General features: G+C 50.6%; 4 protein-coding genes, 1 long non-coding RNA gene and 1 other non-coding gene across 10 annotated transcripts; 3 read left to right on the top strand and 3 right to left on the bottom strand.

Annotated features, from left to right (window-relative positions):
* The first annotated feature begins 21,746 nt into the window (after positions 1-21,746).
* Positions 21,747-38,370, top strand: Dpysl4 (dihydropyrimidinase like 4). The gene is made up of 14 exons (XM_059265047.1): positions 21,747-21,887; positions 25,761-25,849; positions 26,660-26,844; positions 28,450-28,614; positions 30,236-30,297; positions 30,399-30,479; positions 30,997-31,065; positions 31,450-31,570; positions 32,847-33,003; positions 33,329-33,470; positions 34,354-34,524; positions 34,971-35,150; positions 36,269-36,434; positions 37,486-38,370. The coding sequence occupies exons 1-14, from the start codon at positions 21,849-21,851 to the stop codon at positions 37,575-37,577; spliced, it is 1,719 nt and encodes a 572-aa protein (XP_059121030.1). The 5' UTR covers positions 21,747-21,848; the 3' UTR covers positions 37,578-38,370.
* Positions 38,371-40,294: 1,924 nt separating this feature from the next.
* Positions 40,295-125,282, bottom strand: Stk32c (serine/threonine kinase 32C). Its single transcript, XM_059250242.1, has 12 exons — positions 125,018-125,282; positions 75,638-75,693; positions 57,089-57,240; positions 53,898-54,071; positions 52,935-52,972; positions 52,759-52,848; positions 52,214-52,317; positions 51,251-51,367; positions 50,004-50,129; positions 49,775-49,906; positions 41,942-42,009; positions 40,295-41,016 (listed from the first exon to the last, which is right to left on the bottom strand). The coding sequence occupies exons 1-12, from the start codon at positions 125,280-125,282 to the stop codon at positions 40,872-40,874; spliced, it is 1,467 nt and encodes a 488-aa protein (XP_059106225.1). The 3' UTR covers positions 40,295-40,871.
* A 12,023-nt stretch (positions 125,283-137,305) lies between these two features.
* On the bottom strand, positions 137,306-137,409 carry LOC131902881 (U6 spliceosomal RNA). Its single transcript, XR_009377159.1, has one exon. It is a non-coding gene; the product is annotated as a U6 spliceosomal RNA (small nuclear RNA).
* A 17,502-nt stretch (positions 137,410-154,911) lies between these two features.
* On the top strand, positions 154,912-186,881 carry Lrrc27 (leucine rich repeat containing 27). Of its 3 annotated transcripts, none has more exons than XM_059265025.1 (11): positions 154,912-155,043; positions 157,307-157,561; positions 161,122-161,252; positions 164,749-164,807; positions 167,815-167,967; positions 170,320-170,692; positions 172,203-172,349; positions 174,545-174,638; positions 181,118-181,236; positions 182,663-182,786; positions 186,544-186,881. In XM_059265025.1, the coding sequence occupies exons 2-11, from the start codon at positions 157,355-157,357 to the stop codon at positions 186,688-186,690; spliced, it is 1,554 nt and encodes a 517-aa protein (XP_059121008.1). In that variant the 5' UTR covers positions 154,912-155,043; positions 157,307-157,354; the 3' UTR covers positions 186,691-186,881. The 3 variants fall into 3 exon arrangements, with proteins under 3 accessions (XP_059121008.1, XP_059121022.1, XP_059121015.1); XM_059265032.1 differs by lacking the exon at positions 154,912-155,043 and adding an exon at positions 155,535-155,649; XM_059265039.1 differs by lacking the exons at positions 174,545-174,638; positions 181,118-181,236; positions 182,663-182,786; positions 186,544-186,881 and adding an exon at positions 172,852-173,215.
* Positions 186,882-188,324: 1,443 nt separating this feature from the next.
* LOC131898936 (uncharacterized) lies at positions 188,325-193,129 on the bottom strand. Its single transcript, XR_009376040.1, has 3 exons — positions 191,826-193,129; positions 188,666-188,761; positions 188,325-188,460 (listed from the first exon to the last, which is right to left on the bottom strand). It is a non-coding gene; the product is annotated as an uncharacterized LOC131898936 (long non-coding RNA).
* Positions 193,130-193,232: 103 nt separating this feature from the next.
* Pwwp2b (PWWP domain containing 2B) lies at positions 193,233-211,615 on the top strand. 3 transcript variants are annotated; one of them, XR_009379694.1, is made up of 4 exons: positions 193,233-193,384; positions 199,755-201,450; positions 210,912-211,042; positions 211,117-211,615. XR_009379694.1 is itself a non-coding variant. In XM_059265018.1 (3 exons), the coding sequence occupies exons 1-3, from the start codon at positions 193,260-193,262 to the stop codon at positions 210,923-210,925; spliced, it is 1,530 nt and encodes a 509-aa protein (XP_059121001.1). In that variant the 5' UTR covers positions 193,233-193,259; the 3' UTR covers positions 210,926-211,615. The 3 variants fall into 3 exon arrangements, 2 of the variants coding, with proteins under 2 accessions (XP_059121001.1, XP_059120993.1); XM_059265018.1 differs by having other exon boundaries at positions 199,755-201,145; positions 210,912-211,615; XM_059265010.1 differs by having other exon boundaries at positions 210,912-211,615.
* The last annotated feature ends 26,483 nt before the right edge of the window (positions 211,616-238,098 follow it).

Below are 238,098 nucleotides of genomic sequence, written 5' to 3'. Positions count from 1 at the left end.
CTTCATCCCCTAAGTCCCATGATTGTGTCTTTCTTCCAGCCCTCTGCAGAGGTGGACCTTTGTCCTCTAACAGGACCAGAGAGCAGCAGGTGCCGGAGAAAGCGTGGGAAATCGGGTCTGGACATTGACGCCTCCGGAGGGTTTGGGCTCTGTCCCCTGCCCTGTGGAGGATGAGGGCTGAAGCCCTGTGAGCTAAAGTCACTGTCCACTTGGGGCGAGCTAGGACAAGAACTTACCTTGCTGACTAGCGCTTCTCTAAGAGAGGCCCAGCCTCGGCTCAGAGAGTAGGCCTCGTCCCAATCACAGTGATGTATAATGTTCCCTGCCATGCAGGGGGAAGAACTGCTCCTGTCCTGGAGCCCACACTGAACCCCCCCCCCCTTGTTCCCATAGTGACTACCAGTACTCTTGGAAGAAGATCTCAGTACTGGCCAGACTTGTCCCTAATGGCAGGATGAAGGCTGTGGTCTCAGTGGTGACCCTGGGTGTCACACTAAAGTCACTCACTGTGGTCCTGAACACTTGCTGATGAACAGATTCCATGCCCAACCTTGTTCTGTCACATTGGTGTCTCTGTGAGGACAGATGAGTTACGCCCCCCGCCCCCCAACTGGCTTCCTCCCCTACTCCCAGACACAAAGGCTAGACCTAGCCTGGTCTGCTGGCCAGGAGCACAGTGGGAAGGCGAGAGGAGAGGCCACAGAGTGGAGCCCCTCCTGGCCTGGAAGACCCTCAGCCGGTGGGTCTAGCCTGAGAACTGCCGGTGGCAAGGGCAGGTGGTGATGTCAGCTGAAGATGGCCTCGTCTGGAGCCTGTGTACACAAGGAGCAGGGTCCAGGAGAGAAGGTGAAGAGAAGATGCACCCAAGGTTCTGCAAACTTCAGAAGGCAGCCACTGTACAATGGCCTACAGGTAGGTGGCGACATCTGTGCCCTGGGGACAGCCCTCCTCCTGCACTGTTCGGCAACCTGCTACTTTTGCTTGGTTGGATGTGCCCTTTGAGATGTGGATGAGGTCTCCCCTGCCAGAGGGGCGATGAGGGCCAGTGGGTAATGGGCTGGGAGCTTCCCGTATCCATTTCCAGATGTAGCCCACAGAGGTAGGGTCCTCGCCTTCCCTGTTCATGCTAACTCAGATGCCAGCACCCTCTGAGGAAGCAGCCGAGCTGCCATGGCTTCTGCACTCCAGCCCCACCCAGGTGCTAGCAAAACTTCTGAGGCAAAAGTTCCCTGTCTCATCTGTGGACCCATCTGTGCCTGTGGCTGGACCCCACACATAGCGGGGACTTCCCTCCCCAGTGCCGTGATGTCCCCAAAGCTCAGATAAACACAGGGTACCTTCTTCCCCATCACTACAGACAGGAAGCTCTTCCCTGAGACACAAGGTGCTCCATCCAGCCAGATCCCCATGCAAGATGGCAGAAGCAGCTATAGCGTGGGTTAAAACTTTCCATCCACTGCACACATACCATGGATTGAACCCGGGGCCTGGCACATTCAAGGAAACTCTCTACCCCTGAGCTAGAGCCCCAACCTTCTCTTTTACTTTGTATTTTCAGTGTCTCATTAAGTTGCCCAGAACTCATTCTGTACCCCAGGGGTTGAAATGGTGATCCCACTGACTCAGCCTTCTGAATAACCGGGAGGACAACCCTAGCTATACTGTGTGTTTTGAATAGAGATACCCGTGACGGGATGATCCTGTTGGCCCCAGGCTCTGTGACAAATCAGAAGAGCTTGCCTCTCTGGGCTACATCAAGACCCCTGTGGGGAGAAGATGACTGAGAACAGGTTTCCCAGAGGCACTCTGAGGCTCTTGGAAATTGGGAAGATGCTCTGTGTGTGTGTGTGTGTGTGTGTGTGTGTGTGTGTGTGTGTATGTGTGTGTGTGTGTGTATGTGTGTGTGTGTGTATGTGTGTGTGTGTATGTGTGTGTATGTGTGTGTGTATGTGTGTGTGTGTGTACGTGTGTGTGTGTGTATATGTGTGTGTGTATGTGTGTGTGTGTGTGTATGTGTGTGTGTGTATATGTGTGTGTGTGTGTGTATGTGTGTGTGTATGTGTGTGTGTGTGTGTGTGTATGTGTGTGTGTGTGTGTGTGTGTGTGTGTGTGTGTGTGTTTTGTGTTGAGACAAGGAGGCCTGCCGCAGCAGATTTCATCCCCTGAGGGATGAAGCTTTCCCAGTTTAGGGAAGGACACAGAAATTTCAGGTCCGCACACCCAGGGATACCTTCAGGTTGTAGTGAGGCGTTTGGCTCCAGTATGGCCTAGTTCAGTGGAGACATCCCACCACCTAGGACTGTATTGTGGTTTCCTTGTAAGGAGTCCGGGGAGGTCACTTGTCCTGCCACTGATAAATAATAGCCTAGAGCTTACCAGGGAACATGGAAGAGCCTGTTGCTGAGCGTAGGGGACAGAGAATGTATGGAGGCAGGGATGGGAGCTGTGGACACATTACATATGGAGACACAGCACATGCCCCAGGGTGGTAGAGGCTAGCTCTCTTTCCATCTACAATAAAAGAGAAATCCCGTCTAGCCAATGAGTGTTTTCTCCTGTGCACATATTCCTCCTCATGAGCGCCCACCTCATCTGGCTCAGTGTAGACGAATTTCTAAACAGTCTTAGTAAATAAGAAACACAGAGCCAAATACACAGCCAAAGAGATCAGAGCAATAGCCATAACTAACTTTAGCTTACTACCGGAAGTAGCTTCCCCAGAGAGAGAGCTTCTTCCTGTCTGACTTGTTTTTTTGTTGCCTTTCTGTTCTGCCTTCTCATTGGCTCTAAACCCAACCACATGATTTCCTCATCACTGCCTGTCTATACAGACCTCCAGGTCTCTATGATTGGTACTGGGATTAAAGGTTCATATCACCACACTTGGCTGTGTCCTTGACCACATAGAGACTCTGCTTGCCACGTGATCGGTCGGATTAAGGGCATGTGCTACCACCACCTGACTCTGCTTATGGCTCACTTTGACCTCTGCTCTCCAGGCAACTTTATTTATTAACATACAAATAAAATATCACATTTCAGCACAAATAAAATATCACCGTAGGCTCAGCACCTGTGTGTTGGCCTTGTGTCCATCTCTCCCACACGTCTTTCTACTCTGGGAGGCCCTGTAGGCTGGGCTCTCTATGCTGGGCCTCTCTTCCACAACAAGGGTGTCTGTGATTCAGCAAGACTGACACACTCTGTGGAGAGCGAGCTGACTCTTGTGAGCCACTCAGCAAGATGGTCTTCCCACCAAGCCTCTTCCTAAGGCTACGGGTGTGTCCCCTTGTGGGGCTGTGCGGGAGAATTCCAGGAGACAACCTTGTTCTGAAAAGCATGAGATTGTGAGACCTGTCTGTTCAGCAGGGCGGTAGGAGACGTTTACTCGTATTTCACATCACACTAGGGTGCATGTTCTTACACGCATGCCTTATATAAGTCCCTGGTCTTCAGTGTGGGCCAGGCCTCCTGTGCAGGGCAGTATGTGGTCTCTAGTGTCTGTAGATGCAGTCAGAGAGCTGTCTGTCACAGAGGCTTGTTCTAGAAGGGAGCAGTAGGCTGCCTGGCTTAGTGCTACAGGAAATGCCAATATGAGCCACACGGGGGCGCTCCAACCAAGCAAACCCTGCATGACTAAGCAAGGGTTTAGGCTGCAGATGCTCAGGCCCCTGCTGTGTGCCTTTTGTACCCAACCCCACTCTGCACTGTGGAGTTTTTCCACTTGCTTGGCAGAAGCAATCCCAATCTCAGATCATGCCGGGCGGTGGTGGCGCACGCCTTTAATCCCAGCACTCGGGAGGTAGAGGCAGGCGGATCTCTGTGAGTTCGAGGCCAGCCTGGGCTACCAAGTGAGTTCCAGGAAAGGCACAAAGCTACACAGAGAAACCCTGTCTCGAAAAACCAAAAAAAAAAAAAAAAAAAAAAAAACCAATCTCAGATCATCCCGTACCTGGCCTTAAAGGTTACCGGAAGCTGGGTGAAGGACAGTAGACACAGGTCAGCTCAATGCTGGCTTTCGGTGGAAACAGTCCTAAATTCCCGGAGGGGCCCCTAGGTGGCAGGGCGTGCCTGTCCCATCGGTTGCAACCATTCCTATGCTTGTGGGCAAGTGGGCCTCTAGGGTTTGCAGTTACTGCACCTTAAGTCTGAACAGTTCCCACATGAAGATGATATTAGAATTTCCATTGCTGTGATAAACAACGTGACTAAAAGCAACTTGGGAGGAAAGGATTTATTTCATGTAGTCTCTCATCCAGGGAAGTCAGGGCAGGAACTCAAGCAGGGCAGGAACCTGGAGGCAGGAATGGACGCAGAGGCCATGGAAGAGTTTATTAGCTCAATCCTCCTGGCATGCTAAACCTTTCTGTATTTTCCCTTCCTTCCTTCCTTCCTTCCTTCCTTCCTTCCTTCCTTCCTTCCTTCCTCCCTCCCTCCCTCCCTTCCTTCCTCCTCCTCCTTTTCCTTTTTTTTTTTTTTAATGTGCATGAATGTTTTACCTCTATATATGTATGTGCACAAAGTGCATACTGATGCTCTCAGGACCAGAAGAAGGTGTTGCATCCCTGGAACTGCAGTAATGGATAGTTGTAAACCACCGTGTGGGTGCTGAGAACTGGGGTCCTCTGGAAGAGTAGCCAGTGCTCTTGACCACTGAGACATCTCTCCAGCCCCCAGCATACTTTCTTATATGTCCCAGGACCACCTGCCTAAGGGTGGCACCATCCACAATGATCTGGGCCTCCCACATCAATCATTGATTGAGAAAATGTCCCACAGGCTGGCTTACAGGCCAATCCGATGCAGGCATTTTCTCCATTGTGGTTCCCTCTGCTCAAATAACTCTAGCTTGTGTCAAGTTGACAAAAAAAAGAACCAGGACAGAGGGAAAACAGGACCATGTGAGGAGTTCTGGGGGCCATAGGCAGGTCCAGCCCCCTCAGAGATGCTTCTCTCCATCTGGACATTAGTAGACCATTTATTATTAGACCCATCTGGACATATTAGACACCGCCATTAATAGGCAGTATATTAACTATGTTTGTGTTGCTGTGACCAAAGTAACCTGATGGAACAGCTCCCAGGTTCCAGAGGTCTCGGTCCGCTGTGGCTGGATCTAGGGTTTCTGGGACCATGATGAGGCACAGATCCTGTCGGCAGAGCTGCTCACCTCGGATCAGACAAGAAGCAGCAAGGAAGGGGGACGGGGGGGGGGGGGGGGGAATAGAGACAAGACGTTTCCAAGGGCCCATTCCCTATGACCTACTTCCTCCAGCTGAGACCCACCTCCTGAAGATTCTAGACCCTCTCAAGATAGCGCCACCAACCAGGTGTGATGGCATAGACCTGTAGTTCCAGCACTTGGAAGGCTGAGGCAGGAGAATCATAAGCTTTAGCTTAGATTGGGCTACACAGTGAGGCTGTATTTCAAAACAAACCAACAACAACAAAACAAACAAACAAACAAAAAGAATGCTACTAGCTAGTCACCAAGCATGATTGACAACATGAATTTGTGGGGATATTTTGTGTTCAAACTATAGCTATCAGTGCCCTCTTCCCCAAAAAGCATTTTGTGAGTCTAGGCTCAACTCAGACCATCTCCTGCTCCCTGGAGACTAAAGTCAGAGTGGTCAAGGTGGAGGGAAGGAGAGTGAGAAATTGTGACTACACTTAGCTGGGGTGCCAGCATGCTACAGAGCAGCCTAGGAGCCAGAGTCAGGGTCTCTGAAGCTGGCTGGATTACCTGCCTATTATACAGCAAAAGGAACCAGGGATCTTGGAGAAGGGACCGATTCCAAGCGTGGTGCAGGGACAAGCAAACATCTCCTCCCCATTCTCCCTGATCAGAGAGAGCGGCTGCTCAGACACAACTGGTAAGGAAAGGAGCATGAAACTGTTGTGCAATACTCTAACGCCTGCAGAAGTGCTAGGTCTGGGGGTTCAGCAAGGGACAGTCACCCCAGGCCCGCACCTCCAGTGAGCCAGAAACCTGCCCAGCAGCTCCCAGAGCCAGCTGCATGGACCAGAGAGGGAAGAGGAGAAGTGCCCTGACTCCTGAGGCTCCAGATGAGGAGGCCCGGAGCCGGCTGTGGGTGTGTCCACCATGACAGCTCCTTACTCTACCTGAGGCCGCAGCACTAGGGTCCTCATCTGTGGTGGTCAGTCCAGCCTATTTGTGAGGATTCTGTGCCATAATCACAGCTCCTGGCACAGGACTCCCACCCATGGGCCAGGAAAGCCTGAGACCCCTCTTGCCTGAGGACTGCAAAGCCAAGGTTCTGTGTCTGTTTCTGTCCCAGATGCAGCTCTGGGGACTGCTGGTTGATGTATGTTTGGCACAGTAAGTAAATGCAGTGGCGGAACTTCATCTGCTTTCTGACTAAGCATCACCATTCACCCTGATGAGCCGTCAAAGAGCTCTTATTTTGAGATGATTTTTAGAAATAAAAGTGCAAAAATAGCTGGGTGATGGTGGCACACGCCTTTAATCCCAGCACTGGGAAGGCAGAGCCAGGCAGATCTCTGTGAGTTCGAGGCCAGCCTAGGCTACCAAGTGAGTTCCAGGAAAGGTGCAAAACCACACAGAGAAACCCTGTCTCGAAAAAAAAAAAAAAAAAAAAAAATTGCAAAAATAGCTGTAGAGAAGTTTTGTTGCTTTAATTTTTAAATTACGTGTGTGTGTGTGTGTGTGTGTGTGTGCGCGCGCGTGCGCGCGCACGTGCCCTTCATGCCATGGCACTATACGGAGGCCACAGGTCAACTTGCAAGCTAAAGCTCTCTCCTATCATGCGGGTATGAGGTAGGAAGTGAACTCAGGCCATCAGGCTTGGGAGCAAGCGCCTTTACCTGCTGAGTCATCTCACCCACTCGGTTTCATTCTTTTATGCAGTTCAGACTGGCCTGGAACTCACTATCCTTTTGCCTCTGCCTTCCAAGTGCTGGGATAACAGGTGTTTGTTATGACATCTGGCTGGGGGAGTCCTCGTGTGCCCTTTGCCTAGCTTCTCCTGATGTTAATAGCATGCATAATAATCTTAAGGCATGTTCCAAACAACCAGTCCACAGACTGACTCAGGCTTTGACAGTTTTCCTCTGGCAAAGATGTTCTGTTCCTGGATCCCAGGCTGTATCAGTCATCATATCTCTCCACTCAAAGGTATCAGTTCTCAGTGTTTCCTCATCATGTCTGACATGACACGCTGATATTAACATGTGGGCTATTTTGTAGTGTCCCTAAGTATGATCTACCTTGTGCTTTCTCATGGCCAGCTTGAGGTAAGCATACTGCACCTTGAGAACCCTCATGTACCAAACAGGGGTACCAGGGGGCAGCATGTTGAATCGTGTGTCTTAGTATTGATGCTCAGTAAGGTGGGATCCCTGGGTGAGATTTGCACACAGTGAGCAGAGGGCAGTGGTACAATACAAACATGCTTTTTCTCCCCAAGCTCTTGGTCACCTCCAGTGAGTTTTCCCATGTTCTTGTAGGAACGTTGTGTCTATTCTTTCTGCAGGTTCCAGGCCAATCACATCACTTATTTTCTAGAACCTCAAGTATTCTTTCAGGTTGACACTTGTCCTGGTCCCATGTCCCTTCCTTACTTATACACTTTCTGTTACCATGAGGTACTCCAGGCTCGTCTTACATTGTCCCTGGGCTAGGCCTGAGGTCCACCCCTTCTCCAAGGAGTGTTGGGCCCCTGTTGGAGAATATGGTTAAGAAACCAAGATCTCTAGGTCTGGGTGTCCTTGCTGCTGGGTGGCTTCATTCTCCAGTTTCTCTTGGGCAGAGCATGTGCCTTAGTCACTGTTCTATGGCTGTGAAGAGACACCAGGACCAAGGCAACTCTTTAAAAAGAAAGCATTTGATTGGAGGCTTGCTTACAGTTTCAGAGGGTTAGTCCATTTTCATCATGGCAGGGAGCATATCTGTGTGTTAAACTATGGAGACTTACCCATCTACTATCTACCTATCTGTCTGTCTGTCTATCATCTGTTTATATATCATCTATCCATCAGCTACTTATCTGTCAGTTTTATTTTCACCCATTTGTATATCCCCCCCATTATTATCTATCTACTTCTACCTCTTCATCTATCATCTCTCAGTTGCAATTATAACACCATGAGTTCAGAACTACACCCCCAGATTCAGACCAGTGATGCCAGATTGGCTCTAACCTCACTCTTTTCTGGTTTCCCATCTCCTGCTTTGACAGTGGTGGGGCACATGGCTCTCCCACCACAGTGCACTTGTTTATTATTCAGTTCTGGTATATCTAAAGTCATCTCAGAATCACTAAGACACAACTTCACTACTGAGAATGCAGCACGTGTATAGTTCTGGTTGTCCTTGGTCTTACCATGCCTAGACAAAATGTTTTTCTCCAAAATAATTAGCTTAGTCAGAGTTACTATTGCTGTGATGAAACACAAGTCTTTATTGGGAGATGGCTCATTTGATAAAGTGCTTGCCATGCAAACAGAACTTGAGCTTGATTCCCAGAATTCACATTTGAAAAAAAAGCCAATCATTGGTACATGTTTGTAACCTCAGTGCTTGGGGGGGGGGGGGCGGGGGGAGGCGGGGCAGAGACAGCTGGATCCCTGCCTACTCAGCCCAGCTCACTTGGCAAGTTTCAGGTCAATGAAAGAAGTCATCTCAAAAATAGAAATGGATGGTGCCTGAGGAATAACTCTGGAGGTTGTCTTCCAATCTTCCTCACACACATGTGCGTACATGTACACCTGCACACCTGCACACACATGCATGCACACAAATAAGAGAGAGCCTTGCTATGAAGTCCAGACACTCATTGTGTAGCCCAGGCTAGCCTCAGACTCACAGCATTTCTCTTGCCTCAGCCTCCTGTGCTGGTATCATGGGTGTTAGCCAGCCTGTCTACCCAGTCCTTTGTTTCTCTTGAGTCTCTTGAGAGCGTGTTATATAGAGCTTGTAATTTTGACGAAGTCTAATTTATCAACTGGGACCAGGCAGACTGCTCAGCAGGTAAAATGCTTAATGTGCAAACATGAGTGAATGGGAAAAGGAAATAAAAAAGAAAACACGACTGCTCCTAGGTATGGCGGAGGAGACGGTCTATTGTAGATATGCTACGGGAGAGCATAGCTAGAGGCAGAGACAGGGACATCTAGGAGAATCCAGGGTGGTTGTGACCAGACTGAGCTGTGCCGTGTGGGGGGAGGGGGAGGGGAAGGGACAGAGGAGAGAGGGGAGCCCTATGCAGCAGCCAGGAGGCCCAAATGTACAAAGAGACAAAAAAGAGCAGGAAACCAAAATGGTTGGATTATATAGGGAAGAGCAGCCCCGCCCCTGGGCTGGAGAAGTTCAGAGTAGGGGACAGGGCATACCAGCTAGGAGGGTACTGTAACAGGTAGGGACTGAGGGATGCTGGGACCCCCTGGCAGCTAGGTCTGCTTTGATGTGTTAAATAGGCACCTCAGCCTTTTGTTCCGGTTTGAAACACAACAATGAAGACTGGAGTTTCCAGGCCCAACTCCCACATAAATCCTGGGTCGGTGTAACAACCTGCCTATAACCTCTCAGATGGAAGTCAGAGACGGGACCCCCAGAGCAAGCTGACTAGCTAGACTGTCTGAATCAGGGAGCCCCAGGTTCAATTAGAGACCCTTCCTCATATAAAGTAAACGGTGATGGAGGAAGAACCAGATGCCAACCTCTGGCCTCCACCTACATGTGCACACACATGTGCCCACACGCATATAAACATGCATGCACACACACATACATACACAGACAAAAAAAAAGTATCAACATTTTTATAGTGAACTTTTTGGTGTGGGGACAAAGAAAACACTGACTTGTTCTAAGTCACAGATATTTCCTTCAAAATGTCTGATTCCTTTTGTGTTGGAGGCACTGTGAAGGTAGTTCAATTTTCAGGGGTAGCTTTGTTCCCTGAACCCCTTATAGGGAGCTCCTCCCCTCCCTGATTAGCCCTCCTGCTTGGCCGGAATAAGCCCCCGTTTGGTGGTACATCCCAGCTGGAGTGCCCCTGCTCTGTGCTCATGCTGGGGTACAGACAGGATATGGCTGCTGGTGGTACCTTCCCTGCTGGTCCCATTTGATCCTGGGGGCTGGGGCTGGATCTCCAGGGACCGTATTCCTTCCAGCTCTGGGTCTGGAAGCCCACGGAGTGTGAGATTAACTGTCAGCAGCCACAGATTTACAGCTCCTCACGAAGGCAACGCCCGAATGCCAATGAGCAAGCCCTTCTGAGCACAGTCTCGGGCTGCTCCCAATGTGCTGTGGCCCAGGCCAGCCAGAAGGGATGGTGTCGATCTTCAATCCAGGGATAAACTCTTCTTCTCAGAATATACCCATAGTCCACGAGCATTGTGCAGACATAGAATAAAAAAATTGTATATGTGTAATAGTCTCCATTTTAACCCAAGGAATGTATCTTCTTACTGACTTGGTCTACATCATTCAGAAATAAAAAGGTATAGTGGTTTAGCAATGGTTCCCTAGGTGTGAACACTGAGTTTGAGGCTGGCCCCTCTTAGGGCAGTTGCTAGATTTGAAAAGATTTCCTCTAGCCTTTCCTAAGGAGCATCCTAAGGAGCATTTCCTGAGTCCCTGCCTGGCTCTAAGGGGCAGGCTGTTAGGTTGCCCCACCCTGCTACTGGAGCCTGCCACACAGTAGCCATAGGATCTAATCAGTTTTTGCTGTTGGGTCCATTCATATTTGTGACCTCCGTGAGGCCATTACATATAACCAACACCCAGCTCTGACACATGGCCTAGTCGGGCCCTTCCCCCACAGAGCTTTGCAGGGCACGCTGGTGCTGCTAAAGATAGCTGTCATTGGTTCTCAGGTCTTTGTGAAGGACCCAGTGCATGTGGGTTTTGCATGTCACATCATTGTGCTGAAATTCACCCAGAAACATCCCTAGACATGGGTGACTCCCTCCCTGATGGATGTTACCTCTCATCAGTGGACCTGCATGCAGCTTACCTGTGAGTGGTCCTTCTGAAGTGTTCTTGTGTGTGTGTGTGTGTGTGTGTGTGTGTGTGTGTGTGTGTGTGTGTTGTTTCTGGGTACCCACTGAGGAGTAAAATACTGTGTCAGGTGACACCAATATCCAGCTCAAGGAAGTACTCCAGACCCCTTTCCAATTTGTTCCAGCTGCAATGCTTTTATTTGTGCTCTGCCTTTAAAAATCTTTGTTTTTCCTGGCAAAGATGTTTCTCAAATGTTCCTGGGTGTGTTGCACAAACTCCCAGACCCGACTGGAACAACCGCTGGGAAACTGAGGGTATCCCCTCCCCCTTACCGCTCCATTGTCTAATTCACTCTTTTCCTCCGGAGCTTTCGCCTGGGGGACAGCTGCCGCCCGTCTATAACGTGACCATCTTGGTCTGCACAATAATGGATCCTTTCATAGCATGACTGTGAGGCCATTAATAAGAGACGTCATTGCTAGAGAGGTCAGTGTCAGAAACGGAAGCAGGACACCCCCACTGTCAGCTGAGAGCAGCTGGCAAGACAGGAGAAGAATCCAAGAACCAATAGGAAGCAGGTGAAAAGTGCTCACACCTGCGTGTGCCTTGGAGGGATACAAGGGTAAGTGCTCATGTATTTGATTATGTGTGTGCACCCACGCGCAAGTGCCTGTGCATTTGGTCGTGTGTGTGCACACCCACCCACTGGGTTAGTTGTATCTAGTCAGGCAAAGGGAGACTGAGCAATGAGCTCAGTCAGGAGCATAGGCAGAGCCTTGAGGAGCACTGGCCTTAGCCATGTCCACCATGAACAAAGCCCTGGAAGCGTCTAGCCTGGCCCAACCCCTGAAATTACTTCTTGCCTTATGCAGGCATGGCGTCTCACTTTGAACAGTTCTCTAAGAGCTGAGGCAGGGGGGCCCCCGGGGTAGGAACAGGCCAGTGCTCTGTGTCTCCAGACTGAGCTGACAGGATTCGGGGAGGTGACTGTGGTGCTGTGGGACTGTGTAGTTGTGTCACTCTGCTGTCCCAGGCTCTCCAGAACTCAGGAGCTGTGGCTCTGGGGCTCTGGCTCCAAGCTTCAGGCAAGACCACCGTGTGCCCTGGTATGTTAAAGTAAGCCTAGGGCACAGCACAGATCCCCCTTCCTGGGGGTTCTTCAGGTTCTAGTGGGACTGGGCTTCCTGCTCTGGCTCTGGGGGCTGCGCTCCCTGGACTTCACAGCAGCCTTTTGCTGCCTCCGTCTGCAGAGGATCGGGAGTCAGGAGTCGTCTGTCAGCAGAGAGGACAGGAGGACTCAGCATCTGCTCCTAAGGCCTGAAGGATCACAAAGCAATGAGAAACAGCAGGCAGAAAGCATTGGTGGCCGCAGAGGTGCCGGGTCCCATACTACATGCACACCTTTCTCACAAGCATGGGGTGTGGGTCCAGAGATCTTTGTGTACCCTCTTTCATGAGCCTCTGATTCTAAGCCTTCAGATCACGGTGTGCTCTGTTGTGTTGGACCAAGCCTAGGGCATAGCACGATTCCCATAGTACAAATCCCTCTTCCTGCCTGGTGCTGAGCTCTTGTCTACCTCCAGCCTCTGCTTGCCTCCTCCTTACCACGGTGCCGGAGTGCAGCACTCTATAGCAGTGACCCACCCTCTCTCTGTCCTATCCAGGGCCTCCCCTAGAGGATGGGACAAAAGAGAGATCACTAGAGGTTCCCAATGGTGAGCTTCGGGTGGGAGCATTGGAAATGTGAGGCCTTCTATGTGAGGTCCCAGGTTGTGGCCCCCCAAGCCTTTCTTGCCTGCCCTCTGGGGAATGGGTGAGGTTGGGAGATTGAGCCTCGAGAGGTCAAGCTCCTGGATTCCCACCTAAACAAAGTGTCTCTCAGAATCTTGAATTGGGTCCTCAAAGCACTGGGGTCCCAGAGGCAACCACAATAGTTTCCTGGAGCTCTGCCTTTACTTAGCAGGGAGGGCAGCAGCGACCCCACGGTGAGCATGGTCCTCTAGAGAAACAACCCACTGAAACACACAGCCGTATATACAGAACAAGGTGATTACAGAGGTTGGCTCCTGTGACCCCAGAGGGGAGACACACCTCCCCAGTCTGCAGCCTTCAAGCTGGAGCCCCAGGAGGAGGGGCTGAGAGGGCTGAGCTCGGTTCCTAGTCCTGCAGTGACAATTTAGATGCTTCAAAGGGAGAGTGGGTTTCAAAGGGAGCTTGAGCCAGGGATCAAGCTGAGCCCTGCTCAGGAGAGTCGGGGAAGTGAGTTACAGAGCAGCAAGAGGCCCGGCCTGGGCAGGATCGCAGCTGTGCCTGCCAGCTGGCAGATATCAAAGCAAGGAGACCTGAGACCATCCCCACCCCCCATTCTGTTTCAAAGGCGGGGCTCTTAGGGCCTTGGAGAAGCCTCTGAGTGGAGAGAGCCAAATACACAGTTGTCAGCACCTCTGGGAAGTCCCAGAGGGAGGACAGGTGTTGCCAAGGTGTCAGTGCTCTTCTCAGGAGGCAGGTGAGGGGCTGGACTGACCTGAGGCTGCGGGAGCAAGAGACTGAGGGGAGCTAGGGAACTGGGCCCATGTGCTAGCCCAGGGGTTTAGATGGAGCAGTTGGGAGAAAGAGGGAGAAGACGCCCAATTGCTGTCTGATCAATTTGTCTATTCCTTGATATCCCAAATTAGAGTGTTGGGAAGAAGGCTTTGGCTCTAAAATGGCCTCGGTATGCCACTTGGTTCTGTCTGGCCTAAACGTGTTTGGCTAACGTGACTGGACAAACAGAGCTCATCAGGAAGATTCTGCTTTCAGCCGGGCCTCTAGTGTCTTGTGGTGGGTTACTTTGGGAGCTCTGGAGCATAGTGTTCACGGGCAGCAGGGTCCCAGCCTTCCCAGCGGGCTCCCCAGATGGGAACTCTTGTCTTTGCAGCCTGACGGAGGCTGTGGCCCCCCAGCTTTTCCAGTGTTACCATCTGCAGCAGTTGGTTTTGATCCAAGCTGCACTCTTGGGGACCCGGGAAGGTGTTCATCTCCTGTGCCAGCAGCTCACTGTTTCCCAACAGCTGAGAGCCTGTGGAAGTTCTCAGTGCAAACACAGGCGGCGGTGGGGCCGCTCCCTGCCTCTGTTTTGACATAAATCAGAGTGCTGTTTCCCCATCCATATGCCAGGGCCATTTCTTGCACTCCCCATGGGTGTCGCTTCTGCAGCTCCAACAGCCTGGGTCCTTGCGCCTGCTGGCTGAGCTCCCCACTACAAGGGCAGGGGCGGGATCAGGGACAGCCCTGTTGTTACCACCCTACCCTCAGCCCCACCCCACTCTACCCATTTTGGTTCCACGAGCTGAGCCCCCGGATGAGTTACCAACTCACAGGGTATCCCCAGCCTCACTGCCAACCCAATACTGAAGTTCCGTTAGCTGCTCGCTCACCAGAGAGAGGGCAGGCTGTGGCCCTGGTGCTGGCCTTCTTGAAACATGTCACGCTGCCATGAGGCAGCACATGAGCCTCACAGTCTCAGCTTCAAGAGGCTTGGAGCTGGCGGGGGATTCCCAGCTGCGCTCTGTACCATGAGCTCTGTGCCCTCCACAGCCAGCATCTCCCCTGTGCGCTGCTCAGTCAGTTCCTCTTGCTCTTCTTTGTAAACTGAGCTCTTGAGGAGGTAAGCAGCAGTCTGTGCCTACAGTTGTCACTGCAGAGTCCTTGGTATGGCTCCTGTTATGCCCAGATAAACACTTAGTACATGAAAGGGCAAATCAGCAAATGACCACGCTCATGGTGGCCAAGGACCGAGTCCTGTCCGACCACAGCCTCATGGCCCGCTCTGCTTTCCAGTGGCAGAGGAAGCGGATAGTCTAGGGCCACCAAGATCACCTGCATGCTGGACAGTTCACTAGGATTCACAGGACATGACATGTGGTCCCACAGTGGTTGAGTTGTCATCACAGCTGTGTCATTGGACATGCACGTTCTTCCTCCCAGGGGAGTGGGGAGCACAGTCAGGGTCACGGGGTCCTGAGCAGGGTTCTGTGCTCTTCCCTTCCCATGAGGTTTCTATGGAGCACACTCTCCACAGAAGGGAAACACAGCCACATTTACTCAGCACTTCCGCTGGGGGAAGTCCACCTGAGATGCATAGCTCCAGGCTTTTGCGGAGGTTTGCTTGGTTGGGCCCCCAACCCTGGTCCACTAAGTTCCAGACCTGGGAAGGGGGGCAGGGCCTGCTGTAGCCTGATCCTTTGTGTGGTCCCAGCAGGTAGAGTCTTGTTTCAGAAGTTGTGTTCCCAACTCCAGGTTGTGGGCAGGAGAGTAGCTTCAGGCTTCCTGACTACAGGGGCACTTGTGAGTGGGGAGTTGGGGGTCTGAGCTAGCACTGGGCCAGCAGTTGCATGGAACACTGGGGAGCCCCATGGGCCACAGATACTGAGGCCAGACACACAAGATGGTTTTACTCTTGCTAACACTGTGCCCCGAATGTCTCCAACCCGAGCTGAAGCTGAGCTAGTGTCCAGAAAGGGAATAGATGAGTGGAGAATAGCATATTTTCACAGGCTTGGACTTGGGGAGTGGGGCAGAAGGGATTTGGGAGAACTAGAATCCTGGGACCAAAACGATGTCTCTATGTATATGTGTATGTGCCCAGTGTGCATATTATATGGATGTATGGGTACATGTATTGTGTGTGGTGCAGTCACGGGTAAGGACAGAAATTCAACCATTCTAGAAACTGTGCCTGTGTGTATGGATGCACACTGTGTGTCTGTACATGTTTGTGAATTGCTGTATGCATGTGTATGTTGTATACAGATGTGCACAAATGTACGAGTATGTTCAGTGTGCCTGTGTCATATGGCACGGTCATGGATGAGGACAGAAAGCCACTCATTCTGGAAACTGTGTGTGTGCATGAGTGTGTGTGTGTGTGTGTGTGTGTGTGTGTTAGCACTCGTGTACCTGCACATGCAGTCACAGATGAAGGCAGAAAGCCACCCACCTGGAAACAGCAGCAATGAATGGAGTGTGTGAGCAAAGCAAGGCAGCTGCTCACTCAGAAAGCGAGAGGGAATGACCCCAGGCAGTTGAAGGTCCTTTCTCCCTCTGACTTTGGGAGTGGCTATTTAGAATTCTGCATTATTTTCAATGAATTTTTATTTCTTCTTGTTCATGTGTAGTCCATACTCTGGACAGTTGATCACATAATTCATAGAGTCAGTACATGGGGTGGGAGGGTTGATGGGCATGTGGTAAGAGCCTTGGGTGGGAGGGTTGGAGAGTAGATCCTCAAGGCCTCAGGCCTCATCAGCCTCAAGTGTCACCATGGGAATTCCCCCTTGGAGCTTTGACTTTGTACCTGCAAAATACAAGGTCTAGAGTGGAAAGAGTCCCTCCCCCATTTTAATGTTCTAAAAATAGATGGTTCTGTAACAACTTATTCAGAAGTGAATCAGGTTAAAGGCAGAGAGCATGTTGTGACAGCATCGATTCCAACTATAATATGTGCAGAAGTGAGCATGTGTATAATGTGACCATTTATTTTAATTCTTTCAAACTTTTAAATCTTTATTATTTAAAATTTTTTATGTGTGTGGGTTGTTCTGCCTGCTTGTGTGTCTGTGAAGAACATTCATGCAGTGGAGGCCAGAAGAGAGGACTGGATCCCTTGGAGCTGGAGTTACATTAGCTGCCATGAGGTTCTTGGAATCGAATCCTGGCCCTCTAGAAGAGCAGCCAGTGCTTTTTAACCCCTGAGCCCTTTCTCCAGCCCCTATTTTTCTTTTATTCTACATGAGGTAACATCCTCTTAGGTTAGTGTTAGCATCTGTGGTCCTGAGTCTTCCTGCACCCCCTATAGCAGGGGCTGACCTACTTGAAAGAAACCTCAGCAGCTCTTTGGGTGGTTAGAAACATTACAAATTTGAAGGTAATAAGGGAAAGTCAGAAGCTGGCAGAGGCACATTTTTTAAGCTCAGAGAAGAGAAGGATATTGAGAGGAAATTGGCAGCCTCCAGGGGCCGCTGGGGGAAGGTTCAGATGAATTCTCCACTGAGGAATACAGACTAATTCCACTCTGCGTGTGGATGTGCAGGATCCTAGGAGGGTGTCTGCTCAGCCGGAGGCTCCAGGTGGGTCGTTAGTGCGGGCTCCACAAAGCCAGCACCATCGTGATGGAACACTGTTGCCTGCATGAAGAGCACTCTGGTTATAACCCTCACTCTTGGAGCTTCTCTTGACCCTGCTCTTCGAGTGCGGCCCCACATTGTGAACACTCCTGCGCATGTCTCAAGTACGTTACACTAAAGCCCTTGTTTCTACTCTTTTTTCAGAGAGAAAACAGTGCATCCATGAGGACGGTTCAAGTGAGATTTCCATTATGCTGGCTGGTCCATCCACAGCCCAGGAAAGTCTTCCCTTGTGTGGACCAGACTGCATCCCTGGTTGGAGGTGGCTCTTCTGCCTCATCACATCCTTGCTAGTCTAAGGTTGTCACCCTCTGTGCTGAAGTTAGGAGGGTGTGTGTGTGTGTGTGTACATGTGTGTTCATGTGTGTGCTTGCTCAGTGAGAGGTCAGTGAAGGGATTAGAGCCCTTTCAAAGCACTGGGTAGTGAGATGTGCAGGCAGGTGTGACTGTTACATTCAGCATTGTACATTACAAAGCCTAGTAGCCAGGGGGAGGAATGAGAAGGTTGTCTGAAAGTATTAAGTTCATTGTATATTTGTGTCAGGAGAAATGTTCCGGTGTGGTGCAGATGACCGAGTGATTATAAACCCCTAGGTCAAAATCAGAGGAAAGCTTACAGGATTGGACACATGGGCCTTTTCTTCAGTGGCTGCAGGATTTCTGCTGGGAAATGCACTAAGTGCACTTGGTCCTTCCTTTTGCCATTGATGCCATGGTTCCTGATGTGCATGGATAAGGTTCTAGCTCAGTCATGGCTTCCCTAGCTGAGCCTGACATTGGGTTTGGCCTTTGAGTCTGAAATCCGCAGCCCCGAGTGCATGCTGTTGTTTGATTTAAATGACTGCCTTCTCTTGGTCCATTTGCTGTATACTCAGCACTGAATGGAAACAATAGCCTGTATTAGCAATGCTGTCAGATCTGTAGGTGAGGTAAACCATTGGGTTAGAGACTGATGGATGGTGCAATACAGGCATCTAGAAACTGTCTCAGTTCCATGCAGTTCCCTACCCAGCTGAGCTCCTGGCCCAGCTCCAAGTGAACTCGCAAGAGAACAGTAGCTGATTGGGAACAAAAAAGTTACACTGGAAACTTGCCCCACCTCACATCCCTCTGGTTTAGTTGGATCATGGCTTTGCATGTTGTGTGTCTGGAATAATTTCATAATACCCCTGACACTCTTAATCACAGGTCTGGGAACTTTGGTTTTGTTTGTTTGTTTGGTTGGTTGGTTGTTTGTTTTAAAGAAAGACTATATAAGACAGAAAAGCATGTAAATAGGTACCAATGATCATGAAGTAATTATTGTTTATGTGTAAAGTATATGTACATAGAAAAGAAAATGACTCAATGAATGTTAGATAATAGCCCACAAACCAAACTGCATTTCCACTCGGCTGTATTCCTGAAAGCACATGTTGAGCTGGGAGGCTGTACTCTCTTTAGATCTCATTGTTTTTATCCATGTGTCATATGCATCTTCTTGTCACATGATCCCAAAGTCAGATCTGAACTTTGGGGGGTGGGCGGTGTACATGTGAGCCTTTGTTACCGATTCTTGCTGCCAGTGAGCACCCGAAGAGCTCAAGCATTTCAAAAGTAAGGTGCATTTTCTAAATCCCAGACTGAAACTTTTACCCCACGTGCTGGATTAGAGGGGCTTCCCTCCCACATTTGAGATCTTGCTGCTAGCTCCTAAAACAGGACATCCGTGTGCCATGGTACTGCCCCGGTGAAGCAAGAAGGGGGACCCTGACATGCCCCCCAGGAACTCAAACCGTGTCATTGAGGTGTGGGCCTCGACTTCATGTTGCGTTAGGTTGTCAGCCCGCCTGCTCTGTGTGCACGGCACAGAATGAACGGCAGAAGCATCTTCGTTTGTCTAAACTAGAAATCCACGTAAACCGCAGAGTCCTTTGTGAACAGCCACGTAGTGTCTACTTCGTTTCCATGGTCTAGCGTTCTGTTGCTGAAGGCCTATGGCTGTGACTTAAGTCTCTGCCCTCGCAGACTCTGTAGCCTTCAGGAAACCTGAGTGCCTTACATGGCTTGGAAACACCACCTGGGAGTCGGCAGGGAGGGTGGAGAGTGGGCCTCCGGGCACTGACAGTTGATCAGCTCTTGCCATCGCTCCGTCACTGAACCCTTCAGGTGGGCTGTGTGTTATAACACAGTGATGGGTTTAAGTTTAGGCTCAGGAAAATCCTATTGTGAATATATGTATCAAAGCATATATTTATTGTATCTTTTCTAAAAAGCTTTATTGTAAACTTATGCAAAAAGGAGCAGAACTTGGTTTCCTGTGGCAAAGTGCCAGGCAGTATTTGTGTTCAATGAAACAATCCTTAACACCCCCCCCCTAAACACGTGACCTTTCCGTTCAGTGCTAAACAGTATTCCCAGGCTTAAACTAGGTTTGTATGGTGGTCAATTACAAATTTTACACATATTTTTGTATTGTGGTTCCTATAATATATACCAGAGACTTTTTACTTATTTGTAAATTATTGTACAGTTTTAATAAAACTTGTTTTAAATCCTAGCTCAAGGTGTCTCCATGAGTATTATTAAAGTGTGAATTTATTGTCTATGTTAGCCTTTTCTGTCTCCACCATCTGGCCAGCAGTGCCTCTTTCCATGCCAGAAAGGGAATTTGAACCTTGTACCCACTGGGGAAGGAAGGACACACCTTACCTGCAGCCTCATCCAGAGATCTCTAAAGCCCTTAGAAGGACAGCCTTTTAGTCAGAAGAATCTGGCAGCCACTAGCTGAGAGTGACCACCAAGAAGGCCTCTTCCAGTGGCTATACCCAGTACTCTAGTGTGGAGAGGAATTCAAGTTGCTAAGGAAAGGAAAAGGATTTTGGCATCTTAATAGGACAGTTGGCTACATCCATCCTAGAGGCTCTCACACCGCTGAGGAGTGGAGGTTTACAGGTGCACTTGAGGGAGTGGGAGTCTAGTGCAGGTGGGAAGGAAGATGACGGCCTTGGCTGGCCCATGGTCCCCCAGCAGAGTGTCACAGCAGCTTATTGTCCCAGCATGGGTTCTAAAGGAGTTGACTGAGTGGACAATGTGAAGATGGGGTCTTTTTGTTTAAAACCCATCACAGTAGACTCCACAATGACAACAATGATTGTCCTGTGACCTTCTGGGGCTGGGGGGGTGTCTGAGAGCACCTTTGCCTTGCCTCATCTCAAACCCTTGACTTTGGCTTTAGAATAGACTGCCCTTGCAGATCCTTAGACCCTCTCCTTGTATCATGGCCCAGCATGGGCCCCCTGCCCCCCGCCCCAGCACCTGGAATAGAACAGACACCAGCTTCATGGCTTTCACCATGCCTTCTGAGTGTGGAGCAGAAGTTGTGTCCTGAGGGCAAACCACCAAGGTCCTATAGGATTGTAGGTGCCTCTGGTCCTGGCCAATGCATTCAGCACCCTCTGCCCATGGACAGCATCAGCTCAGAAAGGCTTATGTGGGCTCTGTGGAGACTATGGGGCTGTTGCATGTCAGGTTCTACGTGTCCTGTGCGCAGACCTCATGTTGGGGGCTGAGGCCACTTGGCCACAAATCTCCCACTCCCATCATGATGGCATTATGTCCCTACGTGTCTGTGAAGCCTCTGGCTGGGCTCAAGCTCAACATTGTCTTCTGCTGCCTGGAGGACACCTGGGAAAACAAGGCACTACCAATGGATGCATTATTTGTCAGCTGAAGAGGTCCTCGGGTTGGCAAGCTACACTGGGAACCACGTGACCCCTTGGAAGTAATCATGAAGAGATAGGGCAGAGTTGATCCAGACATCGAAAGCTGTCCCCGGGCCCGCTCAGCTTGGCCCCAGCCTGTGGGGTCCAGCAGGACCCAGGCTATGGGCTGTATGTCCTACAGGCAGCAGGGACCAGGAACCATCTATCATTTCCACTGGATTTCTCTACCCTGAGTCTCCCGCTCCGTCTTCCCTGGCAGTACCGAGTCCAGCAATTTCATCTATCTATCTCTATCTTGGCTGTTTCTCTCTGCCCCTCCAACTTGTTCTCTCCCTCCTGCCCTAGGCTGATGTGGCCTGCCAAAGAACAATCTGTCTAGGCACCACGGTCCCACAGTCACATCAGGCCAGGCTCTTGCGCTCCATCCTGAAGCCATTTCTTGAAGATGTCTGGATTTTGCCAGAGATACCAGGCTATATTCTGGCTCCTGCAGCGCCTCCGCCCAGATACAAGAATTAGTTTTGAACGCTGGAGCCTGGGGTGCGGGCTACCACGGAACAGGCTAGGTGGGGCCAGGCAGGACAAGTATCTCTCCTCCTGTCCTTCCCCAAATGCAAACTTAATACATGTTGGTCCCGAAAGGTCACAAACCATCCCTCTCCACTCAGCACAGGCGGACTGGAGTGCAATGGTCACTGCCTGTGGCCTCCAGGGTGCTTTGGGAGGAGGGAAGGAGGGAAGGAAAAGGAGAGGGGAAAGGAGAGAGGGAGAGAAAGAGATGGCGAGCAAGCTAGCGCAAACTAGAGCGGGGAGGAGGGGCCAGGATGCAAATGAGGTTGGTGGGCGGGGCCAATATGCAAATAAGTCGATCGGAGCTCTGCGCCCGGCCAGCTCACACTTGGACTCTCTAAGCTCCGCGCGTGTACCCCGCCGGCACGTCCGCGCCCACGGAGCCCCTACCGGGGATTCACAGCCCACCCGCGGATCAAGATGTCCTTCCAAGGCAAGAAGAACATTCCCCGGATCACGGTGAGTCTGGTCCCCCGCCCCCGCCTCCGCCCCCGCTGCGTCTGGCGCCCCTTGCTCAGGGCTGGAGAGGCTTGCAAGCGCAGCAGACGATCCTCCGGGCCCAGCCTGTGAGTCCCACGCCTGCTCTAGTCCCCGGTCAGGCGCCAGCCTTCCCTGTCCTCTCCTTCGTGTGCTGCCAGCAGCGGAGCTCTCCAGGCCGCGCGGAACCCATTGCTCAGCGGGTTCACAGGCCCGGGGCCCGCCAGCTCTCCGGACTCGGGTGATTGGCTCAGAGAGGCGGGGTGAGCGGCCTGCTACCCGGAGCGTAGGTGGCCGGCCTCCTGCCCGGTCTTGCGTGGGGCAGATGGGGATCAAGTGCACATTGCCTGGAGCTCTATCTCCAGGATGGCCGGCGGACGCAGCCTTTGTTGGCCCCGGGCCTCAAGGCACTTGAATGTCGGATGCTGTTCCTAGAACAGCCCGTGGGCAGCCTACCCCCCTGGACGCGCCGCTTCCGAGTCTTTAGTGCTTTGTCCGAGACAAAGCGATTTAGCACTGACTACTAGATCTGATGCCCCTGGAGGCCCCGAGTCCCTGAATGAAGCTGGGTTCGGAGACTCCACGGGAGGTAAGTACTAACTGACCACTCTGATCAGCATCCCTTCAGCACCGCCTTTCAGGACAGACCTCCCCAACACAGACATGCAGAAAGCAGAAGGTCAGTGTGTCCACCCGGCTGGCCTGGAAACAAAGCCTTCTCACAGGAGGGGGTGGGGGACGACGCCTGGGAGGAAGAGAGGGAGACTCCTGGAATCAGCTGGACCAGGTCAGGGAGCTCTAGGAGTTCTCATAAAAGCTCTGGACTTGTTCTCAGCATAAGAGCTCTGGAGTCTAATCAGGTTGTTGGGGAGGTCAGCTCCCTAGCCTTCTGGGGGGAGTTCTCTCCTTTAGAAAGTGGGGGAAAAAGCCTCAAAGAGGAAAGAGGCCCCTCTCACAGGGACCAGAATTAGTTCCTGCCTCTTGACTGCCTACTCCTAGGGATTCAGGCTTAAGGAGGAAGTGCCATCAGCCAGCTGGCAGTGAGTGGGGATGGTGATGGCAGACTCCTGCCGAGTCAGGCAGTCCTGTTCATGATGATGGAGTGGGCTCGCTGGAACGTCCATTCATCTAGATGGGGCCTGTCACAGCATCACATGTTCTTTCTGGTGCCTGAAAACTGGAGTCTAATATAGGGACCCCAGAACTCAAGACTTCTGGCTCAGGGATTTCACCTAATGGCTGAGTTTTCCTGAGAATGGCTAGAACAAGGGGGAAGTGGAGGGGTGTGGTCCAGAGTAGCAGCCCTGCAAAGTGGGTGGCCGTGGTAGGCCTGGGTAGACACTGGTGCTCAGTGGGACTGATCAGTGAGCATCTGCAGCCAGGCTACGTATGGTCAACAAGCTACTTCCACAATGGGCCAAATGGTAAGTCCTGTCAGCTTTGTGGGCCGTACCATGTCTCTCTCACTTAAGGACTCCTGGACAGGGTAGTTTCATGGACATGAATAAATCTGTGAACTTCATCAGTAGACACGGAAATGTGGATTTTATAAAATGTTTACAAGTCATTCTTTTCAGTTTTCCCACAACCAATGTAAAACTTGAAAGCTGTTTGTGATTCTGGGCTGTACAGGCAGAGGGCTGAGTGGCATGGGCTGGGCCATAGTTGCCAGGCCTTTCTTTGGAAGACTGTGGTCATGGTAGAACAGGAGAACCCCGAGAATTCAGCCCAAACACTCGGCTGTTGGTCAGAACAGTGAACTCTACCCCATCCTTGTAGGCTCACGGGGTTCTGCTTGCCACACTCTCAGCTGGTTCTCGTGGCCTCAGACTATAGGTATAACAAGTAGATTCAGGTAATACAGAACTCAAGCTGGCCTGGAGGCCTGGCCCGGCTGCCACATGGACTGCAGGAATTTGTGGCCAGGCCTCCTTGTTTATTTAGTGTAGAGTGCCTTCCCTGGGCCGTTCACAGGGAGAGTTGTGGCTCATGATGGGTAGGAAAGGGACATCAGTAGGTCTCCCCCTCACATGTGGTTCTGCATGTGTGTCTCCATTTCCTGTGTGTTTCCACTGTTCTCCACCAAAGCTAGGCCATCAGTTCTGAGGTCCATGTAGAGTTCCCCTGCAGTTTCCTCTTTCTGCCTGACCCGTCCCTCCTGGTTGGTCTCAGACATGTCTGTCTTATGGGTGCTAAGCATTGGGACCAAACCGATTCCATGCCTCCATTTTTTAAAATTTATTTATTTTTATTTTATGTGTGTTGATTGGTATTTTGCCTGCATGTATGTTTATGTGGAGTTACAGACAGTTGTGAACTGCCATGTGGGTGCTGGGAATTGAACCCAGGTCCTCTGGAGGAACAGTCAGTGCTCTTAACCAGTGAGCCATCTCTCCAGCCCCCCCATGCCTCCATTTTGAGGAGGTTAGCCCACAGGGAGCTGGCCTTACCCACAAACCCTCTCTTTACCCATGGGAATGTCTTCACACTGCCTCAGAGCCTGTGACCATCTGATCCACAGCCCCTCCCTCCATCCTTCATGCCCATGGCCTCTCTATTTGTTAGTTCTTCACATCAACTCCCAGCAACCCGTCCAATCTGTTTTCTCATACTCATGTACCTAACACTGGCCAAGAGCCTCTTGCCTTCCCTGAACAACCCAGGAAGCCACTCAAGCAGCTGTCCTGCCCCCCTTTCCATATCCTAATCCATTTTCTTCCTACAGCCCAGGTGATCTCTGCATCAGTTAGAAACAATCAAATGCTTCTGCCCAGTGCCATCCCATCGACCCCCAAACCTTGGATGTCCCAACTTGCACAGCTCTGATGCCTGCTCTTCCCATTAGTTATAGCCCTCATGTTCTTCTGAGGCTTAAAACCAACCCAAGGTCGAGCAGCGGTGGCACACGCCTTTAATCCTAGCACTTGGGAGGCAGAGCCAGGCAGATCTCTGTGAGTTCGAGGCCAGCCTGGTCTACAGAGTGAGTTCCAGGACAGGCACCAAAAGTACAAAAAGAAACCCTGTCTCAAAAAACCAAAAAAACAAACCAACCAACAAACAAACAAAAAAAACCAACCCAAGCACTTTCCTGCCTCCGGGGCCTTTGTACAGCTGCTTCCAATCCCTCCACTTCTGCCACACCACGCTAGTTCCCCAGAAAAACCCTTGTGATGCTCAGGGTGACTTGAATTCCTCTCATCCTATCTTTGTGCTCTTCTGTCTGTTCTGAGGGACTCTGGACGAGGAGGTCTTATGCCATGAACACATCCTGTAATTGGTCTTTCCACAGAAGCTGCCCTGTCCATGCTGTCCTTAGTGGAGAGTGGTAAAGACACACTGCCTCCATCTCTCTGTCCCTAGGCTACAACCTCTGGAGTCAAGGCTAAGATGTCTGGAGTCTGCTCTGCCCCACACCTTCTGGCACCGTCATGGGCCTGTAGCACTGTGGTATAACAGTTTGGCCCTGTTATTGCCCACCTAGCTTTGTCAGTACAGTAGTGAGGGACGCAGCCAGGTGCCCCTTGATAATGGTGAGGTCACCAGCACTCTCCGTAGGCAGGTCTTCTCTCTGATAGTCAGATGGAAGGTCTCAATGCAGCAGCTGCTTCCTCACACTGTCACCAACACGGCTTTGCCATGCTGTTCTCACTCAGCCCCCGCCCTCAGCATCTGCTGAACAGTTAGTGCCAGGGCCACACGGCTCTGAGCACCCTGTTTTGGAGTACTGCAAACCAACCTTTGAGTGGGTTCTCAGGGCTACAAAATGCATCGAAACATTTCAGTCAATCTAGGGGGAGCAGCTCCTGATCGTCCAGAAAGTCTCCATCAGCAACCCCTTGTTTTATCTCTTGTCAGAGTGACCGCCTTCTCATCAAAGGTGGGAAGATTGTGAATGATGACCAGTCCTTTTATGCTGATCTGTATGTGGAAGATGGTCTGATTAAGTAAGTTTCTACACAGGAGTATTTATAGATATGAGTACATGTGAATGTTGGTTACCTGGCACTCAGGTGTCTGCTTGGAGGTGAAAACCATGCAAATGCATTCTTTTCCAAAACCCTGACCCTGGGAACAATCCTTGAAGCATAGCAATCTTGCCAGATAATCACAAGGCCTTGAGTAACACAATGGGTCCAGTGTCCATGTATCTTTATATTATCACAGCACTTAGTACAAGTCTGGGCTCCTGCAGATGAGCAGAAAAAACTGACCTGTTCCCATCTCTGCTTTCTGTGTCATGGAGCTCCAGCATGGGTGTAGACAACACCAGGGACTCCAGTTATGGTCAGTAGACAGCAAACAGGGGCTTCAGTGGAGACCAGGAGGAAAGCCATGTTGGCACAGCCCTGGGCCCTACACACTGCCCTCCCGGGAGAGTGAGTTTTAGTCTCTAGCATCTGGACAGGCAGGTTGTTGTTGTTGTTGTTGTTCTTCTTCTTCTTCTTCTTCCTCCTCCTCCTCCTCCTCCTCCTCCTCCTCCTCCTCCTCTTCTTTTTTTTTTTTTTTTTTTTTTTTTTTACTGAGACAGGGTTTCTCTGTGTAGTTTTGGTGCCTGTCCTGGATCTCGCTCTGTAGACCAGGCTGGCCTCGAACTCACAGAGATCTACCTGGCTCTGCCTCCTGATTGCCAGGATTAAAGGTGTGCACCACCAACACCCAGCTAAGCCCTCACTTCTTAGAACCACTGCATGGAGCTTGCTCGAGTTCTTATCTGCGCTCTCTATGAAGTGACCACTCTTTTTTGTTGCTTTCAGACAAATTGGAGAAAACCTCATCGTCCCTGGGGGCATCAAAACCATCGATGCTCATGGCCTGATGGTACTGCCTGGGGGAGTTGACGTCCACACCCGGCTGCAGATGCCTGTGCTGGGCATGACCCCAGCTGACGATTTCTGTCAGGGCACCAAGGCGGCCCTAGCGGGCGGGACCACTATGATACGTGAGTGTGCAGGCCTCTTGCCAGGCAGTCATGGAGTCTTGAATGACACAATGGCTCTGGCTTCTGCGTACATTTTTGTGTTATCACAACACTTAGTACGAGGCTAGGTTTCTATGGATGCTTAGGCGTGCTGGGACAGTGCATGGCCATTTCTTTGTTGCACGAAGTGGTTTTTCTCGGTTCTGTTGCTCTATTGTATCTCCATCTAAAACATGCTGGGCACACCCCTGCCGTCCCTGCTTTTCTTTCTGGCCCAGTTGCCTTGGCTAGCCCTAGGATGCTGATGGGCTCTGGATAAGCCGATGTGTGCCCACTTACTCCTTCCAGGGGACTGGCTTCCGGCTAGGAACTGGGATTCAGAGATCCCAGTGCTCTGAACCAGGAGAGTTGAGCCTGAACCTCGCCTCTGATATCTGTTTGCAGTAAGTTCTTGCCTGTGTGAAGAACTGAGGCTGTGCTGTTTGAAACAGGACATTTATCCCGCCCTGTTTGAACTCCTTCTGTGCACATCTCCGGATTTGGTCTCAATATTATGTATGACTCCACATACTCATGCTGTATGCCTTCACGGCAGGAGGAAAGGGTCTCTCCTCTCCTCTAGGGTCTGAGGATGAAAGATTGACCACACAAATTGCTTTGTGCACCTGCAGCACGGTAAATACTGTCCCTGCTGCTACCAGGGAGTACAGTCTGGAGACTCCCGGGTACTTCACAACAACACTCAGCCATTGCTACCACTACAGCTTGGTTTGGTTAACTCGGTCACAGACTGGAGGAAACTGAGCAGCAAGGTGGTCACCTCAGGCTCCTGCTGCTGGAGGGCATGTGGTGGGCCAGGGCGGCTAGCACAGCTGCACTGTTAGCATCCCCTGGTTGGGCGGCGTCTCCGGAAACACCAATGGCATGCACACAAGGCTGAAGCATAGGCCATGTGGTGCTTGTGCCCACTCCCAGGGTCCTGGCGGCTGATCTGTGCGATGGACAAACGGAGTGGGGTACAGGGAGTATGGCATGGAGGTGGAACAGCCGCTGGTTCCTGAAGTGCACCGTTTGGTTTAGTAGCCCCTCAGCTCTCTCCTGGCACATCCCACGATTTGGCCAGCGAGCAGTGTTTGGACCTTGGAATGGGAAGGAGATGGCATGATGGCCGTGTACAGGAATGATTGGTGCTATTTGGGGCTTGTGGAGTCAGTGAGGCCGTGGGGACTGACTCGGTGGAGGAAGTTTTCTAGAAGCATGCAGGTCCACAGGGCCAGCACTGTGGACAGCTAAAACCCCTGACTGTCACTGCTGTTCTGCGAGGAGCCAAGGTCTGCAGAAAGTGGGGTGATTTGAACTCAGGCTCCCCCTCTCGGTACTCTACTCAGAGAGGCTGGAGAGATGTGTGACAGAAGATAGCTATAAGCTGATGGGAACAGGGGACAGAAATACCTATGAGCTGACTGGAAGGAAGTGGGAAGGTGGCAGGGCAGGACCTCCCTTGGCCATGTCTTCCTCAAACCCCACTCTGGTCTCCAGAATGCAAACCCAAATCCCCCTTGGAGACAGTAGTGGGACAGCTTGGCCAGGCTTGGGGGCCTGGCTGAACATGCTGCCCCTCCACAGTGGACCATGTGTTTCCCGAGGCTGGTGTGAGCCTACTGGCGGCCTATGAGCAGTGGAGGGAGCGAGCGGACAGTGCAGCCTGCTGTGATTACTCCTTACATGTGGACATTCCCCGCTGGCATGAGAGTACCAGAGAGGAGCTGGAGGCCCTAGTCAGGGACAAAGGTGAGCGGCAGTGATGGGGGGGTGGTACCTGAGGATCTCTATGCCTACAGGGAGAAGAAGGGTGAGCGGCAGTGATGGGGGGTGGTACCTGAGGATCTCTATGCCTACAGGGAGAAGGGTGAGTGGCAGTGATGGGGGGTGGTACCTGAGGATCACTATGCCTACAGGCAGACTGAGATCCTTCTAGATCCCCTGGGATTTGCTGCAGTCTGCCAGCCTGATCTGAAGGCAGGCATGTAGGAACTGAGTTGGAGAAGAATCGCTCAAAGTCAACTGTACTTTCAAAGACTCCGGACGAGGAGGTCCTATGCCATGAACACATCCTGTAATTGGTCTTCTCACAGAAGCTGCCCTGACCATGCTGCCCTTGGCTCTCTGTTTTCTAGAGAAGAGATGCCCAGAAGACAAAGAAGCAGCCACACTTCCTATCACTTGGGTTTTTCTATTAAGAGGTTCTTTAAAGCTCTGTATTGAAACTGACTCACCTGTAAATAAAGATTGGCTCCATTCTACACAATCGTCCTAAAGCTAAAACCACACCAGAGTTTCTCAGTGGGCTTGACAAAAGGTCATAGTGTGCTGGATGCTTGTCCTATCACTGTGTCCCACACAGTGTCTGTAGCTCATAGACGAGCACACTCATAAGGGACTCTGCTGCCTGTGTGCTGTGGCCCCGAGGCCATCTCCTTTAGGCTGCAGTTCCCAGAGAATGACAGTCCTCACACTGGTGCCCTTTGGAGCCTAGGGCCCCACGCCTCCTCCACCAGGGTATAGTGAAATCTGCTGTCCAGAAACAGACTCCCTGCAGCCTCGTATCTCTGAACCAGGTGGCTGCAGAGCTCCCTCTCCCTATCAGGGTTGCCTTCTAATCAGACATTGCCATCAGACATCGTGTGCAAGTTACCACCTGGGAGGATGGCACAGAATGACTCGGTTCTCCCCAGTGTGACCAACATTATTACTGTCTATCCAGCAAGGGGGACAGGGCTCTGGGCTGGGTGGGTTTAGGGCTGCCTTGAGGCCCCAACGGACCTTCATAGGTCCTGGTCCTGGGAGGTGGGCAGATTCTGGCTGTCCCAGAGTTAGGAAGGCTCAGCCTTGCTCCGCTCCTGATTGGACTCCAATATTGTGAACCTCAGCCCCTCTTCCTCCTGTGTGTCTGAGGTCTCAGCCCTGCCCTTCTCAGAGTTATCATGAACATTCACTATGAGCTGTGGTACAGTGAAGCAGGACTAAGGACCTGTAGGCAGGTGACATGCCAGATGGCCCAGGAGAGGCTCCCCCAGCATGCCAGGTCTGGCTGCCTTCCCCGAAGGGAGAGGATGGGGCTGCAAGCCAATTACACTGCTCTGTGTCTTACAGAGTGGAGATCTGCCTGACAGGTGGTGGCGATGGTGGGTATAGTCTTACCTGTGTGCCCACTAGGTGGACAAACAGTCCGATCTTGAGCAGCAGTGAGGGAATGGCTGGGGCATAGCGGACTCTGTCCCCATGTGGCTTGTTGATGTGGGGAAGGTCTGCCTGCAGGAGGCTATGCTATCCAGCACAGCTTCTGTGGGAGACATGTCCCCGTCTCTGGGCTCCTGGCCTGGTGTCTGAGCCCCTCTAGCCTCTTTTCCAGGTGTGAATTCCTTCCTGGTCTTCATGGCATACAAGGACAGGTGCCAGTGTACTGACGGTCAGGTGAGGCCAAGTCCAGAGGGAATGAACAAGTGGGGTGTCTTGGGCTGTTGCTGGAGGGACAACCCTACAAACACGGGACCCTCTGTCTGCCTTCTTCACAGATGTATGAAATCTTCAGCCTCATCCGGGACCTGGGAGCCTTGGCCCAAGTGCATGCAGAAAATGGGGACATCGTGGAGGAGGTGTGAGAGGCTATGATGCCCCCGGGCTTGGCTGGGTGGGTCAAGCTGGTGCCTAGTGTGTGAGCCCCAGTGGGCAGGCAAAGCTGAGTGGAGACCTTATGAGAGCTGTGACCTTTGTGATACTTGGATGGGAGCAAGATGTCTAAGGCAGAAGGGAATAGTAAGTCAGAGGTCAAACAACCCGTGAGTTAGGGAGTCTTAAAGGACATTGAAACCACAACATAGGTTTTTCCACGATGTCACAGATCTTACCAAAGTACCCTTATCAGTCCCTTGGAAGACTGCAGTGTGATACCCAGGGTCAGGAAGGGTAAGGGGGGCTGGCTGGCTGCCAGTAGCCTGTACCTTGGGCCAGTCTTCCCCAAGTCCACTCTGTTATGCATTCTTTGTGGTTGTTCTATTCTGGGATGTTCAGGGCCATGGTCTATGGTCAAGGTATGGGGCTTGCTGCCAGGCACCTCATATCCAGGGCCTGGGATCCTTGGGGCTGGAGCAAAGCATCCTATTGGTCATTTAGGAACAGAAGCGCCTCCTGGATCAAGGCATCACTGGCCCTGAGGGCCATGTCCTCAGCCACCCAGAAGAGGTAAGTCTGCCCTGCTGAGAATACCATTTCCCCCCCAGCCCTGGGCTAAGTTGGCCCTGCTTCATGGCCTAAGCTGTACCTTGCTCATCCTCTCCTCATCTTGGAGGCTTAATACAATGACATTCCAGTATCCATCTCAACCACTTGTCGCCCCACAGCCCTTACCTGAGGCAAGAAGGCAGTGTGCACTTGGGCCCTGAGAACTGTGTGGGTCAGCCCACATTCTAGACACTGAGCCCAAGGCTGGGCCCTTGCTCCAACAGGGATGCATGCCTCCAGTGCCTCCAGTCTTGGGGGTGATCTTTGGGTGTCCCAGAACTCCCCTGGTCAGGAAGTCTCAAGGATTCTTGGGTTCTGATTGTCCTCTCCCTTCCCCATCTTCAGGTAGAGGCCGAGGCTGTGTACAGAGCAGTCACCATTGCCAAGCAGGCCAATTGCCCACTGTACATCACCAAGGTGATGAGCAAGGGAGCGGCTGACATGGTCGCCCAAGCCAAACGCAGGGGTGAGTGCCAGCGCTCGCTTCCTACATATTCCTACCCTCCCTGAGCTCTGCTGAGAATTGAGGACCTCCAGGCGCTAAGGAGGGAAGACCCAGTGGAAAAACAGGCCTCCTCATGGGGCACCTGCTTATGCTAGTCCTAGGTGAGCAAACTCAAGGGACGTTTAGGAGCCCTGTGTCCCCATGAGGGATGGGGCTGGACCTGAGTCTCCAGCCTTGTTAGAGTAATAACTGCCTGCTAGGGGTCCTTAGCAAACTGGGGCCCTGTGTGTCTGTTCCTGGGTGACCCAAGGGCAGAATTCTGAGTGTGTAACTAAGAGGAGTTCTCAATTCCACAGCAGGGCTCACTTTCATATTTGCTATGGGTTCAGGAGCTGGGGTACACATCCTGAGGACTGAGGGGCTCCCTGATGGTAACACCTAGACTAGTTAGAGGCAGACACCTAAGTCCTGGCACGTCCATAGCTATGGTTTCCAGGGGCTAGACTGTGTGACTCACAGAGAGTCTGTGAGCTCAGAGGGCCAGAGAAGCCCCAGCAGTCACCAGGGCACTGGAGAGGGCCAGGATTGGGGCATAGGACCAAGGTCATGTATAAAGAGGCAGCATGTTCAATAACAATGGAGGATCTGGCATCCATTCCCCACCCTGTCTCATAATGAGACCTCATTTCCTAGGCCTGCCTTGAGACTGTGGAGTCCTGGGGTGGAAACGGGTGTGTACAGGGACAAGTGTTCTTCCCAAAGATTGGCACAGAAACCCACCAGGTTTACAAGTTACAAGATCAGTAGCGGTGCCAGCACAGGTTGAGCAGGGCCTGCAGGGCTCGCCCAGGAGCCTCACTCCTCCTCCCAAGAAGATACTCTGCAGCAGGGCCGGTCCCCACGCCACTCTGAGCCTGGTGCTTTCCCATTCATTTACAGGAACAGCCTCAGCCTAGTTCAGAGCTCTGGTACTATGCCCAGGCCTGGGACTCAAGGCCTCTCTGTCTGAATTGACAGATTTAATTGGTCAAGTCCTATTCTGCGGCCCAGAGGGAGTGCCCAGCAGCCTGACCCCTAGCGGAGGTTGTGGGTATGGAAAGGATCGTTGTCTCAGCCACTATACTGAGATCCACCCCACAGGGCCAATGACTACTCAGGGGCTCTCGAAAAGAGCACAGGCTTTCCCTGGCCATGTAGACAAGGAACAGAGAGGTAGCAGTGTGAGACCCATGCTGTGCTCAGGCTCCTAGTGGGTGCAGGTTGGTGGGGTGCCTGCCACAAGCCTTGCTCACTTTAGGGGTGGTCGTCTTTGGGGAACCTATCACTGCCAGCCTGGGCACTGATGGCTCACACTACTGGAGCAAGAACTGGGCCAAGGCTGCGGCCTTCGTCACTTCACCCCCTATCAACCCGGACCCCACCACTGCAGACCACCTCGCCTCCCTGCTGTCCAGGTGAGCAGCCACCCCACCAAAGCTCAGGTCAGCCTGAGGCCTCCAGGTGCCCCCCAGAGGAATCCCAGGCTTCTGCAGGAAGGCCGGTTGGGGAGGTACAAGGCTTTCTGGTCCCAGCTGGGGTTCCCCTGCTCTTAGCCCCTCATGATTCTGTTCTTGCCCTCCATACTAGGCCCACATTGTCCATTCTCTCCCCTCCGTACTTAAGTACCAGCTCAGATCTCTCCTAGTCTTGGCTGGCTGCCTAGGAGGCTGGAGCTGACCCAGCGGTGGCCAGTTCGGGAGGGCCAGCCCCTGGGCCACTCTGACCCTGGCTTGTTCGCAGTGGGGACCTCCAGGTAACGGGCAGTGCACACTGTACGTTCACTACTGCGCAGAAGGCCGTTGGCAAAGACAACTTCACGCTCATTCCGGAGGGTATCAATGGTATAGAAGAGCGCATGTCTGTGGTCTGGGAGAAATGTGTGGTAAGTCTAGGCCTGGGGGCATGGGGGTGTGGCAAGGGCTGTCAGCAGCATGCTGTGGGAGGACTCTCCTGCCAGAAATGCTCATGAGAGAGACCAGCCTTATCTCTTCAAGCCTTAACTTAGCAGTCCACGACACCTGGTATCCTCGAGACGATAATGTCACATCTGTGGATTCCCCTGTGGAGGTTAATATTGTCATATTCATCACCCTGCATACCATAAGTATGTAATTGTTACATGTTAATGAAAAACTTTAAAATTTTAAGAAGAATTCATTATAGCTAGGCAAAGTGGTGCAGGCCTGCAGCCCAGTACCCTGGAAGCTAACATGGGAATATTTAAAGTCAGCCTGAGCTACATAGCAGAACCTTGTCAGGAAGAAAGGTAGGAAGGAGAGGAGGGAGGGAGGGAGGGAGGGAAGGAGGGAGGGAGGGAGGGAGGAAGGAAGGAAGGAAGGAAGGAAGGAAGGAAGGAAGGAAGGAAGGAAGGAAGGAAGGAAGAAGGCAAGCGGGTATACAGGCAGGCATGTACACAGGCAGAGGTTTAGAGGACAGGTCTTCTTCCTCTGCATCTTGGTCCCTGTCTTGAGATCATCCCTCTGCCACACCTAAAAACCAGAGCGACTGTCACAGTGTCTCAAGGGGCACAGGTGTTGCTATCGAAGTATCATCATTTATTCACAGAGTCAGCTAGAAACGAGGCTGTGTCCACAGGAGCAGTCACCACTGGACTGCCTGGTCACTGTCCTTGGCGCCTCTGTCTGGGGGGGCATCCGCTGGGCTATTGCCATGGTGAGGCCATGGCTGGAGCCCCTCCTGAGCTTGGGATACTCTGTGACACCTACAGCCCAGCCTTCCCCTCAGCTGGCTCTCTTGCTTCTCAGGCTTCGGGGAAAATGGACGAGAACGAGTTTGTTGCTGTGACCAGTACGAACGCTGCCAAAGTCTTCAACTTTTACCCCAGGAAGGGGCGTGTGGCCGTGGGCTCTGATGCCGACCTGGTCATCTGGAACCCCAGGGCCACGAAAGTCATCTCTGCCAAGAGCCACAACCTGGTGAGGCCTCCGTCCTTAGCAGGGCCTAGCTGAACCTGCTTCCCAGGGGAGTTACCAGGATAGGTGGCAGGTGTCCACCCTCCACGTGGCTCTTGGTAGCCTTGACCTGTCCAGAGCCATATCTGCCCAGCACCTCGCTCAGCCAGGGTCTTGTCTCTTGCCCCCAAGGGTATATGACTGGGTCTGTTGACCCATCCTATAGATTAAGGAGACTGAGGCGGAGGGTGCCACACCTGCTTAGGCAAGGACAGGTGACCCCCTTTGACTTCATAGGAACCCCATGACTCAGGGTCGGTTGTGGGTAATTCCTTCGGTGTGTCACTTGTCTGACTCGGTTGCCTTTTTTCTGGGTGGGGCCTTAGCACAGCACGTGCAGGTTACCTGTAGTGCTGGCCAGCCCGGGGGGTCAGGGCTGAAGGAAGCTGCACATGTGGGCCTCTCCCCAGAATGTAGAGTACAACATCTTTGAAGGCGTGGAGTGCCGAGGAGTGCCCACGGTGGTCATAAGTCAGGGCAGAGTGGTGCTGGAAGACGGGAACTTGTTTGTCACCCCCGGGGCCGGCCGCTTCATCCCCCGGAAGACGTTCCCTGACTTTGTCTATAAGAGGATAAAGGCTCGCAACAGGGTAAGAAGCTGACCTGGGTGACGGGACATTAAGTGGGTGGCAGGCGTCGCGGTCTCAGTACAGTTGGTGAGCCCTGGTGTGAGGAGGTTCTGCCTCCTGGCTGACATGGCTTTGGAAGGCAGAGTGGAAGCCATCACTTGGCCAAGGCCTACTGTTTATTGCCTGTTGTAAGGGAACTGGCCAGAAGGCCCTCGGCAGGCCTGGTCCCTCCTGTGCCCATCATCAACTGCCTACTCAGTGGTGGTGGTATACCTCTTGTTACAGCTGTCTGTAGAAAATACGGACTCATTTATAACCATCTTCCTGAGTAAATTACCATAAAGATGCTAATGCCGTCCAGAGCACACCACCTGATCTCCGTTCTCCACTCCCTCCCTGAGGGGTAGGGCAGGATTGGGGACCCTAGAAGGAGCCTGTAGAGGACAGCTCTGTATGAGGAAGGCCCAGTTCCATGTGCAGAGGGAGAAGGGAACATGGTGGTGGGAAATGGTTCAGTCTTGCCCGCTGTCACCTGCTGTGTGGTGACACCCCTTCCCCCTTGCCAATAGGATCTAGTCCTGCAGGGCTGGCTCAGACCAGATTGTCAAGTAGGCCCAGGAGTCCAGAGGGAGGTGCCAGCCAGGAGCACAGGCCCATCTAACTTCCCTCATCCGGTCACTGGTCCATGCTGGGGCCCTGGGAAATGCCTCGGGCTTTGGGAACCATTTTCAGGGCAGACAGTACCTAGAACCTGTCATCCTGCCTCCTGACCACAGTTGTGACCTGGGTCTGGTTCCAGTTCCAGATGGGGCTGCTTTGCTCTCAAGTGGCCTTCCCTGAACATTTTTGTGACTGAGGTTACACTGGTGTGTGTGTGTGTGTGTGTGTGTGTGTGTGTGTGTGTGTGTGCTCACACACGCACACGCATTCAGGAACTCCTGAGAGGTATAGATGTAACCACGTGTGTTGGCTGATTGATATGCAGGGAGAGCACTGAGGAAGGAGATGTGTATGCTCCTCTGTTGCAGGGGAGCATGGGATTACTGGGCTGGGACGAGTTGGGGTGCAGAGCAGACAGGCAGGGTACCGCCCCTCCATCAACTTAACTGGCTAAACCCCCAGCTCTCTCGGCCCCACAGCTAGCAGAGATCCACGGTGTGCCCCGAGGCCTGTACGATGGGCCCGTCCATGAGGTGATGTTACCTGCCAAGCCAGGGGGTGGCACACCAGCTCGCGCATCCTGTCCGGGCAAGATCTCAGTGCCACCCGTGCGTAACCTGCATCAGTCGGGGTTCAGCCTATCTGGTGAGTTGGGTCTGGGCATGGGGTAAGAGGCTCTTCTGCCAGGTCCAGCCTGTGCCCAGAGGGCTCTAAGCTAGGGACTTGGACCTGTATATACACAGGGCAGATCCCAGGGGTGGGCCTGTGGACAGCCAGTGTGGGTCCCGTAGAGTAGGAGGCATTGACCTTGGTGAGGGGTCTCATTTGGGGCCTTGTGAGGGGCAAAGAGGGGGTGCTGCCCTGCTGTGGAATCCCATTTCTGTCCCAGCATTTGCCTTTAGGGTACTGCTGAGATGAACCTGCACCTTGAATCAATCAACCTGAGGAGGACATGTCAGCCCAGGACTAAACATAGAATGTCCAACCACCATGGAATGAGAGGTGTCACCTCTGTGGGGACCCAAGTTATAATATAGCTAGCTCCCTAAGCCCCACCATCACTAGTGAAGTGTGAGGCATGGGTCTGAGGTATGTCCTCAGCACTTGGGGACATACTGGAACGTACCTGCCATGCTGACCTATAGAGTTGGCTTTTACTAGCCGAGGGGCTTCCCAATCCCCCATTTTGCCTGCAGACCAAAGCCAGACCCTCCCCACCACTTTCCCCACTCCTGAGTAGAGGCTGCATTGCTATATTATCTTTTCTCTCTCATGTCTTTGCTTGGGAGGTGATGATAGTTCCTGGTCACCTGGTGATGTAGGATAAGGGAGAAGTCCTTCAGAATCCAAGATCATCTTGAAGGAGGGGCGAGGCCCTGCCATCACAAGGACTCAAACAGGGCAGGCTTCCTGGAGGGTTGGCCTTTGCCTTCCTGACCCCACAGATTGTAGGGTCTTTGCCTATACTTTTCAGCCTTAGGGATAAGCAGCCTGCCTGGCCACTTGCCCTATCAGCCATGACTTTGGGGGAGAAAACCAACCCAGGATGCATATTGTATGAGGTTGCATGGATACTCTGTGGTCCTGGTTTAGTGGGTGCAGCCAGCCACGTCTACCTTCCATTTTGGATGGAAGGAGAGTTGGTACTCCCCACCCCCTCCACCCCCCTTACCACACTTACTTACCCTTTCCTCAGGGTCTCAGGCTGATGATCACATCGCCAGACGTACAGCTCAGAAGATCATGGCACCCCCCGGAGGACGCTCCAACATCACTTCCCTTTCCTAGACTTGGGGTCTGGCAAGCTGGTGCTTTCCCCACTGGCAGGGGGTGGGGACCACTCACTTCAGTTAGCTCCTTCCTTTGTAGATGTTATTGTGAAAGGTGCTTAGCCTTGCCCTCCCATACCCCATAAACTCTCCCCTTGGGATCCCGGATCCCACTAAGAGGTACCCCCTCCAGAGGGCTGAATCCAGGGAGAGCTCGCTGCCAGAGTGAGAGGACTAGGCGTGGCAGTGAGCAGGTGCCTCTCGTCCACCTGCCCTTACCATGAAGGCCTTCCATGGGAGCTCTTTGCCTTGAGCCTCTGAGCCTTGCAGGGTCTGGGACTAGGCAGGGTGGGCATTTGCTGCTGCCTCCCCCTAAGGAATCACTGCCCTGTGGAAGCCCCCAAGCTTCCACCAGCTCCATGTTTCTAAGGTGCAGCTACCCCTTGGGGGCCTGTCCCCCCCGAATCCCCTGGTGTAGGGAGGAGAGCCAGTGAATGGAGCCTCCGCCTTGCGGAGCTGCTGTGACTTCAGGGATCCACCAGTTAGTTCCTCAGTGCAGGTAGCTCCCTCCCACATAGACACTTCCGAGGACCAAACCTGAGCTCCTAGAGCAGCCCCTTCTAGGGAGTTTTATGATCCCTTAGCTAAGACACTTTCCTTTTCCTACAAAGTGTGTTTCCATAGGTTTATTTAGAGTAGTGGTTTTGTACTGTGAGGAAACCATAGCCAGGGATCTGCATGCTGCTGTACCAGATGCTGGCCACCGGCCACGCCTGATGTGAGTCGGGTCAATAAAAAAGTCTGGGTTAGAAGCTGCCTGTGTGTTACCAGCCAGACTTCCCTCCGTCACAAGCATTTGCACAGGGACCAGGGAGCCCCTGCCACTACTGCCACCTCTGGCCAGCTGCATGAGATCTTGCAGTGTGGTCTCTGCCTGCTCTGGGCCGTGGGCATGCTGGACCTGAATGGTGGAAAGGGATCTTCCTCTGAGAGGGTCTTTGGCTGTGACACACAGCCAGACGGTCAGCAGGAGGACATCCATGCTCTGACTGGCCGGACTGAAACCACTCCAGCTGTGGTGAGGCAGTAAACAGGAAACTGAGGCATACCCTGCAGGTGGGATGCCGTGTGGAGAGCAGCCCAGGAGACCAGTGCAGCCGCTCACAGCCAGGCCCCATCCCAGAAGGGAAGCAGCTGGGCAGTTCCTATCAGTGCCTTCCTGAGGTTGGAATTGCTGGGTTAGCCTCCTGGCCTTAGCCTCTTCTCACGGAGGGGGTCTCAAGTTCTTCATTCCAGGTAAAGGATCCCCCTAGAAGCAGGAGGTCTTTCCCACCCTGCCTGTCCCTTCTCCTCCCCACATCCATTCTCAGCAGCAGGAACATTTCAGTGGGAGCTGACAGCTGTTGGCATCCAGGATCATAGAGTTTCTCTGGTCTTAGCAGCAACTCTACTGAAGGCCTGACACCTTTTTTTTGGGGGGGGGCACTTCCTCTGGGCCACATAAAAATGGTCAGTAAGGCTTCAGACTTGTTGTTTTTGTTTTTAAAACATAGTCTTATTATGTAGCCTTGGCCATCCTGTAGACCCAGCTGGCCTTGAACTTAGACACCTGCCTGCCTCCCAAGTGCTGGTATTAAAGGTGTGCACTACCATGCCCAGCAAGGCTTTAGACTTGAACCCTGGGCTTTGGCTGGATGCTGTGCTCCATGCCAGTCCCTTTCTACTTCCCCCAGCAAGGACAGGGGTGATGAAGGGACCCAGGAAGTGACTCCATCCCTGTCAGAATCAAAAAGGAGAGTACACTCTCCCCACAGTCGCCCCTTACACACTTAGACAAACCCCCAGAATTATTCCCTTGTGTGTGCCTGACCTCAGAACCTGGCTGCCTGAAGGGGCTGCAGGGAAGCAGTGTGGCTGGGTACTTTGTCCAGCATCCTCTGTGGGCCACGCTGTACTTAGGTGTGGGCCTCACTGGGAGCCCTATGGTTAGTCAATCCCACTGGGTGTGGGTGGTGGTGGTGGTGGTGGTAGTGGTGGTGGTGGTGGTGGTGGTGGTGGTGGTGATGGTGGTGGTGATGGTGGACCAGACGGGTCAGAGCTACCTTCTCTCTCCTGGGGCTTCAGCTCTGTTCTCAGCACAGCCAGAAATTCAGAAACTGTGGTCACTTTGGCCCCTGGTCACTTCACAGCCTGGCCAGGCAGGAGGGCGGCATTTACTGGGGTTGACTGGAACCACAGACATAGGTTCAGATACTCTGTGTGGTAACCAGGGTCGGCTACTGTCCTGGGAGGGCACCATACGTGACATGGGATCTCCCAAGTGAACCCCATAGGCCTGTGAAACCCTGGGATAGAGGGGCAGAACTCGTGCTCAGACAGGAGAGGTCAGTGTAATGACTTAATCAAAGTGCCCTCTGGCCACAGAACCCTGGGGCAGTGAGGGGCAGATGTCATATTTTTGGCTGTATTCCTCCTACTCTGTAGAAGCCATGCTGTCCGGGTGCTACTCCAAGGCTCCTCGGCTTTTGACAATTTTCACTTGGCTTGGACCTTGAAATTGAGCTCAACAGCCCCACATTTACAGTGTCTGTAAATGCTGGGGTAGCCACCACAATGCCACTGTCCTGTGGCACCCGCTACCCAGCTGCCCCAGTCCAATAGACTTTCCCCATGGAAGACGGCAGGCATTGGATGCCATCACTCCACAGGCCCAGAACACACGCAGCAGGCGACACAGCAGTTCTTAGACTGTAATTCTCAGAGGTGAAAACTATACACAAATTGCAGAAATTGCCAGAGCAGTGTGTATCTCTAGAAAACGTTCTTTGCCATCCCACCCACTCCCTCCCCAAACCCCTACCCTCAATGACATGTCAGAATCAGCAAGACCTGTTCCCACCCCCGCAGCCTTGAGCAGCAAGCTCAGGGACATTCTGGCCAGGCCACAGCAAAGACTGGCCACAAGGCTATGTACAGCCAATTTCAAAAGGGTCCAGAAAGCCAAGGGCTCCTGCCCCAGTGTACCACTCGGGCCATCTGTAATCTGCCAGCCTACAGCTAGAGGGGCCAGCCATCATGATGGCTGCAGGACTCCCTCTATGTTGCAAGTAACCATGGTCTAGGTACCGAGGGCCCTCCTCGCCCAACCACCACTCTTGACGGGCACCCATGGCTCCCAGCAGCTTCACCATACTGACAGCCTCACGGGCAGGCTGGGCGGTCAGGTCTTTGCCCCACTGCTGCCTCCTCCTGGCCATCCTGAGTCTTCAAAGCAGCCTGAGAGAGAACTGCCCTTGGACACAGTCCAGATGGCCTAGCTGCTCCCAGATGAGGGGCAGATGGAGCCACACATGGGCAGGGCTGTGGGCTCTGCCTCACTGTCTGCAGTGGAATCTGTCATATCTGAAGTCTCAGGGCATGGGAGAGGCTCGTTCATGAGTTCCTGGCTCCTCTTCAGCCTGGGGAGGGGGGAAGAGGGAGACGACACACAAGTATATCTATGTAGCCCACCAAATGGCACAGCATCACTAGCATCCCCAGAGCCCACTGATGAAGAATATATGGCTTTTCCTAGGACCCATGGGATGTGTCCTTCAGGGATGCCAAAAATGTCCCTTGTTGGAAGCCCTGTTTCTGGCACATGCTGGGAACACAGGGAGCTGGAAAGTGGATATGGGTGCTGAGAACATTAGAGGTATGGGAGGCTCAGCCCTCTGCTGCTGGCCACAGAGCCATGAGGCTGGGAGCCACAGGCTCTGCATCTCAGCTCATTCAGAAGCTGTTTCAGTGGACAGCATTGGAACAGCTTTTCAAAGACCATGGCCAAGCCCATAATTCATCCTGTCCTCCAACCACAGGATGGGGGCAGTGTCCTCAACCAGACCCAAATTGCTCTCTGCATCCTCCTCAACCTAGTACAGAGCCACTGCCTCCAGGAAGACCTCCCTGCTTCCCAGGCAGGGGAGTGTTGACCCCTTTCTTAGGCCCCACTATACCATGCTATCTCCACTGAGGCAGGTGTTAGCTGTCTGTGATCTGTCTTGCCCTGTCAGCCACCCATGCCCTGTCTTTGCCACTGGTACTAGATACTAACAAAAGCTTTTCTGGGTGAGTGACCAAGTGGCAGATGTGACTGGAGGGGCCACCGGGAGGTGACTGGCTCTGGTCTGAGCCAAGTGTGTCCCTGAGATTCTAACCACTGGATTTAAGTTCACCTGGAAGGTCCCCAGGGAGCCCCTGCAGGGGCCTGAGAAGAGGTCACTCAATTCTACCTTCCATAGCCACTGCTTGTCTTCCCAGCGAGCACAGGCCACATGGCTGCTGGGTCATCTGTGCTGTGTAACCCCTGTTCCCCTCTATGGTCCCACGCATACATACACTCACTTTTCTCGGTTAAAAATCACAAAGTCTTGCTGGATAGCATCCAGGCAGTCTTGCAGGTACTCATTCTCCTGTGGACAGAAAGATCATCTGGTGACTTGTGCTGGACGCTACGGGCCATCCCCAAGCACTGCTCCAACCACCCATTCCCGAGCTCTGGGAAGGAAACTCTCGGCTTCCAAGGAGCTCTGCTCTTTAGAAGCCCACCTCCTACATCTGAGAGCAGACTCACTAAAGACCAACTGTGGGGGCAGGGGCATGACATGGGAAGGACAGCTTCCTCAACTCTCCCGTACTCAGTGAATTTGCACATGGCGCCTGGTAGAGAATCTGGTAGGGACCCTGAAGGCACATTGCTCCCTCAATAGCTGCCTCCACTTACCATTCCCCCTTAGAATCATACTTGTGTCTCCCAGCAGCACAGCCAAGCTCAGAGGTGAGGGGCCCTATGGGGAGCTACAGGGCACAGCTAAGGGGCACCAGTGAGAGCCAGGGCAACAGCCTGGGAGTGGGCATTAAGGCCATCGGTAGGCTGTAAGTCAGAACATGAGACTAAAGAGCAGTGTCTGCAAGATACTTTCTTCCCTGGCTCAGGATCAGTTTCCTGGTATGAGCACCCCAGTTGGGTTTCAAAACACTACAGGACAGGTTTTGGAACCCCGGCTATGGGGTTCAAGGGAAGATCCCAAATCGTCTTGGAAGAGTGCTGAGAAGTGAAAATGTATGCATGGGCAGGCTGAAGAGTAAAGTCTGAGGACCTACAAGATGGCCACGTTCTACCATAAGGTGGTAAGCTGGCGAGGGGGTACTGGGATGGGAGATACTGCAAGAACCCGGCCCTGGTGATGGCACATTCAAGAAGCTGAAGCCCAGGGGTGCACTGATTCAAAAGGAGCCTGTGGTGATAGCCAGCAGAGCCTGGGGCTCTTGGTGGTCAGAGAGACCAGGGTTAGAGAGGCAAAGGCTACTAGCTGCCTCAGGGCAGGAGACACAGTTATATATTTGCTTTCCAGATCCAATACCAGTCCTACAATCCTTTATCTGGGAGGGGTTAGGTCTCCTAAAGGGGAGGACAGCTGGGTCGCAGCAAATGCTCACTGTGGGGACCAGGTACCTGCTGCTGTCCCCACAAAGGGGATGTCTAGTGCTTACAAGTCTGCTGAGCTAGCTCTCAAGCCCTTCTCACAGGGTCCAGTGGCCACAGACCCACCCTTTCTCTGGATGCTGAAGGCAAGACCCGGGTAAAGCTAATGGCATCTGTCAGTGCTGGCTTTCCTGTCAACTCAACCACTGGGTAGCAGCTGTCGAGATGAGGGAGAGGAGGGGAAACAGATGTAGGTTGAGAATAAAGTGTAAGTTGTGCAGATCAGCACATTTTATAGACCAAGTGTGTAGCATGGCAACAGTAGTTAACAACGCTGTACTGTATACTTGAGATTCCTAAAAGGGTAGATTGGGAAATTCAGCCTTTTCCCCACATGCATACAATAATGATGTGGAAATGGTGGGCACATTACTTGGCTTCGCTTTGATGATTATTTACCATTTTTGCTTGAAATAACATAGCAGCTTGTACACCTTAAGTGTCTATAGCTTTTCGGCCAATGATTCTTAAATAAAACTTTTAAAAATAGCTGTTATAGGGGGCTTGGGCTCAGTGTATACAACATTGCAATACCAGGAGGCGAGGCAGGCAGATCTCTGTGAGTTTGAGGCCAGCCTGATCTACAGAGAGAGTTCCAGGACAGCCAGGGCAGTTTTGCAGAGAAACTCTGCCTTGAAAAACGAAACGAAACCAAACCAAACCACCAACAACAACAACAACAGAAACCCACCAAACACCCACATTGCAATGTAAGCATGAGGATGAGGATTCTGATTCCCAGCACCCACATAAAAAAACAGGTAGGCATAGAGGCCCGCCTGCAATCCCAGTGCTCAGGAGGCAGAGGCAAGGGATTGCCAGAGCAGGCTGCCTAGCTGGCCTAGCTGCATCAGTGAGCTCTGGGTTCATCAAGAGATTATGCCTCAGTAAATCAAGTCAAGAGAGTGAAAAAGATACAGGACATCAGATTCTGTCCCCTCCCTGTATACACATGTGCCCACATACCCACACACATGTGTGCTCCCCCCACCAGAACACACACATTAAAAAGCAAATGCTATAATAAATACCCCTAGACCAACCAGCCTACACTGTCACCAGGAAGCATGGCACCCAGGCTGAAGTAACCAAAAAGAGCCACAGAGACTTTTATCTTTACCTCTGTTTTTCCATTATGGTGTCTCATAAATTTGCCATTCTGCTCGCAAGACATTCTGCAAGAACCAAGGTCCCCTGGGAACAGCCTTCCAGGGGCAAGGATGAGTGGCTATACCTCACACCTCTTCCTACTGAGAATGTGCCACAGACCCTGGCCTGTTTCCTTACTTGTAGGAGGCAGCTAGTTTTCTTCATTCCTGTCCAGTGCCCTCCAGAACCCTTCTTGACACCATGTCAAGGTAGGAACATGAACTAGGTGTGTGTGTGCACACACACATGAATGTTCACATGCCACTTGATCCTTTCTTGTGGCTCTGTTCCCTGACTTGGGCGTCTCCTCTCCTTGTATCTACAGCAGGTCCAGACCAATCAGTACTTAGCTGAAGGCTTGATGGGACTCAGAAGACCTCCAGATCTCTGCAGGTCTCTCCTTTGCATGAGATATCACACACGCAACGTTTTGCCCCATTGCTGTGGCCACCCCGAGAAGGGCCTCCATTCCAGCAGAGGAACTGACTTTAATCACCAAAGAGGAGGTTGGGCTCTGTTCCTAGATGGGCCTAGCTGTGTATGTCTATGTACTGTCTGACGGTAAGCAGACAGACACAAAATTCTAGTCTGAGAAGGTAAAAGCCATCTCAGGGATGAAGGTCTGAATCATAGCCTTGGACAGGATTCATCCAACAAAATGCTGAGATTGGCAGGGGTGTGTTGTGAGGGTGGGGAGGAACCAAATTGGCACTGCGATACTGGTGAAAACCCAAGTATCAGCCGTAGGCCTGACCATGAGAACAGTACCAGAGCAGGGGTGGTGGTCTATCCACTAAGCTCCACAGTGGCACATTCCTAGGAATTCAAGTCCCCGGCGGCCTGAGGAGCCCCTACAAAGACATCTAGTAAAAGCGGCTCTGAGTGAGACAAGAGGTAGACTGCTGTGGACTCTGAGTGGCTCCATGAGCCTCTTTCCTACAGACTGTCCTCTTGAGTAGTCCAGGTTCTGTCCTCAGGAGGACTCCTATCACGTCTTCCTGTGCTGGTTCTACTGGGCCTCCCTGTGGAGCGGTCACATTCAGCTCTTCTCCAGTGGCCTATGGTGGGCTGTTGGAGCCCTTGCCAGTACACACAGAGCCACCAAATCCTAGGTCAGGTACAGGAGCGTGAAAGCTTGGCTCCTTTGGAGCTGGTCATGTCTGCATCACAGTCTGTACCCTTGCTGGCTCAGGCTGAGGCCTGGCCCCTCAGCGATTGCTCCCAGGCATACTTCCTTAGTGGCTCATATATATGCATAAGAATCTTCTGGTCAGGAAGACATCAGCAAGACTGAATAAACGCTCAGACTCAGCACTAGACTGATGTGTCACTCATGTTGACAGAGAGCCTGGGGAATGGAACCAGGTCCAACACCTAACTCTGTTGCAAACAGATGTGTCAAGGGGCTCAGGTACTGTTCCTAAAGTGCTCAGAATTCACTAGAAATGCAAAAGACCCAGACCAGTGCAATAATCTCAAAAGAACAAAGTGGCCAGAGTCACAATTTCTGGTTTCAACGTTGACTTCAAAGCAACAGTAGCCAAGACAGCATGTGCTGGATGAGGACAGATCAATGGGGTAGGATTAATCCATAAATAAACCCTGCTATTTATGGTCAGATTGATTTTTGAAAATGGTGCCAAGAAGTTCAGTGGGAGAAGAATAGCCCTCTCAACACATTTCTGCAACCATCTGATATCCACAGACAAGGGAACAAAGATGAGCCCTCCCCTGACACCACACATAAACATCCACTCAAAGTGGATCGCAGACATAAATAGGAGACCAGGAGCTATCAAACACACAGGCAAAATCCTCCTGACTACAGGTTTGGAGATTCTCCCCCAACACAGCAAAACAGAAGCAGTGGATGCTCCCAGCGGCTCGGCATGAAAGACTCCAGCTGCAGATGACACACCCACAAAGAAAAGACAGTCTAGCAAGCACATGACTGTCACCTGTCTGACAAGCATTTGCACCAAAGTGTAAAGAATGAAACAAAACATAAAGATTTCTGCACTGGGTTCTGCTCTGTAAACAGCTTCCACATTGCTGCTCCCATTCTTTCTGCCAGAAAGAAAGAAAGAAGAAAGAAAGAAAGAAAGAAAGAGGAAGGAAGGAAAGAAGGAAGGAAGGAAGGAAGGAAGGAAGGAAGGAAGGAAGGAAGGAAGGAAGGAAGGAAGAAAGAAAGAAAAAGCTGATGCTCAAAAGATCAGTGGCTTTTCTTGGACCTGTCAGAGCTGAAGACAGCGGGTCCCGGTGCCCCCAAATCTACCGAAGACAACAGAGTCCCAGATGAAAGGGGCTTCCCTGGAGCTGAGACCAATGGATCAAGAGCTGCAGGAGTGCTTCCTGGAGGACCTCCGAGGCTGTATTCTAGGCTCCACTCACCCGTTCCTTCCTGGGCTTCATTCCGGGAAGCCAACAAGTATTAATGGAGAACCCAGAAAGGTTCCCCACTTAGGTCTGGAAGAAGAGGGATGACCCACCAGGTGAAACACATCCAGAGTCTGTGTGGAAGTAGAAATTGGTGTCCAAGGGAAAATCCACTGTAGTGGGGAGGAGATTTTTCTGAGAGCAAACTCCACTAGCCTTGGCACGTCACCCGAGGAGAGAGAAAGTGCAGGGAAATGTTGGTAAGGGCGCAGAGTTAATACAGACTACAGACTCTCCCCACCCGACTTCTGCTCCGAGTGAATGGTGGGGGCACAGCACAAGGTGAGCAGTGCTGACAGAAAGGGGCTTCTTCCTATGAGAACATTCTCCCACTCAGATGAAGAAGCGGTGTTGTTTGAAGGTAAATTTTAATTGGCTGAAGGCATATTGCAAGTTCTACTACAACCACTGGAAATACTTTTACATTGATTTATGTGTCTGCATGCACACACATACGTGCCAGAGGACAACCTCCGGAAATCAGTTCTCTCCCTCCACCATGTGGGTTTCAGGAATCAAACTCAGGCCACGGGCTTGGCAGCAAGCACCTCTACCCACTGAGCCATCTCGCCAGCCCTCCTAAAACTACTATTGAAAGAACTGTAATTGGTGAGCTGAGGGAGGAGATAGAGGAACATCATGTAAAGTGCTTGATGAAAATCTGAGTCAAAGCTGGATAGGAAAGAGCAAACACGGTAAGTAAACTGGCCACAAACACAGTAGATAGGAATCCGACCGTGTCAATGTGAGTGGTCCAAACACACCCACGAGAGACAGATATGGGCACAGAGGACTTGGAAAGATAATCCAGCTTTAAAAGAACAGGAAAGGGCAGTTCTCCAATAAGATACGTAGTAAGCACAAAAGATGTTCATTAGTCAGCAAAACTCAAACAAAAAAGAGCTGTGGGAGCTGGGAGTGTAGCTCAGTTAGTAGAGCACCTAGCATGCATGGAACATTGTGGGGTATGGCAGGGCATGCCCCTAATCCCAGCACTTGAATGGTAGAGGCAGGAGATCAGAAATTCAAGGTCATTCTTGACTATAAAATTGGTTCAAGACCAGCCTGGGTTACATGAAACCCTGTCTCAAAAAAATAAAATAAAATAAAATAAACAAACAAAAACCCAACAGAGCATGCAAACAAACAAACAAACAAACAAACAAAATATTCCATCAAACCAAATAACTACAAAAAAAAAAAACCTAGTTAAAAAAAAAAAAAACCTTTACTGCTTCATACTCAGTGTAGCGGTTACATTGAAGACGCAAACTGAGCAATAAGAACTGGTGAGGACATAAGGCATTTACAGCCCGCATACGTGGCCAGTGGGGGGATAAAATGAAAATGGTGCAGCTGCAGAACACACCATGGTGGATTCCTGAAAATGGAGGCACAGAGGTAACACAGAGGCCGGATGCCACACTAAGGTCCCTCCCACGAAAAAAAAATGAGAGCACACCCCTACAAGGACCTACACACAAATTCACAGCAGTGCTACAATGATTCAAAAGCAGAAGTGGCCCAAATTCCAGTCAGGTGACAAAGGGCTGAGGGAAATGTGTGATATAGTCATGAATAAAATACTAAACAGAAACGGGATGTTTTTCACAATCAGAAGAGGGGAAGTGCTGGCCTTTGGGACAGCATGGGTGAGCCTTGAAAACAGGGCATCCAGTGCAAGAAGTGTGAAGGACCACACACCCTGATTCCATCTAGGTGAAATGTCAGAGCGGGGACATCCACAGGGACAGAGGCAGCTGCCATGCCTGCAGGGGAAGGCTGGAGAACAGCGGCTTCTAAGAAGGGGCTATGAGAAAGCTCTCCATGCAGATTCTGGTGGCAGGTGTGCTGGAAGCTAGCAACGTTGCACTTCGTGTGAGTATGAGTGTGTGTGTGTGTGTGTGTGTGTGTGTGTGTGTGTGTGTGTGTGTGTGTTGTATGCTATGTGACTGTAAGAAAATAAAGGTATTCATTAAAGTGCCTCAGTCTCAAGGTTCGCAATTTTCCCTAAGAAAGTTGGATGTTTTCCCAGTGTTAGCCGACTTCCAGAACACTTCCCACCCTCCAACTAAAGCTCCCACCAACTGCTGCAGGATGGCGCCGAGTTCCTCCCGGTGCAGGTGCCTACCCATTCATAGCCTCCAGAAGTCAGCATGGCAGTTAGAGTCTGTACATGTCTGGATTCTCACACTAGGTACCCACTCCCACACAGAGCCAGCTTCTATTCCCCAAAGCCCTGGTTCTAAACACCCCCAGCAAGAACCTCTGCCATCCCTACTCTTGGCACCTGGCCCAGGAACTGTCAGGCTGAAAAGCAACACACAGACACCAGGGATGCCATGGGCAGTTGACAGGAGACCCACCTACCTATCTAGGCCTGAAAAGTCAGGGCATCTAGAGGATGACCCCAGCCTTGCATCCCACACCCACTCAGGAACAACACAGGGCCCATCAGATCTGGGAGGGTAGACTCCAGAGAGACAGGCCCAAGTATAAGGCAAACACTGACCACTGATCACTACTACTCTGACATCAACACATAATGGTTGTTCTCACCAGCTGCACTGTGACTCCCCCTATCCCACCCCCCAAAAAATGTTCAGTATCAAAACCCTAGAACCCGTGAATGTGACTTTATGTGGGATGCTCAAGATTGACAGTCACCCCCAAAGCCAGAAAAGCAGGGAAGGATTTCCTTCTTGGAGCCTTCAGAGAGCAGAGCTTTGACAACGTTTGGATTTTGGATACTGGTACACCTGAGCACTGATGCACCAGGACACAAGTTGTCTGAGCGCTAATGCCCCTGGGCATAGCATCAGGGGCTTTTCACTCTCAGTGCCAGCCATGGCTCACAGCTGGTTCTCCAGGTGATCACTGTCCAGAAGGAGCAAGCAGCTGAGGGCAGGTATGTGGAAAGGCCGGGTATGACGAGGGAAGCTGGTAACGGTAGAGGGGAAGTCCTAAACCTCCTTGGGACCCTGGGAACACTACTGCGGCACTATAGAGTGCATGCTGTGCCCAGAGGCCATGCAGAGTGCTGTGAAGGGACCTTGCCCACCACACACAGGGGTGGGGAAGACCCACAGCCTGAGCCCAGCACTCACCGACTGTGAACTGTCCCTGCTGCTGTCCCGAGACTTGTTCTTAGCCAACCGCTTCTTCTTCTTGTGCAGAGGCCTTGACTCCAGGATCATCTCCTCCAACTCAAAGGTGGGGTCACAGTGCAGGCGGCCTTTCTGTGTAGAGACACGGGGTACTGAGCCCTGCCTGTGGGTGCCACCCCCTCCCCCCCAGCAGCCTGGAATTGCCTGTCTGAGCGCACGGGCTTCTTACATTGGGCACAAAGCCCGGCTCCACCTTCTTTTCACTCAGGTCATCCCAGAGCACGTGGGCCAGCGATGGGGCTGTCTGCATGTCCTGGAGACTGGAAAACCGGTGCTCAGGGTTCACGGTGAGGAGCTGCAAGGAGACCTCCTCTCAGACGAGTCCCACAGAAGAATGGTCACCTGCCCCAGGTTGGAGCAACCCTTGAAGGTGTCCTGAGGCTTGGAACCTCAGGATCGCAAGTGGCACGTGAGGAAAGGTGGCACCAAGCAATGTGGCCCGAGGGACTCTGATCCCAGTGCCCTGATGCCCAAGGACAACAGGACCTGCAGGGATGTCCTGCCAAGATTTGCCAGCAGGTGGCAGTGGTAGCCTGGCTAACGTCTTCTCACTGGCATATGGGCCCAACTAACTATAAGGCAAAGCCTCTTCTGTTATGATGTGGAACCTCCAGGCTCCAGAAACCCAGGCATCCACATTGGTCAGGACATCAGGTCACCAGGGCCAAGTGCCTCCTGTTCAGGTGTCATATATAATAACCCTTTCTCACAACTGTCCTGACCATGGGCTCTGCTTTCTGGATCCCTCCTTTAGGATACTCCAATCAACATATTTAGAGAAAAGCTCTTCATGTGATAAACAAGCCCTAGTCCAGTCCCAGGACATCTAGTATCCCTGTTACCCTCCATCCTCCTTCCAGTCGTTATAGACAGAACTTGGCTGTGAGAAAGGGAGGGGGGACTGGCTTTCTTCTTTGCTCTCTGGGAGTGGTGACCCAAGCCTGTGCACCTTCAGGGTGGGTGGGGGCAGGGGCAGAGGAGACTAGAGCACAGTCTGAGTCACGTGCCAGCCTGGTACCCTCTCCCTCCTACATGTGTGATGCAGAAGGTTTGATGCCTGAATTCTTTGCCTGGGTCTGAGCATCCTGTGAAGTAGGTGATGGCCACATCCTGACACATGGGTTCCTGCCAGGGTTACAGAGAGGGGTATGCCATCACGAGGGCCCAATCAGGCTGTCTGTGAGATGCACACAGACAGCCTGCTGCCTGCTGCTGGAACTAGAAACCCACTTCTCTGTGAGCCGGACAGGGTCTCAGACTGGTTGTCCAGGAAAGGTTACGGCTGTGCTAGTGAAGGGGTCTGTGCCCATGGAAAGATGGGGTGCCTCCCTGAGATCCTCAAAGAATGAGTGCAGAAGGGATGGACTCTGGTGGCGGGGGAGGGGGGAGGGGGTGGTGAGGAGGAAGGAGGCTCACCTTCCGCAGCAGGGCCACCATCTCCTTGGACCAGGTGGGCACATACTGGACACTTACAGTGCTGAACAGCTGAACAAGTGACTCCACAGCGTTGTTCGAGTGGATATCGTAGGGCCTCTGTGGGCAGGGATGCATTGCACTGGGTGTTCCTTCCCACCCCTGCACCCGGATGCCCTGCACCGGGTGCCCCTCCACACCCCTGCACCCGGATGCACTGTACCGGGTGCCCCTCCCCACCCCTGCACCTGGATGTACTGCACCGGGTGCCCCTCCCCACCCCTGCACCTGGATGCACTGTACCAGGTGCCCCTCCCCACCCCTGCACCCGGATGCACTGCACTGGGTGTCCCTCCACACTCCTGCACCTGGATGCACTGCATTGGGTGCCCCTCCACACCCCTGCACCCGGATGCACTGCATTGGGTGCCCCTCCACACCCCTGCATCCAAGTACAAGTGCAGGCACCCTGGGGAGCCAGATGCAGGTCCAGCTCTGAGAAGAGCAGCTACCTGATCCAGAGCCCAGCGGGGGGAGCTTGCACCAGGACTGAACTGGGTACCACAGCCCAGAAATTCATCTGTCAAGAATATGCATTCCCTACCACCACTAAGACCTAAGGTCTGGGTGGATCAGTCCCAAAGGCCAGGAGGTGCTGTGCTCATCAGGACTGGGGTTTCATGGAATGGTGGGGGTACCCCAAAAGAGGATACTGAGAGCAGTATGAGGCCTAAGTATATCAGTGTCTCTGCTCCTAGAGAAAAAAAGCAAAGTCTCTCCCAGGAACCTGCTGGACATACATCCTGTCCATCGCTGACCACCCAAGGAGACTCGCTTGCTCAGGCATCTACCATACTTTGCTAAAAGCCTGAGTCCTCTGAGTTTTGGGAGTACCATCCCCCCTCCCTGGCTCTCAGCCAATCCGGGGCAAGGGAGTGGCTAGCTTAGGGTTATAAGGCTCCATACCCATCCTCGTAGCAGCTCGTAAGCCATCACCCCCACCGACCACCAGTCCACCTCAAAGGAGTAGCCAGTCCCGCCGTTGACGAAAGAGTGGAAGATCTCTGGAGCTTTTCCAACAAAGAGAAGAAAGAGCTGAGCTGTGGGGCTAGAGGGCCTGATAACCAGGCAACTCACAGTCAGGCCTGGAAAGCAGGCTGCACAGATCTAAAAGAGAACCCTACCCACCATGATCCTGCACCGGTCCACCCGCAGGGAGCAGCGCCCTTCTGGAACAGCCCACAGCAGTTACAACATCGTGCACAGCTAGGCCATTTGGTTCCAGCCCAGGTCCTCTGTTCTAGTGAGTGTGCAGGGACAGAGGGGGCCATCTCATGTTTCCATCCCATGACTCTCATGTACACCCGCAGATTTTCTGCATGTATCAGATCGATCATATAAAAAAGCCTTTCTGTCAATCCTCTTGTGACTTTATATCTGACCGTGGAGTAAGGACTGAGGCGGTGGCATGGCCCTGCATGGCCGGGTGTCACCTGAGGCCTTTGGCTTACCCATGTATGGTTTGGTCCCAGCTAAAGCTGTCGCCCTCTCCCCATCCTTTATGATGGTGGCAATGTTGAAGTCGGTCAGGTGTGCGTGCCCTGTGAAGAGAGGGCAGACCTGGCTTTCCAGATCCTGGGCAGGGTGCCCACACTCCTCTCAGTGTCCCAGAGCTCTAGACACTCACCTTGCTCATCCAGGAGAATGTTGTCAGGCTTGACATCTCTAGGAGGACAGAAGGTGACAAGAAAATCAGCTTGAACCCATGCCATTCCTGCTCTGACATCTCTGACAGTCAGGGGCTCTCCAGATGCCTCACTAGAGGCAGAGGCCCGGAAGGCATGACTTGGTATTTAGGGTGGGTTCTACATAGGACCTGGTGTGAGGCAGAGAGGACACTATTCAGAGGGCACCAAGGCCACCCAGAAGCCAGCTACAGGGAAGCCACCAGCAATCCATCTTCTGGGTCTCGGTGGCCAGAGAGCATCTAGGACTGTATAAAAGGGTACCTACAGCTGGAAGCCCCCAAGGACTGCAGAAGACCCTCAGGGCCAGGTCCCCATGATGCCCTCGCCAGAGCCCTGGAACTGCATGGGAGCGAACTCATGTACATTGCGACCACAACTCAGTTTCGGTTCTCTCTCCTTGACTTCCAGACACACAACTAGTGTTCAGAAACCATCACACATCCAAATTATGTCCGGACAACAGAATCCCCAGGGCAGAGAGGCAGAAATCAGGTTTATTAGGCTTCTAACACACCTCAGTTTATACCGAGGCTGCAGGATTTCAACCTAATTTCTGCTTCCTAATTCTACCTGCTTGCTAATTAGACATTTTCCAATTCCATCTGTTTTGCAAGAACAACGCAATCGGTGTGAAGTCCCAGGATGTGGTCATTGGACAAATAAGAGCCTGGATGTAGCCAGGCCCTGTGGTCCACTCGTGAGGACTAAGTCCTCTGTATCCAGCCTCAAACTGGGTTGTTTGGACAGGGCCCACCACTGGGAACAGGTCCTTATGGGAGGGTGGGATGAGGAGCCAGACCAGACTCTGCTAGACTAGGGATACCCCCTTAGGTGGTGTGACCCAAGGTTATTACCAACCATTCAACCCCGGTAGGTGCCTCATCCTCCAGGTGTTCACACACCTGTGGATGATGTGTTGGCTACGCAGGTAGTCCAGGGCCAGGGCCATCTCACAGATGTACAGCCTCACTGTGTCCTCTGAGAACTGGACATTCTGCTGTAGGTGGTAGCGCAGGTCTCCACCCAGAAGCAGATCCACCACCATGAACATGTCCTCCTCATCTTGGAATGAATACCTGTGGGCACCAGGGGAAACTTGGCATATGAATGGCTGAGGAGCTAGAGCAATGGCTCCTGCCATACCTGGTCCTCCCTCCTTCCAGTCTGATCACCATCCTGCCTAAGGCAGTGACTACATCCCTCCCTGCTCAGAGCTGCACCAGGACACTAGGGAAAACAGAACAGCCATGCCCCAGAGGGTGGTTCAGCTGTGGAGCAGAGATGCCTGTAAGTGACACGGGAGACCCAAAGCAGTGCACATTCCTGGGCTGTTTCAGGTCTCCCTGGTTTCTTCTATGAGAATGATGAAACAAAACAAAAACACTGGCTGGTAAAAAAAAGAACGTGAGTCAGTCAGTGCCAGTGAAATGCTTAGTACAGAGCCGGGCAAGAAATTGGCGTTTAATGACCAGAAGCCATGGTAATGATGGTGGTGGTGACAGTGGAGATGATGCTGATAGCAATGGTGATGATGGTAGTGATGATGGTGATGGTGGTGGTGATGATAGATGATGGTAACGATGGTTGATAGTGATGATGGTGCTGGTGGTGCCGGTGAAAGTGATGGTGATGGCAGTGATATTGAGGTTGGTGGTAATGATTTCAGTGGTGGTGGTGATGGTAATGATGGTTGACAGTGGTGACTACGGTGGTAGTGGTGACAGTGATGGCGGTGATGATGACTGTCATAAGAGATGCCGGTGGTAGTATCTTGCATGTTGATGATAATGGAAACGGTGGTGACAGCCGCAGAACAGTGTGTGAAGGACTTCCTTCCACTCAGTACTCTCTTTTGTGAGCTCTTGGAGGCAACTCTAATTTCTAAACAACTGACTCTTTCATGAAGAAAGTCACAGAGAATTCCCTTTCGTGTGATGTCCCACTTCCTGCCCTCCATAAGCCACCCTGTCTCATCCTCAGTGGAAGGTGGCCTGGAGAAGGTGGCCCAGGCAGGAGTCTACAGAAGGGGTCAGGAAGAGGGCCAAGGAGCAAAGAGACTGGGGTTGTCGTGGTGGCCCCAGTACACAGAGCCCTAGACGGCAGGTGACATCCCCCAGAGGGCTGGTGTGTGGAAAGTGCAAGAGCAAGAGGAAAGGAAAAAGCCGGGTGGTGGTGGCGCATGCCTTTAATCCCAGCACTGGGGAGGCAGAGCCAGGCGGATCTCCGTGAGTTCAAGGCCAGCCTGGTCTACAGCGCAAGATCCCGGACAGGCACCAAAACTACACAGAGAAACCCTGTCTCAAAAAACCAAAAAAAAAAAGGGAAAATACAGACTCTGAACTCCTGGCTTGTGGCCCCCAAGTCACACCAACACCTGCACAATTGTAACAGCCTCACTGGGGACCTCCTGTGTCACAAGTGAGAAGACTAACAACAAAGAGGTCAGGAGTGTGGTCGACAGCAAGGTAGGGAACTCAACCAGAATCCATGGACCCGACCATTAGGCAACATTGTCTTTTAGAAAGTCTGGGGAGGTTGGGTTGCTAAGGCCCCAAACAGGAAAGTCCTGGGCTTCCTTTTTTCCAAGATGTTTCGTTGTCAACACTGTGTTCCCATCTCACAGCAGACTGCCCTCCTTTCTCCTGACCCACGCCCGTGCCCAGGCCTGACCTCCTGAGCTACAGCATGACAGGGAAGGTCTGGGGGGTACTTCTCATTTAGACCTCTCCACTTTAGATGTCGCTCAGCATGCCGAAAACAAGATGATGTTTTATCATAAAAATGCTGTCTGAATCTATCACTCTTCAGCCTGCCTGGAAAGCAGCAGCCACAGCACACTAGAGCTCTGAGTAGGAAGGAAGCCACTGAGCCATGCTGTGTAGCCTCTGGGAAGTGGCCACTGTCCACTTCGAAGTTTCTTGACAAAACAAAACAGCAGTTGCAGTTTGGGGATGGGTCTGTGCTCTAAGCAAGTCTTAGGTTCACTGTCAAACAGAACATACTTGCTTTCCACTACCCCAAGCAGCAGTTGGCTGCTCCTTCCTGAAGCTCTGCCACACAGGGTCACTTACAGGAGAGGGACACCTATGACTTCTAGAGGCTACTTGGCCAGGGATCCCTACTGTTGGAAAGCCTGTGGTCCACGGAGCCTTTGTCAATCATGCCTGTCCAGGAGCACAGCCCAGAACAGTCTATATAGGAAGTCTACATAGCCCACTATAGGAAGTAGTCAAGGAGAGCCCCTGGGTCAGGGAAGATCCATGTACTGGAGAGGACTCCAGTGTTGGGAAGGCCCCCTTTGAGTCAGAAAGCCGTCCTGCAATGGAGAGGACCCTGGGTCCTTCCTGGAGAGGAAGGAATCAACCTCCCAACAGCTCATAGGTTCTTACGCATCTGACACTCATTTTGTGCAGTGTGGTTGGTGGCTTGAAAGAAAATGACCCCTATGGGCTCATAGTAAGTGGCACTATTAGGAGATGTGGCCTTTGGAGTAAGTATGGCCTTCTTGGAGGAAATGTGTCACCAGGGATGGGCTTTGAGATTTCAGAAGCTCAACCTAGGCCCACTGGCTCTCTCTCTTCCTGCTGCCTGCTGATCTAGATGTAGGACACTCAGCTACCTCTCCAGTACCATGTCTGCCTGCATGCTGCTAATGCTTCCCACCGTGACAATAATGGACTAAACCCCTAAACTGTAAGCTATCCCCAATTAAATGTTTTCCTTAATAAGAATTGCCATGGTCATGGCATCTATTCACAGCAATAGAAACCCTACCCAAGACATACAGGAACCTGAAGGTCCTCCCCTAACTTGGTAGTACAACTTAGTGCTAAACCCTGGGCTCCTAGAAGATTCTGGGGGGATTCTATACAAATCCCAGCACATCATGGGTCCCTGGGCCCAGCAGGCCCTGAACACAGAAGCTGAATAGATGGTGGGGGGCACGGAGGCCTGGGGGGGGGCGGAGGGCAGAGGAGGGGAGAGGAGCATCCTAGTGGTATTAGAGCCAAAGAACAGCAGGGCCCCTTATCCCATTCCAGAAGGCAAATCACACTGCAAGGGGCGTCCACTGCAGGCCCTGGGGCGGGCTCACCAGAGGTTCACCAGGAAGACATGCTCGATCTCCTGCAGGATCTCCAGCTCCCGGAAGACATTGCGGACCTCATCACGCTCGATGCATTGCTGCTTGTTCATGTACTTCATGGCATACATCTTCTCAGTGTCCCGCTTCTGCACGATGCACACCTGGAGGGCCAAGAGCCGTTGAGCAGAATGCGAGAAACCAAACTCTTGAGCTCCCTCCACCCTGAGAGAGCCAGGGTTCCCAGCCAGCAGAGGGACAAGGCAGTGAGCAGGCCCCTTCTACAGACTGGCAGAACCCTGTCTCCGGGCACCCAGACAAGAGTCCTAGCTTCATGGTGGGCTGCCCTGTGTGGAGTGCTAAGCCCCTCACCAGCCATGACCTGTGTAAGTGGTCTCACCTTACCAAGCTTCAGCACCCCTTCTCAGCATGTAGCTTTGAGGGCCACTAGGGGCTGCTGTGTGGTTTAAGTGTGAAATGCTCCCTCCACAGGTTCAAGTGTTTAAGCACCTAGCCTCCAGCGGGCGGCTCTCTTTTGGAAGCTTGCAGAAGCTTTAGCAGGCAGAGCCTTGCTAGAGGAAGCAGGTCGCTGTGCTTGGGAGCAGGGGTGAGGGGTATGGTTTGGCCCCACTTCCTGTCTGCTCTCTGCTTCCTGGAAATGCCCTCACAGACCCATCCAGAGATGGGTCTCTTAGTTGATTTCAGATCCCATCAAATTAACATCCAAGATAAGCATCACGGGAATGAAGGAGAGAACGCACTTAGCACAAAGCTGTGCATCCAGGCAGCCTCCATTCACCACCACAGGATCACCGTTTCCACTGACCAGGGACTGTCCTTGATAGCAGGTCCCTGTGCAGTCCTAAGACTCGGCACTTTCTGAGCATGGCACCGTCGTGGTCAACGACCAGCACCGGTACTACTTAGCAGAGAGAACAGGTGATAAGAAGGACGAGGTGAGGAGAAAAGCAGCTGGTAACCCTTGTGGCCAAGAACCAAGGACAAAGATTCCCAAAAGAAAACAGAAGGTCAAAACACAAAAACCTGGTGCCCAATCAGCACCCACCCTCACTGCAAGCCACAGTGACCCCCCCCCCCCGACCCTCTGGAGGACAGGTGACTCGGATAACCAGAGCCATTGCTGAGGGTTCCTACAGACTATGGTCTCCAGGTCTCTGTGGAACACTAGCCACAGGTCAGAATGATTCTGGACCTCAAGGTGGGTGAGACTCCCAGGTGTCACCAGAAAGCTTGGCGCTCACCATATACCTCAGTGTCACCCGGCCTCAGACCACCCCGAGGGGACCCACATTCCTTTTCCTGGGAATACACACAAGGTAAAAGTTCTCTAGGATCCTTTGAGGAAGCTGACATCTAACCCTATGTCCAGCAAGACCTCCTGCCACTGAGTGGTAAGCTTAATGACTGCCACTCAGCCATTGAAGAGTCGCCGAAAGGACTTTTAATGACATGCCCCAACTGTGGGACACCAAGCAAGGACACTAAGCGGTGCAGTATAAACATCGGGGTGACGCACACAGTCTGCCTAGGAGCTAGAAGTGAGCCATGGAGATGAAAGCAGCTGGGGTGGATGGAAGCAGCTGTGCAGACACTTCTTGGCTACGTCTCTGTCACTCTACTGTGATGTTCCGGTGACAGCGGCTGGTGCTTCTGTGGCCCCTGCCCTTATAGCAGCGGCAGTAGGGCTGTCTGGCACTCTGGTCTTGGATGGAGGGTCTGTGGATGAAGTGGCTGAACAGCTTCTCTCAGTCCTGAGCCCTACATATCCTCCCACCATCCAGAGACACACCCTCTATATCCACAGCTGCAGTTTCCAAGGCAACACTGAATACATAGCACCTTGCCCACAGGCATGGTAAGCCCAAGGGAGCTAAGCCTGAGACATGATTCCAGCTGGATATGGAGGTGACATCTGACTGCCTCTAGGAGCCCACCCACCTCAACATAAACTCGCCAGTGGCACAAACACAGCCAGGTCCCCGCGCAGGCCACAAAGACCCTTGAGGAACTCTGCTGGAAGCTTCCTGTGCTGAGACTGATGCCCCAGGGATGGGAGCTCACCCTGAATATGCTCCAGCTCCTACCTCCAAGGACCACCACCACCCCTGTACCCCAGTCTCAGAACTGCACTGACTCTGAGGAGTAGGCCTTTGGGAACAGGTGTGGGGTTCAGGGCCCGTAGAGGACATACAGAGAAGGGGGTCTTGTCTCTGAGGGTGAGTTGGGGCAAAGATCCTTCTCAAATCTTTCTTTTCATTAAAAAAAAAAAAATTAAAGCCAAGTGGAGCTGTCCTCAGTAGACAGAGCAGTTGTCTACCATGCACAAAGCCCTGGTTCAACCCCTAGCACTGCATAAAACTGGATGTGGTAGTGCATTCCTGTAAACTCAGCAATGAGGAGAAGAAGGCAGTCCAAGGTCATCCTTGGCTGCACAGTGAGTTCAAGACTAGCCTAGGTTATATAAGACTCTCTAAATCACAAGAAAGAAAGAAAAAAGGAAAGAAGGTGTGGCGGTTTGAATAAAAATGGCCCCATGGACTCCTAAGGAGTGGCATTACTGGAGGTGTGGTCTTGTTGGAGGAAGTGTGTCGCAGTGGGGTGGGCTTTGGGGGTCTCAGAAGCTCAAGCCAGGCCCAGTGGCTCACTTGCTCTTCCTGCTGCCTGGGGATCCAGATGTAGAACTACCTCCTCAGCTGCCTTCCCAGCACATGTCTGCCTGCGTACCACCATGCATCCCGCCATAATGATATTGGACTGATGTTTTCCTTCATAAGAGTTGCCATGCTCATGGTGTCTCTTTACAGCAATAAAAGCCTAACAAAAACAGAAGGGAAAGAGAAAAAAGGGGGAAAGACAGACAGATAGACACACTTACACAGAGGGGTGGAGGTGGGGGTTGAGAGGGAGATCAAAGGTTGTTCCCCCAAAAAACCATAGAGCTCACTAGCTGGCTTCCCAGGATATATAAGAATATAAACCCAGGCTGGGCAGTGGTGGTGCACGCCTTTAATCCCAGCACTCAGGAGGCAGAGGCAGGCGGATCTCAGTGAGTTCAAGGCCAGTCTGGTCTACAAAGTGAGTTCCAGGACAGCCAGGACTATTACACAGAGAAACCCTGTCTTGACCCCTCCCCACCCCTTGCAAAAAAAAAAAAAAAGACTACAAACCCAGAATCTCCCAAAAAGGCCTCAGTCAAGTTTAACATGCCTTTCTGTGTCCCTGGATCGTGTTCCATGGACTGTCAAATTAAGTCAGCCCCCCAGAAATCAGGCTAACATAAAGGAGAAGGTGAAAATCACGGCGACTGGGCAGCTGTGCACATGTGTCTGAATAAGCACAGTGGCACTCCAAGCCAGATCATCTGCTTGTTCACGCTTGCTCTGCAAATGCTCTCTCAGGACTCCTGAGCCTGCCGAGAAGACGGCTGGATCCTCCTCTGCCCTCCTGCTAGAAGAACCACATGTCCTGAAGGGACAGCTGCAGGCAGGGCCCTGGGCAACAGGTAGAGCTGACCCAAAGGCTCTGGGCCAGAAAGGGTTCAGAAAGAAGGAGACCTCAGAATGCCTCAACAACCCTTCGGTAGCATCTGGCCACTTCTCAGAGTCCACCCACCCCCAAAACAGCACCTGCACAAGCCCAGGCAGGTTTGTGTACAGGCCACCAAGATCCCTGCAAAGCACTGCCTGGCTCTCAGACCAGCTGGGTCTCTTGGGCATTCTGAACTTGGAGAGACTTTGATACCAATCCCACTCCATGATTCTAACCGTACAGCTGCAGAGGAGGACCCACAAGCTTGTGGGCTGGAATAAGGTGGCCTCTGGATCCATCAGCTCAATCTAGGATGGGGGGGTCAAGCCAAGTCAGCCATGGTTGGCTACTAAACAACATCTACCCAGTCAACAATCCTGCCCACAAGGGTTCCCTCAAGTCAAGCATGGAGTTGTGACTGAGCGCAATGACAGCCAGTTCAGTGAGGGAGTTAAAACTATGCCACACTGGCACACTGACTATTTTGAATTAAAGGTACTTTAAAAAAATAAAAAGCAGGCATAAGCCAATAGCTGACTATCGTGCCTCCTAAAAGCAAGAGCTGAAATCCCTTCCCTTGACTGGAAGGGAAGCAATATCCTGACTCAGAACCCAAGACCAGAATGGGAGGGCTGCCTAGACCTTTCTTGTAGGCTGTTCCTGTTTAATCCTCCTACATGTTCTGGTTGCTTCTTTACAGGTCAGTAGCTGTGTGATGCCAGGAGCTCTTGGTCAGACCACCTAGACAGCTTGGGTGCTGCCTAAGCCTTGGCCTTCACCACAGAACTGCAGCCCTGTCCAGAGGTTCTGTGCTGTCATGGGGTCCCTCCCCATTGGCACATGGGTCAGCAGCACCCACTGTCTCCCGGGCAACAAGAAGTAGTCCCTTTTGGGGATGGCACCTGTAGAGGAGCTTATGACATCTCTGGTTTAAGATGTCTCCAAAAGAAGATTGTGACTCAAACCTTCCAGGGGCCAGCAACCACCAAGGAGGCCCCGGAACCTCACCCTCCTGTGTTCTGTTTCCCTACTGGTAACAGCGGTCCCTGCAAGAGCCATGGCCTTCAGGCACAGATGCAAGGGCTGAACTATCATGTGTCACCTCAGTCCTCTGCAGTATGGGGAGAGACGCTCTGCAGGATTTTCTAGTAAGACTGCCAGGCTAGACCTCTTACCCTGCAGACAGCCTTAGACATGGCTCTCTGGCCCAGACCTCCCGGCCCCAGCTTTCTGGTCATGAGATTGGCTGTAGATGAATGCCCTTCCCCCGCCCCCTTGGAGCAAAGAAGCAGAAGGAGCCCTGTGCTCCATCTCTAAGCTCCAGGTGGTCCTCCCTGCCTCAGGTGTCCTCACAGCCGTCCCCAAAGCTTCTACACCAAGACATTTTTAGGTGTCTGTTCACACTCTGCCACCCTCTCTTGCACGTGAAACCCATCCTGGACCATTCTGGAAAGCTTTGGGGGGCTGTTCTGTGATCACAGAGGAACCTGCAAAGGTCAGCATGTGGCCCCTGGAGGCACCTGTCTGGGTCCGAGGCTAGTTCAAGGGTGTCCCTGGAGTCCCTGCTCTGAGACTCACTCTTCCATCCCTTTCTCTCTTTCCAGGGTTATGGTGGAGGGGGCCATACGGGAGACAGGGCAGAATGCTTTGCAGAGGCTGGCAGCAAGCCCTCCTGATGGCATGTGAGGGACAGCTTATGTGGACGGGGGCTGTAGGGCGGTGGGTGCTGGAGAATGTGACCCAGTCACTCACACAGGTCCTAAGTGAGGCCTCTCCAGAAAGGGGGCAACACAGATGACTTTGCCCTACTCCGTGAATGTGACAGGAAGAGCCTGGGTGGGGGACCACTGAGACATCAAGTGTGTGGATGGAGGACTCCTGAGGGTTTGAGAGGCCACACCTGCTCCAAGACTGAGCCAGTGGCAGGTTGGTGGCCACAGTGTCAGAGCGACAGGGGAAAGCACAGGCGGCCAAGTGTCGAGCCGCAGATTTTTTCCCCCCTGAGCTAGTTACAATCCTTTTTCAAATTATTATTTTGAAAGCCTATTGAAAATTTCAGAATGAAAATAAGTGTCAGTCGCAGCAGGCCACCCAGCCTACCTGGTCCTGGCTCCAGGCCCTTCTCTGAGTGACGCTTCATTCTGCTCCCAGGGAGCAGAATTAGGGGCCTGTCCGTCAGAGCCCAGGCCAGTCAGAGCATGGGCACCGGGGCTTCTTGTCCCCCCCACCAAATACACCTTCAAGTAGGAGGCAGAGAATGCCAATTACTTCCAAGACAGAAGTGAGCAGGCTGGGAAACTACCCAAGAAGGGCCTACCTTTAGGGGCGGGAGGGGTCTTTGCCTAGCAGGTCGAGAGCCTTAGGTTATTCTGTCCCTTTCGTGTCTCCCCTATGGAAGCCGCCTATATACCCCCTACCTAGGGTCAGCCATATACACCCACACACACCACAGGCCCTTTCTCCAGGATCCAAGAGAAGCCAAGAGTCTCAGTCTCCAGAGAGAATATGAACTGTGGCTGTTTGAAGCTGGCATGTGGTAGGACTTAGCTTCAGTCCCAAGAAGTCAAACTGCATGGCCATCCCAAGCATGCCTATCATGATACACCGGCTCCCTAGGGAGCCAAGACCTTGGCCTAAACTTGTAGTACACCCTCACCTGGGGCACCTTCTCTCTCTTTTGAACCTGCTGATCTAGTCCTTCTCTCCTTAGTGATATAAACCTTCACTGTCTTCCCACACAGGCTGGCCTGCCCAAGTCACTGCTGAGTGGGGCTGGCTGCAGAGTTTTGGACTGTGGACACACTTAACACTTGCTAGGGATGGTGCTGATTTTGCCCTTGGAATGGGTCATTAATTGCATCTAAGTGCCCTTTGGTGGAGGCAGCTGAGCAGGTTGAAGCCCAGCTGGAGAAGCCTGGCTCTGCTGGCTTAGAATGCCACCCCCCTACAGAGAGGCTCCAAGGAAGAGTTTTAGGCTGCCCTGATTTAGAGGATCTGCAGGTGTGGCTGGGCCAGCAAAGCAACATTTCAAAAGGTGAATGGAAACCTAGGGCCTCTTACAGCTAAGCCTTTGCAGCAGGCCCCACTGAACTGTTTCCTCAAAGGAAATTTGTCTGGACTTTCTGGGCCACTTCCTCAGTAATCCACTTACACCAGACAAAGAGGAAGTGAGATCAGATCTCAGAGGAGTGAGCCCTGCTGCTCCTGGGTGGCAGGGCGCTCACAAAATGCCACTGCTCAGCCTGGAATAAGCTGGTGACTAATGGTGGTGTAAGTGCCATTCTAATTGAACACTGTTTACGCATCTTGCAGATTTAAGTGATTCACCCCAAGCTTTTTTTCTTTCTAAGTCATTTTTGTTCCCCAGAAAGCAAAGGGCTGACAACAGGTACTTAAAGCCTTGAAACACTATAATGAAAGCACCTCCTGGGAGTAGCAAAACCCAGGGAAGGCAGACTGGACCACAGGGGACCAGATAAGGATCCTGCCTTTCCCAGGATTCCATTGGTTGCCAATGCCAGCAGCACAAAAATCACAGGATGGGTCCCAGAGAAGGTATATGTGGTTGCCAGCCCTAGGGAGAGGTGCCTGGGTAAGGCACAAAGAAAACAGTGTCCTCCCCCCCACCTAACAGAGCCAAGCAGCTCATGCAGTGGAACAGCAGGGCAGGGGCTAGACAGAACAGAGAAGGGTGCTCCAATGACTCACAGGCGTCCCCGACAGAGCAACAGCGACTACACTAGTCTCCTGCTTCTCCCAGGAGGGTGTGATCTTAAAGATCTCTGAGAGGTCGGCCCTCCTCAAGTCCCATCCTGGGCCCCTTCCTTGACCAGCTCCTGCTGTTCCCTAGTGCCCAGCACCTGTCCTCAGCCTAGACCCACCCCCTTGCCTGTATCTGGCTGTCCCTTACTGTCCCCTAACCTCTGCCCTTCAGAGACTTCAGAGGAATGCTTGTCCTGGAAGAGGTACCATTTGGAGGGGAGAGGGACAAAAGAGAAACACACACAAGGAAGAGAGGGGACAAAGACTTGGCTTGCTCAGCTCTTAAGCACTGCTCTCGGGGCAGCAGCTGGTGGGACTAAAGAAGCTTTGGATGTCACTAGACATTAGTCACTTCTTGTCATTGTAACAAGACACCAGACAGAAGCATCTCAAGGCTCGAAAGACTGATTTTGGCCCACAGCTTAGTAAGGTACAGTTCACCACGGTGAGGAAGGCATGACCAGAGTCCACGGTAGCAGACACCTGAGGCTGGGACCTGCCATATCCCTTAGAATTAAGAAGCAAAGATGCATGCTGCTGCTCAGCTCTTTCTTCTTTTCTTCCTCTTTTATTCAGTCTGGATCTCCAGCTCACGGAGTGGGGCTGTGCTCACTGGGGGTGGGTTTTCCTCCTGAGTTCAAACTCAGCAAACATTCTCATGCACACCAAGTGGTTGTTGCCTCATACACTGATACATGGAGACAGAGCAGGCCAGTGGAACAGAACAGAACAGAAAATCAAGAAACAGACGAAGCTGCACAGAGATACTTCTTTTGTCATTACAGGTGGCTTCTCAAACTTTACTTAAGTAAAAAAAAAAAAAATGACTTTTTAATAATTGATGTTGGGAACAACTAAGTCATTGTATGAAAATTTGATCCATGCCTGACACTACAAACCAGGATAAGCTCCAGGTTATGAGTTTTAACCTGATACATAAAACCTAAACGCAATAGAAGAAAACATGAAGATGTCTCTCAATGGAGGTAGGGACAAATTTCTGTGGCTCTGAATCCAAAAGCAATTTGGAAAATAACTGATAAAAAATGGTTGCATAAAAGAAAATTTCTGTGCATGGGAAAGGGTGTATAAATGAACCTGAAAGACAAGTAAACTGAGAAAATATTTGCAACTTAGGTCAGATCCAGGTTGGCATTCCTAATACATGTATATCAAGCTCTAGAGACAAAAAACAGAAATACCAACTAAAGAGGAACGTGAACAAAAAAATAGGCAAATTAGCCTACCATAAGAGAAATGCAAGGCAAAGCTAAGTGAGTTGTTGTGCCTCTTCTGCCAGGCTGGCATAAATCCAAGCAGCTGGCAACAGGCCCTGTGGCAGGCACCCTGCGGACGACATTGGTGCCACCCCCCCATGCAGGGAGACTCGGCAATTTCCAGCACAATTCATGTGTACCACCCTCCAGCCCACATACTCCACTTCTAGGAACTAGCCCAAAGACAGACTGCAGAAGCACACGGGCATGGCTAGTGCATGAAGCACAGGGACAGTGGGGCTTGTTGATACACCTTCAGACGTAACAAATCATGACATAAATGACTGGCAGAATAATGGCCTCCAGAGGCGCATGTGACCTAATCCTGGGACCTGTAGATGTGTTACTATGCATGGGAAAGGGACTTTGCAGCTGGGATGCAGCTGGGATGACGATCTGATAAAGACATCTAGAGATGGAGAGGAGCTCACAGGTAGGGTCTCTCAAAGACAGAGCAACCTGGGCCACTGCTAAAACCACAGAGCAGGGGAAGGACGGGCAGATACAGAGCAAGGAGACCACACCGCGCGTGTAAAGATGCACTGTCAATCCAATTCAGAGAAGTAGTAAGAACAGCAGTCATGAGTGCTGACCCTGACCACTGCTCACAGGTCTGCCGTTGGCTGTCTTAGGCATGCAAAGGCTCTGTAGCTGCGTTTAAGAAAATGATCCTTGTGTTTTGAAGACACCAACTGCAGCACAGAGGGAAGAGGTGGGCTGTTCCCTGTAATTGCCTTTCATGCACAAGAGAGTCAAGGGAGAGGAACGGCTTCCACAGGGTGGTCAGGTCTACTTTTGCTCTGTGGATGGACCCAAGCTGCTGTTCACAGTGGCCAGTGGAGAGGTACAGTCAGCATTAGTCTATGCAGAGGCCTGGCACCCAAGGCTTAGGATGAAATGAGGACAGCAGCCTTCCACGGCAAGGGTCAACACTTGCTCTACTGTCCTGGCCCTAGAAAATTATCATGAGGCTCCCACAAGGGCTCGACACACAGAGGCAGCTGATTCAGCTGTCTCAGAGCAGAGATGGGCCTTTGGAACCCCCCGGGCAGAGAAGGAAATGAGGTACATGGTGAGCAGCCTCAACCTCATGCAAGATACCCACAGCCTCCTGTGAACCTCAAAGCATGGCCTGATTTCCTGGACAGCTGTGTTAGCCAGCCCCATGAGCTTCACTAGCAAGAGGAGCTCCTCCAGGCCCAACAAGCAGGGGGCAACCACCCTGCTCCTGGCAGTCAGCAGGGCCACCCTCAGGATACCCTTGTTTGGTCTTCCCAAGTCAAGGCTACACAAGGACCAGGTTTTAGCAGGAGGATGACAATGGCTTTCACATGCCCAAGCCGGGAAGAAAGCAAGAGCTCTTTGCCTGAGCCTGTCTCGAGGGAAACAGCTATTTTTAAGGCACCAGGACTGCCTGGGTGACCCTGAGAGGCAAGCCTGGCACATTCACATCGTGTTTTGGCCCACTTAGGAGCATGTGATAAATGCTCTGCCGCACGCTGGCTCGGTGGGGCGGCGGCTAGGAGGCTTTCTTCGTCCTATGGTGGCAGCAGAGGCAAGCCCAGAACCGAGCTGTTAGAAGAGGGACTTGCAACAGGCTGCTGATGCCCCAGACCGCAGCATTCTCAGCCTTCACAGCCCCCATGGCAGCCTTGGTGCTCATAGTACCCACAGTTCCTGTGGCACTCCCGGGCTGCCACAGCCCTGGTGGTACCCTCAGCCAAGACTCAGAGTACATCTGAGGAAAATGTTTCCTCTCAGGAAAACATCTCTTCCGATCTAGTAGGGGAAGAAAGCCCCTCTCCTTGGTCAGCCTCTTGCGCCTGGTGCGGACCTCACCTCCTGACCTTTGAAGAATCCTCCAGTAGCTATGCTCAGAACTCCCATGGGTTTCTTTCACCTCCAATCCTGGAAGGGATGGAGTCCTGTTTGATCCTCAGCATTTTCCCTTCTTCAAAGCCACTGCAGCCAGCAGCCCTGGCTTTCATGGCTAAAGGCCACTGGTGCACACACCCCCCCCAGCGTGGGAGGGCACAGAGAGTGTCCTGGGGTGAGGACAGGGCCCAGATGGCTTCTAGAGAGGTCTGTGCTTGGAGGCCCACAGAAGAGAAGTTCATAGGACATCAGGCAGACTAGGTGCCCCAAGACTACTTCTCCAGTGAAGGTCTGAGGCAGAAAAGTTCACAGTTCACTCAAAATTTAAATCTCAGAGCCAACCTGGGCCTGAGTGGCAGAGCTCTGAAGTGGCGGGGGTGGGGGGAGTGGAGGGGAGTGAGGGCAAGCACCCTGTAGCTGGGCCAGCTGTATGAGACTCACTCAGACCTGACAACTGTCCACTCTGGGTGTCTCTACTGCCCTCCCGAAGCTATCTGCTGCTGTGATCCCTTAAGAGGACATCAGGTCCTACGAGGAGTCTCTCACCTCTCTCCTCCACTAGTGCGAGCATGTTTTCTGCCCTCTTTTTTTTTACAATCAACAAAATCAGCAAAAGTACGAACAAGACTCAATTCCAAACCATCTTAGGTCACAACCAATATAGCCAACAACTGCCATTGTTTTGAGGTCTCCAGGGCACGCTCCCTGACAAATGAGATAGCCCACTCAATGTGCTTGGCCCTAGGAAGTTCTCATCCACCTCTGCCAATGGGGTAGACGCCACAGGTTGTCTGTCCTGCGTGCTGCAGGACCAGACGGCCACAGCTGGGGAAATGGGGCTCAGGCACGAGCAAGGAGCGCATGTGCTCAGGGTCAGCAGCACCCGGAGCAGGCAGAGACTTCTGTAGCTGTTACTGACATGGTGACTCTAATGGCCACCTTGAGCTTACATTAGTGATGCTGGCCATAGATGCTACCCACATTGGGATAGCCGGTCCCATGATGGGACCACGAAGCAATGGCCCTGACATCCACAGCACAAAGATTTGAGATGCTAGACCCTAGAGTTCAGGATTCAAGGTCTGACTGTCTTGGGAGAAAAGAGTGGAGCTGATGGGACAGTCAAGACAGTCACTTGACACTGGCATAAGCACCAAAGGGTAAGTTGCTGCCAACACACTAACTTCCATCCTGCGGGCGTCAGAGTCCACTGGCTGTGAAGATGGAGGCTAGACGTTACCACCTGCCCAACTAAGCTGACACAGGCTGCCTCCCAATGACCTTCTCATCCTGGTGTCTTGGGTGATCCATACGGGCTGTAGGCAGAACCGGCTCCAGCAGCCCCAGAGATGACCCAGGACCCATGATTCAGCATTAACAACTGGGTGACATCCCAGTAGTCAGGCATCTCTGAGCTCTCTGTGGCCATGACTGGCCTCCCGCTGCTGTGTGGACCAACTTAGAACCAGATTCTCTGCAGACAGACTCAGTGAACCATCGGCTCAGTGATGTCCCACAATACTCCTGGCAGGATGCAGCCGCTGAGAGGTTGCCATGGCAACCACAGTGCTGTCTTGTCTCTGAAATGCTGGGCAAAGCCAAAGTGTCATCACTGGGGGGGGGGGGGGGCGGGCACGTTAACAGATCTGTCAGGGAAAGGCAAGGGGGCCCTGGCCCAGCCTCACACCAGCCCAAATCCCCCAAATTGCACGTCCACATTGAGGATCATCTTCCTCTGGCTGGAGACTCTCCTGGATCTATCTGAGGATTTGGGGACTCAGCAGGGGCAGAACTGCTGGCGTGGTTGGGGACTATGTCAAAGGCATTTTGCCCCCAACTCTCTTAGCTCTTTCCCCATAAGCTTAAGGACACAGAAGCTGTCTGTGTGGTGGGCCTGAGCCTTTCTACCGGCGCGCACTCCCTCCTTTCCCATATAGTGGCTCCATCGGTTCTTCTGTGAGAGCTCTGCAGCCACAATGCTAGGCCCAGCTCCTTGGGGTGAGACCTCATGCCCAGACTGTAGTAGGGCAGAAAGGGCCAGGTCTCCCTCCCCAGAAATCACTGTGTCTAGGCACCCTGGAGCCTCTGTGTGAGTTGTGGCTGGCCGTAGCCTGGGGACAGAAAGAAGGGGAAAGAGAGTCTAAGGAACAGAGAGTGACCAGGGCAGTAGGGAGGTTAGAGAGAAAGGTGAATGGAGAGATCCATCCAGTTTGAAACTGGGCCCATAAGGCCCTCGGCAGGAGGAACATTCCTGCCAAAATAGCAAACTACGCCCGCTGTCCCAAAGCCAATCAAAGTACTAAACCTCCACCTGGACTAGGGCCCCTGCACTCCCTAAAGGACATCCAGACCCAGGAGTCATGCATCTCCTTGGATCTTCCCAGGGCTCCCTTGATCTTCCTCTTGCTGATGACACTTTTCAGAGGATCTTCAGAACCCCCACTTTGCCCTATAGATAGCACTGACCGACATTAATGTTCAGCCTTGAGGGTATTTGGCACATCACAGGAAACATGCTTCTAAAACTCCCCACACCTACTGGAAGCCGGAAGCTGGTCCTGTCTTCCCAGCAAGAACTGTCCATAGGCTGCAAGATCAAGACCTTGACTGCCTGGACCCCTGACTGGGTATAAGTCCTATATCCAAGGCTGTCCAGCCTCTTCCCAGTCGTAATGGAGCTCAAGAAAGCAGACTTTCCCTTCACTATGGGGAGGTGTTACAGTGAGGGTGCTGATGGGCAGGACCAACGCTGGGAGACACAGACCAACCAGGTCTCCAAACGGAAAACTGAATTCCTCGCTACAAGAATCAACACCATACAGAACAACACTGCACACAACTCTAAGAACAACAAAATATGGGGCACATAAAGGAAGGGGTCAGGTGACATGCCCAAGCCTGCCACTTTGTGGTACTGAATATTGTGAGATAAAGGACAAAGAGCCAACAAATGCAGGGAAGGTTTTCCAAGAATGCCCCAGAGCTGCTGAGGACACATCCTCCAGGGTCTTTCCCTTACACCACAATCTGGCCTGCTCCAGGAGGGCCTGCCCCTCATAGAGACCCTGGAGGCAGACCTGCTCCCAGATAGGCTTGATCACAAGCCAGTGCAGCTCCCCTGTGCCAGCAAGGACCTCTGGGTGCTCCCAGATATGTCATGTACTCTCCCTGAGTGTCCCTTCTCCCAGGAAGAGGGAACACTGATTCTCAGATCTCACTGCATTTTGGGGATACTCATTTTTGTTTGCCGTGATGTTACTATACATAAGAAATTAACAGCTAATAAATACAGCTCTTTCTTCCTCTGTGGTCAGTTTACACACACACACACACACACACACACACACACACACACACACAGAGAGAGAGAGAGAGAGAGAGACAGAGAGAGAGAGAGAGAGAGAGAGAGAGAGAGAGAGAGAGAGAGAGAGAGAGAGAGAGAGGGAGAGAGAGAGAGAGAGAGAGAGAGATGGTAGCTGGGGCTAGAATCCAATTTCCCGGAATTAAAACAAGAACAGTTTGGGGAGAGTGAACTTCTCAGATACAGACTCTTCCAGCCTGAGAGGATACCAAGGTTTTAGTCAAATGAGCGACAAGTGAGAGAGGACAATGTGGGGAAGGGTAGGTGCTGAAGTCTGAAGGCCGGACAAGCATCCATACCAACAGGAAAGTAGATTTATTTTCTCAGAGGCCTGATTATTCTCACTTGGATGACATGTCTTGGAATTAGTTATAGCCACATCACTCCCTAAACATCAGTCAGTGGAGAAGATGGGGGGGGTGTGTGTTAAGTGCTGTGCCACCTCCTGCAAAGGCCCTAGAACCCTGGGGCAGGTGCACATCGACCACACACTCACAGGGAGGAACCCGAATGCTCCACAGCTCTGAAAGAGGTTCTGCTGCAGACAGGAGAGTATCCCATCTGAAGCTCACTCCTTCCTGGCATCCTCTGAATGTAGCCAGGCTGTCATGATGCCCCAGAGGACCAGGGGGAAAAAGGCTTTATTCCATGCCCACACCTATGAGGATTTCATTCCCATGGCTGAAGAATGAAGCTGGCCCATCCTCAGCCCCCTCTCTTCTTAAAGAATAAAACTCCCTGCGCTAAGACGTGCCTTCTCTCAGTTCTGAATTACTGGTAGGTCTGATTATGTCTCCTGCTCTTCAAGGCCAGCCTGCCATTTCCAGAATGCATGAAGCCTGGCAGGACAGCAAGTCTGTCCAGCAACAGCACCCTTCCTACAAGATGCCCAGGATTCCGACAGGATGTTTCTTGGGGCTTTGGTTAAACAGGAAAGCCGAGTGTGAAGTTCTGACGCCCGAGTCAGGGGGCTACTGGATCCTGTTGCCACATGCAGGTGACCCTGGGCACCCAGCTCACACTTGATGAGGAAGGACCTTGCAAAGCCCATGTTCAGAGGGTGGCTCCAATAGGTGGTCAGGGCCGAGGTCATTTGTGCTCACAACGATGATGGTCATTTCAGTCAGTGGGCTCTTGTAGTCTCCCCCTTCACTGCCATGCCAGTCGTTCGTCTTTCTAGTTCTGTGTTTCTGACTTCAGCTGTATTCCTAAGCAACTGCCAGTGTGTCCCGGCTCACTCCGCCTTATGGAAACAACCCAGCAGATTCTGTTCCCAGGAACAGCTTTAAGGTGCTTCCTGCTCAACAAACCCATTACAACAAAATCAGCCCTCAATACCCCAGCAGGAAGCCAGGGGAGCCCAGAGTTTACAAAGCAGAGGCTTGAGTCCCAGACACCTAGACATTGCCCTCACAGGCTCCTATTGAGACATAAGAAACTTCATCAGCCTGGTGGGCGGTGGTGGTGGCGCACGCCTTTAATCCCAGCACTTGGGAGGCAGGGGCAGGCAGAACTCAGCAAGTTCGAGGCCAGCCTGGCTACAGAGTGAGTTCCAGGAAGGTGCAAAGCTATACAGAGAAACTCTGTCTCAAAAAACCAAAAAAAGAAAAAGAAAAAAAGAAAAGAAAGAAAGAAACTTCATCAGCACACCTGTCTATCACCACCAGAGAAAACAAGAGAAGACAGCCTCTCACTTCCACTGGGAAGGCTACAACCAGAAACTCAGACCCTGACAAGTATGGGCAAGGATGTGGAATGGTGTGCCCTCTGTGGTGGCAAGGTAACATGATTTAGCCTTTGCTGAAAGAGTGTGGCAGTTCCTATAAGGTCATACGTAAGACTGCCCTGTGATATGGCAATTCCACCTCTCAGCAACAGAGTTTAAAGCGGGAAAATCCAGCTACTGTGGTAGGCTCACATTCACGGCAACAGCAGGATCCACAATGGTTCATCTGTGTAAGCAACCCAAGAGTTCATCAACAGGAAATCACTGCACACAGGATCAGTAGGATCACTCTACCTTCAGAAGAAGGGATTCTGACACATGCTACAACAGACACACTTGGAGGATATTTTGCTATGTGGACCTGACCAGAAACAAAAGACAGGTGTTGCATAATTCCACTCACTACAGCATATTGAAGGCTTGTGTCCCCCCAGATTTGTACATTGACATTTTAAGCAACTAGGTAGTAGTAGCAGATCGTGAAGGTGTGTGTGTGGGGGGGGGGGACGACTCAGGAATAGGACACACCCTGATAAGGGACCCCAGGGAACTCTGACCTCTTCCCACAATGTATGGACACATCCAGGAAGTCGGTCCCCACCAAACACCATATCTGCCTTCATTTGGGACTCCTGGCATCCATAACTATGAGAGATATTTATTGCTCGAGCATCCAGTATGTGGTGCTTCCGTCACAAAAGCTAGAAATAACCAAGGCAAGGTGTCCTGAGTACTCAAAACCATAGATAGAAGCAGAACTCTGCTGCCAGGGCCTGAAAAGGGGGCAAGGGAGAGTTATCACTTATGGAGACAGCTTCATTCTTTTGCAAGACAAAAGTAACTGAAATCAGTCACACAACGTGACCATGGGAACATGGGACTGTACACCTGAAACCGCATAGATGACAAACATATGTTAAATGTGGTCTACCAGTTTCTTTTCAAAGAAATTGGTGAAAAAGTCAAGGACTAGTTATAACACATTTATATAGCCCATCCCCAAGAGTCATAACCCCAACAGGTGAAGTAGCCCTTGGTTAAAGGAACTTTGATTGGAAACACTGATCTCAAATGCACATACTCTGCCACCACCTGGCACTCGGCAGGGCTTCCGTGGGCTTCATCTCACCTATAGAAGAGTCCTCTGCAGGGAACACACCCTCTGAAGCACAGCATCCAAGTGGATACATTCTCAGATCTACCAGACATCCCAGCTTCCTTTCTAGGGCCCCATGCCTTCTTGTCTGGGTCTACTACTGTGGCCACTGAGAGTAGCTGGAAGAACAGAACCCAACCTATGACAGGCCTTATTCTCTCAGATACCCACCAGGCAGCCAAAGACTTCCGGTGGCCTAACTAGGCAGCTGACTGGGATCAGGAAGGAGTGTCCCAACTGTACTACCTACCATCTCCGAAAATGTGCCTGTCTCCTCGACCCCACAGCAACCTGTTCCCAGGCCAACAGCTTTCAAACCCAAGACTTGGTTGGAGGACCCATAATCCTGGGGTTCTGCAAATGTGTCATAGGACAGGATACCCCAGATGCCCTCTTGAGGATCAGGAATGTCCCTCCCCCGAAGGAGTGTGGGGGACAGTAGATGAAGGAAGGGTTGGATAAGGAGTACCCTGAAACCCCCCAGGGGAAGGAAACGAGAAGATTTCCAGAAAACAGCATCTACTTCCTGTTCCCCATGACCCCAGCCTAGCCCACTAATGGTGGTCTTCATCGTGGGGTGCTACAACCTAGCCCTCTTCAGACCTAAGTTCTGAATGCCCCCTGATCCCAGTACCTCCATCAGCTGTTCTCCTGAACCTAGTTCCAGCTGCTGTCCTCTGCTATTCCACAAACCCCACCTGCCTATCCCTCCTACACACACCCTCCATAGCTCTGGTGACATCAGCACAGAGGAGTTTCTACTGGTCTCAGTCAGGCTAACCATCTTCACAGTCTCCCAGCAGTAGGCCTGTAGGAACCTCTGGGGCCCAGGGGATGTTAGCCACGCCTTCCCGTGGTGTGTTTTCAACCCTGCGCAAAGTGCTCATCTGCTCTGACTTACATTCACCCCAGGCTCCAGCCACCAGAACAGCCATCCTTTGTGATACAATGAAGTAGAGGCAATTAATCACCCTCAGTCACCCTGTGCTTTATGCTCTGGTAGCTGTACAATCTCTTTAGAGAGGACTTTTGGAGCCTGAATAGACACAGAGCCCAGACAGCTGTGAGGCCGGAGGGGAGGGAAGTGCCCGGACAGCTGAACAGAAACGTCTGTACAGGAGGGGTCCATCCACAGCACACCATGCTGCAGAAGCCGAGGGCTAATTCCAGCCTTTTCAGAGCCCTAGTTAAGTCTCTTTGAGTTATAATTACCCCCAATCTGTAGCTATCACAAGGCAGCAATCAGGAAGTTAGATCTGGCCAAGAGAGAACAAAGCAAGTGAAGACAGACTCAGCGGGCCGCCTGCCTGAGGGACAAGAGCTTCAGGGTTAATCTGAGAGAAGGCAGGCTGGGCCACCGGGCTGGGTTCTGTCACCTTGCGCCTAAGAAACAGACATAAGTACAGCCTGGCCTCTGGACTCCAGTGTGGCCTGAGCTGCTGTTACAGTTGGCAGGCCCATCAGATGTCACAGCAACCTCTTGAACCTTGGGGAGCTGCCACACAATGCAGCTCTTCTAAGATGCACCCCTTTCTAGCCCACAGTGCGCCCCTTATTGAGGAAATTTGCTCAGCCTGCAAGATGGCTACAGTATTGTGAGTGGGTGGGTGTTGGAACACAGAACCTTACAGGGTGACCAGGCCACGCTCTATCCTCAGTTGAGCCAAGAGACCATGCCTGAAAGGTGGTGGAGGGCGGCACTGACGACCCCAGAAAGGCCAGAGCCCCTACTTCTTCCCTGACAGTCCTGAACTTTTTGCCCCAGCTTCTCTGAGGAGACATGGAGCAAGTCTGTGTGGCTCTGTGTCCCATATGTCCCCACCCTCCACTGGCCCATCCAGAGACTCTTCCTTACCTTGCCAAAGCTGCCCTTCCCAATTGCTCGAAGAATCTGGAAGTGGTCGAAGTTCACTGTGGAATGAAGCAAAGAGACACCAGGTGAGGTGGTGGAAGGCCGTGCCAGGCGCAAGCGCCACACTTGAGAAGTTTGCCCCTGCTTGGCAATCCTGCAGTCCATCAGAGATCCATCCACTTAACCCCTCAGGAGGGCTGATCGAGTCTCTGGGTGAACTCCAGCCGTACAAAGGATGGCTCAGACCCTCCTGCGGGATTGCCGTGGGGTGGGGACATGTACATGATGACAGGCAGGACTGGGGTTAATGAGCCAATGCAGGCTCCCGGACTTCCTCTGCTGCAAAGCTGCACCCAGCAACTCCACTGACATCACACCCCATGAGCAATGTGCAACCGGAAGCCCACGCATCTCAACACTTGGAGCACCAGCCCCTGGCTCTGGGGTTCTCCAGCAACGGGAGGGAGCATTTGCCCTGGTGGAGCTCACTGGACAAGCCTGGGGTTGCAATGACCTCTTGGTTAACAATGGGGAGCAGCACAGGACAAAATACAACACAGCGTGGTTGTCCTTTCCAGGGTCACCAGCACCCTACTGATGAAGCCTCTTTGCTGCCACAGCCCTGGGGAGTCAGGCACCTCCTGCCTGTGCACCAAATCTTTGTCAGTGGAGGATTCTGAGTCCCAGACTTCCTGTTGTGCCCGGACTGAAGCTTTCCCACGGGGTCAGAAGGTGTCAGTCTCTTTTACTATCCTTGTCTCAGGTAAGGCCTGTGGGATGGACTCAGGCAGCCCTGATTTCTGTCCAGCACCACTGAGCCAGGCCCCTCCAGGCCAGCAGCCTAGGTCCCCAAGTGTATAACTCCACACTACACTACTTAGAGAGTCTACCCAGCGTCTTGGGCCTAGCTGCATGGCCACTTACCCTGAAGAGGACATGGGCTGCCTGTGGCTAGTGGTACGTTACTAATTCACTCCATAACCACTATCCCCCTGGAGATTTGGGGCCAAGTGGGGCTCTCACTTCTAGATTATGGGCATGAGACAGGTGCTCTGCTGCTGCCCCAGAGTGGGGATCTGATTAGTACAGGCCTAAATGGAAACTGGGTTGGTTGGGGGGTAAGATGAAGTGGGCAGCGTGCCAAGCATCTGGACAGGCAACCGGGTTGGGAAGGCCTGTAGGGAATGGGTCCACTTTTCACAGATGAGAACGCACAGTCATCTGATTCAAGCCTGTGCAACATCGAACAGCATGTTCCAGGCCAGTATCTACTGACCCCAGGGCTGCCTGGCTTGTGGCCACCTGCCGGCAACCTCAGCCTCTGCCCACGGTCTGTGTGCTGCTCTCAGGACCCAAACTCATCTGAACCTCATTGCTCAGCCACTCATCACTTTACAGCATTTTTTTTTTTTTTTTTTTTTTTTTTTTGAGAAAACTGCAGACTGCAGAGAGAAAGCAACCACAGCAGGGTGGGTGGCGGCCAGCCCCACAGCCCCTCCCTGAGCAGGAAAGCATGGTTGCTGTTTAGTGTAAGTCGCTGCATCGACCAGCTCGGAACGGACGCCTGGCTGTCCAAGCTCATTCATGTGGTGAGGACAAAACTAAAAGAATTAAGGGAGAGAGTGGTGAGCATGTGGTGGATAAGGTGGGAATGTGCAGACACCTTCCAGCCGAGGCGCACATGTACCTTGCTCTTCTCTTAAGCCCTAGCCCGTCCCATAGGCCCGGCTCTGCCCAGAGCTATGAAGCGAGGTGAAGATGCCATACGCTGCAACCACCACCAGGATCTCTCCAAACCTTGCAGTTTATGGACATCCATGACAAACACTAGTACTGACTGGTGATGAGGTACTACACAAGGTTCCAAAACGAAATGAGCAGGGCTCGGGGAAGGGGTCTGGAATCAGGTGTGGGAGCAGCAGGCTGGGAGTAGAGGCCAGACACTGACCTTGGGGTCTTAAAATAAGGTCTGCATCTGGGTGGAGGAGAACAGTATCAGAGGAACAAGCCTGGGCCAGCCACAGTGCAGCTTCTGGAGATGGGCTGTGCTAGCAAGCTTTGGGCCAGGGTCCCTCTGCCTGCCCAATCAGAACTCAGATACAGCTGCTGCTGCCCAGAGGTCCTTGGCCTCCTACAGCTGCACAAGAAATCGAACACACTCAGGCACCCATAGTAAGGCAGCCTCACCCACTGCCAACAGTTGAGGAGAAGTGTGGTCTCCATGCCCACCTCCAGAAGGGCAACTTGGAGTCTGCTGGACCTGACCCTGGTCCCATTGGTGCCCAGAGTCCAGCCCAACACCACTTGAGAAACAGGTTAGGCATTCCCCTGCCCATGGGAAGCTCACTGTAATGTCCCTGGCACCCTCAGCAGCCAGCACAATGTAGGGCATCAAGTGTCAGCCTCTCGGCTGTGAGTTCACGCAGGAACTCAGCCAAGACAACTAGCCTTTGCAGAGCCCAGGCATAATTTCCTGATTTAGCCTTTACTGGAGAAAAAGAATGAGAAATAAAATACATTAAAGAAGAGGTCAGAGGCATGTGGGAGTCTCCTAGCAGCTGTCCTGCTCCACGCTCAGACACCTACCTGCACAGCCGAAGTCACCATCCAGGTTTGTGGGATGCAGCCTCCTAGGAAGGCTGGGTATAATTAATTGCACACACTTTTAATCCTAGCACTTGGGAGGCAGAGGCAGGTGGATCTCTATGAGTTCAAGGGCAGTCTGGTCTAAATGTTGAGTTAAGGCCAGCCACGATACATAGTGAGACCTTATCTCAAAAACAACCAACCAGCCAACAGGAAAGCCTCCAGGGTCCTAGAGAAGAACTAGCAGGATCAGCTGAGGGTCAAGGCCAGGGGGTGCACAGTGAGAGCTGTGGTTTCGACACTGGCTTGTCTGCGGCCTCTCAGCAGCTCTCTGCTTCCTGCGATGGGCCGGAGCAGTGCTGGCGCTGCTGCCCACAATGTGCCCACCTCCTTGGATCCTTGGTTTCCTCCTATGCCTACCTAGGGCACATGAGGATCTTGCCTGCCAGCTCCTGTAGTGGGTGAGGGAGACAGGCAAGAACAATACTACGCTGGCTGCAGCCTCGAGAAGAAGCAGGTGCCAGGTGGCTTCAGGTTTCAGTACGCAAACCTCACAGGCACATTCATTCCATAACCAATTCATAAAAACACACAGAGATGTGGCTGCCACGGGAGTTCCCCGGTGCTGGAAGTCAACATGGCCTGTACAGGGAAAAAAAACCCATCAAGACAAGGGTGCTGAGTTCATTAAGTTGACCCACCCTCCCAGGAATTGGCCAATGGCCACATGAAGATGCCCTTGGTGTAGAAAAAAAAAAAAAATCAAAACAGAGATTCTTGACTTTCGCCAGACCTGCCTCATTCACAACAGCCTTGTCCTTCGAAGTGACCAGGCCCGTTCTCCTTGCCATCAATGCTAGCAAACTTAGCTGGCTTGGTGTCCAAGGATGCTCAGAACGCAGCCCTGCTGCCCAGCCCCAGATGCAGGCTCCTTTCCCTCTGCTTAGGTTCCCATAGTAGCCAGAGGTCTGGCTAAATCCCCCCAGCACAGAACAGTCCAAAGCTCTGGGGTCTCTTTTCAGTCTTTTCTTCGTTGGGGAGACACAAAGAAAACTCTGGTGTGGAAGAAAACACACTAGACAAAGAAGTAAGTGGAGGGCAAGACAGGGAAAGGGGGTGCAGACTGCCTGTTTTTGAAGTGGACCCCGAGCCGAAGAAAGAGCCGGGTGAGAGCTGATCAAGACAGTGTACACAACTCCAGGGCTCTTTGCTGTGTGATGGCGAGGTGAGTTCTCCCCCAGTGTTAAACACCCTGTGAATTAGCAAGTAGATAAAAGGAAACTCTGGCTCAATTCCCCACAGGCCCTTCTTATATGTACACATCTCCTGCTCGAATCAAAATGGGTGTTTGAAGAGGAGACGGTCGGCCTTGTGCGCAAGGAAATGGCCCAGCTCCGAGCTCCAGGCCCCCAGATGCTCTTCCAATCGTACAACCGACTGAAGCGTGTGGGTACAGACTCTTTCTGGGGCAGATAAATATTTCAAAATCAGGGGTCTTTAAAATATTTATTCTTCGAGGAAAGCTTTCATTTTGCCGAGTGTGGCTGGAAGTAGTCACTGCTATACGGGGACAAGTCACCCCTCTTGTTCCTGTAGCTCTGCAGCCGTTTTCTCAAGGACGAGGCACCATGCGAGGTATCAGAGAGTCACACAGAGTGCTGTTCAAGTCATTGGCCGGGGTCACGACTACTAAACTAAACCCAGGAGGAAGAGACAGGGTATCTCAGTGGCTGAACCCACCAGCACAGAGAACTTCCATGTTCTCTCAATGTGGCATCTAAGATTCCGAGTGCCCCCATTCAATACTGAGGCTTCCCTGGGTGAGAAACACCCACCACAGGAAAGACAGGCAGGGCTGCCTTCTTCCTCTCTGGTGTCCCTGTGACCACCGGCTGCTCTGACTGAGCGGCCTGGGCAGGAGTTTTCTACACACAAGAGTCCTTGGCACCTTTGAATCATGCACAGAGTGCTGCCCATCGGTCCTGCTGTGGCAAGCAAATCAAGGGTGACTGGAAGGAGCAGAGGGAACAATCACTCTGATGACAACATCAAGACCATGTGTCAGCTAAAAAAACGGTCAAGAAAGAGAAAGCCAAAAACATAGATTCTCACACAGTTAGCACAAAATCCTAAGCAAAACCTACAGGTCTTCTTTGAACATGCTTCTCCTAAAAACAAACACACACCCTGCCTGTGACAGGGCCAGGCCTCCTCCCCTGGCCCATGTGGCACCTCAGGTCTGGCACTGGGTTCAGCACACAGACCGTGGCGGGCACAGAAGCAGGTAAAGCTGCGGAAATGCTAATTCACTAGGTTCTCAGTTAAAGCCGACGACAAAAGCGTGCCCCTGTGAGGAAGGCAGAGGGAAGATGGTCCCTGGGAAAGTAAAAATAGACCTGGGGCTGCACTGTGAGTCATGCTATTGTTATCGGTGACACAATCAACTCCCAGCCTGAAGGCCTCCCCCGCAGGCCTGGAGGGGCAGCCATGCTCTCCACATCCGGGAGACATCTCCAGAGAATCCTATCCAAATCCAGACAGACCCAGGAAGTTAAGTGCTGGACAGAGAAAAGCCAGGGATGAGGGGTGCTACCCACGGCCTCCGATGGATCTGAGGCTGGAAGCCTTTCTTGATACAGACTGCCTCTCCTGGTCACCGATGAGAGCCTCCTGACCTCAGTGCCCTCCTACAGAGCCAGCCCCTCGCCCACAGGACAGTTCCACACGAAGGTAGAAACTGTCTGAAGGGATCTTAAAAGACTGCAGGTTATAAGCTGAATTTGCCATTACAGCCTATGACCCAGAAAACTCTCATGAGGAAAATCTCCCACCCCAAATGACTCAAGGCCTGGTTCAGCATAGTCCTGTGGCTTCTATGAAATGTGTGACCCAACAACATCACGAGCTACTTGGGGTCCAGGCTCTTCCCTTGGTAGGAATCAATGAAGAGTCAGGCAGCCCAACTCTGTCCTGCAACAGGCCACCTACATGGTACAGACGGGACCCAGGAGTGTCCCTCGGAGCTGCTCAAGGCTGTGATGGCTCCCCTTTCCTACATGAGCAAGCTTGAGTGGGGCAGACCAGCTAGCTGGCCAAGGCAATTAGGTATTATAAGGGGTGAAAAAGAAGAATGTTCTCTACCCTGACTGGACCTCAGGCTACTTCTTTCCTCAGCCGGAAGATGTCTCTGGCCCCAAGGGAAAATGTTCAGACGTAATAGTAGGGAAGTAGATGTCTGTTCTGGCTCTGACGCTGGATTCCCCAGTTCAAAGTCTCAAAGGTGCAGGCCACAGTGAGTTTACTTACTGCTGTCTCAAAAGACTCGCTCAGCCACCTTCCCCACCTACCACCACCCTGGCCCCAGGCAGAGCAGGGGTGCAGCCCTCTAGGGCCGTGAACTTGTGGCCTATGCTACGGCCTGGACGGCCAGTGATGCTCTCAGCCATCACCCCAGCTAGCCAGGCCACACAGAGAGGCAACCAGGCCCCGTGCTCCCAACTGGGAACTGCTCCTGAGAGTCTCCTCTTGCCTGGCCATCCGGGGCTCACCTTCAAGCCTTCTCTCAGAAGCTGGCTGAGGTCTGGCACCCCTCAGAGCCCTGCCTTTGTATCTTCTGCTAGTCTTTGTCTCTAGCCCTGGGGCTGGAGCAAAGGCCTCTCCCTGTGTTTCCCTGCAGCAGACACAGGATTTAGAAGTAGCTGAGATAAAGCTGAGGTCCCAAGGGACCCTGGATCCCAGAACAATCCGGTCTTCTCATAGACAGGATCATGCTGAGAGCCTGGGGGCCTAGTGCACCCCCACCACTCGAGTCCCTGGGGGCAGTGACCTGGCCCATCCCCCACCTTTTGTTTACAGTAAATGCTCCGGGTAATGGCTTCCCAGACTGCTCTGCCCACCCTGGCCCCGCCACCTGAGCCAATCTGGAATCCTGTTCCCTGTGTTCCATTCTGACATCCCCAGACTGCACCGGAAACTTCCATAAATTAATGATTAGGGCAGCAGCCAGATCAATACAATGGCTCTGGCCAGCCACAGCTCAGCTCCTGGGGCCTGCGGGGAAGCTGCCTGGGATGGGCAGAGAGCCTACCCCACAATGGTCGGAACGTGGGGTTCTCCCGCAGTTGTGGGCAGCAGTACTTCCCCTGAGATTGCCCAGGGGAATCCTGTTGTCCAAAGTCCGACTTTTGCTAACCCCTCAGGTGCTCAACACCCTTAGAACCACCTGGGACAAACCTAGGGAGTCCCAGGTCCATTAGTATCCCATTAGACAAGGGCCTACCTTGTTAGGTTCACAGTTAATGGACACAGGCCACACCGTGACACAGGTGTGTGTGTGTGTGTGTGTGTGTGTGTGTGTGTGTGTGTGTGTGTGGTGTGTTTTACTTTCTCTGGCCATGACCTAACACTGAGACCCAGGAGAGCACCCCTGCTGTGATACCCAACTAACTTCAGTCACCACTGGCCTTGGGCCTCCACCGCCTCCTGGGCTCAGGTGTTTGGGGAGTCTGAAAGCCAAACCTGCCGGGACCTTCAGAGATCCATCCTTCAGATCTCTGAGCTGGGAAGGCAGGATAGAGTGGGGTTCTTATCCAGGCTCCCTTCCCAGAGACCATAAGGATTGGGGTTCAGCTGTCTCACAGGATCCCAGAATTACAGACAGGAGGCCTGTGAACTCACCTCCTGCCCCAGGTTCCTCCCCTCCCCAGAGCTGATCACAGCCACACACACTCTCTGTAGACCTCACTGCTAGGGGCTGTCCACACCCCAACTCTGCTCAGGGTCTCTGGAGCTCCCTGCACTGTGAACCATCCTGACCCTTTTCGGTACCATAGGGCCCCTCTCCTCAGCAGGCGTGAACTCCAGGTTTGGAGTACACAGGCCTCTTGAGTGCTGGGGTGGGTGCTGGAATATAGCAGTGGCTTCACACAGCAAGAGTCCAGGCAAGGGCCCAGGACAGCAGACTGCTCTCCCGAAGTGGTACCAGGAATGTATTAGCCTCACATGACAGTATAGAGCAGACAGGCCAGCCTGAGAGGAACCTGGGATGGCCTCGCCAGGGACTGTTTTTTGTTTGTTTGTTTGTTTGTTTTTGTTTTGTTTTGTTTTGTTTTTTAACGTGAGAAACAAGTCCTCTGCCTGAAGCCATGGTTGGAGGACAGGGGTCCGGGTAGGGTGGGGGGTGTAGCCAGACCAAGGGCTTAAAGGAGTCTTCCCAAAGCTGCCCTTCCACTGGCCACCACAGGCTCTGGACGTCCGTAGCTCCACCGGGCTCCAGGCCATCATCCCCCCCCCCCCCCCAGAGGAAGACAGGGGAGCTCCCAGGAAGAGGCAATCGCCCAGCAGCCAGAGGCAATAGGTACTGGACTCCCAGTTGCAGGCCTGGGCTGGGCCTCAGCACTTCCAGACCTCTTCACATGTTGGGGAACCACATCCCCGGGCAATCTATGATACAGAAGAGGCTGAGGTCCCATGACCGACCACCCTGCAGGGTGAAGGACAAGCATAGTAAGGGTCACGGAACCCAGGGAGGCCCCATACCTGTGCTTAACTCTGCTGCTTCTGACATTGGTCAGGACCTGAGACAGCAACTGCCAGAGCACCCTGGGGGAAAAGCTGCCACCAGCACTTCCGCTCCCCTGTTCCTCCTAGGGGATGGGAATGGACGCCCAGCTATGTTAGATCCCAGGACTACAGAAGGAAGCAAAAACCAGCAGCAGGTCATGCACACTCCTGTGCCCAGCACCTCCTCCTCTCCACCATCACCTGCAGACACTCACTGCACAGTGATGCAGGATGGAAAACTGCCAAAGGGTTACAGCGGCTGCCTAGTGCAGCAGGGCTTCGCACCCAGACAGGCGTGAACTCACATCTTACGCTCGCACACATTAGCACTTCCACAGAGGCGAAAACACCTTCCCGGCTGTCAACAGCACCTTCTTCCCGCAGCCTCCTCTTTCCTGGAATGAAGGGCACAGAGGGAGCAACTGGTGCCCTGCCTCCCAGGGCTGCTCGTGGAGGATAAGGGACACTTCTGTGCCCTTTCTGCTTGGTCTGTGAGAATGGCACTGCCCCACACTCATGCCATGGCCCATGAGCGACAAGTTCAAAGCTTTCTCTACCATTCCTCCATACCCAGCAGGAACAAGAGTTGGGGCTCTGGGATGGTCCACCGTGCATCTCGAGTCCCAGCTACCAGCTCCTATCCACACAGTATGCACAGATTTTTCAAAAGGAGAGCCACTCACTGCCCCCTGATGTTTACATCTCTGTCCTACCTAACAGGCTGGGGCACATGGCCACACATCTGAGTGCTTGCTGAGGACCCAAAAACTATGGCCCCCAGATCCCAGAGAACCAAGGACAGGGACAGAAAACACTTATTTCAACACACTAGAATCTCATCCCACACACAGACTAGGGGTGAGAACAGGCCATTTCATCACGAAAGGGTTTTGTTCTAAAAATGTTAGCAATAAATGGTAGGAAAATATCAACTTGCTAAAAGCAGCCCCTCCACATTGGCCCAAGGACGTGACTCACTGCTGGAGATCCCTTCAGGGCATAGGGACAGCTATCTCCTCCTTGGTAGCCCACAGGACTGAACCAGGAGATACCAGAGTTGGACACTGCTGCCATGACACAGAGGGACCAGCCACCTCTACCTTTTGGGCTCAGAAAGCAGAGAGGCTCCTGGAGATGAGCCAGGTCGCAGCCAGAGTAGAGCCACCCCAAGGCAGCCCCTTCATGAAGCCCCACATCCTATGCAGCCTCCTCCCTGCTAGAGTACCCTGACCACAGGACAGCTCACACAGGTTGGTGAATGGTGGAACTGTGCCCCCTACGTACACTGCAGGTACAAAGACCTTGTTCAGAACACATCCTGCTCTGCTTTCCCATTTGAGAAGAAGGACCATAGCTTACTTTGTGGTCTGAGCAGCCCAACACTCAACAGGAGCCCAAAGGTTCTGCCCGAATGCAGCCTTGATCTCTGAAGATCATGGGGCAACGCCAGCCACAGAACAGAAGACCCCATAGATGTTTCCTGGAGGTGAGGCCCAGTGGCAGCATCCAGAGGAGAGAGGGAGAGAGAGAGAGAGAGAGAGAGAGAGAGAGAGAGAGAGAGAGAGAGAGAGAGAGAAGGAATAACTACCTTCTGACCCTCACCACCAGGCACTGGGATGATGATACGTAGCAGGAGAGAAATGGCTAGGAGGTGGAGGTGGCCAGGTTCACCTGACCTAAGACAATTGTCTATCAATTCCCAGGGTACCAGCCAAGTCAGGAGGCCTCTGGGGAACAGGCTACAGTTCTCAGACATGCAACACCATGTGGCCCCACATCTGGGCTTCATCTCCCTGTGCTTTGACAGGTCCTGTCCCACCTCCCACCCCCATACCCTCCCCATCTCCTCCTACTGGAGGGTTGACCATGAAGGAAGCATCCAAGACTCAGCAGGATGCATCTTCTACATCCTTCGACAAGACAGAGGCTTGCCAGTGCTCAGAAAGTTGCTAAGGCAACGGGCAAAGTGCAGTGTGAAAGGAGTCTGTGGGGCGCACATGAGCATCAGTGTCTGTACATACACCAGAGCAACATGAGACTGTCTCCTCACACTCATACCCATTACAACCCAGGGCCCAGAACACAAGACACAGTCTTACACACTCATAGCACAACTCACACCCACACACTCACACATTCATCTTACTCACACTGGCACAGGCACACTCACATTTTCACACATATTTCTATGATTTCACACCCACAGCATTCACACCCGCCCAAGACACACACAGACGCTAATCTGCTCAGCACCCAGTCCAGAAGCCTGGGTGGCTTCATTTCCCACTGGTCACTTAATGCCCTTCCTGCAATAACCAGGGAACTTGAAACTGTGCTTTTCAAGTTTCCACCCTGTAGGGACAGGAAGAGACCAGCAGAGGCCTCTGCCACAGAACCACACCTCTGCATCCCCAAGGTAACCCTGCCCCCAAGTTTGCCCCCAGTGACTACTGTGCTTTGAACCTCAGAGCCCACTCAGTTGCCCAACCCCAAACGGCTGATCTGAGGAGTCCTACCTGGTGCCATGAAAATGTCAGCCATGAATGGATAACACCAAAAAGACTAGGCAGGCTAAACCTCACACAACAGAATCGGTCAGCTCTGAATCTCTGGGATTCAAAGAGAGGAATAGCTGGGATCCTGAAACCCAGGCAATGTCCTCTTGGGCATTTGGGGAAAGTCCAAGGCAGGTGGAGGGATCGCGCCATTTTATCTGATTTTTCCTGGCTCTGCCCAACAGAAAGAATCCCAAGAGACATACACTGCTGAACTTAACAAGCCTCCATTAAAGCTCAGCTCACAGAACTTACTATGTTGGGGACACTGGGCCAGAGCAGCCAAGCTGGGAATGCTGAGATTCCCTCCCCGCCAACAGAGTCCCACACTCTTCAATTCATGTTGGTTCCTTGGCCATTTTTAAACATGTCATGAAAAATTTAAGGCACTCAAGTAAAAAACAGAAGTACTGAGGCCAGACAGGACCGGTCTAGAGCCTGTGGGCCCCTGTACACACCCTTACTTCTCCTCGGCCAGACATCCCTTCTCTAAGCCACTCTAGCATCCCAGTTTTACATCACAACACCAACAGTCTGTTCGGCATGATCCTCAAACCTTCTCCAGGATCCCTATGTCACCTAGAGTTTCATTCCTCTTCACAGTTGTGGATCTACCCATACCAACCTGTGTGGTTCTTTCCACATCTGCATGGCTTTCTGCTGTGGGTGCACCCTCTCCCATCTCTCCTACTGGGGTGTCTGTGCCCAGAAATACTGTCAAGAGGAGCCCTTTGCTTGAGTCCCTGGGCTTCTTCACTTCCTATGAACACTAGCCAGTGACCACAGTGTGGCTTAACAGAGTACCCATTTGTCCTCTTGTGGTTCTGAGGGCTGAAGTGTCATGTGGGTCTCACTGAGCTAAAATCCAAGTGCTAACAAGCAGACAGCATGGGTCTGCCCAGACGCATATGCGGAACCCCCCCCCCCCCGCAGGATAATGGTACTGGGCAGTGGGGTCCTTTAGAGGTGTCAGGTCCTAAGGGTGCCTCATCCCTTGGTTCATTTATAAGGGAAGCCTCAAAGGACTTCCTGCCATGTCCACCAAGTGAGGACATGGCAGAAAGACACCATTCATGAACCCAGAGGCAGACCTCGGCAGATGATAAATCTGCCAATGTCTCCATCTTGGACTTCCCACTTACCACACTGTGAGATATAAATGTTTGTGACAACAGCTGTGGGGACCAGGACAGCACATCTCCCCGAGGCTCCAGTGAAGAATTCTTGCTTGCTTTCAGTTTCCCGAGAGAGCGGAACCCTCCGCAGCTCCTCTTCCATCCTCAGCCAGCAGCCCACCCTCCTCGAGTTTCCTCGAGTCACTCTCTCCCAGCCTCTGTCTCTGCTCTCCCAGCTCCCGGCCCTTCAGCCTTCCCGCCTCCCTGTCATGAGGACAGCTGCTGTGCACTAAGGGCCCACCTAGGTATTGCATGGCAACCTCCTAGCCTCGAGACCTTTCGCTTAGTCACGTTTGCTAGGTCCTCTTTGCCATGTAAGATGACAGTCACAGCTTCTGCAGATTTAGACATGGACCCCCTCAGAGCACTGTCTAAGCCACAGCAGCATGTGAGTGTATACCAAAGCCCCTCGGAGTCGCTGAAGGGAAGTAAAGGTGGTGAGGGCTCAGGAGCTGCCGAGCAGCGGGCTCCTCTCTGAGGGACTTTCACTTGCAACAGTTCTTACCAGGTGATGTTCCTGGGTGCCAGAGTCACATGGGGAAGAACTGCAGGGCCCTGCCTCTCCCTAGAGGTTACACACACCACACAGACAGAATCGGCAGGCTCCTGCCTCATCCCCAGGCTCTGGACTCACCGGACAAACACGACCTAAGAAGATTGTCAAGTGGCGACCTCTTCAGGCAGACTTCTTATGAGGCACTGTCCCTCCCTGTCTAGTGAGAGTTTCTATTGCTGTGAAGAGACACCGTGACCACGGCAACTCTTATAAAAGAAAACATTTAATTGAGGGGGCTTGCTTACGGTTTCATAGGTTCACTCCATTATTATGATGGGAAGCATGGCGGCGTGCAGGCAGATGTGGTGCTGGAGCACCTGAGAGTCCTACATCTTGCAGGCAACAGGATGTTGACTGTCACACTGGGAGGTATCCTTAGCATAGGAAACCTCAAAGCCCACCCACATAGTGACACATGTCCTCCAACAAGGCCATACCCACTCCAACAAAGTCACACCTCCTAATGGTGACATTCCTTGAGATTATGGGGGTCACTTACATTCAAACTACCACATTCCACTCCCTGGCCCCCATAAGCTTGTAACAATATCATAACGCAAAATGCATTTAGTCCAACTTCAAAAGTTCCCATAGTCTATCGCAGTCTCAAAAATGTTTCGAAAGTCCAAAGTTCAAAGTCTCTTTTGAGATTCAATCTTTTAATGTAATCATCTGTGAAAATCAAAATCAAAAAGCAGAACACATATTTCCAACATATAATGAATGGCACAGGATATACATTACCATTCCAAAACATAAGGCAGGGAGCATAGTGAGGAAATACTAGACCAAAGCAAGACTGAAAACCAGCTTGGCAAACTCCAAACTCTGCATCTCCATGTCTGATGTCAACACTCTTCAGATCTCCAACTCCATTGAGCTTTGTTAACTGTAACACACTTCTTTCTCTTAGGCTGGTTCCACTCCCTGTTAGCAGCTCTCCTTGGCAGGATCCCACAACTCTGGCATCTCTAACATTTGGGTTCTCCAAGGCAATCCAGGCTTCACCTTCACAACTTCACACAATGGCCTCTCTACTAGGCCTCCATTCAGGGACACCCCTGACACATGCCTGGTCTCAGTTTCTTTCTTTAGTCAAGGAGGCAAATTCCATAACCCCTTTCTTCTATCCTTAACTCTAACACATGGCGAAAGCTGCCAAGTTCTGCTGCTTACTGGGGCTGGAACATGGCCCCCTAGTTCAATTACATCTTCACCAGCTTTCTGTCCTTCACTGCCTAAGCTTGGCTGTCCTGAAACTTGCTCTGTAGACCAGGCTGGCCTCCAATTCAGAAATTGGCCAGCTTCTGCCTTCCCAGTGCTGGGATTAAGGGCATGCACCACAACACCCAGCTCTAAGCTTTTCTTTAGTTCCTTTTCACAAGTTGGAAACTTAGCTGAGTGGGATCTTGCCCTGAGGTCACCACCCCCTTTATTCCATTTCTTAATCTATTTATCTCCTTGAACACAGGATTTAGCTCCATTCCACTTCCTGGTGCTCTTTTTCTCCTCGAAATTTACATTTTGTAATTTATTTACTCACTTTGCTTTTTTTTTAAAAATAAATCTTCATTAGAGTTAACACTAAAATCTACATGACAGAGTCTATATTAGGCTGTCTTAGGATTTCTATTGCTGTGAAGAGACACCATGACCATGGCAACTCTTTTTTTTTTTTTTTTTCATAGCTGAGGACCAAATCCAGGGCCTTGCGCTTGCTAGGCAAGCGCTCTACCACTGAGCTAAATCCCCAACCCCCCATAGCAACTCTTAAAAAGAAAACATTTAATTGGGGTGTCTCACTTATGGTTTCAGAGGTTCAGTCCATTATCATCATGGTGGGGAGCATGATGGCGTGCAGGCAGATGTGGTGCTAGCTACATCTTGACCAGAAGGCAGCAGAAAGTCAACTGACAATCACAATGAGGGAAGCTTGAGCAAAGGAGACCTTAAAACTCACCCATTCCCCCACAGTGACACACTTCCTCCAACAAGGCCACACCCACTCCAACAAAAACCACACCTCCTAATAGTGCCACTCCCTATGAGATTATGGGGGTCAATTACATTCAAACTATCACACTACCCACCACTACCTGCCTGCCAAGTCGGCTGCTCTGGCAACTGTGGGCAATCAGCAATGCTGCCACCTCACAAAACCCATCATTACCCATTCAACCAGAAACCATTTCCATTTGGAGACTTACTGTTCACTGGGGGAGGTCCTACCTTGCCCAGCATGCCTCCAGTAGGACAGGCCTAAGGGCCTGAGCTACCAGGGGCAGTGCCACCACATAGAGTACCTCAGCCTCACTGATGCAGTGGTACTGCACAGACGCTAGCCAGCACCCAGGAATGGAATGTGGGTCCTGGAGCCATTTGGAAGAGTCAGTCCTAGAGGAGGGGGCTGGGCTGCCCCACAGCTAACATAGAAGGGAGTCAGGTACTTTTGGGGGAGGGGTTCAGGGATCCTGTGGGTGTGGCTACATTAGCAGAATGTGGGAGCACACACTATAAAAGGAGATTCAGGATCTCAGTACCAGAGGCAGGGCTGGATGCATGAGCAAACAGATGCCCAGGGTACCAGGGCAGCAATGATTTGTGCTGTCTGACTGGTAAGATCAGAGAACCTGAGCTCATGTGTGCTCATTGGTATATGTGCACATATACAGTGCTTGCATGTATGTTCCCATTTGAGTATTCTGGCATGGGTTGTGTGTGCCTGCATATTCATGTATGTATATTTGTATCGAACACATGTCTTCACGTTTATGCTTAGTTAAGGGTTATGTGTGTGTGTGTGTGTGTGTGTTTCTGTGCCCTGTGTGTATGTTGCTATACATGCATATGCGAGTGTGTTTGCATGTGGGCGTGCCGTGTGTATCTGTATGTGAATGTGTGTGTCAAACACTTTTGTTCCCACATGTTGTGCTTAGCTGTGATTGGCTGCATGTGTGTACACATGCATGTGTACTCATTAGTGTGTGTGTAAGTTTTTAGTATATGTGCCCACCTGAATTCTAGCATATTAATGCACAGTGGGACTCTCACTTCAGACGGACTGCCAGCAGTCAGCTCAGGCTGCAGGTGATGTCCCCACAACACTGTGGACTTCTTCCTGAGTACTACTTTGACCCACTTTATCTAAGGCCACAGACCCAGGGGGAGATTCTCTGCCCTGTACCCCCACCCTCCAGACCCTCAGTCAGGTGGAGAAACTAGCTTTGCATCTTTTCTCTTTTCCAGGACAAAACAGGGTAAGATAACTCATATTTCAAGAAAGCACCCAGAAGTCTCTCAGCTGGGGCTAGACGTCCCCATGCATTTCGGTCTTTCTGGGACATGTACCCTGCTGAGCAAGTCACACTAATTGGGGGGCATGCTTTCAACCTTCCTTAACACACACAGCTGGTCATTAGGGAGTGGTTGCTATAGTTCCCTGATGCCAGTGAGTCTTCCATGTGGGCTCCTGATGGAAGTCGTGTATCACCAAGGCTGCAGTATGCACATCACAAACACAAACAGCACTGAGTTTAGTCCAAGGAAAAGAAAGTCCTGGTGAAACTCTGGTGCTGAAGAGTGAGCACAAGGCTTGTGACTCCTGTATTGACACTATCCCATAAACAACTGCTTGCCCTGCACTATTAAGACATAGTCACTCTCCCTGGGACTTCTTCAGACCCAGGGGGATGCACCAAGTCCCACCCAAAAGGACCCAGCCATCGGTTAGAACAATGGCTGTCTGTGCAAGGACAGCCGGCTCAAGGGAGAACGGGCATCGTGAAGCCTGCCCCTAGTGGGGCTAGGTGAGCAGCACCACATCCCTCACAGCCAAGCCATGGCCAGTGTGAAGTCCATTCCCTGTCACTCACTCAGCCTCCATCAGCTCCTGTGGGGGACAAGAGTGGGCACTACCACAAACTCCAGTGCCCTGAGCCCCTCCGAGTAGTGAGGGCACTATCCTAGGAGTGGACATGGGGGCCTGGTTCCCACCCCTAATCTGGGAGACGACGACATTAAAGGAGGCAATGCTGCTACCACAAACACTCTAACAGCAGGTACAGTCAGAGGCCATTCAGGTCCACAGTGCTGCTCTCCCAGTCTCTCACAGGGCACTGTTTAATCCATATCCCAAGAGACATGCCATCACCCCAAAGCCAGCAAGGTGTATATGATTTTCTCTTTGTGCACGCTGGTTACCCTAGTTGGAAGGTAGAGGCAGGACAAAGATTAACCATGAACAGTTAAAGCAGCTTTATTCTGGCTTTTTTTTTTCTTTTCAAATGGCATTAAACTGTGTTAAATTAGAATTTGAGCCCTGCTTATCAAGCATGTACTTATACTGTATTTATACTCAGCCAAGTTCCAAGAAAAAACTGGGGATGCTGTCATAGCTGTTTGGTGCATCTCCACATCAGAGTAACAAGGGAGGCCATGGGCAATGTGACCATGCCTTGTAACTGTGGTTCCATGATCCAGCTTTGGGGCGGGGGTGGGGGGAGCGGGGACGGGACACCACCAGAGCATGGGGCCAGATCTTGTGGTTGTCCTTCCATGTGCAAACCCCCTCCCCCTCTCCTGCAATATAGCCCAGTTCTCCGGGGCCCAGCTCCGTGACACACACTGCCCTGGTCTGATGGTTTCTAGACCATCATGGTAGTCATTGAGATAATGGGCAGAATATGAGCCTGAAGGAGGCTGGGGACATTCCCTGCACTTGGGAGAATGCACCAGAGCCTGAACCAGTAGAGAGTGCAGCATATCTGAAAAACAGAGGCTGAAAAAGCAGTTGGCATCAGCCAGCCTCTGAGTAGTTGACCACCCAGACAATGCAATTCCTTCTTACTGAGGCTTGGAGTGAGGGTCAGCCCCCAAATAGCCAACACATTAACAAACAGGGGATTAAAAGCAAGCAAAGAACTCAAACAGAAGGAGTAACAAAAGACCCAAGACAAGAGAAGAGACGCTGGCCTTGGTTATTCATCAAGAGATGACAACTAGACCCCAACCGCAGTCCTGCCCCTACAGCAGCCGTGAAACCCATGTCACATGTGTGAGCAATTCAGGGCACCACTGGAATCATACATCACGATGGGAGTGTGACAGGCTGCATTCACTGGGTAAAACGTGCACAGTTTCTTAGAAAGTCAAGCATATACTGGCTGAACAGCCCAGGAATTTCATTGCTGGATATCAGCCCAAGAGAAATGAGGCGTGCTGACAGCCAAGTGCCAGAAACCACAGGGTGTGGTCACAGGACAAGCGCTCAGGGGACTCTTGCTTTCTGTACTCATGCAACAGACACCACTGGAGGACTTGTTGAGCTGCTAAGATCGCTGATACTGAACAACGGGGGTGAATCTCGAATGCACATGAACGACAGAAGCCAGACTTAAGTAAAAAGCACTTATTACACAATGCCATTTGTGCAGACTCAAGAACAGATACATGGATCCATGAGACGAGCCTCACAGCCAGGGTGGTGGTACACTCTCTAACTCCAGAACCCAGTTATAGGAGGATGGTGAGTTTAAGGTCAGCCTGGGCTACACAATGAGAAACTCTCAAAAATGGAGCGAGGGAGGGGAAATAAAAGGAAAGAACAGAAAAAAGTTCTTGATGTTTGTCACTGGAATGAGAGAAATGCCTGGAAGAGAACTTTCTAGAATGATGACAAAGTTCTGTACTCTGAGGGACCCCAGCTTCACGGGACACTTGTTTGTCCACGTTTCTCAGCTCGTGTGTGATTTTGATCTGCACCTGTGATTCCAACTCAAAAAGTGCCTGACATGTTTATGGGTCTTCTGGGGAATGTTAGGCATTTAATCTGTATTTCTGGAGAAGTGTTTGCTGTCTGGGAACAGTGACCCTTAATGACCTTGGTAGTTAGAATGACCTCTTCACAGTCAGCTGATGGGCAGTGCCAACAAGACCCAAATCTGTCTCTAGGATGAGCATCAGAGTCAGGCAGAAGATGAGAGAGTCAGACCACAGAACTGATCTGAAAAGGGGCCAGTGTGGGGTGAAGAGGAAGGGAGACCGGGAGGCAGGGTGTTGACCCTAAAGGCTGCAGAAACCAGGAGTGCTGAAGATGGGTACGACTGTGGGAGGGGCTACCAGGAAAGCCTTTAAAGCAGGGCTATTGTGGGTCAGAGCAGCAGAACTTCTGAGCCAGCCTGGGCTGGGATGGCAACGGAGGCTGGAAGGGCTGGGGAGGGGTGTGCTGGAGGACAAGACCCCGAAAAGCCAACGCTCCATCTCTACCACTGCCTTGAGCTTCAGAAACTTGGGTTACCTGAGTGGACAGCAATGTCCACAACCCAAGGCTTGGCTTATGGTGGCCCTGAAGTCCTCTCTGGCCCATCCCCACACTACCTCGGCCCTCTGCCCCTGGGCTCAGAAGTGCACATCGAACCCGATGCACCGGGAACCACGCTCCCCATTTACAAGCAGGGCACTTAGTATAGGTTGCTGGTCTGTCTTTGAAACCCCTGGGAAATTGGCTATAATGGGAGATGTCTGTGCACAGAATTCACTAGAGTTCTTAGGTATGCCTCAGACCATACATGTCTGTATGTGCCAGTGAGTACAACTCTGTCCGTGTGTGCATGTGCATGCTGTATCTGTGTGTCATGCATGAGTCTGAGGGTGCAGCTCTGTGCCCATATCTGTGTGTGTACATGCATATATATATATGTATGTGTGTGTGTGCATGCACTGCACACACAGTGGGGCACAGAGGTCTCTGAGTGGGTTCACTTTGCTTCAGGCCTCACTGACACACATACCCTTTCCAAAGTCTGGACACAGCTCTGTGGTCTGAGCCATAGGGGATATGGAATAAAGATGCTGCTAACTGAGTCAGTTCTTCCCTGGAGACCTCAGAGGCTCACTGCCATCCCAACCTGCTGTTGAGGGAGAACATGGAGCTCACAACCACTTATCACCATCACTACTCTGCCTGGAGCCACCACCTCCTCCCTGGGCTGGCTGCTGGGCCACAGGCAGCCAGCTGATGAAGGCTGCGCACTAGGCTGACAGGCGGTAGATGGTCTCACCCCCACAGTCTGGCTCATAAGTCAGACATCAGGCTGTTCTGCACCACATTCATCAGAAGCATTCTGAACCCCTACCTCATGTTGAAAAGGTGGGATAGCCCAGGATCCCCTTCATCCTAGGCATTCTCCTATGGGATCACAAATCTTTCCGCCTGTGGAATCACAAATCCTAGCTGCAGCGGCTGCAGCCTCCAAGCCTCAGAGTCAGTCGTGGGGAAAATCTAGGTAAGGCCACGGCAGCTGACATCTGAAGGAGGCCTCTCTTGGATGTGACCTGCTGTTGTTCTCTGGAGCCAGGCCCATCCCCCGAGGCCTGCATTGTAACTCAGCTCCACATCCCCACTCTCTGGTACCTGCCAGCACGGCTCCTCACCCATGGTCACAGTTTCCTGGCAACCATGCAGGAATCTGCCAGCTGATCCCTCATCCTGGCCTCATCGGCCCAGTGCTGACTAAGAGTAGCACCCATGGTTATGAGAATCTAAGAAGGCTGCCATGCTCAGCATGTGCTTGGCTGAATGATACCCAGAAGCTCTCTGGACCCCAATCCCTGGAGCCTGTGAATGCGTCACCTTCCATGGCAAGGAGGTGTGGTGGTATTGTGTTCCCCAAAATATTGTGCACCCTAATAAACTTATCTGGGGTCAGAGACAGAACAGCCACTAAATACAAAGGCTAGAAAATGGTGACACTCACACCTTTAATCCTAGCATTCCAGAGGTAGAAATCCCTCTGGATCTCTGTGAGTTCAAGGACACATTGGAAACAGCCAGGCATGGTGACTCACGCCTTTAATCCCAAGAAGTGAGTCTTTAATCCCAAGGAGTGATGGCAAAAACAGAAAGATATATAAGGCATGGAGACCAGAAACTAGAAGCATTTGGCTGGTTAAGCATTTTGCTGGTAAAGCATTCAGGCTTTGGAGCAGCAGTTCAGCAGAGAGCCATTGGGATGAGGACTCAGAGGCTTCCAGTCTGAGGAAAGAGGATCAGCTGAGGAACGGGCAAGGTGAGGTAGCTGTGGCTTGTTTTGCTTCTCTGATCTTCCAGCAAACACCCCAATACCTGACCTCAGGTTTGATTTTATTAATAAGACCTGTTAAGATTCCTGCTACAAGGAGGACTTTGCAGATGTGACAAAGTGAAGGATCTTGAGAGAAGATAAGGACCCTGGATTATCCTGTTGGGAAAGAAGTAATCACAATGGCTTTCTGTGAACGATGAAGCGGGGATGCTCCCAGGGGAAATGACGCTGGGGACAGCTCAGGAGAGAGGCAGTGGTGCTGCTGACTTGGAGAATAAATGAAGAGGCCGCAAGTCACAGCCCACAAAGAACAGAGCCTCCAGAAGCTGCAGAGACAAGTAAGAGTTTTCCCCCAGAGCCTGTAGAAAAAGGACAGCCCTGACCACCTGATCAGCCCAACCACACTGATCTTGTCCGGCCTGGAAGGCAGCTGACAGCCATGCCTGACTCCACTCTGGGGAGGGCACACGGGGTCTTAGCCGAACATCAGCCCCACGTCAAATGGGATCAAGAGAAGTGACACATCACTGCTGAAGGAAAGTTGCTATTTTAAATTCTACCTCACAGTAAATATATGGTTTTATTTCAGACTTTTCCTTTGTACACACTCTGACGGAAAGTCGATATTTGAAGATTAACAAATCACATGGTTATTTATTTTTACAGGAAATGTATGTTGATAAAGCCTTTTACTGGGCTGTGGAAGCTGAATCAAAGTGCTGACATTTACTCAAGGTTTGAAATCTAATAGGATTGATCACAGACCCTACCCTGACCCTTGCCCAGCATATACTTACAGGCATCAATCCTTCAGGTACTGGCCTGTCCAAGTGCCAACCAGAGATAGCCCAGTCCAATGGCTCCTCAGAATATAGGGCATCTCAGGCTCCAGGTCACCTGAGTTCAGGGTCAAGAAAATCAGCCTGGAACTGGGTCATATCCAGAGGTCCTTCAAAAGGAGCCTCAATCCATCTTTCTCCCACTATTGGGAAAACACCTTAGATTTGGAGAGAAGCAACATCATGACAGGGACTGTAAGAAATCAACCGCAAACCTCCACCACACACAAGGCCAAAATGCACGCTCGGATGGTGAGGAGCTAACCCTTCCCGTCAGTGACAAAGGCAGCTGAAGCCCCGAGGAGCTGTCCCTGGTGCTGCCCGCCTACCCTCCCCTGAACCAATTCCACCCAAGCTTTCCCAGGCCTCAGCCCAGACTACCATCCTAGGGGGCGTCTAGCCTCCTCCACACACTCACTGTCTCCCAGGACCATGCTGCCCCTTGAGGCCCTCACATTCTTCCACTTGGTCCTATAGCACAGCGAATGGAATCTAAGATACCGGGCTCCACAGAGACAAATACAACATCGTCCAGAGACCACAGCAAGGCTTGTGAAGAGAAAAAGAGAAAAGGATGAATTCTCTCATCTGCCAACTGAAGAAAGCCAGGTTCCTGGCCTGGCTTTGAAAAGTCTATCTCAATGCCAGGGATTAGTGATGAAAGGCAAGCCCCTTTATCTGAATCTTAGCAATGGGAAAAGCCTGCAAGCCCCGAACCCCACCAACTTACTCTCTAAAACCACATCAGTCTCCCTAGGTTCTCTGCCTCATTTCCTGTAGGCACATTACCTTGAAGTATATGAGCCAGGTCATTATAAACACCCAAAGCTAGTTCTAAGGTTTTAATGGGGTGCTGCTAGTATCCACAAATGCCAAGACACCCATCCACAAGGTACAGCTGTTGTTTTTGTGTGGCCAAATGATTTAAAATACAAACACCTTCGATCTCGAGGATTCCTCTACTGCCCTTGTCTGGCCTGACACTTCCTGGATATGTCCACGGCAAAGAAAGGGTTCCCATTATCCCTGAGGATCTCAATCACCCTGGCCTGGTCCACCCCTCCTTGTCTGTCCAGCAAACACAGAGTGTATTGTTCCCAATGGCATCTATTAACCTGGCATGGCCCATCCATCCCTGACTATGCAGAGCAAACACAGCATCCAGCTGTCCCTGAGGGCCCCAGTTATCCTGGCCTGGCCAATTCATCTCCAACTGACCAGAAACCACAGGGTCTGATAGCCCTGAAGACTCAAGGCCACAGCTATGCTCCAGCTCACTTTCCAAGGGAACAGCCAGTGGTGCCCCTCACCTCAGCTCCTTCCGTGCCTCCTCCTCCAGCTCAGGAGATGGGATTATTGCCCTGCAAAGGGGCATACCTATTTTTAACCAACTGAATTGAATTAAGGAAAGGCATTATTTCTACACAGAGCATAAGACTTCTGTTCTCTTTGATGTTTCCAAAAATAAGAGTCAAAGCCATCACAGAGCTAGGAGTCAGCTCAAGCCTGTGGTTTCCAGGATGAGTGTCTTGGCCAGACATAGAAGCCTGTGAGGGTTAGGACAAGGGCAGCCAGGAATTCTGGGATGGTTAGACAAGGACAGCCAGGTCTGAAGGCCTTCCCCGAAAGCCAATTCAGAGCCCAGTCCCGACATTAGCACTTAGGCCTCCAGACCCCAATGCTGATGCCACAAAACTAGCCCCGGCCTCATCCATACTCAGTTCAGGGAAGGAGGCCAGGTAGATGGGTGGGGCCACCCACGGTTCTGGACCTTCGGACTGTGCAGTGCCTTCTCTCCAGTCCTCCCGAGCAGTTTCTCTCTCCCAGAGACAGCTCTCCAGAGCCCAGAAAGTTGGCCTGACTCCAGCCTCAGCACTGCACCTCAGAGCCCCACAGGCAACCACAGTTAAATCACCTCCTTGTCTACAGTCCCCATGGTCTGCGTTCCCAGGTCTGGAGGGGTCTTTATTTGGCCCTAACTTGGGCTGAATCACATGACCTTCATGCTTCAGGTAACTGATTATTTATCCAGTGCTCCATCACACCAATGCAGCATCTCAGGGCCAGCCTTATCTCTGCCAATTGTCCTGTAGAAGCAGAGCCTCTGAGTTCCTCCTGGCCCTCCAAGGTCAAGCAGGAGTGGTCATGATGGATACCATCCAGGGACAGAACCTAGACACAAAGTTCTCTTAGAGGACCCTCCATCACTCCTCCTTGCAGACACATCCTATGACTTGGCTTTCAGCTGTATATTCAAAGGAGATACAGAACCAAAGTGGTCACTACAGAGCAAGATGAGGCAGGTCATCAGTCCCTGCAGAGTCTAGAAAGATCCAGAATCCTGGGAACTCAGTATGTGAGTGACACAGGAGGCGCTCCATCAGGGAAGAAACGCTGAAGAAAGCTGGAGTTCCACCTCCTTCCCAATGACAAAATAAACCGCAGATGCAGCAAAAGTCACACACACACACACACACACACACACACACACATACACACACACACACACACAGAGAGAGAGAGAGAGAGAGAGAGAGAGAGAGAGAGAGAGAGAGAGAGAGAGATCTACAAACATTCTGTTTCCATGAGAAGTGGTGAGATTATCCTTAGCTCTATGGCAAGAAAAGCCTTTCCTAGCCAAAAGCAAACCCCAGAGGCTAAATGGGAAAACACTGGATTTTAGATGGATGGACATCGTGAAGTACCCAAAACCTAACACTTCTGAACAGAGAAAAACCAACACCATTCTGTAACCCAGAGCACGACAAAATGGAGCACTGCCTGCAGCCACGGTAGGATGTGCCAGGAAGCCCCACGGGCACTAAGCTGAGCTCTTGGGCTTCCCAGCCTCCAGAACCATGAGCCAAATTTACCTCCATTCCCCATAAATAAACAAAGCCAGATGATGGTGGTGTATGCCTTTAATCCCAGCACTCGGGAGGCAGAGGCAGGCAGATCTCTGGGGGGAGGGTTGAGGCCAGCCTGGTCTGCAGAGCAAGTTTTCCAGGACAACCAGGGCTACACAGAGAAACCCTGTCTCAAAAAAATCTAAATAAAATAAAATAACTAAACAAAAAGAAAAGAAAAAATAATATGAAGTGGGCAAAAAACCATACATCAGTGCAAATTCTCTTAAAGCACAATAAACCTGTATGAACCAATGAGAAAAAGAACTCACTCGAGAAAGTGAAGATGCTCTGGGGACCAAGCTGCAGAAGCCACATGTCAGGTAGGAGCCTGCATCCTATCTGTCTCCAGCTTAAATGCAATTGAAATTCCAAGGAGATTCTATTCTGATTTACCAAATCAAGCAGTGCTCACAGCCTGTATGGGCCACCCACACACCAGAGTGGCATGTTATCAGCAACCTATACACCACGGTGGCATGTCATCAGCGACCGAAAGTTGAGATAACATTGTAGACAAACTCGCACCTTCAAACTGATCTCATCTCCCTGGGTCAGAGAGCAATTCCCACGGTTACTAAGTGCAAAGCTGGAGCTGGGTCCTTCTAGGCAGCTATTTTCCTGTGACAGAGTCCGAAAATGGGACACAGTGTTAAATGTGAAGTAGATTTAGGCTAAAGAGATGGTTCCACAGTTAAGAGCATGTACTGCTCTTCCAGAGGACCAGGGTTCAGGTCCTAGCACCCACACTGGGTGGCTCACAACCACCTAGAACTTTAGTCCCAGGGGATCCAAGACCATTCTCTGGCCTCCTCAAGCACTGAACATACATGGTTCACAGGCATACACGCAGGCAGAACACACGTTCTCTTTCATATGTAGAATCTAGCTAATGGTGTATGTGTGTGTGTGTGTGTGTGTGTGTGTGTGTGTGTGTAAACAAATGTACATGTGGGTACATTATAACATGAAGAAAACAAGAAAATCTAAATATAAAGGGGCAAGGAGAGACTGGATGCATACATTGCACAGACCTGCACAAGATCCATCATGAAAGGGGAGGGGCTTCCGAGACTCCACTCACAGCTGAGGAGCCAGTGACAGCTTCAGGCGCCAGAGGCAGAGGAGTCCATTTTCTTTAGGAGTTTGGCTCCTGGTAGGTTGACCATGTTCCCGCAGAAGGCCCTACACTCAGGTATACAGGCGGCAAACTTTGGACTTGGTGGATCGTAAAAAACAACAACAACAAAATTTGTTTAAGGAACGTGAAGTTGGGATGGGGGTGGGGGGAGATCTGGGAGGAGTTGGGGAAGGGCTGGTGGTAAATATTATCAAAATAAATTGCATGCATGTGTTAAATTCTCAAAAAAACTAATAAATTATCATGTTTATGTTATTATATATGTGTTTTTATGTTTTATATATATTATCATGTTTTAAACCCATTGACAGGCTGCTTAGAAAAACCACATGGTGACAACATAATTTACAGAAATTCAGAGCACGCTTCATGGGATGCCTCGCTTCATGTACACTAGAGGCTCTCTGTAGTAACCACACATACACAAATGCACATGTGTAAAATACGGGAGAAGAAACATGTAAAGACACATAAAGGAGTACATGCGAAGACACACGTATGAACAAAGGAGCGTGAGATGTGTGTGCACAGAGTGCACAGATGGTGAGAGCCTTACGTCCCACCTGCTCGCCTCTATTATGTTCATATCTGAACTTGAACATGAGGACCCTTTCTCTGAGTGTGAGTCTACTGGCTCTCCTAGGTCTCCTAGGAGTCTCTGACAACTGAAGCAGGGGCCTGCTGACCTTGTACAGAAACAGCCCCCAGCATCCCCAGCTTACCTTCCTGTACCCCTCTCCCCACTGGGAAAAGAGCGGCCATTGATAGCTCTGTCACTGTCGTCCTGAACAAACGACTGCAGGTGTTTGTAAGAAAAAAAAAATGCTTTAAGAATAAACACACATACTCAATTTAGAAAACACCATCTTCAGAAACTGAACTCTTGTTGGGTGTTTTACACTTGTTTTGTTGCTGTTGTTACTGTTATGGTTTTGCTTTTAGATGGGTCTGGGGATTGAACCTAGGACCTTCTGCATGCTGGGCAACTTTCTACCTCAGAGGTACACCCCCTAGTCCTCTTCTGTAAGTTCATTTTGAAACAGGGTCTCACCAACTTGCCCAGGCTGTTTTTGAACTTGCTTTGTAGTTAGAAAACAAAATCTTACCTAGGGTAAATGTCTCCCAGGTAAAGGCTGCTCCCACTAGCAGGAAGTTCCCTGATCTGCTTGTTTCTATCAAGTGAAAAAATGAACTTTGCAGGACACTTGAAGGTCCTTTGGCTTTTGACTCAGGGGTCTACAGAAGCCCTGAAACACCAGTGAAAAAAAATACCAACTGCGGTCAGCTGGATTCCACTCAAACAGTGGTCACCACAGACCTACCAGAGGAACCTGGGCCAGCAAGGGGAGGATTAGAACACACTCCCTGGACTGCATGTCTATGGGAGCTGACTCTCCAATAGGGGCTGTGGTCAGACGGGCTGCCAACTGGCCACCTGTGCACATGGTACAGTGTGGGGTGCCTCCCGCTAAGGCAGCCCAAGAGCAGAGTCACCATCTGTATCCTACAGGTCTGGGGGTACCACACGTGCTGGGTGGGGGAGAGGTGTTAAATTGTATAACACTCCAGCCAGTCGGTGCATTGAGCAAGAGCTGGGCTGTGCTTAAAATATTCAGGCAGAACTTCAGAGGTGCCAATGATCTAGCAGCACCCTCGGGGCCTCACAGAGCCACCCACTGCCGCTCTCCAGAGAGAAGTAACACACCATGCAGCCCCTCCTGAGCCACGTGTCCTCATGGAGCAGAGTGCCAGTCCTGGCCTTCCCTGGGTGCCAGGAACAGTCAGCCAGGAACACTGTTTTTATTTCTGTTTGGTTTTTTTGAGACAGGCTTTCTGTGTCGCCCTGGCTGTACTGGAACTCACTCTGTAGACCAGGCTGGCCTCAGACTCAGAGATCTGCCTGCCTCTGTCTTCTGAGTACTGGGATTAAAGGCCTGCGACCATCACCCAGCTTGTCCTGATAGTTTCTTGGACACAGCTTCTCAGCGGCCGGATCCACTCATCTGTGGAATCCTATTTACCACAAGGTTGGGGCCATGACAGTGATGCTCAGAGATGGCCCAGCGTCAGTCAGCTGTCGGGAGCCGGTTCTCATCAGCTTGTCTCAGCCTCTCAGCTGATAACGGAGGAGGCCAGCCCCGCCAAGTTCTCTAGGTCAAGAGATCCTCCCCACAAAGGATGGCCATCAACATGGCATTCTGCACTGGGCCCTCCAGGAACACACCTAGTTATCTCATTTCAACAAATAGTGCTGGACCAAATGTACACTAGACAGCAAAGGGAGAGAAGAGGAAGAAAGAAGGAGGGAAAAAAAACCCTCAACCTTATCTTATATGGAATGCAAACAAAAATTAATGGCTATAAAACACTAAAAAGAAACAGGAGAAAATCTTTGTAACCTTGAGTTGGGCAAAGATTTCTTAGCAGAGTACAAAAAGAATAAACTATATAAGAATTGAAAAGATCAAAACACAAACACACACATCTTTTTTTTTTTTTTTTGAAGACAGGGTTTCTCTGTCTAATAGCCCTGGCTGTCCTGGAATTCACTCTGTAGAGCAGGCTGGCCTTGAACTCACAGAGATCTGCCTGCCTCTGCCTTCCAAGTGCCGGGATTAAAGGCATGCGCTACCACCGCCAGGTATAAATACACCTTTAGCACAGTTGAAAGTGCCTATTTCTAAAACCATCATTAAAAAAAGGAATGTTGGCCAGGTAGTAGTGGTGCACAGCTTTAATCCCAGCACTTGGGAGGCAAATTCAGGTGGATCTCTGTGAGTTCAAGGCCAGTCGGGTCTACAGAGTGAGTTCCAGGACAGCCAGAGCTACACAGAGAAACCCTGTCTCAATCAATCAATCAATCAATCAATCAATCAATCAATCAATAAATGAAAAGGAAAGGCCGGGCGGTGGTGGCGCACGCCTTTAATCCCAGCACTCGGGAGGCAGAGCCAGGCAGATCTCTGTGAGTTCGAGGCCAGCCTGGGCTACCAAGTGAGTTCTAGGAAAGGCACAAAGCTACACAGAGAAACCCTGTCTCAAAAAAAAAAAAAAAAAAAAAAAAAAAGGAAAGGAAAAAAAGAATGTGGCATGCACAGAATTAGTGGACTTCTATGTTAATTATGGCTCCTATGAGCAGTAATGAGCTACACATATATTGAGTTAATGGAAAGAAAATGTCCAAGAGAACGAACGTCACAAGTGACAAGAGTCTTCACGCTCTGAGAGCACGCATCATCACATGGTGATGTGATTCTGATAAAACCCACTGAAAGCTGGGTGTGGCCACTCATCCCCTTACTGCCAGCACTCAGGAGGCAGAAGCAGGCAGAGTTCTTTAAGTTCAAGGCCAGCTGAATCTAGTAGCAAGTTCCAAGCCAGCCAAGGGGACATAAGAACACCCTGTCCTCAAAAAGTAAAATAAAAAAATCAAACCACCCTTAGAATGGATAAAATTTACATTTTTGCAAACCATACTTCAATAAAACTGATTTTAGAAATCAACTGTATTCATGTGTATTGGCAACAAAAAATCATATGAAAAATGTCACTTATAATAGCATCAAATAACCATAATTACTTAGAGACAAATTTAACGAGAGTTGTGTATGACCTGATTACCAGAAAATACAACCCACTAGTCAGAGAAATTCAAGAAAATCTAAATAAATGGAGAGAGTGAGTTCCAGTTCAGCTCTGTCTCAAAAATAAATGAATGAATGAATGAATGAGTGAGTCAATGAGAGATATATTGTGTTGATGGACTAGAAGACAGATAGTAATACAGACATCTGGTCTCCCTAAAATTGGTTTGTATATTTAATATAATCCCAATCAAAACATCACCAGGTTTTATGTGGACTCAAAACAAACTGATTCAAAATTTCTATGGAAATACTAAGGACCTAAAATGGTCAAAATAAGTTTGGGGTCCGGAGAGATGGCTCAGTGGTTAATAACATTTGCTGCTCTTGCAAAGGACCGGGTTTCGTTTCCAGCACTCACATGGTGGCTCACAAATGTCTATAACTCTAGTTCTAAAGGTTTTGATGCTCTCTTCTGACCTCCACAGGCACCAAGCACACATGTGGTGCACATACATACATGTAGGCAAAACACTAATATCCATAAAATAAAATAAATCCTAAAAATAAGTTTGGAAAATGAACAAATTTGGAGGATACACACTACTACTTCCATTCAAGATTTACAGTAAAGTTAAATGTCTGAGGCAGTGTATTGCTGGCGTAAGGAAAGACAAGAAGAGGAACCAGAAAAAGACACTTATTTGCTAAGTTTTGTCTAAGGTGAGAAGGAATCCAGAGAAGAAATGTTAATTCCTTTCAGTGAGAAGGGCTAAAAAATGACTGGACATTCACATGAAAAAAATGAACCTCTATGTACATCCATTCCAACTCACACTCTGCACAAAAATACTATCTAAATGCATCTCAGACCCCAGAGGACGGGAGTGCAGCTCTCGTGTCATGATCCCAAGCGCCACAGTTGATCAAAGGACAAATAAAGATTCCTTAGTCCAAAATGAAGAAACTACTAATTGAAAAAGGTTGCTCATCAAAAGATAATACTGAAAAAGAATGGAAAAGTGAGCAATAACCTGGGAGACAGGATCATCTCGTATATTCATCCAGGAACTAGAATATGAGTTTAAGAAGCTTCTATGACTCAATATTCACACACACACACACACACACACACACACACACACACACACACACACATGGTGCAGAAGACATGAACACACACTTCACGAAATGACACTCTAGTAAGTCCAGGCTATCAACAAATGACCATGGTCTGGGTAGCTTAACAAATGACCATGGTCTGGGTAGCTTAAACACTTATTTTTCTTCTTTCCCATGGTTCTGGAGTCTAGAAACACAAGGTCAAATCTAGAAGATGTCACAGCTGGTGAAAGTCCATTTTTGGGGTCATTCCTATCCTCTTCTGAACCGTCATATAATAGATAAGAACACTAATTCCATCACAAGAGATCCACCCATATGACCTATTCCCCTCCCAAATGCCACACCTATTGCCTCAGGATCTAGGATTTCAACATATGGGGGGGGGGGTCAAACATTCAATCCATCACAGAAATCAAGAAGCACATGAAGGAATAGTCAATATTATTAATCATCGGGAAATGCAGATGTTCCCAAAGCCAGAGTTTCTAGGTCTTTACCTCTGAGAATATCTGTCAGTGTCACAGAAGAAGCATCACTCTTGGGATCACAGTGTGGTCCTCTAGTAACAGGAGAATACACCATAAGGAACATCTCAAGTCGTATGACATTCACATGACCAAACTTTCACAGGGTGCCTGGGTGTCTGCTCAGCCGTCTTTTTTCTTTCCAGCCCAGCTTAGTTCACTGCAGTGATGGTTGACTAGTGTGCACAGACACCTACTATGCAAAGCTGAGTCAAGTCTTGTGTGAACATAACCTGGCCCCTGACTTCACAGCTTTCTCAACCAGGTAGAGAAATGAGTTCTTGACTCAGGTGGTTCCTGGAAAAGTGTTCACTGAGGGTGTGTAGGGGTTCATGTAGCTCCTAAGAGCTATCACTTCAAAGCAGAAAGCCAGATCCCATGGCTCGACCATCTGAACTGACACTCATGATGATGCCATCAGAAGGCCGTCAGAAGCCCAAATCTTCCAGAATTCCTTTGTGTCATGCTTGAGGAACTCTTTTGCCCACAGCCTGAAGCATTAGTCACTGCTGCCCTGAGGGCCCAAGGCTGGAGCTCTTTACCCAGGAATATTCATTTATCCAGGGATACCCAGGAGCACCACACACAAGGAATCATGAAGGATATCACACCTAGAGATACCCATTCAGTCATTCACCAGACATTCACCCAGGGACACCAAACCTAGGGATGACCACCAAGTGACATCCACCCAGGACACCCAAGGGGGTCAGCATGGGCAAGGCACCACCAGACCTGGAGGGGGACTTCTGCCTCATCCATCTTACCTGGCCGCTTTTCGATTTTCTCCTGATGACTCCTTTGCAGCAGCTCACTGTGCAGAAGGAAGCCAGCAGAGAGACAACCGTACCAGTGAGAGAAGAGGCTGCTAGATGGCAGGTGTAATTAACAGAAACTTCTGAACTTTCCAATTAGCTCCGTCTGTGAGGAGCAGGCTGTTCTCTGGGGTACTACAAGTGTAATTGAAAGGAATCTTCATTCGTTTTAGCGAAGGTTTCTTGAGATTACCCCATAGCAGAGCCCACTGGACACCACCACAGACAAAACCGAAGCCTAGAAGGACCCACCTGGCTCTAAGTAACCACTGAACTAACCGCTGTTAGTGTTACACCATATAACTCCCAGACTGCACATATGGGGCCTTAAGATGTGTATCATTCTTGGGCTGGAGTTTAAGAGCACTGGCTTCTCCTCCAGAGGTTCTGAGTTCAATTCCCAGCAACTACATGGTGGCCCATCACCATCTATAATGAGATCCAGTTCCCTCTTCCGGCATGTAGGCAGAACACTGTATACATAATAAATAAATCTTTTTATATTTTTGGTTGTGAGACTCTCCAGCCCAAATAAATCTTTTTTTAAAAAAAGATATGTATCATTCTTGTGAAAGGGCAGGCTCTGCCTTCCAAGGACCCAGGGATCCTCTGGACAAGACACCTCTCCTGTCAGCCTTTAGTAAGCCTATGACTAAGCTATGCTGACTGAAGCCAAGACTCAGTGATGCCTCTGAGGAACAGGCTCCCAGGTGAGGATGGGCAGTACCATGGATCATCACCCCATTGTTGACAGAAGCAGGCCTTGGACCTTCCAGAAATCCCCTCAGTAGCCTGCTGTTAGTGTTACACCATATAACATCTGCCCTCCTCTATAGACATCTAAGGTCCTTGTCACCTACACAAAGTAGAATGCACTCTCACCTGGCCAGGTGCATCCAGCACTGCCAGCCCGGGCATTTGGCAGAGCCATTCGGTCAGAATTGTGAAGCATCGTTACCAAAAACAAGCGTGTAGAGAAGCCACTCCTGGGGCTCTGGGTACCCAGGACCATCCCCGCCCCCCAGCTCTGACCATGACTGCTACATTGGAGCTCAGTTTGCAGAGCTGGTGGACTCGGAGTGTGTGCCCACATTTTACCAGCCTAACCACTTGCCTCAGGCGGCCTAAAGAGGTATGTGTGTATGTGTGTCAGGGGGCGTCCACCTCCCACATGCCTCACAAACACCTGCAAGGAAAGCAGGAGGCAGGGCTCCTGAGGTGAGGCTCGCACAGGCTGCTCACCAGCCTCTCTTCCCCTCCCCAGCTTGGGGGGTGGGCATGCTTTAGACCCAAAAGCTCTGGCTGCTATGGGACAGAGTACCTTCTGGCTCCGGCCTCAGGTCCTAGCGGACATAGCACCTTGATGCTCCAGCCACTTCTTGAAGATGCACCATGTAAAGACTGCTCTGGATAGCAAGAACCACCACAGGCGCCTGCACCAGGTATCCACCTGTGAGATGGTCAGGGTAGCAGAATCTGAGTGCAGGAGCCCCAGCCTAATCCTGGCCTGCAAACCCTGGGACCACCTGCCAGCCAAGGCTCCTTGCAGACACCACTGGCCTCCGTTCCCATGCACACACTCACATGCTATGAATGCTCACACTCACACCACCATGCATGCACACAAACATACCCACCTGCACGGTCTTGCGGATTCGTTCTCATGCTTACACAACAAGCGAACACTTTATTTATACATGTAATCACACCTTTACACACTCACTCTTACACAGGCTAACCACAGACCCTCAGTAACATCCTGGTTCTCTGGAACCCTTCCCCCGCATCAAAACAGGCCTTGTAGTTGGCAAACAGGCCAGCAAGGATGGGCTGTCCCATACAGCTAGTGTATAAGCCCTGGGAGAGCTGGTCCTTAGCCAGACTCTGTGATAATCATGAGGCCAAATGCTTCTCGCAGCCTTTTTAGGACCATCTCTCTGCAGTTTGCTTTCAGCCCTGGAAGTCTCTGGAGCCTGTGAGAACTAGTCAGGCTCTGGAAGCAACACCCACCTGCCACACTCAGCCATGGCTGCAACTGCGCCCCTCCCCAGCAGTTACAGAAGTAGCAAGCCTCAGGGTTCTCACTTGCCTGCACGGCTGCTCTCAGGGTATGTGGCAACTAGTTGCAAACACAGAGGAGGCTGCTACTGGTGGCAGTGGACAGAGGCCAGATGCTGCCAACATCCCCCAGTGCTGGAGGGAGCTTCTCGCCGACGGAGCTACCAAGGCGAGAATATCTACAACGTTGGGGCTGGGCCCAACCTGGGCTAAAATGGTTCCGGAACCCACTCAGCATGGGAGCCTCATCTCCAGCCATTCAGGGACACTCCTCCTTTAGTTCAGGGGCTACCTGCGATGACACAGAAGAAAGCCTTGAACATCCATCAAAGCTGCCCCAGCACAGGGTACGAGGCTCAGGCCCTTTCCCTAAACCAGATTTTCAGCTCATGTTGACTCGTAACCAGCTCCATACAGAGTGTCCCTCCCACCTCAAGGAAAAGACTTCCAGGAAGATGCGCCTGCAGTGACCAAAGCCCAAGAGTTATACTCAGATTGTCAAAAGGTGCTGGCCAGCCCCAGACAGCTCCTGGAAGGTCCAGGCAGCCACCCACCAGGCCACTCTCCTAGTTCGTCCTAGCACTGAGATTTGTCAGTTTCTTCACGTCATGAGCTGGCCTGCAGGGTGGTAATAGCACCGGACAGAAGACACGCCCATAAAATGATGGGCAGGAGCATGCACAGCAGCCAAAAACTGATCTGCAGGCCCCGAGAGCCTGATAGCTGGGAAGGCACGGATGGCCAGACCCCCCTGACCACTTGACACCAGGTCCTCTCTACCTGCCACAGGAATCACAGCTCAAGTCACAGAAGTGCTAGGCCCTCTGGGAAGGGGCAGGGCGAGGACCCTGGGAACATTAGCTGAGGTTTATTCCCTGAAGCCTTCCATGGGAGATGTAGAAAGAGGGACATTGAGCTGACAACCTTCGACTACAGGGTTCCACACTCCATGTCCATCACCCTACAGACATCCCCAACACTGGCAGGAGCCACATGCTCCAGGAACTAAGTCCCTCAGGATACAGGAGTGATGAACCCCATGGGTCTGTGCCTCAGGAGCCACCTTCTTGAGAACACATGAGATGCACTGTGGTCAGCAGCACGGGAAAGCATGAGGGAGAGCAGGTGTGGCTAAGCTAAGAGGGGGACCGGTGGTGGCCATTCTCCAACATCTGGCCTGGGCTTGGCGAGTGTCCCTGCTGACCTCTGAGATTGCCACTGTGACATTTTTGACGGCTAAACTATGAGCCAATCTCAGGTCAGGGAAATTCTTCGCCAATAAGAGACCTTCCAGAGTCCTACTGTCCCTCTGACCCTCTCCTCGGGCTAATGCGACAGAAACAAGGCAAGCTGTGGCCCTGGCTGGAGACAGAAGAAAGTTCTGTGATCCTGAGCAATGACGGGGGACTTGTCACCCAAGTGTGTCCCATCACCCTGACTATCAGATAAGCCAGGAAGCCACCAAGCAGACAGAGCAGGAAGATGGGGTCAGTGCCCTGGGAACACTGGGGAGACCCCTAGGGACACAGCCAGAGCCTGGGTGAGGATGGGGCTCAGAACACACAAGGAAACAAGGCAGAAGGCCATGCTATGACATACTCTTCTGATTGTGGAGCCAAGAGGCTATCCTACAGGATGGTTCAGGGACATATGGGAGAAGAGAGACCCTGAAGATAGGTCAAAGGTCTGGCCCAGCATGGGAAGAACAAAGGGGAGCCATTGCTTCGGGTGGTGGTGACTCAGGGAGATGCCAGAGAAGGACTTGACTTCGACCATGCTGAATGCGTGGCATTTTCAAAGACATATAGAGAACCACATGAGGTCAGAAGCTGGGCAGAACGTGTGGGACGTGGGAGACAGGACCCAGCTGGGGATGTAAATTTGAAATTGTTGGCATATAGACGACATTTGAAGCCATGAGATCACCAGCGCATGGTGGAGTGAGAAGAAGAGAGAGGGTGTCCCAGCCTGATGCAGCAGCCATGGAGCCAGGGGGTGGGGGTGGTCAGCCAAGAAGGCTGAGAAGGGTCCTAGAATGTGCATCACCAGCCACCGGGCATAAAAGAAGGGGTATCAGGAGCAACCGATCTTGCTGTGGTAAAGATTGTCAGTGCATTGAACATTAGTCACGTGGATGGGACCTTCACAAGACAGTTAGGGAGCAGTAGACAAGTCCTGTCTCATACTGCTGAGAAGGTGGGGTGCTAAGAAATGGGGACATAGGGCCAAGTAAGTCTTCCTTACCATGAGAAAAATAAGACATTGCCTATTCACTCAGCAATCACACGTGGAATGCCACCCGGTGACTAGTGCTATGCTCTACTCTAGGGACACAAAAATGCATGGTTCACCCTCATGCATCCTCTGGAGCTTGTGTCATGGCAAGTCAACAACTAATTCAGCACAGTCCCCAGCTAACAGTTCCATCTTGCAGCTCCAAGCACCCCCTTTGCCCAGGAGATGCCTCCCACAGCTGGTACCTTGGACAGCTCACAATCCACCAACACCACCTTCACCCCAAGTCCTTGCACCCACAGTTCTCTCCAGGGTCACTAATGGTACCTCCTTCGGGGTGGTGATGACTAAGAGTCCAGGGGTCTCTCTAACTTTCAGGTTGAGTTGTGAGGACAGGGAGGGCACAGAGAAAGCTCTGGTCCTAGACTGCGGGCACCTACTAGAGGTCAAGATTCTGGGTCTGTAGCTGAGAGGGGCTATAGATCCACAGAAGAGGGGGAGTGATGTGACAGGCAGGGGTCACAGGGGCACAAGGTCACATGTGGGGAAGAGTTTAAGGGCAGATGTGCTGGGATGGGATTTACAAAATTTTATTTTGTTTGTTTGTTTGCTTATTGAGAAAGAGTCTCACTCTAACCCAAACAAGCCTTGAACTCATAGCCATCATCTTGACTCACCTTTCTGAGTACTGGGATTACAGGCATAAGCTAGCAAGCCTGGCCACAGGACTTGCTCTTGACCATGCTGAATTTGGGACATCTCACAGGACACGCAGAGAAGGACGTCAAATCAGAGGTTAGAAAGTAAAAGACAAGCCCCAGCTGCGGGTGGCAGTTTGAAACCCCTCCCTTGAGCTTTCTTCAAGATGGAGCTGAGCAGCAGGGACCCTGCGCCCCACTCCTCTCTTCAGAAGCATGGTTATGAGACTGTCATGTGTAGTAGGTCTCCTGTCCCATTAAGAAAGGGTTCTGTGGCATAAACACACAAGAATGTGGCATACATGTCATCTGGTTCCAACTCTTAGTACCACACACAGAGCCACGTGGGCATGCCCACTGGTGCCTCTGAGGACAAAGACATGAACATCTTCTTGGGTCTCCACTTGGGGATATATTTGCTGGGCTACAGGCTCAACACTGCAGCCAGACAGAAGCATCCTGTGGTTAAACATGGTTGATGTAAGGCTCATTGCAATATGAGAGAACACACACCATGGAGAATATAGGGTGTCTCAGGAAGACAGTGCTAAAAAAAAAACACGTGACAGGTGTAGGGCTTTTTGCAGGTGAATTCCAAGAGGTTTGAGGTACCAAAGCCTCACTGTACTTAGCATATGGAGTAACCTTATGATTGGCATCTCCATAACTCTTCATGGGAACAATGAGGCTACCTGGAGCTGTGGCTGGCAAAGCAGCCACTGTCCCCATGTGATCCAGTATGAGAGACAAGCAGCAGCTCTCACTCAGGTTAGCCCAGATGGGAGCTCATCATTTAGGTTGAGACATGTCATGTTTCAGGCTGTGTTCAGATGTGGAGGTCTTGTTTTGTCCCGGTCCTAGGTAGCACAGTATCATAGGGTGTTCTGTGAGTCTTTTGTGTTCTATGGAGAACAGCAAAGTCCCATCAGGAGCGTCAAGCCAGCTACCATTGGGAGCGGCTGCTGCCCATCCCATAGGACATACAGAAATGCAGCTTCAACAGACAGACTGTTTTCCAAAGTGGGGCATCAGCCCACACGCCCACAAATAATGTGCAGTGAGTGCACAGGAAACATGATGAGCTGAATGAATGAAGCAATGGGAAAAGCAAGATCCTAAGCAGACAATACAACCAGGCTTGTATTTTAAAGACAACTGTCCCCAGAAGCAAGGAGCACACCCAGTCACCCAGAACATAAATCTCAGCTTCTACAACTTCCATCTGAACACAAACAGAAGCTAGTGTTCCTTGGAGAGTTGGCTGACCCTAGGGTTGGGTCGGGAAATTTGCAGGCTAAGCCAGGAATGTGTGCCAGGAGGTAAGAACATTTTCAACAGGCAGTAGCCACAGTGTTGATGAGGCATGCCAACAGAGTCAGGGGACCAAGGCGGACAGCATACTAGGTAGAGCTGGATCATGTCTCCACACCATGAAACAAATGTCTATATGTAACAGTAATACAAGTGACAGAACAGCAAAATAATTGGAGAACAAACAAATCCTCTATGCAGAAACAGGGGTCCCCTCAAGAAGGCATCTCTGTACAAAATCCTCATGGCTCACCAGCTTGTGCATGCTCTCTCTCTCTCTCTCTCTCTCTCTCTCTCTCTCTCTCTCTCTTCACACACACACACACACACACACACACACACACACGCACACGCACACACACAGCCCTTACTGTGAACCACTCCACTGTTGTCTTCTCCCGAGCCAAGACAACGGTTCTTCCTCCCGCCCGATTCTGGGTTTTGAGCCTCCAACAGTGTGAACTAATAAACCTTGTTCTCTGTAACAGAAACCTGGGTCAGGTATTTCATTACAGTAACAAAAAGCTGACTCACACAACCCCTTAGCTGTGTGATCTAATCTGTGTCACGATGAATGGGGTGGCCTGTGTGAGCTCATGACAAATGGTCCTTTGCCTCTGAGGTCTTCCTCCCCACATAGCCCAGCCCCTGACTAATCCTGAGGCAAAGATGGAATTACTGCTGACTGGGGGTGTGCTACAAAACATGTGAGTGGCCATCAAGAACACAGGACATGAGATGCTGCTACAACCATGAGAGGCCTAAGGACTAACCTCATGTGGGGTCCAGGTGGGGGTCCAGGGACAGAGGGGACACTGAAGAACTGAAGAAATCTCAACACAGCACAGACACTGTTCATCACAGCGATCCCTACTGTGTCGAAGGCTTGGACACACATTGCGCTTTGTTTGGAGAAGGGTCCCACTACGTAGCCAAGGCCGGCCTCAACCTCACAATCCTCCTGCCTCAGCCTTCCCAGTGTTGAGATGACAAGTGTGTACCATCACACCAGACTGCAAATATACCATATTCATGTAAGATCTTACTGTGAAAGAAAATAGACATTGGGTGGGTATGCAGGACCTCTACCAGCTTCCCAGCTTTCCTACCAATCTAAATATTCTAAAATAAATTTATTAGGGAAAAAAAGTGGTTAAGAAGAAATGCATGCATTGTGTATGTTCAAGTGTGGGTGGGACTGAGAGATGACAAACAAAAAAATGGCTGCTCCACGAGAGCTGGGGTTACATAAGACAATGGATTTCTTAAGTTTTTTGTCACTTTCATTACATAAGAAAAAGCTCTAAACGGGGGGGGGGGGGGGGGCGGGGGGGGAGATCGTCTGGCGAGTATCTGGCAGTTAAGTAGAGGATCTATATAATTTATCACCCAAACCAGGACACTGTCACCAGGGAAAGGGGACACCATTAATAACCATGCTAGGTCAGCAGCTGGAAGCCCACATCCCAGGTGACCCTAGGTGCCTGATCACCGTATGGAAGCGTAGCTCACGGGTCGGCTTCAGTGACCCCGGGAAGGAATGTGAGGGTCATCAGCAGGGAGGTCAAGTTAGGCCAAGAAAGGCAGGAGGAGTCTCTGGAGATGGGAAGAGGGGCTATGATCTAAGAGAATGAGGTAAGGGCCTGGGCCTCCCCCTGTCCAGAACAGCTCCTCCTCGATTGCCCGCATCCACACCCTGCCTGTCAGATTCAGGGCGACAATTCTCTCCGTCTTCCTGTCTCATGGGATAGGTTCATCAGAACTCAGCCACGAAAGACCCATTCAGATTTGCACGCTACCCCTTCTGAGGCGTCACCTCAGCTCAGGGCACCCAGGGTCACCCTCTCAGCAACTGTGCCCTGTATGTTCAGAATAGCCAACCCATTCATGCCCTGCCCACCCACTCCCGGTTCTCAGCCCCGCTTGTTGGGGACACCACAGCACTGATGGAAGGGCCTGAGGTCCTGCCACCTCTTTTAAAGCCTTTTGTATTGCCCCTTTTTTTGTTTCATTTTTTTCCCTACTTCCTCTCTGTCACTGAGTTTTATAAACTCCCTTTTCTGCCTACGGAGCTAAAACAGGACTCCAGAGGTACAAAGTAAACTTAACAATCAAAAGAAAATGAAGAGATTGGGATGGTGGCATATTTGGAAGTGCCTCCAGGGTAAACATGAGGATCTGAGTTCGGATCTCCAGCCACACACAAAAGGCAAAGCATGGTGGTGCACACCTATAACCTAGCACTTAGCAGGCAGAGACAGGTGTATCCCCAGAGCTTGCTAGTCAATCTATCCCCAGCCAGTCTAGCCAACCTATGAGCTCCGAGCTGAGTGAGAGATGCTACCTCAAAAAATAAAGTGGAGAGCCTCAGAAGACACTCAACATTAATCTCTGGCCTCTACACATGTGCACATGTACCCACAGGAACTCATGCGCGTACTACACACCTATACACAAACACAAAAATAAATAAATTGGAGGAAAAAGCAAAATAATGGAACTAAAACTAACAAGACCCATGGACAGCCATGAGCAGATCCTACAGAGGCCACCCAGGAACTGAATCCAGAGTCTTTAAGCGGTTTCCAGAAAAGTCCCCACAACCACATGGAGACAGGGCCACAGCTGAGCAGTGACTCCCCACCCCTACCTCTTTCACACACACACACACACACTGCCCCAAAGGCCTTGGTGCTTCAGGTACTGCATGCAAGCTGGTTGGGGGAGGAGGTATTGAGTGTGCTGAGTAGCCTTGGCCAAATGGGCACCATGCATGGGCCAGGTCTACACTGCCAGGAGAAGCCTTGTATGGTATTGGGAAGGCTCTCTAAATGAAGGTCACTGTGGGTAGATGTGCTAACCATGGCGCTTCCAGCCCATCTCAGCTACTCCCTGACCCTGTTTAACTCTTGCCAACAGCCAGCCTTGACCCACAGCAACCTCAGCCCACCTGCAAGTTCCTTTCCTGGGTCCAAGTGGAACCTGGAACTGACCTCCACAGCAGATGCAGGAGAAGGGATTCTGCCATCAAGCCTGCCCCTTGAGAAGCATCTTCCATGTCTGCCCTGATATCCCACCACAGGGACTATGGGAAGTGAGAACCCTGAGACCATGAGGGCAACTAAGTTCAAATGTGTCCTCGGGTTCTTGGGTGCTCCCTTCAGAAGGCCAAGCCCAGCCCCACACCCTCCTGCCTAGTACACACTTAGTTCCTTGCTTCTAGAAGGCTGAGGCTAAGGCAGTGTGACTTCAGAGACTGGAAGTTCATTTGGTGGGGACTTGAGGCTGAAAAGCAGATCCCATTGCCCCTCCACCCTCAGAGAACAGCATCCCAGTGGACATATCAAAGTCTCGGGAGAGATCTGAGCAGCTCTGCTGTGGAGGCCACCTGAGGAAACTGCTACACTGTGTAGTGGAAGGCTACTAGGTCTTGAGGTGACCCATAAGTAGCAGGATATCCTAACACACTAGCAGCAGCAGCAGCAGCAACTCTTGAGTTCTGACTCCCAAGTGAGGCAGCCACCTTGATGCCTGATTCCATGAATGTCACAAATTCCCTGGCCACATAATCACCACAAGAAACAATAAAGGTATTTCTGAAGTCACAATGTTTTGGGGTATCTTATCAGGAAAAGATAACCAGCACGATGGTCCCCAGAGCACCAAGGGAGTCTGCCTTGAGAGACACAATGCCATGGGGTCCTGTCAAGGGCCATGAATGGTTTTACCATAAGTAGTAGCTCCAAGGCTAGATATGGCAAGTGACAATGGCACCTAGGGAAAAGCGGAGGTGCCAAGAAGATGGCACTCAAGGCTGCCATGTGCCCTTTCCTACCTTCGGGACCTCATGTCAAAAACAATGACAAAATACCATACACATGAATGCTGGAAAGTGCCGGTGACACCCATGACGAACTCAGAGAAACTCCACACACATGCTATTTACTTCTTGCTGTGGTCACAAGTGAAACCCTCTGCATTCGAAGCATGAAGAGTCATATGGTAATTCTTAAAGCCCAGAAACCTTTCCAAAGTCAACTTCTTAAATCACTGTGAAAAAATGGAATGTGCCTGTTCCTATTTTTAATAAATTGGGGGCGACACTGCCTCCCACCTACAGCATCTCCTTGGCTTCGGGACCAAAATAACAGTGAGCTGGGGTTTCACACAATCCACGCGGGCCAGAGTATGCTGGGAAACATGCTGGAGATCAGCGTGGGCTCCCAGGTCACGTTTGGGGGGACAGGGATAGGAGGAACTCCTGCCTCATAGCTGGACCCAGGCAGGCTGGCAAGCATCCGGCGTGCGCTGATTTCCCAGCCACGAAGACCTCTGTAACTGCCTTGGTTCTCTTAAACATCAGGTTTCCAGCCAATGGGAAATGAGCTTTGTGATAAAGCAGGCAGTTTTTCCCTAAGTGCCATGGTCATTTGCTATCTATTTTAGTTTTTAAAAATAACAAAACTGCATTAATTACAGTTTCCTCCACATTGTCCTAAATTTTGATCACTATTATTATTCAACATGTGGGACGATGGTGATTAATATCAACGATTTGATAGGATCTAGAATCTGGAGAGACAAACTTCGGGTGAGGCTGTGAAAGAGTTTCTGGATTTGGTTAACCGAGGTGGGAAAACCCACCCTGACTCCAGGTGGCGCCATTCCAGGGGCTGATGTCCCTGCACAGCATAAAAGGGAGACAGCTGAGCATCAGCCTTCATCTCTTCCTGCTTCCTGACTGCAGATGCCACGTGACCAGCTGCCTCACACGCCTGCCATCATGCCCTCCCTGCCATGATGGATTGTGCCCTCAAACCGTGATCTAGAATAAATGCTTTCTTAGTGGCTTTTGTCAGGTATTTTGTTACAGCGATGAAAAGAGGAACAGATACAGAGCCCCCGCCTGATTGAGGTGGGAGAGAAGCACGGGCCCGACTCCAGCAAGAGTGAGACACTTTGGGAGAGCTCTGGGGACAGAATGGCCCGCTCACCCTGGGGAGACAGCACCATACCCAATCCAAGGGGGACAGCTGAGAAGACCAGGGCCATGTCATGTGCCAGGGTAGCAGTAACAGCTCAGTGGCCCCGGAACTTTGGCACAGAGCAGAGGGAGGGGCACAGAAACACAGCTCATCATATTTTCAGATGCAAAGTTAAAGTCCAGTTAGAAAGCAAGAATGACGCGAGTGGAGGACCCAGCCTTTTGGCTAAAGTGAACCACAAATGCAACTCTGAGCATCCTCCCGAGACAGGAAACGTGACCAGGACCACAGGGCCCCAGGCCTCAGCATCAGGACCAGGGCAGTGTGGACAGTCCCCCCCCCCCCCCAGCACTCACTGGTTTGGAGGCTGGTGGGAACACACATCCCTCCTGTAGCTACATCTGCAAAACAAGGCACACTGACCAATAGGACAGCTACCCCTCAGTGGCCATGCCTAGAGTGGGAATACTGAGCAAATGCTAAGGCCCAACCCAGAGGCAAACTGTTGGGCTGCCGAACAAATGGACCACATGAGCATAGTGTGCCAGCCATGGTTTGGTTACACATGGGAAAGGAGTGGCCTGCAAGCCTGCAAGGGGCAACATGTAAATAACACACTGACTCGAGGTTCTAGTGACAGTGGGAACACACAGCCGTTCAGTGAGAAGTGCCAGTAGTCACAGCTGGGAGTCTCCTGTCCAGCCAGCATCCAGCAAAGCCAAGCAGGCGTCTGCCTCGACACCCATAGCTCATTAGGGCCCAGGGCATGCAGGCCTTACCAGCTCCCCGTCCTCAACAATATACCTGCTGTAAACTCACTGCATACTTGAAGTTCTTGCTATTTGAACTGTGTCCAGGGACCAGTGACATATCGTGGGATCTGGCTGGAGATAAACCTGTCAGGCTTCTAGACCCCCATGAACCAAAATCTGTGTCTTTAAACCCCTCCCCCAGGGGCATGTAGGCACCAAAGATGCTTTAAGAATCTATGTGAGCTATCCAAGCCAACTATTTCGAAGCAATGCCCCAGGGGCATGTAGGCACCAAAGATGCTTTAAGAATCTATGTGAGCTATCCAATCCAACTATTTGGAAGCAATCCTTTCCCACAGCTTGGCCTCCCTCAGGACCCCCTCAGCATTTCCATCTCATCAGCAGAGAGAAGCCCCGGGAAAAAAAAAAAAAAAAGACTTCCAATGCTGCCTGCATTGCTTCTCAACTGAAAACTGGGTGGCTAAATTTTTAAACAAAACACTGGCTTATTTTTAGCATTGTAAACTGCACAACCAGATGGATAGACACACAGAGATGACATTTGTTACATAAAAACGCCTGACAGTGGGTCCCAAGTCCACTCTAGAGGGGCCTCATTTGCCAGAAGGACAAGGAGCACTGGGCTCCACAGCCATCCAAGGATCCTCCAGGGCCAACGCACTGTACCTGGAACCCAGGAACTCAAGCACGAACAGCCAGAGAAGCAGCAAACAGTGACCAAGAGAGGAACTCCTGGCCAAGACCACATGCCCTCCTTCTCAACCTGACCCCAGGTCCTACCCACACCTGGGGGCCACTCAGACACGGCTACAACCAGGGAAGTGCCTCATTATCTGCAGCCAAAGGCTTCTGGACACCAAAGCCTCTCCAAGGTTGGGGAGAGAGAGAATCGCTAACGAGCCAGGCCCGAGCTACACAAAGTCCTCCTCCTCTCCCTCACCCCAGAGTCAGAGGTGAAGGGCTGGGGAGACAGTTCACTCAAGCACGATGGCCTGAGTTCGAGCTCCAGAGCACACGTTTTAAAAGCCAGGTGTGATGACACTCTTACCAACACTGGGAAGGCAGAGACAGGAGGATCCCTGGAGCTCACTGGCCAACCAGCGTAGCCTACCTGGCAGGCTGCAGGCCAGTGAGAGACCCTGTCTCAAAAACAAACAAAACGAAAGGTGGGTAATGACTGAAGAACACCACCTAACGCTGTCCTCTAGCCAACCACACACACACACACACACACACACACACACACACACCCCTCTCAAGGCTTCAGCTGCCTTGACAAGATCTCTTAGTAAACTGGGCCAAATAGACACTATGAAACACAGAAGAGCTTGAGTAGGGGCCAGCAGCCTGGGGCTCAGCCCCTTACTCTCTGCTTCCTGAACTCTGGGTAATAACAAAAGAGAAGCAAGTGTCACCATATAACTAGAGCCATGGGTTGCAGGTGGCACAAAATACCTCCCAGGACACCCAACCGAAGTCACCAGAACACTACTAAGACAAGCAAGGGTCTCAAAAGTACCCATATTCAAGATGAGTAGACGTTGGTTGGTTGGTCTGTTCTCCGTTAAACAACCTCACTACATAGCCCAGCCTGGTCTCAAACTCCTGATCCTCCTGCCTCAGAGTTCTAAGTGCTGGGATTACAACCAACGCTTGGCAAAGGAATGTTTGAACCAGCAGTCTCTTCAGCCAGCATTAACCATGTGAAGCAGAGCCAGTCAAAATGCCCCCGCCACAGCCCAACAATGAAATGTTACTGACAGACAGGAAGACCGAGACTCTGAGCCTACAAACACCTTCAACGTGTTCAACCTAAGAAAATTCTGAACTGACCAGCCTGAGTTTGAACCCTGGGATGCACATGTCAGGAGAGAACCAACTCCCTCAAGTTGTCCTCTGACTTCCACATGTGTGCCATAGTATGTGTATGACAGCTGTCTGCTGTCTTTCAGACAGAGCCTCCATCCCTATCCAAGTGAGCCAGCCCTGGATACCTGTTGGAACATAGCTACGGCATTCCTGGAAATTCTTCCTAAGTGGACAGTGTCAAACAGAGATGAGCATGCAAAGGCACTCATGGCCATGCAGTTCATGATATTTCAAAAATGTCCTCCAGTAGGAAATCAAGTAAACAGAGCAGTCACCTCTACACAGGAACATACCCTGACTGCTTCTCAGAGTCCCAAGGACTTAAGGAAGGAGATGCCTAGGCAGGCCGTGGTAGCACACACCTTTAATCCCAGTACTCAGGAGGGAGAGGTAGGCCAGCCTCGTCCATAGAGCAAGTTCCAGGACAGCCAGGGCTACACAGAGAAACTCTGTCTAGGAAGAAAGGGAGGGAGAAAAGAAGGGAGGGAGGGAAGGAAGGAAGGAAGGAAGGAAGGAAGGAAGGAAGGAAGGAAGGAAGGAAGGAAGGAAGGAAGGAAGGAAAGGAGATACCTGAATCTCACCATGAGCCAGCCCACCTCCTCAAGCTGAACCTCAGCTTCTCCAGGAAGGGACTTGGCATCTTTCAAGGGTGTCTACTCAAGGATAGAGACATGGCTCAGCAGTTAAGAGGCTACTCTTCCAGAAGACCCAGGTTCAATTCTCAGCACCCACATGGCAGCTCACAACTATCTATAATTCCAGTGATAGGAGATCTGACACCCTCATCTTTTGTAGGCAAGACAAAAATGCACATAAAACGAATAAATAAATTTTAAAAAATCAGATTGATTAAAAAAAAAAAAAAAAAAAAGAGTGTCCACTGAATGTGATACACCACCCAGGTGGAGAACTGCTGATGTGAATCCAGTAGCCAGTCGATACTTCGGACCTCTTAGATGTTGGTGACATGTTGGTAAATAAAAAAGCAGGTTACAACAAAACAGTGTCTAGAACGTGATCCCATTTCTGTACAAAATGGGAAAGAAAAAAAGGTGTTTCTACACAGCTGTAGGTGTGATTTATTCCTAGATCCCTGGAAGAAAGCCCAAGGACAACACCCAGGCGTTCACTTGGGGACCTCACCATGCTGAATATGCACTTTGGCATCAAGTAGAATTTCTTTTTCAAACGTATACATTGTGATGCACCTATAATTAGAAAATGGTTTGTTTTTTTTTTTTAATTTTGATTTTAAAGCAGTGTTGTAAGTGTCTGGGTCCCTGTCCTACACTGTGCTCCCTGACTTACTGCCCTGGAGAGGCACCCTTACCCATGTCCAGGGTTCTGGGTGGGAGCAAGCCTCCTCAGCTCTCAGGAACTCCCTATTGTTAGGGGGACACTACACTGAGTCTAAGGTGGCAAACCTCCTCCGCCGCCGCCGCAGCCGCCGCCGCCGCCGCCGCCGCCGCCACCGGGCTAGGATGGACCAATGTCCCAGAGGGTCACACTAGCGGGAAGGTGCTGGAACCCCTCAGCATCACAGGAGCACCAAGGCAGTGACAGGAACTTCCTCTCCAAAGGAATTTCTAGCACAAGTCAGAGCAGAGGTCGAAGGCCAAGGGGAAGGAAAAGGAGCCCTTGGTTGGGGAAGAAGTGCAGGGCATTCTTCATTGCTCCAAATGCCTGTTAGGGAGGAACAGCACACTGGCGTTCGGGGATTATTCACAGGAACAGAGGCCATCTGAGATCCTATTTGGCCCGCCTAGACTCTTCTAGTTGCAATTTACCTGCTACTTTGTTAAATTGCCCTCCTACTTTCTTCCTTTTTTCCCTCCTTTGCTGAGCAAATTTGATATATTAATTAGGTGTTTTAATCTAAAAAAAAAAATTCATCAGAAGGTCTCACATTACCATGGCAACTGTACAGTTCCAGTACATGCAAGTCACCAGCACAGCACGACCGCCTCTGAGGCCCCACTACATCAGGGGAAAGGAGTGACTTAGGCACAGGAGTCCAGGCCCTCCTCCCTCTCTAAAGGCTGCTCTTCTGCCTAGCTGCACCCTTTTATGTTAATGAATCCTACCTAACACCTTCACACTAGGCACTTTGCGGAAGGAAACACCATATCCTGAATCCATGTGTGCCCTGCTAACGACCCAGACAAGTGGTCACTCACCCAGAGAACATTCTCAGCCTCCAGGCCCAGTACTCCACTTGGTCTCTTAAACCCACCCAAACCCAGTTAAGTTCTGGAGGTATGTCAATCCGGGGCCACACACCAATGATGAGCACCACCAGTGTGATACATCATACAAAACAAGGCCTGGCGAGCCACATCAGTGGATCATCTTCATAAGCCTGGAACAGTCAGGACCTCTGCCATCCTACCATAACACAAGCACGTACGGGGTTAGGTTCCCAAGTCACAGCGAGCACCACAGTTGACCTTGCTCCCGTGCCCCTCTGGGAACCCTCGAGTTCTGAGACAGCACACTGTGAGGAAGCAACAGTGGGCTTACACCACCGACCGACCACAGCCCTTGTACTACATCAATCTCTGTTTCCACCCTGCTGCCTTGGAGACATGACGCAGAGACACGGAAGGGTAGCCAGCCCTTGGCTGGCACCAGCAAGTACTGAAATCAAATGTGTTTCCCAGACCACTCATCTTGTAGCCAGAAACCAGATGTAAGCCCATTTACTGATCTGCTCCTTCCAACTGGGCAGGGTTTTTGTTTGTTTGTTTGTTTTTAACTCTGAATACTGACGTTGCAAACGAACGCATAACATGTGAGTCCTGCTGTCCCCAAGTTCAGAGCACAGTGACCAGCCACCTCAGAACACACTGTGCCTGAAGCAGACAGACTTGAATGCCCATCCCCCACGGACGATACTCAGCAGAGGCCTGGAACTCACTGGCCTGACCCCATGCCTCCCATTTTGGAAAGGAATGCCAGCATGTAGCCCCACATGCTCTCCAACACAGGCCTGGGTTCTGACTATTGTAATTTCCTAAATGCTTAAATTATTTATTGGAAATAAGTAGCCTGGGCTCCTGTGCCGAGCTGTGTTCTAAAATTATAAAAAAAAAAAAAAAAAAAATCCATCATATCTCTGCAGGCTGCCTACAAATGAAAATGCATATTTCAACTATTTTAAGAAAATGTCAAAAAAACATCAAATGTGTCATGATTGTACCATTTAAAATTATCCTTATGGCATCTGTAGAAAAAAAAAAAAAAGCTATATGTTGCATGTGATTCCATCACAGTTCCCCCAAAGCCACATCCAGCAGGTGCTAAGTGAAAGGTCCCTGTACCCAGCATGGCCCCAGAGGTTGTGCTTGCAAAGCCAGCAGTCTGGCACCTCTCATCCTCGGCTTCTCACCAGTGGCTACCTTGCCCTGCTATTCAAGAGACACAGGTCCTCCAGGTCAACAGCTATTCTTGCAGAAAGATTTCACAGAACCCGAGTTCCCCCGAGGGCGGGTCTCTGCACAAAGGCTGTGCAGCACAATCCAGTGTATGTTCTGGGCTTGCACGGTGCATGGCAAACTGAAGGGCCCAGGCCCCTGTGCCACCTGTAGGGCAGACACCTTACTTCACAAACTGCACACTAAGCGAGCACCTCCTGGAATTAAAAGTAACCACGCAGCCTGCACACCACCCGTAAAGGAAACTGAAAACATGCGGTGTGCCTTAGCGGGTGGTGTCGCGCCCGAGCCTGGAGCCTCCACGGATCACCCACTCTCACCTCGCAGGGCGAGCCAGAGCCTGCCCTGCCCGCTGCACTGTCACTGGAAACAGGACGCACATGGGGACTTCAGGGGTGGTCTAATAGTTTCTCCGGAAACGCAGACGCCCCACGCGGTCCCACCCAGGTGGCGACTGTGTCCCAACGCAGAGAAATGCCACCTCCGCGTCCGCCCTGCGATAGTGCGCGAGGTCTCCGGGGCCCGGGTACCCGGCTGTCCCCGGGAGTCCCCAGTGGGCGGTTTCACTCACCGTCCTCCTTGTCGTCAAACACCGGCCTCCGCGTGCTGGCTGCCGATATGGACGACATAGACATCCTCTTCTTCCACTTGCTCCACTGAAACAGGGGGCGCGGCTGCGCGCGGGCATCGCCGGCGTCCCGGGCCCGGGGCTGGCTGGCTGCGGGCTGCGGCAGGGCGGGGGGCGCATCGGAGCCCGCGGGGCGCGCGCGACCGGGAGGAGGCGAGCCCGGGGGCGCCGCGGCGCTGCTGCCCCTGCGCTCGGCGCCGCTCCTCATCGCCAGGCCTGGGTTTGCGCAGCGGCCACAGCCCGGAACATGGCCCGCCGCCCGGCCGGGCAAGAGCAGCAGAGCTAGGGGCCGGCAGCGCGGGCAGTACGCCTAGTATCAGCTCTGGCTCTCCGGGGCAGCCGACCCGCGGATTGTGAGCAGCGGGGCGGGGCCGGAGAGGTGGACTCGGGGTGGAGTCCGGAACCTGGGCGGGGCCAGGCGGGGCCAGGGCGGGGCAGGTATTGGATTCAGAACAACGCGCTCAGCGTGGGTTACCGGTGGAGAAGGGTCTGGTTCACGTGGGCTCGAAAACCCTTGCACCGAAAAGGCAGCGGGGATGAAAGCGAGAGCGAACAGATGTCAGTCTCCTTCCTTCTATCCTGAAGCGCCGGAAAGGCCAGGGACAAGAATTCTTTGCTTCACTGGGCAACGGAGACTTTTGGGGGCCCTGCAGGAATGCTGTGACCGGCGAGCAATCGGGAATCCCCTGGGCTTTCCAACCTCCGCTGACTTTGTAGAAAAGGTTGCGTGCAGATTTCTGTCACTCAATCCTTAGAAACCTCAAACTTAAGGCCGTGGCTTTGCGCTGTGCACATAATGGGGGTCGCAGGAAGTGGCTGCGCTGCCCTGCAGTGGCAGCAGGGTGTTATCCCTCTCCGAGGCCACAGGAGGCGCGGGATCTCGACGCTCGACGAGGGTGGGAGCAGGCGGTATCTGGCACGCAAGCTCCGCCCAGCGCGGACTCTGGCTACGAGAGCGCGCATACACACAGACGCTCGTGTCCTGAAACCTAGGTGTGCTGTACCCTAGTCTAATTCTGACCTCTCCTAGTATGGCTCATTGGACACCGAATAGAGTCCCCTAGTGCAGTTTCGCGCCATAGTCCTGGCGAGGAGCACAAGTCGTCCAGAGTCCTGTGTCTGCCCCAAGATTCCCCTAGGTTCTTAGCTGCACATTGGAAAGCCTGGAGCGCAGTTTAGCCTCTCTTGTCTCTGCTCCTTCACAAGGTCGAGATACTTGGCTTCCGGCATCTAAGGCCTGGTCACTTAGACCAGTGTTACTCGCTGGTCTAACTTTTGGAAGTCTGCCTGCTTCTGTCCTGCCCTAAAGCCTGGTCACAAAGATAGCCCTTCTCTCCACCACCTGGAAGTCTGGGGTGGCCTTCCTTCTGTGAATTAAAGGTGACCTCCCTCAGCATAATGTCTACAGCATCATTCCTTCAGTCATGGCAGGTTCTTCTTTTGGAAATGCAGTAAGGCCTCCCAGCTTTCTTGGCTGGAAAAATCTAAGTACAGGTGACCTGACTCTCTTCTGGGTCAACATTTTAGGAGCTAGAACCCCATTGGTTTACAATCCCCTCACCTCCCCACCCCCTGCTAAACAGGAGCCCCCTCCTTTTCTTCCTTGGCTAAGACAATGGATGACACAGAGGACAAGGTACAAGGGAGGCACCAGCTGTTTGGAGGTTTTAGGGAGGATTTACTGTGTAGCATAGCTGAAGGTCAGCCTGGCTATCTACCACAGGTCTCCATGGAGTCTCAAGGTAAACTCTCCAGGGCAGAGACGGTGGGATATATCCTGGCTGATGTCTATTGTTTTCTGCACTCGGCACTGTTTCCACTGCCTAGACCTACACACACCTGCTGCATGCCCTGCTCAGAGGAGCTCCTCAGCTTTCATTGTGGGGAAGAGAGTGGAGGCCAACCAAGCCACCCTGTACATCAGAATTCCCCGAGGGCCTTGACCCAAATAGTGGCAGCCTTTCCCTCCCCAGACCTCTGCAAATGGCAGGAAAGAAATAAAATCTACAGTTCTGTCATCCCCGCGCCCGCGCCCCCCCCCCACCACCACCACAAGAGACAGAGGGAACAGAAGGAAGAGAGTTTCCCAGACAAAATACTAATGGGAGAGAGGCTGGGAAGAGAGCTTGTCTGCCACAGAAGCAAGAGTTCCATCCCCAGCACTCACATAATGAGTTCCACTCCCAACACTCACTTGCCTGCCACAGAAGCATGAGTTCCATTCCCAGCCAGACAGCATGAGTCTGTAGTTCTAGCATGGGAAAGCCAAAACAGGAGGCTCTCTGGGACTTGCTGGCCAACCAGTCTAGCTAAATTGAGTGAGTTCTGGGTTTAGTGAGAGACCTTGTCTCAAAAAATAAGTAGAGAGTGAATTAAGAGGGGCAATGTTGATGTCTCTGACGGTCCAAATATTATGATTAATACTTAAGACACCTAAGAGGCTAATAAAGCACACTTCTGTGTGTGTCCTGGATGGCATTTCCAGAGAGGACTGACATGTGGTACCACAGCTGAAGGGGAAGGTCCACCCTGAATGTGGGCCACACAAATCCACAGGGTAGAGTCCTGAGTGGGATAAAGGGGAAGGAGGAGGAAGCCCACCAGCACAGATGTGCTGGCTCTGCCCCCTGCTCACCACAAGAGGAGCATCCCTGCATCACCACTGTTCTGATTTCATTCTGCTATTGTGATAAGACACTCTAACCAAAAGCAACTTAGGGGAGAAAGGGTTTATTTCAGTTCACAGGTCACAACCCGTCATCCAGGGAACTCAGAATCGGACACCACAGAGGAATGTTTCTTCGTGGCTCACTCACAAGCTTTCTTTTTTTCTTTTTCTTTTTCTTTTTTTAAGATTTATTTATTTATTATGTATACAATGTTCTGTCTGCATGCATCCCTGCAGGCCAGAAGAGGGAGCCAGATCTCATTACAGATGGTTGTAAGCCACCATGTGGGTGCTGCGAATTGAACTCAGGACCTCTGGAAGAACAGCCAGTGTTCTTAACCTCTGAGCCATCTCTCCAGCCCCACAAGCTTTCTTATACAGCCCAGGATCACCTGTCTAGGGATGGTGCTGCCCACAGTGGGCTAGGTCCTGCTATGTCAATTACGAATGACAGTCCTCTACAGACATGCCCTCAAGCCGATTTTATCCAAGAAATCCCTCAACTCAGATTCCCTTCTCAGAGGACGCTGGACTGTCAAATTGAGAGTCAAAACTAACTAGAACACTCAGATATTTGTCACAATGACAAAATATCTGACTGAAAACTGGGTGAGCCAGGCTTCCAGCCATAGCTCAGGGTCCAGAGGTGTGTAGATCAGACAGTAAGAACCAGGCTAATGAAGGGCTTACAGCATAAACAGACAGGAAATGCTGCACCGAGATGTACGTTGCACCTAATTCCCCACCAAGAGGCTGGAGTTTGAGCCAACCATAATTAAAAAGTGAGCTGGAAGGCCAGTAGGGGGTTCCCAAGCTCCCTAATATCTTCAGGAGTCTCAACATAAACGCCAAGTCCCAAATCCCACCTGAGTATTTTCAGCTCAGATGTCTCGAATCTCCTCATCTAAATCAGGCACATAGCCCCTCCCCTCCATCCACACACATTTTCGCTTTCAGCAGCTCCAGTTATCCTGGGTAAATTGCTGTCCAAAAATCTTAGCTACAGAGGCTGAGAGGATAATTCAGTCAGTAATGTGCTCACAGCACAAGCATAAGGACCTCAGCGAGATTCCCCCAGAACTCATGTCAAAAGCGAGGTAGGATGTTGCACACTAGTAATCCCAGCTCTGAGGAAGTAGGGGCAGGCGAGTGCTGAGCTAGCCTAGCTAAACCACTTTTTTTTTCCCCACTTAGTGCCCCCTCTTCATTATTAGATTCACTGTGGTGATATCTGGTACTCATAGTTAAGTAACCCTTACTTTACTTCACACTGGCCCCAAAGAGTAAATGTGAAAGTGACATTAGGATTTGGACATACGCCCAGGAGAAGGTATAAAGCCCTTCCTGTAAATAAAGGGGGAAAGTGCCTCACTTAGGAAGGAAATAAACAATCCTGGATTGAGACTGCTAAGATCGGTGATAAGAATAAATCTTGCCTGTGAAATTATGAAGAAATAGGTGCTGGTTTTGCTGTCTCACCAAACTGCTAAACTTATACCACAGTGTGTGACAAGTGCTTTGCCAAGATGGGAAAGCCAGGGAGTGTGTGTGTGTGTGTGTGTGTGTGTGTGTGTGTGTGTGTGCACATTGCCCTCTCTTTAAGGCTCTTCTGAGGATGTTTGGATACACTCAAATCCGCTCTCTACCTGGGGTCCCAGCAGCTAGAAAACAAGTTATCTGCTTCCATGCTGCAAGAGCAGGATGGGTAAGAGGTAGACACTTCCATCCCAGGGAAGAAATAAGGGATGAAGGAACCACCAGGCCCAAGTAAGATGAAACCTAGTAGGAAAAACCTAGGCCTGACAAGACTTCTCTGCAGCTCCATGCTCCACTCTCTAGGCCTGGAGAGACCCCTGAAGCCCCTGCATGGTCCAGAGGGTGTTTTCTGTGGTGATATTTTGTTTGTGCTCTAACAAATAAAACTTTCCTGTAGATCGGAATGAGGAGCTAAGCCACTAGTTAACCATAGAGGCCAGGCAGTGGTGCCACACACCTTTAATCAAAGCACTTGGGAGGAGGAAACAGGAAGATCAGGAGTTTAAGGCCAACTTGGGCTACACGAGATTGAGCCTGTCTAAAAGAGAAGCAGAGTCAGGTGGTGGAGGCTCACGCTTTTAATCCCAGTACTTGGGGGTGAAGACAGGAAGTGATAAGGCTGGACTGAGAAAGGAATATAAGGCGGGAGGAGACAGGAGCTCAACCCCCCTTCAAGCTGAGGAGTTGGTGAGGTGAGATGTGGCTGTGGCTTGCTCTTTTGTCTCTCTGATCTTTCAGCATTTACCCTGATATCTGACTCTGGGTTTTACTATTAAGACCAATTAGGATTCACGCTACAGTTTCCCTCTGTCTTGAAGTGTGCACACATTTTCAGGAAAATAATGGCAGTCCATTTTCTGCTTGCAGAATCGTGGAAGTCCAGCAGCTTCCCTGCACTCTGTCCTGAATCTGTCCATTCTAGTCAAGCTGAGGGCATTTCTGCTGACAGAACGTTCTTTAAGGCCTAGTGAATCTCCTAGTTACAGCAGAAAAGCACTCTGAAGACCATCCCGAACACCCCGTCTCTGCTCCTCCCTCAGTTTGATCACTTCAGCCACCATTTAGGATGTATTTTCCCCACAGTGGATTTCCTAGTTTGAATAACTTTTGTGACCTGGATAGGCCAGCAAGCTCCCATATAATTCCGTGCTAACTTGTTTTCACTTAACAGATCCTATCTGTCTTCCCTTTCTTCCCTCTACCTTTACAAGGGACAGTGAGAAACCAGCCCAAACACCTGTAATGCTCTGCTAGAAAAATCTCAGCTAAACATCCAAAGTTCTCACTCTGCATTATACTTTTCACCCAACAGCAGGACACTATTCCCTCCGGGTGTCTACTGTATTACTTTGGGGAAGCATTTCCTCCCGTTTCTAGGCATGTGTTTTCACCTGTCCCCCCTACCCCAAGCACCTTCATAGTCCACATCTCTAACCATCAGTCTCAGAACGTTGAGCCCATCCAGATTAGCAAGGACCATTTCCCGTTGTGGAATATTATTTTAACTGGTCAAAGATGTGTTACATTTGTTTATGCTGCATTTGTTTAATGAGGTAAGGATGTGTGTTCAATTATAAAGATGTATTACATTTGTTTCACCTTGCCTGCCTAAGGCACCTGATTGGTCTAATGGAGAGCTGAATGGCCAGTAGCTAGGCAGAGAAAGGATATGCTGAGTGACTGGCAGAGAGAATAAATAGGAGGAGAAATCTAGGCTCGACAGAGAAGAGAAATGAGAGAACAAGAGAGGTCACACCCGGGGGCAAGAAGCCCAGCAGCTGCCAGACAGACAGACAGACATGAGAAGCAGTGAAAGTAAGACATACAGAAAGAAAAAGAAGAGAAAAAAGAGGGAAGGAAGGAAGGAAGGAAGAGAGAGAGAGAGAGAGAGAGAGACAGAGAGAGAGAGAGAGAGAGAGAGAGAGAGAGAGAGAGAGAAGGAAAGAAAGAAGAAAGAAAGAAAGAAAGAAAGAAAGAAAGAAAGAAAGAAAGAAAGAAAGAAAGAAAGAAAGAGAAAAAAAGAAAGAAAAGAGAAGAAAGAAGTAAAAAGTCCTGAGGCCAAAATGTAGATAAAGAGAAACAGGTTAATTTAGGTTAAAAGAGCTAGCCAGAAATGAGCCTAAGTTGGTATGAGCATTCAAAACTAATAAGTCTCTGTCATCATTTGGGAGCTGGTTGGTGGCCTAAAAACAAAAGCCTGGTATAACTTCCTGTGCCTAAAGTCAGCAACAACCACATGATGCCTTTCCAGACACACCTACATTAGGGTTTGCTTGAGCTACCCCCAGGCAAGTGGGCACACACGACTAGCCTCTGCCCGTTAAAGGATCAGCTCTGTGGGGAAGATGGAGTAGAGTATCTTGCAGTTCACACAGGGGCATGAGATGGACATGGGTGAGACAAGAATATGTTACTCAACAATGCATACAGATCTTAATAAGCAGACACAATTTAACTTGTCAGCTGACAAGAAGACAATAAATTTGAAGAAGATATTATATACTTTTAAAAAAATCACTTCTAGAAGCCAATGGAGCAGAGGTGGGGAGTTATAGTCAAGGGAAGACAGGATGGGTGTGAAGAAAGAAAGGAGGAAGAGGAGGAGCCTTCAAAGAAAGAAGGATGTAAACCCAATGGGAGTAAAAGGGTGGGAAAACATAAATCTACAAAGCAGAACATTACAAATGATATCAAAATAAAACAAATCATTTTATGAAATCACGAAGGGGCAGGCAATGTGGCTCAGCTGGTAAAAGTACTTGGAACTCACTGATGACCTGAGTTTGACTCCAGAACCCACAGTGGACGGGCAGAGCTGACTCTCAAATTGTACTCTGACCCCTACATGTGCACCAAGGCGGGCTGGTGCCTATGTGTGCATGCACATACACAGAGACAGAAAGAGACAGAGAGATGGAGACAAACAAAAATAGACAGAGACAGAAAGAGAAACAGATACAGAGGCAAAGAGACAGAGATCTAAAAAAATAAATAAATAAAAAATAAAAATATAAAAGCTCTAGCATTATAGAATAAGAAGGAAATTTTCATATCAGAAATAAGGAGGAGGGGGCTGGAGAGATGGCTCAACAGTTAAGAATACTGACTGCTCTTCCAAAGGACCCTGGTTCAATTCCCAGAACCCACATGGCAGCCCAAAAAAACTGTCTGTAACTCTAGTTCCAAGGGATCCAACACCATCACACAGACATACAGGCCGACAAAACACCAATGCACATAAAATAAAAATAAATAATATAAAAAAGAGAAATAAGGAAGGGTCAGCACTAGAGTCCCTTAAAAAGACTCACTAAAAGAATATTATGAAAGTTTTCCACCAATATAGCCTCAACTCGGATGATGAATGGAGGAATTCTTTGAAAAATGTAATTCTTCAAAACTGTCAGAATAGGAAATAGAGCAGTTCCATATTACCGTGTGTGAAAGTTTCCCAAAGAGTCAAGTAATGAAAGCTTGGTCCCAAGCTGGTGGATCACGAGGTCACTTGTGCCATGGATGGGTGAATCAGCTGAGTCCAGTGCAGATGGGCTGTGAGGATGTGGGAATCTATTAGAGGAAGCTGATCATGGAGTCGCTCCAGGTGTGCCATGCCTGGCCCGTCCTGCTTGTCTTTCTGCTTCCTGGCCATCAGGTGAGACACTTTGCTGTACCACAAACTCATTGCTGTGACACTCTGCCCGAAGCAGTGGAGCCAGCCAGGCATGTGTGAAGCCGTAACTCAAAATGTCTTATCTTTTTTTTTCTCTCTCTTTTGAGACAGAGTCTCATACTGACCTCCAGTCTACTATGCAGCTAAGGATAACCTTGAACCCCTGGTCCTCCTCTCTCTATTTCCCAAGGGCTAGAATTACAGGCATGTATCATCACACCTGGATTCAGGATGATGTTTTCTCAGGTATAGTAGCACAACCCATATGTGTAAAAGAAGCAGTGTAATTAAACTGTGTGTGGTGACACACACCTGTAATTCTACCAGCACTGGAGAAGTTGAGGCATGTGGGTTCAAGGCCATTCTGGTTCTAGAACAAGGACGTATAAGCTGTGTTTGCTGTTGAGCCTGGCATCCTAAGTTCAGTTGCCTGGGTCCACAGAATGAAAGAAGAGAGCCAACTCCTGCAGTTGACCTCTGGCCTCACCTCCCCCGGGGCACGTTTTTGCAAGCATGTAAGCACCCTCCCACACACTCACAAAATAGATAAATGAATGTAATGATGACTTTTTAAAAGAAGACTCTGTCTCAATGGAAGGGGGGAAAAACAGAAAGAAAACAAGACATGTAATTAAAAACTTCCCCACAAAGAAAACTAAAGCTGCTGAGACCTCGAATACCCACACAAGAACAATAAATAAACCCTTACACAAATAATAATGCAGAGTGAAGAGACCAGACTAAAGCCTAGCACTTACAGAAACTAGAAGAAAGCTTTGATTTGGGGGTAGACAGAAGGTAATTAGATATGAAACAAAAAGCATGATCCATTAAAAAAAAGTAAACTGATCCTGGTTAACATTAAAAACATTGGTGCTGCAAAGAGTACCATTAAGAGAATAAAAATAGCCGGGTGGTGGGGGTGGGGGTGGGGGTGGGGGTGGCGCACGCCTTTAATCCCAGCACTCGGAAGGCAGAGCCAGGCAGATCTCTGTGAGTTCGAGGCCAGCCTGGGCTACCAAGTGAGTCCCAGGAAAGGCGCAAAGCTACACAGAGAAACCCTGTCTCGAAAAACCAAAAAAAAAAAAAAAAAAAGGAGAGAGAATAAAAAGACAGATTGGGCCAAAACAACTCAGCCACACAGTGGAGAGAGTTCAGTAGACGCTACGCCAAAGAAGTCATATAAACAGCTAACACACCCATGAAAATGGGACCCACATCACAAATCACAAGGAAAACCTAAACCACAACAAGATGCCATTATCCACTCATAAGAATAAAAAGGCTGTAATCAAAAGAACAAACACCACCAAGAGTTGGAGGTGGTCAGTCTGGGGCTCACATTTTGCTCAGAGGAATGTAAAGTGCCACAGCTGCTTTGGAAAACACTGCCTTAAAATTTTAAGCACACTTACCATGCGACTCAGAAATGTAGGAATATAAAATATATGCCAACTCAGAGTATGAATATTCATAGCAGCATTATTTCATAATAACCGGAAGCTAGAAATAGTCCAAATGTCTGCCCCCTGGTGAATGGATACACAACAGCATATCAATGCCCTGGAGCTCAACTGAGCAAGGCACAGCAAAGGAACACTGACGAGAGAGAGAGAGAGAGAGAGAGAGAGAGAGAGAGAGAGAGAGAGAGAGAGAGCGCGAGCGAGCAAGCAGATCAGCCTCAACAGCAACCTACCCAACAAACAGAGCCATGTGAAAAGACTGCATGCTACAGGATGCCGTTCATGAGAAAGGCCCGGAAGAGCAAGGTATGGAGATAGCCAGGAGGTCAGCGCTCATTGGGTTGGGGTGGGATTGATACTGACAGGCTTTGGAGTGCTGAGTACAGAGGTCTCAGTGGACTGAGGCCAAGGTCTGTCTTCCCTCTTTCTGTCATCTTTTCATCCCCACCGAGTGCTGTGGTTAGAATGTCAAACGTCCCCCATAGGCTCATGTGACTAACCAGCTGATCCCCAGCTGGTGATGCTGTTTGGGAAGGTTGTAAAACCTTTGTGGTGTGTGTCCTGGCTGGCAGTGGTGGGTTATGCCCACTTCTGCTTCTGGCCCAAGTCCTCTACCTCCTGATCTGGCTGACATGGGAGAAACTCAGACACACTTTTTGCTGTTATATGGCACACACACAAACCATACACATCATCACCATCATCATCATAATAAATAATAATTTTAGATAAATGAAATAAAGTCTTGAATGGTGAGAGATTCCCACCTTCTTGTGCCCTTCTGCTCTAGAATAGGGAAAGCAAAGTACCTGGAGACTATGCGGACTCTAGGCACTCAGGAGTGGGGACAATTTGCTACCTTCCTTCTCACTCCCAGGGGATGCCACAGTCACTCAATTTGTTAGGTATAAAACCAGAGCAACAACTCTAGCTTCCAGCACTTTGGAGGTTGCTGCAGGATGCAGAAATATGTGGTAGGAATTCAGATAACTATGACAAAAGCTATTACCTGGAAGGTCAAGGACTTTCCAGAGGAAGCCAAGGCTCAAGGAGTATTGGTGTTATTTGGCTTCTTTAATATATAAGCTGTTTTCTGCTATGAACTTCATATGAGCTATCATAGCTTCCCTAATTGATTCTTCTTCCTAAGACCTTCTAAACAGTGTGGATTGATCATTCCTTGGGCATATACGATTAAGGTATTTGGATACAGTCACACAGGCAAGGCTTCCTGCTTCCAGGCTTTCTGCTTCTTTTTAGCGTTAGAATCATATGTCTGCCTTCTGCAATTATCTATTATCTCCTTTAGCAAGCATCCAAAACCAGGGCCAGCTCCAGACAAACGCATCTAAGGACAAACAGAATAAGCTTTCCAGACACCCCCCCCCCCCCCCCCCCCGCTAGTCTCCTGAATGAAGGTCAATACCCACACGGAGACACCACCTAGGCCATAACTTTGCTTCTTGTGCAAATTAAGTCAGACCCCCCTTTCTCTCACAGCCTAAGTGGCACCTCTAGACTTCCCCTCAAGTAACTTACTTAGAAAAAAGGGCTTTTTCATACCAGGTGATTCGAGCTATAACACAGGTTTCCTAGCTCCAGTAGACTTCCCCGGCAGCAGGGCCAGAGTATTGCTGATTGTAGGTGTATGGAGATGGGTCACAGGGAGAGGAAAGGAAGGGACAGGATGGAGAGAGGAACAAAGACAAAGATGAGAATGAGATGGAAAGAACTTAGAACTATGAGAGGACAGTGGGAGAAGGGACGGAGAGGAGCTAAGTATGAGAACAGAACCGAAGCCGCATAGATAGAATTTTGTCCTAGAAGAGTAAAGTGAGTGGACTAAAGAGTTCCGCGTAGGTAGATTAATTTGATATCCCTCAGATTACTATCCCTGCTACTTGTAGCGTCTTCCCCAGGACTCTGGGAGAACTCTCCTCAGGGCAGGCACCTGAGGGGCTTTCAAAAGGAGGTGGCTATGTGGTTCTCTTTCGGAGCATCCAGTGACACTCTAAATTAACAATGAATTGCAAAATCTACCTATTGGCCTGTCAAGAGCGAAAACCCCACTGAGGCACTGGGAAGGAAGCCATCCTCCCTTCTGCATCAACCCCACCCATGCCTTGCTTGTAAGGGAATCTTGTTCAAATACTTCCAGAATCTTTAGAAAAGGGCCAAACCAATTCCTCGCATCATCTGGGTTTAGCAGCCCACGATCCTCTTTTCAAAATAGGCTTAGTGTCTCATCCGCTTTTGACACTGAAAAAAAGGGGCAAGTTCTGCAGTATAGCATCAGTCTTTGGGGGTACTGAGAAAGCACTGTCACTGGGGGGGCCAGCCCCCCACCATGGCTGAGGACTTCCCAACAGAAGCTCCTGGGAAGGTTTAGGTCTCTCCAATAGGCATTATTTGCCAATGATACAGATTGTAGCCTTCACTAGAGAGGTAGTAGCCCCAAGGTCAAGGTCATTGTCCATAATAACCAGTCATTCCTATATACTGGACAGCCCCAACCCAGCATCCTAACCAGATCAATGGGTCGTTCAGCTCAGAGCCTGCCCAGAACAGACACCTATGAGGAATAGAGGCAAGGCTTCGCAATATAGTTACAGCTGCTGTCCTGGCCTCAGGTGCTCCTTGGATGTTCACCTGGGTCAGGATCCCATGGGTATCATTATTCTTGATTGAGATCTAATATTGTGGGCAGAACCACTACCTGGGCAGGGGATGCTGGACTGTAAAAAGTGGAGAAAGCAAGCTGAGCACTAAGTAGGCATGTACTTCTCGATTGTGGATACAGTGTTACCAACTCCCTCTAGTTCCTGTCACTATGACTTCCCCACCACACGGACTGTAACCTGCCTGAACTCTGAGCCCAAATAAACTTTTTTTTAAAAACTATGGAACATTTTAGAAATTTGCATGTCTTCCTTGCAAAAAAGGCCATGCTAATCTACTTGGTATCATCCCAATTTTAGTATACATGCTGCCAAAGCAAAATTAACTTGTAAGTTGCTTTGGTTGGAGCATTTTGTCAGAGCTGTAGTAAAAGTAACTAAGAGGCTGGCTGAATTTTCACATTTCTGTTGTGTTAAGATGGGTATCTACAAAGGAAACCTGTAACAGACTCTGTGGTTTGAACAATAATGACCCCCATAGGCTCATATATTTGAATGCTTGGTCACCAAGGAGTGGACCTCTTTGAAAGGATTAGAAGGATTAGGAGGTGTGACTTTGTTGGAGGTAGTGTGTCACTGGGGGTGGGCTTTGAGGTTTCAAAAGCCCATACCAGGACCAGGCTCTCTCCTTCTCTGCCTGTGGATCAGGATGCAGCTCTCAACTACTCCACCATGCCTGGCATGCCTGCCGCCATGTTCCATGCCACGTCGACGATGGACCAAGCTTCTGAAACTGCAGGAAAGCCCCTGATAAAATACTTTCCTTCTAAGAGTTTCCCTGGTCATGGTGTCTCTTCACAGCAGCAGTGACATATGAATGTCCTGAAGAGTAACAAGGAAACACCCACAGGTGGCATCTGCCAGCAGCCCATCTTCTTGTTCCCAGTCAGCTAGCTAGAAACCGTCTTGCCTGGATAGGAATCCTGGGTAGGCAAGGACAAGCTCTTCAAACGCTGGTCAACATGAATAGTAGCTCCAGGCCTGCAGGAGCGGCAGCAAGTGCTGCCCTCTAGTGTTAGAGCTCCGGTGCAGCCCTTGGTTAACTAAACCCTTAATTCCCTGGGTCCTCCTGGAAGTCCAGGTTGCTTAGCCCTTGACGGTAACTGCCATTACAGCTTCAGAATCTGGGGTGTCAGAGACTTGTAGCCCTAAAGACTTAACAGCTCTAAAGAACTCTTCAGTGACCAGGGCCTGAAGTTCCTCTTCTGGCTTTTTATGGCCTTCTATCCTCCTTCATCTTCTCTCTACTTCTGCTTCCTCTCTTATTCCTACCCTCCCCTCTCAGACGTTCAACTATGTCTTCCTGTGATGGCCACTGTCACAGCCATTCAGGGTGTTCTGGAGGCAGCCACTGCTGCTCTATGGCTGGTGCTGTCTCTGCCACTGGTGCCACTGCCGTCACTGCTACTGTTCAGGCACTGGTGTTTCTTTCTTCATATTACCAGCTCTGCACACTCAAGGGAGACTTTCGTTGAGCCTAAGACTGGAATACCAGAGAGGGAGCACAGGAGGCTCTCTCTCCTAAGAAGTTCTGAACAGCACCAATCAGAGCACACTGCCCATGCAAACCAAGGCTTGAGTTTGAACCAATGGCAGAATTGGCTTTAAAAAAAAAATAATAATAATGTGCCAGGCAATGGTGGTGCACGCCTTTAATCCCAGCACTCAGGAGGCAGAGGCAGGTGGATCTCTGTGAGTTCAAGACCAGCCTGGTCTACAGAGTGAGTTCCAGGATAGGCTCCAAAGCTACACAGGGAAACCCTGTTTCAATATAATCACCATGATCATCATGATCATCATCATCACTTTATTTCTATCTAAATACACATTGGAGCAGTATAGGAAGATTTCAACGCCAACGTTAACTGCAAAAATAAGCAGATTTGTTTTATTAAGCTTAATAGAGTTTCATTGTGCTAAAGACCTATTAGCCAACTTCTTTTCATCTGTTGCCTACAGCAGTAGATACAATTTGACACGCAATTAGCATTACTGAAAAGCAGACAAGTACCTGTGGTCAGGCTGCAAATAGCAGCAAACGTCATTTACCTTTTGGGCCACTTGTCTCACTGTTCATAAAATACCAAGTACCAGGGGGCCTTCATTAACAGTATTTTTAATTGAAGTTTTAACTTTAAATGTATAACTATACCTCAAATACTCAAAGCCACTTGGGTGACCCTACATTAAACTCCAGGCTCTCTGAACAAACATGATATGGTTAATATATAACATATATCATCTCACCCAACCTCTTTTAAGTTAGGCGGTAATTAAAAGGTTTAAAAAATTGTTTTCAACTGATGCTTAGAAGAATGATGTGGTATCCTAGCAACAGTGATACTATCCCATTATTACAACTGCAGAATATATTCATGAACTACAATTGCAAAGAACTCTACGGGCACTGGATACACGGCCCAGTGGTTAAATGATTTTGCAGAAGACCTTGGTTTGGTTTATAGCACCCACATGGCAGCTCACAACAACCTATAATTTCAACTCCAGAGAATCTGATGGCCTCTTCTGGCCTCCTCTGGCTCCTGTACTCACATGCTACACATAAAGTCACACAGTCCTTGTTATGTGACACTCTTGTGTTTATATCTTCTTCCGGAGATATAAACAAACATCTACCTGTGCCAGACAGGGGACCAATGACAAACTAAAGCAAGGGTACCACTGAAACCCAACTGGGCGAGCTCCTGAGATTTGTTGGGTGATATGAGCAATGGTTACTTACAGGAACAGAAATGGCTCAAAGGTAGCTGTATCATTGCAAAGCCCTCCCCAGCATGGGTGACAGTTCACAAAATCTGGAAATCTAGAGCTCACTGCACAGCCTGCAGGCAGTTCAGCAGGTTGAAAACTGTCTCCTCCAGGTAGCACAGTGAGTCTGAGCCTCTTCAAGGAATCTCAGCTGTCTCAGACTGTCTCAACAGTCCTTACTGCTTATATATGTGTGGAGTGGGAGAAACCTTGTGAATCTGCTCAGTTTTAGGGACTTCCTGAAGCCCTTCATTGTTTACTCTCTGAGCTTAATGAGTTTCCCTGAAGGATGCCATGTTTCACGTCTTCAGATATCCTGGTGTTTCCCCCTCCTTTCTAACATCCTGTGTCTTAAGGAGCTTTGTAGCTAGAGTTTTTGTGCCTCGCCCAGTCAGGACAAATCTTTGTCACCCACCAGTCCCACAGCCACTCAGACCCGACCAAGTAAACACAGAGACTTATTTTGGTTACAAACTGTATGGCCGTGGCAGGATTCTTGCTAACTGTTCTTACAGCTTAAATTAATCCATTTCTATAAATCTATACCTTGCCACGTGGCTTGTGGCTTACCAGGATCTTCACATGCGGCTTGTCATGGTGGCGGCTGGCAGTGTCTCTCTCACCCAGCTTCCTGTTCTCTCAATTCTCCTCTCTGTTAGTCCCGCCTATACTTCCTGCCTGGCCACCGGCCAATCAGTGATTTATTTATTGACCAATCAGCAACACATTTGACATACAGACCATCCCACAGCAGAGCTTCCCTCTAAGATGGAGAGTTTTTTTGTTTGTTTGTTTTAAAGATTTATTTATTGTGTATACAATGTTCTGCCTGCATGTATCCCTGCAGGCCAGAAGAGGGCACCAGATCTCATTACAGATGGTTGTGAGCCACCATGTGGTTACTGGGAATTGAACTCAGGACCTCTGGAAGAGCAGTCAGTGCTCTTAACCTCTGAGCCATCTCTCCAGCCCTTAAGATGGAGAGTTTAATTTCAGAGGAAATAATAATAGAGAAATAATTTTAGGTACAATGGGTCCATACTCTTTTTAAGTTCTTTTTTTTATTGGAAATACTTTTTCCACATAATATATTCTGATGCATTTTCTATCCTCCAGCTCCTCCAGCTCTTCCAGCTCCTCCAGCTCCTCCAGCTCCTCCAGCTCCTCTAGCTCCTCCACATTCTCCATCCACCCAACTCCATGTTTTCTTTCTCTCTCTTAAGAAAACAAACAGGCGGGGGCTGGAGAGATGGCTCAGAGGTTAAGAGCACTGACTGCTCTTCCAGAGGTCCTTCGTTCAATTCCCAGCAACCACATGGTGGCTCACAACCACCTGTAATGAGATCTGGTTCCATCTTCTGGCCTGTAGTCATACATGCTGTATACATAATAAATAAACAAATCTTAAAAAAAAAGAAAGAAAGAAAGAAAGAAAGAAAGAAAGAAAGAAAGAAAGAAAAGAAAAGAAAAGAAACGAAACGAAACAGGCAAAGGAAACAAATAAACAAACCAGAATTTAGAAAGAAAAAAAAGAGCACAAGGAAAACACACAGAGAGACATTATAAAAACACAAAATCAGGGGACTGGAGAGATGACTCAGAGGTTAAGAGCACTAGCTTCTCTTCCAGAGGTCATGAGTTCAATTCCCAGCAACCACACAGCAGCTCACAGCCATCTGTAATGCATTCAGGTGCCCTCCTCTGGCCTGCATTGCAGGCATATATGCAGGCAGAACACTATATACATAATAAGTAAATCTTTAAATAAATTTAAAAAACCATAAAACTAGAAACCATAATATACAAGCCACAGACCAGTAAGACAAAAAAAAAACACCCAAACAAAGCAATGTAAATCAACAAGTCTGCAAAAAATACCACTGAGTTTGTTTTGTGTTGGTCATTTACGGCTGGACACGGGGCCTGCCCATGTGGGGAGTGAGACTCCATTAGAGGGAAATAACTTTTTCCGTTGCAAGCGAGTGTCAATTAGCTTTGTGGTGAGAGGTGGGCGATCCATTTCCCCCTCTCAACATTGGAACGTAATGTTCTGTGAGTTCATACGTGTGTCTGTCCTGTTGTGTCTGGTAGACACTCGCTTCTTGCTGTCATCCATCCCCTCTGGCTCCTAAAATCTTTCTGTCTCCTCTTCCACATAGATACCTGAACCCTGAAGGGGGCGGGGGTTGATGAAGACATCCCGTTTAGCTCTAGTGCTCCAAAGTCTCTCACTCTCTGCACTTTGTCCAGTTATGGGTCTCTGTGTTAGTTCCCGTCTACTGCAAGAAGAAGTGTCTCTGATGATGGCTGAGCAGGACACTGATCTGTGGGTAGAGCAGAACGTCCTTAACAGTCATTTTATTGCTGTGCTTCTTTAGGAGAACAAAGGCATTTGGTTTCCCCTTAGGCCTCCATATGGTCACATGGTTTCCGCAGGATCCCTCAAATGGATCCTTACATCCTTAGCGTTAGTTGTTCTTCCTTGTACTCCCCCCTTACCTCTTCTTCCCCCCCACCTCCATTTAATCCTCCTGCTCCAGTCTTCTCCAGGTCTCTCCGTAACTATATATTCTACTTCCCCTTCACTGGAAGATCCTCCCTCCCTCTCAGTCTTTTACTCTATAGCTAACCTCTACAGTATATGGACTCTAGCATGCCTATCAAAAGCTAACATCAATATATAAGAGAATATATACAATATTTGTCTTTTGGGTCTGGGCTACCTCAGAATGATTTTTCTGTAGCTCCAATCACTTACCTGCAAATTTAAAAATTTTGTTTAACAGCTGAATAATATTCCATTGTGTAAATGTTCCACATTTTATTATCCATTCATTTGTTGATAGGCATCTAGACTGTTTCTAATCTCCGGCTATTATGAGTAGAACAGCAATGAATATGAATGAGCAAGTGTCTCTGTAGTAGGATGTGGAGTCCTTTGGGTATACGCCCAAGAGTGGTATAGCTGGATCTGGAGGTAGATCTATCCCCAGCTTCCTGGGGAACCACCACACTGACTCCCACAGTGGCTATACAAGTTTGCATTCCCACAAGCAATGGATGAGTGTTCCACTTTCTCCACATCCTAACTAGCATGAGCTGTCATTTGTTGTATTGATCTTAGCCATTCTGACAGATGTAAGATGGAATTTCAAAGCGGTTTTGATTTGCATTTTCCTGATGACTAAGGATGTTGGACATTTCTGTAAGTGTTTCTCGGCCATTTGTGTTTCATCCTTTGAGAACTCTGTTTGTATCTGTAACCCATTTTTTATTGGGTTGTTTTCTTGATATCCAGTATATTTAATTTGTTTTGTTTTGTTTTGTTTTGTTTGCTTGTTGGTTTGTTTTTGGTTCTTTATGTATCTTTGATATCATTGGATGTATCTGGTAAAGACCTTTCCCCATTCTGTAGCTGGCTGCTTTGGCCGAATGATGGTGTCCTTTACCATGCAGAAGTTTTTCAGTTTCGTGACATCCCATTGATTGTTGATCTTAGTGCCTGTGCTGTCAGTGTCCTGTTCAGAAAGTCCTCTCCTGTGCCAATGAGTTCAAGACTATTCCCCACTTTCTCTTCTATTGGGTTCAGTGTAGCTGGCCTTGTGTTGAGGTCCTCGATTCACTGGAGTTGAGTTTTGTACAGGGTCATTCATATGGATCTATTTGCATTCTTCTACATGCAGTTTGACAAACACTGTTTGTTGATGATGCTATCTTTTTTCCCTGTGTACTTTTGGCGTCTTTGTCAAAAACCAGGTGCCCATAGGTGTGTGCACTTATGTGTGGGTCTTCAATTTGATTCCATTGTTCAGTGTGTCTGTTTTTATGCCAATACCATGCTGTTCTTTATTACTGTAGCTTTGTAGTATAATTTGAGATCAGAGATGGTGATATCTCCAGCAGCTCTTTAATTATTCAGGATTTTTTTTTTTTAGCTATTCTGAGATTTTTGTGTTTCCATATGAAACTGAAAACTGTCTTTTCCATTTTCTGTTAGAATTTTGATGGAATTGCATTGAATCTGTAGATTGTTTTTGGTAAGATGGCTGTTTTCACTATATTGATCCAGGAGCAGTGATCCATTGATTCAGTATTGATCCATGAGCATGGAAGATATTTCCATCTTCTGGTGTCTTCTTTAATTACTTTCTTCAATGTCTTAAAATTTTTATTATATGAGTCTTTCACTTGCTTGGTTAGGGTTATCCCAAGATTTGTTTGTTTGTTTTGCTGACGTGAAAGGTACCGTTTCCATGATTCTTTCTCAATCTGTTTGTCATTTGTGTATAGGAAAGCTACTGACTTTTGTGCATTGATTTTGTATCCTGCTATTTTGATGAATGTGTTTATCAGCTGTAGAAGTTTCCTGATAGAATTTTTAGGGTCTTTTATATATAATATATCATCTGCAAATAAAGACACTTCGAGTTCTTCCTTTCATATTTGTATTCCCTTGATCTTCTTCAGTTGTCTTATTGCTCTAGCTAAGACTTCAAGTACCTATATAATAGGTATGAGAATGGACATCATTGTCTTGTCTTGTTCCCAATTTTAGTGGAAATGCTTTGAGTTTCTCCTCATTTAGGTTAATTTTGGCTATGAGCTTTCTGTAAATTGCCTTTATTATGTTGAGATATATTCTTGATTGTGGTGATATATCGTGTACCCTAAATGTGGTGATATATTGTGTACCCTAGTAAACTTATCTGGGGATCAGAGGACAGAACTAGCCAGTAGATTAGACATAGAGGCCAGACATTGGTGGCACACACCCTTAATCCTATCACTTGGGAGGCAGAGATCTGTCTGGATCTCTGTGAGTTCAAGGCCACACTGGAAACCGAGCCAGGCAATGGTGGCACACACCTTTAATCCCAGGACTTGAGACCTCAAGTCTTTGCTTGGGAAGGACACACACCTTTAATCCCAGGAAGTAATATGGCAGGACACAGAAAAGTATATAAGGCATGAGGAAACGGGAACTCACTCTCTTTCAACAGAGGATTTCATAGGGGTAAGAACTAGAACTAAGCCGGGCGGTGGTGGCGCACGCCTTTAATCCCAGCACTCGGGAGGCAGAGCCAGGCGGATCTCTGTGAGTTCGAGGCCAGCCTGGGCTACCAAGTGAGTCCCAGGAAAGGCGCAAAGCTACACAGAGAAACCCTGTCTCGAAAAACCAAAAAAAAAAAAAAAAAAAAAAAAAAAAAAAAAAAGAACTAGAACTAGTGGCTTGCTCTCTGCCGTTCTGATCTTTCAGCTTTCACACCAATATCTGGCTCCGGATTTTTTTTTATTATTAATAAGACATTTTAAGATTTGTGTAACATCTGGTGCCCAACTTTTTTTTTTATTAATAAGACCATTTAGCAAATCGTGTTACACTTTATATCCCTAGTCTCTCTGGGACTTTTATCATGAAGGGATGCTGGATTTTTTCAAAGACCTTTCCAGCATCTCATGAGATGGTCACATGTTTTTTAATCCTTTAGTCTGTTTTTGTGGTGGGTTACATTTATTGATTTATGTATGTTAAACCATCCCTCCATCTCTGAGATGAAGCCTACTTGATTATGGTGGATAATCATTTTATACTTCTTAGATTTAGCTTGCAAGTGTTTTATTGAGAGTTTTTGTATCTATATTTTTAAAGACTATTGGTCTGTAATTTTCTTTCTTAAGTCTTTGTATGGTTTAGGTATCAGAATAATTATGGCATCATAAGAATAATTGGGGCCGGGCGGTGGTGGCGCACGCCTTTAATCCCAGCACTCGGGAGGCAGAGGCCGGAGGATCTCTGTGAGTTCGAGGCCAGCCTGGGCTACCAAGTGAGTTCCAGGAAAGGCGCAAAGCTACACAGAGAAACCCTGTCTCGAAAAAAAAAAAAAAAATTGGGCAATGTTCCTTCAGTTTCTATTTTGCAGAACAATTTGAGGAGCATTAATGTTAATTCTTCTTTGAAGGTATGGTAGAATTCTGCCCAGAATCCACTGGGCACTGGTGAAAAGTTTCTTTGGGTTGGGAAACTTTTAATTACTGCTTATCTGATCTTGATATAGTTTGTATATATAAAAAATTTATCCATTTCTTTTTAGGTTTTCCAGTTTGGTGGAATACACCACCTGAAGATGGTGCCACTAATATGAGATCTCTCCTATTTATTTATTTATTTATTTATTTATTTATTTATTTATTTATTTATATTGCATTTAATGCTATGAACTTGCCTCTTAGAACTGCCTTCATTGGGTTCCATAGATTGATTATGTTGTTTTCTCTTTTTTAAATTTATTTTTTATTTTATGTTTTTTCGAGACAGGGTTTCTCTGAGTAGCCCTGGCTGTCCTGGAACTCACTAGGTAGACCAGACTGTCCTTGAACTCGGACATTCACCTGCCTCTGCCTCAAAAGGGCTGGGATTAAAGGCATGTGCCACCACCACCCAGCTGTGTTTTCATTCTTATTCAATTCTAAAATGCTTTTAATTTCTTTCCTAATTTCTGTCTTGACCCATTTTTCATTCAGTTCATTTTTCATGAGTTTGTATACTTTCTGTTGGTGATATCCAGCTTTAATCCATGGCGGTCAGCTAAGATACAGAGTGTTACTTCAGTTTTCTTATCTGTTAGAATTTGGTTTGTTGCCCAAGTATGTGGTCAATTTTGGAGAAAGTTCCATGAGAAAAAAGGTATGTTCTTTTGTATTTGGGTGAAATGTTCTGTAACTGTCTACTAGGTCCATTTGATTTATGATGTCATTTAACTGTAGCAGTTCTGTTTTGTTTTTGTCTGGATGACCTATCTGTTGTTGGGAGTGGGGTATTAAAGCCACCCACTATCACTGTGTGAGGGTCCATATGTAATTTTCAGCAGTAGTAGTGTTTCTTTTATGAACTCAGGTGCCTTTGTATTTGATGCATAAATGTTTAGGATTGCAGAATCTTCTTGGTGGATTTTTCCTTTGATGAGTATGTAGTGACTTCCCCTATTTCTACTGATTAATTTTGGTTTAAAGTATATTTTGTCAGATATTTTAAAAGGCTGCCCCTGCTTGCTTCTTGGGTCCGTTTGCTTGGAATATCTTTTTCTATCCTTTACTCTGAGGTAATGTTTATACTTTATGGTGTGTTTCTTGGATGCAGCAGAAAGATGGATTGTTTTCTACTCCATTAGTCTATATTTTTTTATTGGGGAACTGAGACCTTTAATATTGAAAGTTATCAATGAGCAGTGTTTATTGATTCCTGTTATATTGTTGTTATAGCGAGGGTTTTCCCCTTCTTTTGACTGGCTGTTCTGGGATTATTTATTTCTTGTGTTTTCTTGGTCGTGTTCAGCCTCTTCTGACTGGTTTTCCTTCTAGTGCCTTCTATAGAGCTGAATTGACAGAAATTACTTAAATTTGCTTTTTTCATAGAATGTCTTTCTCATCTACTGTGGTCCCTTAGAGTCTACAGAACATCAATCAGGTCCTTCTGGCTTTTAGAGTCTCCATTAGCCGTCCAGTGTTCTTCTAATAGGTCTGTATTTGTATGTTACTTGTTTTTTTCCCTTGCCACTTTTAATATTCTTTCTTTGCTCTATGTTTTTAGTGTTTTGATTATTTTGTTATGTGCCATGGAGGATTTCTTTTCTGTTTTTATCTATTTGGTAATCTGTATGCCTCTTGTGCCTTGATGGGCACCTCCTTTAGGTTGGGGAAATTTTCTTCTATGGTTTTGTTGGAAATATTTTCTGTTCCTTTGAACTGGGTTTCATCATTTTCCTCTATTCCTATTATTTATAGATTTTTTTTTCATAGTGTCCCAGATTTCCTGAACGTTTGGTGGCTGTTTTTTTTTTTTTTTTTTTTTTTTTTAGATTTAACATTTCCTTTGACTGAGGTATCAGCCTCTTCTACCTTATCTTCAGTGCCCGGGAGTCTCTCTTCCAAGTCTTTGGTAGGTGAGGCTTACCTCTGAGGTTTTTGTTTGACTTCCTAAATTTTTTTATTTCCAGTTTTATTTCAATTTGGGTTTTCTTTAGTGTTTTTTTAGTCTATTTCTTTGTTAAATTCTTTTATGTTGTGAATTGTTTTTATGATTTCATTCCATTGTTTGTGTTTTCACAGACTTAATTAAGGGATTTATCCATATCTTCTTTAAGGCCCTTGAACATAGTCTTAATTGCCGTTTTGAAGTCCTCTTCTTGTGCTTCAGCTATAGTACATTTCTCCTGGGCTACTGTAGTGGTGACTATGTTCTGGTGGAAGGATATTGTCTTGGCTGTTAATGTTTGTGCTTTCATAGGGGAACCTAACCCAGACGAGGTGGGAGGAGGGACATCTGCAAGCAGGCTGCTACAGGTCTCTGAGCGAGATGGGGAGATCATATAGAGGCTAAGGAAAGAGCGAAACCTGCTGACCTGAGTCCTAGCCCACAGTGTGACTACTGCGGGTCACAGGTAGAAAGTGTTTCTAGGCCCACAGGAGGAGGAAAGCTGGATCCACAGCAGGGTTCAGCCCCCAGGGAATAGGTGAGAGGAGAGGCACCAGCAAGCCTCTTTTTTTGTTTGTTTGTTTGTTTGTTTGTTTTGTTTTCTCAAGACAGGGTCTCAGTATTCCAGACTGGTATTTTGAACTTTGGATCTTCTACCTCCAGAGTTCTGGGTTACAGGCATGTGCCACAATATCAAGTTTATGCAATGCTGGAGCTGGAACCCAGGGCTTTGTTTTTTGTTTTGTTTTGTTGGTTTTTTGAGACAGGGTTTCTCTGTGTAGCCCTGAGTGTCCTGGAACTTGCTCTGTAGACCAGGCTGGCCTCGAACTCAGAGATCCACCTACCTCTGCCTCCTGAGTGCTAAAATCAAAGGCGTGTGCCGCCTCTGCCACCACCGCCGCTGCCGCCACCACCACCCAGCAGAAACCAGGGCTCGGTGTTCAACTTCTGCCTAGTGCCCTGGGAAGTGCCTTTGTGTATGCTAGGAGAGCACTCTACCCACTGAACCACACCGGGGCTCAGGGGTCCGTATTCCGTGTGTTCATTTTCAGCAAAGCTGGTTTAACAAATACTGAGTTCTGAATACAAACCATGAAAGCACTTCCCAAGAGTGGGCAAGCTGACGCTGACAGGAAGTGACACAGTTCTTTGTTCCCTTCACGTACCATGCCCTCTACCCTCCACAAAGCAACAGTTCCTCCAGGTGTATTTGTTTCTGGACCATACAGCTTGTGTGCTCTTTTTTTCAAAGACAGCTACCATCTGTTTTACAGCTTCTTTGAAAACCAGTATAGCAAGCTGAGTGGGCAGACGTGAGCAGAATTCAAAAGAAATAGAAAAATTCAAAGTTCAAGTTCTTAGATAGCCAGGGAGACCAGAAATAAAACACTAGATAGTCTCCAAGTAATTGAAAAGTCTCCCATTGGTCCAGAATGCTTTTACCAAATGTGGCCTTACCAAGGTTCCTATTGACACATATTACTCCAAAACAGGTGGAAACCTACTTTCTAATCATCTTAAGCAATATTCAGAAACAAGAATTCTAGTCATCTGTATACCATGGGAAGCTATGTCTGGTATTATGCGCAGACCCCTTTCCTGAGCCTCCACCAATGGACTTCAGCTTTGGATGGCATCCAGAGACCTGGTGGCCTCTGACCAGTGCCAGCTGCCATGACCTTCTCTCTGAAGGCAGTTGCAACCCTCCCCCTCATTATAGTCTCTGGATCATCAGTCACGGCGATTCTCTTCTGGGCCACCAGGGGGCAGTCTGCACCCTCTGGCCTAGGTGAAGTGGTTGCAGGTTAAATATTCAAACTCTGGGCTTTTTCCTTCAGGAGCCAGAACAAGCAGCTGTAGTTGTCTCGGGACATCTAAGGGGTCTTCAAAAACAGTTGTGGTGGTCTAAGGGTAGCTTGGATGGCGGTTTGACTGACAGTCCTTTGGCTCAAGAGAGCAAGGGCAGCAGAGTCCAACAGATACTAGAGATCCAGATCGCCCCCACCCCCCCGTGGTTTTTACTGACCAACAGGAAGATGGACACCAGAAGGAGTGCTTACAGTAAGAAATAACGAACTTATCATGAGCATTAATCATGATTTTAAGTGTCTTGACGGTGTTCAACTTCTGCCTAGTGCCCTGGGAAGAAATGGACTCTCCCTCCCTTATCGGCCTCCCTCTGACACTATCACAAGGCTCCCACATCCATTTCCTGCCCCTCTCTGGCCTGCACTGAGTGACTCCCTCCTCAGTCAGCTCTCGCTGCCACAGTGAGGCCTGCAGTCTGGTTCACAAACCAGGTTATTTCTGACTTTGGTGGTGACTGGGAGAAAAGATGCAGGTGTGGTAGGACTGGGTCCTTTGGAGGTCTCTCTCTCTGACGTGTAGATGACATCTCCCTGTGTCCTCACATGGTCATACCCCTGTGGCAGTGTCCTGAGCTCTTCTTATGAGGACACTGGTCACTCTGGATCAGGGCCCACTTACAGATCCCCATTTTACTTTGATGAACTCTTTAGTGGCATTGTTTCCAAATGGTGACCCTATGACGAACTGGGGTCGGGACTCCAATGTGTGAACAAAGATTCTGCCCTTGATAGAGCCCCAGCCAGGGCTCTTTCAGTCAATAAAGATTTTTCTAACCGCTCAAGCCTCATTAGTAAGATGGTCTCCCCAGTACCTTCCTGGAACTCTCAAGACTGCCAAGGATAGTTCTTGTCTGTTGAACCACACCTGCGGGCTGACCACTTCTGTAGGGCCAGTGAGCAAACCCTGATTTTGGGACCAGCCCCATCCCCACTTTCTTGCACACTTCCTCCTCTTTGACCTCACTGAGCCCAGCTCCACCCTCCCTCATCCTTCTTTCTCCCTTTACGAGTCCTAGAGACCTAGAGGCCAGGATGAGCTCAATCCCGGCCCAGGCTCAGCCCCTGGCCCAGGCTCTCACCCCATTACAGTAGTTATTGCAGATTTAGCTTGTTCTGAGCTCTCACCAGTGTGGCCTTACTTATCTGGTGAAGAACCGAAGCACCCCGATTTCAAGCAAGCCCCTCGCCCCAGCTTGAAACAGGCCTGAGTTTAAAAATTCTCAGAGCTGCTGACATAGGTCCCAGGACAAAGTCAGGATGTTTGAAGAGCCAACTGATAAACCATAGAATGCCCCAATGCTGGAGATGGTCAAAAGTACAAAGTCAGGACATTTAAAGGACTATCTGGTAGCAATTGATTAACCACAGAATGCCCCGATGCTGGAGGTAGTCTATAAAGTTTGATAAACAACCACTTAAAACTACAAAGTAAGATAACACGGAAATTCTGAAAAGCCCCTGAAAGTTGAACCAATCAGAATTGTACCTGTACTAGCGCCCCTAAACGATGTAACCTTATGGGGATTTTTTGCCTTTAAAACCTGAGCTTGCAGAAGGGCGGGCACTTCCTCCAGCCTCTACTGTGTTGGATGGCTTGATGAGGTCCCTACCGCGGCTTGAACTGCTTCAATAAACCTTGGTTTTGCATTTCAGTGAGTTCGTGTCTCTGGTGGTCTCTTTGGGGGTCTCGTGCCCAGGGTACAACACTGGGACAGTATGAGCTCATATCCTGCACATAGCCCCATTCTGCACTCCCCTGCCCATGTCCTACCTCCCTTTTCCCCGGCTTTGAACTATGGGATGCTCCTCTGTGATCTTTTGCTTTAGCCTTTTATCTTTCCACTTCTGTTGTCATTTATCCTTGTTTAGCTTTAGCCTTCACAAGGGTGTGTCATACTGAGGTCCCTGACCACTTGCTCTAAGGTTCCTTCTCACGGCTGCTGGCAGCCATTGCTCACTCAGTACAAGGCATGAGATGCTCCATGACTCATGGAATTCACTAATCCATGTGTTCTCCTGTCCTTTGCAGTACTTTGATTAGTCAAGTGACCCTGCTGTGGACAGATTGGTATAGCAGAGACACATCTCTAACAGCCGCTCTAGAAAAGAGTCTAAAAGCATAGCATGTGACCATTGCACACAGAACTCAGATCTATACAGTTCCTGTGCTGGAGTACCCAGTGGCTGCCCAACGTGCCTAGAGACATCAGTTCCCATCAGGGAGACCCGGCACATGGACATTACACCAGGATTCTCAGTTTGTCAATCAAATGTATAGAAAATAACAACCAATTTTGGGTGTTTGTTTGTTTGTTTGTTTGTTTGTTTGAGACAGGGTTTCTCTGTGCAGCTTTGGAGCCTTCCCTGGAACTCACTCTGTAGCCCAGGCTGGCCTCGAACTCATAGAGATCTGCCTGCCTCTGCCTCCCGAGTGCTGGGATTAAAGGCGTGCGCCACCACCCAGCTTCCAATTTTGGATAAAGTTTTATTTTTCTATTAGTTGAAAGAGGGTGCATATACATATATGTATATATATATAATTGTATATGTGTATATATTATATATAACAATAAATATGTATAAATAGAACATAATAAATATATATATCATTGTATTTGCATTCTCCCTTTTTCTATTGTAAGTTTTGGTTCCTATTCATTTACTCATTAACCTAAGTGTATTGTCATATTTTTCTTACTGAATTATTTTCTTACTGAATTATAGAAGCTTTTCCTTATTTTATTATATATTCTGAATTTTGGGCTCAGTCAGTAAAGCACTTGCTTCACAAGCTTGAGGACCTGAGTTCAGATCCCCAGAATCCACATAAAAAGCTAAATGCAATTCAATGGTGGGCACTTGTGTTCCCAGTCACAGCAACATGGGAGGAGACTGGACAGCTAGCCTAGCCTGTGTGGCTGGCCATGTTTCAGGCCAATGAGAACCCCTGGTTCAAACAAAAAGAAGGCGGCACCTGAGGAATGACAATGCTTGTCCTCCAACCTCATGTGTGTACCTGAATGCACATATGCTGCATGAAGGAGAGAGAGAGAGAGAGAGAGAGAGAGAGAGAGAGAGAGAGAGAGAGAGAGAGACAGAGAGAGACAGAGAGAGAATTAGACATGCAAAATGAAGTCACTTGAGAAACTCAACAGTTGAAGCAAATTGCACCCTAGTGGAAAGATTTAGTGAGCTGGCAGATGGTCCATAAGAACAGGGATGGGTAACTCTCAGGAAGGGCAGTTCTGAGCTGGGGGGTGGGGTGGGCACAGGGAGGGATTCCCACCAACATGAGCCAATGTCGGGGTGTGGACACGTAATGGGATGACCAAAAAGGGTGAGAAGAGGCTGAATGGAGGACAGGGACTTCGCAGGCAGAGTGAAACCCGGTGTGGACTTAGCGACCCAGGAGTGGGGTTTCAGAGCAAGGATGGGGATGGAAGACATGGACTCCTTCACTGAAATGGCCGTGGGGCTGGCAGCAGCCCTCTCCACAGCAGCCAGCAAGTAATGTCTTTAAAGTTCTGATAGAAAACTGCTGTCAACAGGGAACTCTGCACCAGCTGAACAGTCATTCAAGAATTAGACGAACATAAAGAGGGTACATTCATAAGCTTAAGGAGAACAGCCCACTTGCCAAGGGAACTACTCGACAGAGGCGTTTTAGCTGGATAATGAGTGAGCACAAAAAAATGGCAAGATAAGTTCCTACATATAATTAACTGTTGAATACAAAAACTAATTTGGTGGATTTTTAAGTGAAATCAAAACTTAAGATAACAGTAGGAAGAGGCAACAGGCTCTGGGTGCTGTGTTAGGGTACCCAGTGGTTCTCCAAGGTGCCTATGGACACCAGTTCCCAGCAGGGGGACCCTGGGATTGTCAGCACATGGACTTACACCAAGCTTCTCATTTTACCGATCAAATGTGAATAATACAATGTCCAGTTTGGGGTGAAATTCTATTTTCCTAGTAGCTGGGAAGGTTGAACATATACACATGTGGGTGGGTATAGGTACATGTGTGGAGGTTGAATGTCAACCTCAGATGTCATTCCTCATGAGCTGTCAACCCTGTTTCTTGTTTTTTGAGACCGGGTCTCATTGGCCTGGAGGAAAGTGGGTTAGGCTAGTTCAGGTGAATAGACAGGTGAATTCCTAGGGTTCCTTCAGTGAACCCTAGGAATTCACCTGTCTGCCTCCCAAGAGCAGGGATTACAGACTTACCCTGCTGTACCTAACCTTTCAAGTGGATTCTGGGGGTCTAATTCAAGGTCCCCATGCGTGTGTGGTGGGCACTTCACTGGCCGAGCCATCAGAAAGGGCTCTCTCATGCATGTGTGGCCAGGCAGGAACGGCCTGCCTGCTTTGCCTCCTGAAGCTCCTCTTGGCACCTCTTGGCCTCAACCTTTACCAACATGTAACCAAACACAAATTCAGCTGCCAGCATCCATCTGTGCTGTGTTGGTGGGACATCAGAAGACAGTTGAAGCTGGGCGTGGTGGCGCACGCCTTTAATCCCAGCACTCGGGAGGCAGAGGCAGGTGGATCTCTGTGAGTTTGAGGCCAGCCTGGTCTCTACAAAGCGAGTTCTAGGACAGCCAGGGCTGTTACACAGAAAAACCTTGTCTTGAAAAAAAAAAAAAAAAAAAAAGACAGTTGATCAGAGGACACCCAGCCACACATACCTGGGCCAATGGACTCCCATATCTCTTGAGTTTTCTAAGCTTTATCGTTTTCTTGTTTGGGGATTTTTTTTAAAAAATATAATTTACTCCCCATCTCACCTTCAGTTCTAAGTAATCTGCTAATAAATGAACTGAAAAACTATTATTTAAATTTATTATCGCATATATATGGGAGGTACCACGGTTATGCGTGGAGGCCACAGGACAACTTTGTGAAATTGGTTCTCTCCTACCTTTACCTAGGTTCTAAGAATCAGCTCAGTGAACTTACTCACTGAGCCCGAATAAACCAATTTTGCTGCTTTTTTTTTTTCAGCTCAAGACTTCCACTTTGGTTCCATCTTACACCTTCAGGACAGTTCCTGCTTTTGCTGCTTCAAAAATGTTTAGCAAAATTACATTAACGTCCACCATAGCTGAGGGCTCAACTCACTGTCCAGACCAGTTCACTTCCGGTGGTTTCCCTTAGATTTGATCACGTGTTGTGTCGCCCTGTGTGTGACATATTACTAAGAACTGTGGAACGTTCTAAGATCTCCAAGTTCTGACCGACAGAAAGGAGTGATTCACATCACCTCAGTGCTCAGGATCTTCTGGGACCCGCGACAGAGTTTCTATCCCCACCAAATCTGGTTTTAAGGCAGTCCACCATGTTCTGGTAATCTCTCTTTTCTATCAGGATCCCTTTTTCTGGAGTATGATGTGGTTTAGGGTGTATGGACCTGGTTGACCTGTCCCCCAGAATGTCCTGCCCTGCAGGTTTCTAAATGGGCAGGGGCAGTCTCCAAGTTTCCACATTCGGAGGGTCTGTGGCGCCAGGCCCTGCCGAATGAACATTTCTCTGCCTCAAACCCTGCACCGGCCTGGGAGCCAAGATCTTGGCACTGCGGAGCCCGCTTCTGCGCAGGCGCGGAGGGCCGCGGTCAGCTCCGGGCAACCTGCGGCCCGAGGGTTCATTTCCCTGGAGGACGGTCTGGTCAGCAAAGGCATCGCTCGATCTCCTTCGGGTTCCTAAGCCCTCCCCGAATCCACCCGCCTGCCCTCTCGAAGTCTCTTCCTGGCCCGGTCACCCACCTCTAGCATAAGAGGCGGTAAGCGCACGCGTACCGAAGTCACCCCACCCCTGCCCCGCGGCTTGACGCCCTCGGGCCTCCGTACAGCAGCCGCGTCTCCGTGGCGACCGGGTGGGTCGCGCGGCCCCTTTGTTAGACGGTGCCTGAGCCTTCCGAGGCGGGGCAGCCGGCGTGCCGAGGCGGAGTCGCAGGTGGGCGTGGAGGAGGCTTGGCGGGGAGGAGGAGGATGCCGCCGCGTCAATCGCCGCTGGCCGGGCCGGACCGGAAGGGAGGCGGCACCTGACGGCGCGATGTGGGGCGGGGCCACCGGGCTGTGGGGCGGGGCCACCGGGCTGGAGGGTGTGGACTCCAGGGTTGAGTGGCAGGACCGTATCTCGCTGCAGGACAGGACCACCGGGCTGTGGGTCTGCTGGGGGTCCTTTGAACGTTAGCCTCTGATAGCAAGGTGCTGGGAAAGTACTATGACTTGGTCCCTTGACCCTCTACAGTGGCCGCGCCCCCGAGGATAGAAATTGAGGCCCAAATGTCGAGTTGGCCACGTCCAGCCCCAGTGTGGAAACCGCACCACCAGTCCCTTTTCCCACTTGTCAACATTTTTCCTTACAATGTAATCTGTTGGAGGCAGAATCTTTTCTTCCTAATTCCAAGGTGTAGGGGGAAAAAAAGAGGAGGAGGAGGAGGAGGAGGAGGAGGAGGAGGAGGAGGAGGAGGAGGGAGAAGAAGAAAGAAGGAGGAGGAGGAGGAGGAGGAGGAGGGAGAAGAAGAAAGAAGGAGGAGGAGGAGGAGGTGGAGGAGGGAGAAGAAGAAGAAAGAAGGAGGAGGAGGAGGAGGAGGAGGAGGAGGAGGAGGGAGACGACGACAACGACTCGGGAGGCAAAGCCAACCTGGTCTACAGAGCGAGATCCAGGACAGACACCAAAAACTATATGGAGAAACCCTGTCTCGGAAAACAAAAAAAACAAAACAAAAAAAAGAAAGAGAGAGAGAGAGAGAGAGAGGAGAGAGAGAGAGAGAGAGAGAGAAAGAGAAAGAGAGAGAGAGAAAGAAAAGAAAAGAAAAGAAAGAAAAAGAAACAGCAAACCATAGACTGTGCAAAGGCCTGGAGACCTTAGGGAGCCCCGGGACACATCCCCTGCCAAGCAGACCTAAGCTCCCCATGAATTGTACATCCTTGAGGTCAGCTCCCTAACTGAAAAGTTACCTTCTCCTTAAAGGGGAGTAACACTTCCGCCCGTGTGCCAGTCATTGGGCTGACTAGCTGACAGATGATCTCAAACCTTTAAGCATTCCATCCAGGATTATTTTGAAAGTATACTCTGGCTAAGCAAAAGGATCATTGCACTAAGATGTAAGATTGTCATTGCTGAGGCAGAGAACCAGGGTGGAAAAAGGAAACAGGCCTACCAGAAACCCCTCTCCATTTTGTAGGTGGTTTGCAAACTTTAAAGGTCTCCCTCTGTTTTCATCCAGCATGCTTCTTTTCACTGGTACTTTCCAGTTAACGTTAAATTGTAGCCAGGTAGACACTTGATTATAGTCACAACACTTTGAAGGTAGATGCAGGGAGATTAGGAATTCAAAGCTCACCACAGTGAGTTAGAGGCCAGCCTGGGCTACTTGAACCTCTTTCTCAGATCATAATATCATTTTCCTCTTTAAATTTTGTGTTACGGTGTGAGGAGCAAAGAATTTAACCAGTGCCTTCTTGTGTTCCAATATTTACAAGTTTAAAAGCCAAATTCGTGGCACCATTGCTTTTTCAGCCTGTCAAGCCCCTGCAGATGCGCCCTGCCCCGCGTGACTTCTGGTTGCTAGGACACTCCCCCCGCCTTTTTTTTTTTTCCCCAGGTGACTCCATATCAAGAAGGATGAGCAGTGGCCACTGGAGGGCATCAGATGGAGGACACCAGCACCTGTTCAGTGGCCAAGGAGGCTGCCAATGATCCCGAGGATACTGCTGTGGTCAAGAGCATACCTGCTTCCCTTTCCAGAGATGATGAAACCAGTTTTGAGGGAGTCATCTTCTCTTCCTCACCAATTTTAGACCTGAGTCAAAGAGGCCTGAGCCATTTGGGAGAGTTCTTTAAAATTCCCAACCTTCAAGTAAGTGCCCCATTCCTGGGAGGGTGTGACGCACAGGTGGCCTGCAGCTGGAAGCAGAATCAGCACTGGGCTTTTTGTCCTTCTTGTTAGAAGAGGTGAATTCTAGAAGGAGCAGGAGGGTTAACTGGAGTTTCACGGGCTGACCACAACAAAGAGCAATTGAGATGCGGTGCCAGGCAACAGAGAGAGCCGGGTATCAGGATGGGGCAGCCTTCTCTACCCTGCGGGTTGTGTTTCTTCATGGGAAAGCCTCAGGCTGAGATCAGCCTAAGGGGAGACCCCTGCCCAAACAGCCTGGGTCTCTGATTTAAAACACGTGTCCTTCTGTAGGCCCTGGGGACTATGAAAGCAGTTGGAAGCTTTCTCTCGTTGTCTTGGACTTTGCTGATGTTGTACACAGCTTTCCTTCGTGCTGGGCCCTCCTTCAGGGCACTTCCTAATAATGTTGCATTGTCCGGGTGCTGTCTGGAGCAAGCAGCTTTGGTGGCAGACAGGATAGAGGGTCCCCAGCAGTGCTGGCACTGCCCTTGTGTCGCAGAATGTCCTTAAATTGCATTCAGCTTCATCTGGAACCTAGAAATATTACGGTGGTTTGTTGTAAGATGACGCAGTAGCATACATAAAGACCTTGTCAGGGACGTCACAGCACTGAGGTAAGCTGTTCATTCACTCTGCCCATGTCTGCTCTCAAGACACGAGAGCTAGCTGATTCTTGCCCTTTTTTTTTTCTTTTGTAGACAGGGCCTTGCTATGTGACCCAAACTAGCCTCAGATTCACAGTTCCACTGGCCTGTGTCTGGCTGTTATTATCATCAGCCTCCAGGAGTGCATTCTTAATTGCTGGGACCCACCTCCTCCAGCCACTGTTGTTCACATGGCAATCACTAAGAAGTGAAGCTCTCCATTCTCATGAGTCCAGCTAAGCTGGTACCAGCTGTGAGGTACCCATTGCCTTTATCCAAAAAGGAAGGAGGAAATTCCAAAGTCCTTTATGTCTAACCCAGACTCATAACTGAGAAGACAGGTGTTGCCATGAATGTATTACTATGGCAAAAAAAAAAAAAATCAGCCAGATGGTGGTGGTGCCCACCCTTAATCCCAGCACTTGGGAGTCAGAGGCCGGCAGATCTCAGAGTTTGAGGCTAGCCTGGTCTACAAGAGTGAGTCCCAGGACAGCCAGGGCCACATAGAGAACCCCTTCCTGGAGAAAAAAAAAATCAATGAGGTAGCAACTGCCCAGAGCTGTAGACCATTAGGGGTTATGAGCAGCATTTTGCAACAGTGTAGCAATCAGTCCCAGAAGCTGTAAATTCCATGTTCTGAGAGGCTGCAAATTCCATGCCCGGAACACCGATGCTCAGAGGACGTGGAAGGAACCCTGTTCACACTAGAACTCAGAGGAAGGGCACAGCAGCATGACTGACTCCAGACAGAGTGGAGGCAGCCTTGCCAGGCTCACTGGGGAGGGAGAGCATGTTAGCCTCTCTAATGTTCATGTCCCCACGTTCAGAAGGAACCCTGGTTTCCAGTCTTGAGTATCAGGATTAGCTTACACTAGAGGAAAAGAGCATGCCTGAGCAGGTTAAAGCCTCTGCTCTAACAAAGGGCCAAGCAGGTTCATGATGGGGGCTTGCATGTGCATGTCTTTGAGGACATGTGTCCTTATGTGTCCAGTGATACACATACATGTACAGGGATGTGTCTCTTCGTGTGTCTGATGCAGGCATAAACATGTTGTATGGGGGGACATTTGCCACCATATAATTGAAGAAGGCATGTACACACGTGAGAAGGGGGAATGAATGTATCCTCACATGTCTGGAGACAGGCACATGTATATGGATGTGGATGTGTATTCTTATGTGCCCAGGGAATGTATGTGCATGGGGACATACGTTCTCATGTACATAGGGGCATACATGTTGTATGTGGGGTGTGTATTCTGTGTATTTGGAAGTATGCGTAAGCATGGAATTGAGGGCATGTGTCAGACCATGCACCCCTACCTGCCACTTTGCTCTCCAGAGACCATGCCAGCTGCTAGGAGGCAGACCAGGTGCTTACAGAACACCCTGATTCCAATCACTGTTCTTCAAGAACCTGGAAGTCATCTCTATTAGAAAGATTAGGTCAGTAGAATTGGGAGAGGAAAACCCTGGCAGGGGAAGCTGCCTATGGCTCCTGGAGTAGGAAAGCAGCACAATTGTTGTGGCTGATACACTCACATTTCCTGTGCCACCCTGCCAGGGAGGTCCCATCACCCCCACTCTACAGGCAAGGACACTGAGAACAGAGGGGTGCAGGAGCTTGTTCAAGGTCACAGAGCTAATAGATTTTGAAACTGAGATTTAAACTCAAGCCACTTGGCTTTAAGGTCAGTGCTCTGGACATCTGATATTGCCCCATGGCAAGTGTGGATACAGGTGTAAATGTGGACAATAATGCTTTTACAGCATACAATAGCAACATTGATGGAGGTGTTTTTAAAATGGCCTATAATCCAACCACAGTGTGACTATAAATTTACACACTCATGGGCTGGCAAGATGGCTAGGTAGGTAAATTCAATCAAGCCTGGCAACCTGAGTTCTGTCCCCAGAACCCATGTAAAGGTGGAAGGAAAGAACTGGATCCAGCAGGGCGGTGGTGGCGCATGCCTTTAATCTCGGGAGGCAGAGGCAGGTGGATCTCTGTGAGTTTGAGGCCAGCCTGGTCTACAAAGCGAATTCCAGGAAAGGGGCAAAGCTACACAGAGAAACCCTGTCTGGAAAAACAAAAAAGAACTGGATCCACAAAGTTGTCCTTTGATTTTCACATGTATGCTGCTGCATGCATGCACACCATGCACACATGCAAAAAAATAATAAAATTTCATATATAAATTATATATATATTAAATATTACACAGATAATTCATATAAATATATATAGTATTTCCCCTTATCCAGGAATGACCAATAGAAAGTATCAGGAACAAATCCTGTTTTAATAATTTATAAAACGTGTTCTTGTAGGCGTTCTTTTGCATTCTTGGTTAGTGTTGCTCTCGTGCTCTGCCGACTTCCGCTGCTCCACTACATCGTGGGAGTGCACAGATAGGAAATGACCCAGTGCTGTCCATAGTTTCGTGCATCCACTGCGCTTTCAAAGTCAGGACAGAATTTCACAGGGCTCAGATCAAGCCACATGTATCATGTCTTCTTACCTGGGCAATGGCTCCTTTCTGTGTGGCTGGTCATCACAGATCATGCCACAGCAGAATGTATCTGTATCCCGTGGCTTCCTCCATATACCAACTTGGAATGAGTCAGACGTGGCTCTTACTGTTTATTCACTGGGTTTTCTGTGAGCATGGTACTGAGTGGCCAAGGAGAGGGAAAACAGTTTCAGGTTTTAAATCTCTCTGATTCTTGTGTCTACTGTTTGTATTCTTTAAGGGTAACTTTTTGGTTTGACATGTAGTTGTGGTTGTTTTAGTCCTTTTGGAGATGGTTTTTGGATACATCCTGTTTTAAATTTCACTGGCTGACAAAGCATCCTCTGGCCCTTTTTTGTGGAAGCAATTACACCTGCAGAGGAATTCGCTCAGTGGGATTCCGAGGGATTTCTTCCAGCTGCTGCCCAACCTGACATGGCTGGACCTCCGTTACAACAAGATCAAAGCTCTTCCTTCTGGGATCGGCTCTCACAAGTAAGTGTCTGCTTCTTAGATGTGTCTTCAACTGGGCTGGGCACTCAGGAAGCAGAGGCGGGCAGATCACTGTGAGTTTGAGCCAGTCTACATAGTGAGTTGCCATCCCAAAATAAAAAAGTCCAGATGGTTCAGACGCAGCTCACAGGGGCGTGGCCAGCCCTTCCGGGTCCTGCAGCTAACCATGTTATGATGGGCTGTTTGACACGGTGGAAGATGCCAGCCTCAGTGCCTCTGCTAGCAAGTCTACAGGGTTTTTTGGACAACTGATTTCACCCTGACTCTGCTGTGGGAAGCCAGTGAAGATCAGAATTACTTTGGATAGTTAAAAACCCAGCCATGTGTTTCCATGGGCCTTGGAGAGTTCTCCCTGGCTCTTGAGGAAGAGCTTTGCCCCCTTTTGGAAAGCTAGAAACTCTCAAGCAAGCAGTATAGACTGTCTTGCCACATTCCTGACCCCCAGCTGCCCAGGGTTTCCTGGAACTCCCAGTTGCAGAGCCCAGTCCAGTCCACCTTTGACAACCAGGCTGCGGACTCACCACCTCCTTTCCTGGGTCCTCCTGTACCAGTGTTAGATCTGCCCTGGATACTCCCTTCAGACCCTCCTCCTCACCTCACAGATCTGGGCAGAGGAAAGGGGCAGACAAGTCCCTGAAATTATCGGGCACTTACCAGGTGTTGAGGACATGGTAGGAGATGAGGCTGAGGAAGGCCTCCAAGGTTTGAGATCTGTATTCTCAACTTTGAAATGTATTTTGAAAGAACTGAACTAGGTAGGGATAGAATTAGACTTGGCCCAGATCACTGCCTGAGGAAGGAAGCTGTAGGGCAAAGGGTAGAAGGAGCTGGCAGGCAGCCAGGGCAGTGGTCCATGTAGGAGGCTTGGCCAAGTGACTGAAGCAGGGCCTCCCAGGACCTCAGAGCTGTCGCGATTGGCATTGACATGAGGATAGAAAACAGGTGTTCAAGGTTGACCCCAGGACCCATGTAGGGATATCCCAGTGAGGAGACCATGAGTCCAACTGCAAACCAGCATAAGGTTTGCAGAGGTGCCTTGCTTGCTCAGGAAGCACCTTTTCTTAAGTATTGACCAAAGTGTATTGTATGAAAAAATTTAGATAAAAATGGGGAGAAAAAGTGAGCACTTCACACAAATTAGGGTGAAAACAAATGCTCTTGCCCCCCAGTCTCCAGCTCAGCAGGAAGCAGCTTGCTTTTGGTGTGTCTGAGCTGGGGATACACCAGGAACCCTTCTCTGGAGCCCTGGGGACCCTAGAGCCTGCAGGATAAGCATGCATGGACTGATGGGGGCGAGCATATGCCTGGCCGGCTGGTGGGGAGACAACCGAGCTGGATTTCTTGAACGAATCTCTAGGCTGTTTCTACCCAGTCCTGCTTGCCTGGCCAGGACACCTGGTCTTCTGGGCCTGTGTCCTGTGCAGAGTGGCCTTCTTCCTCACAAGGACACCATCTTCTGTGCTGGGATAGCTGAGTGGTTTCATCCACAAATTATTTGATGATTAGCACTCAGTATGTCCAGCAGTTGTTGTCCCTGAGGGTTAAGGTCATGCGAACTCTGCTGCTGAGGGGCCCACTTCCTGGTTCTTCCCAAAAGGGGTGCTTAGTTCTCAGAACTGGAATCCTTGGATTTTGACAGCCAACTCCAGCTGCTTTCTGTTGTTTAATTTATAATTGAGCCTCTGATTTTACACCCATTATGTCATTGAAATTGGATCCACTTGCTGAAGGGCTGAAACATATTAATTAGAAATTTTAAGTAATTGTGGGCTCATTAAAGGCTTTAAAGTTAAAAAAAATATATTTAAAACAATAGTATCATCAGAGGCCCCCCTCAGCTGTGTGTGGATGTGTGAGTGTGGGCGCAGAGATTAAAACAAGGCATGCTGATTCATTCTCCTAAGGCTACAAGCCGGCAGGTATCTGCTCAAGTGTAAGCTGGTGCTGAGGTAAACAGCGAGGACAGTCTGATTAGTGGTAGAACCTCTGAGACTGCACAGGGTCATCATCATGTGGGTATTGTTATATAAGATAGCAACCCCCTGCATACTTTCAGCTTCATATTTGGTAAATATTAAATATTATACATACTCTTCCAGAAGAACTCAAGCCAAATGGACTGGAATGCCTTTGGCTTGGGTGCTGGAGAGGCCCAGGGCACGTTGCTGAGTCTTCTGTCTTGAGTTGCAGTCAGCTCACAGAGAGCTGGCACGGCCTTGCAGCTTCTTTCCTAAAGAACAGATTTAAAGGGCACGACAGCAAAGCCACTGAGCCGAGTCAGGAAGGTTCAAATAACCAGCCTTTGTGCACAGCATGTTAAGTTTCTTAGGGCAGAAGAGATAGGTCAGTGGTTCAAAGGGCTTGCTGCGCTAGCAAAAGAGCAGGTTAGGTTCTCTGCAGATGCCCACATGGGCAGTTCATGACCATCTATAACTCCAGGTTCAGGGGACCTGACACCCTCTTCTGGCCTCCATGGGCACATGGTGCACATACATACATATAAGCCATAAAAACCATGCACAGACATAAAACATTTTTAAATAATAAAGCTTTCAAAAAAGAAAAGTTTATTCATACAAGTTTCAAATAAGGCAAGATGTGGTATGTGCCTGTAATCTTAGCACTGGAGAGGTAGAGGCAGGAGGATTGTTGAAAAATTGGGACCATCCTGTTCTGCATAGCAAGGTCTAGGCCAGCCATGAGATAGAGTAAAACTGTCTCAAAAACAAACTTCAAATAATAAGAATTCCTGAGAAAGTAACACTTTGGTGAATGATGAAGTACGCCGACATGAGCTTTACTCTGGGGTCCTGAGGTATAGTGCTCTGCACCCCAGGATGCCTTCTCTTTGCTTCAGGTTCATCAGATATAGCCACACTGAGCCCATCAGTCCAGAGGGCAATGATTTTAGCATCTTCAGAATCTCTGGGTGTAGCTCAGGCTTAGAGCCCTGTCCTCTGCTAGCACAGGCCATGAGATTAGACCCTACCTTCAAGTAGACGGCACAATGAAGGAACAGGCCATCTGAGACCTTGAGCCAGATTTCTGCTGAGGGTCCCTGAGAAGTAAAGGAGAAGGAGAAAGCAACAAATAATGGGTACAGTCTTAAGAATTAAAATAATCTCAGCACTCAGGAGGCAGAGGCAGGCGGATCTCTGTGAGTTTGAGGCCAGCCTGGTCTACAGAGAGAGTTCTAGGACAGCCAGGGCTACACGTAGAGATGCTGTCTCGAAAAACAAAAAACAAAACAGCAACAAAAACAAACAACAAACAACCAGAACAGGTGTGAGACAGAGTTCAGTGTGGCTCTCGGGCTGCCTTCTGATTCTGAGGTGTTTGCTGATGGTGCATACTATGGGTGTGTGTTAGAACATCAGGGATCAAGGAAAGGAAAATGAGGACTTTGACACTATATTTTACAGATGGTCATTTAATCTTCTGCTTTCTAAAGTATTTTTGTTGTTGTTTTCTTTTAAAGACATTTGAAAACTTTGCTTTTAGAAAGAAATCCTATCAAAATGTTACCCGTTGAGCTAGGTAAGTACCACAATAAAGTGAAAATGCTTTGAGGTCCCTGAGGCTTGTGATAGAGTGGGGAGGCATGCTGGAGGGAGGGGAGGCAGAGCTGTTCAAAGGCCTTCTCCCAGTTTATTAGTTACTTTTCCAGTTGTGGTGATAAAATACCCTGACAAAAAAGCAGCTAAGGGAGAAAGGGATTGTTTGGGCTCACAGCTCAGAGCTTCATGGTGGGCAACTGAAGGTGGCGGGGGTCGCATTGCACCCCCAGTCAGGAGGCAGGAAGGGGTGAATGTTTGCTCCCTTTTCTACAGCGCAGGATCCCAGCCCTGGGAATGGTGCTACCCACGGTCTTTCTCCTTCATGTAACCTTATCACAATACCCCACCCCCACAGGCACATCCAGAGGGCTATCTCCAGGTTCCTGGTAGAGCTCATGCCCATTCTCAGGCAGAGGAGTTGTTAACACTTATGTGTGTTGTCTGTGCCAAGGCCAGACAGCTTTGCAGATAGCACACAGCCTAAGAAAACCTGGCCATACAATGCTGCCTGCTGCCAGCATGTGGCTTTGCTGTCCACAGGAGCCAGTCTTGAGTCCTAGCTGCCTGGGTTCAGTGCTCTTCTTTGGACTTAATCTCAGTTCCTTGGTCCTTTGGCTCGCACGTGCTGCGGAGGCCCGAGTGGATGTGTGGGGCCACTCACTCCCTTGTGTACGTTTTCTCTGCTATAGATGAGCAGGGTGCTCGTTTTCTCCTTTACACATTGATTTGTCTTGGTTTCTGCTCTCTTTTCTTTGTCTGCTTAAGTTTGATTCACTTTTTTTTTTTTCATCTTTGTTGAGTTGGAAACTTGGGCTTTGACTTCAGATCTTTTTTCTAACACACATTTGAACTGCACTTTGTCCTAAACACGGCCTTCGCTGCATCCACGTGTTTTGACTTGTCATTCAGCTCCACATGTTTTCTGGTGCAATTCACCCATGAGCTGTGTCACAGTTATTTTCTTCACTACTGTGACCAAATACCTGACGAGAACAGCTTGAAGGTGGAGGGATTTGTTTCGGCTCACGTCAGAGAAGGCACGGCAGAGTTCACTGGGACAGACCATGCAGCTGGGACAGGTCAGGGAGCAGAGAGCAGGGAATGCTGGTGCTCATGGCTTTCTGCTTTATGCCTTTGCAGTGAAGGACCCAGATCCGTGAGATGGTGCCACTCACATTTAGTGTGAGTTCACCTCCCCTTAGTGACACTTCTCTGGAGATACCTCCTAGACACGCCAGAGGTGTGTCTCCTAGGTGATTCCAAGTCACCCTGGTTAATTAGGAAGAATAGCTGCCACAGCTTGCTGCTTAGTTTATACACAACTAGAGATCCTCCAGCTAGCTTTCTGTGGTGAGTGGTGCTTTGCCATTTAAAAGGCAGAGACTCTCAGGCCAAATAAAAATGCAGAAGCCAGCTGCATGCAACCCACTTGAAGTTACTGAAATGCAGGAGGAAGTTTGAGCACCAGCAGCTGGAAGGGAAGGGAGCAGCAGGCATAAGGATCAAGTGACTTTATGATAGCTGCTTACCAAGTCAGATGTTCTCGGTAAGCATCTGATAGTGGTCGGTGTCATTCTGTCACTAAAGCACTGTGTGTCTTAAAGGCGGTGGACAGCCATCTTTGGCTCCCCTTGGTTTCTCTTGTTGACATCATCAGTTGGCCATGAAGCCCATGAAGAAGTGGGAGTAAGGGGGAAGTGCCCAAAGGTTACACATGGGAGAAAATATAGACCATGGTTTGGTCTGTCATACCCAAGAGCAGATACCGAAGGTGATGCTGGTTTTCACCTAGGCTTGAGACTGGGGTGGGAAGTGGATTCCTATGACATTCTTAGAAACTGTCAATTCAACCAGGTTTGGTAACTCAAGCCTGTAATCCCAGCACTTGGGACACGAGACAGGAGGATTGCTGTGTATTTAGGTCAGCCTGGGCAACAGTCGAGTGAGACCCTGACTCCGCAGAAACAGAAGAATGAATGAATGAATGATAAATATCCATTACCACTATGCATTTTCCCCATCTCGTCCTCCTCCTCCTCCTCCTCCTCCTCCTCCTCCTCCTCCTCCTCCTTTTGACAGAGCCTTTTGTACCCCAAGTTGCCTTGAACTCCCCATGTAACTGAAGATAACCTTGAACTCAAGATCTCCCTGACTCTACCTGGAATCTCAGGCATGTTCCACCATAGCTGGTTTATGCTGGGCATGGAACTCAGAGCCTTGCACATACTAGGCAAGAACTCTATTGACTTAGCTGCGTCCCCAACTCCATCTAATGCCCACTGCTGAGGTCCTCTGCTAAACTTTTTGAGGCAATTATTGTCATGTTCAGTTCTAGAACTGTTGGTACTTTTTGATGCTTTGTTTCATTAGCATTTCTATTAGTTTAGGTGTTTTACGAGATTTTCCTTGAATTAGTTATGTATCTTTATTTTTCATTTCTTTGGCTGTGTTTATAATGGCTGATGAAGACTTTATCTGCTAATCCTGGCATCTGGGCTGTCTAAGGACAGTGTCTGACACCTGTTTCCTTGGTACAGGTCCTATTTTTCTTTTCTTTCTGTCATACAGCTTTTATGATACAAATTTTTGGTAGTTAGGCACTGTCTGCTGTGAATTTCACTTTAAGGTTGCCGCTGTTGGGTTTGTTTTTTGTTACCATTAACTATCTGTCTCCCCTGAAGAGTTTTGTTCATAACTTTGGTTACATTTATTTATTTTGTGAGTGTGCAGTTGTACCATGGCATGAGTGTAGAGGTCAGAGGACAACTTGTAGGAGTTAGTTCTCTCTTTCCACTATGTGGGTCCCAGGGGTGGAACTCAAGTCATCAGGCTTGGTGGCAAGTGCCTTGACCCACTGAGCCATCTTGCCGGCCCTACCTGAAGAGTTCTTAAAGCAAACCTCAGATATCTGTCATCTCTGCTCTCCTGTCCCTCCTGGGTCCCCCTCTAAGGAGCGGGCAGAGTACTGAAGTCTCCCTCCACTGCAGGGCAGGTCACCACACTGAAGGCACTGAACCTGAGACACTGCCCTCTGGAATTCCCTCCTCACCTGATCGTGCAGAAAGGCTTGGTAGCCATCCTGACCTTCCTACGGATCTGCTCAGTGGAGACTGCCTTTCCAGGAGATGAGTCACCTCAGGGTTTGTAGAGAATTTTCTATGACTAGATGGAGACTAGGAGTGCTGATCAGAACCAGGCAGAGCTGATCTCCAGCCTCTGTGGGCTCCCATGGCAAATGCTAACTCCTACATTGGCCCAAATGCCATGTCTTGCCCTGGCTCAAGCATCATTTACCTCAGAAGCAGTCCACACCTTCTGGGTAAATGCAGTAAAAGTTCATGGGAGAAGGCAAGTGGAGCAGTCATTGCCTCCAACCACTAGCAAGCAGCTGCTTTGGGGGGCCTTGTGCTCCCCCAGACAGCTTTTTTAAAAAACTCCATGATGCATATCCTGTTCCTGCCTAGATACCAGGAGCTAGCTTAAAAAGCATGGTGTCCCCTTATGGGATGCTTATTAAACTGTCCCATTTTGTCAACATATTAGCCAGCCAGAGAAGAGGGGAGGGGAGGGGGATGGTGAATCAGTCTTTGCCTTGACCCATCATGAATGCCCTGGGTTGCAATGTTTTAAAAATCATATTCATAAAAGGCCTTTGTTGGTGTCTCCAGAATCAGCTCGGAGATAGGGATTCAAGGGCCGGTGGATGGTTTTGGAGGTATCTCAGGAAACTTGAGAGAGAACGGCATTGGACATCATCCAGGGAAGGTGAAGGGCTGTACTTAGGCAAGACCCTAGGAGACAGCTTAGAGGGTGCTGGTGCTGAGTCTCAAGGGTGCCTGTGCCTGCATGGGGACCTAGCTGAGGGCTCATCCATGGGTGGCATCTACTTCTGGTGCCTTAGACTGCCTATGTAAAGGCACATAATTTAGGAAGAGGCAGCATATAGCAAGATTCTGAGAGGGTGCAAATGGCACCGTAAGTCCCCTAAGGGCAGGTTGACAAGGACAGGATAAGAGAGGAAAGGCCATGTAGGAAGCTCTTCATGCCTGTCAGGAGCAGGAGTACGCATGGGATTATGGGTTACTGAGAGGCAGGAGGGAGAGTCTGGATGCAACAACCACTGTGCTAGGGGGGTGGGGGGCAGGGACTTGGGGCAACACCTGGGGCACATGGTGCAGGATACTAGAGGGCATACATGTCAGACCCCAACGAGAAAGAAGCATTCCGGCAGCTAATCTGCACTGTTCAGAAGTGAGGATGCCGTGAAGAGGAGTTAAAGCTGTGCTCCAGACCGGAGGAGCTAAAGGCACAGGAGCTTGAATGCACCACCCTTCCAGGAAAGCCCTGGGTCTGGGGCCAGGAAATGGTGCAAGAAGTGCCACTGAGACAGCTGTGGGGTTGCAGGTCCTCCGTGACATGACAGATGATGACAGGAAGTCGTCCATGTGACACCCTGGCTCTGTGGTAAAGTTTGTGACTGGCAGTCTCCCCTGCTCTGTGTGTTACACAAATGCAAGGAAGAGGTGGTCAATGATAGAGTGGCCAAGATGTTTAAGTATCTAAAATCAGGAGGTGCTAGATGGTGGGGTCCAGTCTTGTCCAATCCTGCACCTCCTGGCTCGTGGTGCAGAGCCCCTGCCCGTCTGAGGGCAAGTTTGCAGCCTATGTCCCCAGTGGGCAGGAGCCACAGTGACTCAGCAGTGAATATTCCTTGGACTTGTCTTTTCTCAGTAGTTCACATGGAATTAAAATCTTTAAAAGTCAGCAAAGCATTGCCAAAGAACAGCAGGCACATGGGATAGCTTTTAATTGGAAATAAAAACTCAAGATATCTTGGGGTAGCGGGGCAGAAATGTCCATAAGGGTGGCAAGTACGCCTCATGCGCATGGGCTACAAGATACCATAGGTGGAGAAGGTGCGAGGGGGTCAGGGCTCCTCAAGCAGTGTGTCCATCCCCTGCCCAGAAGCTGCTGTGGGTCTGTGGCAGCCTGTGGGGTCCAGCTAGTCCGGATCTGAGTGGACACCCTCCCTCCTTCCAGACACCTCAGCAAAGGTACAGAGACTGTGGCCCTGGCTGCTAGTTGATCCCGGAGAGTGATACTGGACTTCCAGGCCGCTGTGGTAGGACAAAATGCCTGACGACGGTAACTTAAGGAAGAAAGGCTTATTTTAGCTCAGGGTTTGAGAAGATACACTCCGAGTGGGGAAGCCGTGGCAGCAGGTACAGGAAGCGGCTGGTCATAGTGTGTCTGTGGTCAGGAAGCAGGAAGAGATGAAGGCTGGTGCTTAGCTCACTTTCTCTTTTTTTTTTTTTTTTTATTCCATCTGGGTGTCCCCTACATTCAGGGTGGATCTTTCCTCCTAGTTAAACCCCTCTGGAACCACCTCCCTGAAACGCCCAGAGGTGTGTCTCCTAGGTGATTCTAAATCCAGACAGGTTGACATTGAAGATTGGCCCCACAAGTACTAAAATGTCGTTTTACTCCACCAGAAGTCTCAGAGGTTAAGATGAGCCTCAAGGACCTTCCGTGCCCTGTGCCGGCTCAACCCTGTAAAAGCACGTCCAGTGAGAAAGACCTTAATGTCCTGAGCCATGAGGCGGCTGTGGTGAAGGAGAAGGCTGACTTCTTCCCGCCTATGGACAGGCTAGACCTGAGTGAGCTCCGCAAATCCAGTGCCTCCTCCGAGAACTGGCCCAGTGAGGAGGAGATCAAGCGCTTCTGGAAGCTGAGGCAGGAGATTGTGGAGAATGAGAAGGTGGGCGTTCCGGAGAAGAAGCTCTTGGCTGTTGAGCTGCCCCCATATCTCAGGGCAGCACTAAATGCCAAGGAGAAAAGGCGCCGGAAGCCAGGGCCCACAGGCAGGTAAGGCAGCGCTGAGGCAGACTTGCCTGATCTCACAGAGCTGTAAAGTTATTCTGTAATCATCTAAAGCACAAGGTCCACTTTCTAAAATGCTCATCTGTTCTAAAACCATCATTTAGGGTATGTCGAATCAGTCCTGAGTATAGGACCAGAACAGACCAGTGTCACAGAATACACTTGGCAGAGTAGGCCAGGTAGATGAAATTTGGCTCCGGTGTGGTGTGTGATGTGTGTACATGCAGCTGGTGTGTGTGGTGAGTTCGTGGTGCTGCACATGTAGAGAATGAGGAGTATGCCACCATATCTCAGGGAACAATCATGCGCTCTTGGGGATGACAGAGTCTTGGAGCTGATAGTAGCCAGTGGTTTAAAACTCTAGCTGGGCATCTGGGAAGATATCCACAGGAGCTGAGGAGTCTGGAGATGACAGGCAGGGGCCTGCTTGGACTCTTTAAGTATACTCTGGTTTTGAACATTGTAAATGTTATTTGTGGGGGTGTGTACATGCATATGTATGGGTGTACTTGCCCGTGTGTGCACATATGGGGAGTAGGTGATGACTTCGGATGTCTCACTCTCCACCTTGATCTTTGGGACAGGGTCTCTCACTGAACCTGGAGCATGCCATTTCTGTTAGTCTGTCTGGCCAACAAGCCCCTAGGATCCATCTGTCTCTGCCCCCACCCCCACAGTGCTGGGGCAGCAGGTGTGTACCACTGCCCTCTCTACGTGAGTTTCTACATGAGGGCCTGGGAGCCAAGCTCAGGTCTCCACGTTGTCCAGTGAGCCCTTTACCCACTGAGCCGTCTGTGCAGTTCCTGGACTCCAACATCTATCAAAACCTTAAAGCATTCACACAGGTGGCAGCCAAGAAGTTCTGGAGTTCTTGGACTCCTGCGCTGTAGCATGCGGTCTTGGTGGCCTGAGGCCGCTGTCATGTTCTCAGTGCGAAGTCACAGGCAGGGAGCAATAGCATCCACCCTGATGCTTAGAAGCCCTTTTCCTCTCTTACACTGACTGTGATGAATAATTGTGATAACTTATTCCAGCAATCATGGCCACTCTCTAAAAGTACTTCATCAGTTTGTCTCTCTGTCAGGCAGAGATACCAGGCCTCAGCCCTGGGAGACTGAAGTGACTTGAGAGCTTGGGGTATTCAGTGTGTGACCACACTCCCTCTGGTTCCCCTGATGACACTGTGCCGCCTCTTGGGAATGGTTTAACGATGTCCTTTCCTGTGGACTTCAGTCCAGTATCTGGTGGACATCTGGAGGCAGCATCCTCAACTGACATGGACCAGTACTGATTGATGCTTTCCCTGGATTGCTATAGCTGGGACCAGTGACTGTTTTTATATCCAGGCCTGCTCTAAAGCTTTTCTGTTATTTATTGGGGAGGAGCAGGGGTCTTGATTTTGTTTAAATCTGCACATATTCAGCCTTGTATCTCCCACAGATGTGAGTGAACATCATAAAGTTACATTTCAGCTATAATCATTTTGTGATTTTAGAAAGAAGTCCACCTCCTTCAAAGGCATCTTTCCCAGCCTCCCTTCAACATACCCAAACACGGTTCATACAAAACGGCTGGAGAGCAATCATATGGCATCCCTCCGGGAGATCCAAGGAGAGGAGACACTGCTGCAGCAGCGCAGGAGGTGTGCCTGGGATGGGATAGCATCGGGACTGGGGGCCCAGTAGCCAACTCTGCAGCTAGGATTTTGTCCCCAGCCTCAGAAGAGGTCTGGTGGCTTCTGTTCTCCTGGCCAGGCTGGCTCACCTTCCCTCATTTGGAATCCTCACACATTTCGCATGGTCTGTAGTTTTCTGAAATGCCCAGGCTCTTTTCAGAGACTTTTCCTTGGATTTGCACAGCGGTAGTTAATGGGCACCTTTTGGGCAGTTTCCTGTCCCCTGCCTGCATTTGCAAGTGCCTTGAGCTTTTTTGTGCGGGCCCCACCTACCCACCCAAGTGCCTTTCTCCTCCCCTGACCATCTCTAGGGCCCGCCATCATATGTAAGGAGTGTTGTCAGACATGACTGGTCACCTGTGAGCTTCTCTCATGGTGGTGGCACAATGGCACAATCCCCACCCTTGGTTTCATGAGGCCAGCTTGTCACCTATCCCATTCTCAACAGCTATTCTCCTCTGCCCTACAGCTCCACTGACAACCCAGCTGTGTCCTGTTACGGGCCCCCTGCAGCCTGCCAGTATGGACCACATCCACAGTGCCACAGGGCCCCAAGCTTCATGGTTGGGTTTGGCCAGTGGGGGGTCCCAGTGGACATGTGCAGTGTGGTGAAAGCAAGGGTAGACTCTGTATGCCCATAGCCTCTGTGAGCTCCCTAGCCATATCCCTCGTGCCGCCTTTGACTTCACCTTCTCTCCCATTTAGTTTTCCTTACTGTTCCTTCGCTGTCCTGTCAGGATCTGGGATCCTGGCCACATCAGGTTCAGATATCGGAAGCCTCCCACTCCCTTCCCTCTGAAGCCTGGCTATAAATAAACCTTCTGAGGCCACAATCAGGAATTCTGCCTCTGTTTGTCTGGGCCCTAATGGGGACAGACTGCTCACAAGCAGCGTCTGTGGTGGTCCATGGCCGGAATCATACCAGACACCCTGTAGTTGGTTGTCTTCTTCCATAGTGGGTCATTCACCTTTGTTGGGAACGTGCCTTGTATACAGATAACCAGTGAATTATCTCCGTTGTCCTGCCTCTGTGTTGTGGTCCCTTGCTGAGCAGCTATGGGGCTCTCACTTGCCCAGTTAGGAGCTTCCTGAAGGGTGAGCAGATCCCTTCTGCTCCTTGTGATGGAGAGGTGGCAGAGGAAATGGAATCCCTTGTTTAGAAGCTAAGTGGAAGATTTGGAGCATGTCTGAACACTGGGGGCTGGGGACTTGGACCTTCTAGGTGGGTGGCAGGACACAGCTTCACCTGGGAGGAGGTATAGGGGAGGACCCAGCTCTCTACCCCATGTTGGAACCCAGGGAGCGCTGGCACCTAGACAGGAAATAGTTCAGGAGGGAAAAGAGAGATGGGGAGGCCCAGGCCAAGGCAAGATAAGCATGAACCAGTGCACAGATGTCTCTGAGGAGGGCAAGAAGAGGCTGGTCTGGAACAGGATTTGAGGCGCCAGCCACTGGAGCTGATGGCTAGAGTTGGTTCCAACAGGCAGGTGGACTTGGGACAGCAGAGGTGGCCTTCATGTAGCAAGGTCTCATTGCATCCCTACCACTCTGGCCATTGTGAACACTCCATCCCTAGAGTCTCGCTTGGCCCCTGGGTTTGAGTGAGATGGAAGACGCACATTATTTAAAGAGAAAGACCAGTCAGTATCTTGTGAGAAGCTGCCATGACCCTGAGCAGGGTCTGCAGCCTGTGATGCAGTGCTTGCAGCCTAGCTGGTTCCTCCCTGGCCAGGAGGACTTGAAGAACTGGCTGCCACGGCAGGGTATCAGCCTGCAGCAGGAAGTGCACCCTGCACCCGGGGGGTCTCAGTTGGAACCTGCCTACCCCTGTCTCTGCTCAAAGTGACTGGAAGAAACTCAGCTGGAGGGAAGGGAAGGGAAGGGAAAGCAGGGGAGGGGAGGGAAGGGGAGGGGAGGGAAGGGAGGGGAGGGGAGGGGGAGGAGAGAGGAGGGAAGGAAGAAAGGAAGGGAAGGGAAGGGAAGGGAAGAAGGGGAGGGGAAGGAAGGGAAGGGAAGGAAGGCACTACCAGCCTCTCACTGACTCTCTAGGGACAGGTCGAAGGGAGAAGGCGTGTGAATCTGAAATGACAGCAGATTTCACGAGCTCTGCTTGAAGTAACCGTACAGCTTGTGACTTTAATGTGACCATGCTTCTTCTCCAGAGACAAGAGAGCTCTGCAGGAGTGGAGAGAACAGACCCAGCTGATGAGGAGCAGGAGGGAGGTCAATAAATTCCAGCCTCCACATAGGAACATGGTACGTGGCAGGACAGGTGGCTCTGGCTTCGTGTGTGAGCACGGTGGGGCTCACACACAGTGTCTGGGCCATGACCAGGCAGGACCTGGCCTTTGAGGCTGCCCTCTGCCCACTGACTATTGGTTCCATCTGAAGGACTCGACGTTCCAAGAGGAAAGAGGAAGGACTAGGGGAAAGATCCAGCACCACTAGGTTGAGATATGACTGCAGGCATCATCCTGTGAACACTGCACTCTGATGCCAGTCACCTTGGGACCTAAAGAGCAGTAACCTTGCAAACTGTCCCTGACCCCAGGGTCCCCCTCAGGCTGTGTTTCACAGAATGTCTGTGCGGCACCCCTTCTGAATCCCTTCCAGTAGGGCACAGGGAACTGGCTTCTCCTCCAGAATGTGCCTAGCATCCTCTGTACTTGGGTCCAGGCTGGCAGGGTGCTTCTTTAATCCCAGCACTCGGGAGGCAGAGGCAGGTGGATCTCTGTAGTGTTCGAGGCCAACCTAGTCCACAAAGTGAGTTCAAGGACAGCTAGAGAGAGCTACACAGAGAAACCCTGTGTCAAAGAGAGAGAGAGAGAGAGAGAGAGAGAGAGAGAGAGAGAGAGAGAGAGAGAGAGAGAGAAACAAAGTTCCTTGTGTCAAGCAAGTCATTGGTTAAGTCAATAGCTGAAGAAGGTCCCAAGGTTTTGCACAGTCTGTTCTGACCAAGCTATGCTGGCCTGCAGTGAGGCCAGTGTGCACAGTTCAAATCTTCTTTAAAACCAACCAACAAACAAAACCCCCTAATTTTAGAGTTTAGAGTGAAGTTCCGATATCAATGCAGAGTTCCATACATCCCTTCTTCCGTTCCTCTGATGCTGACCACAGAGCAGTACTCAGAATAGGCTTGCCTGCTGCTGCAATATGAAGACCCAAAGGAAACCTGCCCCTCACAAGCTTCTCCGGCTGGGTCCTCTTGTCACCTAGCAGTCATGTTCCCTGCTGTGCTCTGGCTGGGTGGCTCTGTCGCTATGTCCTTCTTGACCTGATGCCTTGGGATAGTGCTGAACGTGATTTTTGTCAGCTGTTATCTCCTTCCGATTTCACTTCTAGGGCTTAGGTAGAGCTGTGTATTAGGGGCAAATTAGGATACCACAAAGCACTGTTGTCTCTTTCTCTGAGCAGCTTGCCATGGGTTCATAGTGTACCCAGCTCTGGTCGTTTGAATGACAAAAGCCTCCACGGGCTCATATGTTTTAATGCTTGTCCACAGTTGGTGGAACTGTTTGGGAAGAATTAGGATACGTGGCCTTGTTGGAGGAGGTGTCACCAGGGCTGTGCTTTGAGGTTTCAAAAGCTCACACCACTCCCAGTTAGCTCTCTTCTGCTCTGTGGTTGTCTCAACATGTAAGCTCCCAGCCACTGCTCCAGTGCCATGCCTGCCTGCCTGCCTGCTGCCTGCTGCCATGTTCCCCACCATGATGGCCATGAACTAACCCACTGAAACTGTAAGCCAGCACCAAATAAACTCTTCCTTTTATAAGTTGCCTTGGTCAGGGTTTCCTTTCACAGTAATAGAAAAGTAAGACGACACCAGACTTGATCCCTTTCAGGGTAGCATGTCTGTCCCCTGCAGTCACACTGACCTCTCCTCCATGGCTGATCCAGGCCTTGAGATTCTTACTGATTCCTACCAGGACCCTTCCTCACCAAATCTGCAGTAGGGCCATGCTGGCAGTGGGTCGTGCCCCTTTGTCGCTGAGTTCTGGTGCAACTTGTCTAAAGCAGAGACCATTGCTGCTGTCTTTGCAGGACCCATGGTCACTGATGTCTGGTGGGGCTCATCTGCAGTAGGGCTGGCAGCTGATGGCCAGCTAGAGTTCTGTCACTGGGTTCTTTTACCAACTAACATTCCCCAGGCTGCCATTGTTCATCCTACTCAAAAGAAAGAAAGAAACGGCTGGGCGGTCGTGGCGCACGCCTTTAATCCCAGCACTCGGGAGGCAGAGCCAGGTGAACTCTGTGAGTTCGAGGCCAGCCTGGTCTACAAAGCGAGTTCCAGGAAAGGTGCAAACCTAAGCTACACAGAGAAACTCTGTCTCGAAAAACAAAAAAAAAAAAAAGAAAAAAGAAAGAAAAGCCATGGAAATGTTTGCTATAGTAGAATATCCCAAGAGAGTGACAGAAAGTAGAGGGTGGGGCTTTCAAGGTCTGGTGCAGGTAGGGTCCCTGGGTGGTTTGAGTTCCCTCCCTGCTCATGGTCAGCAGAGACACAGCTCTGCCACCTGTGTGCCACTACTCAATCTCTGGACAGAGGGGTGGCCACCTCCTGGGATGGAAATGCAAGAGATTTGGGTGCCTCCAGCCCAAATAGGACCTGTTAGCTCATGTCACATGCACTACTTAGCCAAGAACTCTCAAGAGTAGTTCCTTAAAGTCATCCTGGACCCTGAAACAGGATCTTCCTAAATGATGTAGCCAGGCCCACAGAGGCTTTCAGGGAAAGCATGGTGAAAGCTAGCCTTGGTCACTGTGTTCATCCTGGAGGCCGCTCTGTTCTGATTCAACATGGTAATGCCTTCTGCATGTGTGTGATGTCAGAAAGGGCTGTGTGTGCCTAATTCATTTAAAACTGTGTTGTACTATACAAAGTGTTCACTTTTGTGTCCATCTTGTTTTCCGTGTTCCCAGTTTTATCATATGTATAAAAAACTAAAAATATTTCTATCAGCCAGCAGGTGGTGGCACATGCCTTTAATCCCAGCACTAGGGAGGCCAGCCTGGTCTACAGAGCAAGTTCCAGGACAGCCAGGGCTACACAGGTCCCTTGTCTCAAAAACAAAAAACAAAAACAAAAACAAAGAAAGCAAAGAGGTCTGGGAAGAATACTCAGTGGTCAAGAACACTTGCTGCTCTTACAGGGGACCTGGGTTCAGTACCCAGTACACTCACATGGCAGCTCACAACGGTCTGTTACTCCAGTTCCAAGGAATCCAGTGACCTCTTCTAGTTCCCTTGGGTACTAGGCATACACATGGTACACAGACATACATGCAGGCAAAGAATTCGGTGCACATAAAATAAAAATAAATCTTTCTAAAATATTTTAAAAGAAAGCAAAGATTAAAAGAGAATTGGACAGAGGATGTGACAAGCCGTTCACAAGAGAGAATCTGAATGACTAGAAATCAGTTGGGTATGCAATGCCCCACCTGTCCAGCTGAGGACCCTGCATTATGAACAGTCTGTGAGCACAGCCCCCAGCAGCCTCCTGGAAAACCCTCTTAATAATGGGGCAGGCAGACTGAGGATGCCACTCAGTTGATGAGTGCTTTCCTGGCATGTATAAAGCCCTGGGTAAGGGCCCCAGCACCACAGAAACTGGGCATGATATTGGGAGGTGGAGACAGGAGAATCAGCTATGGATTGAGTTTGAAGCTGGGCTGGGCCACATGATGCCTTGTATCAGAAAAAAAAAAAAAATCAACTAGTGTTCTTTGGACACTTTGGAGAGTTCGTTTTTCAGAGATGACAACAATCTGATTGGAAGCCTGTAAACAAAGATGTTTAGTTGTGTATTTTGTCATCTGCACAGACAAACGTAGAGTAAGGACTCACTCAGTAGATGGTATGTTCTTGTGCCAGCCTAGGGGAAGTTCTCAGCCTGTACAGGCTCCTGCGTTTGGGCTGGAGATCGCTAGAGGGTGCCAGGGTGCTGTGCATGGTTGGAAGCTGCTGGGCGGAGCTGATGCTCCAGCCTGGAGCACTGTGTGCCAAGCCCTGGTAGTTAGTTTAGCACGCGGGGTAAGGAACTGCCTTTGCAGAGCCCACTTGCCTTCCCTGTGCTTCCTGTGACCCTTACATGTGCAGGTCATATCCCATATCCCAGCAGGCGCTGACTGCTAAAAGATTCTGAGATTGGACACTGGGTAGGACTCCAGGTATACTGCCCTATTCAGAAAAGGTTTACATTTCTCTTCTCCATGTTGTTTTGAAGCCAACAGCCTTGCCTATGACCTTTGAGCCCTTTTTTCTGGGCCTCCATAGCAATTGCATGTTTGACACGCTCTTGTGAAGCTAGTGAGAACCTCCCCCAGCCACCAACACTTCCTTTGCCTAAAGGTTTGCCCAGTTTCCAAGTATTTACATTATTTTTGTTATTAGAGAATTGGGGTATTTGGATGAATTTTTCTTGCCTGTGTTTTTCTGTAATAGTAAATTACAGATTTACTATTTGTATAGATGAACTCCCCCCACCCCTGCTCCCCAAATGCCTGCCTTTAGTCCTTAAAACAAGTAATGTCTGACTCTAATGAGGAAAAAGAGAAACCACCTCGATTTAGCATCATGCATTTCTTTCTGTTGGAATTTCTTTGGAAGACTTTTGACCTCCTGTGTGCTGTGCGGCGGCTGTCACAGACAGCAAGCTTGTGGTATTCCACCGTGTCCCAGCCCTGTGCATTTCCTGGGTGGGGGTGGCTGTAAAAAAAAATAAAGGGTGTGGTGGCTCCTGTTCCCTTACTGTATCTTCCTGGGTTCTAAGCCTTTCAGGGCGCCAGGAATGCTGGGTTTGAACTGCACATGGGGGCAGATAAGACCCCAGCCTTGGAAATCTTCTGCTGAGAAGGGAAGATGCAGATCTGATAGGGAGGCATAATCTGGCTGAGCTCAAAGTCCACCCTTGCAGGCAGATAGCGCACAGCAGGAACCCTGGGCAGGAGGCTCATCCCCTCCCCAGGCCTCACACTTGCACTCAGTCTCACTCTGTTTAGTCAGCCTTGGAGTCCGACAGCCTGCCTCCCCCTAACAGGCACGTACGCACCTACCCTGCACATCGCAGACAGATGCACACACACTTAAGCTCCCCAATGTGGGGCTCCGTTAGTTCCCCACCTCATCCCCCGGAGGCAGCAGTGAGCAGCGCTGGTCACGTGGTCTTTGTTGCCCTTACCAACATGTCCTGTGCAGGCATATCTGCTTGTTGGAGCCACAAACAGCTTCAGATGCCATCCGATGGCTCTGCCGAAAGCTGGCCACTACAGCAAAGGCCAGGGAGTAAGATAGAAATGTCTCTAGTTTCAATTTCTGTTTCTGCAATTACTAGGATGAAATTCCCTTACCTCTAGTATTAAGAGGGGAAAGGCCAGCTCAGGTTCTGAAGGAGCCAGGATTAGGACTGAGCCTTAGCTTGGCTCTTAAGACTGAGCAGAGCAGGAAAGGCACAGAGGGACAGGGTGGCCATGGGGAGTGGGGATCAGAAAGGAGATCTCCAGTCATAGCCAGAGGAGACTTGGAAGACTAGCCTGGAGCTGGTGTGTCTGTGACATAGAGGCTCTGGAGGAAGGCCACAGCAGTCAGGAGACAGGGTGACCCAGGCTATAGGGCAGAAGGCAGGGCTGCTGGGGAGAGAGGCTATGTCTACATGAGCCACAGTGAGTAAGGAAGGCCAAGTGGGGTATGAGTGGCCGTCAATCTGAGTGACATCAGGCTGTCCAGAAATGAGGAGTGTGCCTGGGATGCTGTAAGGAGCGGGCTGTGTTTCCATGACTCCAGGTAGCCCATTATCATTACAAAGGGCACATAAGTTTCTGCTTTGGCCTGAGCCCCTCTCCCCATGCTCTGTTCCTACAACTTAGTGAAATCCGAGATGGGAACCTGTGTGGCAATATGGTAGAAGGGCTGTGGGATGTCCTGGAAACACACTGAGAATACTCTGGCCTGTGGGAAGATCTAGTACTACTTGGCCTTGAGGGCTGTGAAGTGCAGGGGGCTGGGGTACCAAATGGGCACATGTAGACATGCCCTGGTGTCCTTCAGGATGCAATTTCTTTATGGGGGGGAGACTGAGTCATTTACAGGTTTGTCACCTGTCCTACTCACGATGTCTAGATCTGTGGCCAGCAGCTCTGTCCTGCAGGCTGGCCACGTTCAAGGTCTGGACTTTGTATACTTGGTCTGTATTAGCACTTATGTACGAGCTTGAAACTTTGTGACTTAACACTAATTTGGGTCCTGTTACAATAATGTGTTTTCTGTCATGTGACAGAGTCTCAGGGTATCTATCCTAGGTCAACTGTAGCAATCTTGAGCACATCCAGGGTCCCTTGCTCTGTACTGCCTCCACTCCAGCTTAGTTTGTTGGGGCATTTGAGAGATGTCTGAACCAAGGACCAAGATGGGAGTGACTGTTAGTTAAGTCATAGGACGGGATGCCTATTAAGAATGCCCCCACCAGGCAGCGGTGGCACATGCCTTTAATCCCTGCACTCGGGAGGCAGAGGCAGGGAGATCTTTTTGAGTTTGAAGCTAGCCTGGTCTACAAAGAGTTCCAGGACAGCCTGGGCTATACAGAGAAAACCTGTCTCAAAAAACAAAACAACGAAAAGAATGTCCCCTCTGGGTGGCCTAGCAGGGTGAAGGGCAAGCTCATGAGCCGGGCAAGTGGGCCTGTGGGGAAGAGCAGCCTTTCCATGCATTGCTGGAAATACCTTATTGTACTTTTCTAGATGGCATCAAAGATTCCCTTTGCCACAGATCTGCTGGAGCATGGGAAAACGCCAGTGAATCCATTCGGGAAAGCGAAGCACAGCAAAGAGAGGCCAGCACAAAGCAGTGCTGAAATGAGGTGGGTGACAGTTCTGCCTTCCGGGACCCCGAGCTCAGGGCCACAGGCTGCCTGAGGCATGTGTCAAGGGCCCCTGACTGTCCAGCTTTGTGGGAGCACTCAGGATAGTGGATGATCTGGAAAGACCCGGTCCCCACCCTTGGCGTTCCATTACCCTGCCAGATGACCAGCGGGACTCAGAAGACGCCCACTACAAGGGTGCAGCTGCAAGCCCCACCAGCCCCACCCTGCCCTGGTTGGTCCGGTGTCTGAGCACTTGTCTCGCCCTCAGCCCTGTCTTTTCAGCTCTTAGGACTACATCTAGCTTTCCCTTCGTGGTGTTCTGGGCATGGCTTCTGCCAAAAGATTCCATGAAAGAAAGGCAGGCGAACACATGAAAAGACCAGTTCATGGTACCTTAGAGTTTGACAGAGTCTCTGGCTAAGGAGTCACCAGATTGCTAATGGGGATGGTAGTGTGGCAATTGTCCTAAGAGCTTAGGCTAGCTGGCAGACCCATCTGGAGCTCAGGAGAGCATTGGGTAAGCTAGGTGTCAGCAATGGACCAATGGGAGATGGGAGATCCCTGAACAAAGCCAATGGGACATTGTAGAAGTAGTACAGGGTCCAGGGCGGGTGGCAGAGAACTGTGGGGGTGTGGGGGGAGGGGGGCTCCTGGCATTTAGCCAGAGGTTCCTGGCCTCTTTCTGCCATTCTAAATCATTGTATTTACTGTTCACAAATAGCAACCTTGGAGTCTCAGCCCAATGTTAACAGAGATAGAGATATATTTAAAAAAAAAAAAAATCTCAGGTCCATGAGATATTCTGCTCTGTCTCAAGGTTCAGTAAGACTGTTTTACCTATGAAAAGGAATACTGTTTTCCACATGCATAAAACAGGCTCTTAAAAATAGGCACAGGGCTGGAGAGATGGCTCAGAGGTTAAGAGCACTGCTTGTTCTTCCAAAGGTCCTGAGTTCAATTCCCAGCAACCACATGGTGGCTCACAACCATCTGTAATGAGATCTGGTGCCCTCTTCTGGCCTGCAGGCGTACATGCAGACAGAACACTGTATACATAATAAATAAATAAATCTTTAAAAAAAAAAAAAAAAAAAATAGGCACAGCCTCGTATCTTCTGTAACTGAAGTTAGAGATGGTTGTTAGCTACCATGGGGGTGCTGGGAACCAAACCTAGTTCCTGTGTAAGCTCCACGGGGTTCTTAACCTCTAAGCCATCTCCCCAGCCCCAAATTGAGGGTGTTTGAGCACAGTGGCCCTGTGGGTAAAGATGTTGCCTCAAGCCCAGCGTCTCTAGAGGGAGGCAGGGAAGCCATGTCATTGACACCTGGTGCCTCAGATGGCTCCTGGGCTTCAGGGGAAAAGGTACTTTCTCTATGGTTAGAATGAGGACGCTAGCCTAAGCAGCCAGTGTCTGTGTCCCAGTGCCTCGCCACTAGCAGAGCTGGAGGAGAAGATAAGGCGTCACACGCAGCAGATCCGGACTCGCAACTTTCTGGGTACCAACCCACTGCAAGACATGAAGATGGCCAGCCAGGACCTGGAAACTGTGAGTATCTGTTGCCCTACTTGGGAATGCCTCACTAATGGAAGAGAATTCTTTATATAACTGCCGAGCAGGTACCCTCCCACAATGTGGGTTGCCTGCCATGTATGTGTTAGGAGACTCCAGAAAATATCCTGGCCACGTTGTCAGCCCTCAGCTGCACTAGACGGAATGGAATGAGCATGATAGCTTTAGGGCCCCTGAGGACGGTACCAGTCCGTTCCACAAGTCTGTGTAGTCTTTGCTTAAGGCTTCACACCTGAAGAGCGAGCTGAAGCCCTGTTTGGGCTGAAATGGGGCTGCTTAGAGAGGGCTCATTGCTGTTGCCTGAGAAGAAAACAGTGTGCCGGATCCACGGGGATCTGAATGACCACACCCCTGAGCTCCTGAACAGCAAATGGTGCCCCTAAACCCTTCCCAGACTCTTGCAGTCTAACCATGTTCCCACCTAGTGACTGATACCACCAGCCCCCACCTTGTGCCTCAATGTCCCTGCTTGTGAGAGGAGCACAGAGTAGCGGCCCTTCCTGCCCCGATAGGAAACTAATAGAAGGAAAAAGTGGTTTTGTGACAGTGGCACCTGGGTGCCTGTGACCCCACCATGGCTTAGTTCCTGGTTACTCTGTCACTGACTCAAGACCAGGCTTTCTCCACAGCCTGTCTGCAGCTCCGTCTCTGTTCTGTCCAGATGGACAAAGTAAACACAAACCCACCGTGAACCTTCCACGTCAGCATACCACATGTGCACCCAGATTAATCATCACCCACCACAGCAGGAAGAAACAAAATGGGTGCTGCCCTTCTAGACAGGGAAAGGAGGCAAGACAGCTTTGAGGTGAAAGTTGTGGATGCCCAGTAACAGTTGCAGGGAGTCTAAGGCACCGGGCTCTGGCCTGCCAGAGTTGCCACACCCCCTGGCTTTCAGTCACTGTTACCTGACCTTTGGCATAATGGCTGAGCCTGTATCCTAATACATACTGAGGCCAGCAAAGTTTTGTAAGAAGAAAGTCCCTGAGGTATAGTATTAAGAGCCTGCTGAGGGAGAGAAAACACCACCAGTTATGAGATCCATTCTACAGAACCTAAAACACAAGAATGCAAACCCAGACCAACCCCCCCCCCCCAACATGGATTTGGTACCAAGTCCCCACTCTCCCACAGAGAGGCTATTGACAAATGACAGGTGAGTGAGGACGCCCTAGGGGTCTGCCCCCAGGTGGTAGTCAATTAACTATGCTTCAGGCTTCAGGGAGCCACACATCCAAGAACATTTGGGCAGCACAGATTGGTCTTAATGAGGTTTTTTTTGGGGGGGGGGGGAGAAGGGGGGGCACAAAGTCAGGTGGGTAGGGAGGAGGTGTGGATCTGGGAAGGGTTGGAAGAGGGGGGTAAATACAATTAAAACATGATGGACAAAATTCTCAAAGAACTAAGAAAATTTCGTTTTGTTTTGTTTTGTTTTTTGTTTTTTTTTGGTTTTTTTTTTTGTTTTGTTTTTTTGGTTTTTCGAGACAGGGTTTCTCTGTGTAGCTTTGCGCCTTTCCTGGAACTCACTTGGTAGCCCAGGCTGGCCTCGAACTCATAGAGATCCGCCTGGCTCTGCCTCCCGCGTGCTGGGATTAAAGGCGTGCGCCACCACCGCCCGGAAGAAAATGTTTTTTTAAAAAGGATGCAAACCGCCGGGCAGTGGTGGCACACACCTTTAATCCCAGCACTCGGGAGGCAGAGCCAGGCGGATCTCTGTGAGTTTGAGGCCAGCCTGGGCTACAGAGTGAGATCCAGGACAGGCTCCAAAGCTACAAAGAGAAACCCTGTCTGGAAAAAAAAAAAAAAAAAAGTGCACAGTAGAGCTGAAGTACTTGTTGCTCTTCCAGAGGATCTAAATTCAGTTCCCAGCACCCACAGAGTGGCTTGCAACCATCTGTAACTTTAATTCCAGGGGAACTAGTGTAACCTCTGACCTCCATGGCACAGGCACTTATGTGGTGCACATACATATATGCAGGCAAAACACTCATTCACATAAAACAAATACATTTAAAAAAGAAGGAAGGAAGGAAGGAAGGAAGGAAGGAAGGAAGGAAGGAAGGAAGGAAGGAAGGAAGGAAGAAGCATGAAGTACTTGATAGCATTAACCCCGGTCATTGGTGGAAACAACTGCTGTTGTGAACCAGGACAAGTGCCTGGAGGTGAAATCCAGTAAATCCCTCAGGAAGGAGAATGGAAAGGAAGATGGACAACAAAACTGAAACAAGATTTTAAGACAGCAACAACTAGCAGATCGACCTGAGAGGTTCAACATGTGCTAGCATATTTCAGGAGGTGTCAGAGTAAGTGAGAGGAACGTTTAGAAAGAAAGAAAGAAAAATCGGCTTTCCTAGCATTCATGAAACCCTGGGTTTGGTCCGCAGCACAGGGGACTTGGTGGCGCATGCTTACAATTCCAGCACTTAAGAGCAGAGGGAGGAGGGTTAGGAGCCCCAAGGCTGCATAGTGAGGCTCAAGCCAGAGGGGGGCTACACAAGACTCTGCTGGAAAGAAAAGAAAGTACAGTTAGAGAAAGGGTTCCGATGGTCCACATGTCAGTAGCTTGATGTCCTGGCCAAGGACTAGACAATCCCATTGTTAGATGGATCGTGGAGGTTGAGGCCGGAGCAGCATAAATTCCACTGTAGACAATCCTTTGAAAATGTTGCTTCCCGCCCAGCCTCTCTAGGGGTTGTGGAATGAATTCTGCCTGAAGGGAGTTGTCTGGGAGGGGTAAGCAGAGCAAGGGGGAAAAAATGCCCCAGGCTTCTTGCCAGGGATCCAGAGACTCTGGCCAGAAGTTCCTCTCAGGAGACAGGTTTGTCCAGGGGAAGAGACTAGGGAGGGATGTCCCATTCAGGAACACTGAATGACAACGGGCACAAAAGAAACAGCACAGGTCTGAGAAGAGGCCCCACGAGGCAAAGCTGTAGATAGTGGGCACCAACAGGGCCAACAGCAAACAGTGCTGACTGGTGTGGTGTGGACCTGAGAATGGTCACACCCACAGCGTGGCTGACGCTTCTCTGGGAAAACTGTCCCTCAGGGCTGGTCCAAGATGGCGCGGCTGGGCTTGAGGAGACAAGCAGAAGGGGTGGAGGGATGAGCTAAGGTCTCCACCCAAGGATCAGGCAGCTATCCACCTCAGACAGAGAGACACTGGGCAGGCAGAGGTGAGAAGAGCTTGTAACACTGGTAACACTGCCCACCTGTGACCACCAGTGGCCTCAGGTTTCCCCTTTCCTGACCGGCAGATGGGCTGGGGAATGTGGGACTCAAAGCACACACCTGGTTCCAAGCTGGGCAATGTCCTTCCTTGGCCCTCTCTGTCTGTCTGGCTCTGTTCCTGGGTAGTTAGAAATCTTGGCTGGATTGTGTTTAGGGGGATATCCCACCACAAACCCCAAGGGCATGTACGGCACCAGCCCCAGGCTTCTCTCTCTCCTTATTCATACTGCTGCCGGCACAGCAGTCTTGAGGGGATGCTGTGGGGACACCATGGCACGTGGCCCACAAGGTTAACTCGGTGGACATATCCACAGGTACAAGAGCTGTCAGGGGTTCAGGTGGTGTGGCCCCTCCGCATCACTGAGGAGACAACACTAAGACGCAGTCTGTGGATGCTTGGGGAAAAGGCAGCCTGAGTGCTCCTGCACATACCCCAATATGCACCAACATGGGGGTTCATTTGTCCTGCCTGTCTAACTTACATCTCCTCTTCTCCTCCTCAAAGGCCAAGAAACTTCACGAGGAATTAAGGAAACTGAAACTGGAGATGACCTTGAACAAAGAACATCCATTTGCAACTTTCCCTGGAAACCTTTCGCTTCACCCACCAGCATCACAGCCTCAAAATATATTTTTTAACACAAAATACTAAGAAAGTGGTGTTGTCAACAGGGATGACAATTACCTCCCGCAGTGAGGAGCTGCTGTCCCCTATGTGGTGTGGGGATTGGCAGGAGGGCGACTAGTGGGGTCTTCAGCTGCTCCCCAGGCTGCGGCCTCTGATAAGCCTGATTCCTTTCAGAGACTGTAGGTTTAACTGCATTAAAAGGAAGACTGCTGTAAGCAAGCCTAACTGTTCTCTCTGTCCCCGTGTCCACTAGTCCGGTTGACTGGGGTCTTAAGCCAAAGCTGTTGTCCTGGTTTCCGTGGACCCAGTAGGAAGGGGAAGCTCCGGGCCTGACTGCTCCAGCCCCATCTTCATTCAGATGGGGCTTAGTGCAGCATGCTCTCTTGTTCAAACTGAAGTGTCCTTTGTCTGCACAGGGACAGTGACACCTAGCCCCAGGTCCTGTAGGATCCCTGGACAACCCCCCCCCCCCCCCCCCCCCGTCACCACCACCAAAGTTAAAACCTCCTCTCGATGCCAACTCCCACCTCCCCTGTAATCCTCCTGCCACTCACTCAGGGGCTGCATGGCAGGTTCCAGCTCTGCATGTGACTATAACTCAGGGCCTTTGCTTCAGGATGTTGGGAGCAGACATAGAACTACTCAGACTTTGTTTCCTCTTGCGTCAGTGCTGGTTAACAGGGTCCCCTTTTGAATTTCCTGGTCTTGTAAACAAGAGAATTTGAGAACATGTTTGAAGGGCTAGAGAGATGGTGGGTCAGAGAGTAAGAGCACTGGCTGCTCTTCTAGAGTGCCCGCACGGCAGCTCACAGTCATCTGTACCTCCAGATCCAGGGGATCCCCTAGTTTAGGGACGCCCCACTCTGGCCTCTGTGAGCACAAGGCACATACATGGTGCACAAACATGTATGTAGGCAAAACACACACACACACACACACACACACACACACACACACAGACACCAAAAATAAATAAATAAAATTTTAAAAAAGCCTTGGAAGGAAGCCCAAAGACCATTTTATTAGAGTTTGAGAGAAAAAACAAGGCAGGAAAGCTAGAAATCCCTGCAGCTTCTGGGACAAGGGAGAGGGATAAGAAGAAAGCCATTCCTTTAAAATATCATTACATGTGTGTTGTGCGTGCGTGCGTGCGTGCGTGCGTGCGTGCGTGCGTGCGTGTGTGTGTGTGTGTGTGTGTGTGTGTGTGTTTACGCTTGCGCGAATACATGGAGGTCAAAGGACACTTTGAGGGAGTCAGTTCTCTTCATCATGTTCATCATGTGGGTTCCTAGGGAATGGAGTTCAGGTCATCAGGCTTGGCAGCAGGTACCTTTACTGACAAAGCCATCTTGCTAGTCCAAGAGATGTTGTCCTTAAATTAGTGATAATCAGCTGGGAGCAGCTGCATGGGGTGGGGGGCGGCCTTCGGAGAAGAGTGAGAATGCCCTGTGGGTTAGGGCAAGCAGGCTTAGGAGTTTGGCTGACTTTCAAAAAAGACAAAGAGGGAGGAGGAGGAGGAGGCCAGAGAGATGGCTCAGCTGTGACTGCATGCTGACAAGCCTGGAGTCCCCAGAGCCGACATGGTAGGAAAGAACCAATTTATGCTAGTTGTCTTCTGACCATCACAGGGTGCTCAGGCACACATTGCCACACACACACAGATTTTAAAAATTTTTAATTAAAAGAGGAGGCTGGGTGTGAGTGGTGGACAACTTCAATCACAGTACTCAGGAAGCAGAGGCAGTGGATGTCTTGAGTTCTAGGCCAGCTTTGGTTCAAGGAGCAAGTGAAACCCTGTCTCAAAAAGAAAGGAGGAGGAGAAGAGGAAGAAAAGTTACACTTTTTGAGTTAGAACTCAGAAAAACAAAGCAGACAGGCTTAGCAGCAGAGCTCTGTAAGCAACTGCAGTGGGAGAGGGTCTTTCCGGCAGGTGCAGTGTGCATTCTGATTAGAGAAAATTACTCCTCCTATCTCCTTAACATGTCTCTAGATTGCTTACTTGGCCAAGTGATTGGCAGGCCAAGTTGGGTAAACTCTTCAGGGAGTCTTTGCAATGTCATGATCCTTTGGGCAGTATCAAATGCCATGTCTCCACCTGGGGCCAGAGATACAACTCAGATCTTATCCTTTTAACCAAAAGTCATTTAACAGGAAACATTAAAAAGAATTAAAAAGAAAAGGGATTGGTGGGTGGTCCTAGCCATCAAGGCTTACAAGCCAAGTTCAATCCCTGAAACCCAGTTTTTTATAAATCATCTTAAGCCATATGCAGTGGTGTACATCTGTAACCCCAGCACACCTATAAATGAAGTAGAAGGTGAAGAAAAGAGAATGACATAGAAACTCACAGGCCAGCTAGTCTGAGGTATACTGTATAGCAGCAGAAACAAGAGACCTTGCCTCAACAAGGCAGAAAGAAAGAACTGACCCCACAAATTGTCCTCTGGCATCCATATGTGTACCTGCAGTCCTATAAACACATGCACACAATTAACCTAATATATATATAGGTTTTTCGAGACAGGGTTTCTTTATGTAGCCCTGGCTGACCTGGAACTCACTCCGTAGACCAGGCTGGCCTTGAACTCACAGAGATCCACCTGCTTCTGCCTCCTGAATGCTGAGATTAAAGGCGTGTGTCCCCACCACCTGGCTAACTCTAAATTACAAAATAGCCATGCTTTTCCAAGCCTTGTTGCCTCCACCTTCCTCTCTTAAGGCACTCTATCAAATAAGAGTGTTAAAATGAGCCGGGTGGTGGTGGTGCACGCCTTTAATCCCAGCACTCCAGAGGCAGAAGCAGGCGGATCTCTGTGAGTTTGAGGCCAGCCTGACCTACAGAGTGAGTTCCAGGAAAGGCTCCAAAGCTACACAGAGAAACCTTGTCTCAAAAAAAAAAAAAAAAAAAAACAAGCCGGGCGGTGGTGGCGTACGCCTTTAATCCCAGCACTTGGGAGGCAGAGGCAGGCAGATCTTTGTGAGTTCGAGGCCAGCCTTGGCTACAGATGGAGATCCAGGAAAGGTGCAAAGCTACACAGAGAAACCTGTCTCGAAAAACCAAAAAAAAAAAAAAGGTGTTAAAATGTTAATGAACCATGATTAAGGCTCACGTGTATATGACCTTCATGTATGGCCTTGCTCCTTCCCCACACAGAAACCCAAAACTTTCTGGGAATCTCACAAAGACTTTTTTGTTGTTTTCGTAGTAAGTACTCAACGTTCACATAACTCTTGTGACCTAGGGCTTAACCTTACCTGCTGTTATCCTAGCCAGTGCACACCAGGAACCACCTTGTTCTTTACTGTAAAAAGGTTCCTTAGCAAGCCCTGAGACATAACTTCAGAAGCCACCAAATCATATGTACGGTTACTGTAAAGACACTTAAGTGTGACTCTCTTAAGAGGGCCACACCCATCCTTGGTTCTGTCTTTCTCTTCCCATACCTCACCCACTGTTTAAATGTTAAAATCTCCCCAACTCAGAGATTCTTAGTAAAACCAATCCCAGCTTCACCTGCAAGAAGGTCTCTGATCTCAGGCTGCTTGGAGTGGCAGCGTGGGGCCGTGTTTCCAGCCACTGCTCTACCGGTACTGACAGGCAGCTCCCTCCCCCACCCCCTCCAAGGTCACACAGAATACTACAATCTTAACCCAAAGTCCATAACCTTAGCCATATGGTTTTCTGATGAGTTCTTTCCCTAATCCCGAGATATTTCCTAATGGGAGAATGCCACAATTATCCTGATTTTTAGGGGGCAGGATCTCTTCAGAGCAGCCCTTGCAGGGTGGCCAGAAGGGAGCCAGTCCAGCTTCCAAAGCTCTGTGGCCTGTAGGAGGTCCAGGATTTTCAGATACAAAGACTCCATGAAGCCTTCCCATGGAGGACATCCGGGGAAGCGTGGCCTGCCCACAGCGGCCCCCAGGGAGTCCTGGTGTGCTCTGGTGCCTTACTCTACTCAGTGCCTAGTGAACCAGGCTCTAGGGCCTGCATATCCCAGGTCTCCACCCAGACCAGGCCCTTTGATTCTATCTCAGAAGCCTCAGCTCTGACCAAGTCAGGCCTTGTTGAAGGAACTGCCCAGCGGGCAGTCCCAGCCAGTAAGTTCAGAAAAAGGAAGCAGAGGCGGGCCCAGGTATGCTGGTGTGAGCTGTCTGGCCAGGCAGCCCTGGGCCAGGCCTGAGGCTATGGCAGCATCCCTCATGGACGTGCTTTGAGAGCACTGAGAGTCTCCCCACCAGAGCTGTGTTGTGAGTCAGTGAGACTCAGAAGGGCAGTGCTCTGCCAGGACCTGCAAAGGAGTCATCTGCAAGATGGAGGCAGGCAGGGGCTAGTGGCAAGAAGGGGACAGACAGCTGTGGAAGGTGAATCTTGAAGCCAAGTCCAGGCTCCAAAAGGGAAGCAGCTTGGGGCCCGGCTGCCTTCCTTGTCCAGGTGGGCGGGGGCTAGGATGAGGCCCTGAAAGGCCTGTGTTTAAATTGCAAATCCATCTCCTTGTTGGCTGCTTAAATATTCTACCGAACGAGAAACAGGTTTTTAAAAATGGCTTCCAAATACACATTAAAATACACAGCACAAACCTGGCAGGCAGGCCCAGAAGTGGCCCGTGGCCATTCCCTCTACTCCCCAGCTCTGACCACCAAGCAGCCCAGGAGCTTCCTGCCACAGGCTAAACCCTAGGTTCTGTCTGTCCCTTGTGTCTCTGTGTCCCTCCAAGCCAAATCTGTCCCTTACCACAACCAAATTATTCCTGTTGACATCTCGGAATTAATAGAAACGTCTTACCCACACAATAAGCTGGCAGTTTTCAAGGTGTTCTCCTGCCCTTGTTTAGCAAACTTACTTTCCACCCCTCTATAAACCTGAGGTCCCTCCACAAGGGCACCTGCTTGCTCAAGTGTCTTTTTCCACGGCCCCTTCCACTGGCCCCTCATAGCCCCAGTTGCTCGGAACTTGTGGGTGTCCCCAGCTTGGGAGCTACTAAACTGGGGGAAGAGGGTCCTGCTATGGTCTGTCCTTTAGCAGGCACCCCCAATACTCAGGCACATGCTCAGTTGGTATCTGGGCTGAGCGAGTGGGCAGCCACCCACCAGCCATCCACCTGGGACTGGGCTGGGAATGGTTCCTGCAGCCACCATTTTTGCTCCAAATTTTGCTGCACCCAGCTCTGGAGAGAAGGCGTGAGGATAACAGACGCTTGGGGGAGGCGGGGTGCCCATCAGCAGGTCTCCGCCCAGGCTTTCTCATCTGCTCTGGAACTAGGGCCATGGTCGCCTTAAGGTGAGGTAGAGCGGTGCCAGGGGCGGCCTCGACTGTCCTCGGTGGCGGCGTCTGTGGTAGCAGCCCTGAAGCAGGTCCCAGCGGGGGAAAACCTCCATTCCCAAGCTGAGAGGGGCAAGGGCTCAGGAGACCGGTGGCCAGGGCCTCAATGCCCTCCTGGTGCCACCAATCAAGGCGATGCCGCCAGGCTTAGGGGCCCGGGTCGCAGATGTTGTTGGTCATTACAACACAGCCGACCCTTGGGGACAGTCAGTTACGGTTCCGAATCCGGATCCAAAGTGCAAGTGCTTGCGGAAGCCGGAGGAGGTCTGAGGTGGCGGTCAGGCGTCCGCCGGGCGCCGCCACCTCCCACTCCTGGCCAGCCTACCCCCGCAGGCTCGGCTGCGCGCGCCTTGGAGCCCGGCTCTTGCTCTCGGGAGGCGGCTCTTCGTAATGTACACTAGGCGAGGCGCGTTGCGGCGTCTAGTCGGGGGAGACCTAAGAGACTGGTCCTAGGGCTCTGAATGGAATTATCCTCCCCAACGCTAGTGCTGGCCACCCCTGCGTTCTGTGAGGTCCTCACTCTGGCGCGAGCCCCGTTGTGGCCCAGGAGGCGTCGAGCACACCTGGGTAGCCCAGTGCTAAATCGCCCGTGTGGTCAGGGCGACACACAAGGCCTCGTTGCAAGAGTCCCACTGGGGTCCCTCAGCACCCCGAGTCTCCTCGGCCAGGCCTGACTCGCTTCAAACACACGCGCCCACAGACTTTTCCAAGTACTGAGTGGACATAGGAGTCGTGCGTAGGAGACGCTGCCAGGGTACGCTAGCACAGACTGCTAGGCAGGGGACCCCAGGGTGCATGGGGGAAGGGCCCCAGGCTGCGCCGGGTTAAGGGAGTGGCCCCGGGACAGGATCAGGAAGGAGGTGGGGCCCGGGGTGGGACCCAGAGCAGCAGAATGGGGGAAGGGCCTGGGCCCGGGGAGTGTCCCTGCCACCCCTCGGTTCCTGGCAGGGCCTTCTAGGGGGCATTCCTAGCCAGCGTGGCGGCAAGATTCACGAACCCTCCTCTCCGCCCGGCGGGGCCCCGCAATGCGTTGCCAGTCCAGCTCTGAGAGCCGGCTGTGGGGCGCACACTGCGGGCGGACCGCCCCACGCCCTCCGGTTCCCGGGAGCGCAGCCCGCGGCCGCGCGCCCCAGCCCAGCTCCGCGGTGGCGGCCGGCAGAGAGAGCTTTGTGACGTCAGGCGGCGTCACGCGGGGCTGACCCGGCGGCGGCGGCGGCGGCGGCAGCGGCGGCGGCGGTGGCGGGCGGGGGCGGCCTCCGGAGGCGGCGAGAGCATGGAGCCGCGGGCCGGCTGCCGGTTGCCGGTGCGGGTGGAACAGGTCGTCAACGGCGCGCTGGTGGTCACCGTGAGCTGTGGCGAGCGCAGCTTCGCCGGGATCCTGCTGGATTGCACGAAAAAGTGAGCGGGGCAGGGTCGCGGGCCCGGGACTCCTCGGAATCCCCCGGGACACTCCCCCGCCGATTCAAGGTTCCGATGCAGGCTCTTGGGCAGAGCAGCAAAGCCCGGCGCCCACTTTCAGTTTTTCCCGGGCCGGGGTTTCGAGGCGCGCCAGCTGGCCGCCGGTCTGGGTGCGAAAGTGGCTCTCTCCCAAAGTCGCGGTGACTTTCGGGGCAGGAGAGCATGCGGCCCCGCAGAGGGGCTGCGGGAGCCGGCCGGGACTCATGGGAAGCATTGCCTGAAACTCCGCACATCTGCCATAATTAACGCACTTTTCTTTGTTCAGAAGCACTGTTGATTCGACTGTTTGCAGAATTGTGATTCGTTTAAGGGGGTTAGTTACGCGGTGGCCTCACCTGTCACAAAAGGGAGAAGCCCTATCTCTATCGTGGGTCCCGAGGCTTGTAGGAGTGACTGGTGGGGACCAACTGCGACGGCTGCGGGGTGTAGAAACCCTGATGTGGGCGAGGTGCCTCGCGGGGGAGTGGAAGATACAAGTTACAGGGCCAGTGCCTCTACTGGAGGGGCGCATTGGGCTCAGCTCCTGAGACCACCTGTGCACCCCTTGCAGGGGTTTCTGCGGCGCAGAGCAGCCACCTGAACCCGGAGTCACATGGCAGTGCGCTGTCACTGCCGGATAAATGATTAGGCATTAATCAGGCTGTGACTCTTCGGCTCCAGCCGGGCTTTATTCTGGAACTGGGAACAGAGAAAGGCTCTGCTTTCAAAGACTCAACTTTTTCCCTTCCTAAAACCCAGATCTTCCTGGGTTCCCAGCACAGAGCCCAGCCCTTCCTCCTCTGACAGTTACCCTGCTGACATTATGTCTTCATTAGATGTGCCAGAAGCCATTAATGCACAAGTCATGTGACTTAACATATGGCCTCCCGTGTGACTGGTGCCCCTCTCTTGTTGGTTAGCACAGGGTGATGTGGTGACTTTCAGGGGCTGCCGAATAGCCACCTGAGCGCCTCCAGTGAAGGCCCTCCCCCACCCTGCTGATGGCTGCCCTGTCCTCCCTAGGCAGGTCTGGCTCAGTCCTCAGCCTGCAGGGCTGCACCCCTGCTCTACCTGTGCAGCCTGCTCTGGCCTCTCTCCCTAGAGAGTGTCTGCAGCAGAGGACTTGCATTTCTCCAGCTCTTCAGGCTCCAGTGCTCAGAATAAGATAGGCCGAGGTAGTTCTAGCTTGTGGCTGAGACTGTCTATAGAGATAGTGGGGTAGCCTGAGGCCCATCCATGGCTAACCTGGCTTACAGATCCATGCACCCTTCATGAAAAGAAGCTGCTGGGATCTTGAGAATGGGAACTGGCAGCACAAGATGCGTGGGTGGGTGTCTGTGCCCCACAGACTGCCGTAACCAAAGCCCCTCGGAGCCTGGAGCTCAGCTCCCTCAGTGGTCACAGCTCTTCTCTGCACTTGGCTTTGGTTGTGGCTGTGACTCTGCAGAGAATCTGAAGGTAAAGCTGCTTTTCCCTGCCCCTCCAGCTTTGCAAGGTTTGGCCTTGAAACGATCCCTTCATCTTCCCCACCCCTAATCTTTCCTTCAGGCCACCCCCGGTTTCTGTTTCCAGTGTTCTAGCCATAGTATTGTAAGTTTCAAAGCTAATATTTACAGCCCTGCTTGCCATGCAGGACACAGTGCAGCTTAGGAATGGTTTGGGTGTGAATTGGCAGCAGGGCCTGCTTTTAGCCTACAGGGTCCACACACTGACCTACCCTCCCAGGTACCAGTTTCTCCTCAGGGTCCAGTACCGGTCTTTGCTTCTATGGAGGCCCAGTCCTTGGATGTGGGCCAGGGAAGAGCTCCCAAATTCTATTTCCTCCCACCTCAGGGGAGCATCTGGGTCTCAAAGCAGCAAGCAGGTCAGCATTCCTGGGGTACTGGTGGCGTTTATAGCCGTCAGAGCTCCCATAGTTTGGATACAGACCTGGTGGCCCGATTGTCCTTTATGGTTCCTGATCACTGTGTGTCCCCCTTGTTAGATTGGAAGTATCGCCTGGGTGGCCCCATTCACATAGGCTACTGGGTGGAAGGGGCTGAGACAGGATCCAGCCGCCACCACCACCACTGGTGTTCATCGTGGAGTTATTGAAAGATGTTTTCTCTTTTGATCCCCTTCCCTGGCTGCAGATGGTTAGGGAGCTCTGAGAGGTCTTGCCTGCAAGCCACCTGGCACAGTGCCAAGTACCACCTCCCACTTATATCCTGAATCTGCTGCCTGGCAATAGAGCAGCCTGAAGCAAGTTCTCTGCTGCTCTGGGTACCTGTGCATTCCTGTACGTTCACTGAGCAGGTACACTGTGCCAGGGAGTGGGGTGAGCCTCTGGCAAGCTGCCTCTGTGATCCCTACTTACAAATTTGAGGATCCCTTCCAAGGTGTGCTGACCCAAATCCTTCATGAAGGGGTGGGGTCGACACTGTTCTGCAGGCGGTGTAGAGGTATGTCTCTTACTGAGCACCTCAGGTGAGGTAACCCTGGCCAAAGGGAAGCCTGCAGATGGCAAAGGCTCACCGACTCAGGACTTCTAATCTTTTTGTTTGTTTGTTTGTTTTTCAAGACAGGGTTTCTCTGTGTAGCTTTGCGCCTTTCCTAGAACTCGCTTTGGAGACCAGGCTGGCCTCGAACCCACGGAGATCCACCTGGCTCTGCCTCCCGAGTGCTGGGATTAAGGCGTGTGCCACCACCGCCCGGCTAGAGCTGTTGATTCTTAAACATCACCACACAACCCCTGAGCCCATCTGCTGGGATAGTCAGTGTGGCATCCTCTGTGACCAAGACCACAGCCACTGCCTGTCACCAGGCTAAAGAGCATTACATTCTGTCCTGGAATATACCATCCAGGATGGAGGCTCAGCTGCTGATGGCTATTCATGAGAGTATGTAGTAGGCACAGAGGTCACAATAGCACTCAGACATCCTCTCTGCCCTCAAGGAACTGGAGGGTCCCAGGTGCCTTGCGCATCACAGCTGGTATGCTGGGGGCTTGGTTGGCATGCTGGAATTGGGGGCTTTACCATCGAGATGTAGGTTGGCTGAGTGGGCAAGGAAGACATGGGAGTGGGGTGGGCCTGGTTTGAGCTTCTAGGGGAGCCTTAGGGCTTACGGACGAATGGTATTGGTGCTAATAAGTCTTTGATGCTAATACATGCAGGATGCAGGATCCTCACCTATTTTCCCTTGGAAATCTGGGGTCAGTGCCCAAAGATGTGGGGCAGGTCCAGTTGTATGCTCTGGAGAAGGGGCTCCTCTGGTGTCCAGGCTGTGACTTATCCTGAGAACCTCCTCATCTTGACTCCCAGAGCAGAAGTGGCCCCTGGAGGCCTCTGGGTACTTTGCAGTCGTGAGCAGCCCATTCTGTTTTCTGCAAGACCTTCCTGCTCGTGGCCCTATCCAGCTCTAGCCCTATTGCTTCCTGGCTGTTTGCTGGGCAGCAGAAAGACCACAGGGACTTTCTAAACTAAGCCCTGGTGAACAGCCCAAGGTGGGGCCTTGGGTGTTTGGACTTGGGCCTTCCTGGGGCTGCAGGCTCCTGGCAACAGAGCTATGTAGAGAAGTTTCCGCAGGCTCCCGCCCAGCTTTGCACATCCGCATGCCTCTGATCCAGGAGCCTGTTGACTCAACCCTCAGGCAGTGGCAGGATGGCCTCTGCCACCACAGGCTCAGGGAGGAAGGCCCCAGAAAGACGGAGTGGGGGAGGGGTTGCCACTTGGGTGCCAGCAGCCCCATGAGTCCTGGGTCTGCCTGCAGATCTGGGAAGCCGGATGGAGGCAGCTGCAAGCAGGGGCAGCCCAGAGCTCTGGCAGGGAGCCAGAACTGTATTCTTACTGTCCGTGGGCTGGCCTTAGCCAGGCTACTCTGGGTGAGTGGCTGAGACATACCCACAGGTGAGTCCCCAGGGACATGATTTGGTCACTGGTGTCTTGCTGAGGACTTTGGGCCAGGCCATATGCCCCCAGGACTGTGTGTCCTCATCAGAGCATTGTACAGAACAGGAGAGACTCGGTATTCCTGGGAACCCTGTTTCCTGTCCCCTTTGTTAGTACTGCTTTTGCCTTTGGATATGACCACCTCCCCCCCTCCCCCCCCCCATAACCCGGGCTTCTCAACCTCGCGAAGTTTCCCCATCTTTTCCTGAAATCAGAGGTTCTTTGCTCTGCCTCTGAGTTCCCCAAGATGCTATGCTTCTAGGAGATCCTGGCTCCTACCCTGGTGAATCATTCCCTAATCTCCAGGCACCTCTCCTACATACCTACCCAAAGTTAGCCATCCCCAAAGCTGCACCCATTCATTCAGCAGGCCCTCTTAGTCCACTGTGAACCCTGACAGGTTCCTCTCGCTGCCAAAGCCCGTAGCCCTTCCTGTGGGCCTCTGTCCTTGAGACTGGTCAGCTTGGGCCACAGCCTGGCCTTGCCGGGGTTGCCAAGCCTTGGGAGCCACAGGCTGTAGCACACACGCCCCTCCCCCCCACCCCATGGGCCCCAGGCCAGGCCACAGTTTGCCCACTTGTTTTCCCCTGTGCCATGGCCATCTCCATGCTTGGAGGGAGCGGATCCCAACGTCCCAGGACTGGGCAGCGGGGACATGTTTGCAGGTCCCTTCACCTCATTGTCTTATCTGTGAAGAGGGACTGTCACTGCTGCTGGTCATTCCGTGGAAGTGCTAAAGGGTTAAAGGAGCTTAAGTCAGAGCCACAGCCACAAGCTCTGCTTCCTAGATGCCGGAAGCACTAAAGCAGAGCCCTGGAGCTCCATGGCCTCCCAAAGTTTAGCAGTTAGCCTCAGTGACTTTCATGGCTCCTAGGGGAAGTCATCAGCCAGCCTGCCTTGACCTAGGGTGAGCTGTTCTGATGTTTACCCACCAGGCAGGCCTTGGGTGTGGCCGAAGCAGGGGCAAGGCAGTAGCTCTAGGAAAGAAGAGTGGCCGCCTGCTGCTGGGCCCATGTCATTTCTGAGGAGAATCTGGCCCCTGGACTCTGAGAAAGGACCAGCTCCAGCCTGTGGTAATGCTTGACGGCCCTGGCCCAGGTCAGGACCTGGGTTTGCAGCCAAGCACTGGGTGTCTGTCGTCAGCATACAGAGTCTGACTAGGCCCCTGGAAGAAGCAGACCCCCTGAAGTGCTCTTTGCCCTCTACAGCACCTGTCAGGTGGTCAGCACAAGGAGGAGGGGAGGGATGGACAGATAAGAGGAAGGGCTAGAGGGAATCCCCACTTTATGTCTTAGGTGACTGTGGAAGTGGGCAGGGAGGTGGACTTTGGATAGTAACTCTCCATCCCTGGTCCCTTGTCTGCTCTGCCTCTCAGCCACTTGCCATTCCTTCCTGCTGTCTTATGGCCTTCTCTAGCCCTTAGTCGTGTCTGGGCAGGGTACCATGTTCCCAGTTCCTGGGATGACCTTCTTGCCCTCCACTCCCTTCCCCAGGACCTGGATGTGTGTGTTACTCTCGCAGGAATGCTACGCTCCCTGGGGCGGGTATTTCAGCTTCCCCTTTCTTCCAACATCCTCATTAGAGCCACTGTGCTGTTTTCTGAGGGCAGGGTCCAGAGGTGACAGGTTGGCTGAGGAATCTTTTCTAGGGGCCATGGAAGTAGAGGCCAGTTGTGAAGCTTTGGGAAGCTATAGGGCCCAAAAGCTGTGCTTTGGCGCCTCTGGCCTCTAGGTAGCAGAAGCTGTGGCTGTGACTCTGGAACTGGCCACGTCTGGCTCCCACCCTGCACGTACAGATGTATGCAAGGCAACTGGGACCAGGGTGCTCCATAACACATTCTTTTGTTGTTGTTTTTGTTTTTTCGAGACAGGGTTTCTCTGTGTAGCTTTGCACCTTTCCTGGAACTCACTCTGTAGGCCAGGCTGGCCTTGAACTCACAGAGTTCCGCCTGCCTCTGCCTCTGGAGTGCTGGGATTAAAGGCGTGCACCACCACTGCCCAGCATCCATAACACATTCTTGGGGTCAGGAGGTTTGTGTGGTGTCCCTAGCAAGTTGAGTCCCTAGTTCTTTTAAAGAAAATGACAACTGAGGCACATGAACAGAGGCCTGGGTTCTGTGGCTACTGGCCACGGGGCAGGTGGACTCCCTCTCAGGCCACACCCTGTCTTGGGATGCAGATGTTCTCAGGTTTCTAGAAGCATGTCAGCCTTCAAACCACATGTCACAGGACATACAGGCCCTGGGCACCTGTTTAATGTCAACCTGTACCTGTTTAATGTTAATCTACTGCTCTGGATCTAGATACAGACGGCCTCCCAGGCCTAGAGCTTGTTAGGTGACAGATGCCGGTCGTAGCTGGAATTCTCGCCATTCTCACTCTGATTTTGTTCCTTTCTACCAGGTCCGGCCTTTTTGGCCTGTCTCCATCGACTCTGCTGCCTCTGGCTGACAACCCCTCTGTCATCAGCTGTCATGGCCAGGTGCCTAAGGAGGGAACTGGAGAAGTGATGCAGCTGGGAACAGGACCTCTGCCTCCTCACCACAAAGACCAGCCCCCAGAGAAGGATCAGCCTCCCAAGACAGCTGGGCCCGAGCTGCCCCCACCTCTCATTCCACCTCTGCCTGCTGGGAACCTGCCTCCCTTTCCACCCTACTTTGAGGGTGCCCCTTTCCCCCACCCACTATGGCTGAGGAACACCTACCAGCAGTGGGTGCCGCAGCCCCCACCCAGGACCATCAAGCGGACCCGGCGGCGACTGTCCCGCAACCGGGACCCTGGCAGACTCATTCTTAGCACGATCCGCCTGCGGCCACGCCAGGTACTGTGTGAGAAATGCAAGAGTACTGTGAGTCCTCAGGAGGCCAGTCCTGGCCCCCTGACCACCCCCAGACCCCGCCGGAGGCTAGGCAGTGGCCCCGACAGTGAGCACCGTAAGCCAGAGGAACCAGAGGACAGTGACTCCGTAGCTACGGCCACCTCAAGGAGGAGCAAGAGAGAGAAGCGGGAAGAGGACAGGGTTCCTGGAGAACGTATTCCACGGAGCCCAGTCATCAAGATCTCCTACAGCACACCACAGGGCAAGGGTGAGGTGGTCAAGATCCCATCCAGAGTGCACGGCTCTGTGGAGCCCTTCTGTCCCCAACAGCCTCTACAGAACGGCAGCCAGGACTTAGAGGTAGCGAGGGACGTGGAGCCCAGGGGTGGTGGTGACCGACCACCCAGCGGGCATTCTATTCCCAAGCTGAAGCTGACTCGTCCATTGCCTCCCATCTCAGACCTGCCGCCTCCCAAAATCCGCTTGAAGCCCCACCGGCTGAGGGATGGGGAGCACGAGCCTCTGTACAGGGCTGAGCTGGTTGAGGAGCTGAATGGATGCCCCCGAGGCTCCCTGGCCAGCTCTCCTGCTCTCTTTGCTGATGGCTCTACCCATGGGCTGGAGGATTTGTCTTCTGGAAGTTCTGGTGAGGACGATGACCTCAAGAGGTTTCCTCAAGGTAAACATGGACGTGGTAGCTTGGCTTTTCTTGTCGACTGCCCGGGGAGGAGAGCAGATTGTACCAGTGAATCTGTGTGCAGCACCGACAGCCTGGATGAACTGAAATCGTCTGGTTCAGAAGTGACGTCTCCAGACACAGGAGACCTGTCATCTGGTGACAGCGCCTCTGTGCCTTCCTCTTCTGCTGACACTCGCCAGACAGTCCCTCCCCTCACGGTCAGGCTGCACACGCAGAGCGTCTCACAATGTGTGACCGAAGATGGAAGGACGGTGGCTGTAGGGGACGTTGTGTGGGGTAAGATTCATGGTTTTCCTTGGTGGCCAGCGCGTGTCCTTGACATCAGCCTTGGCCAGAAGGAGGATGGAGAGCCCTCTTGGCAAGAAGCGAAAGTCTCATGGTTTGGGTCTCCAACTACATCATTCTTGTCTATTTCAAAACTGTCCCCTTTCTCTGAATTTTTCAAACTGAGATTTAACCGTAAGAAGAAGGGGATGTATCGGAGAGCTATAACTGAGGCTGCTAACGCCACACAACATGTGGCCCCAGAAATAAGGGAGCTCTTGACCCAGTTTGAAATGTAACTTTGGTTCCGGGAGCAGGTGAGTGTTGTGTCCACTGGGTGCCTGCTGTTCCCAAAGCAGTGATCCTGAGCCGGTGTCAGCAGCCAGCCCCCAGGGAGCCAGACTTTGTCCTGTTGCTCAGCAGGGGCTGTCCTAAACACTAGTGCCCTCACTGATGTTGTCCCCGGAGCCCACACATCCCAACAGAGATGCTTTAAAGATTCTGATTATCGGGTGTGTTTGTGGTTGTGAGTTTTGCAGCCGGTTAATCAAAGGAAGCCCTCCCTATGAGTCTTCTGCTGGGATTTTTGAGAAAGGGATGCAGTTTGCCTGACTCTGACTGGGGTAAAGGGAGAGCAGAAGGATAAAGGGCAGGCCATCATCTTCTGTCACTCTGAGGAAACTTTTTACTCTCTTCCCTAGTGACCTTCATCATCTTCACTAGTAGCCTTAAAGCTCCTGCTTATGGGGGTGCATGCCATGCTGGCCCAGCATCTGACTGGCAGGGAAGTGGGGGGCACGGTAAGGAGAGCATCTTACCCTCCAGTGGAGCCGGCCTCAGCTCCTCAAGCAGGCGGTTCCCCCTCAGCACACCCCCTCTCCTTCGCGGCAAGTGTGATGGTTCCCGCATGCTTCTGAATGCCGTGTGGCCAGGTGCACCCAGTTCTGATGCCCCGGTGCTCTGTACAGCGTCTTGGTCTCTCATGGAAGAACTCTGTAGTTTAGTAGTCAATCCTCAGATGGACTACAAGGTCTGGGGCATTGCACCATGCGCGGCAAGGGAGGGTCATCCTTCAGGCTTGTGGGGGATCACGGGGTGTGATCACATGGAGTAGGGAGACTCTGGTGGGTCTGTAGTCACCATGTGGGGTGTCTGGAAACATGAGGGATACAACCTGCCTGCACTTACACAACCTGCCTGCACTTCTCCCTGGGCATACTCACATCTGATAGCCACTTCCAGCTGTGACCGCCCTGGTGATGACTCTGCAGAGGTCTGGCCTAGGGCTCTCTTCCTGGCTCCAGGCAGCCTCTTTGTTTTTCTTAATCCTTGGCTTAATGTGACCTCAGAGTACAGAGACATGGAAGTCAGGTCAGGTGATTATACTCAGAAGACAAGAGCAGTGCATCTCCCTCCAGCCGGACCCCCGACTTGGTCTTAGTTCCTTCAGGGACTGATCTGCCCAGACCTCTTGCTCACGCCACCATTTTGGCATCATGCTTTCTTGGATGAGAGCCTTTCGTCAGTCTTTCAGGCTTAGCGGGGCCAGCTGATGTCTAGTTCAGGAAGAGGGGTCTGGGATACCTCTCAAGCCTGTTCACTGCTCTGCCAGTTAAACTGGAGGTGCCAGGAGATGAAGCAGCACTGAGGGGCAGGCTTTGGGGCCAGCTCTCTGCCTGCTCTGGCACCTACCTTCTTCACTGGCGTCCTGGTTGTGCATAATGTCTCTTTCTCTACACAGCCAAGCTAGTTTCTCTTCAGTTTGGGGACCTTTGTGTAGAATGAGGCAGGTAGAAACAGGCATTGGCGCCTGTGGCAACAGCCTCCGAATCTCTCTCTCTCTCTCTCTCTCTCTCTCTCTCTCTCTCTCTCTCTCTCTGCCCTCTCTCGGTTTTTCGAGACAAGGTTTCTCAATGTAACAGCCCTGGCTGTTCTGGAACTCACTTTGTAGACCAGGCTGGCCTTGAACTCACAGAACAGAGATCTACCTGCCTCTGCTGGGATTAAAGGTGTGCACCACCACACCTGGCACCTCTGCATATCTTAAGGCAGAACACCCATCAGGCTAATCAGAGAAGGGTCAGCTGACCTGCCCTGAGTCCTGGTGCTGTATCCTGGCCCTGGTAGAACCTCAGCTGCAGCCACACCCAGTCCTGGCACACTCTCCACCTGGCTGTGCCTTGCTGGGCCCCTCCTCACGCTCTTCCCTGCCTTGGCCCTCTGTTCAGCAGCTGGTCATGGCACTGGCTTGACCGGAGGCAGTATGGATGAAGGCTGACAGCCCCTGTCATGTGCCCCAATTATGTGGCATAAACCCAGGTCCTGGTGAGAGATGGATGGAGTCTAGCCTGACCTTCAATTCCCATCATAGCAGCTGTGTAGACCCAGATGGTGACTGGAGACGCCTACCCAAAGGGACCCCTGGGCTCTGGAAGCCCAGCCAGGCCTTAGCTGCACTTTGGAGAATGCAGCCTTGTAGGTTCTGGGCGGCCCTGCTTATCCGGAAGCAGAGGAAAAAAATCTCACCCAACTGGTTTGCCTGGCCCCCGGGTCCTGGGCTGTGCCTGGACCAGCATGCACTCAGCAGCCCTTTGCTTTCCTGGGAGTGTAGAGCGCTGGGTCTCTATAGCAGCAAAGTGCTCAATGGTGCTTGTCTGGCTGGTGTTTTGGTTCTGTAAGGACTTTATAAACATGGAGAGGAGGTTCCTGCCAGGCAGGTCAAGTGCTCATCAGTGATCCGAGCTGGTGTTTGCAGCTAGAACCTCCTGCTGTGTGAATTGGGGTCCCCTGGTGGACAAATGTGCCTTGCACTGTCCCTAGTGCTATTAGAGTTAAGCCCTTCCAGCTGGAGCAGGCAGGGAACCTGGGGACCTGGCCCTCCCTAAGCAGAAGCTGTTGAAATGCTGATGGGGATCCAGGGAAGGGCATAATTGCTGGCCTGGGCATTTGAAAGTGGGAAGCTGCCCAGGGATAGAGTTCAGGTAGGAGGAGAGGCCTGATGGAGAAGGTCAGCTTCCAGGTCCAGCTCACGGGCAGTTCATATCTGGCCCTGCAAGTACCTGAAGACAGCTGTGATGGGACAGCAGTTCTTCAGGATTTGGGGGTGTCCATGCCACTCTCACGTGTGCTGGGAGCCATCACAGGAAGCACAGCCACATGTTCCCTTCCAAAGGCACTGAGCTCAGTATCCCACCCAAGAGACCCTATACTCACCTTGATGGATGGCTGAAGGACCAGCTAAGGGAACTTGGTGTGGACACCCTGCACACTGGACCTACATGGGGTGGGATGGGAAGGGTCCCTATCAAGGACTTTCCTGGGACATGGTGTCATTTGTCAGACTCAATGACTCCTTCAAGTAAGTCCTGATCCAGATGTTCAGGCTCGGCTGCCCTCACTCCATAGGTGCGCAGAGATTCCAGTTTCCTTGTGTACCATGGGGTGACAACGGTACCTGTTTTGTGGATGAGTGAGGGGTACACAACATTATGGGCTTAGGGATGAACTTGTAGGCAGATCTGGAGGTGATACCATACCTTCTCTAGCTACACTGGGGTTGTTTACTCAGGGGCTCTGGTATAAGTTTAATGGTTGGGACAGGAAGCTCTTGGGGATTCTTTTGTGGAAGTAGAGCCTCTACCCCTGGTTGGACAGGGCAGGTTTCTGCTACCACCCATGATGCTGCCTGGAGCCCTGTAGAAGCTGGCCACCCAAATTTGTCCTCCATATGAGTGGGTGCTCCCCAAATGGAGAACTTGACATTACCTACCTCCTAGACCAGCAAAGATTGAAAAGGGCTAGTTTGAGTCCACGTACTTTGGTTCTTCAAGACAGGGTTTCTCTGTGTAGCTTTTGGAGCCTGTCCTGGAACTTGCTCTGTAGACCAGGCTGGCCTTGAACTTACAGAGATCATCCTGCTTTTGCCTCCTCAGTGCTGGGATTAAAGGCGTGCGCCACCACTGCCCAGCTTGAGTCCACATTCCACTCCAGCCCCTGGTCCTGTCTTCCTCCTCTAGCTAGTGTCTGTCATCCACCCTGCAGATACTCAACTGGATATGGGCTAGCAGGGTGGGTAGAATCCTGGAGATAATCTGTGAGTCACAGTTCCCAAATTAATGTGTCCTAATCACACAGGCATGCTCCAGGAAGGAAGGGACAAGGACTTTGAAGCAGACCATACGGTCAGAACCCAGACCTACACTGTTATCTCGGAGGGCTTCCTGGAGAAAGTGACTTGAGATCTAAATCAGGTGTAGGGGATTGTGGGAGGTAGTTCCAGGGCAGACCCTGTTCCAGGTGCTGCAGACTCTGGCCTGACCCTAGAAACAATGGCGCCTGAAATACAGGACTCAGAGCAGTGAGCAGGTCCAGTCATCTGTGCTGAAACAAGCTAGAGAGAGTGGGCAATGTTATGGTGTTAAATCCTCAGACAAGAGGGTGCTGCTGCCTCTCCCTGCCCCACAATTCTGACCTCAAAGTGACCCTGGTGGGCTAATGGTGGCAAAGTGCCCAAGGCCTGCCTTAAAGTGTCTCTGGTGGAAAGCTCAGAGCCCTGGTACCACAGGCTGAAGGTGAGGGGCGTTCAATAGGACATGGGTGGGGACAGTACTGTGGGAGACAGAGGAGGAAAGAGGACCTTACTATGGCTGGCAAGGCTCTATTCAGGACCTCAGTGAAGAGAGATGTTGTGGGAATGATAAGAGAGTGGCACCATAGAAGCAGGAAGAGAGGGTCCAGGAGAGAGTGGGCTCACTACCCCCAAGGACAGGACGCCATATAGGATCAGGAGGACTCAGGGCTGACAGTAATGGGATGGGGCCTTGCTCACCCTGTACCGTAACACTCTCAAGAGGTACAGCATGCCTGCCCTTGTTGCCTGGGAGCTACAACGGTTGATGGTGCCTCTTTTCTGTTTTCTGGAGTGCCCAGGCGATCTGCGGACAGAGGCACAGAGTTGGCAGGTAGCCAGCACAGTGCTTGGCTGCTGCGTGGACTGGAAGTTATATCACTTCCTTACAAGGAAGATGGAGTACCATCCCAGGACCTAGCCCCTAGGACAGTGGAGACATCACAGGCCCCAGACATGGGAGCACCCAGGCCTCAACCTTGGGTGGCCAGACCGCTGGGCTGAAAGCTCTCCCGGGGAGTACAGCACACCCGTGCCCTGGATGGCCCCCTTTGCTGGCCCTCATCCTCCCGAGAGTCAGTTTGTCCTGTGGCCATGGTAACAGACTGCCACAAAGGAGGGCCTACAACCCCCCCCCCCCCCCCCGCCCCACCGCCATGTCCTTTAGAGTCAGAGGTCTGAAATCAAGGGTTGAGCTCAAGGGGGCCCCTCTGAAAGCTGGGGAGGGTAGCCAACTCTCCAGCTCCTGGTGGCTTCAGGAGCTTCTGTCTGTGGCCGTGTCCCTCTAGTTTGCCTCCGTAATCTTGGAGCTCCCTCCTCTTCCTCAGCGTGGTATCGTAAGCCGCCCTTCTGACAGGGACCCGTAATGACTTTGGGGGCCCACCTGCAGAGTTCAGTATAATCATCTTAGAAACACCTAATTGGGTTATATCTGCAGAAGTGTGTGGTAGAAGCTGACATGAGCAGGTTCCAGACATTAGGGTCTAGGTCTGTAGGGTACTGTCCACCTCTTACCCATCCCTATCGGTCAACATTCCCAGCTTGTTGGTCGCCGGAATACCTGCACACACTGTCTGTGCCCAGCCTCTCATGGAGCAGAGAGAAGGCTGAACTTCAAGGATAGGCTGTCCCTGGGCCCACGGAGGCAGCAAGGGCCACTGCCTCTGTGCCCCACCACACCAGCCTGATTGGACAGTAGCACCTGCAAAGGGCCATTATGGTGCGGAGCTCCAGGGGGTCTGTGCTGTGAGGGAAGGAACTGTTGTTCCAGAAAGATCCGTCTGTGAAGGCGTTTGAGACAGCCAGTTCAGGGAACATCGTGGCCCCTCTCGCCTTCCTGCTTCTTGACATTTATTTCTCCTGGGAAAGTAGATATGATCAGGATCCAGTGTATTGCAGGTGCTAGTGCACTGTGCCTGCTGGGTGGAGAGGAAGACATGCCCCCCCAGACCCCAAGTGCACTGTGCACCACCCCCAACCCTGCAGTGTCTCCCCCATCCAGTTCTTTGAACAGCATCCTTTAGTGGAATGCACCAAACCAGCTCTTGCTTCTAGCACTTCTGCGCGCCCCCCCCCCCCCCATGGCTTGTCAGCTGACTCCTGCGTTGCTTTCAGGGAATTCAGGTCCTCTGGGAAGGTGGTAATTATTTTGTTCCAGAAGGAAACTAAGGCCTATAATTCCAGGCCTTCTACAGGGGCTCAGGCCTTCCCACCCACTGGCTCCCAGTGGCCTGTCCCTGCCACTGCCACTGGGTATCGTGTGGGAGCCTGCAGGCAGGCCGACAGGACAGTTGGGGGCAGGTAAATGGGAAGAGCAGGTGTTAAAGTGTCTGGGGCATCATGGGCCCTGTCCAGAGTCTCTGAATGTTCCTACCCGTCTGAACCTTTTGGGCCAAGTACTGCCTGTTTTCTGTCGAGAGGCCGTGGTCTCAACCCCCATCTCTATATGTTGGTCCCTGCCCCCACCTGCTTTGGGCTTCATCTCGTAGACCCCTCCTTGGACTGCCCATCAAGAAGTTACTCCCTTTGGTCAGTCAAAGTGCAGACTTGAGGCTGTCACATAACCTGCTATCCACAGAGAATATTTCCAGTCCTCACCACTCGTGGTGGTCTCGAGGCTCACCTAGTCACTGGTGAGCTGACTGTGTCTTCCTTCCCCAACCATGCATGTTCACCCTCCTCGGGCACAGTGGCTATCCTGCAAGGCCAGGCTGAACAATGGGTAGATCCCTGACAGACTGACAGGGCAGATGTCCAGTGACTCAGGAGCTGCGTCCTAAGCCAGTGTTCCCTAACAGCGTAGTGCTTGTCAACATGCCCCACTGCTTCCGGCCAGCAGGAGTTCCTCTGCTGCTGAGATTGCCCACCCTAAGTCACTCAGTCCGTCAGCCCCAGGCCTTCAGTGACCACGGCATCTGGCAGCAGCCTGGCTTCCTGCCACACCCAACATCTCACTCCAGCACTCTACATTTTCTGGCCAGGCCTGAGGCGCTCACACTTCCTGAGAGCCCAGGCCTGGGCCCAGGCTGCTCAATGCTCCTGGCTTGCTCTTACTCCTGAACTGTTTACTGGCTTCTGGTGTTAACACTGGGGGTTACTTTTTTTTTTTTCCCTTATAGCAAAGCTTTGACTCCTAGTGGTATTATAATAATACAATTACTAATTTTACATATGCAAAATTGAATTGTTTTTAGTAATGCATGTTATACATATTTTTTACTGCATTACAATACAGTATGATAGTTTTAGGATATAAGACCACTAATGTCATCCACCAGGAGGGCTGGCCACCAAGGTTGTCCAAATGATAGATAACACAACCATCTAGGACCTCCACATTCCTGTGTTTCAAAGGCCTTGAGGACAATTCCTTTCTGAGTCAAGTTGTGACACAAACACAGCAATACAGGTTTATTTCATTTGCATTCATTATTGTATTTCTAAAGTCTGGCCGTGTCTTGTCACGCTGTGAGCATTTCTGCTTGGCATCCCTCATGGTCCCTCCTGACCCTCTCAGAGTCAGCACCCTAGTCTGGGAGGCTTGGCTCTATGATCTTTACATAAGCAAGCTCATGAACACTAGCCCCTGAGGGCTGAGCAGTGGCAAACAGCAACTGCTTTTGGGTTGTTCCTGTCCTTTCTTTGGGGAGCTGAAGGGTGAGCCTCCTAGGTTTCTTAGCTATAGAGAAAGCTGGATTTGGGTAGAGAGGTGCCCCAAGCTGCAGGGTGGGATGGGCTGGGGTAGGATGAGTCTGATGTTCTGTAGGTTTCTGGGGTGGCCTGGTGTTCTCGCGTGTCAGCAACCCAGAGCCTTGAGGCTTGCTCTGCCATGCTGGTCACAATGCTGGTAAGGGGCCAGCTCCCTGAGAGTGGGAGGGAAAGGCTTCTTTGAAGGCCACAGTTGTAGGACAAAGAGAGGCTGGAGGCCAGGAGCCGGCTCCTCTCAAAGCTTGTCCTTTTCCCCCAGTGAAGGTTTCTACTGCTGGATGTTTTAAGGACATTTCCAAAGGTCAGGCTATGGTGATGAGAGAAACTTAGTTTTAACTGTCTCCCAGGGCTGAGGTTTTTATGTTGTTGTTTTTCAGTAAAGCATGGCCTCAGTATGAGCCCCTTTCAAACCTTAAAGCACTCATTAGAAGCAGTAGGAGAAGTGATTTTTAGTCATGCTAACACCCCCCACCCCCATACCTGTTACATCTGCACAGACCCTAGACCTTACAGGCATGCCAAGGCCATTGAGAGATCTGGGACTCCCTACCCACAGTGGCTGTCTCTCCTCACATGTGTGCCTGCCTGGATGTAGGTCAGCCTGTGGGGCCAGGGTAGGTCAGAATGCTGAGCACCAAGAGAGCTGTGTGGTATATTTATGGGCCGCCTTTACTTTGCTTCTAGGGTGATGGGAGAGGCTCCTCGCCCCAGGACCTGTTTGCATGTGACTTTCTAACTAACATAATGCATCTTGATGAACTGAGTTCCTCTGATTCTCAAGAGCCTCCAGGGGCCCAGAGAACCAAGGTCTTCGGTTGTGCAGATTGCTGAGCTGCTGCAATTGTTCAGTGTGTCCATGTGTGCACACACAAACATGCATGTATATGTACAGGAGCAGAGGATCCCTTTATGCCTTCCACAGTGGGATCACAGGTAGTTGCCACACCCATCTGGGTGCTGTGTCTCCAAACTCCAGTCTTCAAATTTGCACAGCCAGTGTCTCCAGCCCCTGGTTTCTAGATTCTCCCAGGTTGGGCATTCCCTATAGTCTTTTCCCCAGGGAAGATGGGGAGTTTGTGTTCTCTGAGCATTCTTCTCCATCAACATGTTCAGAAACCTGGCTCGCTGATGAGAGTCGGGGTTTGTGTGCGTAAACGGAACCCATCACTGCAGATCATACAGGATTCCGCTCTCCGAACTTTGCTGTGGCCCTACTTCCTGTCTGATTTGCTTTGTAGTCCTGCTGCCTGCCTATCTATCTGCAGCTCTGAAGAGAAGTCTTTCAGTGCTTCAGACATATTAGGTATCCATTTTAGCTTAAGACTGCTGAGTTGACACATTTCTCCAAAACACCTCAGCTAAGCACAATGCTTACAGATATCTGTGCTCACTGGGTAGTAGCAGTGGTCAGGCCCGGAGCTGCAGAATGGTTGTTATCTGTAAGCCAGACACCCGGGGCTGGTGCCACAGCCCCTTCCATCTACACACACACACACACACACACACACACACACACTCATCATCATCATCTGTGTTCAGGTCTGCCCTCCCTCACCCTGGGGGCAGAGGACGTGTCCTGGTGAATGGGGGGCCCAGGATTCCCTGTGCAGTGAGCTCATTGCTAGAACAGCAGACGTCCCCCCACAGTGTCTCAGTGTTTGGCCCTCCTACTGGACTTGGCTGATCCTGTGGTCAAAGCCTCCCACTATGTAAGATCCTCTGCTTTCCTCAGGCATGGCTAAGTCACGGGTACCGAAGGTTGTGAGAACAAGAGAGGTATGGTGAGGGCTGGTGGGGAAACTAGCATCCTTTAGGGACTCTGCAAAGGCATAGAGCCCAAGGCTGAGAAGACTCTGATGCAAACGTGGAAGTGCTTGGACCCTCTAGGGTCCTGCTCCCTATAACTGACCCTCGGTAACATCTACCTTTTCTGCTTCTCTCAAGGTCACCGACACTGAGGGTGGAGCTGCTGTCCTGGAACTTCTGTCCGAGGGGCCCCTGTGCCTCTGGCTGGCTGTGTGCAGAAACATACTGGGCACAGTGGTTGGCCTGACTCCGGGTCCCCAGAGGAGCAGGTGTGCATGGGGAGGAGCCAAGCTCAGGGCACCTGGCTCCTCTCGGCTGAATGTATCTGTTCCCTTTGATTCAGGCTTCGGCATTCCTAGCTGAGAAGTGTCCTGGAGCTTGGTGACATGTTTGCTGCTTTGTGTGTGAGCAGCTGCCAGGCTTGGGCACCCTCAAACAGAAGCAGGACCTTCTGCCCAGCCTGTGAGACTTCTGCGTGGGTACAGGGCACCCTCCTGGGCCTGGCCTCGGCTATTCAGCTAGAGCCGCTCTGCAGGCTTGAGGATGTCTGGGGTTCTTCTCCAGCCCTGGGGTACAGGGTCTCTGTGCTCTTGAGCCAGGAATCTAGTTGCGTCTCCTCCACATTCCTCTCAAAGCATGGGCCCCCGGGCTCCCAGCCCTGGCCGGCAAGGCCGCCCAGATCTGAGATGCTGCTATGTCACCTACTGTGAGGGGGAGAGAACGGGGAGGGCAGAACTGAAAACAGGCCTCAGGTTAGGACATACCAGCTCTGCCCTGTGAGGCCACATTCCTTTCTCCTCTGTCACTTTCCAGACCAAAAAGAAAACAGAAAGAAAAGAAAACTGTCTCTGCCCCTTTGTTTAAGCATGAAGAGGAATAAACAGGAGTCTGGGCTGAGGCTCTTGCCTGAATAGCCTCAAAAGGGCACCTGCCTGACCTGTGAGAGAGGGTACCTACCGCCCTCTGATGGGGTGAAGAAGGGCCGCGGCCACCCCTGTCAAGGTGGTGGTGTGCCTGTTGTGTTGCTCACTCACAGTCACCTGGCGGGATGCAAATTTGAAGCAAGTGGCCACTCTGCTCCAAGTGGTGGCTTCAGTCTCCTGCCTCAGGCCTCCCTCCTGGTTCTCTGGTCCACCCTGAGTCCCTCAGGCAGAGGCTTGGGCCTGGAATGGTTTGGCTCTTTCCTCCTGTGGAGCCTTCCGCCTCCCTTTTCTCCCTTTGCTCAGTTAGAGTTAAAGGATGTCCTGAGATTGCAGTAGTGGCTTTTCCTGTTCCTGATTTTAATGGAAAATATTCCGGGTGTTGAGGGTGCCATAGCCCTCAGGAGGAACCTGTGGGCAAGATGGGAGCACTGGTTCCTTCAAGGCCTTCTCCAGGCACAGGAAGGAGAAGAGGCTTGATGCAGATCCGTTACTGACTAGCCCAGGGGCTGCTCTAACTGTGTCCTGAGGTTCTGGATCTGCTCTTTGGAGTCGGGAGAATGTTTTCCCAACTTTTTGTAGCAGCAAAGCCTTCTCCACGTTCAAGCCCCCCAGGAAGAAGTGATTCCAGAGACTTGCCCCCAAGACCCTATATATACACCATCTCTCTATTTTCAGGGTCTCTCCCCACCATCCTGGAGGCCCTTGTGTCAGGAGGGATATGTCTTGGTGAATGGCAGATTCTGGGGTTCCCTGTGCAGCCAGCTCATGGCTAGAGCAACAGCTCTTCCCCCAGAACCCCAGTGTCTGGCCCCAAGGACCGCTGAAAATGCAGCCGTAGAAGTGGGGACCTTGTATGAGAGGGGGCTTTGGAGGAATGAGAGCAGTCAGCCTTGCCTTTGTGGCCCCCACCTCCACCCCGTTCTGAGGCTGGGAGAGGAGGGTGGAAGAGCCACCTACAACTGTTTCCTGGACATGGCTTCCCCACATCTGTCCTACAACCTAGGAAGAGTGAGTTTCAGCCTCTGGCCAACCAGGGGCCCTGCAGTCACATGCTATACCATGTCCTTAGTTGATAGACTTCCTCTCAGGGGTTCCCCAGGAAAAGCTGAGCTGGGGGAATTCATGCCTCCAACTATCTTGAGCCAAGTGGACCCTGCCATGTGGGGCCTGGGACAGGGGTTTGTCTCTTCCAGAGACCTGCTCTGCTGGGCAGGAGGGTGGGGATATATGTGAAGCAAACAGAACCAAGTAGACCGGTCTGTACTTTGTCTATGGAGTGCATTCTACCTACCTCTTCAAGAGCATTAGTCCAGAGCTGGTGTAGTAGTCAGAGGCAGAAGGATCTAACAGGGAGGTGTAGGCCAGCCAGGGCTACATAACCCTGTCTCAGAAAAAAACAACAAAAAACAGACCAGGAAAGGCCACTGGCACCTGTCCCAGGCTCTACTGAAGACTGAAGGAAAAAACCAGCATGATGCATGAGTGCTATACCCGGGCTACCCCAAAAGCTACCCCAGCTCAGAGGGGGCTGGCCCTGCCCTCTGCCCGTAGCTGTCTATAGCACCCACATTCTTGAACCACGGGTTCTGGCTTGAGGCTGGTGGAGCCTGAGGAGGGAAGACCAGTTTCCTCAACAAAGTGGAAGAGTCTGTTTCCAGGCATCCTCTTTTAGCCCAGCCTGTTGGGCAGGTACTGTTCTAGGCGCCCAGTGTCTCTAAGGGAGCTGAGGCCCAGGAGCACCTGCCACTGGGCAGCTCTCAGCCACACACAACCTTTACTAGGCCAGAGCTTCTGACAGGATTTAGGCCAGTGACACAGGCAAGGACTGGTGTCTGTGAAAACGAGGTCTACATCAGAGCAGTGTGAGCACAACTCTTAGAACTCAGTTCTGGACGTCAGAGGATGGGGTCAGATGTCCTTCCCACGTGTTCCAAGGGCTCAGCAAGCTACCCTGCCTGGTGGGTCTCAGAGCAGTCGGCCTTGGGCACCTTATCCTAGAGAACTGAGAGACTGCAATGCAAAGTAGTTCTCCAGGTGTGGGGTGCCTCTAGAATACTTATCCTGTGCCTGGCCATGGAAGGTGATGTCCTAGTCAGGGTTACTCTTGCCGCGATGAAACACCATGACCAAAAGCAAGTCGGAGGAAAGGGTTCATTTGGCTTACACTTCCACATCATAGTCCATCATGGAAGGAAGTCAGGTCAGGAACCTGGAGGCAGGAGCTGATTCAGAGACCATGGAAGGGGACTGCTTACTGGCTTGCTCCCTCCGGCTTGTCCAGTTCTTTTTTCTTTTTCTTTCTTTTTTTTTAATTAAAAGAATTTTTATTGTATTTTTATTATTTAAAGTAATTTTTAACTCTAAATATGTTTGATCATATTCTTCCCCTCCCTAGAACAACAGCCCCTCCAATCAAGAAAATGATCCCCCCAAAAAGTAAACAAAAAATCCATCAAACTATAACCAAATAAACACACACACACACACACACACACACACACACACACACACACAAACAAACAAAACAAAACCTGTGGCATTACGTTTGTCAACTACTCTTGAACATGAGGCCTGCCCTGGAGTGGTTAAGATACCCAGTGTCACTCCATTGGAGAAAACTGATTTTCCCTCTCCCAGCAGGTCTAAATGACAGTTCAGTTGTTAGCCTTTACCCTAGTGGCTAGAATTTCATTCACTCATTTTTTAAAATATAGCAATAAAATATAAGATTTAAAAAAAACAAAAAACAAAAACTATCACGTCAAAGTTGGACAAGACAAACCAACAGAAGGAAAAGAGCCCAAGAGAAGGCACAAGAGTGAGAGAGACTCTCATTCACATACTCAGGAATCCTATAAAAATACTAAACTGGAAGCCATATGAGCACAGAGGACCTGGTGCAGACCCATGCAGGCCCTGCGCATGGCACTTCAGTCTCTCTGAGTTCCTATGAGCTTTGCTTATGTTGATTTAGAGGGCTCTGATTTCTTGGAGTCCTCTGTCACCTCTGACTCTTACACTCTTTCTGCCTCCTCTTCTGTGGAGTTCCCTGAGGTCTAAGGAGAGGGGCTTTCTTATAGCACCGGGGACCACCAGCCCAGGAATGGTGCTACTCACAATGGAACTCCCACGTCAATCACTGAGAAGATGTCCTACAGGTTTGCCTACAGCCCAGTTTATGGAGAGTTTTCTCAATTGAGACTCCCTCCTCTCCAATGACTCTAGCTCGTGTCACACTGACACAGAACTAGCCAGGACAGGTGGAAAGCACTACCTTTTTGGATACCTGTACACTCAACACCCGAGGCCACTGGGGAGTCCTGTCACTAAAACAGAAGGGACTCTCTTGCATGCCTGACATTTCCCAGACTTCAGGACCATGAAAGTCCCTCTTAGGTCCCTTGGTAGCACTTCTTAGAGAAGCCAATGAGGTACGCAGTACTCACGGGGATGGCTGGGTCAGTCCCTAGAACCCTGATGCAACCTGATCCTGCTCACTTCCTTAAGTTGGGACCCTTCCTTGCCCACAGAAGGCCAGTGCCCCCTCCAGCTGTCCACAACCTCAGAGGCTCAGGGCATCAAAGCTTTCAGGAAGGGTGGTCAAGATAGTCCTAGAATCCTAAGCTAGCCTATGCTGCCTATCACCCACCCCCCAAGCCTGGGGAGAGCAGCTATCCTGGAGCCTAGATGATGCTTCAGATCTAATGAGAAGTGCAAGTAGCTTCATTAAGAAGTCATTAAGAACGTCTTTTTAAGAAGAACATTAGTGGTGCTTTCTGAGTCTGATTTCATGGTAGTGCACAGGAGACTGGGGAATAGGGGGGAAAGGCTATTACTTACCCCTAGGTTGACCCCAATGGAAGGGTCCCCAGAAGGTGACAACTGACTCTTCTCAACAACTCTCGGGTGACTCTCCTAGTCCTGGTGAATGACCCCTTGGAGAAACCCTGACACAAAGCCTTGTTCCCCACAAGGAGGCCTGGAACGCTTGACACGGCATGCTTCTGTGTAGCCACTCCATGTGGCTCTCACTACCCACCTGCCCTGGGTGCCAGGCTCTGCTCTGGCTTCAGATGACAGACTCACTACGGCCTCCAGGCCCTGTTGCCAACGCTTCCTTCTGATACACAGGATGGCTATCCAAGGTTACTAGCTCCCCTTCTGCTCACTGGGACGGGGAGCTCCCAGGGAGATGACAGGAGCAAACACTTGGATTTCAGGTACTAGCCAGGAGTGTGGGGAGTGTGTCCTGTGGGAATTTGGAGACATGGGCAGAGAGAGCTGGTACTGAGCCTCTCCCACTCCCATGGACTCCCACAGGAAAGAGATGATCCACTTAGAGCAGAAATTGCCTGGGTCTCTCCCATCATCCACCCCAGAGTGCCATTGGAGAAGCTCCAACACCTTCACCTTCAGATGCCAGTGGGTATGAGTGGGACTCTAGCCAGGTGGGGGTGCTGGTATAATTCCTTCCCAGCATAGTGACAACCTAAGAGCAGACTTTATTCCACCAGTCAGACATCCAGCATCCTTCATGCGAGCAGTGACATGACCCTCCCTATTCTACAACCAGCTCTTACTCCATCATCCCTTCTTTCCATCAGGGTTGGCCATCAGTTGTCAGGTGCTGAGGCCAGCTGTCACTATTCTGATACCGAACAGCCTGGATGGAGAGTGACATGGAGGATCTGTGGGCAGAGCCCCAAGTAATAGTGTCCCAAGCATGCACAGGGACTCTGTTCTGTCACTTGCCTCCCTAACCCCTACCCCTGCCTGAGCTCCTCTTACCCATCCCTGCCAAGCTTCTACTCCCTCTGCGCCTCCATGTTGCAGCCAAGGCATGTCCTTACCTGCCTGCTCAGATGGCCCTGGAGGCTGTGGGTGCTGGGACTGCAGCCTGGCAATGTGGGGCAGGGTGAGGCTGGACAGAGGCCTGGATAGCAGAACTTCTGGCCCCAGGACAGACCTGACCTGGCCCTGCACTCCTGGGGCCACCTTAGCTACTCCTGTGCACACACATACCCCCTTGGCTCCACAGCCTAGCCCTCTTGGGTCTCTTGTGACTAAGGAGGAAGGAGGAGGGGGGAAGGGACAAGGGCAGAGTCGTCCCTGTGGGCTTCATCAAGCCTGAAGCCCTATACTATAACTATACAAAAAGGGAAGGCTTAGCCCCGCCCCCAACCAACTCCTGGTCTCTTTCCACTGAGAAGGAAGGCCCCAAACCTGGACACTTCCAGATGCTGCCCGTGGTGCCACACCCTGGTGTGGTTTCTCCAGGGCCTCTTTTTCTCTTACTCTGAGGTCACCACTGTTGGAGGTAGAAAATTAGTAAAATAAAGTAAAAGAAGATAAAAGTAGGTGGGCTCCGCCCATATGTGCTTTGCGCTCGCTTCTCAGAGAGACTTCTGGCATTCACAGATGTTTGCTCTTCAGATTTGGCCTCCTGCCACCAAGAAGCTCCGCCTGGCTCTCCCTTCCATGTTCCCCATGTCTCCCCATGTCCTGGGATTCCCCCTGCCTGCCAGGCTCCGGGGCTGGTGTTGGGTGGCGTCTTACCCCCCTGGACACTGCAGAAAGAGCAATGGCCTGAATGGGATTGACTCCCATGGGAGCCTCCCCTCCGCTGTCCCTGTCTGCCATGGAAAGGAGTGAGCCAGGAAGAGAGAAGCTACACACGGCAGAGCACACACCCATACCCACCACACACACACACACACACACACACACACACACACACACACACACAGGTGGGGGTGGGCTGTCTGAATAGCTAGGCTGGGCCTGTCCCTGGTTGAAAGTGGCTGTCATCTGTTCAGGAGGGTTAAGCTGTTTTGTGCCCCAGAAACCCAAAGAAGCTTCCAGAGCTGACCAATGCCTAGCCAGAAGGAGGGGCCGTGGCTGGAGGGGGAGCTGCCCACAGGTCTCATCCAGGACTGACTTCCTCCTCCCACAGCCTCTGTGGATTCAAGGAAGATTCAGCGGCCCCTCCTGCTCTTCCTAGGACTATGGCTACTGCTGTCACCAGCCCAGACTCCCTTCCTGCCCGCCCCCCTCCGGAGGCGCCAACCAGCCTCTGCCCCAGCTGGTTTATTTTTAGCTCCTGCCCTGCCTGACACTGCCTTGGATTTTGCACTGGGATCTACCCGAAGCCCTTCCTAGGGCAGGCAGGCTCTGACCACCGGAGGGCACAGGGAGGGCTTCCTTCCTTGTGATTCTAGGAAGTGGCAGGGAGAGTGGTATCCCTGACCTTCCTGACCAACTGAGAGGTGGAGCCTGGGAGTGGGGCCCAATGAAGCCCACAGCAGAACAGATTCAGTGTCCACAGCTAGAGGGGACAGTGGAGGCTGAGGAGCTGGAATGTCAGTCTGAAGAGAGCAGGGGAGAGCAGTTGCAGTCACAGCATGAGGCCTAGTCTGTAGGGCATAGGTGGGAGTCACAAGTTGGGACCATAGCAGTCTGAGGGTGGACGTTAGGACAGAGAGGTAGCTGCTCATAGAACAAGGGGCATGTGATGATTGGACTCTACAGGAGACATGACAGCAAGGCCCATGTGGTGGGAGTGACGGGATAGTCCCAGGTAGGAGGGAGGAAGAGGGGTTGGGGCAGACGGGCCTGAGATGTCCAGGGTTTCTGGAGCACAGGACTGGGTCCTCATGCCCCCAACCTTGCAGAAGGGTTACGTCCTTGCACAGGAGAGGGTCTGAGAGATGAGTGCACACATAGCAGAATGCACACACGGCAGGATGCACACGCAGCAACACTTACTCTGGGACAGATCTATGCAAGTCATACAGCTCATCAAGAAGGTCCCTGGAAGATCAGCCGGAAGCCACACAAAGCATGTCCACCTTCTTCAGTCCTGCATGGAACGGGAAGGCCGGAACCCAGCAGGTGGCATCAGCAGTGAAGACACCAGCCCATGGGGGCCCTGGATGGATCTTGTCAAGTATGACTCTTTCCCGGTAGCCACTCACCGCAGAGGTCCATCCTGACCGTTTGAGGGGCTTGCTGAGTGGTTGGTACAATGAGTAGGTTTGACTTAGTGTGTCCACAGACAGACACACACAACACTATAGTCTATTTGATGACATCACCATGTCCCCTGAAGGAAAATCCGTACTTTTTAACTGTGTTACCCCCAGACCCTAACGACCACTTCTCTGACTTCTGTCACAAGAGTCATTCTATCCTAGACGTTCAGGTCCTGTGCCCATGGAGTCACACTGCACATGGTTTGGGTCTTCATCCCCTGAGTGTGTTACCAAGGTTCATCCACGTTAGCTGTATATTTCCACGCTCCAGCCTTTCTAAGGCTGAAGAATGCTCTGTCATGTGGGCGTGCCACATTTCACAATAAGATTTTTGTTGTTTGGGTCGGTGTTTTTCTGAAGTGGTAGAAATTGAACCCAGGGTCATGCACAGGCTGGGAACGTCCTTTATCTCTAACGTGCCCCTACAACACCCCATTCTGCTGACCCGACAGCCCATCTGTTGATAGACCTTGCACCATTGTGAATACAGCGCCAGGAACGCTGGTGCATGAGTTTCTGTGTGGACAGAGGTTTATATATGGTCACTGGGTCCTGTGGGTCACAGCTACGGGTCATTTTCAGACAGCAGCCATGGTGGTGACTTACAGTGACAGGGGAGCCACTGTGGCCAGCTACCAGCTCTATTAAGACAAGGGCAGAACTGAGCTGTACCTTGGCTCCCAGGTCTCAGACTTGGAGGCATCCAGCCCACACCACCAGATTAGCTGCTAAGGGTGGTCGCTAGGGATGGTAACCCTAGCAGGAGGCCCAGCCAGACACTCTAGATAGTCCTGCTGTAGACAGACTGTTCAGAGTGCCTTAGGCCAAGTGCTGAGGCAGGAGGCACAGTCTTGCATGGTGTCCTGGGTTCATGGTAGCATGCTTTCGGGGTGGCACCCAGGACGGCACTAGATTCAGAGTCATCCCCTTCCTTGCGCTGAGCTTCCTCCTGTGCTGGCAGTTTGGGGCCAGGGCACACACTCCCAGCCTCCGCGGTGAACACGGAGCAGGCAGAGTCTGAGCACACGGTACCTGCTGCATTAAGCGCAGTCCACACTGGCCCTGATGTGTCTTCTCCTGCCTGTAATTTTATCACACATGGTTTAGGGTCTGCAGAAGGTGCGGCACGGTGCTGCTCTCAGCCTGGAGACGGACTGGTTGTAAGTATTCCGTCTTACACGTTGTTCCCTAGAGCTCCTGCTAACTGGCAGCATTCCTACAAACAACAGGCCTCTTCTTGCTTGGCAGCATCCTCCTCGCATATTGTACGTTTTCCTCTGAAATGTTTAACGTGCTAAAGTCTAGCTTCAATCACATCAGCTCTAGAGCAGACTAATCACTTAGCCTGATTGTTGAGCTGCATGTGGTTCTGGGATTTTAAAACATGGAAGAAAACAACCCTACCAAGCTACATACCCACAGCCGGCTGTGCAGCTGATCCTTCACAGGAAAATGTATTGCCCTCTCTGGGGCTTTGTGGTTGGGTTAGTGTTTACTGGGAATGAAAATTGTTTTAACCACCAGCACAGTGCCTAGAATGTTGGACAGATGTTAATTGTGTTATCGATGCCAAAACTGGAAACACCTTGCCCCTTCCCAGAGTTGAGCTTTTTGGTTTAATTACTGTAACTGTGATGGCTGAAACCGAAGCGCGTGTGCATTCGGAACGGGAAACACTGATGTTAGAAAGTAATTTCAGATCTGCATAGCTGGGGATGGAGACAGCAGGTGTGTCAAAGAGCAGGGCTGCTGGCTGATTCTGGCACGCGTGTGGGAGGAGGGGGTAGTGTGACGGTGCCTTCCATGCATGCCCACGGGCGTTCGCTATGCTGTGTTTATAGCTGGCGATGATTTCCCATCTGCAGTGACTCCATGATTCCCAGCCCTGTTCCTTAAATGCAGAAGCAAACAGCAGTCTGTTCCGGCAGACACAGGCTGCAGGTCAGTTGGTGGTGGACTTGCTGGCCTGGCCCAGGGCCTCTTTCCCAGACCCCTGCATTGCTCCAAGGTGGTATGTGTGGGTGGGTGGGTGGGGGGCTGCTTTGGCAGCCAAGGGATCTTTTTTATTTCACAATTAATAGATGCAAACATGGTAATAGACTTAATATTTTAGAGTTGTCTTTGATTTATACAAAGTTAACTAATAGTTGGGGAGTCCCGCGTACTTTTTGTGGTTCCCCTGTCCCCTGTCCTTCACTTCTGGCAGTGGGGTGACTTGTCTGGCAGAGCTGGTATTGACACTGTTACCGACAGCCATCTGCTCACCACATGAGAGTGGACTCTCTCTCGGAGCTGCACATTCTATGGGTTTGGGCATAGTCACACTGTCACATCTTCCACTGCAGCATCATACACAAGCCTCTGTCCACAAATTCTGCAACCCACTGTTTCAAGTGAACAAACACACAAGACCACAAAGAGCTCCAGTTCCAGTGGCACATTTGCTAAAACATCAACAGCACAGGCGTGGGGAATAGTGATGTGTTTACTCCAAGGCGCACTGGGTATCAAAGACCCATATTCCTCAGACCATCCCCGCGGCTTTGAGCCTGGAGTGAGAGTGGGCAGCGCTTGAAATACTCAAGACAATGATAAAGTGAGGTGACCGCACGTTATCTACTGGAAATGAAGTTCCAAAGCTGCTAATATTCTCAAGAGAAGGAAATGACTATTTGAGTCAGAAATCAGTGAACATGAAGTGTTAATTTTCCTTGTCCAAGTTCCTAGTCCCCATGGATTAAGTCTCTACTCTATAGACATATGGAAATATTGTGAATCAGAAGAAATAAAATGCTAACAGGGATTTTAAAAATGTGTTTTCAAAATCAAACATGCTGGTTTTGAAACTCCACCTTCATTAGCACCAGGTGGGCTTTGGCTGCTGTCTGCACAATGGCTCAGTGAATTCACTGATCTGCCCTGAGAAAAAGCAGATTGATTAGGAGAAGCTGATTAAGCTCTGCGGAAGGAGGTGTGATTAATGCCTACTCACACAGCAAACAGGATAGTTACATTTCACTGTCTTCCCGTGACTCAAAGTCAGTGGCTGAGAGCCCCAAGAGGGAAAGGGAGAAATCCATTCCAGGGACCCCAGGCATCTAACAAGCATCAAGGGTCACTGGTCGCCGCATGCTGGAGGCCTAAGAAGCTGGTTGCAGGCGCTCCACCATCATCATCATCATCATCATCTTCATCTTCACCACTATCACCAGAACCATGGTCTTATCACCATTATCACCATCAACACCTCCATCATCTTCACTAACACCATCATATCACAATCACCTCTAACATCATCTTCATTAGCACTTTGAACTCCATCACCGTCATCATAACCATCATCTTTGCCACCATCATCTTCAACCTAAGCACTATCACAACCATCTTCATGTCTTCATCATCACCACCATCATGACCGTGACCTTTATGTGACCTTATCATGGTCGTAGTCACTGTCATTACTGCCGGCAAGCCAGGTAGATGAGGTGGGTGGAGGCTGGGCCCGAATCCTATTGATCAAGACCCCACGTAGAGAAGTGTGTACCGTGTGAACGGACATACAGCCCCAGAGAAGGGAGAATACTGATGTAGAAAGGAAGTGACAGGGTGGCCCTGAGAGTCCTGCCAGCACTAGGCATCCTTGTTCTTGGTGGTGTTTCAGACTGTGCAGTTGCCCAGGGCCTCCACGTTCTGCTCTCCCAGGTCCTCTTCTGCTCTCTCCTATCCTGTCTATTCATTCTGCATTTTCTACCCTTGTTTTTTTAACTTCCTACCTTCAGGAAGCACATACACTCCCTGCCCCCTGCAGGTCTTAGAACTCAGGGCCAGCCAGAGCCAGGGGTTGGCATCTAGTGTAGGAAGAAAATAGAGTTGGAATTCTGCCTATAAATGTCCCCATCCCTTTTCTGGTGACTGATACTCCATCCACACACAGCTCTCGGCTTGGGGATGCTCTGGGGGTCAGATATGCCAAAGACCCTTCTAGTAAGAAGGGTGGGGTCTACTGCACGCTCATTCCAGCCTTCCATGATTATCATTCTGAGCCATCCACTGCTTGCCGGCATCCAGGCCTCCTGGAAGCTACCCCTATGCCCCCACAGAAAGCCCCGATGGCAGGTCCTGACATGTTTTGTACCCTGTAGCTTGGCAACCATGGGATAGAGTGGGCATCCTGTCAACATTCCTAGGACTCTCTCTCATCCTCCTAGCCCTGCCTGGTCTCCATCAGCATGTGAACTCACACTTAAGGTTACTCTGGGGCAAAACTGGGAATGAGGCTCCCGTCAGGACCCTCCCCAAGGCTGTTGTTCCTTTCTACATGTACTGGGCCTCGTAGCTCTCTACCTTCATCCTGCTCCTTCTGGGCAAGCTGGACCATAGGTCTCTTTCTTCAGATCCTCCTTTCCATGGCTTTTCTTCTTCTTTTTTTAATCTCTAGTAAAACAGGTGTTTCATGCACAAAAGCACTCTGTGGACACTGCAGACCAGAGTGGAGACAGATAGGTGGGAAGAGAGTACCCATACCAGCTTTCTTCTTCAGGTTCTAGCATAAGGTACCAAGGGTAGCAAAACTTTGGGCTTAAAGGAGTGATACTTGTCTACTTGGGTCCTTGAGGGAGCATCTCCTCTTCATCTGGCACATCCCTGGTAGTTTGAGCTCCAGATAGTCTCTGAGCTCATCCAGCATATGCCCCAGGCCTCCCCAGGCTCTGCAAGACATGGTGGTGACAGCGTTTCCTAGGAAACTGCAGCTAGCTGCCAGACCAACATGCCTGTGCCCCTTGGGGCTTCAGTGGGTGTAGGCTGGGATGCTCCAGAGGGAAGATGTGTGTCTGTGTGTAGTGAGATGGGGAGTGAGGGGGATGAGGAGGCACATGTGTACGTGTGTCCACAAGAATACTCATGTGATTATGTGGTACTGTGTGTGAAGCATTCTCATGTGAGTTCTGTATTTGGGATCTTCATGGAGTGCATTTCTGAGTGACTTGGGTCTGTGTTCTCCAAGCCTCCGTACGGATGTGTGAGCTTGTGTGCACTGGGCTTTGGTGTGCCTCTAAATCCATGTGGGTGTATGTATCTTTCTGTGTCTGTTTGTACGTCTGTGTGTACACAGATATATTTGAGGAGCTGTGCGGGTGTGGGCAGTGTATTGGGTTTCTGGAATACTCTTGTGTTCTCTCTCCACAGATCTGAGACTTCCTGGCTGCAGCCTCATGGGCCCAGAGCCAAGCTTGCTACCAGCCAGTAATGCACCACTCCTGCCCTGGAGCCTTCAGGTAAACTAACTGCCTTTAGTAAACAAGGCGGGTGGGGTGGGCGGCAACAGGGTCACCAAGGCAAGCACAGATCTGGATGAGAGCCTTGAAGGTGGTACCACTCTCCCAAGCTGACTAGCTAGCAGCAAGAAGCAATACTGTCTTCAGATCAACCCCCTTCCCTGAGTTCCACCTGCCTCAGGGAAGACAGGATGTCAGAGCAGTGTAAGTATGAAGGAGGAGCCACTGTTAAGGAGGACTTGGGGTTGGGGGGAGGCCTCTCCCAGGGTACCTGAGCAGGAATCAGGGTGGGGCCTAGGGAGTAGGGAAGGAGGACAGGAGGGAGAGAGGGGCTTCCAGGGCTAGGGTTGCAGTTGACACAGGCCTCAGGGAGACAGGTCTCCTCCATCACCTCCCCAGCCACGGCCTCCACATTAGAAATGCCATGGGAAGCAGGGACAGAGCAGGTGAGCCAGTCTGCAGCCATCCCTGAGGAATGGGGGTGGGGGGGGAGAGAAGACCAGAGATGCAGAATGGGAGCAGGCATCACAAGCGGGAGCTATGGGACAGACAATGACAGAGCCACCAAGAGGTTCTCCGGGAGAGGCGCTGCAGCTGGTTGTAGAAGGGCAAAGGCTGACCTGAGCAGAGCCGTGATAAACACCTCTGTCCCAGGCTCACCTAGAGAAGCCAGCAGCGCCAGGGCCTCGACTCCTCCTCTGCAGCCCGGACCCCAGCGGAAAAAGCTGAGGAAAAAGCTGAGAAAGCACCGGGCACATCAGGCACAAAGAAAGGGATGGATAGGAAGGGCTCAGGGACCCCAGTGTTCAGAGCTGCCAATGGTCTTCTTCCACAGAGCACACTCAGGCCTGAGCTGGGGCTGCTGTGAGGGGTTTGGGGTACCTCCATAGACAGGAAGGATCACATGCAGGCCCTTGTCCAGTCAGCAGATGTGGGCCCAGTAGAGAAGGAAATGCCTTCCCCACCCCCCAGCCAGTGAAGAGCTGGGCCCTAGCCAGAAGGAGTGACAAGCAGGGAGGACAGCAGTCAGGGACAGGATGGACAGGATCAATCAGACCCTCATTCCACCCACTGCCACCCCATCGTCCCCTCTCCCACCATCCTGTTTCTGCATCATCCTAAGAGAGGCAAATCTGAATGTTTGATTCAGTATATGGTGCTTCCTCTTTGCTGATTGGAATATGTCTGCTGTAGGAGCAAATGGAAGAATTAAAGCATGCAGAATTTGCATAGTTAAGCTGGGTGTGGTGGCACACACCAGTAACCCCAGCAGTTGAAAGGCAGAGCAGATATGAGGCCAGCCTGGGCTATGTAGTGAGTTCCACAGAGCCCAGGTTCCAAATGGAGAACCTGTCTCAAGGAGAGAGAGAGAGAGAGAGAGAGAGAGAGAGAGAGAGAGAGAGAGAGAGAGAGAGAGAAGGAACTTACATACTTAACATTAAAATAAACAACTATTTCCCCCCTTAAGTGAATATTGGACTAGAGACAAGACGGAAGTCAAGTCGATGCTGACAGGTATAAACTCCTCTTATTATTGTGTGCTCCACTCTGGCTAGGGTTAGGGGCCTGTGCTGTCCATGTGGGTGTGTGGTGCTCTCCATCAACCCTGCACCTGTCTGCTGCCCTTACTTGCTCCAGGCAGAACTTAAAGGATAGGGCCAGGGAACATCTTCCTGCTGACCTCAGCCAGGACCCTGCAGCTTCTAACTTCCCCCAGAGAGCTCTGCCTCAGGGAATATTTCCCTGTGGACTTACTGAACAGGACCACCATCAGCTCTAGAGTGCTCCTGTATGTTCCAAAGCCTGATCTTTGTGCATTGTGTCTGGGCATCCTGGATACCTGATTGACACAGGATATGCTAAATAAAGTTGTGTCTGGTGGGAAGAGGAGATTCTTCTCCTGAGGTGGATGCCTGATGGTGCCCTGTGGGGTGGGGGACTCTAACAGTGTCTGGAATATATATATACATATATCTTAGTGTGGGCACCTTGAGCAAGCAGCAGGCAGGCCTGATCATGTGCAGCCAGCGGAGGGTACAATGGCTGCCAGCCACCATTCCCAGGACCTGTTATAGTCTGAGCAGGCCTTTGTAATTGTCCTCACTATTTTGTGATACAATAAATATTAGACCTGAAAGATGATAAACAATAGAATTTTTTAGGTTTTTTTTCTTATTTTAGTTATGTGCATGTGTGTCTATACGTGGTATTATGCACATGAATGCACATGCCCACAGAGGTCAGACAGAGGTGTCAGATCTCCCTAGAGCTGAGGTTATAGGCAGCCTGATGTGGGTGCTGGGAATTGAACTCAGGTCCTCAGGTAGAGCAGTATGTGCTCTTAACTACTGGACCATCTCTCCAGCCCCTAATTTTATTTATTTATTTTTTTAACTCTAGCCTGGGAAGTTCATGATTGAGCCTCAGCTGACATATTGTCTGGTAAGGCTGCTGTTGCTTCCAGAGGGCATTATCTCACTGGGTCCTCATACAAGAGAACAGTCAGGAAGGTGGTCTGCATCCCTCCAGGCCGTCTATAGGGACAGAACCTGGAGACCTGATTACTTCTAAAGTAAACCTCCCAACGCAGTCCTCTTGGGGGTTAGGTTCTAACATGAATTCAGAGTGCACCAGTAATCAGTCAGCAGCAGAAGCCAGGAGGGTTGGTTTCCCGAGTCCTCCATGCTCAGTGTTTAGCCAAACACTAGTCTAGAGGGCACTGTGGAGGCCCTTTAAGAGGGAAGATGCAGTAGGACCCAACAGCAGAGCCAGACAGACCTCAGGGATTCACTGAGAGAGCCTCTTAGAAGGCTGCTCCCACGATACAAGCTTTTCCCTATCAGGGCTCCCAGGCACTGGAACATCTACTCAACCAGCTGACATCCTGCGGTTGCTGAACACGGCCTGGGCAGGAGACTCCATGGCACTCAAAAGCAAGGATCCAGGAAGCCTCTCATTTAGTGTGGATTATGACAGACAGCAAGGGCCCTCAGGGATTCGGATCCCAGGGAACACCCCACATGAGTACAGAGTCTGTCATAACCTTTTAAATGTTCCTCTACTCACCACTCGCTTCAAAGTACAGGCCATGTGTCCAGGGCCTCTAAGAACAGAGAAGATGGCACGAATGTTACTCCAATTCAACCCCAAGGGAGCAGACAGGGTCAGGGAAGCTTTTTGAGGGGGGACCAAATCCAACAGACACCTTGCTTGTGCCTGAGACAACCGCTTGCTCTACAGCCCAGAGTGTGCCATATCTCAGCCATAGCCTGGGGACAGAACAGGTGAGCGGTATCCAGACAGTCCCAAGTATAGGGACAGTCACCAAGCAAGCTTCTCTTCTCAGAGCCCCATGGGGTATTCCAGTGTACCTGCCAACAGGGCAGGGCAGAGAAGTTCTGAATATACCCATGACCTCAACTCACCCCAGCCACACACCAGATTCCTGTTGGGAGACATCACACCCTAAATGGGTGATGGCCTCTGTGCACAGGGCTGGAGCTCTCCGTGTGTGCAGCCAGCTTGCTCATTTCACTATCCTTCCTGGAGCCACGCTGTGAGGCTACTTAGGAAATGCCAGGCCTCTTCCTGGAGCCTGGCGGCATCTTTCAATGTATCAGTTTACTCATTGCCTTGACGAAACTCCTGTCTTAAGTTCCTCCAGCACTTGAGGGAGGAAGGGTTCATTTCAGTTAGAGGGACACAGCCCACCATGGCATGGATGTAGTGGCAGCACGAGCTTGAGGCCGCTGGTCACATTGCACCCACCTCTGAGAAGCAGAGTTGGGCATGCTAGTGCTCAGCTCACTTTCTCTTTGTATGAAGTCTAGGACCCCAAGCCCATGGAATGTGTTGCCTGCAGTAAGTAAGTAAGTAAGGTGGGTCTTTGTATCTCAGTCGACATAACCTACATAATCCCTTACAGTCATGCCCAGAGGCTAACCTAACCTACATAATCTCTCACGGGTGTTCCTAGAGGACTGTCTCCTATATGAGTCTGGATCCTGTCAAGTTGACGACATGAACGGTCACCAGCAGTGATTGCAGCCATGAAGCACCCTGTTCTCCAAAGCGCAGGCCCAAGCTGGTCCTCAGCAGTGCCCAGCCCTTCCTGAATGCTCCTGGTGTTGCTCTGTTCTCACTTAAAACTTGTAGCTGTTCTTTATAAGCTATGAAGAAGCATAAGGATAGAGCTGAAGAGATGGTTCAGTACTTAACAGTACTTCCTGCTCTTCCAGAAGACGTAGGCTCAGCTCCCAGGCCCCGTGTCGAGGTGCTAACAACCGCCTGTAACTCAAGCTCCAGCAATTTAATGCCAACTTCTGGACTCCTTGGCACCTGCACACACCGAGAACATATTCTTACTGTAAATAAAAATAAATCCTTAAAAAAAGAGAAAACATAAGGAAACATTCTTAAAAGAAAATTAAAATTACCCACATTCAATTCACTAGAGATGAAATCAGTTAACCACTTTGATGTATTTCTTTAGGGGACACCTGTGAGTGTGTGTGTGTGTGTGTGTGTGTGTGTGTGAAGGCAGTTGAAACAAATCTGAGCATAACATCATTTTACTTCAAGCACTGAGGTTTGTTTACACAAACAGGGCTGTTTAGGGCAAATTTTAACTCAGTAGTCCCTGAGTTGGTCCTCGCTGGCCATTTGGTTATTTTGTACTGAGTCACCCACTGATGGCACATCCTGCTGGAGTGTGGCCCCCAGGGAGGGTGTCCTGTACTTCCTGGCTCCAGGTGAAGTCATGTCTAAGGCTCTGGTCTAAAGGACCAGACGGACTGCTAGGAAACATAGATGCTCCGGAAAGATATGCTTGCTGGGAATGTTTTATCCCAAATGCAAAAGAAATGGCAGACACAGCATTGAAATGAGAACCATGACATTTCCCTTTCTCTCCTGGAACATTAAGAGTGACATACGCTCAGTGGAAAAATCACAGGAAAATGTCAGTTAAGTAGAAACTATTTCCCTGATCCTCCTACGCCGAGAGTGGCTGTCCTTTTAAGCCCTGTCACTCCCCTCCTTCTCCCTCTTGCAGGAGCGGGGGAGGAGTGTGGAGGCCTCAAGCTTCCTTACTTAGTGGCCACCAGGTCTTAGCACGTGACTTGCGCTCCCTGAGCCTTGGCCCATTGCAGAAGAGGTGTGAAGAGGTTTAAGGAGCCAACTGCAGTGCGTTGGTCTCCACCGCTCAACCCGTGCTGTCTCCAAATGCCACACAGGAGGCATCTTCCCACAGAAGCTGATGCACACCCTGGGCCTTTTTGAGTGACCCCCTGGCATTCCACTGCGTGGGTGCAGAGAGTTACATAACCTGACTTCCATGGCTGGAAACTTAGATGGCTTTTAGATTTGACTATTATAAGCAATCCTGTGATAAGTGGTCTCCTGGTGAGCTGTTTATACTAGTCTGTGGCTCTTTCTGGGGACAACCTCCCATCTGGGGAGTTGCAGGTTACAGGGATGCAGGGACCAGGCTTGGAAACAGTTTGCCTGTGCTTTCTATGCACACCACTTAGAGCATATTGCCTCTACCAGTCCTGCTTCTGTCTCGGGCAGGATGTGTGTAAGTGTGTATGTGCACCACAAACGTTCATGTATATGTGCTGTGGACCATGTATGTGTGCCATATTGACTTTTACAGGACGTCAGCCCTGAGAAACAGTTGGGAGAGGCACTAACGAAAGGTAAAGCGGGGAGCAGGACTGGGTGGGGGGGAGACTCAGACCCCCATGAGGGTCTGACAGCGGGGCAGCCAACATGAGGAGGGGTCGGGGGAGGAGCACCTGTACAACTGAGTGATCAAGTCGGGGCATGCCCGGTGTGGTATTCAGTCCAGGCCAGGGCCTGCTGGGAAGAGTGTGGCCTCAGTACGATGGCACTGGATTCTTATGCTTTGCAGGCTGGTAGCTGGTAGTATAGTGGCAGCTGGCAGACAAGTTCTGTTTGAAGGGAAGCTGTACATCTACACAACACTTGGTTAGTCCAGTACCTTTAGTGTGCAAGTCTGTGGCTACTCATGAGATAATCGATGCTGTTTACTGAGCCATTTGACTTCCTCCTGAAAGACCATCCAAAAAAAAAAAAAAATCCCTGATGCTTATATTTTCTTATTTATTTATAGGATGCCTTTGTATATTTCTTCTACTTTGGGACAAAACTATTTATTTTAGGAAGCTTAGAAGTTGAGGCGGCATGTATGTGGTGGTTAGATTAACTCAGGCCTTGGGCTCAGCTGTTTGAACAATTTAGTAACTTTTCAGCCATCTTCACCCCTGGAGCCTCAGATTTCTTCATTGCCTATTTGGGTGCTAGCAGGACCAGGTATCCAGAGCCAAGAAGGGAGCTGGTATCCTCAGACTGTAGGTAAGAGTGAGGTCTACAGGCATAGTCTACAGAGGCCAGCTGTGAGCTAAGAAGGGAGCTGATATCCTCAGACTGTAGGTAAGAGTGAGGTCTACAGGCATAGTCTACAGAGGCCAGCTGTGAGCTAAGAAGGGAGCTGATATCCTCAGACTGTAGGTAAGAGTGAGGTCTACAGGCGTAGTCTACAGAGGCCAGCTGTGAGCAGCCTCTTTGTTGTTTCGTATGCATCTTAGAATTTCAAACAACTCAGGTGACACGGGAACTCCTGAAATTCAATGATGCAATGATGTCGCAAAAATGGGCAAAGGACTTGAGTAGACCTTCATGTCATGGGAGGGTGCTCCATCCACCGCAGCCTCCTAGTGGTCCCCAGAACACTTTGGAGTCCAGGAGATTGGAAAGATCAAGCAGGAATATGTGTCACCTGGCTTGGGCAGTTGGGTGAGGTCAGAGCACTCTTCCATGGCCTCCTTGTTCTGTACTGGTCCTGAGACGAAACTCTTTCTGCCAGGATTGTGTTGAGGGATCTGTTAGGAGCTCTTTCAAGCTTCATTCATTCATTCCCATCCTGTGGTGGTAACAGGAAGGGCACACGTAGGGGCAGTGCATTGGGAAGTGCACACTCTTGCTTTCCCCCATGGGGTGGGGGGTCAATAATAGCAAGGAGGGGCAAGGAGGCTTGTGGCAGGATGAGATGCACACTCATCTGCCCTGAGCACTGTGTTCTTTCATCAGCCCAACACATGTTCCAGGCTGTAGATGACACTGGATGTGTCAGTTATTGAACTGGTGGCTTCCTACATAGCTCTGTCTCTCCCCTTGAAGACCCACTCATCCTGCAGAGGCTAGATGCAAAGCAAGGTGGAACAGAGATCTTGTCAGAGAAAGAGAGAGAGAGATGCAGGGAGCTGATAAGAGGAGAGCTGGGGGCGGGGCATGATAGAGGGCGGGGCTTTGGTGGTCTGTAAGGAAAGGACTCAGAGGCAGCAAGGGACAGAGTTCTGGATATCTTGGATATGCTGACCCCACGGAATTAGCAGTCACCTGGTCCTTCTTCGCCTATCACGTGCCAGGCCACAGGCTGTCTCCAAGAGCCCTGCTTCCTGTCCTAAGAAGGGCTGGGCTTTGTCCATTTGAGTCTCTGTTGGGGAGGGCCTGGGGACTGAGACTGGAAGCTGGGCTGGCTGGCTCTACAACTGCCCATGGGTGCAGCATGCGCTTGGAGAAATGGCCCCCTCTGCCACCCACCCTGAATGTCCATAACTTTCCACCTGTGGTGGCTATTCTTTGGTGTCAGCTTGACTCAATCAGGAATTAACTAAAACCCAAATGGCCAGGCATACCTATAAGGGATTTTTTTCTTAATTAAGTCATTTGAAATGGGGAGATCCTCTTTTAATTTGGATCTTTGAGGTGGGAAGATCCACCTTTAATCTGGACCACACCTTCTACTGGCAGCCTATATTCATGGAAGAAGGAAACCTGCTCCCTCTTTGCCAGCTTGCTCTCCATAGCATACCCATTCCTCTACTGGCATTAGAGCTTACTTCTTCAGGATTCTGGAGTATACTGAAGACCAGCTGAGACATCTAACCCCATGGACTGGATCCTGGAACCTTCTGTTGGTAGACAGCCATTGTTGGACCACAGCCTATAAGTTCTGTTCCTCTAAAGAAAATCCTGATTAAGACATCACCCCTGGTACCACATAGTGAGCAGACACGGGATTCATCCAGAGAAAACTTAGGGTTGCCTCTCTCAGCGCCTCCTGTACAGAGTAAACTGCAGAGACGTCTGTGCTGCTCAAGCTGTTGGTAAAGGAGTGAGCTCAAGGTCCAGAGCAAGCTCTTCCCCCACAACTGTCCTGAGAGGCTGTGATCAGCAAAGCAGCACTACAGCAAGACTGCCTCCTCCCACGCAGGCTCCTCCACGCCTGTCCAGCTGCTGTGACCTTGATGGAGTGAGTCTGCCATCTCACAACCCAGGGAGGGCTCTGCTAAATCTAGCAATGCTGCTCTCCCTGACAGGTGACACAGTCAAACACCCACCATAGTCTCTGACTGCTCAGCACCCCATCAGATGGTTTGGAGGTGGGAGCAGGAATGGGGGCTTGCTCTGCCTGATCTCCACTTTAGTCTACTCGAGAGGATCCAGAAGAGCGCTAACTCGTGTGCCGAACTCTTGGAACACTTGGTCCCCAGTTGATGGCACTATTTTGAGAGGGTCTACAAACTTCAGTAGGTAGACCTCGTTGGAGAAACAGGTTACTAGGGACTGTGCCTTTGAAATTAAATCCGTTCCTTTCTCATTCTTCGTTTCATGTGTGTCTTGAGGCAAACAACCTACTCCGGTACACACACTCCCACCATCACAATGGTTTGTCCAAGTACACAGGGCCAAGTAACCATGGACTGAACCCTGAGAAACCACGTCCCATTAAGGCTTTCCTCCTGCAACTTGTTCCTTTAGATATTTTGGTTCACAGTGACACAGGACAAATTTATATAGGTCCAAATGCTGTGCTCACCATAGGATCCTCCTTAGGACCCAGGTTCACTGCTTTCTCTGGGAACATTCCTACACTGTCCACTCCATGTTCTTTGGACCCTGCCACGGTGTAGATCCTGTCCTCTGGACTCCTTTCCATCCTCGGCCATCTCTACCCTGCATGTTCCTCATATTGGCTGCCAAGAGATGCTCAATTCCAGCTACATCTCCAAGTGAGCATCTGTACCAGGCACCGTTGTGAGCCCCGGAGACACATTCCATCCCTGGAAGATAGTTCACTGTCCTAGGGGACAGTTAAGCAGCAAGCATAGGCCCTTAGGAAAGGCCCCAGTGTTGTCCCGCCAGCCTGTGGCGTGAGTGATGAAGGGAAGAGAGGTTTTATGATCCAATATTAACTTTTCTCAAAAAAAAAAAAAAAAAAGTGAAACAAAGCACACTAGTTAGTGTTTGGTCACTGTGAAAAACACCTGAGATAATGAGCCGAGGAAAAGTCTGCTCTGGCTCACTGGTCTCAGAGGCATCAGTCCATGGTGGGTTAGCTCTGTGGCTGTGTCAACTGAGGACATGGCTGGTGTGTATAGCAGAGACACATGCTTACTATTTAGTTACCGTAAGCCAAGAGTGAGAGGAAGGGACTAAGGTCCTAATAGCACCCCCAAAGGCACACCCCACTGATCTACTTCCAGTAGGCCCCTTCTCCTAAAGACTCTGGTATCTTCCTAGAGCACCAAGGTGAGGACCAAGCCTTCATCTCACAGTCACTGAGGAGGCAGTTCAAGGCTCAGACTACAGTAGTGTGAGAACTCAAATAGAACAAAACATTAGGGGGAGAACTGCCAGGTTTCCCTGGCCCTCAGCACAGCAGCCTCTGCCTCTGCCCACTGCCTGTTCGGCTGCAGGGCTGCAGAGCCTGGCCACAGGCCACACAGTCTGTGACTCCAGTCTTGGCAGCCAGGATGAGGAACATGCAGGGTTGAGTCACTCTGTGACCCCAGTTCTCTTGTGGTTATTTGTGGGCACCCCACTTTAATCGAGACCAGATTCATTTCTGTCTCTCTCCCCTCCCTGGATTATGCTATTCCTGCTTCCAATTCACACCTTGGTAGATGTTCTGTGGCCCTGTGACTCCTGCTCACTACTGTAGTCCCAGTAACTGAGACAGGGGAATGTCAAGCAGTAGAAGATCAGTCAACCTCAGGGGGTCATAAATAGCACGTGCAAGAGGATGACTTCTAGAAACTGTGACCTGGAGATGGAAAACATTCGTTGGAATAACTTGAAAGGCCATCAAGCTGAGCATAGCAGCACACGTCTATAGTCCCAGCCCTAATGAGGCTGAGGAAGGAGGACCATGAATATGAGGCCAGCCTGGACTGCATGTCAAAAAACAAATAAAAACAAAACAAGATCATCAAATGCTGTCAAAGGTTTAAGGGTGGAAGGTAAATTTAAAATGAAACAAAACCCCACTCTTCCTTGTTCCTGGCGTCTTTATAAAATCTATTTTCTTATTTAAAAAGTAACTCAGGTCCCTTATGACGCAATCACAACGTACCGACAGTGAAAAACTGTGTTCTGAGCCACCACCAATGCCTGGAGTACCCAGAAACGATCCTCATTTACCCTGGTCAAAATGTCTCAGGAAACTTTGAGGGCACAATGTGTGTGTGTGTGTGTGTGTGTGTGTGTGTGTGTGTGTGTGTGTGTGCGTGCGTGTGTGTGTGTGTGTGTGTGTGTGTGTGTGTGTGTATGTGTGCTCTCGTGCATGTACTTTTTTTTTTTTTTTTTGAGACAGTGTTTCTCTCTATAGCTCTGGCTGTTCTGGAATTCGCTTGTAGACTAGGCTGGCCTCGAACTACAGAGATCCGCCTGCCTCTGCCTCCCTAGTGCTGGGATTTAAGGCGTGCACTATCACACTTGACTGCACAGGTACATTTTAGCCCAGAACTATGTTATAACCAAACCCAGAACTGTGTTATAACCAAATGTCTCACCAGCCTCTCGAGGTGAGATGCTGAGTCTCTTTCCAGACATGCCCTTTACTGTTGGCAAGGACAGTGGAGCTGGGGGAGGCAACAGGGGGAAGGTAGAGAGCAGGAAACATGAGATCCTTCAAAAAGGGGTGGAATGTATGCTGGGATAGGGCAGCTTGGGAGAGGAAGGGCCTTGTCTCTTTTGGGGCTGGGGTTGGATGTAAGATAAGATGTTTAAGGAGACAAGGAAGGACCAGAACTAGCCTGGAATCCCAGGAGAGATTTTGGGGATGGTACAAGGCTGCACAGCTGCTGCCATGATGCTCATTTACCAAGGCAGCGATGTTCACCTCCAACCCACGTCTTCATGGTTACTTTGTTTCCATGGCATTTTCCCTTGAAGTCACAAGAGCTGATCTCAAGTTCACGCGGGCAGCCAAGGGGAGCCACCAAGGAGAGAGGATCTTATACTAGTGAGACAGATACAATGGCTCAACTTTTCCAATGAGTTTATAGCAAAGAGCAGAGCACTGTTAAATACTATAAAAATATTGCTGACATTAATGACAGATCTTTATTGTCTTAGTCACAATTCTATTGCTGTGAAGAGACACCATGACCAAGGCAACTGTTATAAAAGAAAACATTTAATTGGGGGCTTGCTTACAGTTTCAGAGGGTTGGTTCATTATCACCATGGTAGAGAGCATGGTGGCAAGCTTCGTGCTGAACAGTAGCTGAGAGCTACATCCTGATCTGCAAGCAGAGATGGGGGAGCAGAGTGGGCCTGGCATGGGCTTTTGAAACCTCAAAGCCCACCCCCCAGTGATATACTTCCTCCAACAAGGCCATACCTACTTCAATAAGGCTACACCTCCTAATCCTTCTCAAATAGTGCCTCTCTCTGGTCACTAAGCACACACCCATTCATTTTTGTTTTTTGAAATAGTCTCGCCAGGCTGGTCTTGAACTCTCAATACAGCTACCTTTATCTCTCGTTCCTGGTTTTACATGTATGAGCCACCATACCCAGTTTTGTTTAGTACTGGGGACCAAACCCAGGGCTTTATGCATGTTAGGTCAGCACTTTACTGAGTTACAGCCCTAGCTCTTAAGCACCTCTTTTAATGTTTATTTTTTCTTTAAAGCTAAAATATAGGGACTCCAGGGGCTGTTAAATCCATAACCAAGAGCTGTTAGACTCCTCCCTGGGGCCTGGCTGCTTTGAACCGAAAACAAGCAGACAAGCAGGCCCTCCCTAGAAGCCAGGGAGACAGTTCTCATGAGTGCCTAGATGCTCTGAACGCTTCACAGACAGATCCCCAAGGAAGTTGTACTGCAACCACAGCTGCTTAGTGCCCAAGCTCCTCACCGGTTCCAGAAGGTAATAATATTCCAGTCAAAACCGTTCCAAATGGCTTGCTCTACCTTTGTGTTTATCACCAGTCTCAGTGAACTCTAGAAACCATTTTCCTTGTGGCCCAGCAGTTGTGGGCTGCAACTGGTGCAAACACACTACTTCATTTGCATAAGGTCACTGGACCCCTCCCTGACTAAGCAAGGGGCTCAGCTGACGGCTCCATCCAGCCTGAAGGAATCCTCCTATGCTGCCCCCGGTATCGCAACACTGGGTCCCTTGAAAGGTTTCTCAAACGTGTCTGGATTTTCCTTGCCCGCTTTTTGGTCATTGTCATTAGCAGAATGGGCTGAGCGGGTGACAGAGAAGAGATGGCCAGGGTGGCAGCTGGTGAGGGTGGCAGCTGCACAGCAGCTGGCCGGGAGCCTTGAAGAGTTCCACAGAGTGGCCCAGGGCGGAGAGTAGAAGTGGCAGAGACGACAAAGGTGACAGCCAGTTAAAAGACAAGAAACGATCAGCCTCAGTGCCTGCAAGTGTCAAGCCATGACTCCAAATACCCCAGGTCATCGTGAGAACTGAGCGGCTTAACGCTGCCTACTGGTGCTATGGAAGCCTGGCATGACAACAGCTGCTGAGCGCAGGGTGGCTGGGTCTTAATGCCCAGAGTGATAAGCCTCTAGCTTGAGAACCTAGAGCCATAAGGCTCTGGCTTCTAAAGCCTGGAGCAAGAGGGCCTCGGGTCTTAGGGTTTGATCTGTATGCCTCTGGGTCTGCTAGACTTATCTGTGAGTCTTGGGCACTCAAGGGCCTGGGGTTGCCAACACCAGAAGGTGTCACCTCAACATCTCACAATTTGCCTCCAGGTACAAGAAAAGGACCCCGGCCAACTGAGTGGCAACACAAAGACCTGCTTTTGTGCTCTGGCCCCAGATACCGTGTGAGGGGGCCCCTCTCTCTTCACTGCCTTTGATCTGCTTCTTGGACTTCATCCTCTACCACTAAATCTTTTTCGCACAAAAATAATTTGCAAATATCAGCAACCAGTTAGCTCTTTAATGGAGCTTTAATTTTTAAATGAATATTTATGAGCTGTTAGGAGCCAAGCTGAGTCAGTGGTGGAGCCCTGGAGCCTGGAAGTCCCTGAGCTGAGTTGGTTAGGCCCGGTTATCCCTGCAGAAGCTGGGGGAGGGAGGCAGGAGGGGCCTGGTCCTGTTATGGCTCTCAGGCCCCAGTTCCCAAGCTCCCCTTACTCCTCATGTCCCATTCACTCCGACTCCTGTCCCTCTCCTGGTTTGTCTGTCCTCTAAGCCGTGCTCTGCCATATCGCTGCATCTAGACTTGCTCTACACCCTAGCCATTGTCTGCATCCCAGCAGGAGCCCACCACAAAGAAGCTCATTGCTATGTCCTCTCTGTCTCAAATACCCAAAGGCTGAGACTTGGGGACAGAGGGAGTGGTCAAAGGGACCTGAAACGTTCCTCCCCAACTGCCTGTCAGTACTTCCTGGACACAGTGCTCTAGCTAGGCACAGCCGCTCCAGGCTCTGTCCATATCCCAGAAGCCTGGGTGACCTCATGAAAGGCTGAGGAGAAGAAGCTGGTCACAGTGGTCATACAGCCGGAATTGACTTTAAGGCATGGAGTGGAGCCTCCCTAAGGCTGGACCTTTGGGTACAAAGGCAGTGTGGTGGGGCTCAGACCTAGGGCGAGGGGCTGCAGCCTCAGTTGTGGGCCTTGGACACCCAAACTCTGCAAAAGAGCATGAGAGAGGTTCTAGCAGCTTCTCTGAAGGGGCCCAGGGTGGAAGCCACTAACAGATGAGCTGCCATGGTCCATGGTAAGGCTGGGCCTAGAGTGGGTCCCTCACCCCCATCCTGCCTA

Source organism: Peromyscus eremicus, chromosome 1 (assembly GCF_949786415.1).
Source record: "Peromyscus eremicus chromosome 1, PerEre_H2_v1, whole genome shotgun sequence".
Taxonomy (NCBI): domain Eukaryota; kingdom Metazoa; phylum Chordata; class Mammalia; order Rodentia; family Cricetidae; genus Peromyscus; species Peromyscus eremicus.
This window is presented reverse-complemented; position numbering and strand designations above follow the sequence as displayed.

Excerpts from the sequence above, each read along its gene's own strand:
- Dpysl4 (XM_059265047.1), top strand. The coding sequence starts at position 21,849 with ATGTCCTTCCAAGGCAAGAAGAACATTCCCCGGATCACG. Across the intron at positions 30,298-30,398 it reads GCCAGTGTACTGACGGTCAG|ATGTATGAAATCTTCAGCCT; the intron begins GTGAGGCCAAGT and ends CCTTCTTCACAG. Across the intron at positions 30,480-30,996 it reads ATGGGGACATCGTGGAGGAG|GAACAGAAGCGCCTCCTGGA; the intron begins GTGTGAGAGGCT and ends TTGGTCATTTAG.
- Stk32c (XM_059250242.1), bottom strand. The coding sequence starts at position 125,282 with ATGAGGAGCGGCGCCGAGCGCAGGGGCAGCAGCGCCGCGGCGCCCCCG. Across the intron at positions 57,241-75,637 it reads GGAAGGGCAGCTTTGGCAAG|GTGTGCATCGTGCAGAAGCG; the intron begins GTAAGGAAGAGT and ends TTGGCCCTCCAG. Across the intron at positions 52,318-52,758 it reads TGGGACCAAACCATACATGG|CTCCAGAGATCTTCCACTCT; the intron begins GTAAGCCAAAGG and ends TTGTTGGAAAAG.
- Lrrc27 (XM_059265025.1), top strand. The coding sequence starts at position 157,355 with ATGGAGGACACCAGCACCTGTTCAGTGGCCAAGGAGGCTGCCAATGAT. Across the intron at positions 172,350-174,544 it reads CTGCTGCAGCAGCGCAGGAG|AGACAAGAGAGCTCTGCAGG; the intron begins GTGTGCCTGGGA and ends CTTCTTCTCCAG. Across the intron at positions 174,639-181,117 it reads AGCCTCCACATAGGAACATG|ATGGCATCAAAGATTCCCTT; the intron begins GTACGTGGCAGG and ends GTACTTTTCTAG.
- Pwwp2b (XM_059265010.1), top strand. The coding sequence starts at position 193,260 with ATGGAGCCGCGGGCCGGCTGCCGGTTGCCGGTGCGGGTGGAACAGGTC. Across the intron at positions 193,385-199,754 it reads CTGCTGGATTGCACGAAAAA|GTCCGGCCTTTTTGGCCTGT; the intron begins GTGAGCGGGGCA and ends CCTTTCTACCAG.